The sequence below is a fragment of the Cloeon dipterum genome, chromosome X (genome assembly GCF_949628265.1).
Source record: "Cloeon dipterum chromosome X, ieCloDipt1.1, whole genome shotgun sequence".
In the NCBI taxonomy this organism is placed as follows: domain Eukaryota; kingdom Metazoa; phylum Arthropoda; class Insecta; order Ephemeroptera; family Baetidae; genus Cloeon; species Cloeon dipterum.
Genome location: NC_088790.1, coordinates 13,222,703 through 13,466,495, shown reverse-complemented (window position 1 = coordinate 13,466,495; position 243,793 = coordinate 13,222,703). Strand labels below are relative to the sequence as shown.

General features: G+C 39.1%; 8 protein-coding genes and 1 non-coding gene across 18 annotated transcripts; 5 read left to right on the top strand and 4 right to left on the bottom strand.

Annotated features, from left to right (window-relative positions):
* Nucleotides 1-262: 262 nt before the first annotated feature.
* Nucleotides 263-7,139, top strand: LOC135946660 (uncharacterized). Its single transcript, XM_065494963.1, has 3 exons — nucleotides 263-565; nucleotides 1,521-1,850; nucleotides 5,418-7,139. The coding sequence occupies exons 1-3, from the start codon at nucleotides 439-441 to the stop codon at nucleotides 6,182-6,184; spliced, it is 1,224 nt and encodes a 407-aa protein (XP_065351035.1). The 5' UTR covers nucleotides 263-438; the 3' UTR covers nucleotides 6,185-7,139.
* Nucleotides 7,140-12,481: 5,342 nt separating this feature from the next.
* LOC135945287 (tRNA dimethylallyltransferase) lies at nucleotides 12,482-129,659 on the top strand. Of its 2 annotated transcripts, XM_065492878.1 has the most exons (7): nucleotides 12,484-12,652; nucleotides 31,984-32,121; nucleotides 37,643-37,914; nucleotides 87,378-87,516; nucleotides 111,953-112,068; nucleotides 124,779-124,989; nucleotides 126,722-129,659. In XM_065492878.1, the coding sequence occupies exons 1-7, from the start codon at nucleotides 12,509-12,511 to the stop codon at nucleotides 127,052-127,054; spliced, it is 1,353 nt and encodes a 450-aa protein (XP_065348950.1). In that variant the 5' UTR covers nucleotides 12,484-12,508; the 3' UTR covers nucleotides 127,055-129,659. The 2 variants fall into 2 exon arrangements, with proteins under 2 accessions (XP_065348951.1, XP_065348950.1); XM_065492879.1 differs by lacking the exon at nucleotides 31,984-32,121 and having other exon boundaries at nucleotides 12,482-12,652.
* Nucleotides 129,660-138,078: 8,419 nt separating this feature from the next.
* mtTFB1 (mitochondrial transcription factor B1) lies at nucleotides 138,079-141,513 on the bottom strand. The gene is made up of 5 exons (XM_065494226.1): nucleotides 141,226-141,513; nucleotides 140,235-140,434; nucleotides 140,023-140,180; nucleotides 139,816-139,969; nucleotides 138,079-138,384 (listed from the first exon to the last, which is right to left on the bottom strand). Exons 1-5 carry the CDS (start codon nucleotides 141,511-141,513, stop codon nucleotides 138,123-138,125), a joined length of 1,062 nt encoding a protein of 353 aa, XP_065350298.1. The 3' UTR covers nucleotides 138,079-138,122.
* Nucleotides 141,514-141,524: 11 nt separating this feature from the next.
* Ccdc56 (Coiled-coil domain containing 56) lies at nucleotides 141,525-142,127 on the bottom strand. The gene is made up of 2 exons (XM_065494228.1): nucleotides 141,982-142,127; nucleotides 141,525-141,800 (listed from the first exon to the last, which is right to left on the bottom strand). The coding sequence occupies exon 2, from the start codon at nucleotides 141,786-141,788 to the stop codon at nucleotides 141,525-141,527; it is 264 nt and encodes an 87-aa protein (XP_065350300.1). The 5' UTR covers nucleotides 141,789-141,800; nucleotides 141,982-142,127.
* A 62-nt stretch (nucleotides 142,128-142,189) lies between these two features.
* On the top strand, nucleotides 142,190-144,222 carry cyp33 (cyclophilin-33). The gene is made up of 7 exons (XM_065494227.1): nucleotides 142,190-142,328; nucleotides 142,546-142,715; nucleotides 142,782-142,964; nucleotides 143,024-143,230; nucleotides 143,728-143,909; nucleotides 143,967-144,033; nucleotides 144,090-144,222. The coding sequence occupies exons 1-7, from the start codon at nucleotides 142,295-142,297 to the stop codon at nucleotides 144,156-144,158; spliced, it is 912 nt and encodes a 303-aa protein (XP_065350299.1). The 5' UTR covers nucleotides 142,190-142,294; the 3' UTR covers nucleotides 144,159-144,222.
* Nucleotides 144,223-147,637: 3,415 nt separating this feature from the next.
* Fife (regulating synaptic membrane exocytosis protein fife) lies at nucleotides 147,638-233,608 on the top strand. Of its 9 annotated transcripts, none has more exons than XR_010575415.1 (24): nucleotides 147,638-147,912; nucleotides 182,789-182,931; nucleotides 198,614-198,743; nucleotides 201,424-201,562; nucleotides 205,130-205,289; nucleotides 209,809-210,099; nucleotides 210,578-210,760; nucleotides 211,276-211,500; nucleotides 212,128-212,206; nucleotides 214,173-214,284; nucleotides 216,070-216,272; nucleotides 216,813-216,887; nucleotides 217,824-218,061; nucleotides 218,555-218,649; nucleotides 219,442-219,500; nucleotides 222,831-223,006; nucleotides 223,889-224,055; nucleotides 224,577-224,777; nucleotides 224,842-225,060; nucleotides 225,162-225,353; nucleotides 226,422-226,526; nucleotides 228,539-228,569; nucleotides 229,423-229,528; nucleotides 229,580-229,598. XR_010575415.1 is itself a non-coding variant. In XM_065492787.1 (24 exons), the coding sequence occupies exons 2-24, from the start codon at nucleotides 182,896-182,898 to the stop codon at nucleotides 230,498-230,500; spliced, it is 3,582 nt and encodes a 1,193-aa protein (XP_065348859.1). In that variant the 5' UTR covers nucleotides 147,639-147,912; nucleotides 182,789-182,895; the 3' UTR covers nucleotides 230,501-233,608. The 9 variants fall into 9 exon arrangements, 7 of the variants coding, with proteins under 7 accessions (XP_065348862.1, XP_065348859.1, XP_065348857.1 ...); XM_065492787.1 differs by lacking the exons at nucleotides 226,422-226,526; nucleotides 228,539-228,569 and adding exons at nucleotides 229,731-229,841; nucleotides 230,193-233,608 and having other exon boundaries at nucleotides 147,639-147,912; nucleotides 210,578-210,748; nucleotides 216,816-216,887; nucleotides 223,892-224,055; nucleotides 229,580-229,674; XM_065492785.1 differs by lacking the exons at nucleotides 226,422-226,526; nucleotides 228,539-228,569 and adding exons at nucleotides 229,731-229,841; nucleotides 230,193-233,608 and having other exon boundaries at nucleotides 147,639-147,912; nucleotides 216,816-216,887; nucleotides 229,580-229,674.
* nmdyn-D7 lies at nucleotides 167,794-170,888 on the bottom strand. The gene is made up of 4 exons (XM_065495104.1): nucleotides 170,445-170,888; nucleotides 170,001-170,386; nucleotides 169,705-169,935; nucleotides 167,794-168,328 (listed from the first exon to the last, which is right to left on the bottom strand). The coding sequence occupies exons 1-4, from the start codon at nucleotides 170,757-170,759 to the stop codon at nucleotides 168,076-168,078; spliced, it is 1,185 nt and encodes a 394-aa protein (XP_065351176.1). The 5' UTR covers nucleotides 170,760-170,888; the 3' UTR covers nucleotides 167,794-168,075.
* On the bottom strand, nucleotides 168,534-168,617 carry TRNAL-CAG (transfer RNA leucine (anticodon CAG)). Its single transcript has one exon. It is a non-coding gene; the product is annotated as a tRNA-Leu (tRNA).
* Nucleotides 233,609-236,607: 2,999 nt separating the features above from the next.
* LOC135946954 (probable citrate synthase 1, mitochondrial) lies at nucleotides 236,608-243,541 on the top strand. Its single transcript, XM_065495456.1, has 9 exons — nucleotides 236,608-236,768; nucleotides 239,156-239,308; nucleotides 239,363-239,560; nucleotides 239,652-239,840; nucleotides 240,816-241,015; nucleotides 241,400-241,532; nucleotides 242,042-242,245; nucleotides 242,333-242,437; nucleotides 242,761-243,541. Exons 1-9 carry the CDS (start codon nucleotides 236,721-236,723, stop codon nucleotides 242,926-242,928), a joined length of 1,398 nt encoding a protein of 465 aa, XP_065351528.1. The 5' UTR covers nucleotides 236,608-236,720; the 3' UTR covers nucleotides 242,929-243,541.
* Nucleotides 243,542-243,793: the final 252 nt, after the last annotated feature.

The following is a 243,793-nucleotide window of genomic DNA, read 5'->3' as shown; positions in this document are numbered from 1 at the left end:
TTATCATCTTTTTTTTAAAGAAAGAAAGTTGCGTGATATTTTATCTAAGTGTACCCATTAACTTTTATTCCACCCGAAAAATATAGATCATGGAGCAAAAATCCCTGGTTTAGTCAAAGGTTAAAAATTGGTCTTCTTGGTCGAGAGCGTGGAGTATTTTTCTCGTTTCCTCTCCTGACTGTTAGCGCCCCCCTCTCGGTTCTGTCTCCCCTCTCTTTCCTTATACCTCTCTACGCCATAAAACTACACCTCGGCCGACTCGCAGCTTCAGTCAGTCGATCGCTAGCCGCCGTATCGTTCATACATATATGTGCTCTCGCTTCGCTGCAAGCCGCGAAATTGACAAAAAGAAGTGTTGTATACTTTTATTCCAAGTGCGTTAAGTCCTGTGCTTCGCGAATTTTGTTTTAATCTCGTGGACTATCGTGCTATTCCAACATGGAAAATTTATACGATGCATGTCTCGACGATTATGTGCGCAGCCTACTCAGTCTCCGCAAGCATCCCCTATTTGACATCTTCACCTTTGATATCTTGGATGATATTGATTTAGAAGAGTCGATCCGTGAGTTGATATCCGATGACTTTTCTCTTAAACACATTTGAAACTTTAAATTTGGCTACTAATCTTATTTTATATAATTATGTATGGAAAAATTACTGTTTCCGCCGGGCTACACATTTCACATCCAGGTCTTAAGAGAATCCCGTTTTAAAATATGGGCGGCGAAAACTGATTTAGTCGCGGCGAAGTGTAATTTTGCCATAAATACTTTTCAAATTAGACGAAAGTAATTTGTCTTACATGTTCAGTATGTTCGTGAATCAGTAAGCGTTCGTGAGATGCGTTTTTGAGAAACGGTTTGTGGAAACTTCAAGAAACTGTTCTTGTCTGCATGAATGGGATTTTAGCACTTTGATGACTTTTTAATGCTGACGCTAAGTAAAATTTAAGTTCACGCCGGGTTGCAGTCATCTTGCCATTCCTAATGAGAACGAATGACTTTAAACTCGCGCAGAAAAGTGTAATTTTTCCATATAAATATCTGGTAATTCCGTTTTCTCCGTTTTGAAATGGACTCTGCGTTAGGTACGATTTGGATTCCGGGATAAAATTATTTCAAAGTGCGATTTGGGCCTGGGCGGCGAGCGAGGCGAGGCAGAAAAGCCGGCCGGCCGGCTTTTTGCCGGCACCGCATCGGCAGACACGTGCAGCGGCTGCCCGAGGACGGCATTTAAAACGCGCCTGCTTCCCCTCCGCTCGCTCTCAGCTCTCTCGCCGGTATTTCGAATGGAAACTCGCAGGCGCGCTGGCACAAAAAGCCAAGATTTCTTGACTGTAACTTAGAAAAAACTGCTAAAATTGGTTTAAATTCCACTGAAATATTTTCTAAAGACTTAAATAATTTTTGCTCTGCTAAGTCGGAAATCATTTTTGTTTTTTGCTTTTCATGTTCGAAAATCTGTATCAATATCCTATTATTTTATTTATTTTATTTTATTCTTGGGTGTGTCCACAGGCCAAGACATGAATATGTACGAGGACGGACAAGGCACGAACGCCATCAAGGAGGGCGATGACGACTTCGAAAGCCCATCTTTCAATTGTGATGATCCTTCCTGCGTACTTCCGCTGGACTGCTTCCCGGGGTCACAACTGTTCGGAATTCAGTCCTCCGTGCTCGATCCACCCCTGGACAAGAATACGTTGGAACCGATGTGGACAGACGTGGAGCCCAAGGATGTCAATGTGTCCGCCAACATAGCGCACGACCACTGCTACTTGATGGTCCCCCCAGAGGTGAAGGTCCCCGAGTGCTACTTGACGCCCGAGGCGTCCGAAGCGTCCGGTGAGTGAATTTCACTTCCCCTCCTTTGCACATAGATTTTGGAGAGTTGTTTTTTATTGCAAATGTATTGTCCATTTTTTTTAATTAGTGAGGTAGAATTTATGCTAGTTTTTGCAACCCAGCACACAAATGAAAAGTTCCTGTTTATAATGCAAGTTTGCCTTTAAATATTTAAGCACTATTTTGTATATCTTCGCTTTGCAGTATATAAAGGTCTGAAAAAATATGTATGTACCTATAATTTTCCTTGTTTAAAATTCATTTGAAGTTTTTCAATACCTTTTGCTTCAGAATTTTCAAGCTTTTTACAAAGCAAAATATTTTCTTGACCATTTTAAATATTTTCTATGGTGTTAAAATTAGTACCAATTTTTGTAGGCTGAATTTTCATTTTAAAACAATTTATTATCCCCGTGAAAATTGTGTTGATCGATTTTTTGATTTTAGTTCGCTGTGTAGTAGTTAGCTAGTAATCAAATTTTCCCAGCTTTTACCTTACCTTTTTCCCTTCCCAGAAGCCGTAAAAATTGGAAAAAATCTTACTGAAAGCACAAAATCATATCGTCTGAAGCATTACACCTGTAAATATATTAGTATGACTTAGCATGGTATAGTTTGTTCGTGACGCAGGTTATCATAGCACCAAGCGTAGTTAGTTAGTTTAGGAAGCCCTCCGCCATAGGGACATTTAAATCGCAGCTTGCGCGTCAGGTTAGATTTAAAGAGCCGACGCCTTAGGGGGGGCAAAAAGCGCGGGAAACCGGCGCCGCTCTCTTTATCTTCTCTCTCTCTTTCTTGCTAGCTGCTGCGTTGCCGGCATGTGTCAAGGCCGAGATCCCCTCCGACCGGCCCTCTACCTCCCCACGCGCGCCCACCTCCACTTCACCTCGTTCGAGAGTAGTGCAGACTCTATATATGTGGAATGAGGCTGCATTTATTAATCCATCCGCCTTGCGCCTCGCCTCGGGCACCAAGTAATATCAGACTTTTAAAAACGCCCCCCCCCCCTATTCCTTTTTCGAATTCGACCAGGGAAGGTTTTGGGCTCGCGGCCGCTAGCTCTCAAGTTCTCCGATATCGACCCATGCCACGCCCGAATCAGAGCCGGCCGGCGAGTCGCGCACGTGGGCCCCTTTTCGCGCTGTGCTGTGACGTCAGCAAGCCGCGCCAATTTAACTGCAAATGCGGCCGGACGCGGACGGGCACTAAGATGGCCGTCATTGCCCACCGTCCATCTCGGCCTATTTCGGGACTACATGATTTTGTTTTTTTAATTCCTCCTCTTTTATTCCAACTCGCGCATGCTCTCGTGGGCGGGGCCTGGAAAAGGCGCCAAAGCGGTCGCTAAGATCGATTGTGTGCCTGTTCGGCAAGGTCGGCCGCACGCCCACTGGCACAAATCCGATTCATCCACGCACTCTAACCTCTCTCCCAGAGGTCAAATTCGGGAACATTTAAAAATTTCTTTGTGTGCGTTGTTATTTAAAATTGCTCGGCTTGAATGAAAAATAAAATTATCAACTTGTAAATTCTTCAAAATTCAATTTTGAAGTTTTAAATAAATTATCTAAAATCAGCTCGGATGCAAATTAAGTGAGTGCTGTGTAGAAAAATCAATTTCTTTGTGGAATCCGAAATTTTCCTTTATTGTGCGGTTGGTGTTGAAATAACCCTCCAAATCGAGCAATCTCTTGCTGGATTTCAATTTTTCTATAATTTCCACAAAATTAAAGGAAGACTTCTCAATTAAATTGGAAATCAATTTTTTAATTCAAAATCTTAAATTTAAAATTTTCGATGCCACCGATTAATGTCTTTTTTGCTTGATGAAACTTAATTTCAACTTAATTCAATTTCGTCTTTCGTTTGGGCCGTTAACATTATTTGTATTTTTTTTCCAACGCGTCCTACGAGTCGAATTTCCATGCCCCACGCTAGTTTCCAAAATTTTAATTGGAGGCGGCAGTTGCATTTTTCACCCCCGTTCGCGCCGCGTATCCAAGTGTCGCCACGTTGCGTAAGGAAGTGCGTCGGGCGGGCCATCGATTTGCCATAAGGGCACGTGCCTCTCTTTCTCGCTGCAGCGCGGGCTGGCCTATTCCAACCGCGGAATACTTGATGATTCTGCTCTCTGGCTCGACCCTCGCGCCACCCGCCGAAATTTGCCGGGCGCCCTCCTCGCACCCTCCGCAACGCCCCGGCTCCGACGCCATGCGGAGCTCGTGTGGCGCATCGGAATCCAGCGGCAGCCAGCCGAGGTCCTTCATCCCCGAGAGCAAAATCGATGCGCTACACGAGCCGCACAAGTGAATGACGTCAAAAATTCGGCGCTGGCCCCGAAAGCCTGCCTGCCACGCCTCTCGCACACGCCGCCGCTGTCTCGAGACTTTTGTCAAATCCACCGGCAATTTTTCGCGTAATTTTAATTATTAATTTAGTGCTGTGCACTCCGAGGTGCCACGGCAGCAGATTTTCGGGGCTGCGACCAGACCAATCAAATTTCTTTTCTTAGCGTTTTCTCTCCCTCTCGGCGTGTGGTATAAATGCATCGCGCGGAACACAATGCAGCAGTAGCAGCAGCAGAGTCTGGTGTCGTCAGTTACGCGAGCAAGGCAGGCAGTCTCCTCCGGGGTTTCTCTCCCGTTCCCACAGCCCGCCCGCGTATTTTACCGGCCTTGTACGATTTGCCGCCGTTGATCGCGGCAAAATCACTACATGATGCGATCCAGATGCAAATTATTTTTAAATTTTCAATTAATTTCTCATCTCTAAAGTAGTGTCCGTAGATTATGCAATTTCTACTTGTACAATCCTCAAATAACAAGGAAATTTCGGAAAAATCGAAATACAATATTAAAATTAAAAATAAAAATTTAACAAAATTTCATCGTCTTGAGGTGAAGTGTGCCTCAACTCTTTATTCCTTGTAAAAATTTTCATTCCAAGTTTAAATACTATTTTTTGCACGGGCCAAGTCACCAACGCCCCCTTTGAAAAACCTGCTGCTGGCTGAAACCTGCCTGATTTTTTTCTGCCCCTGCCCGACATGCAAAAATAACAAGTGCCGCGATCAGCCGCTCTGCTTTTTGCCGCCGTAATAATCACGCGCTGGCAAAGGCAATGCTCCCTTGACTCTTACGTCCTTGCTTGGGCGTGGCGCATAACTCGCCGGCCGGCAAACCACGCCGACCCGCTACTCATTCCACTACTTCTTGCAAGCAAGACCATTTAAAAGGACGCGAGCGAAAAAACTGGTTTTGGAATTTTTAAGATGTTGAGAGTTCAGACAGGAAAATGAAATGAGACTATTTTCGAGATTTCATATTTCATTGACTAATTAAAAAATTCGTAAATAAAATATTTTGATTTTTTTATTTGTACAATTATTTTTCAAATATGAAAGAATAATCTTATATCAAAGTTTTATTTTCCTTTCATAATAACATTAAAAATTAACTATCGGGATCCCTTGTAACTTTGCATTATTTTCCTTTTCCCTTCTTCTGGTTTTGGACAGGTCTGTTGTTGTCGCACCATTGCTCAATCTTTTCCCTGTTGTGATTGCAGAGGACGAAATCGATGTCACTCGTATGGATGACGGAGCGGAGGTCTTCGAATGTGTAGTCTCCTCCCCATCTTCGATATCGGACTATGGCAGCAGCAGCCCCCCCAACACTCTCTCCTGCGCAACCAGCTCCCAATGTGTGGCCGCCACCCTGCCCGTCTTCCCTCAGGCAAGCACGTCGCGGGCCTCCAACCTGAACCTGTCGGACCGTCGCTGGAGCGATCGGAGGTCCAACAGTAATCACCAGTCAAGCTCCAGACCAGTCGCTAGCACGAGTCGAAGCGGCGGCGGCCATGGTGGTAGTCGCAAAACCAGCCATGGGGTCTCACAGCCCCAAATCTCCATGTTCTCAATCCCTCGTCTTGTGCCAGTGGTGACGGCGGAGGAACCGCCTGCGAAACGCAGGCGTGGAAAGAAGGCAGCAGCTCCTAAGCCGTCAACCTCAAAGACTGGCGGGCCCAAGTCTTCAAGAAAGACTGTCTCTTCCGACGAGAAGAGGATTCGGCACAACGATGCCGAGAGGAAACGTCGGGCTGCTTTGGCGTTGCTGTTCGACGACCTGAGGAACGTTATGCCAAAAGTGGAGGGCAACAAGCCTCTTCCGAAGGCGAGAGCGCTGGAATTTGGCAAGACGTGTATCATGCGGATATCAGCCAACATGAACAACACTATTGCCTTGATTAGAAGGTTTTCGCGGGTACAGAAACTGATGAAGTCCCCAAAAATAATGAAACGTCTGCAAAGGTTTCAACAAAACTTAGCACGTTGATTTGAATAACAGTGACATTGAGTGAAGCGACGTGATAGTTGAATGGACGCAAAAATGCCGCCTTTGCATCGTGAAATTATTGGATAGAAAGACTATGGATAACCATATTACGAGATCATCAAGACTTTCATGTAAGTTATATTTTGAGGAATGCATTCTACATGTGCGTTGTGGCTCGTAAGCCTTCATACTGCAGTAATTTTTCGTACGGTCTTCCTTGGTTTTTGATATGAATTTACTGCTAGAATATTTATTTCCGTTGTATATTTGTGCAAATCACATAATAGCGGGTGGGATACAAGTGCAAAGAGGATTAATATCGGACACTTGCAAACGTGTTGATACCATGTGCTGCTAACTTAATCCCACGATTTTTCTACCGGTCTGACTCTGTTTTGGTTGTACATAAAATTCTCTTAAGTTTCACAAATGTTTATACCATTCTCTTAATTGTACATAAATTCCTCTTAAATTTAACCATTTTCAATTCTCATCCTCACGCAATACACGCTTTTCAACTCAACTGTGCCACCTTGGTCGCAGTTTACTCAAACATAAACAAAACAGTTGAAAAGTGCTGAATATTTATATATATAAGGTAACACAACTGAATCGATTAAGTACCTGATAATGCGTTAGCCTACTTTAAGAAAATTGAATGGTTGAATATTTTACAAATGATCAGGGGAATCTCGTGTGAATGTTTTATTTGTAATTGTGTAGGACATATTTTGTTAACTTTAAGAAGCTCAATAATTGTAATTTGTATAAATTTTATGTTACCACATTACAAATTAATTTTTTACGAATCAAAAATAGCTGCTTAAGAATTCGAACACTGGTCTTATATTTTTAAGAAGGTTTTTTCGAGAACCATATCCAAATCTTTAGAAATGTAGCATCAAGTTCCTAAAGCAACGACTTTATATTTAATAAAGAAAAATCAAAATCATAACTCCCCACTTTTCATTTCACCTTCTCCCACGACGAAATAATGAGATGTCAGATGATTCTTTTCTGAACCTTGGAGAGAAGAAGATGACAGCTAACGCCTAGGTCACATTGAATCACCCAACAAAAGTCTCAGCGTATTCTCCTGCTCTGCGCATAAAAGCTAGGGCCGAAATTAAATGGCAATTTTTCCTCATTCATATTCATCTGAAATCTATCAAATAAAACAACTGTAGAATTCTAAAATTCAACATTTTCAACTTTCACCTTGCTAAACTGGATGTAATGTCTTAAATTTTTCTACTTAATATTTTGGAGCGACACTACTAAGCCTCCAGTAGTGCATACAACGAGCACCTGTCTCGTTGCTAAGTAAAGTTGAAGGCCGTGCTGTTCCGACTACACGTCAACATATCTGAACATACCATCATATTTGAAAAATTTCCTATCGTCTGTCCAGCAGCTTAAAACAGAAGATGGTCGCAGGATTTTTAAGATGCAGCACGTCGTGAGTGACGCGGAGTAGCATGCCCACAGCACTGACTCCTGAGCCTGAGCAACCCCAAACTCCAGTAGCCTCAAGGTTTACCTCCAGAGTAAGAAAATATTTCCGCCTTTACCAAGTAAAGTTAGAAAAATTAACCTGCATGATGAGTGAATTATTAGTGCGTTGTCGACTAAATAAGTGTAATTCATTAGAGTAAAGACCACTGATTCGATGTCACCTCAACGCGGAAAATGGAAATTTTGATATCTTCAGAAAGCTATTATTGATAAGCTTAAGTCTAAGAAAGGCCTTAAAATCCCACAAAATGTGGTCGGTCATTCAAACTTTTCTTCAAACACCCCACTTTTTCTATGGGTTTAGAGTTAATTAAAAACTGGTTCTGGAAAAAGATAAGATTCAATTTCATATAAAGAATTAACTTTTATTTGTCGTTGTTTGCTTCCAACTAAAATCGTGTCTTTGTTTTATTTTTCCTTTCGTGCTCGAGACATGGGGTTAAATATTTTTCGTATTAAAATCTAAAATTTTCAACCTTATCAATGAATGAATTTAGCTGCTGGGTACAGAGAATACTGATCGGCTGTTTTACTCCTTATGAGCAACAACGCGACGCTCTTGGGGCTTGGGAGAAGAATTGTTGTTTTTCTTATAAAATTCGTGTGTGATTTGTCAAAGAAAACGAAATCGAGTCGGTGGAATTAAAAACAAAGTAAAATTTATAAAATACAAAAATTGCTATTACGCCAGTTGTACACAACCCAAATGTTAAAAACAAAAGTATAACAAATTAACAAATATTTTTTCAGTAAAATTAAATTTTTCAAATTTAAACCCTTCAAAAAATGTCTTTGCATACCACCAATCACTCGTCCATTAGCACACAAGCCCCCTAGTCAACTCTTATGTGCTCTCGTTTAAAATTCAGTAAAAATGAGATTGCAGTAAAGAAAGGTTAAAAAATTGTAAGTCTGATCATTAATTATTGTATTTCATTGCTCCTTTGATGCAAATAACAAATGCGACTAAGAAATGTAGCGATTAGAAAATTTTTATAGATAAATTACCTGCACTTAATGGTCATCAATGAAGGTGCCTATACTAACGTACCTATACAGGTAAAAGTTAATTACTTCGTGTTAAACGAGTAACAACTTGTAGTTTAAACCTTTTTCATGAAGAATATTTTTGACGAGTATTTTATCGCATTAAAGCAAGGGGCCCGCTACTAACTTGTTTCAAAATACACAGTTAGTGGAGTTAAAATTTCATCCCTTGCAACCTAAATACATACTTCACCAATCCAAATTTTGTCAAATTTCGGATGAGTTTTTGAAAAGATCTTTAGTCTTAGTAAAATGTAAAAAAGGTTCTGTGGGAGTCCCTTCTAGTGCGTTCGACGGGCCGGGTATTTTTTAGTTCCCGAAAATGTTCGGGTAAACCCGGTACCAGGTAATTTATTCTCTCGTCGGGCCGGGTTTGGGCGGGTTCAGGTTTAGTCTACCGGGTGCGGGTATTTAAAAAAAACCGATCACCCTTCAAACAAAAAAAACTTAAACCACATTTTTACACGCTCTCAGAACAAATTCCATTGCATTGCAATTTAATTGCAAATTTTTGTCCAATCAGAGAGCGAAAAGGGCTGAGTGGGCACCGTGGGGAAAACCCCGATTTTTTTTAAATGCAGTGTAGTGGTTAAATAATATTTTTCAATTTTGACCAGTTCTTTGCAGGCAATGCTTGCACCTCAGTTTTCAATAATTTTCTAATTATTAGGTCATGACCTCAACTTCGAACAATTTTAAAAAATAAATTTTGTTAAAAACAGTCAGCAAAAGAAAAATTATAAAAAATTGCACTGTAGAGGAAATTTGTGATTGGTCAAAATTTCCTCACAATTGCATTTTTTTGTTTTTTTGCAGAATATAATTGTAAATTTTAAAATGCTAATAAAAATACTGCTGATATTAAAATGCATTGAAAATATAACAAAATTTTAATTTATTTTTTGACACCGTGGGCGGGCGCACTCATGTCCTGAATATCGGGTCCAGGTGCGCTCAAGCAGTGAGATGAGTTAAAAAAATCGGGTACGAGTAGGAGCGGGTCCGTGTTGCGTCACTAGGGTACAATCCTGCCCGAGCAGCAAAAATTGGGCCCGATAAACGCGCTAGTCCCTTCCTTACACCCCGACATGGGAGAGAGAAAAGAAGAAGCACACTAGCGTGTTTGAAAGGTACCGCCAGCTCGCTTAGTAAATTCCACCCTGATGGTAATACTTTTACAGCATTTACAGTTCAAAAACACATTTCTTCATTCCTTTTTGACGCTTTTATCGCCATATTCCTTTCATTTTATCTTTGCTCAACAAGTAGATAGGATGATGATTACAATTAATTTCCAATTCCTAAGTTGCCTTATCCAATTAAAAATCGAATTGTCCTCTTCCTTCCACTTCATTTTTCCAAGGGGAAATTTTATATTGCTTAACGTACTACGCAGTTGGCATCACTGGTAATCTCTTCCTGCTTGGGTGCTTGGCCAACTTCCAATTCCAAATTCCAGAAGGCAAAAGCCCTATGTGCAATTCTAACGACGTAAGACATAACTAACTGTAACGTTCATCATCTTCAAATTATTAGCGAGCAGTCGAGAGGTTTAAAGGGAGGTTTGAGTTCAGAATAGGAAAAAGAGGGAAGGTACGTAAAGAACTTTGCAAGTACAAAATGGTGGTGTAAAAATGTGTGCAATTAGTAACCACGTGGGCTCATATTTTTAACATAATTAATCAGGCTACTCACAGTCCACCTCAGGCCAAACAATCCAGACTGTCTATGGTCCTGAAATTTGACCATCTCCTTGGCAAAATATTTAATAAAAATCAAGCCACTCCAAAATTTCAATATAAAAAAATTTGCGGGCGATTGGGCTACAAATTCACTTGAAACTCATTCACTTTAATCCGCACTTTCTCTGATTGTGAACGGTTTCCTTTTGATCAAAAATTTAAAAATATTTCAGGTTCTTTGTAATACACATCATCGCTCAACAAATGCAAGTTTTAATTGTTGAATTGATTGTTGCCCTTTTCTTGCAACAAAAAATTCGTATTTAGTTGTTGAGCCACGCGCATTTTTCCACTACTATGACGAGTGTAAAAGGTTTCAAACGCTTATGGACAGATCGCGACGAGAGGAATCGAAATCTGCGCCAAAAAGCGCTGTAAATTTTGGAGGTAATTTGAAAAATTTAAATTTTTACTGTAGCAAGCTCCTTATTGACTATTGCAAATTGTTTATCGATAAACTACTTATTGCAACCAACAATTCAAATAATTTTCATCTGTCGCCTTGTGTATCGATTCACTTCAAATTATTAGTGCATATATGTAGTATATGTATAATAGGTTTTTCTCAAATGCAGCAACAACAACTACCTTTTACCCCACTATCACCTCTATGTATATAACAATAATCCTCCTGTTCAGAAAACCTTTTATAGAACGCGTTTTTGTTATCAAAATTGATTATTCTTGCATCATTTTAAAATAAATTAACTTTTTAATAACCTAACTGCTTAGTTGGTGATTGTAGGTGTATGTGATAGTGCAACATTTTTGCTGGGCAGGATTGTACCCTAGTGACGCAACACGGACCCGCTCGTACTCGTACCCGATTTTTTAACTCATCTCATTGCTTGAGCGCACCTGGACCCGATATTCAGGGCCCAAGTGCTCCCGCCCACGGTGCCAAAAAAATAAATTTTGTTATATTTTCAATGCATTTTAATATCACCAGTATTTTTATTTGCATTTTAAAATTTACATATATTTTGCAAAAAAAGAAAAAAAATATGCAACTTTGACCAATTCGATCGCAAATTACCTCTACAGAGCAATTTTTTATAAATTTTAATTTGCTGGCTGGTTTTTAAAAAAATTATTTTTCAAAATTTTTTGAAGTTGAGGTCATGATCTAATAATGAGAAAGTTATTGAAAACTTACGTGCAAGCATTGCCTGCAAAGAACTGGTCAAAATTGAAAAATATTATTTAACCACTACACTGCATTTTTTTTAAATGCAGGGTTTTCCCCACGGTGCCCACTCAGCCCTTTTCGCTCTCTGATTGAACAAAAATTTGCAATTAAATTGCAATGCAATATGCAATGGAATTTGTTCTGAGAGCGTATAAAAATGAGGTTTGAGTTTTTTTTTTGAAGGGAGATCGGGTTTTTTAAAATACCCGCACCCGGTAGACTAAACCTGAACCCGCCCAAACCCGGGCCGACGAGAGAATAAATTACCTGGCACCGGGTTTACCCGAACATTTTCGGGTACCAAAAATACCCGGCCCGTCGAACGCACTAGTATGCGAGCAGCATTCATGATTATTGAGCTGCAAATCCTTGTTGATTTTAATTTAAGAATTATTTAAGAAGAATACTAATTTTGCACTTGTATAAAGCGTCCACAATTTGCCCCAAAATTGGTAAGATTATAATTTAATTTTGTAAAATTATTTTCATAAAAATTGTCGATATTTTTTACATGATTTGCCATTGTTTGCTTCCTTTTTTGAATGAGTGTGCTAGACGAGTTTTCTAAGAACGTTCTCATTTTTTGTCTGCGGTCTGGAAAATATTTAGCTCTGGTAAGAAATAAAAACTGAATTAATTCAATAATGTTAATTTATTTTCAAGATTCCAGAGCTGTCAGTCTCCAAATGATTGTTGATTAATTGAAACACTTGATGCTCATCACAAAGCACGTGGGCCTCTCCATTTTAAAACCGCGCGCCGACTCTTGTGTGTTTCTGTGGCTGCTCGCACACCGTGTACGCCTCCTGCTCGTGCCTCTAGTGAAGCGGGATGTATAGTGAGAAGTGCAGTGAAATGTGGTGTCGTGTGCCTTTAATTGTGATTCTTGGTGCGACAGGGACCGGCAAGTCCAAACTGGGCATCGAGTTAGCAAGGAAATTCGCAGGAGAAGTTATAGGTGCAGATTCTATGCAGGTATTTTTGTGTACAAATACAATTTTTGGGTATCCAAGTGAGTGAGGATCTACGACACGTGGATGTTAAGGTTTAATAAATGCTTGATAATTGGACTTTTTGGGGCCCAAACGGCCTTTGAAATAGCTACCTGCAAGCCCAGAAGGGCTATCCACTAGCTGGAAGCCGTTCTGAGCCTGCGATGAGGTGAATGTGCATTTAGTAAAACGTGCCATGGTGTCCAGTCATTTGTTTGAAAATCGTTCTTTTGTAATGCGATTAGTTTTTCCGTCATCCAGTCTTGTAAGAACCCCTTTTTTCTGAACAATTATTCAGGACTAATCATTAAGGTCCTTCGAGATGAGCAATGTGGCTATGGAAGAAAGCCAAACTATTTTGCATAGAGTTTGGAAGTAACATTGTTATTATGAAAAAGGGGGTGTGGCATCAAATATGAGGAATGGAGGAATAAAGCATCAGTTTTTCTTTTCTCGTTTCAATCCGATTTAAACCTCGCATCAGGGATTCAAAGATAATAGCTAGACGAAGCGGAAACTTAGCTTGTAATTTCGCAGTTAAAAAGTGATCAAATCATAGGTGATCTGTTTATATTCGATTTTACTTGCTCATCTTTGAGCACGTGGTCTTAATGACGGACGCTCAAAGCCAGGAGGTATGGATGAAGGCATAGAGTGGAAAGCCATTCCATATTCCCACGCACTGTTTTTAAAATAAATCCAATATATAATTATCCTGCACATTTTGAGGTTTCACACAAATTTTTCTATAATTTTAATTTAATTGATTTTTATTTCAATAATTTATATTTATATTATACGGAAATTGGATGTTTTTTCTCAATTGTGAAAACTAATACCGATGGTGGCGTTACTAACACCAAAGTTACGCCTTTAGAATAATTAAATTAAAAATCACTCTGTAGCCAAATCATCCACTCAAATGGTAGCGTTGTATTAGCTTACAAAAATTTCCTCTATAGACACATTAATGAACGAGCAATGGCATAAAAATGGCAACAGTAGTACCGTTTTAAAGAGTAAGTCAACCTAAGTAGAAGGCTCCAAGGAGCTGAGTTTGGGTTGATTGAGTTGCATGTGTTTTGATTCCTTAGAATGTTGTGTGTTGAACAGCTGTGTGGTAAGCACGCCCCCTTTTCATCCTCGAATCGCTGGTGTAGCTTGGATGGCAATGCTCTGATAAGTCTGATGTTCTTACACACTCACTCTCGACGTCTGTTCGCGTTGGTTCACATTATTTACCAAACAATGTTTTATTTTTACTCGGCAACAATTATTTATTGAGCGATTGAGTTCTTCTGCAATAAGAAAATAGAAATAGCTAAAATGATATCAAATGAGAGGACCTATTTTTTTTATTTTTGACATTACCAGGATTCGCACAATGGCTTAGGGTGTTCAGCAGCAGGTTTCCACTAAAGAGGGGAACCGGGACGGGTTTTTGGTCCCGTCCCTGTCCCTGTCCGATTTTTTTCTCTCGGGTTCGTCCCTGCCCCGTCCCTGTCCCTGTTAGCTCTTAACCTTGTCCCTGTTTAGTCCCCCCTCGACCCTTACCAGATTCGTATTTTTTCAAATTTCTACTTTACTTTTAAAATTAGATATTATTTGTCAGTAAATAATAATATGTAAATTGTAAACCTCGGAAGAGTGCTCACTTTTAAAAATAGGTTGGTGGAGATAGTGACCCTTTTTATACTATTATTGCTTCCAGGGCTCGCAAAAATTGCATTTTCCGGGAAACCCCACTCCATGGCTAAAAAATTGTTTTTTTCGGGGTTTTCTGCAATTTTGCGCTTTTTACCGAATCAAATGCATTTTTATGGAAACTAAAAAATTCTGATGCTGGATGACCAAAAATAGGAACGTTACAAAATCAGTATAAAAGCCCCTGGTTGAGGGTTCATCAATTTTGCAATACGCAAAAATGCACCACTAGTTTTTTGCGGATAAAATGAGTTGGATGAGTTTTTTTCCCGAATTTAACCCCGAAAAGATCACATTTCGCGCTAAAAAAGTGTCAAAAATTTTGGAAAATTGCTGTTTGTTTTACAATAATTGGTTGTCTTTTGGTGAAACCAGTGGCATTTTTACTAATTTTTAAAAATCATTTTTTCTGGTCATCTATCTTAAGAATTTTTAATTTTCAATAAAAACGCACGATTCGAAAAAAATGCGTATAATCGCAGAAAAACCTGCAAAAAAGCAGATTTTTTGCTGAGAGTCTTTAGGCTTTTAATGCTACAATTTCTGCCGAGAAAACTGTCCCTTGTCCCGCTGCAGATTGTCCCTGTCCCGTCCCGTCCCTCTCCCGAAATACAAAATTCGTCCCGTCCCCGAGGGAAACCTTCAGGGACGGGACGAGAATCCCGTGATCCCTGTCCCTGGCCCCCTCTCTAGTTTTCACAAAAATTTCTAGATATGAATGTAGATAAACTACCAAAAAGTGCTAAAATGAAGAAATCATTATTTTTTTTTATAAAAACATATTTTGTAATGAAGACTCCTTGTGCAACAAAACTTGTTTATTTAAATAAGAATTGGTGGTGCAAAACAAAACCTTTATAACCCATACCACATAATTATTCTGTATCAGCGGTCGTCGCAAACGTCAGACTGCGCTACTCACTCGCTGCTGAGAATAAAGAAAAGAAGAAATTTCATCAATATCTTGTCTACTCCTTCCTGATTAAACTCTCCTTCTCCCAAACGAAAAATTCAAAAGCTCGAAATGTCATCCTTAATCCCCTGGTTATTTAAAGGAGTGAAAATCGGCTCTTTGTAACCGCTGCACACTGAGCAAATCCCGTGGGCTATGAGATCGCTGATTGTGAGCGGATAACATGGGGCTCGAGTGACCGCAGAGGAGCATGGGTCCAAAATGCAGGGTTGCAAAGAACCCGAATTAAAAAAATATGCAGTGCAGTGGTTTTTTTCAATTTTTACCAGTTTCTTGCAGGCTATGTTTGCACCTCAGTTAATAAACAACCAGATGTGCGGGTCGAATTTGGGTTGGTTTTGAAATTTACAGGCAGAAAAAGTTACTTTATTTATCTGTCAACAATATAAATGAGGAAACATCCCAAAATAATAAACCTTTTTTAAGGGATGTTTACTTAGAAACTTTAGTTTGACCTTTCTCACGGTTTTTACATTTACAAAATAAATCATTTTCTTCTGGTTGACCACTCTGTGTTATTTTATCGACATCTGGTCACAATATGGATGTTCATTGTTTATTAATCATTGCACAAGTATTGGGTTTGGCATATAATTATTGCCTTCTTATCAACTTAATTACCTATCCATTCCATTATTAATTGAGAATTTTTTTCATAATATTACGCTTAAATAGCATAGAGATATTACAAGTTTTCAATAAATTTTTTATTATTTGCTCATGCCCTCATCTTGTAAAATTGTCAGCGATAAATTTTTTGAGAAATCGAGGCAACAAATGACAATTCAATAGAAAAAACCTGCAGTAAAGGAAATTTTGACCATTCCCACCGCAAATTTTAGATTTTCACCGGGGGGAAGTGGGGGGTAATGCATTTCTGGCTCAAGAAATTGGTAAAAATTGAGTTGTAAAAACCGTTAAAACCAGTGGTGAAAAAGCGGGTGGTAAGCAAATGCAACCCTGCCAATATGGCCATCTTTTCGCCTCCTCGCACCAAGGTCTTTATACTGAAACGCCTTATGCTGCTGGAAAGGTGTGAAAACCAGCAAGTGGTGAGTCGGCGCCGGTGCGCTTCCCAGCAGAATCCACTGATTTTGCGTTGCTAATTTGTACAATGGATTGTCAGTCGGTTAGGCTGCGGTAGGAGCCCCGTTTGAAACAGTTTGCAAGAGTGAAGGACTTTGTACGTGCGGAAGTTTTACTCAAATAAAGAAAGAGTATTTATTTTTTCGTGTGTCGCAGAGTTGTGGATATTATGTTTGTAGTTTTGCTAAGTATTTTGTACTTTTTCAATCAGATGGAGGGCACGTGAGAAGATCTTCACTTGTGAGTACTACCATGCTGAAAGACAAATAAAGTGACGTTCAATTATTACAAAAAAAAAAACATAATTTTTTTGCACTCTGGGCATAATCAGCCTCAAATTTCATTGATTTTTTACCTCTGTTAGAATAATTTTTATTTTCAATTCTTTAGTCGCTACTAAAAAAGGATGCATTGCTTCTCTCGAAAAATCAATATGTCACCTTCAACTAGGTTTTTATATGATATATTTTTTTAAACTGAAGACTAAAATATTTTACTTAATATCCTTTTTATTCCAGTTTGCAATTCAGGTTTCAAATGTGAAATGATTAATTAAAATTTCATCAAATTTAAAATACACGAATAAACCTCTGCATGGAAATTAATTTTCATTGTTGTCCGTTATCAGTAAAATTCTGAGAGGAAAAAATTAAGCAACACGCTTTTTTTAGTAACTCAAGAAAAACTAAATGACATATATTCTTTTAATTCACTGCTTTTAGTTCGCTAAAGGAGAGAGCGAGAGATGCGACGACTACTAGAGGCTAAGGGCGGTAGGAAATAATGCTGTTGAGATCTTGAAGATGCTAGTGGGAAGCCACTCTTCTGCCCAGTGGCAAGTTGGCACAGGATGACCAGGTGCACTATGGGAAGACTATGGATTGCCTTGTTAATCAGCAAAATTGTGCAATCATCAAAAGGACCCGACAATCATGAAATAATAAAAAAAAAAATACGAAAAATCAACAAATAAGCAAAAAATGGATTCAAAAAGTGTAAAAAAACGAAAAAATGTTAATAACGCAAACGTTTAATAGAATCAAAATAAAAAAAAAAACGAAACCAGCTGTACATGAATCCAGGTGTGTGTTCCACTGTCAAGAGAGAACAGCCGCGTCTTTGGCCCATTGAACTGATTGTGAGTTGAGGATTCCGCAAGAGTCAATTATATGTGCTAGGCTACTCAAGAGCCAGAGGGGTCTGAAAAGAAGAAAAAACGCACTGAGTTTTATACTGTGCCGCTCACTTGTGTTGAATATTTTCGGTGATTTTGCATTAATTGGAGACTTCCTGTGAACTAATTTTATCCCTGTCAAAGCAAAAAGCCAATGCCATTTAGAAATAAATTTAATTTCCTATCTTATATAATCTGAATATCAGATTTGCCCAACATCGACAGTTTCAAATTTTGATTCTTTACAATTGATAAAGGCTACATTTGATCAATTGATTTTTATGAATATAATATAAGTTTTGTATGAAGTGTGTATTAAAGTGGTCGTTATTATCTTGAACCAAGAAGCAGTTTTCATTCAGTCCTCGAAACCCATTTTCATTATTAATTAATTGAAACGGTTCCAAACCCCAGCAAAATCTAAATTTTCTCATTTAAAGAATAATAATAGACAGTATTCATTCTTCAAAATAGTGGATTTTTTGCAGACAAATTTTTTTCAAGAAAAATTCAGGAGGCAAACTTTTCCATTCAATTCCTTGTAATTAGTTTGCGGTTAGCAGCCTTCAAGCAGGTTCACAAAATATATATTTTGCCTTCTAGAATTATTTTCGTTGCGTCAGTAGTAGTTTTTCATTCTTTGAAAATGTATCCAATAAGAAAGGATGGAATTTTTTGCTTTGTAGGAGGAATTTCTATTACAAAGAAATTCCAGGTGCAGGGTTTTTCTGTTGCTCATTTCTCTTCGTTTGAACTCTGGAATGAGTGTATGCGGACGTTTTCAACGATCGCTGATTCAAAATTCTCTGCAGCTAATACTGTGGCTATGAATTTTGTTTTGGAGGTAAAGTACTGCTGGTCTGCTGATGAGGGCTGCGGGGCCGAAGAAGCTGCTGCAAGGCAAGAGAACGTGTAATATTAATTTTATATTACACCTCTTTAACTTGTTAGCTTTCCATACCTGATTTTTTGCTTGTGGATGTAGCCTTTGTAAAATCATTATTATTGTTAGTCTTTTTTGGAGAAATTCAGTCAATTTAGATGGCTTTTCAAGCTATATTAGAAGGTCCACAATAAAGCATTTTTACTAAAAAGCATGACATTTTAGTCCAAATATTGAGAGATGTTCAATTATTCATCAATTTTAAGGAGACCTTTTCAAATGCTCAATCTACATTAAATACAGAAAAATTGTCCACATCATTCTTCAATAAAAAGCCAGTTGGCTCGCATTGCCAAGGCATTCTCGCAGGAGTGTCATAGCAATGGGAGATATTTGAGCATTTCGGGGAACTATTATTGACTACCCAATGTCTGAGATAGTAAAAGGTGATTGGTTTAGTGACTTGAAATGCTCAAGTAGCTCAACGGACTGTAAGGCGCAATGGCGTCGACAAGCCACTTGCTGGTTTTCGCATTTTTTCAGTGGCTTTAGGATGAATGTCTGGCATTTCAATCAAAGACCTTGGTGCGAGCAGGAAAAAGACATTCATTGGTACTTCTCTGCGGCCACTCGGGCCCAATGCCCAATGATATCCTCTCAGCGGTGTTATTGGGTGGGCACTTAGCTCGCGGTATAGATGAGCAGAGGTTAAAAAAGTCGAATTTCACTCTTTGAAATAGTCCAGGGGTAAAGGATGATATTTCGAGCTAGTGTAATTTTTGTATGGTAGAGGGAGAGTTCAATCAGGAAGATTGAACAGGAACAAGATATTATTGAAGTTTCTTCTTTTCTTTATTGCTCAGCAGCAAGTAGCGCAGTCTGACGTTTGCGACGATCGCTGATACAGAATAATTCTGTGGTATGGATTTTAAAGGTTAAGGTATTTCCAGCCACCCATTCTTTGCTAAATAAACAAATTTTGTTGGTTAGTTTGTCATGGCGCCTCTAGGGTCATAAGCAGGCCAGAGAGTTTCACAACAAACCTCCCCAGACAAACCATTGTGCGAATCCTGGTAATTGAAAAAGTACTAATTACATTTTAAGTCCTCTCATTTGATGTCATTATAGCTATTTTCTTATTGCAGAAGAACCCAAGCAATCACTTAATAAATAATTTGTTGCCGAGTAAAAAAAACATTATTTTTTGCTAAATAATGTGAACGAACGAGAACAGATTCTTATGTGAGGAGAAAGCGAGAGTGAGTGATAGTATTAACAACAGAGCATTCCCTGAGATCTACGCTGGAGAGTTGCTAATAAAAGGGGAATTTTTTTTCATTCAACTTTGATAATGATTTGAACCCATATTTAATTATACCTGAACCTTTAATCGGGCTTTTTTATTAAACTTTTTACTAAACGAACGAGACTTTTCGACGTTGCAAAGATGTGTGTAAAGAGTTGTTTCAGGCGGAGAACGTTTCTTTTGGGGCAGTAAATCTAGCTCATAAAAATCTATAACACCAACTACTGCTTTTTCAAAGAAAAATTCTACTCCTATATTCACGTATCAAACAGGTAAATATAGGCCAAGTTGCGGGTTGAATCAATCAAGAAATGAATGTATACTGCGATACCATTTTGATAAAGCTTCACTTTCATGTATCTTGAGTAAAGGTCTGAGCGAGCCGCGCCGCCTTTTTTGCTCAAATTTTGAGCCATCCGAAGCCGCCAGTTTTGGCGAGCGGCGCCAGCCAGCCAGGTACTATTTTAAAAATAGCCGCCTATTTTAGGCGAGCCGCCGCAGCCGCGAGATTTAGGCGGCTTAGCCGGTTTAGCCAGCAGCCGACAAAAATTGGGCGGCTCAGACGTCTAATCTTGAGGTTCAGCGAACCGGCTCGATATGTTTCCTCTCGGTGGTGGTTTTGTATATCCGCTTGGATGTACTAATTGAATTTCAAGGGTACTCAATGAGCCTCTCTGTACACGTAATTGCATGATTTATGACTACAGGAAACTAACTTTGGCTGAGACCAGAAAACGCAATCGTGAATTAAATTTGAAAAAGTGTCCGATCCAGCAATTATTTATTTTGAGACCTATCCTCTTTTCCATCCGCTAACTCTCATATTATGATTTAAACCAGTGGGGGCCAGATTCGTGAGACGCGCAGATATGGCGTCCGGTGGAGTGTGGCGCGAAAAAACCGTCACGTGAAAATGCGCTAAAAGAACCAAGTTTTCGTCAAGATTGTGAGATAATTTGCTTTACTTGTACTAATTCTTTGTTTTGGATCGTAAAAACAAACTGTAGACACTCTTACGGGAATCCAAAGAGAGCCTTTTGATTCCCACATTCAGACGCCATCTTGGATCTGCGCAGTGAGAACCAATTTTAGATGCAAAGTTATTTTATTGCGGATCAGCAGAGCAACTATGCTCCACACCTCCCCACATTCAGAACACAACAGATAAAAATACAAAACATTTTTTTGTGTTTTGATAACAGGGAAATAAAGAAAATCAGTCAGTATTTGGGAAGAAAAATTTGCCTCACTTTTTGTTTGAATGCACTAGAGTTCTGGTTCATGCACAGATTCGGTGACAGGTTATTCCACAGACGATAGCAAATGACTTGGAAGCACTGCTCTGGCACTGTTACACTTACAATTGTATCGCACATCTGGCTCCCGCTGATATAAACTATAGCTGTTTTTAGGTTTGGATACTAAAAAAAAATAAAATTTCAACTGATTTATTCTTAATAATGAAATAGAAGCACATATTTCGTTTTGCTGTTATAATATGACAATCCACACCGGTCTTTAGTCTTCCTCTTTTAAAAGGCCGCAAATTGCACGCGCCGGGCCAGGAAAAAAATCCGCCCACCATAAATAAGAATGCGAATTTTTTCTCTGATAGTAGTCCAGCCGATAACACCAATTATTTTTTCCTCTCTTCGCGGTGGCAGGCTTCTCGGGATAATTGCAAGAGCAGGAATCTCGAACGAACGACCGTCGACCGAGGTGATCTAGTTTGAATGGACCACGCCTTTCTCTCACAATCAGTCAAGCCGGATACAGTGCTATAGAATTCAAGCTGCGATGCTACTTTTGCCATGTCCCAATCGCTGGCTCGAATATTTGCTGTTTGCTTCGTCGTTTTTTCTTTTTCTAAGGAAATTTTTACCAAGAAATTTATTCATTTTTCTGACGGAATTTTCGCTGATTTTTACTGGGTAAAGATGCAATTAAAATATATTTATTTTCTTAGTAGGCATGGGAGGCAGTTTTTATGCTTGCTATTATCACCTGAAGTAAAAAATTACCGCTTTTCCCTTTCTGCTCTCTGTTTTTCACGTTTTCGTTAGATCATATCGAATCAGGCTTAACGTCGTCAGTTGAAAAATTCTGTGCCGCGGTCGCCTTCATTGCTGTACACGTTAACTTTGGAAACTTCTGCTTTATACATTTTCAGTGTCCGTCCAAATATGTGATGTATTCTGGTTCTCCTTCTTCTCTTCGCTCGTTCGCGAGTGCATGATGTACTACACGTTATTTCGAGAAAGACTGTGCAGTTCAGTTCGTTGGCTTCCCACGCAATTCCATTGCAAGCTCAGACCGGCTGTTAGACAGGGTACTCCATACAAAACCTTGAAAATCAATTATCCGTCACCTCAGCTGTTCTGCTTAATGGTGGCTCTCGCTCTGCTTTATTGGCACGAAAAATCGTGTTTTATTGATAATTAATTAGCTGATTCATTGCTCGTTAATGTCGTAAAGTGCGTAATTTGCTGGAGATGTAATAAATCCCGTTGCTACTAATATTTATCAGCTGGAAACAACTTACCCCGCATTTTATAGATCTTGCATTAAATTAAAGCCAGTTAAAACAGGGCTTTCAGTTCAGATAGTGAATGTGTCCAACTCTAAACCCACCAGTAATTGTAAATTCTAAACTCCGAAATGGCAGCATTGGAACAGTGTGGAAATTTGAGACACATATTTTTTCCACGAATTTTCATTTGCACGTGGAAAAAAAATTTTCTCTTGTCCTTCGGCCTTGAGCCAAAGCTGTTGAATTGAAAAACGCAGGTATATAAAATGGTTCAATTCTTTTCAAAACTGCTCCACATGCATGGTCCTCCCTGGGTGCATTATTTAGGCATTTCAGACGAAAATGCCACGGCCGTCCTTTCATTCACTAGGTGACCTTCTTTGCTTCTCTCTAAAATGGCTTCTATTCGGGAATTTCGATACTTAAAAATAAATGAAATAACATAAACGCCTTCTGTTTTTACATAAGCTATATTCTTTTTTTCATTTGAATTGTGTTTTAACAACAGCATGTTCCTCTAAAAGAGCCTCTTTGATACAGAATATGTTCATTTTTATTGCAATATCCGATTATTTTTACGAAATATCAGTTTTTGTTGATGTCTACAATTTCATGTTTTTGTTCCACAAAATTATATTACGTACAATATATTACCTATTCCGTTTTCATAGTTGGTAGCCAACATTATTATTATTGTTTATTCTTGCCAAAGTCATAAGATACAAAATATAAAAATTACAGCAAGAAATGGCATACAATGCTAGCAGAATACTGCAAAAACGATCAGATACATTATATAAAATCACGCCGCACTGAGCCAAAAGGAAATCGCACACTAATTATCACAATTGAGCCTGCCACAAATAGTTTTTACACAAGGAGGGGAACTCGGACACTGAGCAGTCTTTGAGCTCGGGCGGCAGGTTGTTCCAGGGACTTACTACTCGAAAAGAGAAAGCCCTCTGGCCGAAGACACTGCGCACAGGCGGTGGTTGCAGTCTTGGATGCCGGTTGTTCATGTCGCCTCGCAACCGCCGGCCTTCAACGATGCGAGCTCGCGCGTCAAAATCTATTGCTCCTCCCTGACACTTTTTAAAGAAATTTAGATCTGTGTACAGCAGGTGCATTCTTAGTGGCATAATATTCGTCTCTTTTGGCGGCGGCAGTCGTCGTCCATGGATCAGGTGCAGAGCCCTATTCTGCACTCTCTCCAGTTTGTTCTTGTTTCCCTGCGTGGTCGGATGCCATGCAGGGAGCCCGTAGGTAAGAATGGGCTTAACAAGGGACAGGTAAGCGACCCTTTTTACCTTTCGAGTGCACCCGCGCAGGTTACGGGCCACAAAGCCGAGCACGCGAGCGGCCTTCGCGCGCACCGTGTCAGTGTGCACGTCCCACCTCAAATCACTGCTGATGTGCACACCGAGCAAGCGCTGTCTGTTGACGTACTCGAGTGCGACGCCTCCGATGGTATATTCGAAGAAGAGTGGCGCCCGCGCTCGCGAGATATCCATTACAAAACTTTTCTTCTGGTTGAGCTGCATAGCGTTGTTTTCGCACCAGATGAAAACTCGGTCGAGGTCTTCCTGCAACGCGTCCGCGTCCTCGGGGGTGGCAACCACCCTATGGAGGGTGGTGTCGTCGGCATACTGCTCGAGCCCCGAGCTGATCTCCTTCGGCAGGTCGGCAACGTAAACGTTAAAAAGCAGTGGGCCGAGGACACTGCCTTGCACAACTCCAGATAAGACCTCAGTCGGCGCTGAGCACACGCCGCCGAATTTTACGCGCTGCGTTCGTCCAGTCAGGAAGCACTCGATCCACCGCAGTACATCTCCGCAGACACCGTAGTGTTGAAGTTTGGAGAGTAGTCGCGCAAAGGGCACCCTATCAAAGGCCTTGGAGAAGTCGAGCAGGATGGCATGGACATGAGCGCCGCTCTTCTCGTCCAGCACCGCCGACCACGTGTCGATTAGCCCGGTCAGCAGCGTTGTGCAGCTACGGCGTGCTCTGAAGCCATGCTGATTGGCCGGGATCACGTTATTCACCTCCAGAAAATTGCACAGTTGGTCGCGGACAATTCGTTCAAGCACTTTTCCTACTAGCGAAGTAATGCTTATCGGCCTGTAATTGCGTACGTCCTCCTTCGGTCCATCTTTGTGTATCGGCGTTACTATGGCTGATTTCCAGTCGGCAGGTATCTCGCCGGTGCTAAGAGAACGGCGGAAAATGTGGCTCAAACTGGTACTTAAGGCCTCCGCACAATTCTTCATTAAAGGCACCGTGATCCCATCACTGCCCGGCGCCGTCGGCCTTGTGCGCTCCAGCAGGAATTGCACGTAGGCAGGAGTGACTTGCAGCCCGCTAAGCTGCCGTGTCGCGCCGGTTGCCTGCCTTCCTTCGCGCCGGAGATATGGAAAAGTGGGGGTTTGCGAGAAATTGCTCTGAAATACACGAGCGAATTCTTCTGTTATTATCTCTGGTGAACTCACTGTTGCGCCATCTATTTCAAAATTCGTCGCTTCAAACGGCACCCTGGATTTCGAATTAATGTAGCGCCACATCTCCTTTGACTGCACCTTTCCGAGCCCCAGGCGCCACAGCCACTCGTCCCTTGACGCTCGAATTGCAGCCTGCGCTGACCTTCGCGCAGACAGATATACTTATTACATTTGTTGATTTTTAATTTATTTTTAAGCAGTGATCTTGCCATAGAGCCTGCTGCTAAAAAAATATTGGAAATTCATAAAATTTGCCGGCGGCGCATCGTGACTGATAATATTATGGCAAAATCAATTGTCGGCAGAGCGGAATTTCATTGAGGCGAGCGGCTGGTCTGTGTCGTTGACCTCTCTCTTTCTACAATCGCCGACGACTGCCCAGAGACCGGTCTCTGCAGGTCTCAGATAAAAGACGAATCGGCCGACATTAAAATTAGTGGCAGCAGGTATATAAAACGAGCGCCCTTCGCTTGCCTCCTCAAATGCAGGCCACACGTGTCGATGGGTTTGTGTTCCTCAATGCGAATCTAGATAGCCGAGAGGGTTGGTAAAAGTCAATTTCGTATATAAATCACCCTTGATAAATTAATTTACCGTCTTCGGTGGGAATCTTTTCAATTTGCCTCATGTTGTTTTATTTTTGAACTCGGGAGCGAAACTCCTGTTAAATAAAGGAAATTAAATGGGAGGCCGAGAAGGGAACTCATTATAAGAATGAACTTGTTTGCGATGTGATGGAAGTTTTTCACTCTTATGCTTGTACGTGGAATGAAAACAAAACAACATACAATGAGTAAATCTGTGTGACTCTTTGGCTTAAAAACTAAATATTAAAATTAAATTCACCCCCGAAGCAAAGATAAGAATAATTCAATTTTTTAATCAGAGTAAATTCATTTTTTCGTTGTGTCAGACGTAATTACAAGTAGTACGACTAATATATTACAATATATTATAATTCGCATACTTATAAGTATGCGAATTCTTGCTTTCCCGCCGTCCACAGCGTTGCATTTTACTCTCACGTAGCTCAAGAAATCAGAATCTCGTGTTTTTCGCCTCACAAGTGAAGCAATGAGCTCTTATTTGCGGCTCCAACTTTCTTTCGCAAAAGTGCTGGATGTAAAGTTACGTTTGAAAATCAGTCTCGAGAATTGTGTTTTTATTTCATTTCAAGGAGCATTCGTCGTTACTGTATGCCACAACGCGTTTAAGCCGGAAACGTTCCTCTCTTGCATGCGTTGAATAGCGAAAAGAGCTAAACAAAGGCAGCCAGAATGCCGAGAGTGGCGTCAATGATGTCATTCTTCATAGAATGGGATGAGAAGATCTCCTTGCAACAAGGAAAGTCAGTGCGCTCTACGCCAGACGATCGCTGAATGGACCTACAGTTGATCTCTCATCCCATATTCCTGAATCGATTAGTCACGCCCAAAGTGAGTCAAACTGCTGAGAATTGGAAATTTCCTTCTTCTCTGTTTTTTTTTCATTCCTGTAAATCATCCATAATTAAATTCACAATATTGTTGAAAACTCACCTCGTTACCACATATAAACTTGTCCGCTTCAAAGCTGAGCGTCGCGCGAATCTGACCCATTTTTCATGGCAAAATTTCATTACTTTCCGCGTCTAACTGCTGTAACATTAATTAGAACTTCCAATAACACGGTTTCCGCCGTCGGTCAGCGATATGTAAGGGCTGTCACATTCTATAATTACCCACTTTATTTATTTACATTTGTTTGCCACCACACTATTCATGAAAAGTATGCGGATGCGCTGAATTTTGTCGTAAATTTTTAAGACTATAGAGGACTTCCTAAAATGTGATTGCGTGTATATTTCCGCCATTCAAGGACCTTTTTTATAGTTAAATACGAGCAACTTGGAACTTAATTTAAATAGTTTGACATTTTCCACGCTGTTGAATGAGTTTGGAAATCCTGTGACGTTGGCTGTTGGGTTTTTAGATAAAAGAAATATTTATTTTTTACATCACAAGTCCAGCCAATTCAGTAATTAAAAAACTCATGAGAAAATCGTAGGAAATAATTTTACTCTCACTAACAGAAAAAAATTGTATTTAATTTGACGCATTTCATTGATTGTAAACTTGAATTTCCGCCATGGCGACGACGGATGGAAGCGTCCGAATGAAATTTCAATAAAACGTCATCGCTCAAGGCCGTCAAATTTTTGGCAGCTGATCACGCTTTCACGTAACGAACAAAACACGGCCTGCGTATGGTGTGTGTGACATTCGAGTGGTCGATGTGTGTGTTTTGTGCATACACAGCCACACTATACAATCCATTTGGGCGCGTTTTCGCTGGCCAAACAGACAGCGCGCTTGCTCCAACCTTCATTCAGTCTAATCACCTCTAGTGGCCGAGACCTTGGTTCGACTCCTCAACCACGTGGGCCCAGTCCACGACGTCAGTACGAAAAATTAACACACGCACCTAAAACACTAACATATGAGTAAGCCAGAGATGACCTTTCGCCATTCACCGGATTTTTCGCCTCTGATGTGAGCCGCTAGCAAAAAAGCCATTAGCTCACGATTTAAATTTCTAAAATGCACGAACAGAGATTTTTTTCTTTGTAGCCACATAACTTCCCAATGTAGATTATTTTCTTCTGGAAATGCGATTTTTAACTAAGGCATTAAATTAACACACTAATCATGCAGGAGTTTAACATAAAACTGGGATTATAAATATAAAAAAACACAAAATTCCTCTGGATTATCGCTACAGATTTCCGAGTACTCCTGGAGAAGTGGAGATTCGTGTCCGGGATTCTTTGTGAAATTATATTTAGACCTTTACGTTTATGCTTTTTTTCAATGGACAATAAAGCACCCAAACCATTCTAAAGCAGCAAGTGGCCTGCTGAAACCTTCGAGGGGTTTGGCCAAAGAATAGAAGCGTCGCTGCCTTTATGATACATCAAAGCGGCTTGTATTATTTTTGTTGAATGTTACCTGTCTTTTTGACAGCTCGTAAATTATTTAAGTTGTTCAATTGAAAACGGGACTGTTAATTTCATGCTCCAAGACAGAGTCATTATTTTCCTTTGTGTTTTTTCGCTTTTGCAAAGAGATGTGAAAGCGTGTTTAAAAGACACTTGCTGGGTACCGACCAGCAGCAATGTTGGCTTGCATTGTTAATGCATTCTGTCAAAGCAATGGAAGGCATTATTTGAGCTGTATGGGGATATTTCAGTGGCCACCCAATATCAGCGGTGGCAAAAGATGGTTCATTTGGTGACTTGAAATGCTCAGATAGCAAATATAGCTCAACGGGCTAGGTCGACTCGCCACTTGCTGGTTTTCGTGCCTTTCCAGCGGCTTTATTTAGGGACAAATAATGTCTCCTGCGAGGAGGCAGAAAGATGGCCACATTGGGCCCAAGCTTCTTCTGCGACCACTCGTGCCCCATGATATCCGCTCAGCGGTGTTATTCGGACTTGAGCTCATAGCCCACGGGATGTGCTGAGCCGGAGTTTAAAAAAAATTAGCTGGGAATTCGGACTGTTTTTTCTACAATAATGCATCTATATCGCGGGCAAAATTGAAGACTTTTTTAAATAAATATGGTTTTTTTGTTGATTGAGGCTGGTTATATTTATTTTTTTCCGTACCATCTCGACAAGGCGATGATTGTTTTGGGCTCAAACCTCACTTATTTGCCTTTGGCAAGCATAGCACTCCATTTAAGTAATTGCAAACTCGATGCTTATTACTTGTTTAGCAACGCTGTGGCTCGATTAACTCATATTTACCCCCTCAATCACTTCCGCTCTGGCATGGCGATTTCGTGGACTGCACATACACACAGACAGAACAAAAACATTACAAACACGGCATGGTATGGGCAGCAATCTGTCGAGTAATACCACGGTAACAGTGAGGTATTAATTTGCATGAATCAACAAAACGCGCTCCGACGGATCAACAAAATTCCGCGCCACACCGCGATGACCGCGGAAAAAGGCAGAGGCAGGCGTTAAATTTGTGCCACAGGCGGCGCTCTTTTTAACCGTGATTTTGGACATAACGATTTGTTTTCAGCCGTTCCGAGAAGCGGCTAATGAAAAGTTTCCGATTCTTTTTACGATGCCAGGGGTTCACGGTGGCCAGGTATATTCCCCTGACTAAAGGTTCCCCAGCTTTTTTGTCAGCTGCATTCGCGGAAAACTGTCTTCCCTCTTCGAAGCAAATTCATTCCTTGTATGCTGATTAGAAAGATGAAAATTTCTCCGAATTACTCGGTTTGCTGTTTTGTCCGTCTGGTTTTTTAAATAAAGCAAGAAATTCCATGTGATAGAAGTAGAATTTGCGTTAGATTGTCAAAGAAAACCGCATAATTGAAGATTGAAATTTTGAAGGGTAAATTTTCTATTGAAAACTGGAAAAAATAGTATGAATTTAGTTTAAAGTTATAAATAGTAACATTCGAAGCATCAATAGAAACGTACAATATGGCTGTAACTCATTTTAATTAAGTCAAACGTGCAAGATTTCAAGAATATATTTTAAAAACTAAATGAATTATTTTGAAAATTATTTATCATATTTTTGTCACTCCAAGTTGAACTGAAACTAAAACAGGCACCAAGTGGAAGTGCCCTCACTCAGCATGCGAATCTCTATAACTGGTTAAAATACTCATTTAGTGGGAGGCAGGGGGCCGAGGCGGCGAGGAATGTGGATTTGCCGCTCTCCGCTCGGTCTCACGTCTCACCCATGGCTTCATCGTTGTGTGAGTAGCCCTATACTGAAAACTGAAAAGCAAGCTCGAAACTCGTTGCGCTTAGTACATTCTCAGTGCGTTGTCATTTATTCAAGCTCTGACATGATATGAACAACCAGTAAATCATTTTTTTTTATTCAAACTAAATAAATATGCAGCGCGAACTGATATTCTTTTGAATTAATTTTATCAAATTTTTGGTAAACATGGACGAAGGAGAGGATTCATAATAAAATTTATGCAGTTACCTGTACTTCATCTAATTGGGAATATTCAAAAGAGTTAAAAATTTGACGTCCACGTTTTAATTATTAGATTTCGCCAGCTGTATGAACCCATAGTGTTAAAAGCAGCCAACGTAGATGGCGCAACCGTAGACTTTCTTAAAAATTTAATTTTAAGGCACTTCCGCTGCGATTTCAGACTCAAACCTGCTGCTGTGCGTTCTTCACTTAACATACTTTCTTTTGACGTGCTGAAAACCAAAATCGGTAGAACCAATCGCCGTAGAACCGTGAAAAATAATTTTTTGAAATAAAACAAATTGTTTGAGGATTGAGTCTGAAATCGCAGCGGAAGTGCCTTAATATTAAATTTTTAAGAAAGTCTACGGTTGCGCCATCTGCGTTGGCGGCTTTGAACACTAAGAGTTTATACAGCTAGCGTTGGCGGCTTTGAACACTAAGAGTTTATACAGCTAGTGAATTGGAATAAAAAGATTCCGTTTTACTAAATATAGACTTCTTAAAGTGAATTCCAAATGGGGATTTTTTTGGTAATATATAGGCAGAACAAGACGTGCTGCATCTCTCAATCAACTGTATCAGGCTTAAAAATATTTTATCCTAAAAACTCTTCTATATTAACACTATGTCTCGTCCCAAAAACATTAATTTTTTTAATTAAATGCAAAATAATAAAAAATCCAGAGAGGTGTAGAATGTTTTACTTTTTCGAGGAAGTTACAGCATATAAACTTTAGGGTTTGAGGTGGAGGGTAAAAACGTCGAAACCCTTCAGTTGGTTAGGGAAGGCGAAGACGAGTTCAACGGTGGGTATTTTTTGCAATTCTAGTGGTTAGAACACGAGATTTCGAGTTGCAAAAGTAACGAAATTTAAAATTTCCTATTTTTTGGCCTACAAGAGAATGGAATTTCTTGAAAAGATCCATCTTAATGAAATTTTCGCAAAGTAATCGGTACATGGAAACCTTCCCAGCGGCATTTTTGCAATGGTAGTCGTAGTTTTTAAAATAGTACCCAGCTGGCTGGCTCGGCTGGCGCCGCTCGCCAAAACTGGCGGCTGCGGCTGGCTTAAAATTTGAGCCAAAAATGCGGCTCGGTGCGGCTCGTTCAGATCTCTAGTCGTAGTCGCACCGCGTTATCAATGATCACATCACAGATCGCTGGTCGCAAAGAGAGAATATTTTCGTTTACTTCAAAAATGATTTTCTTTAACGCATTCCATTCGTCCCTTTTATGCTTTTGCAGAAAGGATAAGTTTGAATAGAATTCAATCAGCAGGAAGAAGGGTTTATGTGGGATAAAGTTTGACAAACAAACATAATAACAAAGCGCATACGTGTGTGACAGGTGTTTCTGGCAAATGTGCTCCCACAAATATACCTCGGCGGTTTCCTCTGGAAAGGAAGGAAACATTCACTACAATTTTCTTGAATTGCTCTTGGTTATTCCGAAAAAATATATGTGTAAAAATGTAGAAACTAATTAAATAATTTTGTTTATAATTTTTTCTGCATGATCTAAAAGTTAACTCTGAAAATTAAAAAATAAAGTTCAAAACCTAAACATCGTGGTGGCGCGGTAATGAGTCACTACTTAATTTAATTACCATAACCAGCAGGCATCAGCGTCTCCGAAAATTATTATTCACCCTTTCATAGTTGAAAAGGCGTCGCCAGGGAAATTAATTTAATGAATTCATTACGCGCAGGCTGGCGGCGCGTATAATTATTCAATCAGAAATATGTATTATAAATCGGAACGTCAGAGATATGAAAGGGCACAGTCGGGCCTCCTGGCCCGCCCGCAGAAAGAAATTCCGGTCTTGTCGCGGGCCCGAGGATTGAGAAGCAGAAATAGTTGGTTGTCTGCGGCATATAAAGGCAACCGGTGGACTGGTATACCAACCAGTCAACGGCATATTAAATATACGCCCTTCATTCATTCTGCGAATTGGATTTTTTGTCACTTAAAAAGCACACTTAACTGTACATGCGTTGCCCAAGCGCTTACTCATTGGCGCAATTTTTCGATTGACTTATATAAATTAAATTTTTTAATTTGAATTTGAGAGGGTTAATTGATTTGAATTGTCTCTCGGAAAATGATCGAACAAATGTGTTAATTGTTTGTTCAATTTTTTATGAGTGAATTTTGTTTCAGGTTTACAAAGGATTGGACATAGTTACAAATAAAGTGACAAGTGAAGAAATGAAACAAGTGCCACACTATCTGATTGATTTTTTAAACCCCACGGAGAACTTCAACATTGTGGACTATAGGAATATGGCTTTGAGCAAGGTATGCCTTAACTTTTTTATTTATTCGGTAGCGGTTGTTAATCCCTCATACAATATCGGAGATAAAACAGATCTGTCGGACGGGGACCATTTTTTGACCTCCGACACAGCAGTTGCAAAAAATAATATTTCCTGTGTCTCGACTTGATCACTTAGATGCATGCATTTGGATAATTTCTGGTGGCATGACTAGGTTAAATAAGATTTTTTTATCTGTTTTGGGCGACGATAACCTCTTCCCCCCGTTACTTTCGATTATGGTCTCGGTTGTAAAGCATGAGAAACAGGCGGTGCCGAGCATAAATGGAAATGAGATTTGAGTGGGCTCATCAAGCATCTCGCGCAGGAAGTTGTGCTTTTGCCGCCGACATCACAGACTCTCCCCAAGGGTTTTCATCCCCATACTGCAGAATAAAGGAACGTTGAATGCCCTCTGCATTCCCGGGAAAAGGTTAACAAAACACTTTTTTCAGTTTTTTCACAACTGACCAAAATAGGTTATTTTTTCTCAAAAGGTAAATCCTGTCGTTGTGTATAAAATGTTTTTCGTGATTAATGGTGTAGAAGAAAAAGGGGAAAATGCTTTCCAAAAATTAAACCATCTGCTTTTCACGTTTTAACGTTATTATTTGCGGCTCAGTGCGGCAGAATAATAATGATATTGATTTCATTAAGGGCAACAAAAATCACAATTTCTGACTGACTAGTTTTACGTGGGAACACGAAGATATGGTCCTGCAATGAAAAACATGACAGTACTCACCTTCATCACAAAATGCATTTATTTCATTTAATTTTTGGTTGCAGTGGCCATATATATATCTATAAGTTCAGTGGCGTGTATCACTTCGTTCTAAATCAAACGAGAAGCGATTTTCTGCGGCGCCTCATAGACAGTGCTGCGGTCTTGTTGATTTATGACTCCGTGAAATTATCTCTCTCTCTCTCTCTCATTCGCGGGCGCCGATGATTTATGAATAGTTGTTATTACCCGATAATTTCGGTTCATATGGCTTCTTTGGTTTGGCCTGGCTCTTTAAAAATATTTGATACGTTCTTTCTATTCGCGGCCATTATAGTTTTGCCGACAACTAATTTTAATTGCACATACTGCCGCTGCCGAAGGCCGCAATTGAATCAATTAATTCGACTTGTCCAGTTGCACGGTTGTTCAATTTACGATTTTTCAGCCTGAGACTGAAACCAGGATGTGGTTTAAATATATATTCTTTGGGTGGTCTTCATTTGCGCATTTTCTATAAAAATAGGCTAAATGAAGGACCTTCTCTTCTGGAATCCTTGCTCTCGCTAAGCCTCAAGATAAACATTCTTCGAATTCATGTTAAGCGTAAACATTTTACCTGGCTTTGAATGCCCATTATGCTTGGGGTTTCAAATGCTGCTTTCAAAATATGACCACCCTGGTTGCCTTTTTACAAAGGGGATCGTTCAATGCGGCCCCATCTGCCTCGCAGTTCATTATTATTTATTTTGACCAGACACATCCAGCGAACTACTCGAATGCCATAGAAAAATATCGGCTAAAGCGCATCTCAGCTGTAAAGGGCTTTTAGATGAGTTTCATCAAAGGCTTACTGATTGCGAAGGGAACTTTTGGCATAGCTCTGAATTTTGAAAACGCTTGTTGACATTAAATTTTAGGTAATCGCCCATAATTCTATTCCAGCAAGTAGTGTTTGCTCAACTATTATACGTCCCGTCCCAATGGTACGTTTTAATTAAAAAATTGTGGCGCAAAGTGGTACGTTTATAGATAAGTTTTTTTATAACACTATTTTAACCATATAGAAATAAAAAATCCATATGGGAATTATTAAATTAGTAACTGAATTTAACACTCTGCATGAATTTTAATTCACTTGTTCCACAGTGTTGGAAAAATACATTCAGATTTTAACTATCAACATCAACAACAGGAACAAAGCTCGACAAAATTATAATCCCAGCTGAACTTGAATTTATTTAAGTTGTTGAACGCAAATGTTTATTTTTTTGAAATTACAAAAAACATTGAATCACCCTCCTTGTAGAGAAACAAAAGCATCCAATTTGTAGCCCATGCGTGATCTATTTTTAGTCCTAATTCTTCTTGCTAGCAGCGTTCGAGGTAATGTAACTAATGGAGTCTCGTCCTCGGATCAGCCAGGGGAAGAACAAAGCTCGACTGGCGGGCGGTCCACAATGGCTCATTTCGATATTTATAGATGCATAGGAAGACGCAGGGGATGCTCAACGCTGCAAAGCAGACGTCTCAGACAAATAAAATTCCGAGACCGAAAATAAAAGAGACTACTGGCTGGCCTGCGTCTCGCATTTTTGCACCCATGGTAATTTTAAAAGTTAGAAATGGCAGCAATTTGCAATTTGTTTCCATAATTTCCTATTTAGTTAGGTAAAATTTCCTTTACTTAATTCAGATGATAAATGTTCTTTTTTTTAAACCAGCAACATATAAGGCAAATAACAATCTAGACCGTCGGTTTCTTTTATCAAGAATTGTCAGGAATTCATGTCATTCATTTCGAGACAGACAATATGCGGAAAAGGTTGGTCTCGCTACGTACAACTTTGTATGCCGGCCCAAACAAGTTTGCTCAAGCATATATGCTTAAAAAGCTGCTAGCAAATGACATTCGCGTGCTCTGTAAATTAGCATCAAATTCCTCGTCATTCAAACGCGGCTTTCGCCCTCAGACACGTGCACAAGTGCGGAAGAATGAGAATGAATAGCGAGTAATGCGGAGGCATCGCCCATTTATATGGAATGTTTGTGCCAGGCGTATTTGGGAGTGCTTGCTTAAAACCCGGTTTATTTGGTACGCATTGAAGAAGTATGCTCGCAGTATATAGGTGAGTGCATTTATACCAAGGCTAGCTGATGAGTGCTCGATAATGGGAGGAGACGATTTTCGCGATAGGATAAAGGGTAATTGTCAATTTTTACCGACTTTATTTGCCCATCCTGAATTTTACATATGTTGTTAGGGATGTTTCATAGTGTGTTACCTGAAATTTTGAGCAAAAAATTCGGGGGCTTTTGTTGGGAAATCGCGATTTTCGAAAATTGAAAACTTCAGATAGTAAATCCGAAATATCAAGTTATCTTCGGTCCAGATTGGAATTTCGATGTGGTTTTTTCCCCTCTAAGCGTAACTTTTTAAGTAGAACAAGTTTGCCGTTGGTCAAAATTTTGTAGGTCAAAGGTCAAGGTCACAAATTCGCATGCCAAATGTTTGGTTAAAAATATCGCAAAATACGCCCCCTCGGATTTTTTCATGAAAACGTAAAAAATGTAGCCCTGAATGCGTAGAATCGAATGGTCAAGAGAAATCGATGGGCACTCTCATAGATCGCGAGATATATTGAATTTAAGGATTGGCGTCAAGCGTCCGGCACGACGACAACATCATCTGGCGATTTTACTTTCGTAATTTACGTCGCAATTTGATCTGTAACCCCACATGTTATGCATATGATTACCTAGAAAAATAAACGAGCTTTCCAGTGGTGTGCTTAAAATTTTTTTGGTCTCAAACTTTCCAAGTAATAGCGGCGCGCGAAAAGAAAATATAAAATTTTTAAATATTGACATTTTTGCAAATCTCAAAACTCGGGTTCTAATCATCAGAAATGCAAAAACTAACCACCGTTGGACTCGTCTCGTCCTAACCTAACCAGCTGAAAGGTTTAGGGGTGCTTTTACCCCCTACCCCTAAGACGCTACACTTTTTTTACTTTTTTTGAGGGGGTTTAAGTATATAAATTCCATTTTTTCTCTATGATATTATAAAATTTGTGGTCGGAAGTGGTCGAAATTTCTTCTAATGTGCATATTTTTTCTTTTAAATTGCTATTTGCTCCAAAAGTTTAAGTCGAGGTCATGAGCTAATAATTAGAAAATTATTGAAAAGTGAGGTGCAAACATGACCTACAAGAATGTAGTAAAAAAACGGTTTTTAACACTGCACTACATTTTTAAAAAAATGGGGGATTTTTGCAACCCTGCACGCCACTGTGCATTTAAAGATAACTCCCAGAGCAAATTGAAAACATAATTTATCTATGACAAGTTTGCTAATGATGAGCTATGTTGGGTCTTTCTCTTTCGTGTTTTTAATACCTCTATACAACTTTTTGCGTATGAACTAGTTCATGCGAACTTCTTCGTGCTGCAAACATTCTGCATTGATATAGCCACTGATATAGCTACGCGATCAAGGAATGAATTCGTCCTGGTCCTGGTAAAATTGCGCAACTTTCAACAACTAAACGAAAATTTCCTTGTTGCAAGAAAAGGTCAACAATCAATTCGACAATGAAAATTGGATAGCTTGTTGAACGTTGCGCAATTTTACCGGGACCTGGACGAATTATTGCTTTATCATCTCGTTGTGTCTTTTGTTGATTAAAACATGCCTAAACACAGCAGTTTTATATTACTTAAACAAATAAATGTTGAGACACCAATGGCGTTCTCAGATGTCCATTGGTTTTTTTTCACAGCTCGCTCAAAAGTTTGAAATGTTCCAAATTTTAATTAAATAAACAGGGACTGGTCTAATCGAGTGATTTAGCTGTCGAAAAATGTAATAGAAGTAATAATAAATGATCAGATTGTTAACTTAAATTAAGATTTGTTCATCTCTGAATGTCGTGACACTACTCGGCCTGAACTGCCCTTAGGCGCGCCCGCTGACCGAAGGCGCGGCCGCTCCAGCCGCCGCTCTCCAGCCGCTACATAAGAATCGCATCGTTTTGTGTGTAAAAAAATCCCCCCCTCCCCCCGGGGAGCCGCTCTGCAGCCGCGCGTTGGGGTAGTTCAGGCCGAGTAGTGTCACAACACTGTACTTTTAAACAATTTTTTTCGATTTTTATTTTGTATTGTAGCAAATATTTCATAAATTATTTATCACAAGGAATATACCAAGCATATCATGCTGTATGTATATTTTTTTCGGAATAAAACGGGACGGAAATTATTGGGAACCCTGATTATGCATTTTGTAATTTTAATTAATTAATTCATCTTTCAAGTTAAAATTGTCTAAGCCAACAATTGTATGTTTAGTGTGTGATTAGTTAAAGTGATAAATATTTTTGGTCTTCATAATGAAAGGATATATTAAAAGACTATATATATATACGTTTAACCAAATATTCATCAAGTGAAATGAGGGAATTTTGCTTCAATATATAAGTTGATATCGTGTCCCGCGTCGAGAGTGTGCGAAAGAGCAGTTTTGATGAGCTTTTATGCTTTACTGATTCAACAAGTTGCTCCTTATACGTTGGCAAACAAACACGCGCACTTGGCACAGCTGCTAAATTATTTACCTCAGACTGATTCCCAGCAAGGACAGTGCCAAGTCTGGAATCATTCACATTTGGCTCGAAACTTTGGGTCTGAAACGGATTTTTATCCAACATATATGTGTAGAAAGAAAAAAATCCATATCAGCGCTGCTTGGGTGATATAAAGTTGCTCCTCTTTTCCCTTGCAGATTTCCGACATCGATTCCCGCAGCAAATTGCCAATCGTGGTCGGTGGCACCAATTATTACATCGAGTCTCTCTTGTGGAAAGTGCTTGTCCAGCACGAGTGCAAAATTATAAAGACGGTGCCGCCGGAGGCCTCGAATTCCGTGGCTGCTGATGTGTCTGCGAGATGCGAGTTCACACATCTCAGCAACGAGGAGTTGATGACGCGGCTGGAGGCCGTGGATGCAGAGACGGCCCTGCGTCTACATCCCAATGACCGCAGGAAGGTTTTAAGGTAGGGAGCGCCCCGCGCAATGTCCGAATTAATGTGGTCAACAAACCAGACTAAAAACGCACGATATGCATACGCGAGCAACAACATTTTTATCGCCTTATCTTTATTTTAACGTTCACGGCCAGCTGCAAGGCCACTATTGGATTAGAGAAATTAAATCTAAGTGTTTCAATCGGAATTAAGGAGGATACTATTCAAGGGTGTAGCATGTTGGACACACCGGTTCTCGTTACTCGTTAGATGACCAAAGTTAAGCAACATTCGTTGTAGTCAGTAGATGGATGGGTGACCGCGTGGAAACCCTCCCTACCCGCTGCATTGCTCTAGGCCGACTCGCTACTTGCTGGTTTGCACCTTTCCAGCATGCGTGATTTGGCTTCACGGGACGAATGTCTAGCGTTTCAATGCAGTCCTCGGTGCGGAGGCAAGTGGCCCTTGAGTGGGCTGGGTCCCTGTGCGGCCTGGTGCGCCCATATGTTATCCGTTCGCGGTGTTATTGGGACCCGGGTTTCAGCATTCGTGCTAGTGCAGTGCGCGCCCTTCCCGGTCCTCGGACAGGGATAAAAAGAGCAAAAAAAAAAACAGCTAAATTCTAGAAACCGTTTTTTTATATAAACTGATTTTTTAAAAAAAATAGAAAAGACCAATTTCATTGAGTGTTGTTTAAAGTTAAGAGAAAACCTGCTTCAAAGTTTGCTTGTTAATTGTTTATCGATCAACTACTTATTGCATCCAAAAATTCAAATAACTTTCAATTTTCGCCTTGTGTATCTAATCCAAACACTTCAAATTATTAGTGCATAGTAATTCATAGGTTTTTCTCAACTGCAGCAACATCTACCTTTTCCCCCACTATCACCTGTATAAAAATAATCCTCCTGTTCAGATAACCTTTTATAGAACGCGTTTTTGTTATCAAAATTGATTATTCTTGCATTATTTCAAAATAGATTAACTTTTTAATGATCTAACTGCTTAGTTGGTGATTGTAGGTGCATGTGATAGTGCAAAATTTTTGCTGCCCGGGCAGGATTGTACCCTAGTGACGCAACCCGGACCCGCTCGTACTCGTACCCGATTTTTTAACTCATCTCATTGCTTGAGCGCACCTGGACCCGAAATTCAAGGCCCGAGTGCGCCCGCCTACGGTGTTAAAAATTTTTAAAGAAATTTCCTTATATTTTCAATGCTTTTTAATATCAGCAGTATTTCTAGTTGCATTTTAAAATTTACATATTTACTGCATAAAAGAAAAAAATGCAATTTGAGGAACTCTTGACCAATCCGAACGCAAATTTCCTTTACAGTGTAATTTTTTATAAATTTTCATTATTCTTATTATTATTATTCTTGTTTATTCTTGCTATTGTCAATACATAAAATTCAAAGGATTTGCTGGCTGTTTTTTTTAAAAAACGTTTTTATTTTTCAAAAATTTTCGAAGCTGAGGTAATTAGAAAATTCTTGAAAACTAAGGTGCAAACATTGCCTGCAAAGAACTGGTCAAAATTAAAAAATATTATTTAACCACTACACTGCATTTTTAAAAAAAAATGCGGGGTTTTTCCCTCGGTGCCTACTCAGCCTTTTTCGCTCTCTGATTGAATAAAAATTTGCAATAAAATTGGAATGCATTGGAATTTGTTCTAAGAGCGTATGAAAATGAGATTTGAGTTTTTTTGTTTGAAGGGTGATCGGGTTTTTTAAAATACCCGCACCCGGTAGACTAAACCTGAACCCGCCCAAACCCGGGCCGACGAGAGAATAAATTACCTGGCACCGGGTTTACCCGAACATTTTCGGGTACCAAAAAATACCCGGCCCGTCGAACGCACTAGTATGCGAGCAGCATTCATGATTATTGAGCTGCAAATCCGTGACCGTCTACTTGCCGGCTGCATAACTCTAGGCTGACTCGCCACTTGCTGGTTTGCACCTTTCCAGCATGCGTGATTTGACTTCACGGGACGATTGTCTAGCGTTTCAAAAATCTTCGGTGCGGAGGCAAGTGGCCCTTCAGTGGGTTGGGTGAAATTGAGTGTTGTTTAAATTTAAGAGAAAATCTGCTTCAAAGTTTGCTTGCAAATGCAAATCAAGTAGTGAGCACTGTCTCACTATTGAAAATAAGGAAATATTTTACCAGAAGGGAAATTTAGCTCATAATTCGCATACCGTTGGATATATTAAAATTGAGCCGGTTCATTATGGATGCATCGCTCATAAAAACTATAGCTCGGTGTAAGCAGCGAAAGGAAGTATTCCTTACATTTTCTTTGTGAGGGCAGGAAATTTTGGATATTCTGAACCTTCAATCCTTTTTTGCAGCTCAAAAATTGTCATTCAATTCGATATCTTAGATAAATCTCTCTGTGTCAACAGTTTTATTGATCGCAATATTAGGTGTGCGAAATGCAGAGGGGAAATTTTAAATAACGATGTGTTGTTATCTCACGAGAGTTGAGGTGTATCAAACATTAATCTCGAGTATTTTATAACAGTCTCGATGGTTACATTTTGAGTGTCGGCACCTTCGTAACTCGTCGTTATCTGTGCGAAATACGCACGTGTGTGTGTGAGAGAGAGAATTCCGCAAATTTCTCCTCCGCCAGCCTGAGAGTCCTTATCTTGAGTGCTGCTCCCTGGCAAGGCGCCGAATCGAGTGTTTTCGCCCAAATTCACTGATAATCGTTTGTTTACCCAGCACAAAATTGAAATGGAAATCAAACATCAGCAGAAGCAGAATTCTTAATTTGAAATTGTAATTTGGATCTGGTAGCAGTGGTCTGAAAGAATTAATTAAAATAAAATTGTCTTCCTTAGCAAATCGAAATGGAGGCAAAAACGATTTTTCATATACTAAATATTCATTGTGGGTGGTGATTTATTTTCCTCTGCTACAATTCCGCCAAAATTCTGAAAAACACATACTTATTATTTCTATAAAAAAATCATCGAGGGTTGAGTTTAAGTCAAAATTTACTATTAATTCAGACAAAATTGACTGCACTGTTTTTTAGTCTTTCAAATCAAGAGGAATCATACTCTGCCTCTGGACATTAATCAAGCGCTGAAAATCGTCTTGAAAATCGCCAAATCTGATTTTTTAATTGGTCCTTGCAATGTTGCACTTGTATTCAAAAAATTTGGAATGATTAGCTGTATAATGAAAAATTCTATTTACATCGTGCAAGAGAATTCATTTGTTGCAGCAACTCTAACTCTATAATAGTGTAACTTTTGCAGCAGTCGGAGATGCGTCTGTCAGTAAATAAACTGGACTTGTAAATTGTCCGATTTTACTTTCATTGATGCCACTCAAAATCAGATTTTCCTGCTGATAGGCTCCATGATTTGTTGCTCAGCCAGGACATCCACGCAGAGCGTGCAAGCCTCTCGACTTTGTATCACTTTTGCGATTGACTGCTGCGGCAGTGCAATAATACACACGAATTTTTATCGTTGATTTGGCGCAGCTCTCAAAAAGTATGCGATCGAATTCATGCTGAAGAGGCAACTTGTACCCTTCTAATCGTCAGCTACTCAACCTCAACGCGCCAATTAAATTAACATAAAGGAATTCCATTCAAATATTTCCAAGCAGTATCATGCTGAATTTTTGTAGGGGTTTCAACAGCAATATTTAAAAAAAAAAAAAAACGTTCAAGATGGCCGGAGAGTAGGAACATTGAGAACAAACGTTTTTAGAAAATTAACCATAAAATGTCCCATCTGAATTATTTAATGTTCCGATCGGTACATGATAACATCAAAATCTACCACATTTGAAATTTTGACATGATTATATCAATAGCTACTTCCATATCTTCCACACACTCGATAGGTTTAGCAGAGGTGACCTCAAACGTTTTAATTTAAAAGGCCCAATCTCGACTTTAATCAGGTTCAATTATCTATTTCATTTTATCGCCAGTTCTTTATCAGTATAATACTAAATTTTGCAGATTCATTTTATAGCATTCCCCATACTAGTATATAGTATGAAAAATAAACACTCTTCTTCAAGCATTTTTTAACAACTTAAACACAATAGCTGCACAGTAAAAATTTAATGGATTTTATCCATTGCCTGAGAATATAAGAAAAATAAGATCGCTGAATTTTCAATGCTAGGATACGTTTAACACTTGTGCACGTAATTTCCCAAGTGGGAGCCTCTTGAAAATTGCAGTCTTATCGCTCTTTTTATCTTTTTAGCGCGCAAGACGAAATTTGCAGTCCATTCATTTGGCCAAACACGGCGCCTAAGCCTGTCTGTCACTCCCGTAAAAATCTAGAGCGGCGAAAGAAACTCGGCTATCAATTTTGGCGTATCTCTGCTTTAATTATGACTCTGGTGTGGTTTGCACAATAAAATCGGCACCAAACTCTCTTAGCCCTGAGCTGTTTGTCTGCGGTCCGTGCCCTAAAATGCCGAATTTGCAACTGCGATGAGAAAAGATGAGCAGCAAGCGAACTGGAGACTTTGCATCTCATTCCTTTGATCTCCAGCTTGATATAATGGCACGTGTGTTTAATCTGATTGGATATTTGCTGTTCATTTGCCTGGTTTGGGCAACACACAAATAATAGGAGAATTCAAATTAATTAACTACGAATCTCTTCAAAGGGGATGGAAGAACTCGTCTTAAAATAACGCTAAAATTCCAATTTTATTTACTGCAAAAACAATATCCAGATTAGCTGTTGATAAAAAATTCTAATTTTTTAATTCAGTTGCTCAATTTTGATGGAGCGAAAATACATCATCCAGGTTAAAACGTCTGTTAATTGATCTCGCATGGCACTTGGAGATGACTTTTCGATCAATGCTGTTTGATATAACTTGCAGCCGAGATTTCCACCAGGCGCTCTTTTAAAAGCAAAGTTTCTGCTGCACTTCTGTCTTGAGGGTTGGAACGCACCTTATAAATTATGCATTTCCGAGTTGAGCTCTCGAGGAGATTCAATCGGAAATTTAATCAACGCTAAACTGATATCAGAAAGCGACAGAAAGAAAGTAACTGTCAAATCCATGACGTTATACATTAGTTCTTTGCTAATGCAATTAAAATCCATCCCTCAAAGTGCGAAATATGCGCTTGCAAAATTACAATTGGAAAGTTTGTGGAGGAGTGTTACCGGTGCAAATTGCTCGCATGAGATGAGCCTTGGCGGGAGGCTCTGCTCTTGAATTGTGACGTAGAAATTACGTCTGCGTCCCTATATGCTATTTACAGAGTGTTCCTCTGACTGAAACTAAAAAAGAAAGAAGCTCGCGCGGGTGTCTTCGCACACGTGATGATAATAATTATTATCATCGCCGTTACGCAGTGCATTACGCCGTCTGTAAAGCAAAGTGGCTAATGGGAAAGTTGGAATGGCCACAATTAATTGAAGGCGGGAAGGCACACGCCGTTTCCTTCTTAAGTACAAAGTCGTGTCACAAGTTTCAAATTAAACGTATAATCGCCCATATTTGATCAGAATGGAAGTAAATAAGACTCAGGAAAAAAAATTCCACGGGTACCCATCCCCTTTGAATTACTGAAAAATAAAGAAAACTCTTTTCATTTTTAATGTTGTTTAACTATTTAAAGCTGTACATGATGTACTTTTTGGTGTATTATGCCGCCATCTGAATATGTGTGAAGACTGGTGCTCTGACTGGTAGAAAGAGTATTATTAAAACTTTGAAAAAATCGGCTCCGAAAAGTTTGCATGCTAATCAAGTGGCGAGCAATGTTTCCTTACTGGAATTCAAGATTTATTTCGCTAGAAGGTGTTTTCCTCTTAATTCGCACACTATTAGATAGATTGCGACGAGAAGGATCAAAATCAAGCGACGAAAAATAGACTCACCGTTTAGTACTGTATTTCGAGAAATTTGACAAAATCTGAAAGATTCACTGTTCCTTGATCGGTATTGATTCCATTTATGCACATTTTAGGGATAAGCTGTTGTTAAATTTCCCTATTACTCCAATTTCGTTTCTATCGGAAAGTCGTGAAATAAATTGCTTTTTCCGTAAATTTAATGTTTCTTTCTGCGTCAGAAATTCAATTGAGATGTGTCTGCATCGCTGGAGGGCAAAGTAGAATTCAAATTTGTGGCAATTACCATCAGTGCCTTAATTAGAATGGCGAGATTGAGTTTCAGAGAGTGGCCCCCTAGTTAATTACCGCGTGTTGTAAATTAACTCGCGAGACTGCTCTCTTCGCCGGCAAGCAAGCAGGGTACCATAAATATTTCTCTTGCCGCGCGCGGCGGCGGTGAGAATGGCGAGATATATGTATAATTATCCCGCAGCAGAGGCAGCGGCGTGTGTTGTATGTACATTACGCACATAAAGGTGCCAGCGGTGACACGTGACTCAGTGGGTTCGGCGCCACTTGTGATTAGCACTACTTTTCGTCGCTTTTCTGCCATCCCGCTCCAAAGCATGACGTCTACCGTCTGCCGCCGCCGCCGCCGCCGCTGCTGCCTTTTTCCTCGCTAAACACCTTCTTCACGTGCTGCTTTTTTCTTTTTACGAGCTTACTTTGTATGTTTACATCGGCCGCGGCGCTGGGCGACTCGCATTCGCAAACCGCTGCCGTTGCAGTCGGTGCACACCGCGAATAGGAAAATTGAGTCGTCGACAGTGCATGTTACCGCGCGGAGAGAGAAAGACTCATAATGTTACGGCCAATGCTTTTTTTCTCCCGCCAAAAGGCCGAGGAAGCAAGTTTTAATTAGAATCGAGCTGGTTTTCTCAGCACTGCTTTGTTAAAAGAAAAGAAGCCTTTTTTGCAAGTCCAACCAATTGTATTTTTTTTCTAAACTACGGCAGAGCAAATATTAATCTGACCAAATCAATTATAGGAGGAAGTCTTGTAATTCATTTTCCCATATCAAGGTTGTCAAAATATTTTTGCATGCTTGAATTGAATAGAAATATTTTTAGCTATTGCAAAACTTTTTTGGCTAATAATCAGGAGAATTCACCAATTTGTCTGATCGGCCGGCGAAAAATTGAAATATCTGTTGATCGGCTATTAAAAACAACAAATAAGAGCACAAATTCTTCAGAAGAAGAGCACGCTATTTCGGAATGAAAAGCGTACACGAAATCATTTCCGTCTCATTCATCCAGTTTTGTTGAAGAGGTAAAGCATGAAAAAGCCCAATCACAATGGGGTTTCTGGCCTCTAAGGGTATATAGCATACACCTGCTCTGTGTGTCCATCCCTCTATCATGCGACGATAATTGAATTTGAGCCATCCATCCCCCGTGGAATTGGTCTTTGATGAGTGTTTCCTTTCACATAACTTGAAAATATTTACTCCCCTTTTCAAAAGGTTTCCCACGAAAAATTCCAGCTTTTTCCCTTAAAAGTAGTCACATTTATTCTTTGGGTGCAAAAAACTGATTTCCAGTACCCAGAAATATTTATTAAACACAAAATGTGTACGGCAAAAAACATATTTATGGATATCAATACTTACTGCTAGTTTTTGCGTTGTATATTTTAAGAGATGTTTACAAGTAGTTTCCATTTACAAGTAGTTTGATGGACAGTTTGCCTCCCTTGTGAATGAGTGAGTTATTTTTCTGTTTAATTTATTCTCAGACTTTAGAGTTATTTAATTAAACTCAACCAGTTTCGGTGAATCCGATTCGCCCTATTTCATGGGATTGTGGAGCAGTTCGAATTCGGTTTGAAAGCCAATCTAAAACTCAGTGGTACAAAATTGGATAGAAAAAATAACCACTCCGTCGAGTTGTAGCGCGTACTTCGATGGTCTCGCAACTCTCGCAGTCGCTGTACTTTATGCAACCCGCATTACTGCTTACACAACCCATCACATAAAGCCTGAGAAAAAAGTGCAAGAAGTATTGTGATTCGCTCGCGCACAGAAAAATAATGTTACGTTCGCTGCGCCGTCGCATATTATGCAAATCGTCTGCACGCCTCACACGTTAACATTATTATTTCCTGAATGAAGAGAGACATCAGAAGCATCCGAATGAGTTTATGTTAGACCGCCGGCAGCACGCAGAAGTAAAATAAATGAATAGGCTTTGCATTAATCGACTACAAGGTCATATGGCCAAGGAAAATTTTGCCACTAATAATATCGGTTTTAAAATAAAAATTAATTCAGAACAATTCTCGCCGCAGCAAAATAAGCAGGCTGATAACTTTAGAGTGGTTTTATTATTTGATTTCAAGAAATTCCACTACGAAAATAAAATAAAAAACATGACATTTGTCGATTTTTTGGGTTATTTGTACTTCTTCCAAATCTCGGTTCTAATTGTCAGAATACAATAACCATCAACCATTAGATTCATCTTGACCTCTTCTGAGCAGCTGAAGGGTTTAGAAGGTGCATGCTCCCATTATCGAGCCCTCATCAGCTAGCCTTGGTATAAATGCACTCACCTATATATACTGCGAGCATACTTCTTCAATGCGTAGTGCGTACCAAATAAACCGGGTTCTGATATGCTCCTTCCATGTTATTGAGATTATTATTCAAACTGATAATTTTGGTCAGAAATTCAAAGTAATTTCAATTTTATCAATCCACATGAAGCAATAAATTTTAATATAGAATTATTTATACCACTTGGAGTACTACAAACCGTAAATAAAGAATCACTTTCAGGGCAGTTCTGACGCTCACACAGTTAAATTTTGCTACCTTTTCATGGCAAAGCTGACAATCAGTGATTGGAACTTTTGCTTTGTTCCACAAGGTGTGAGCTGTTTTCATTCTTAGATGCATCTATTAATAGAACTGAAAAAGCCATCGGCGCGGCTGTTGTACCGCAAAGACCTATTAGGGCGAAGGAATTCGACTTAGGCATGTCGTGCTTCTAGCATTTCCTACACACTTGAATGCATACCTCGCTTTTTATCGCCGGTGACCAACACAAAAGTAGCATGTCGGTTTCTGCTTAATTTTGAGCCTCTTGGGTGCCTATAAACGCACAGCTGGGCGCCACAAATCTCTCAGTCAGTCAGCTGATTTAATATCACTCCGACGGCAAATTGATACGAAGCCCCAGATATTTTTAAACTCCGGGTTCGTCCTGGGATGTACAGTATCAATCCAAGAAGTCACCAGTTTGCGATTTAAGGTCCCAGCTCCGAAGGTTATGGGATTAAACTTGGGAATTGATTAAAATGCGCATAGTAAAACCAATTTTTATAAAACACGATGATATTTGATCGGTAGGCTCCATTTAGTAAGCAAAATCAATTGATAGGTCATTTTTGGTTCCGGAAAATTAACTAAACTATTGTCAACACGAAAAAAAACAATAGAAATGTAATCAGGTTTTAGAACACACGCACATTTTTCCTCTGAAATTAACCAATTAAAACTTAAAAAGCTTGTGAGATTTATTTTTGGAAACGTCCACATGGATCGATTTGTCTTTTTGAAAAGTGCTTATTTATACAAACTAATTTTCAGGTAAATTAAACAATTTTCTTATAAACTCCAAATACCGTCAAATAAAAAAATACACCACTGTACGTGGTTCACATCAAGATATGCTACAAGAATTCAATGGTTGTGCAAAAAATATAACGTTGAACCCTAACGAGTTTCCTTGTTTGTGAGAAGAGCGGGCGTTGATACTGAATTAATTATCACCCTTCACCTTTGCTAAAGCTGACGAAGCGAATGACGCATCGGCCGAAAGATTATTATTTCTCACGTCAGCTGCAATCTACGCCATGCAGTTCAGATAACTTAACTACATGCAATGGAAATAAACAAGGGTGGAGTGGTGAGTTAAAATATCCGAATAAAGGCAAACATACAGCCTAAAAGTAAAAAAATTGATCTGAAGACAGAATTTTAAAAAAAAATACCAAAGCTAAAAACACATTGCAAGAGTACGCATCGCACCTGCTCAAAAAAGATGCAAAGATAAAAATGTTATTTAGAAAATGGTTTACTTCCATCCTCTTCGCGAATATTTATTTAGGGTTTATTTATGGAGCACAAAAATAAGAATTTGAAATAGATGTTTACCGGAAACGAAACTTATTAAGGGTGGTAATCCTAATCTGACAGCTCAAAAGATAGAAGAATAATAAATAAAAATATTTTCTTGGGCGAAGGAAAATTTGCATCAAAATCTATTGACACGCACTAATCTGCTGAATCCCTTATTTCCTGGAATACCACCTAATCTTTTCGGAGATTTGAGCAGTCTGCGCACTGTCAACAGACGCTCGCCTGTGTATCTGTCGGCTGTCAAAACCAACGCGATGCGACCAAAGCGCAGCAAGCGTTATCGCTTGATTTTTGTGGATCTTTGGGCGCCGATATTCTTTATGCTCCAATCACCTGACGTTTATAAATGTCGCCGCGCCGCATATTTGCCGTGATAACCGGGCGCTCCTCCAGATGCCCACCCTCTGCACCTAGAACAGATAACGACGCATTCAACAAAGTGCTCTTTTTTGATGCAAACTGGGATTCAAAGAAAATACAAAATATATAGTTATATTTTTTCAATGTTTCCACAAATCTTTATATCTTTTGAAAGGTGAAAAAAGCAAGACACAAATGACAAAGACATTTTTTATTGTTTCTTTACAAAGTTAAAGTTATCTTAAAGAGTTTCAAAAAGAAAAAAATACAAGGAAAACTGCGTGCTGTGTTATTTCAATAGCAAATATTTCTTTTGCTTTTTTATCCCTGTCCGAGGACTGGGTAGGGTGCACACTGTACTAGCACGAATGCTGAAATCCGGGTCCCAATAACACCGCGAACGGATAACATGGGCGCACCAGGCCGCACAGGGACCCAGCCCATTGAGGACTGCATTGAAACGCTAGACATTCGTCCCGTGAAGCCAAATCACGCATGCTGGAAAGGTTCAAACCAGCAAGTAGCGAGTCGGCCTAGAGCAATGCAGCCGGCAGCCAGGCCGTCACACATCCAGTCATGACTGCACTCAATTTTGCTCGGTGATCTAACGAGAACTGGCGTGTCCAACATGCTTCACCCTAGAACTTTTTGAATTAGTTCGAAGTCACCAGGGGTTTTTGACTGACCTTTTTCTAGTCATTTGAAAGTCACGACTTTTGTATTTAAAATCATTTGTGAAAAAATGAGACGCTACAGAGATAGTCAATTTTCATTTTGTTCACATTAATATTGTGTTTTTTTCCTGACTTGCATTCATTCACAGTGAAACCCCTTAACTCTGTAAAATAATCGCGATAAGAGAATAGCCTATCTCGCTCTCTCGTAAAGACTTAAGTCTTCAACAATGTGTTGGCGCTGATAATAAATTCAATTGCATTTTTGCAGTAGGAGATAACTTGGTAAACGTGCAGCCGGCGCCATGTTATCGCGAATATTTATCGGTCACATTGCAACACATGTGCCAAATTTTATCTCGGATGCAAGATAAGTTAGAGGGAACTGCGCCGTCATGGAGCCAGAAGAGCACGTATGACCCTGGACATCCGAATTCCAAGGCGCTATTTTCACAATCATTTTTTTGCATTGATAATCTCTTTAGTTTTTTTGTAATCATCTGCGTCTTAATTGGAACGATCGTGCCGAATTTCAACTGTTATCGAGCAAAAAAGTCACACTGTAAAACACGTGCATTTCTTTGCTCTTTTTATCCCTGTCCGAGGACCGGGAAGGGCGCGCACTGCACTAGCACGAATGCTGAAACCCGGGTCCCAATAACACCGCAAACGGATAACATGGGCGCCATGGCACCAGGCCGCACAGGGACCCAGACCACTGAAGGGCCACTTGCCTCCGCACCGAGGACTGCATTGAAACGCTAGACATTTGTCCCGTGAAGCCAAATCACGCATGCTGGAAAGGTGCAAACCAGCAAGTAGCGAGTCGGCGCCGGTGCGCCTCCCAGCCCGTTGAGCAATTTGAGCATTTCGAGTCACTAAACTAACCACTTTTTGCCATCTCTGACATTGGGTAGTCAGTCTCTGAACTGCTCAGATACCTCCCATTGCTTTGACACTCCTGAGAATGCCTTAACAATGCGAGCCAACGGGCTGGTTTGGCAAGATTTCAGGGGTAAGAATTCCAAAAAGCAAGAATAACAAAAGGAAATAAGGCATCCATTGGAATGAATTAAAATAGGTGAAAATGACATTTTAAATATAAATTATATTTTATGGAAAATCGACACCAAAATTAGTGTTCTAATTGTATGGTGAGCAATGAGTCTATATTGACAATCATGATTTATTTCTCCTGGAGGGAAATATTCCTGATTCATTCCATTTTTATTTTAGATAATTAAAGCAAAGTCTGTGAAGCTTGAAGCTTAAAAAGGTAATTTGATATAATAGTGGCCCTTTCGAGAATCGAGAGAGCCGTTATCATTGAAAATTTTGCCATTTATAGTGCCTCTTTTTTCTCTACCGAATCAATTTCCCTGCAAAATTATTTGTGGGGCCGTTTCTTATAGTTACTTACTATGTTTATTTTCGCGCGCGGGACTTGGAACTGTGTTTATTTATTTATTCACGGCGTCAACATGCTCAACGACGTAGCAAACACAAGTGTTTCCTTCCTCATTCAATTAATAAAGAAAGAAAGAAACTCAATCGGTGCTTGCTATGTAGTAGAGTAACAGCTGAAAGGAAATCCCAAGCGGATGTGCCATGACTGCCATGTGCCTCGCCGCGCTTTGTATGCAAATAAATCTCCATTTCGAGCTCCAATGGCTCGTGAAATTTGCGCGAACTCTGCTTGAGCGGTCGCCGTGTGCTCACCTCGCTGCTGTTTTTATTGTGTTGTTTTTTGCACGTACCTTGGGCGCCACCAATCGACTTTGACTTCTGAGTGGTGATCGGGGTTTGTCTGGAGATTTGTTTGCTTCACTTGTTTTTTCCCGCAAATACTTACAGAGAGGATCGAGAGGAAATTCAGATGTTTAAGCTCTTAATAACGTGGAGAAATTTTTATTTATGATGGAGAAATTTAATTAACAATTAATATTTATGATCTTTGAAAGTGCTACAATGCGTATCTCAATTATTTGAAATATTGAAAATATCAAGCTCGTCATTTTGGAAAATACACACGGCACGTTGTTTTGATTGATTTCCTGCTGATTATATGCTCTCGGGATTCAACCTTTTTCTAATACTCTTGGAAGAAGGAGAAAATATTCCAATTTTAATGCAGAATATTGGCCCTCGCCATTTTTAAATTTAAAGATTTTAATAAAAAAACGCAGTGATTCAAATGAACCTGTCTCTGCTTTTTCTATTTAAGCGGAATAATTATATAAGTATAACAAATATTGTATCGATAATAGTGTAACTTGGCACTTAAACCCGTCTAAAATTCACAACCCTATATAGTCATAATTAAAACACAACATTTATTGTTATGGATTTTTTGTGCGAGAAAATAGTAAAATTTCCCATGTATAATAGAATAAACCGGTTGGTAAAAAATGCAACCCCTATGATGAAAAGAAAATAATAACGAATGAGAACAAACAAGAGGTACAAGAGCGCGCTCATAATTCGCATTCGCATTCGGCGGCTGGAACGACCTGCGTGCAGCATTTGCGGGAAGCTCATCATCCACATTTTCGTGCGGCGATTTCGAACATACCACGATGAACAGACAGGGTCGACGACTGACGTGAGCCAAGTTGGGTCCCGGCGAACGAACGGTCGTTTTTGGCGGTTTTTTTGCCGCGCAGCACCGCTAAATCGAGCCAAAGTTTGACCTCTAGTTAGTAGTACCGTAGTTGGGGAAGGTCATGGGCTGGTGGAGTATTGGGCGTGTCTGTCTGCCTGGGCCTTGGCGCGCGGCCGCAGCCGCTGCAAAAAGCTTCTTTGCTCGAGGGGTGCTTGCTCTTCGTATACGAATCGATTCGCCCGCCGCCGCCACTGCCGCCGTCGCACCGCGCCAATAACGCCACGCACACTCCTCGTGGCCTACCGGCATTTTGCACGAGGACGCATAAAAATGTGATAAAAATCGTCAGTAAATAGCAAATAAAGGTAGGACTATGTATCTTGCGGATTCAACTACAAGGAAATGTCTTCTTAAATTGATAATATTTTTATATTAAATTGATTTTCCTTTAAAAAATTAAAAATTTGGCCCATATTTTTTTTTTAATTTGTTCATTTATTTCAGTCCCCTCTCCGTTCTGATTTTTTTACCAAACTGGGATCAGCCAAATAAAATAAAAATTTTAAATTTGTATTGTACCATTTTTAGTCTGAATAAAAAATGCATTAGGAAACCAAAGCTTTCTGAAAATTCAATAAAATCCTCACGTTGATTCAAAGAAGGCTATTCAACTTTATCGAATATTTCTGCGTGGGAGGTAGAAACCTTTTAGCCCGGAGGCCTCTTCTGACTCTCATTTCATCTTGCAGCCACTGTGCACATATAGGATTGTAACAGAAAGAGCAAAGTTAAAAGGTCAAACGTTCAGCAAGCAATCTTAAGTGTGAGTGTTCCGCGCTCTACTACCACTTTGCCTGCCGATTTTGCTCTAAATATCGTGCCTCGCTTATCGCACCCTCCTTGAGGGCGTGTTTTCTCTAATTGAACTTGTATGTCACAGTAAATAACTTGGAAGTTGAGCTGTTATATTTTCTAAGCAGTCAAATTTAAAAAAAAAACATTTTTTCTTGTTTTTTTACTCTTGTTCTAATTTTAATTACCATTTTTTTATATTCTCAAATTTTTTCAACAAATATAGATGTGTGATCGGCCAAGACACAGCATCAGCACTGGCAGGGTGGTGCGTACGTATACTCGTAGAGGGTGGTTGGCCGTCTCGTCGCGGCTGCCGACTCAATGACCGGTGGCAGGGCGGGGGTCGATCAATATTTGCGCGCGCTATAGTATATGTGTGGAGCGGGCGCACCGGCTTGGCGGGATGCGCAAAAACGGGCTGGGGTTGACGGCGAGGCAGGTAGTTCACCCCGGCAGCCACCACTAGGCGCGACTGCTTCAAGGACGCGAGACGGCCGGGGCGGGGCCGAGGTCAAGGTCAGGAAAAGCCCGTCGCGCGCGTTTTAGACGCGGCGGCCGGCCCCCACCCATCCACCCGCCCGGTGACGTCCGGCCGCCGCAACGCACGCGAATCTGCAGATGCGGGAGTAATCCAGCCTGAACTGAAAACGGACAGATGGACTGACCAGTGCCACTTATTTTTGCTATCCACAAACGTATCAGCGTATCGCAAAAATGCTGAACTTGACGTTCTTGCTTTGCGAGCAAGAGAACTCTAAATTATAAACTTGGCAAAATTTCAACAAATTTACCACCAAAAAATACAATTCTAAATTACATCATAGTTAAAATTAATATTCTTAACCTACTTACATGGAAAAAATACTTTTGCGGGGTTTGAATTCTCAATCAATAAAATAAGTATGAAAATAAAATTAAATAAAAAATCAAATCCGCTTTTTTAAATTATGGCTTGAATTGCAAGCCTGAATATTTTCTTACGAATTTTTTACTTTTTTAATTCAAATTTGTACCTTAATCTTTGCATTATCAACTGTACAGGTGTGAGACACTTGGTCAAAAGACTCTTGACGAGCACATCATCCGAAATAAATAGCCTTTTTTCATCAGACGAGAACACTTTTGTGATGAAAGCATGAACCACCTGCCATAATTTTTCTATCTATCATTGTTTTGAATTACATAGATCACCAAAATATTATGTAAAATTTTGAAAACCTGATTTTTGATCTATCGTTTATTATAATTAGTCATTTTTTTCATTTTCTCTAACCATACTTGACATGTTAAATGAGGTAATTTTGGCCCTAAATGGTTTTACAACAAAATTTGTATGAAACAAAGCAGTCGAGCCTCTTCAAATTTCAAACGGATGATTAAACCCAAGCTGAATCCACGTGGCGTTTTCCTCTTCCGCACGATGCACGCATTGTTATAAATAGCCCGGCAAAACGACAGCGGCAGTTGCGAATCTCGGTCGTTTGCTCACGGACGGCGCAACAACCCCCGCGTTCTCAACGCACCAGCCAAGGCCAACGCCCAAATCGTCCAGACACACGGAGGGGGAGGCACTCTCCCCGCAAAGAAGGGTTCATTCGCATTGCTAAAAGCAGCCGGCGCGACGTTTCATTATAACCATTATTACGAGGACGCATGAACAACCACTCCAACTCGCTGACAGGCCCGTCCAATGATAGACAGGGGTGAAAGGTCACAAGGGTTGAAAATTATTTGCCACTTAAAGAGATATAAAAACTCCTCTACAAAAGCGTTGATTCTATTAGAAAATATAGTTGAGAGGTTCAATCAACATACTCCATAAATTTCCATTTCCAATAAATCAAATTAAAAAAAATAAATAATGTCTTGGTGTCTCAGATTGAGTGAAATATATAAATTTAATATTTTTTCTAAAAAATATTATATTAAATAATAAACATTTATCACTCATGATGTCATGATTTTAATTTAATTATAAATAATGGGTACAAAATGTTAAAATTAGACGCCAATGTAGCTAGAATGATCGTAGGCAAACTGAAATGAGAGAAAAAATGTAGTAGCAGCTTTGGCATGTAAAGTCGGTCGGACTATTTTCTCTGTGCAAACCTTGAACTTGAAGCGGCGGTCTGCAGGCCTTGATCGAGCCGGCTCTTTGGCCGTGCACACGAGAGCGAGGTTGTGCACCCCGTCGGCGCTGAGTTGAGCTGGTTCGGGGCTGAGTGCCGACGTCGGTGGTGTGCTAATTGACGCCGCTGCTCTTTCTCACTTGAATGAGGAGGTAAGCGCCGCTTTCAGCCGGCCAGACTCGCGTAATGATTTTGTCTGGCTGCTGCATTTCGTTATTATTTGCATTTTGAGCCGCCAGCCCGCGAGCGATCAATCGAAATTAATCCTTCGTCGTCTCCGAGCTGAGGGGTGGAAGTTGGAAACGCGATATCTCTGTTTACTCTCCAATTGCGTCACACGCGCATGATGAACTAGTGGTTTCGGGTTCGCTGCAAATATTTGTCAATGGATGTGCCTTGGCAGAGTAGCTTTACTCTGATTAATTCAACTATGTGTGCGTTGAATAGGAGTGCCAATTCTCCTTTTGCGACAGTTTTTCCCGACCATCCTTCTTGTGTCATTTCAAATTTAGGTCAGAATGATACTGCTTCTTCAGAAAAATTGAAAAAATGTTTAGCATGCTAGGCAAAAGCTCCAAATTTTTATAACGGCTGGCAGACAAATAAAGGACAGGGAGCGTCCAGGACAGGAGGGTTTTCACAATTGACAGTTTCGTTTTTCGAAAATAAAACTTTCAAGAAATTTCCGTTTTCTCTAGATGTTGGTTTTTCTCTTAAACAATATTGCCAGGGTGAATTTTATTTTTAATTAAATTAGGCAAATTCGATTGATATCAGATTATTTTTCTTGCAGTTTTCGGACAAAGAAATTCTCATCAAAACCTTCTAAAAATTTACTCTAAAATATTTTTGGCCTAAAATTGAGTTGGAGGGATTACCATTTGCAGCTGAATGGCAAATATTAACTATAAATTTATTTTTTTCTAAATATTCCCATGGTTGTCTGACTTTCCGAGTTTCCCTTCAACATATTAAACTTTATTGGGCGTCTGCTTATTAGGCGTCAGAGCGCTAAATTAATACCCTTGGTGTAAATTAACACGAGCGATTCCTTTCAAAGTAGACTTAAGCAAGCCTGAGCATTGATCATTAGTCCCGACTGTATTAATACCCCAGAAGCTATTCACCCCCCGATGAAGAGCCACCCTTTTCTCGGTTTACTCAAGTCTCTCGCCGGCTCGAAACTGCAAGAATGCGAAATTGATGCTCGGCAAGACGGCTCGTAATTGAAACCGGAAATCAAAGAAAGCCGGCAATCGCCTGTGCACCCACCCGACCGGCTGAATTCGCAGACGGACGTGTTTTCAATCACGTCTCGCTCCACGCGAGGACATCAAAGGCGGCAACAATGGCGACGGAGCATGTAAACCCGGCTGGCCTAGGTCATGGCAGCTCTCGTCATGATCATCCGCGGCTTTTTGCGCGCACATTCACCCCTTTCCGCGACGATGCTGCCTCCCTCCCTCAATGTTGTGCGTCGTATAGGGAGTAAATTACGAAAAAAATAAAATAAAGAGACATGAAAGTACGCAGCGCTAAAAAATTGCACAACAGGGCAGTGTCCTTTCAAGAAGTTTTTTGGATTTTCTTTAAACATTCTTAAACTCATAATTTTAGTTGTGAATGTGAATAGATCGTAGACATATAATCTTCACCAACGATAAAAAACTAATCAAAGAGTGAAAAATAAATTTGGAAAAGCAAGAAGATCCTTGAAATTCTTAAAAAATGAGTTCAACTCGAGGCATTATTTACAGGACAATTATATGTAAAATTAGATTAAATCAAATATGATTTAAAATCTTGTCGTCTATTTTCAAAAGTCAAATTAACCGTCTCATTGAAAGCATTTTAACTTGCCTTCCCTCCAAGGTAACCGTTATGATTTTGAACTATCATCTGGCTGAAAAAGAAAATTTACATTCTTTTGTATCAATTGGTGCGCCACTCTTGACAGTAATTTAATCAAAATTAGCTCTCATCCCAGGAAAAATTCGTAATTCACAAGAAAAATTTCTTCCAGACCAGCTTTCTGTCAATCTGTAAATTTATTTTGAAACATTTTGCCTTCACATGAATTATTAATTCCTGGAATTTCACCAATCTTCTGTAATCATTCTCCTTTGGTGGACAGCTGCGTTGCACAAAAAGTTGACAACGCTGACAAGAAATTTGCAAACTTTTGTATCAGGTCTGAATGCCTCAAATCCGAGAGTGATTTATGCACAAGCATATGGTAGAAAGGGTGCAATTGTAGCAGAATCGAGATAATATTGGCCACTCGGTGAGTCTCCCTCGCCAGCAGGCATGCAGCCACACGATTGCCTTTGACAAAAGAGTCTGGCGGTTTGATTTATTCGACTGGGGGACGAAAATGTCTGCAACCGCCGCGAACTTCTCGGAAAATATTTTTTCCTTCGGTTGCTCATGTTTTTTCCGCACTAAATGGAAATCAGAGTTGATGAGTCTTGTCATAATGGAATGTTACACGATTCGTTCTCTGTGAGTGAGATAAGATGAAAGCAAGTGAATGAAGGCAAAGCGTCAGCCAAAGACGACGTAATGTAATAAGCAAAGAGTCACTTGGAATGTCTTTTTACATTCTCGGATAAGGTGGGGCTGAAAAAGCGTGAAAAACAAACACAACGAACGTTCAGGCTAAAAAATAAAACAAAAAACACAATTTATTTTTCTCTCTAAGCCCAAGACTCTATAAAAATAATTGTCTTGTGTGAGATTAATTAAAGATTATAGAAAGGAAATGTTTATTTCTCAACCGTTTCAAGTCCAAACATATCAGACTAGTGCACAGCTGCTAATTAAGAAAAATTGTAAACAAAATAACCAACAAAAAAAATGTTCGGAAAAATCTTCATGCAAGGAAGGTATTAATTTTTAACTACATCTGATTCACTCCGTTTTTGTCTCACAATCAGAGCTACTTCAAATCACGAGGAAGCTGGCTCCAACAAATATTGCAACTTATTATTTATTATTTTACAATCAACCTAGTTTTATTTTGAAAAAATATTAGCATATTATTTTTACTGAATTTGACAAAAATTTAATTAACAATCGCACAAACATTATTATTATTATTTTGAACCTCTGCTCACAGCACTTCCCGTGGCTATATATATGAGCCACATTGCTGAATGTGAGCGAATAACATGTTGATTCTTCAAAATATTTTTATGCCAATAGAACATTTCACTTGGGTAGAAATTGGGATAAGAAATATATATAATAACTCTCATTAAGTCAAATTAATTTCCGTATTTATCAAATCTTTGCTTTTGCCGAATATTTTTTTAAACTAAGAGATATTCCAAGTTAATTTCGTCGTCTCTTTTAAGGAAAAGTCTCACTTTTCATGTTTAGCCACTTTGCGATATCCAAAAATTCTTATCAGAAGCTATTGCACCATGCAACATATCTTAAATTAATAATACTATTTTCTTTGTTTCAGGTAAATATGAGATAAACTGAAATGAAGGTGCAGTTGGCTTGGCGACCAGCGCCTCACTGCTGAGTCACAAGGGGTGAGTCAAGCATGGTGAGCACCGCGCCCACAACCACCCCTCTCAGCACGAGTCAAAGGTCACGACAAAGAATGAACTCGGCCGCGGTGGTCGAGAAAAAGCGCGCAACCCCACCCTGCCGCGCGCACGCGGTCGATAGCCGCCGTCTACCCTGCTCTCTCGCGTACTCATCCGCCGTCCGTTCGTACGAATTTTATCGCAGCCGTGATTTATTCATCTGCGTGCGTGTTTCACGCGAGGCTTGATTAGCGGCTTGGACAAGCGTGGAGGGCCGCAAAAGTGACACATATCTACTGCCGACGACCCTGGCATTCGTTTCGGCCAAGGTTGCTCGCACGGGGGTAAATTTTATGAACCAATGCCACGGTCATTGTTAAATTAACAAAACATGGATCTCCTAGAATGTTATTTTTCCCCAGAGATTTTGTCCACTCTTCCAATTCTTTTGTTAAACATGATTGATCGCAAAAGCCTGTAAAATGTTTGTTGCCAATGAATGAACTCATCTCCTACTTCTACCTTCGCAAGGACTAGATTTCCAAATATCTGTTATGTGAATTGTTGAATTGACAAAAAGTAAGAATCTCCTGGATGGTTGAGTGACAGATATTTTTCTATTCCTTAAACTTTGGTTGAAACCTTGAAAAAAGTGGAAACAATAACACCGATGTGGTCCAGTGGCCGCAGAGGAGCTTGGGCCCAATGTGGCCATCTTTTCGCCTCCTCGCACCGAGAACTTAATTTGATTGAAACGCCAAACATTTGTCCATTAAGCCGCTAGAAATGTGCGCAAACTAGCAAGTGGCAAGCTATTTGAGTATTTCGAGTCACTATATTAACCACTTTTTGCCATCTCTGACATTGGGCAGCCAGTATTAGATCTCCGAACTGCTCAAATATCTCCCACTTCTTTGTTTGCCTTCACAGTGGGAGCCATAATGGGCTGGACAATGCCAATTTGCGCTATTTGTGCAATTTTGACACCTGAAAGAAAGAACAGCTCGCAGAGTTTCTCTTTTTTTAAGGATCAATTTATCTTTTTTTGGCTTTTCACCCCTCTGTTCAAAGAGGAGGTGTCAGGCGTCATGTAGTGCGTACTATAGTTCTATAAAGGAATTGCCTATTGTCCACCGACAGTTGAATTTTTCTTTTCAAATAATGTTTGCACCTATTCATCTCCTTGAAAATGTCAAACTTGAAATATAAGTTTACCTTGCTGGCTTCACATCGCCGCAGTGTAGGGTGCAACGACTGCTCTAACGAGGAACACACACGGCGTCATGAATCCTTATGCTGAACCGTTGCAATCCCCATTTGCCTTCGCACGTCCTAGTAAAATTGGTAATTAAAACGCACACAGCTCTGCTCACGTTCAATAATAAATTCAAGGCGTGGACATAAATCCATCGGTTGGTTAAGGTCAGATTTTATTATCTACGGCCCAGCTTCAATTAGAGCAGCTCCCACAGTGCGTTGCTTGTCATTAATCCTTTTATTAACATCAGTTAAGACTAAAATCAACAACACTTGTGACCAGTATTTTTCTTACTATGCAGAAAATTTATGAAATAAAATTTTATTTTATGTAAATAGTTGAAATTGTTGGCATTTAAAATTAACTAATTTAGTTTGAATCATATTTTTGGCCCTGCTTCACTCAAGGACAAGTTTAACATATTAATTCCGAATGTAGCCGATTTTTTTAAAGCAATTGAATTTTTCATTCCTTTGACGAGATCTACACCAAACGACAACTGCCGCATGATTGAGAAACTCCTCGTTGCGAAATAAAGTTAGAGTTATTTTAGGAACATATTGGTTAATAAAGTTTAAAAAGCACACAAACTTTGCAGCCTCTTTTTCTCAAAAATTTACTGTGTAAATTCCTTCTCTGACTCAATTCTTACGTAATGATTTGTGCAACATGAACAAATTATTTTTGTGGGTTTGGAAATAACGTTCTTCTTGCGAAATTAAAATCCTTTCAATCAACGCAATAGTTAAGCCTGCCTGGTATGACACAGAGGATATATCAGTGAGATTTTGAAATAAAAATTAATTCTCGTAACTCAACAGCAGTACTCAACCTCAAAACCAAAATTCATACCTCAAAATTATCTGCAGTCTGTTCTGTTTCAGCGGTATTTTTAGCTTCACAAGTGAACAGCAAACAAGATAAAAATTAGCTTATTTCCTCTTCGAAATTCACTCTAATTTGCCAAGTAGCTAAAGAGGACACAGGGGTGGCCCTCGATATAAAGGCCAGCGAGCGACCTTTCTGCTCGGCACCAAAAAAAGGAAGAAAGAATGGGCTGGTGCACAGGCGTGTATCGTTTTCCCAGACATCCTTATCAGGGTCAGACAATGTTGGCTGGCTTTTAAACTCGGCCTTATCAGCAAGCAAATATTTTTGGCAGCCGCTTAATTTACTGCTCCTTTTTAAAGTGCGGGCCGAGAGATATAGTCGCGAGAGGATTTCGCTTCGCAGCCGCCTTCAAAAACCCAGGCTCGCTGTCTTTGACACTCTTTCGGCCGAGTCAAAGGGTACGCCGTGACCTGTTCACTGCTCAATTTTTCAAATCGTGGCTGCTGCTTTTTATACTGCATTGACGCACACAACGTGCAGAGTGGTGAATTCCATTTTTTATGAGTGAGGATGGTGTGTTTGTTGCAAAGCTGACGCCTCAGCGGGAAAATCACCCGCCAAGCTCTACTCACTTATTCATGAGCCTGCGCGCAACCTCCGATTCCACTTTGATTTTCGCTTTTTATTGATGGTAATACAGTTTCAGTCAAGCTATGACCATTTAAAATCCAATTTTTATTAAAAATTAATAAATAAACGACAAAATTCGTCAGTGTTGTGTGATGCTGTTTGTTTCTATTAATTACAAAGCCACACATGCTTACAAATGTTTGTGAAAAAGACCGATTTCCAGTTCTGGACAACTGCAAGGGTTACAGCAATTCAGGATCTCTTGTCAAAATTTTGTGAAGCTGGTAAAAATTTAATTTATTCTATTTTTTGCTCTTTTATCCCTGTTCGAGGACCGGGAAGGGCGGGCACTGCACTGGCACGAATGCTGAAACCCGTGTCCCAATAACACCGCGAACGGATAATATGGGCGCACCAGGCCGCACAGGGACCCAGCCCACTCAAGGGCCACTTGCCTCCGCACCGAGGACTTTTTTTTGAAACGCTAGACATTCGTCCCGTGAAGCCAAATCACGCATGCTGGTGCAAACCAGCAAAAAGCGAAAATTTTATATGCAAGAGAGCGACAATTTGGCCAACCTATACTGAATTTAGTTGCTCTATTAATTTCAAAGCTTAAGAGACCTGAAATATTTATTTTTCAAATCAAAATACACATTAAATGGAAAGTATCCAAATAAATACATCATTTCAAACAAATCCCAACGCAAAATATCCCAATTAATTCCATTCCCACGCGAGTTTGGTGTCCAACAGCAGCAGCAGCACGACCATTTAATTCTGACTTCCATCTTTTTATTACTTTTCACATCCTATGGGTTGTTTTAATTCATTCCTGCGGACCTTGCTCTCTCTGCCGGCGCCTTTTCTTTTCCCCAAATGAGGCGGCTCGTTAGCGTCTGCGATGCTAATGTCGTGTCACATACTCCGCTCGTTCTCCGCACGCAAACAAACATAGACACACAAACTCGGGGGTCGCGAGAAGGAATCGGCTCTGACTGTTGCTCATGAATATTTTATCGGGTGTTGCTTTCATTACTAAGCGCGGCTCTTTTCATCGCCCAGCAGCGCTAATGGTAATTAGAAGCAGTGAAATGCTATTAATAGAGACAGCAGCGCCGGAAATATTTGCATAGAACCAGTCTTTTCGCACGCGACTTGATGAGCATCTCTCGCATAAATTAAAACCGAGATAGCAAACACGCTTCTTAAAGAGTTCTGAGATGCCTTGTGGCTCTGATTAATCAATTATACATAAACGGTTAAGATAAGAAAGAGCCAAGCACGAATACGAGAAATTTTTCTGTCTGTAAATTTTTAAAGATGGCGTAATTTATATATGAATTGGCTAAAAGAAAAATTAATTAGTCTTCTCAAATTGAAAAGAAGTAATTTAGCTCAAATAACTTTTTTTAATTAATTTATTGATTTGTTTCTTGTTGAAACTCGCATTGGCTGTGACACCTTGCTGTTTTAAACGGGGTTTAATTTAACAATTACACTTAATCTAACAAAATTTCAAAATATTATGGTATTTTGTGTTGGAAAATGCTGATAGACAGCAAAATGCTCTGCATAAAGAGCGGAATTATTTGCCATCGACCAATAAGACCAATTAATCTAAACCTCGGCAGGTAATGGCATTAACATCAATGCCTCTCGTCCCTAATTGTAAGAAAGCAGGTTTAACGATTTTCATCAAGCTGAGTGTGTAAGCCATTAAGCTGAAAGCCTCTCCGGTTGCTCGCTCGCTCGCTGAATCGTGAGTCCACGACTTTGGCGGCTGGGCAACGGCCTCGTAAGCTCGGGAATACAAAAATATACATATGCTCCCGCCGGCGACGACGTCTGGGTAATTAGGTTTGCATTTCATACATTTTTCTAAATTTAGGTGGCGGGGTCCCTCACCTGGCGCGCACCGCCCTCGCCTCTTCTGTTAATTAAGTCGGCGGGCCGCACAGAAATCTTTTCTTTTCCTCTGCGTCTGAGACGTGCATTCTGGTCTCTTGCCAAAACGCGCGCGCGTGTGTGTGTGTGCGTGCGTGTGGCGCCCACGGTACGCATCTTCAACGGGGCCGAGGAAGAAGAAAACGCCGCTCTCTTATTGAAGGTGTGAAAGGAACGCTCGCGATCCCAAATATTCTCACTTTAGCAGCAAAAAATAAAATTGGGTCTGTCTTGAAAATTCGTTCTTTTCCCCAGGCTTGAGGCTGAGTAAGGATTTTTATTTGTGACTCGTTTTTTTCTTTATCAAAAAGTAAACCTGAAAAAATCCTTTGGGAATTTTCTAAAATAATATTATCTCGTTTTCAGTATAAGCAGTACTGTTGGTGGGTCATGGGTGATCAAAGAAATTTACCGACGCTCAGTGCGGGGAGTCCATGTCCCTTTCTGGGTGATATTTGGACTGTCACCTGACAAACGTAACAACATATATTGTCAATTATATTCACAATAGCTCAACGGGCTATAGGAGATGATCTTCTGCTGTCAATTTTAACGTGACAAAAGACATTTTCTTTAAATTAAATTTTGTCCGCCCGACTTATTTTAGCTTCATCTGATTGTTAGGACAGTCTTATTCTTCATCACAAAATTGGGATTCTCAATTGGAAGAAATATCTATAGATGAAACCGAGGCGCGACTAGAGAGGGGAACCGGGACGGGTTTTCGGTCCCGTCCCTGTCCATGTCCGATTTTTTTCTCTAGGGTTCATCCCTGTCCCTACCCCGTCCCTGTTAGCTCTTAACCTTGTCCCTGTTTACTCCCCCCTCGACCCTTACCAGAATCGTAATTTTTCAAATTTCTATTTTACTTTTAAAATTAGATATTTTTTGTCAGTAAATAACAATATGTTATTATTATTATTATACTTGTTTATTTTCATCTAAGTCAAAAATACATATACAATGTACAGGTCAATAATTACAGATGAAAAAAGGCTACAACGCTAGCGGAAAACCGATAAAACAGACCGTAGTCATCGCGATGCGCCGGTTCGAATTAACTATGTACTATTAGACGATCACAAACACTTTAAAACTCACTCCACAACTGCTGCTTGAGTAGAGCTGGGAATTGCGCTGCAAATGTAAATTGTAAGCCTCGCAAGAGTGCTCACTTTTGAAAATAGGTTGGTGGAGATAGTGACCCTTTTTATACTATTATTGCTTCCAGGGCTCGCAAAAATTGCATTTTCCGGAAAACCCCACCCCATGGCTAAAAAAATTGTTTTTTTGAGGGGTTTTCTGCAATTTTGCGCTTTTCACCGAATCAAATGCATTTTTACGATTTTTACGGAAACTAAAAAATTCTGATGCTGGATGACCAAAAATAGGAACGTTACAAAATCAGTATAAAAGCCCCTGGTTGAGAGTTCATCAATTTTGCAATACGCAAAAATGCACTACTAGTTTTTTGCGGATAAAATGAGTTGGATGAGTTTTTTCCCGAATTTAACCCCGAAAAGATCACATTTCGCGCTAAAAAGTGCGCCCTTGTTATCCGTTCGCGGTGTTATTGGGACCCGGGTTTTAGCATTCGTGCTAGTGCAGTGCGCGCCCTTCCCGGTCCTCGGACAGGGATAAAAAGAGCAAAAAATCCAGATTTAAGTTAGCGCTCTGCCTGTCTTATACACGAAAACAAGATTAGCCTACGAGCTTGTTGACACGGACCCCTTTGATGTGGAATGCTGATCAGATAATAGAGAGATTACTAGATTCATTGAGAACCAGCTATTATTTAAGATTTTCCAGATCGGGCCTGAATTTTATGACATGCCCACAATGTTCGACAAAAACTCGAAGGCCACGCTTTGTGATAATATTAGGCACGTATATAAATACGCTTGTCACGGGTTCCATTATGTATGGTAGAAAAAGGAAAATTATCACTTGGTGAATCGACAACAGACTGCGTTTGTAATTTCTGCGATTGGAGAGCAAGCTATTATCATTTCCTGTATTGTGAAAAAAGAGATATTAGTCTGACTATAGCAAGGAAGATGAAACCTGATACCTAATTGAACTTTTGTCATTGTTTTATCATCATTACATTGCTATACGCACATAATATTACTTTTCCGTGTAAATTGCATTAAATTAAAAATAAATAGAGCTAATCTTGAGCACCCAAGAGGCGCGAACCAAAAACTCTGCATATTGGCTGGAATTCTGAGTTGTCGGATAAAATACATTTCTTTCGTTACCAGCCAAGAATATAGAATTAATTAATTTTCCACACAGAGTTAAGCCACTTTTGGTGAAACGGCGCGACTCTTTTCACTATCCTAAATTATAAATTAATGATATTATAGTATAAATCGCTCGAGGAGAATTTTTACTGATTGACTGTTTCATGCACATCGATTTTCTTGCAAATTAAAACGGTTGTAGCTCTTTCCCAATTTTTTGATATTATTTCAAGTAAAGGTGGTACAGCTTTACTTTAATTAATTTCCCTCCAGTTAAAATTAGAATAAATAACTGGAGCAGCTTTACAAGAACCAATTTTCAGTTAGCCTAAGAACGTACAAATATAAAAATGTGTCTAATTTGGCCTGGTGATCGTGCGGTTTGTTCGAGTTGGATAAGTCAGGCGTCGATAAATGCAAATGTGATCAATTATTGAGTGGAGCACGCGAGTATTCCTCGTGAAAGGGAGCGGCTGTCTCGCAGCGAGCTTACTGACTCTTTTTCTAATTATAGCTCATTCTTTGAGCCGCGTGTATGCGCGCGTACAGTGGCCGCATTTAGTTATACTCGTCTCAGAGAGCTTGATACTGCCGTGTGCGTGCGAGTAGGGTCGTACCGTAGCCTGCATGCATACATGTGAGCGATGTACTTTTAGCTTCAACCCCCCGCGACACACAGACCGCCTCCTCGCTGCTGGTGCTCAATTTTAAAAATAAAAACTAGCTCCTGGTGATTAATATTTATTGATCCATTGATGGGATTACCTAAGCCGGCGCCCATTGTCATGTTTTTGTTTTTTATTTCACCCCCGTGTCACGTCCCCCGCGCTTGAAAATTTGTCAAAGGGTTAATCTGTTGGGAAGAAAGCACATCTTGCAGACTGCATCTTATTCACTCAACTCTGCGTTGGAAAGTCAACATTTTTAGAAGTAGATTGATTATTTAGACCAACATTGTTGGATTTAGCAACTGCTCTCTAAAATAATGTGCTATAATTAAATAGGGACCAAGTTAAAAAAAATTAATAACGCTTGGCCATTTTCTTCATGACTGATTTCGATTAATACCCATACGAGATGTATCTTTTAAGTTTGTGTTTCTTATGAGAAGGAAGTTCCTTTATACGAATTGATTTTTTCTTAAGATATCTGTCCTTTTTGCCTTTTATTGCTACTTCAAAAAGCGAAGACAGAGCATGTGAGGAAAAGAGATTTTTATATTTTCAATTTAAGTTATCAATTAGAGCAATAGTAAAAAATGTTTGTTTAAAAAAAACAAGAGACGTTAAATTCCTGCAATTCAGTTGTATTATCGGTTAGTGAACATTTTTATATCACATTTTTTTTTAAATTCAACAAATAAAAAATTAGAGAAATATGCATTGTTAAAAAAACTTATAAGCTTAAAAAAGGTATATAGAGAATTTTTGAGTGAAGGAAATAAAACAGCTCTGTTAATACTTGTGAAAGTATTTACGAAATTTTACTCAAACTCTTAGGCAAGGATTTCAGAATGGATAAGGTCATATCTTTTAATGCAATTGCTTAACAAATTTTTCATCATTAAGTTGCAGTATGCTTTTAAAAGTTAGTATTTTGTGATATAATAAAAGACTGTTTCTTTTCTTTTTTCCACTCAATCTGCATAATTGTACTCTGTCGTGTGGAATGCGTCATTCTCTCTGCCCAAATTTTCCCCTCCACACAATAACACGCGCGGCGATTCTGCACCATACCATAGACTCGCAATAGAAGAGAACAATAAAACGTGCCAGCTTTTCAAGGAATTGTCGCGTGAATAAACGCTAGCTGGCCTGCTCACATGATATTTTAAAATTGAAATCTCATTTTCCTCGTACCCTTTCCTGGATGCGTGCTTTGCAGAATTGCGTGCAGCCGCGATAATGCTGTACTTACATTACACACACACACACACACTTGAAAAACCTTCAGGATTGTATGTAGTGACATAAAATCGAAAGGGCTGTGAAACACAGCGTTTTCATTTTTATTGAAATGGATGTTCGCCAAATTGAATGATCAGTGTGCAATCAACTGGAAGTAACTTATTTGAAACGCTGTATAAAAGGATAGTATTCAAATATATGCTATCTACCGTAAGACTAATTTAGGATCTCGAATGGATTTTTCTCCTCCGTAACCAAACCAACTTTCAATCAGCAAATTTAATTAATGGACAATTTTAAACTTCTGATAAAATCTTTGCTCGTTTGGCAGATATTTTCATCTTACGATCAGAATATTTTTACTCTGGAAAGTGTAAAAATTGAGGAGAAAAATAGTCCCAGTCTTTTTGGAATGCAGCTGTTTAGACCCCTTAAGGCCTCATCACGTTGTTTCTATTTCTAGTCTACTTTCCAAATTACTCTTCAGTTACCCCACCTTGTTGAAACATGCAGGATTAAGAGTTTACAACAGCCCCTATTTTCACATTCGATCTTTTGTTAGAATCGCAGGAGAGTTTCTATATGACGTTCATAGTCAGCTAAAATGTGGATTGCGCAAAGATTTGGACTGTTTTGAAATTTTTCTTTTTGACTGTTACATCATACATGATACCTGAAAAATTGGTAAATAGGTAATCGTTTTTTATCTTTCGGGCGTCTTGCAAACATAAAAAATAGGTTAAAATAATTGTTGAAATTGGTTAATATATACATTGCAGCACGTCAAAAAAATGAGAAAAATCCATTAGTACAGCTTTTTACCTTGTGAACAAGAAAATCCTTCCAGACTTTTCACATCCCCAAGTACGCAGGAAACGGTCTGTACGCGGCGTACATAGTACTTTTTTCAATTGTAATTACTGATGACATTGTTTCGAACTTTACTGCACGAGCAATTCCTGGAAGTGCCGGGCCGCACCAAATATTCATGCTGCTGCTCCGGCTGGCTGGTTGGCTGGCTGGTTGGCTGGCTGGTTGGCTGGCTGGTCGGCTGGCTGGTCGGCTTATGTGTGTTGTGCTGTGCAAACGGGGCAATAATAATTTTTGACGTCTGCACGCACACCGGCATTATTCACTAGCTCAATTATGTAATGCGATAAATTTTATTAACGGCTCGTTTCCAGTTGCCTTTTACTGCTTGTTTGATTTGAAAATCGCCGACTAAATTTATGAAGCGCCGCCGCGTTTTTTGCCTCCAATAATTTCAGACGTAGCCGGCTTTACGGCGTTCTGTCCCATTAACCGCCTCCGTTTAATTGCTGGCTGGTTTGTTGTGTCGCGAGACTCTCGGTTTATGAAGAATGACGTGCGTGAGCAGCGGGACAAGACCAAATTGTTGCTGGATGCACTCGTTTTGCGCTCGCAATCTCAGCCATCGTTATATAGGTGCGATGGCGGAATTGCTTTTTTGCACGACGTGACACTATTCCGAATGTTGGAATGTTTCTTGCCATGCAAACGCAGAAGTATAAATATAAATCAACAATCTAGATCAGGATGAAAAAGTTGATAAGCATTGCAGCGACACAAGAACAAGGAATAACGAGTTTTGTTATCTTGCGGGGAATTTAATAAGGCCAGCAATTTTAGGAAGTAAAATAAATTCAAGTTTTTACATTTTGGTCATTGCGCTCAATCTAATAAGTTGATCCAGTAAAGATATTATTTATTATTTTTGCCGGCCAAAACAACCAAATTTACACCACCTGTTTTTAAATTTAATTTTAACCTATTTTAAACATTAAAATTTTCAATAAATCTATTCATACTTATTTTCCCCAACTTGCAACAGCATAAAAGAGAGTCATTATATGCACTTACGCAGATGGGCTTTATTTTTAGCTTGAGCAAAGTTCACACAAAGAAAAGCCGCTATGAAAATTTGCATGCAAATCCTCTGGCTATAACCCAGTCCGTAGCACAATAAAAGTAGAAACGGTCGTAGTGCGCGTATTTATTTACACCGGAAATGAGCAATTTAACCATGTGATTCACACGTGCAGCGAGCGCAAAAAACGCGAGCAGCGTCTCAGCGAGACATAAATTTTGGCACCTGGCCTCTCTCTCTTTGTATTTTAATACAAAACAAAAATGTTTCTCGGATTGGATTTACGCACGGTAAATTTCCTTTTCCTGCGTTCTTAATATCTAAATTACACAGTAGTGAGAACAACTGTCTGCCGCCTATAAATATGTATTTATTTAAACGGCGCACACGAGAATGCGGTAACCATATGATAGGAATTAGATAAGTATGAGGAAAGGGAATGTTGTGTATTTCTAAATATTTCGAAAATGTTTTTCTGAAAATATTTAGTGGTGACCTAATATTTTTTTTCTGTGCCAGAAATAAAATAGAAAAAATAGTTATTTTTGTGAGACACATGACCTGAGCTCTTTTAATAATTAGAGTCATTGTGGAGGATTATAAATTAAAACGACTGCTTTGTGCCGAATTTTTCGTGAAACTTTCCTAATCCAATTATCTTTATTGCCATTTATTTTCTTTCTGTTCGTCTGGCGGGTGTGTGCGGGCATAATTTATTTCCTCTTCCTGCGCGAGTGTCCGTGTGTATTACTATCTAAATTACACATTTGCGGTCCGCGTGTACCTGAAATTTTTCCCCTCTCTGCATAATGAATTTGCGTCTGTCTGCAGGCTGTTAGCGGTGTCTGGCCGATAATAGCGTATTGCCTAGCGTAAGCAGTAATTGAGCAGCCGCGCGCGTCTCGTGACATTCGCAAATAATGATAACATGTGATATGGATGAATATGACCCAGCGGCGGCAGCGAGTATTCTCTAGCACGGCAGCAAGCGGCAAAACTCGGTCCGCACGTGGAGCGAGCGAGAAAAGGGCCGACGACGCGATTTTCGCCGTCTACGGCCTCATTTGCATGCATTATATAAGTGTAGCAAGCAGAACTCTCAGACGTGAGTGCGAGTTCGCTAGAAGAGAGCCGCATTGGAGTTGTGTCCGCTGCAAATAAAATCATTTCCCGCAATATGCTGTCCTTCTCCCATTTCTGCCTTTCTCGAGACTCTCGGCCCCGGGCTGTGATGGATACGTTCGAAGGAGGAGATTGAATGTGAATGGGTTGGTGATAAGGAAATAATGGGTTTATTTGGCCTCGTTTGATTGGAAAAAAAGCTAGTAGGAAATAAATATTCAAAAGTCAATCTAAAGTGTCTCAAATATTGAAGATTAGAGACTGATATTTTAAACTGCTGTAATATATTTTTCCAGTTCGTTTCATTCATTTTACAATTGAATAAATAAGAAAATTGCAATTATGATATTTTTATGCCATCTAAATGTGAGCTGTCTAAACGCACTAAAAACGGTCTGCATTACAGGCATTGGACGATTTTATTAAACCAAAACTTATTTAACCATATTGAAATAAATTTTAAGGCCTGTTGGCTGTTAGTTCTGAAAATGTGAAAGCAACACAAGTATTATTTGTGGTGAAATAAAAATGCTCTCTCTGTTTCCTATTATGTATTTAAATATAGAAATTATCGGCTGTGACAAGTTTGATCACGAAGAGGTTGCATACGTGCTCAACTAAAAAGGTTTCAAAATAACGCTTACCCATTTGAATCTCTTTACATTGAAGAAGATATTTTTGTTGTTGGGCTCAGTTTTCGAGCTTGGAAAAGTTTTGGATGAAGATTTCATATCACACTAGTATTTTTTGAAACAAATCTCTGGAACCATCTAAATTTAAATTTTTAAAGAAAAGAAAATCTCTCGGGGAACTGATTAAATTTGACCACCATCACTTCACTCATTGAGTGAATAAAACTCTAAAATTCTCAACCATAGAGATCGCATTAAAGAACTAAACTAACAAATGGTAAAAGTGGCTTTGCTTGAGAAACTAAATTACAGGGGATATCTCTTAACAAGGGAAGAGTGGTAGTTATATTTAATTACACCTCGATTTGTATTGTGATTTCAGAAATCTATACAAAAGAAAGGTTTTTTAACCTGGGCCAGAATACAAAAGATTTAAAGTTGGTCACTGCTTTTTTTTTAATGGAATTATTCATGTATCATGTGGGACAAAGAAAAGTGCTGACTCACGCCTAATTTCTCTCGCATTCCGCCCATGCATTAGCGTAATCTCGCATGAAAACCCTCATTCACGCCGGCCTGCCGTAATTCGTAATTTTCTGCTCGTCGCGTGAATAAAATCCTCATTGAAAGCAGCTCGTTACGTATTATGACGTGCTGTTTGCCGCTAGTTTGAATTTGAGCAAAAGCGGTTGTCTGATGTGAGAGTGAGAGAAACCGGAAGCGAATCTATACGATTCTCTGTTTATTTATTCGCGCGGGCCAATAAAACGTTGTGCATGCTTTTCGCTATAGGCTGGAAAGATTGTTCGTCAGTATTGAAAAGTGTCTCCACGCTCGACTCGCGTGTAATTCAATCCTGAATGGAAAATAAACAGCGAATGTGTTCTGTTTGTTTACATTCGTGAAATATTTATGCATTCGGGAAAATTTTCAAAGGCAGGCTGCTTCCTGACGTCAAGTGTTTTCATTTGCGTTCCCATCGTTTCATCAGTTTGAAAGAAAAACAGTAACATGCAAATCCTCTATCCAAAAATCACAGAGTCCGGAGGCCGGGAAAATTTAACTCCAAATTTTCGCTCTTGTTATCAGATTTTAATGTTTTCCCGTTTCGTGGTATCAGAGCGGCGGCGAAAAGAGCGGCTCACTAGTGCAAAAATCAATAGGCTCGTCAGCACGGCTCGAGCATTAGTACTTTTGACGTCACGCACGGTCAAATCTTCATCGCGGTGTAATTATTAATTATTACCCTTTTCTGTTGCGTGTGCTCTCCTAAGTTCGCGTTTGGCACTGCGGCAGCTGTGGAGGCACTTTCCTGCTCTGCTGCAAGTTCAACGCCCACACCATATTTTTATTTTAATAAACCAGCCGCTGCCTGTGACTCATCCCATCCTCTCGCTGTGTGTGTGTGTGCACCGCCACTGAAAAATTCGCTCCCACACACGCGTCTGTCTAACCCCATGACCGAATACGAATAGAGCAGCGAGGCCGAGCGTCTGCCGCGCGAAGGACGAATGCATTTCAAACAAACTCGCGAATTCCATCAATCGAAGAGGGTTGACTATTTAGTCTTAGATTTTTTTAAATCAAAATATTTTTCTGATTTTTCTAATAATGGTGCATGACAAAAAAAGATTCCGTGAGTTTAAAAATTAAACAATAATTTTGTTTGAAATAAAGAAACAATGCAGTTTTGATTCTATATACTCCAAGAAATTTTTGTTGCCAAGCATTGACTAATCCCCACGGATTCAGTTTAAGTCAAAATAAACTTATACATTTTTGAGAAAAGTGACTGCAAAGTTAGCATGCTTTTCAAGTGGTGAAGACTGTCTTCCTTCATGAAATCTGATTTAATCTTACAGCAAAGAGTTCTCCTAAAAGGTGGCATGCACCGTTGGATATATCTCGACGAGAGGAATTAAAATCTGTCAAGAAAATTGGTAAAGTTTTCATTTTAATTCTATCAAAGTCCTCTTTCGATTGTTGTACATTTTAGAAAAAACGTTAAGATAAACAATAAGATCAACTGCTATAGCCAATAATTTTAAAAATTGTTATTTTTTGCTGCAAAAATTTTACTTTCTGGAAATAAGGTAAAATACAAGTCCGGCCAATTCCTAGTGGAGTTTATTTAGGCCGGTGTTCCTGTGGCTATGTACGTGTGTGGCAGCGGCAGAAAAGCCACCGGGCTCGCAGTGTGATACAAAAAAATTAAGAATATATAGTCAACAATATTAAAGCAATTGAGGCAATGCAAAAATGTATACAAAAATTGCGAGCTATATAGGGATGCTTAAAACAAAAAATAATATCCGAGCAATGGATTCCAGCGGGGGTTTAGGCTTGGCCATATTCTATACACACAAGACAAATATTCAAGGCCGCCAAGGGTCGAGCTCATGCCAGTTCATGCTCGATTTTGTTTACTCACGTTTGCGGAATGCATTGTAAATCGAATCATAACCAGTGCAGCCGCTCTCATTGTTAAGAAATTCCCTGGAGAGGCAAAGCAATAGGAGAGATTTGAGCTTTTCTGGGACTTATTGCTATGTCAGAGATGGCAAAAGTTTAGTATTTTAATGGACTTGAAATGGTCAGAAAATAGCTGGCTTTTTTTCCGGAAAGCTTACTGTCATAAATATAAAACAAAAAAGGAGACAGTGCTCACAATTTAGAAATCTTGCAAGCTTTCTCGAATATTTGCGTAAGTCAATTCTGGCTTAAAATCAACCCTCGCAAGGTAACAATTATTTTTCGGGGTTTCACGAAATAAATTATTTTAAAACTTGCATTATTCAATTTCAATTCAATTTTGTTTATTCCTACTGTCATAGTTACAAAATTTATACACATTATAGTCGCAAAACAACTCTTGTGATGTACCTATGCTATTTGTTATTATCCACCAACCAAGTTGAAGAAGGTTTGTTGCGAAGGAGCAATAAGAGGAAGGCTGTGTCCGAGCGGACGAGGCTAGATCTTGGAGATCAGTCTTTCGAGACACCCTAGACGAAGAAGACATCATCTGTCTTCTCAGTCTGCACAAGTGCAGTGAAAAGTGCTGACTGTGGCCAAAGACTCAGCAATCAGGCCCTATCAGCACCTGTGGGGAGAGTGAGTTCTGCGATACAGGTTTTATGTGTATTTCCCTGTGTCCGAGCCAAGCCAAATGGGCAGAACTACTTTTCCTGTCCCACACAGGAAAGGTACAATCAAGTGAAGTAACGAACTGAAAGACACAAGTGAAGGACTTGACAAGAATCAAGATTCGAGTGAATATTTGAATTTATATCATTTGTTAAATCATATGCACAAGTATTGAGGTTTTCTTAATTAATTAATACACGTTGACTGAAACTTACACGTCAGTTTTTTTTATTATGCATGCAAGATACTGCTAAATCTGCTTTAATTAATTCTTCAATTATTAACCGGTATTTGTCTCGATTAGTCAATTACACTCTATTTGCATATTGCATTTTTATTTTTGGATCATTTAAAACTTGGAAAACCAAATTATACCGTTCGGATGTATTTTGAAATAATTTTGCTCTCTCAAAGTGGCTAAAATAAACTGAAATTCAAAACAGCGAATATAAAGAGGCAGACAGTATATTTAGCTCCGACTCCATAAAGACCGCGCCACGTAAACATCAACAACTGTTGTCATTCTCGTAAAAAAAGGAGATTTCCCTCTAGTGAGAAGCAGATAAAAATGCAGCCAACCCTTTTCGCTTGGTGTTTTACGAGCAATGTTCTGTCCGTTAATGACTCAATTCTCTGCGTCTGGTATCATATCGCGAGTGGTGAAAGAGACGGAAACGCAGGAGGACTATCGGATGATCTGCTCATCAAGCTGCTGCAGGCGTCGCAGACGAGGAAAAGTGATCTTGGGGCGTCTGCAATTATTGCTATTTTTACGTGCAAGTGACAACGCGCGCCGGCAGCAAGGTCCGCGCATCAGGCGAATCCGTGCCGAAATAGAAGCAACCGGGCCGGTAAATCTGCCCGCCGCATTAATTGCCGGCAAAGTGACAGCCTCCTGCGCTGATCTTCGCGCGCTTTTCTTTTGGCTTTTGCCGCTAATTTTAATTTTAACTCTTTCCTGACGGGGCTGCTAGTTTCGTTTCTTTATTGACGAATTTATCTATTTAGATTGGGTTTCTTTGCAAGCAGCTGAAATACAACCAACCAGGAAAGTTTCACTAAAAAATAACATTCTTTTAACAGCTAATTTCAAACGCATGCACTCTCGTTTCCTGAAATCAGATACACTGCTGCTGTTCCCGTTTTTCTCTGCTTTTTTCTAATTTGAGCCACCAACTTGTCACCTCACCAATGCATGCACATGCCGTGGATTAACTGGTGACTGATGAGTTGCCACCCATGATCGCATTTCCCCCATTTCGATTAATGACCGCTGGCTGCTACAGAGCTGGTTTGGGTGCTGCAGCGGTTCGTGTAAATTAGGCAATCTTGACGCGAATGCTTGTTCATCCAAATAAAATAATCAATTTTGATTTAAATTGTTATTTTGAACCCCATTGAACCTCTAAGTAACTATAACATGAGATTCATCTTAATATGGCACAAACTCAGTAAGCATACAACGATGAAATTAATAGTAGAATGAATTTACCAGCCCGTTGAATCGCACCGCTAAGGCAACCTCAGGTATGCCAAGGTATTTGAGCAGTTCAGGGATCTAATACTGGCTGCCTTATGTCCAAAATGGCAAAGAGGAGGTAAACTATAAGTGACTCGAAACGCTTGTAGCGGCCATATTCGAGTTGGAGGAGCCAGAATTAATACAAGGGCAGTCCTCAATTCATTTCATCCTTTTTATTTGGACTTGACGTGGCAATAATCGTAGCGTTAGAACAGAAGTAGAACAGAACTAAAATTGAAAGACAAAAATGACATTTAATATATATCACAAACAATTATTATAACCTATGACATTTACGGGAATCATCCCCAATATTCATGTTTTACAAATAGTGGCGGCAAGGCGCCACACTAAGGAGAGTAGAGACTCTACTCTCCTTACGCCACACGCTCAAATAATATCAACGAGCTGGGAGGTGCTCCGGCGTCGACTTGCCACTTGCTAGTTTTCTCACCTTTCCAGCGGCTTTATAGGGACAAAAAATAATGCCTGGCGTTTCAATGAGAGACCTCGGTGCGAGGAGGCGAAAAAATTATTGCTCTTAGTATATATTTCAATAATTGTTCTAAAAAGCCAACAATTCAAATCAAAACTTGTTTCCCTGTATCACTACTCTCCTTAGTATATATCATTCCACTTTATATTCAATTTTTTCAAATATTTTGATTTCACCAAGTACCTGGAAAGAATTTTAGAATATTCCCGGTGTCCATCCGATTAGATGAAAATCCAGCTTTGCACGCGTCGGCTGAAACAACAGCTAGATTCCCACACCGCGCGGGAGATAAATCAGAGCCCGAAGATTATTTTGACTTGCGAAGGACAAAACGACGCTGCTGCGGAATGAGAAGATGCCAATTTAAAATAGCTGCGCCTGTGTGTCGCTTCGATATCTACTGGGTCGCCGTGCATTTCACCTTGTGCTACGGCAGGAAAACAAAGGACGATCGGTCGCTTCTTTTTGAATGGTGTTGGTCCAACATAGTAGAATTATTCGCTCATTTTTCATGACCTGGTTTTAAATGCATTACCCGGCTTAATTTTGACATCCATTGTTTCCATAAGACACCACGAAGCGATTAGGTGATTTGGAAAGTCGATTTTCGTGGAAAATATTCTACGTTCTTTGTGTTTTAATTACAAAAGCTTCCCTGGATGTCAAGGGCAACAAATAATTTTAAGCCCCCATTGTTTATTGTTACACTGAAACATAAATTTTACACACGCTTTTGTGACTTCAGTTTAGAAAGTGGAATATATTGTGAATAGCCTTAGAAGAGTAAATGATTGAAGAGCTTTAGTTTTTTGTGCTATACGCATCCTTTTAATTCTTAAAAAGAATTCTATGTATCGACTTTGAAATGTGTGATTGATTGTCGCCACTGTTCCAAGGCTACGCTAAGGAGAATAGATAATACTCTTCTTAGGCTCCTGGGGTCGGAAAGCAACAGCAAGTTTTGTTATGTGGACTAAAAACGCCTTTTACTCGGTTGCTGCGCGTCCAGCAAGAACAATTTGTTATGTGAAATGTTTTCACGCGTCAGTATGACAAAAGTGATTTTTTCGTTAGTCTGCGAATGAATATTGTATTATTTTTCACTTTGAACCAGTGCAGTGTTAATTCTTTTTTTTTTTTTGACTTGAAATTATTGCGAAATTTATGATTCTGATATTCTTTGCGTGAGGTATTATTCATTTTTTGGGGAAATATAAATTATCTAAAACGTGGAGGAGTGAAAAAAAAATTGATAGCACGAGCAAACATAATTGTATGTTAATCCGAGACACTCTTGCCATTTCATATTTTACTAATCCCTATCTACACACACGTATATATAATCCGAGTGCGAACGATCTAATAAATTGGATTCATCTGGCGTTTTTATATTTTGTTAAGCAGCCGCCGCGGTTTTCTCCAAAAGAGTCGTGCAGTGTGTCAAATAATTCAGCAGATTGTGGAAAACCTTGGGAGGTTTCACCGCCGATAATTTATGCACGTTCTCGGCAACTAATGCGCACCATTCTTGGAAGTTTATTTATTTAATTAGTGTCCTAACTCGTCTTATTTTAGTGTTTTGTCAACAGACTTTCCACAGAATTGTGCTGACAGCATTAGAAGCTCGGTCCTTTAGATTTGAATATCTAGACATAGATAAGAGTTTGTAACAACTAACTTATTTTTTCGTTTTCAGAAGGAATATTTCTAAGCAGTTAGAAAATTTTGTTCTGCATTGCATGACTGATACTGATAGAATTTTCTTTTAAATCTTTCAGTTGAGCTCCTTCTCATTCCCCTCAATAAACCGCTGCAGGAGACCTTTGTTCCCTGCGATCGGCTGGGGAAAACTCCAAACCGGGAGGTGAATGTTCTCCACAAATATTTCGACCGGAAACAATAAATTGGCAGGCCGGAATGCTCCGCGATGGAATGCAGTGGTGGTCTACTGCGCTCGAGATCAAATTAGCCTTCCGCCCCTAACGACGCGAAAACAACTGCGAGCTGATAATCAGCACGTTTGTGAGCCCGGCAGAGAATCTCTCTTGGCTCACTCTCGATATCTCGCTCGTTACATGTCTGTCTCGAGTGTGAGCGTTTTTTTTTCTGCCCGCGTCACGTGTGTGTGTCCGTCTGTATCCTGCACGTCACTTAGCACGAGAGCACTTCTTCAAGCTTAATTTAGGGATTCATTTGTGACTGCCTGCGTGACTGATGATCGTGTTGGTGATAAGAAATGATGAAAAATTAATTTTGTCTCCGTCTGGGGGGCAAGTGAAATGTTGCACACGTTGCTGGAAACCTAAATTTGAAGAGAGGCAGATGCTTTGTTGACGGCCATTAAATTTTTCACCGAGTTTTGAAACCTTCACACACAATTCTTTATTGAAAAGTCTTGTTTTTTTCTCGGCTTGTGTTTTGAAACTTCCCGGAGTATCAAATTCACGCGTCGTCTGCCGGCGAGACATTTAAATCTACAATGCGGTGCCAGTGAAATTATCACCTGAATGCCGGCGCTAGTTACCGTAGGCGTGCGACACTTGACTTCCAAGGCAGCCAGTTAACCAGTCGCTGTTAAATTTTTGTATTTACCAAAATACTCCGTTGAAGCGTTGAAGAAGAGGGAAAAATAGCGCCTCGGTCGTAATCAGTAGAGGTTTCTTTCCGGTGCAAAAGCAAGAAGAATTTCAATAAATTAGTATGACGAGCACGAGTCAGTCCATGTCGAATCACCAGTTTACTTCCAGCGTTTATTTTTTTGTCCCTTGCAGCTTGGATTAATTCGGTTTTGTCTAGACCGCGTCCACGTGAGCCGAATCGAGAGTGATCTACTATTTACTTAACTCTCTCCTCGAACGAAAGAAACGCGCGCTTTTGTCTCCACGCTCAGACGCTCTAGATAATTAGGAGCAATAACTGAATTCTTCTCGATTTGTCGATTTAGCTGCAGAGCACAATGGAAATCCAGCAGCAGCCTTAAAAATCAAAACTGAAGACTGAAGCTTAAAACGGAAGTTGCCCGAAAGCAATTATAACCGGCTATTCGCATCTCCTAACTTTACTCTCCATACTGCCAATATTACTGCCGAACATTCAAATTATTAACCTAAAATGTCGGACAAATTCTGTTTCGGAAAATTTCCTTCTGAAGTGCAGATCTACTTCCAATCCAGCGAGGGCCAGATGTGCGGTAAAATTGGTTCCCACTGCGCTGATCCAAGATGTCGTCTGAATGTGGAAATAAATCTCTCTTTGGATTCCCGTACGAGTGTCAAAAGAGTTAGATTTTACGACTTAAAAGACAAAATTAGTACAAGTGATGCAAATTATGTCACAATATTGACGGAATTAGATTACCGAAGTTAAGCAACATTGTGTGCAGTCAGTAGGTAGATGGGTGACTGCCTGCATGCCGGCTGCATAACTCTTGGCCGACTTCGCTACTTGCTGGTTTGCACCTTTCCAGCATGCGTGATTTGGCTTCACGGGACGAATGTCTAGCGTTTCAATGCAGTCCTCGGTGCGGAGGCAAGTGGCCCTTGAGTGGACTGGGTCCCTGTGCGGCCTGGTGCGCCCATGTTATCCGTTCGCGGTGTTATTGGGACCCGTGTTTCAGCTTTCGTGCTAGTGCAGTGCGCGCCCTTCCTGGTCCTCGGACAGGGAGAAAAAGAGCAAAAAAAACTTGGTGTTTTTCGCGCATTTTCACCTGATCATTTTTTCGCGCCATACTCCACCGGACGCCATATCTGCGCGTCGCATGAATCTGGCCCCCGCTGCTTTAATCAGCAGTCACGATTTTTTTATTTTTTCTAAATTCCTCTCAGGCCGCAGATTGAACAAGCGTCAAACTATTCTGCTACACACACTGAGTCTATAAGCAATTAAGCGCGTAATTTGTTAGTGGCAAAGTGTCGCGCCAAAAGGCAAACTAGCGCCTTTTCCGGGCTCACATGCGCGCGCTCGGATGTATTTTCGTTTACGATGCGCGCGTGAGAGACGAAAGGTGGACGAGAGTGAGAGAAAAAACAAAGTGACCGAGAATAAAAATTAGCACAGTGGCGGTGGTGAGGCGTGCTGCTGCGTGCCACCCCCAGTCGGACGGACGGGCGGAGATGAGACATCCAAGGCTGGCGGGCCAAAGTTCGCGGGCGGCTGCCAAAAAACGTGTCGCCGTCTAGCTGCAGATTATCTCTGAGGCATCTTTGTTTTCTCTGAGCCCGCGAAAATCGGTCGAGCACACCTCAGGCTCACGCGCCCGCCCGCCCGAGAGTTATTTGGCACACGCGCGCGGGTGTTTTGCACGCATTGCCAGCGCATGGGGCGACGAACCGCTGCGGTAACCCTCGCTAGGACTAAAAGAAAAGCAAAACGTGTCAAATCTTTCTTCTACTTGTAAGACGGGAAATTTTCACAGCAGTCTAACTATGTATAACCGTCCTGGACTTTTAGCTTTTAGGACGTGTAAATTATAAAAAACTAATTTACAATAAAATCAATTTCTAAGTAACTGTTGTAAATGCGAGTAAATTCTAGTTAATTTGATAAGAAGAACAGAGAAGGGAAAATTTCCCAATTTATCGTAAAGAACTTGAATGACTAAATTAAAAATAAACTTAATGTCTTAACTCTGTGTGGAAAATTAATTAATTCTAGATCCTTGGCTGGTAACGAAAGAAATGTATTTTATCCGACAACTCAGAATTCCAGCCAATTCTGCAGAGTTTTTGCTTCGCGCCTCTTGGGTGCTCAAGATTAGCTCTATTTATTTTTAATTTAATGCAATTTACACGGACAAGTAATATTATGTGCGTATAGCAATGTAATGATGACAAAACAATGACAAAAGTTCAATTAGGTATCAGGTTTCATCTTCCTTGCTATAGTCAGACTAATATCTCTTTTTTCACAATACAGGAAATGATAATAGCTTGCTCTCCAATCGCAGAAATTACAAACGCAGTCTGTTGTCGATTCACCAAGTGATAATTTTCGTTTTTCTACCATACATAATGGAACCCGTGACAAGCCTATTTATATACGTGCCTAATATTATCACAAAGCGTGGCCTTCGAGTTTTGGTCGTACATTGTGGGTATGTCATAAATTGGGAAATCTTAAATAATAGCTGGTTCTCAATGAATCTAGTAATCTCTCTATTATCTGATCAGAATTCCACATCAAAGGGGTCCGTGCCAACAAGCTCGTAGGCTAATCTTGTTTTCGTGTATAAGACAGGCAGAGCGCTAACTTAAATCTGGATTTTTTGCTCTTTTTATCCCTGTCCTCTCGGACCGGGAAGGGCGCGCACTGCACTAGCACGAATGCTAAAACCCGGGTCCCAATAACACCGCGAACGGATAACATGGGCGCACCAGGCCACACAGGGACCCAGCCCACTCACGGGCCACTTGTCTTGCCTCCGCACCGAGGACTTTTTTGAAACGGATTGAAACTTTATTACTGATTTTAATTTTAAGAGATCACTTACTCTCATAAATGGCCAAATTTCATCTATAACGGAATCAATCTAAGCAAAGAATTATAAAAAGCATCGATTTTTACAAGAAATATTTTGATATTCCCTTTATTCAGAAATGCTAAGACTCGCTCCGTCGGTTGTCAATGTGTTTAGCACAGAAATGCTTTGTCAACATCAATTGTCATCATGTTTCATAATAGGTGAACAGCGCTTGTTATTATTAAATAAGCACACAATCCGTGCACCTTGCCATCCATTCATTTTTTGGAAAATATAAATTTATCCTTTATTCTTTTGCGGTCCTCAGCTTTCAGACAAAATGATGTGATCCGCGCGTGCCTAAAAATTCTGGGTCGAACGTGTTATTTGACAACGGTGGACGGGCGACGGACAGAGCGGGACAAAAGAGGACTTTACACGTGCGAGCTGCGAGCTTTGAAAAGACGTTCTCTATGTGCATCAGTTGTCCCGAAGCCGCGCCAGGGTGAGATGCGTGCTTTTCGGAGATCAATGGACAGCTTGTTTGAAAAATATTTTTGTTCTACGTTCCATGACTTCCGTGCCATTTATAGCTCAAAGTAAATCTACTGTTTCTTGCGCTCTTTTCCAAGGCTGCAATATCACTTTCGCTCTCTATTTGTGTTACTTTCGAAAATGACTCGCCTTTATTTGAAAAATTCAGAGTTCACACACTTTTCCGTCCGTTTTTCCCCAGAAAAAAACAAGCAAAAAAATCTAGTCTAGTGATGGACGCATATTGCTTGGGCTTCTTAAAAATGACACAGGTGCTAGATAGCCAAACATAAAACCCGGTAATTTTCCCCATAACTCCCATTAGCCCAGGTTAAAATTTGTAACCAAAAAACCCGGAGATTCCTCCCGTTTTAAATTTAAAAAACAGACAATCCTGAAAACTCGGAGACCTCTTGGTACCCTGGGTGCCCTGCTGGAAACAGGGTTCGCCAATTTTGCAATGCGCAAAAATGCACCACTGGTTTTTTGCGCAAAAAACCGGCTGGAAAACCCCACCAGTCTTGGGTTTTTCCGCATTTTTCCGAATTTAACCCGAAAATAGTCAATGTTTGCTTGAAAAGAGTCTGAAATTTCAGAAAACTATGCAGAGAGTTAAAATTTTTAATCTCTTGGTGGAACCCGTGGCTCTAATACTGATTTTGGTGATTTTGAAAAATCCCTATTTTTGGTCATCCATCATGAGAATTTTTTATTTTCGATAAGAATGCATGTGTTTCGGAAAAATGCGCAAAATTGCAGAAAAACCCGCAAAAAACAGTTTTTTGCAATGCAGTGGGTTTTTCCGGAAAAATGCGGGTTTTTGCGAACCCTGGCTGGAAATAGGCAGCTCTTGTTAAATGCGTTTCTTTTTCCAAGATTTTGTTTGTAAACGAATTTCCTTTCTTTTTATGTGTCACATAGTATATGAGCTATTGTAAAATATTCAAAGAAACCCGCTGTTTTGTCGACACCTGGAACACAGCAGGGCTAAACGCAATTGTTGCTTGAACATAATATGTATATTACCTATCGCAGTTGCATTTTTTACCTTCTGCTCAATTTTCGCCACGCTATTTACGGCCACCCTCACCGCCTGCAAACATAATTATATTGAATGCTGGGTCAGCGTCCATTCACGATTTACAGCCATATTTCTGTTTTCGCGGCGGAAGCGTAGAGCGAGCCATGTGGAGCGTAGATCCCGCGTGTGATGTGACAAATTTTTCACCACTGATGCCACTCGCGGACATGGCTGCTTCTCAGCTAGATCATAATAATTACAAATGCGCGGCATCATTAGGGTGGCGCCCATCGTGCCTTTAATTAAGTTTTGTTGACAGCACGCGACCGACAAGTTGAACTCACGCGAGTTAAAAAAAGATACCAGTAATCTGACTAGACATTTTTTATCAATTTTTTGCTGCTGAAATTCATTCAGCCGATTTACGAGACTGGCTTGGCCCGATATGTATCAACATGAGCCTCACTGCCAAATTGTCTCAGATTTGTTGGTAAACTGTTATCTAGGAAAGGCTGTCTTTTTGGCAGAGATAGACTAAAATACGATCAGTTAAAAACATAATGACTTAATTTCTACCGGAAATTTCTTCAATAGTTGTTATTGAGACGAATAAATAATAGTAAATTCAATTTTTACAATAATTATGGAAGACATTATGGTTTTTATGAAAAAAAATCACAATATTATCTCGTGTAAAAAGTCAGCCGAGAACAGCTGAACCTTTGCTGGTCAAATAAATTATATGTCCGTAGCGCCTACAATTGTATTCTTGAGACGGCATATGCATGGTATTGAGTGGATAAAATGTCACAATTTAATTTCAGTTTCCACTCCGAAACACAAATTCCCAGAAAAGCGTCATTAAAAAAATATCCGACCCAATTTTATTATTGATCCCAAAAGAGACTACTTCCTAAATGTATCAAATCTGACCTTAGTCCAGTTTGTGACCAAATGCCGAGAGCAAAGAAAATTTGATATGATTTGTTTGGCTGGAACAGAAGTTAGGTGCATTTTTACAAGCGATTTGAACCGGAAACCACAACGGTGACGGCGGCAAAAAGCTGGAGCCAATGGTCCAGATTTCGGCTGGTCTGTCGGGCAATTAGCGGCCGGCTTCGCTTCGGGTGTTGCTAGGCGACTTTGCGGTCGGTCGGTCGTCGGCAGAACGATGCTCACGCATTCAATCACAATGAGCGAGAGACCACAAAGAGACACAAACTGCTGCCGCTGCCGCTTCACCTAAACCTGCTGTTGACTTTCGTGTGCCGTCTAATTTTAGGCTTCTCTTAAATCCGTCTGTATTCTAACAGCATTGATGCATTCTCGGGGCGCATCTAAAAATATTGTGTGACCCAGACGCGCTCATGCTTTAGTTACTAAGTGAAACCAGCCACGGCATAGGCATGCTGGTCCCCAGGCAGTAACACACACACACGGCTGGAAAATTCGAATCCGATCACGCAAACAAGGAATTTTATCAATTGTTTGTGGAACAACAGTGAAAGAAAATTTTCTAATTTTCTTATATATATATGAATGCATCGTGCTTCCAATCAGTTGATTTGTTGGTCCTTCCGTTATCATTTTTAACGAGAGCCTTCAGCTTGAATCATTAAAATAGCACTTTCGCTAACGTTCAATTTTATCACTTTTCCTGCGTCTATTATAAAATCAACAAGCGAAACTAAATACATAGTAAGAAATGAAGCAAACAATCAATGCAGGAGTACACCCGCACAACAACGCGGTTATGAATAAATCGCTTAAATCAGAAAAGGTTGACGCGGCGCCCATTTCGCTGCGAGTGTAAAATTCGCAAAAGGTGATAATCGTGTTGAAGTGCCCGAAAACTGTTTACAAGTGCAAAGCTACCGCCTCTGGAACAATCTTCCGCCGAATTTGTGTCTCAACGTAAACCAAAGTGCTTTCAAGGAATATTTAAAAAGAACAGTATTTCAAGAAATATTGAACCACCTCTCTTTTAAACAATTATGTTCAAACTGATATTATTTTGTCTGGATATATGTATGGCAATGTATGGGGCAAAATAGCCCTGCAGAACCACATAATAAAGATTACTTTGGAACTAATTATGAAGCCGAAAATTGCCGACAGTGCAAAAGCCGACTTTTTAAAAATCAGCCGTACTACGCCTATTGGCCGGAAAAATCTCAAACTCGGCTTCCCGTCAATGTTAGATAGGGTAGTAATCGTAGCCGAATTAAATATATAACTAAAAATCTCTAATTATCGAATTATGCATCTGTTATCGAATTATGGTCTGCGCGCAAAAACTATCTCGTCCTAGGATTTTGATCCAATCGACTCGAACTTGGTCTTAAAATGTTCCCAGATAATTTTGCGACGGGCTAGGGAGACACTGGAAATGCAAATGACTGCTTTTGAAAATAGCATCAGCGCCGGGCAAAAAGCTGGTTTGGCGTACGTTAGAGGCGCGCAGAAATTCTCGCCACCGAGGTGTGATCTAGGTCAGCATGGATGCCTTTTTGCCATTGTTGAAATTGCGCCAAATGCCAAATTACGTGCACTGCAAATACGCATAATCACCGCATCCAGTCGGTCTGTAATTAGCATCGGCCAAAAATGAAGGGAAAGCAGAAGCAAAGCGGCTTCTTCGTTGAGTGAAAAATACAAAATCTCGCCTCACAGTTGGTCTCGTAATGTTGGTTTTTCCTGGAAGAATTGTATCCCTAAATGCGGTGAAGTGTTGTAAAGTTTTGTAGCCCGCAGGTGGTGCACCAAATCGGAATGAGACTTTTTTCCAACAATTAAATCCTGACCATCATGCAACACCCCAAATTGGTCAATAAAATGCACCAAAGCACACGGAAAACTAACAAAAGAATTTCAATCGATTACATTCAGTAAACATGCTATAACAAGTGTGCTTTTTGAGGATTAAGTCGCCATAATCAATAGGAAAATAGTTATCGCAATCAGGAAAAGAATAAATATCTTTTAAAATAAAGCTTTACAAAACAATTGGGAAAATCCTTTTATTTTTTACCCGAAATACTATCTAAAAATGAGGAAAATTCTAATTTCCCAGGTTGTCGTTTAAATTTGTGAAAAAATCGATCGAAAGGTTTTCTTGTTAATCAATCGGCGAACACTGTCTCCTAGTTGGAAATCACGATTTATTTAAGAAGTGCAATTTACCTTACAATTCTTACACCATTATAGATAGATCGCGACGAGAGGGATTCAAAACAAACGAATAATTCATCGACAGGCCATTTAATTTTTTCGATAAATTTGGCAATATCTGAAATTTAAAGTGGAATATTAGTGATTTTTTCATTTTAAAAAATGAAATTTCATGTTAAATTAACCCTAACCGACCTATTTTTCCATGTACTTCTGACCAAAAGTGCCCCAAAATCCAATTTTTAGAATTTTACTGGTTACACCCTCTTTTTTTAGCATGGGAAATTAATTGCTTCCGGGGAGAGAAAAATTATGAAAATTTAATAGTGAGAAAATAAAAAATATGAAGTGCTTTTGAGTCTTGAAAGAATTTTTTTTTCAAAATTGCAGATTTTCAAAAGGGGTCTGGGTTTGGCTTCATTAAAATTCACCAGTTCATAGTAGCGTTAAATACTGCCTAAATTTAGAAAGCTGATTAAATTTCCAATTTTTCCCCACTAAGCAAAATTTTCTCAAATTTACTATTTTCGAAAACAATTCGTCTGAAAACTTCAGCTGGCCGTTAAAGAGCGTTTAAAATTTTTTTGGAAAAATAAAAATACCCTCTAAATTAATTTAATTTATTCAAGAATCATCTCAGAAAAAATGTTTTCTTCATTTTAATAATTTCAATGATTTTCAGAGGCAAACTCGGACCCTTATGGCTATCAGAGACTGCGTTTAATATAAATAAATTTTTTATTGATTTTCAAGGACAGATTCATTTGTTACCATGTGCGAAAATTTCAAATTTTTCTGATAATGAAAACGGAAATGATAATTGAGTTGCGCGCCAGCCACCTTCTGTAATGCAACCAGAAGCGGCAGCGTGAAACGCCCCCCTCTGTTGGCCAGCACCGCTGGGCGCTGACCAATCAGATTGTTTTTGCCAATTTTCTCCAAAATTTACAGTGTTACACTATGTTTTCTCACATAATTTGGAATCCTCTCATCGAGATCTATCGAACAGCCAGTCTTTTTTTTTAGGAAATGTTGAATTTCAGATAAAATCGTGATTACACAATTTTGTTGAAAATTCTCCATTTAAAACAATGCTGCTCAGTTTAAGGCCGATTTTCTCGAAAATTTACAGTGCTGGCTTATGTATCTTTTTAACTGTACATGATTTTTAGGACCCAATCTGTATGTGTGTTAAAGGATTTTGCGGGGAAATTCACTATCACTCCTCTTTAATTGCTCTGAATAGATTGGTCCTGATTTCATTATGGCACATTGTAGAGAAAAACTGTTGCTTAATTTTACAAACTATTTCAATACACTGCGTGATGCAAATCTGGCGTCTAAAAGACTGTTGATCGTCTCAAATTCCCAACCCTCGGAGATGAGCATTGTTTTTGGAGCATAATAATTTCTGTGCACATTTCAATTTATGCAACAGACTGTTCTTTGCTGATTGATATCATTTTTTTTCCACAGAGCATTAGAGGTGTTCGAGCAGGAGAAGCGGCCTTTGAGTGAAATTCTTCGAGAACAACAATCGGAGGACGGTTCCAGCCCCATTGGTGGACCTTTGAGATTCCCGCGGAGCATTATTTTCTGGCTACAATGGGATCAGGTGAGCGGTCAGCACGAAACGATGCATCCCTTTGCATTCCTTTGCTCCTTTGTTGGCGTATCACTCCGTCACTCTTCCTCTAGTCTGTCAATCACAATCGATTTACTTTCCGCTTGGATACTCTCATTTCCGTGATTGAAATAGGGTGTGATTCTTTAGAGCACCCTCGATGTCGCATCTTTACCGCCTACCACCCAGTAAGGAGATTAAAGCTTTAGTGTTCTTTTACCACCCAGGTTGAACGTGCTAGCAGCTGTTAGGCAATTATTTCTCAATATTCGAATAATTCCTTTGAATTCAACAATTACAAAAGGTTGGACAACATAAAGCTCAAAAATAGATTTTCATTTAATTTCTGCGGCCTCTCAAAGAGAAAAACCATTACGAAACTTTTGCTCTGTTTGATAAAATATTGAATTTGGTTGGATTGGTTAGATTTAAAAATGAAATATTATTCTTTGAAAAATAGCTTGTTAGTCATATTATTAGGAAATCGCTTTTTGTACACCATAGGAAATTATGAAGTTGGGTAACTCAATTCCTATTTCTATTCGTTATTTTCAAACTCAATATTGCTTTTATATCTCTATTGATAGGTGGGGAAAAAATCAAATATCTATTTGATCTCCTACAAGCAGATCGTCTCACTTGATATCGATTTTCTAAAAAACACATTACACATTATCTGAAAGCCCCAAGAAAAGGCATGATGGGAAAATATAATAATCATTAATTCATAACTTTGTCAACAATTTAATTGTTGTATGCGGGTGGCACAAAAATTAATTATAATTATGAAACGTTCAGTACAAAGTGTTGTTATCCCTATTGATTTTACTATGGATAAAATGTTAGTTAGTGTATTGATTTTCGTTATTTATGATGATATATAATAAACAGTGGCTTCACCATGAATATTGATATATAAATTTTAATTTTAAAAATTTGGGTTCTTCGTCCGCAATTAAATGTTATGACGGAACACGTTTAAAAAAACTAAATAATAGGGGGAAGCCTAAGCATAGAAAGGATCCTTTGGATTATATCTTTTGCAGATGCGTTTATTTTAACCAACCAAAATCAAGCGAAAAAACATGATTTACGGTAATTGTTTGCATTTAAACACAAGTAATTTATGTCTCGCTTTGCTGATGATGGTTCCCTTGAATTAAATAAAAAATTAGTCTTATTTTGGGAGCAACACTGATTTGAGAGTGTTTGCGGTCTCTTATCAATTCAGTTGATTAAAATGATAAATCTAAAACACTTCAAAATTGCAAAATATTATATAAGAATATAAAAATTAAAATAAAGTGTAGGGAGTTTAATTCAATGTCTGATGTACAATGATCAAATCCAAGTTAATTGGCCTTGGTTGATGTATGCATAGGTTTAATTTTCAGTAACAAGGATGAAACTTATGAAAATATATGCAATCAAATGCAGTGAATAAAATAGGCAGGAAACCCGATAATATCGCTCGTGGCTTACAGTCTTGGACGCCCGTGCAAAGCTGCTGAAGTTTCGCAACGCAATTCGCACATGTAAAAATAATAATGTGGCAACCGTGACCCTAAAAACGTTGTCTGAGTCACGGGCCAGACAGGGAGGGGGAGGTGCCCAGCTCAAATTCACATGCTTATCAATGCAAGCCGCATATGCAAATAAATCCCCCGCACAGTGCCGGCCAGTGTATGCTAATTAGGAGCTGGGCTTGCAAATGTACTCGGAGCGGAAGTCGGTCGGTCGGTCGGTCGTTTGGAGCGGCACATGCAAGACACAATATATGTATGCATGCATACACGGCCGGCCTGGCATAAGAGTTATTGCGTGTGGGATAGGTCGCGGTCGCGTTTCAAGAGCAGCCGCCGCACTCTTTCTTTTCGCTCCATGCACGCATGCAAGTACACTCGGTACACACAAAAACACACACTAGACGCAAAATGTTTGATGGTAAACAGAAGGAACGAGTTGCCGTATACAGGGGTATTCCCTTTTACGAGGGCGTGTCAGCCCAAATGGTCTTCTTGTGACACTTTTCTTTGCTTTCGGCCGGTGATAGAAAAGAGTATCAAAGAAGTGATCCGCATTTCTGATTGAGAGCAATTGTCTCATTGTGTTAGGAGGAACTGATACGATCTGATATTATTGAGTTAATAACAAATTTAGTCATTATATAAAGTGTAACAACTCAGATACACAGGGTTTATTGCTGGAAGATAAATCAAGATGTCTCCAAAACCATAATTTTGCATAAATACATGCTTTCCATTACCTTGATTTAATCTGGAAGAGGGGTGTGTATAGTAAGACATAAACTATTTTTAAATAGAAATCATTTGATTTTTTTTTCACTAAATAAATGCAAAATTTTTGCATTTGTACTGAGTAAATAGGTAAAATAAAACAATGTAAAATCCAGCAATAATAAATTAAAAACGTTCAGTCGCATTCCGGTAATATAAATCAAATTTATATTGGAAATTTTGAGCTGCTATGGCGCCCAACCAATGTAAGTGGTGCAACAAATTTAAGCCTTCAAACGAAATAGAGAAATCTTTGTTAAGAGAGACGTATTTTATATAGCATTCTATTGTTGCCGGTCGTCCTGCACGAATGCACTATGCGATTAAAAAGTTGAAGACCCCCCCTGCAAATAGTACATTCCAAGCCGAGGTTGTAGCGAACGTTTCGCAAGAGGCAGACGCGAGGGGACGAAGCGAAAATTCCATTTCCCGTCCGTGTCCTGCTCAATTCAACCTCGACTGTGCGAATTTAAATACGCATTGCTCGGCACTCGCTCCCCGAAGAGAATTTTTGACGTGCCGAGGTCAACGACCGCCTTCAAAAGTTCACTTTGGTCAATATTCAAAATATTAGCTATCGCATACATGGGCAGTTTCCGACTTTTTTACATCTATAAAAATCTCGTAATCAAGAACAATCAGTTTTCAAGTCCGTCAGAATCCTTTTTTTATTAAAATTTCCTTTTATCATTTTTACTGTCATATTTTTGTTAAGAAAAAAAAGAATGCAAATTTCTAGTTCATTATTTTTGCCGCGATAAGAACTATGTGCTTGTTCCCACAAAGAAGCGAGTTGTGTCTGACGTTGTTTGCGGACGCATTTGCGGCGGTAATATGCACTCGGCGCTTTTTTGTTATCGCGGTAAAGGCGTCTACCCCGCGTGACGTGCACTTCTCGCACTCACACTCATTGTCTGCATATGCATGTACGTGCCACTCAGAGGGTGGCTGCTGCCACCAGTGCCGCCTCGCTGTTTATAATGTTAGATGCACATAACGTGTGAGTGAACGAGTGCTATGCGCGGCGCGAAATGCAAAGCAGAGGCCGGGCACAAGGATTGATGCGTCGAGTCGATAAGCCGAGTAAATAAGCTACAACCAGCCAGTGATAATATAAATGCCGGCAAGCATGACTCACGCGTGGACTTTTAAAACGGCGTGAAGTAAGGAAATTAGAGCTTGGTTTAATCGATTGCTTCGGTTTTAGCTTTGGAATCGGTCCAAATCAATGCATATTAAAAATTTCACGGATTAAACCATTCTCTTTGGGTTTCTCGAGGAAAATTTTTTCAGTCGGTGAGTTGGGCAATTGAAGGATTTGTTTAATCAAAATTTGTTGCGTAACTGAATATGACTTAATATATGAAGACAGAAAATCCAGGCGCCACACTGCTACATTTTTCTTGTGAAATCATTGCCTTGGTATTTTCTCAGCAGTTTTTGTTACGACATAATTTTTCGCTCTATTTGTTTGAAGTTTGAAAGGTTTTATATTTAAAAACAAAATGTTAAACACGAATAATCATGCCTAAAATAAATTAATGATTTTTATCACAGTTCAATTAATATTTAAAATGCAGTAAACTCAGTTTAGACACATTTCATGTTCGGTTAATCCAACTAAGTGACAAAGTTCGTTTTAACCAATTCAATAAATGAACTATCAGAGACATTTTTAAAAGTTGTTAATGAGCAAATTTTACAAGTAAAACTAGTGTTAATCGACACTAGTTTTATTTGCGAACAGTGTACGGTAGTTCTATATGAAAAAATTCCTGTTAAACGATTATTTACATGCCAGTAAAGAATGAATCCATTGCACGTCACACAAAAAACCGCCCAACTTATCTTAACCTAAAAATGTAATTAATTTGATGTTTTTATTTCCTTGGTTATAAATTAAAATTCAATTTGGCGAGTGTCCACATGCAACGTTTTAACGAATGAAAATTGGCTCTATTAGCGGGAGCGCTCGCCTCATGACAGAGTGATTTTTATCAGCAAAAGGGTAGGCGAGTGAGTTAAGTCGGAAGCCAATAATCGTTTAGAGCGCGACTTATTTAATCTGGTTGACGGTGGTAATTCGGGTTAAAACAGCAGCAGTGAAGCCAAAATTGTCACCTGTGAGGGATGCCCCGCGCGCTAATTGACGATTCGTCTTGTCGCCTTGCCAACGCGAAGGTGTCGTCCGAGAAAACGATCTCCGCGACGAGCGAGCACACGGTTCGCAGACAGTCCGGGAGATAAATTAATCTAATTTTATTTTATCTGGCTCGAGTAGAGGGAACTCCTTCTGCATCTGACCCGATTTGGAGTTGATTGACTCACTGCATGAGCGGCGGCGGCGGCGAATGAAGTGATTTCCAATACCGGCTGAACGCATATAATCTTTGTTTATGGTTGCCAAGCCACTTGCGAGGTCAAGTAATGGCTTCGTTTGAATTATGCTTCCATCTAGTTGAACGCCTATTTTTGTTAATAGCACTGACTCGGGTTGTAAGTTTTAGAGAATCCCGACGATAAAATGAGTATTAATCATGCAATTTTAAAAAAGATTGACGCTGCAACACTCAGAAAAATATGAGGGATCAAGTCGAATTTTAATAGCGTCAAAGTCCTCTTTTGATTGTTTCACGCCGTAGAAAAAAATGTTTACACCCTTGCTATCGTTCAGCGTACAACCTCTCTTTTGGAATGCATTGTCAGACATATAAAGCAGCCCGTCCACTCTTGTTATTCGCAAGGGAATTGGGAAAGATTTGAGCATTATGGGAGTTCTGCAAGGTCATAGGATCGACAAACATTATGGTTCATTCAGTGATTTATCATTCAAACTGCCACCTCGCTGGGAGACCAACAAAAGCTGTCTCATCGCACTTGTTGGTTTTGCGCCTCTGCAGGTGTATGCAGGAAATATTATGTCAATCAAAGAGTGCTGCAAGCGGAAAAATGACCACATTATAATAGTTCCAAGCTCATCTGCGACCATTCGGACCCCATGTCACGGTGATATTGATTTATCTCCATTCCAGGTACCCCTAAATTTACAAAGATGTAAAATATTACAAAAAAAATATATTTAGTATTTTTCAAATGGAATCCCTGAGCTCACAATCCACACGGCACAGGATGAGTGAGATTTGATCTTCTCTTTTAACCCCTAGGTGCACTGTGATTGGCATCCGAATGGAAGATGCAGTATTGTTAATTTCAGAGCATGTGGAAACCCTGAACGAGCAATACTCTTGCAACACAAACGATTGTGACTCAGGTTTCCGACCATGTGTCATTATTAAGCATTCCTTTGTCTCGGCTGCGCGGCGTTCAATTAAATTCCGCCGCCGATTGAAGTAAGAAAACTGGATCGCGCGATGCAATTACGGCGCGAGCGAGCAAGCACTGAATGATAAATAATTCATGTGTGCGCAGACATAAATTACAAATATTATCATAAACGGTGCTCTTTCAATTATTGCCATTATATATGCTCGGCTCTCTCCTCGTTTATTGTTTGTTTTATTTACGCTGCGTCTAGGAAAAATAATTCATCACGGGAAACGCGGCTTTGAAGTGTTTTCGATTTGAGAGCTTGCACCGAGAGATTATTCTGTTAAGCTTACTCAGAGAACTCAACCTTCAAATACGCTGGAAAATGGAACTATAGTGGGATTACTGAAATAAAGAGTGAACAAATTTTGTTTACTCGCCAGTCTTTCGAAACTAATCCTATGGGGACTATAGAAATGTTTGTTCACCCCCTCGGCTTGTTGTGAAATAAACGGGTTTCCTTTTGTTGTTCCTGGCGTCGGAGGAGGAGGCAGGGGAGGAGGTGAGTGTAATTATTGCACTTGTGAGCTAGCTGGGGATTATACGTTATTATATACGTGCACTTGGGCAATGATGTCTGTGGCGGTGACGTGATGCAATATAAGCAAGCAGAGCCCTTGAAAGCCGCGCCGTTTATTATTAATGTAAAGCCTAGTGCATTGATCCGACGCATTTTAATTGAAAAAATGAAACCGGTAACATTAAAATGCAACGTTTCAGCAGAGATTTTCACGCATTCTATCATTTGGGCTGACGCTTTTGGTTTTTGCCCCTGAACGCAATTCATATTAATGATTTCATTGGCAGTTTTTGTGTTGGCTTTTCTGGTTTCGTGCACGAGCGAACGGTCGTGTTTGCTAATTGCTGGCCAAATGGGTTAGTTTGCCTCCGTTTACAATGGCAAACAGGTTGTCTCTGTCCTTTTGATCCGAGTGTGTGTGTGTGTGAGTCTCACCTGCAACAACATTCGCAGACGCGGCGAAAATGCATGATTTACGAGCGCCGCGTCAGCCACGCCGAGCCAAACGAGCAAGCAAGCTGTAAGAGAGTCGTCGGCGCACAGTGTGACGTTTGTATGACTGGTTTATTATTATGCACGAACATGACCTATCCTCAGCAATATTGCATTATCGCAAGCGTTTGTCTGGCCGTTTGGCGCGGATGCAACGCCGCGAGTGCATTGTCTCGGTGAAAGTTGGTTATGCAGCCGCACAACGCCAACAACTCCATAACTACACAGGAAGTCGTAAAAGAGCTAAGTGTGTAATTTTAATTCAGGAAATTTTTCTACCGATCAATTTTAAATCTGTTCCAACTCGCATTTTGACTAGTCAAGATTTACCAAAAATGCGTTATTTTTAGGATTAGGAAATTTCACAGGTTTTAAAAATGACAACTTGATTGTTAAGACATATCAATAAAGTATGATGTAAATTTCTCTTACATAAAAATAAAGAATAATAAAACTCCATACGATAATTTAGAAAATTAATCAATTCGTAGTATCGGTGGAAAAATCTTAATGCACTTACTATGTTTGATCACTTGCCGTAAATGGGTGTTATGAAATCATTTAGATAGTTTATAATGTAATAATAATTTTGGTGCAACTTAAAAATTAAATCAGTCTCAATCAAGCTGTTGAAAATTTGAAGTTCCAAAGAATCGATTTTTTTCTCTTAAGGAGGATCTTAACAGCAAAATCGTGTACAATCATTTCTTCTTTTATTGAAAATACTAGTTGATAATTGGAATAAGATTTATCCTTAAATTTCTAAAACAATTGGTTCCAAAGTTTGCGTAATATTCAAGCGGTCCTATATTGGAAATTTTAATTGATCTCCCAAAAGGGAAGTTTACCTCATATATTTCGTGTACACATTTTGATAATCGAGCTCATAAAGTTTACAGTGCCCCAGGAAGTAATACCATAATTCAAATAACAATGAGCTAGCGAGAAATACATATTATAAGTCGTCTTACATTATATGGCATATTTGATTTAAAAAAATTTAGTTCACATATCAGCTTACGTAATTTTTTTGAAACATAAAAAATGTGTGGTTTCCATGTGAAATTTTGGTCGACAATTACTCCTAAGTATTTAGTTGTTTCAACTTGAATGATGTTTGAGCAATTACAATTAACACAAAAATTATGCAAGCATTCGGTATCATGGCACACGATTTTTAGAGATAAAACAGCTCTCATGCTCGGTTGGCAAATAAGCATACACACAGTTGTCTTTGTATATATTAATGAGAAAATCATTACCATGACTCCATCCAACAATTATGTCAAACTCCGACTGAATTACCGATTGGCACGCATTAAAAGTTTTATGTGAGTACATGATTGCAATGTCATCGGCAAAAATGTGAACTGAGCACTTTTTGAGCAGCGGAAAGAGATCATCCATGTATAGAAGAAAAAAAATTGAGCCTTGAGGCACGCCACAATCTAAATTAAATGTGTCACTCTCAATTAAAAAGATACTCGTACTATACTAAGGGATGCTACTCAATGCACCGCAGACCATTTGAGAAATCATTAAAAACAAACGTTAAGCGAATTTTTCAAAAACATTTTAAACAAGTGCTAAAATGTGTCACTGTTTGTCTTCTTTATTCTGAATTGTGCAGTTCTTTGGGGCGTGCATTTTCCTCCTTGACCTTGCCGATGTGTCGAAATCACTGGGTATAAGGAAATTAGTGCAGGTGCAATTATTTTTTCGGCGACAACTGCGATAACGCCGTGATTGCTGCCCTAAAAAGATTTCAGCACTTTTGTAAATCTTTAATTGTTATATTGTACTCTTCACTAAACTTTCTCCGAAATCGAAATTGTTCCACTGAACTCCTTTTCAAATCGATTTTTCTTCTGTGAATGAATCCGTTCGGTTATAACGAAGGATATCCAAGCGAACACAAATAATAGCTAAATGATATCTTCCCACGCGAAATGAGCACACCATCTGCCTGGCACCTCTTTACGCGCGAATCACGCACAAATTACAGCCGAGCAATTTTCTCGCTGATGCAGTTTCATTCATAATAACCCTTGCCGGCGCGATATAGGAAGGAGAAGATGCAGGCTAGAAATCCGAGAGCCGCGAAGAGCACATAACAAACAAAGGCGGAATATTCTCTATCTCAAGGTCCCCCCTAGACCTACCGCAACCTGAAGAGAGCGGCGGAAAATGGAACACTTGCGCACTCTAGTTTTATTACTCTGTTGAGAGTGCAGGCGGTTGGCTCGATATTGAGTTTAATCAGGTTGTAACTCAATATGACACGTATGGCAATTGTTGTGTCTGGCAGCTAGGACGTATGGGGCACGACCCTATACTATGACGTGCTCTCTATCTCTTTCGCTGAATGAATCAATTTTCACACAAGTATCGTTTTATTTTTAGCTTGTGTGCATTCAATGAGATGCCAATCAAATGATAAACAGTCATAAATATAATCGAGAATGAGAAACAAGCATCACGTTGTTAGGATTGGAACGGAAAAAAACTAATGTAGGGTTACCCTGATTGGTTCAGAACTCAACAACGATTTCTGCTCTTATGGGTTACTGTGACAAAAGACAAAACATAAGAAATAATTTGAAAATAACGAAAGAAAGAAGCCAAAACGTTTTTCAGTCTTTTGTAACAGTAACCCATAAGAGCAGAAATCGTTGTTGAGTTCTGAACCAATCAGTTTCCCCTCACAGTTTCTCAATCACTGTGAAATGCATGGTTTAGCAGAAATGTTTCTTATGTTCGGTTTAAGATCTAGATTGCGCAAGAAATAACTTCGTTTCATTCAGTAAATTGCGTAAATCAACAAAATTATCGTAGTTGAAGAGGCAGATTTACAAAAATTTGACTATCTGGAAACTATTTCAACTCAAAATATCTCTAAAACAGAGATATGAATGAAACTCTGGTCAAAAGAAGAATTCTTATGCTTTTTTCCATGAAATCTTAAAAAATGTATAATTTTATAGAATGTTTTTCCTATTTAACATCTAAAGAAATTACTTATTGCTGAATAAACGAGTAATGTGTGGTTCATAATGTCAATTTATCAATTACAGCTTGACATAAAATTAAATTGTAAAAAAACATGGCGAAAGCTGTATTTATGTCGCTATAGCTCCTGTTAAACTAGTCATAAAACCTCTGACATACATGAATTCCCATCTTTAATAGTGCTCTCTCCACATCTCCATTTGACATCACAGTTTTGAATTTCTTTCTGTCCCGCATAGTTTGAGGTTGCATATTTTTATGAGGTGATTTGGTGCATTTTTCCACATCTCGAGACGTGACAGTGTAGTTGGAAGAAAATAGAGCTGTTGGTTTGGCGTCCGTTCGTGTGCTCCGTTGACCAGGAAAGCGAGGTATTCTGCGGCTGCTGTCTGGTGTGGAATATCTGTTTTGACAGTCGCTTGTTTTTAATAAAGCGGTCTTCTCGCTTTCGTCCTGCTCAAGAGGTCGTAAGATTTCAGTTCACCGTTTGTTTTATGTTCTGCGGTCATCGTTAATATTGTGGAAGTAATTTAAATTCGCCTCTTTTTATTAAAAGTAATTTAGAGCTGGTCCTAAAAGATAGGGATGCAATATTTCACTATAGTAGTGCACCTTGGGTTAGGTTATTGATTTCACCTTGCCAAAGAGAAAATTCCAGGTGATTTATTTAACACAGCCATTCAGGTAAATCTTTAGAAGGTCAACGCAACTCCTAAAGGCCATTGTATAGCACAATTTTTAAGATTCAAAGTGATTTTATTGCGGATATCAGCAGAGCAACTATGCTGTACACCTCTCCACCTTCAGAACACAACAAATAAAAATATACAAAACATTTTTTACTACAAAAACAAAATTCTGAAAGAACTTAACACTTACAAATTTTCTCTCGTTTCCAAGTGAATAGATATACATATGCTATTTAAGTGTTCAGAGCAAATAAAGCCGCATTCAATTCAGCCTGCCGTTCAATAATTTATCGGCGTAGGTGCCTGGCAGTTGCATAAAAGACAGAGCCACACACAATGCGACGGAAAGGCGAGCTTGTTTGTTTATCGAATGGCGCGGGAAAGTGAAAGCTAATAGCCGCGGCGAGTGCATCTGCGTGCGTTTGTTGTTCACTTGCCACAATGCATTGCGCCTTGCTGATGCTCGAAATAAAACATTTGTCTTCTGTCCGATATATTAATAGGCCGGCAACAGTGGCAGTGCGTACCTTGGGTGTTTTTTTAATTTATTTTAGGGCTCTCGTCGCTGTTTGCTGTTTGAGCCGCGAGCAGCTCAAGTTCAATGTGATTTACGAACACGGGGCAGCCTGTACTAACTTTCTATTCATTGCATTTCTCCTCTGACACCGACCCAGGTTAGATAATGGGCCTTTGTTGCAGTGTGGTCTTCGTTTCGCACTTGGGAAATGAGATGCTGCTGTTTATTGAATCAAGTAGTGGCCCGTTTAATTATTTCAGTTGTGATATTTAATTAAGGATCCTATGTTTTCCAAGAAGTGCTCATTGTCAGATGAAAATTTATGAAATGTTTCAAGAAAGAGCAAAAAATGACCTTTGGGAAAATCTTTGTATACGAATTCTAAATAAATTAATGAGTGAGGATGGACAATTTCTTAGCCAATAACGATTTGGACCAGATCTTTATGAAGCAAAAAAACAGAAATTTAAGTTTCTATCCAATTTCTTAGCATTGCCATTCCTGAGAAAAAAGATCAACAAATCATTATATAGTTGGACAGTTTGGTTTTGCTGCGCTCTTGGAAACAAACTTTCAACGTTGCAAAAACACCGATCACGTTTCGATTCCAAATGTGAGCATTTTAGACAACAAGTATTATAAATTTTTTTTTTAACTGCTTCAACACTGGAGAATAAAGATTAAGATAAGGGTTTAAGATCCCATCTCAGATTACAAAGCAGTTGGTAGTGTTTTCCAATAGTATTCGGGATTATCCCTTTTCCTGTCCATCTATTTCTCCCTAATCAAAAGCGGCATTTTTTACCAGGCTTAGGGCAGTTTCAATATATTATACTGTTGACAAGAACAATAGCTGACCAGGATTTGTTCGCGCGATCGGATCGACCATAGATTTCTAAACATGTTGACGATTGCTCTATTGCAATGGCATTCCTACTGCTATTGAAAAATACAGACTGCAGATTGGGATAGAAGTTGAAATCAAGCCCTGAATATTTAAATCAAAACACTTCACAGTGTTTAATCATATAATTAAAGTCACTCAAGAAATTGATTTTACATTGAAAGCTTCATCGTGCCAAAAAATTTACGTTCCTTAATGTATAAAATGTTGAATTTCATCACATGCAACGAGTTTATGAAAGAAATTTCACAACATATCATTACGAAATGAAAAATTTCTTCAATTTATACCCAATTCAATATAATTCTGTTTACTTCTCCATAAAAGGTCAAACATTTAAAACATAATATCACAAAAATCTCATTATTGGAGAAATTTAGGCATGATACATACTCTCTTTGAAAATAAAACAGTAATATTTATGATTTAAAGATATTTAGAACAGCTTAGGAGTTAAGAGGAATCAATCTCTTCTAATTGAATTTATGCCAGAGGGCGGTGAAAATAGACATGCACTTTGCGTCCGTGGGAAAAGTCTCTTCCAGTGAATGCACCACACCCAAAAGATGTAAATCAAAATGCATCTAGCTAAGGAACTGACACCAAGCACACGAGGGGCGCCACCGCATATTCGCCCAAATGAAATTAAAAAAGCGTCTCGATTAATGTAGACAACCTGAATCCACAGGCGGACCAGAAAACTTTCACTTTCTGTCCAAATCTCCCGCCAATTTATTTCCTGCTAGTGCGGTCGTCGCCCGACTGACTCTCTCATGAATTGCTAATCGCCGCCAAATTAATATCATAATCTAGACCATTGCAGACAAATCGGTTTCATGCTGTGCCACGGAGAAACGCTAAAAAACGCTCTCCATCAAAAGAAGGCGCCATTGGCCACTCACACGCTACGCACCGCGAGGAAAATTCAAGTTCCGCGTGTTTAGAGCCGTGCGTGCCGTATGAACCTACTTGCCTCAGTCTTCTCAGAAGTTCGAATGGTCCTTGTTTCGCAATCAAACAAACTTGTTTGTTTACTTTGAGGATTTTCGCTGATCGAGGTTTTCAATCATTTTGTTATCTTATCTTTAGAGGTGGAATTATAGTTTTAATTTAAATAACACTCGGTTGGATAATACAAAAAATAATTTCAAGGTGAAGGAAACTTTTGACTATGATCGAATGTTCCATTGATAAAACAAAATTATTTTCTTATTAGAAATATTACAAAAAAATCTTATTTTCTGGGAAAAAACATGTAGTTAAAGTAGCAACCTTCACAATTCATTTCCAAGCTTAATAAGTTATTCTGTGGGAGTTCGATAAATTATCTCATCCCCAGGATTTGCAGTCCATTTTAATATGAATATTACTGGCTCTGGTAGCATTATTTTCTTTTAAAATTATGTAATGAATGCAAGAATAAACAATTAAAAACAAATTGATATAATAACCAAGAGATGGACAAAACCGCTATAAAACAGCTCTTATCGTGTTGAACTGTTTTTTTGCTTTACTGTGACGTGGATACAACAGTTAAAATTTCCATAACATCCAACATGATAATTGAACTTTAGGGTCACGTCTGCTTTCATTCATTCCTTAAAAATTGAGGAGGTTAAGCGACTTCCTGTTGTGTCACAAACATTTAGCACGTATACACTTTGAAAATATCCTCATAGAAATGTTTTTAAATAATAATAGCTCTTTCCGACAAAAATAAAACGGCACGAGGTAAATAGCGACACTAAACTTGCGTCATTTGAATAGATTAGGCGAAACTAGTTTTTCTAACGCTAATCAGGTACAGTCCGAATATTCGAGATATCTTTGACTGCATTCGCGAAACTTATTTTTCGTCCAGCTCTCACACAAGAGGAAGGAGGTGAATGCAAAATTCGCACATTGAGGGCCACGTGAGGTCGAACCATGACACATTATCTGCTGATAGATGGACCTGCTTCAGCAAAATCAAAAATACACTCTGGGCGGGGCCGCACGAGCCCGTTTTTTTCTACCCACGAGTTTGAACTGTTCGTAAGTCGGGTTGAGCTTTTTTTAGACCAGGACAAAATTTGTCCAGGGAAAGGAAAGAGGTAGGTTTGCTGCGGTTCTGCGCGAGCCGGCCGGCAAGGCGAAGGTGTGTCATGCACGTGGAGAGCGCTGGAATTTGGCTCGCGAGAGAGTCAAGTGCATCGACTACATACGCGCTAGGTCATGACTGAGCTGAAACGCGAGCTGGACCGCCCGCGAAATTATTCAGCAGCCGGATTTTATTGTGTGAGTGCCGCGTGCAATGAATGCTCTTGCGGCGAAAGGCAACCCGACCGGATTGAAAAAAATCTAGTTCGCCTTTCGTGAAGCAAAATTTGCGTTTCCAAACTGTTGTTTTATAGTCTGCTCGCGCTGCTTTTATGGATTTCGAGATTACGAATCGAGTGAATGAGTACGAGGGCATTTTTTTGGTTCATTTTTTATACTGCGGGCTCTGCAGCAAATATTTTATTGCCGTCAGAAAAGCTGAAAATGTGAATTGAACAAAAATCATGTTCACTAAAGCTTCCAAATGCGATGGACTGCTTGATTTTATTCAGAAATTTTAAATTTGTTTTACGCCGTTTTCCCTCAAAATCAGTAACACCAGTAAAAACAACTTTCGAAATTAGTCAGTGTCAGTTCTTTATTTTATTTTATCATGAAATTTTGTTTATCGGCAATAGCCGTACAAAAGAGTTTTTCCTGGTATGTGTCAATCCTTTGGTTGGTCACTGCATGCAGCACTATCGCAGCGGCGGACTTCCTTTCGCTGGAGACGCCCCTGGGTCTGTTTATTTACGTATTCAAATTTATATTATGAGAGAGATTTTTCGCACTGCCTTTCCTCCAGCGTGTGTGGGAACATTTCTACTCGCACATTATAGATAAGTAGTAATCTCATTTCCGCAATAAAATTCTGATATAAGACTTAAGGCCCGTTTTAAAAATACGAATTAACCATCACAGAGTGATCTTTAAATTAAAACGTCAAGTCACACGGACCATTTGAAAATCGTTCCGTTGAAATTCATAAATCTTTGGGGGGGTCACAAAAAACGAAGGCAATTATTTTGTTTTAAGCCTGCTCGTTATCAGCTGGGGTTCGAGGTTCGCGATGTCGAACTACACGCGCAAAAAGTCGACGCGCCGACGCCGATACGCACTCTTTTTTTCGCTCTCTCGCTCGCTCGTTAGCTGCACTAGCTGCTGCTATCAAAGTGGACGTCACCACGAATAGGCCGGGCCAACCTTGACACGTGCGTGTGCTGTGCGTCGAGAAAAATTCGACTGCGACACAAATAACACGCACACACATTCAACATGTGTGTATAATATTCCGTCGCGAATCAGTGGTGATAAGTGCACACACACACGGACACAAAGTTGCACACGAAAAGCACTCGTACACGTGGAGTGGAGCCTACAGTTAGTTGCGAATCAGGCGCGAACTGGCTGCCACGCGATGTGCGCGCGAATTTTGCCACCTCTGGACCCGCCGCCGTGGCCGATTAGAAACTATGATATGCGATTTTACATACTCGCACGTGTACAAGTCCTAAAATGCGTCTAGACAGTGATCATATCTTGGAACGGGATACAAACCACAATATTATATAATTAGATTATATTATAGTTTAATTAGATTACAAGTTAGATTAAAGATTGGGCACAAGTTATTGTTTAAATTGGAAGCTGAAGAAATGAGCTTTAAAGATTAAAAACGTTTCTTTCTGGAAGATGAATTTAAATAATTGGTTTGGTCTGGAACCAATTTAAAGATACTAAAAATTAATTTAATCAAAAGAAATTGTTGGGATGCTATTATTTAACAAATAGCATTTTGGTTGTAGTTATGGCACTTTGCTGCGATGTCAATCAAGAAAATCGTGGAATATGTCAAAATGGGCAATAAATCGAACAAAACTCTGTTTAAATTAAACCAAACTTTAATTTTAAAGTCAGTATGAAATAATAGCTATTTTTCAAAGCTCCGTAAATTTCTAAAATTGATGAATCGAAAAATTTCGACCACTGAAATTCATTCACGCCATGATGACAGACACAAATCCAATGAGATCTCTACTTAGGAAATTTTTACAGCCATTATCTTTTCGCTACTTTTCTAAGTGGCCGATAGTAGACTCAAGGTTCCAATTATATCATCTTTCAAATCTCATTCAGCTTCTAGAAATTAGAATGTAACATTCAAGCTTGTTATTCATTCATAACAGGTAAAATTAGCAAGAAAAACTACACCATTAAAAGGCAAGAAGCAAATAGCAGGTTATGCATGAACGCGCCTTATGAAAATTGTGTTGAACTAAAAAAGAACTGGTCGCAATAGAAGCAATTATCTTTAAAAAAAAATACCCCCGACTAATTTATTTAAAGCTCGAAATAATACCATTGGATATGAATTCTGTCGTGACAAAAAGCGACAGTGTCCAAGTGACCTTCCTTGGCCCCTGCTTAGTTGGCGACGGATTTCCCTTTCGTATTGGGGAAGCCCTTCTTCTCGGATTCGTACTAGCGACCCTGGTGACCCTGTGCGCTTATCTCGCGCACTCTTATTCGGAGATAACGGAAACGAAATTAGGTCAGATTGAGCGAAAATTATCGCTCGGTGCGAAACAGCTGGACCGCATCGAGAAAAGACGAATGCTTGCGCGCTTTTTACCGCCATCGAAATTTTCGGCCACACGGAGCGAGGCAGACAAAAACCTCTAATAGCTGTAGACAAGCTGGCGAACAATTTCTATTGTTTGAGGGTTGACTATTTTAAATTGCTGGTTGGGTAATTATTATCTTTCAATAGAAATTGTAAATTTCATTGATGATTTCTCGTCTGGGAAATGTTGCAAAAAACTAAAACAGATTATAATCAAAGGTGGAAAGCTATTTTTTAACTTTCTTTCCACTAAATAATTGTCTTGTGAGTTCTTTTGATTTGCAAGGTGGTCCACAGTCTTGGTAGTACATTAGTAGAAATTGGAGCCAAATATTTAGTAATCACGGAACGTTTTTAATGCTTTTCAGAACACATTTTCTTGCAAAATGTTTTTATTAGGCAAATTGGCAACTCCCAAATTAGCGATGGTACAATTTAATGCGAATCAATTAAAGAAAACTTTGATAAAATCGAATTATTTCATTCCTTAAGCTCAAATTCGCGACCCTATGCGTCAAATTGCTTCCTCTGGTGATGCGACTCGAGATTCGGTGGTGTCCCAAGTGGCCAAAAGTCGCAATTTCACGCCCGTCTCTTTTTTGCTCGCCGGTCGGCTGCTGCAACAACTAACTTTTTTTTCCTCTGGTGCCGGCACATTCATGATTAGCCGCAGAATGAGTTTGCCTTTCTTTCCTCGTTGTTTGTTGGCCTGCTGCCGAAAGTGGCGCTTCGCGTTGCTGCCGGCGCGTGTGCCTCTCTCTCTCTTGCTTGCTAGGCTCTCTTTTGGCTCTCCGCGTGGTAGGAGAGGCCTCGATTAGTTTTAATGCGCTCCACGTGTCAAATTAGAAAAAGCAGCTGATCGCGCTGCGACGAATACTACACTTGGACTGAGTGAGTGCTAATCGTGGGAAAGGCTGTTTTTCGCGCCGGCAAAAACTACGCGCTGCCGTGGAATGCGCGGCTTGTGCTTTTTCCCGCTCTTTCTCTCTCTTCAATTCGACTCAATTAGCCATTAATCGCGCCGATTTGGCGCCGGAAGTGTGACATATGCTTCAGATGTTTGATATGGCTTTTATTTTAAATTCCCAGCTTAGCTTCAATGTCATTAAACAAAAAAGGCGGAACTAATATTTATACGGTGGAAATGCCAAGAGTAGGTTTTTTTAAAATAAATTATTTTTCGTTCCCATCCTGGTCTGGGTTAAAATTTCTTGAGTTATTTTTTTTTTTTGGTTTTTTAAACCTATTTTGTTTATCAGTTTCTACAGTTAATTAATTAATACGAGCTGCCAAATTCATATGGATGACTAATATTTTCTGAGCTCCCAATTTTGGTTTGAACATTAAATAAGCATGAATGAAGCAATTTAGGATCTTTGAACCATACTTTCGACCATCTAGATATGCCAGAGCTTTTTCCGAACTAACGACTGCCCAAAGTAACAAAATATCAACCAAAATGGTATAATTAACTTAAATAAATAGCCCCAAAATTACCTTATAAAATTAAACTTAAAATTATTTAGAATTTAATTTTTTTGCGGCGAAAATTTATCCCGAGTTCAGCTCAAACGCTATTTTTACTAAGCTGTGTATATGAAATGAGATTATCACCTTTTTAGATCAGTCATTTCCCTGCACTAACATTACTTGTTTCCAATTTACTCAGCTCACATTTTTTGGCAGTTTGGCCTAATTCTGGAATTCGCATTGAGCAGAGACAGTGTTGACTTAATTTACAGATTTTTTTCAATGATTTTCAAGCTAGTGATTAAAATAGTATTTTTATTAAAATCTCAATTTACATAAAAATTAATTAAATGCAAGCAGAGGAACATAGCTAACTCATTCAGAAGGAATCTGCCCTTTGACGCAACAAAGGAATTTTCGGAGGCGCTGAAAGGCGCGAAATCATCTTTAATGAAAGAAGCGTCTGCATTCTGCAGCAGCAGCAACAGACGTTGAATTGAATTAATAAAGAAAGAAAGAGAAAGAGAGTTGGAAATCTGCGTTGGTTCATTCATTCATATGAGAACATCTGCATGCGCGCGGCACTTCCTCCCAACGACCACGACGCGTCCCTAATTCGGTTCGTTATTCGCACTCGTCGCACGCAATCAGTGCCAACAATCGCTGGCACAACAACACTGTGAGTGCACGACCTGAAGCAGAACCTGTAGGTGAGTGATGGGATGGATGGACGCGACGTTGAAAAGCGAGAGCAGCGAAACCCACAAAGCGCGAGGAGAGCTAGCTGCTTTTTTATGAATGATTCTCTGCCGCCTCGTTCATTCTTACCGCCTCCGGATGTTGTGAAAAAAGAGCGAATTCGCTACCCGAGATGTTGTATTAAATAAGGAGAAGAAGAATTACGACTCAACACACACGTGGCGCGATCTAAGATGCGAGAAGAGGGGTGTGACAAATTTTTTTATTATTTCTGTTGTGCTATAAATGTCTTGTAGTACAAATAATTTTTTATTGTCTGTCTGTTCTTTTGCCATTCTTCTTGAAATTAGTTTTATAGGATGATTTTATAGAAAAAACTGCAATATGATATGTCCATTTTCATTCTCAAGACAAATTAGGAGAGAACAGAATCAGAAAATAATATAGATGCATTCGAGTAACATTTATATAAAATATAAACTAAACATAAGGACAACTATTCCATTATGTTTTGAACATGATTACTGGGAAGAGGTTTGCGATTTGTTTATATATGCAGCGCAGAAGACTTGGCTAAATTAGTACAAATTTGCCAATAAAATTATTGTCCTCCGTTAGCCTCATCATTGTGGAAACCTTTCCCTTTTACCCTACTTTCCAAACACTTTTATTTTCTTTTAAGTATTTTCCTCTGAAGACCTTGGCTTTGATATATTTAATTCAATTCTCTTTTGAAAATTGTAGGTTGATTTTCTTGTAATTTATAAATTCAACCGAGAATTAAGACGGCTTTGTTCCAACTAACTTTTTTATCGAGATGAATCTCCTTTTTATTTCTTCGTTGGACGCAGTATTTGTTACCGTGAAACTGCTACACTGCAAAAAGGGCTTCTAAATTTATTATGGGATGGACTCACCCTTGAGACGAACCATTACTGAGATCTCTCATAAAAAATCTTGTACATCCACGGCAGCGACATTCTGAAATTTTGCAATTAGTTTTCTGCGCCACTTAATTTATTCTTTTACGTTAAAATTTATGTTGCAGACAACCAATATTTGTAATGATGCATGGGACCAGTTTAAACTGATAGTCATCGAATCTTTAAAATTACCTAAACACCTCAGAACACCAAAAATGTCAAACTTTTGTAACAGTCTAATATTAATTTTAACTGAATTTCACCCCATTGCCCCTCATCAAACTGCAGATGTTGGTGGCTATATATTTTTCACATCTCTCTCTTTCTCTCCTTTCCTCTATCATCGTCTCTCTATGCTGCTGCATTTGTCAAACGGGGATCGTCTGTTGGCTTCTGAATGAATCGGCTCGGGTGTCTCGCATTGTGATGGGAGCTTCACCACTCTCACTTTTACGGTCATATCAAATGGTGCCGTAAATCTCGATCAATCGTGCCTCTTCTTTATCGAGAAATGAGCCTCTTCAGGGAAAACAGGACATTCGTTTGATCGTTCCTCGCTGCCTGCTGATCAAACAAACGCGATAGTGATTTTGTTTGAGGGGTCACTGAAATTTATAACAATGTTGGTTGACACAATCTCTCTATGTGGCATCGGAATCGGAATAATTTTTGCTCTGATAACTCTAGTAATAAAGGCAAAAATGTTTTATTTTTCACTTTTAAAATGAAAATTCATTTCCTGGCAAAATTTTAACGGACGTACAGGAAGGTAATTAGGGAAGCGAATGTCAGTGAAATAAATACGTGTTGCGGCACAATTTTCAAAGGTTCACTGCACCGGAGGAGGAAAGACACGTACCAGGTTGCTGCGAATCAAGTTCTCGTATACCTGTGATATAAATCGCGTAAATGTCGCTGCACGCGTTCACACAGTTTTCCTCGAATCGAGCACTTAATTTCACTCTTGTCGCCTGTCAAGTGCTCACAAAGGATCGTTTGAATAAATAAAATCATACCGGTGACACAGCTGGAAGTTTGTTCTTTGCGCCTTTGCAACAAGGAAAATCTCACGTTAATTACCAAATGCTAAGAATTCCTGCACTTTGCATATTTACACTTGCAATTAAGTTGTTTGCTTAGTTGATGATGCTTTGGGAGAGCCAAATTTTGCATCTCTAACGAATACGGACGGATGGAAACAATGAGGTAATGCACAATTTAGATTCAAATTTTGTTTATTACGGATCAGCAGGGCAATTTAAGCACCTCTTTGAAGGTTACATTACCTACCAACTAGTTATAATCTCTGCAAGGTTTCGACATTAAATAATAATATTTAATTTTTTTGAAAGAACAAACAATTATTGAATTGGAAATTTTGAAGTTCTTAAAATTAAAAGGTTTGCAATTTCTCTTTTGCATTGAACTGTTGCCAATTCAAAATATTAATTTGATTTTCTCCTTTTAGCTCAAAAATTACCTAATTATTAAGCAATTGGCAAATGATGAAAATTAACCACGATGGGTAATGTTGCATGAAACTGAAGAAACGAAATGCTCTGCTTGCAAAAATAAAATAAGCGATATTTCCGACCCTTCTGGGGAATCATTGAAATTCTGATTATAAATTGAATTTTCTCCTAACATCTTAAATTTCAAGTATATGAAAAAAAATATTATCACAGTCCTCTTGTGCACACTGTCTCATGTATTTTGAGCGCCTGAAAAAATCCTCCTTAAAATCTATTTTTCATGAGTTATTGACACCCTCAATATGTCCCGTGTCATCTTAACAGTTATGCAACTGAATTCAAGAGTGTTAGGTTTCTGTTTGTAGCACTAGAATTTTCAATAATAACAACAACGTTATTCTCTTTTCATAAAAAATGATAATGATCTTGACAGCGTTATTTCAACCACTTGGGATTTTAAATTATCTTACTAGGCCAGAACTCATGCCTTCGTTGATCAGAATTGCTTTTTATTAATTTTATAATCATCTAGCCAGCACGAATCCTTTGTTGTTGTGTTGAGCGAGTGTTTCGTAACCGCGTCTGCATCTCCCTTCTTGAAAAGTAGAATGCAGAGTTTGTATTTCGTAGTCCAGCTGGGCATGCAGCAAAACAGCAGAGTCACACGTTGTTGAAAAAACAACAAGCTCTTTTGCAGCGCGTGCGAAGGTCAGGAGTGTAGCTGAATCGCGCGCCGAATGCAACGATTGAAGGACTCGCCCGCATTTAGGGAAGTGGACTTGCGTTTGTCCGGTGTGGTCTGCCACCACCGCTTGGACGACGCTTTGACGCAATGCCCGCCCGCTGCTCGATAAGGACGAAAGGTTATTGCTTTGCTTTCGTCGTCAACTAGGAAATACGGGTCAAGTTTGTTTACAACCGTTCGTTCCGATGCACTTCTCCTTGAAATTGGTCTCATGCGATTTTATCGCAGACCTTTATCAATTGAAACTGGCACATTAATGTTTTTTGGTCTTTGATGTTGAAATGAAAAGCGAAATTAAAAAAGGAAGAAATAAAAATTCTTTACCCGTGACCAAGTTTGTATTTAGTTATTCAAATTTTCTTCTCGTTTATTTTTTGGCACAATGCCTTTAATGTTTCCATAAATCGTCTACTAACGTATGTGGTGTCACCGTTGATTGGCTAATATTATTTATATCCTTCCGTTGTTTCATATACTTTTTTTTTGCTCTTTTTATCCCTGTCCGAGGACCGGAGGACCGGGAAGGGCGCGCACTGCACTAGCACGAATGCTGAAACCCGGGTCCCAATAACACCGCGAACGGATAACATGGGCGCACCAGGCCGCACAGGGACCCAGCCCACTCAAGGGCCACTTGCCTCCGCACCGAGGACTGCATTGAAACGCTAGACATTTGTCCCGTGAAGCCAAATCACGCATGCTGGAAAGGTGCAAACCAGCAAGTAGCGAGTCGGCGCCGGTGCGCCTCCCAGCCCGTTGAGCAATTTGAGCATTTCGACTATTTCGAGTCACTAAACTAACCACTTTTTGCCATTTCTGACATTGGGTAGCCAGTATTAGATCTCCGAACTGCTCAAATACCTCTCATTGCTTTGACACTCCTGAGAGTGCCTTAACAATGCGAGCCAACGGGCTGGTTATAATTGAAAATGATTGAAAATAAAAAAAATCATCCTTTCCCTTTTACAACTACCCTTTAAAATTATAGACCTTGTTGATCGGTTCATCTCTTTCGAAATGAGCATTGATTTTAAGACTTTAGGTACATTTTCTTTGTTGCTGTCAAGTTCCTGCGCTAAATCTAATTGCTCAGTTTCATCGTAATTTCTGAAAAATATTATGAAAGAAGGCTTGCATCCTTCAGCCAGATTTGCGACTGATCTGTGTTCATTGGTCGAAAGATCAAGGAGAAAAGGGCAGATAACTTTTGAACTGCTCTCTAGCTGCGGTTTTTGCTGGCGCAATTATCATTTTAAAGAATTAGAATTCGAGCTTGATATTGCAAAAGGAAGGCGTCAATTTGTGACCTTTTGACTCGTGCAATGCTCTTCGTGCGCAAATTTTATCAATTTCGGCTCTTTGACTTGCGGCCTCTTGATTACTTTGCCAATTGCCAAGTGCGCTTATCGAAAAGAGATAAGTGTCGAGGTGGCTGACAGATAGTGGCGCATAAAGTGTTAGGGTTTATTCATTCTTAAAGGGGAATCTCAATTTAAGAAAGACGCGGAAGAAGAGAGCTTTCAATTTCAAATAAACGATAGGAGGAACTAAAAAAACACCCATATAGTGGCGATAATTTATAGAAGCTTACTAAGCATGTCTATTTTCTAAACAAATTGTTTTGTTTTTCCAGAGAATAATTATTCTTTTTAGAAGTGACATGTTTTGCAACCCAAAATAAAGAAGGGTCGTAAATTGGAGTAAAATTATCTGCTGCCCTCTTGTTTTTATATCATTGGTGCTTTATTGCCAGTGCAGAGTCTATTTCGATGCGAGATAAAGCAACGTGCAGTGTGTGTTCTTGGCCAATAAACGCTAGCCGGCGTGCCCGAGAAAGATGATCTCTTTTTGATTGCAGCCGCCGGCTCTCAACTTCCTGCGATAAATCGCGCCCAATTGGCTGCGTTGACAATTTAAAGGCTCGTTCTGCTCATTGTCGGGAGATGATATGAGGCCGACTAATAATAGCAAACATAATCGGATCGACCGCGGCCGCTGCAGACACACGTAACTGAATGCAACGGAACGTTGTATCGATGAAGTAGTGAAATGTAAATAATCAACCCGCACTGCGTGTTTCCCATATCCTGGCGTTGCCGATGAATGCTTTATCTTTCGAGGGTAAAAACGATGCGACGTGTGATAGTTCGGCCAGTTCCGTTGAGTGAAGCACAATAAAGACTAATTTTCAGACTGAATTCATACGTTGAACATGCAAATGTCTGGAAAATTACTTTTGATGGTTCTATGTGCTTCTGACAAGGATTTTAAGGATTTGCGGCACAGTAATTAACGGAGGGGAGGGGAGGACAGGTTCGTGAGAAATATATTTGGAGGGATTGGTTTATTATAAGCAACGTCCCTTGTTCTTTTTGGAACTGGAAAGTTCTTAAACTTCTTGGAACTGGAAAGTTGGAGCATTTTTCTCGAATGAATATGTTTGCCTTGAAAGGAAATCGTGACTAAAATTATAATTTTAAGATAAAAAAATTCCTGTGTTTGTTGTCTATTCCTCTCCTCAATTTTTATCGAAATAGATACCGAATAAGCAAAATTTTCAGTCCTAGCTCCTAAATAGGGCGAAGACCAATTAAAATTCAGTCATTTTAAAGTCTGGAAAACGAGGTTTGCTTAAATTAACATTTTTAATTTGTGTTACAGGGTGTGCTTGACGAGGATCTGGATAAGCGGGTGGATGAAATGATTGAGAAGGGACTGCTGCAAGAACTCCTTGATTTTCACTCCAAGTACAACGCTGAGAGACTGTCAAGTGAAGCGTAAGAGCCACTTTTTATTTCCATTAATCCGAGCATATTGACCACCCATTTTTACACTTAAAATCTAGAGAATCGCATGGAACGCGCAAAAGTGCACTGCTTCTCATATTCGCGAGTGGAGAAAGAATAGGAAGTGCATTCGCTCAAGTTCATGCACACTTGCAGGCGTATTGCCACAAAGAAAGTGCAGGAAAGCCGCACTTAAATCCTCGAGCCGCCCACTTGACTGGCTTCCGGACCGAAAAATTCAGCTCGCTCTGCTAATTTAATATTTTAACAACAGTTCTTCGCGGCAATTCGAGCTGCGCTCTATCGAGTTAGGCAAAGCCGTCGTGCAGACAACGCTGCGCGGATAATTTGATTAGCTCAAGATTGAGAGACCGCACGCCAAACTACTTCATCCATCAATCACCCTCACGACTCTCGCGATTTTCATTTTCGCCTGAGACGAAGTTCGGCGACTGTAACTTCAAGAACTCCATTTATCTTAATATTTATGCATCACATATAGCTCTAATAAATTTCATTTTATTGATATTCCAAGATTTACGGCCAGTATTGGAATAATTAAAATTAAAAAAATATATACTGTGCATAGAGAGCGATCAATCTTGTTTTTTCCTCTTTACTAATATTTTAAAACCCTTCCAACTCGACTGTTCCACGGTCTTCAAGGATAAAAGTGTAATAATAGTACTATAGAGACAAGCCGACAACAAGGATGAATGAATGAATTTTTAATAGTTTTTACCCTATTAAATATTGTAATTTGAGCATCGTTTTAACACAAAAATTTGAGCCTATATATAGGCATGCTTTTCTTTGGTGAGAAGTTGTGGGCGGCGATACACAGAATTCGTAGCAGTTGACATCCTTGTTTATCAGAATTAATCCTAAAAGTATTGTTATGTAGGCTACGGAAGCGGCGATAAGCAACTTTACGCCCGGTGCCCGCCTGTTTGCGCCTGAAAGTCAGCAAAATTACCCTGGAGAGATTTACACGGCATGAGCACGACATTTGTCGCGGTGTGTTTTATTAATGCGCGAGATAAGTGGCTGCTCGTGGCAATAAATATGGAAAAACCGGCCGGCGGGATTATTCATTGTTGCACTTCTTCGGTGCCCTTGGTGTTGGCTCGATTATTTAAAGCATCTCTCGCGTACATATGTACTGAACACACGTAATCGCGGTATGCGCCGCATGTGTGTGTGCTTTTTATTCAAGAAATGCATCGGCACGACCCACCAGACACGAGAAAATTATATTCCTCGCTGGCGGTGGCGGTGCCGGTGCCCATTCCACAAGAGGCAACACACGGTGCGTGGGAATTTCGCGAAAATAAATTGCGATTCAATATCGGCGGCGCAGGATTTTATGTGAATGGACCTCCTTCCTCTGCTTATATACAACAGAGGGTCGGATATCAATTTTAGGCTTCTCTGACTTTGAAAAAGGCCGTTTCAGTTTTAAATCTTATTGACAGGAACTCTGAAATTCACCTGCAGGTGCGTTCTCACGAAATTTGAGAGACTACTGAAGTGTAAAACTCAATACAAGCAATAACACACGAATTTCCCACACGACCCACACAGTCATGCTTTCAATTTCCAGCGCAGACAGCGTGAATTCCTCGAAAATCGAGCGCCCATGTTAAAACGGCATGCAAATGTTTCCGCAGTTCAATTAGGCGTGAAGTTAAGCGAGCCGCTTTTTATTGGTCGAGTTCCGCCAAAATATCCACGATACGAGCGCAATAAAATATATTTATTATCGTATTCTTAACTTAAATGTACAGATAAGCATACAGATAGCTGAGAAAAAAATCAAATTTGGTGACCCTCGATAAAACGGGATAATGTTTTTGACTGAAAGGTACTTGAATCCCTTAAATCTACGAAATGGCTGTATGAGGATATTGAAAGTTTTAGAAGAATTTTTATTTTATTGAGACTATACACTCACTCGCAAATTTCTTCTGTTCTTTGATTTTGCTCATGCCTGGACTCGAACAAAAGCAACGGTGGGAGCGAAAACCAGTTTTTCAGTGGATTCGGTCCTGAATTTTTTGCAGCACCGCGAATTTTTGCAGATTTTGCATGCATGGCTTGCACTTTGGAACCGTAATGAAAATGCCGTGTTCGGCTGGCGAAACCCGATATACGCAATTACGGGCAGGGAAGGAAAGCCTGGCTGGCTGGTTTTATATAATCCTCTGCCCAGACGATCTGTTTGAGTTTTGGTGTCCGGGCTCGCCAACCGTCGAGTGTTTGTTGTCATCGCTATCGTCATAATCGTTAAATTTTATTGCTATTGGAATTAATTTTATGGCGCTGAATTATTGAATTCGATTCAAGTCGTGATTGGCTGTGCAGCTTACTGCCGACTAATGATAAATTCCGTGCATTTTATTGCATCCGATGGTCAGCGTTAAATGACACTTTACGCCGCCGAGCCAAGTGACACCTTTCTTTACTTTTATTGCCATTCCCACTCGTTATGTGATACTTTTCAGCTTAAGTGCAACCTGATGAATATTTCCGTGCTGCTTGCTCTTTATATTTAAATGATAACAATAGGCAGTTTTATTAAATTTTATGTATATTATCTTTAATTTTGCGACTGTTTAAATAAATTATAAATCCCGGGCTGTGGGTTTCGGTGAAATTTAGCAAGAATATGCAGTCATCAAACTAAGTGTATATTGCAATTCTCAAGCACTATTATTATCTTTCTCCAGACAAAGTAGAACGTCTTTTATAAATATTTCCTGTGGCTCTGATGATCCATGCAATAAACAAACAATAGTCTTTGAGAAAACGTTTGACCACAAATGCCTGGCTCGGCTAGGCTCGCCTCCCGATCAACCGATCTCTCCTCCGTTACTATTTTCCTGCTAATAATAGACCGCATCTTAAGTTCGGCCTTGATGCATTTCGAGTGCAAGCTAGGGAGACGACAACGACGAGAGAGTTAAAAGTTTGTCCGTTCCGCTCGAAAAGCTAGGCGGCGGCGCGGCTGCGAACAGGAAAATCGCGAGTTCGGCGGCGGCCGCCGCCGCCAGACCAAGCGAAGAAAGTGGCGGCTGGCCTTGGAATTTTTCCCTTCCATTATCTCAGCTCCGCATCTTTGGATTCCTTTTCTACTGGCTGCCCACCGGACGGAGACAGTGACAAATTTGGCACCGTTTACTTGGTCACGGGAAATTTGTTTAACAAAAGACGACGGACTAATGACAGCCGAGCAGGGTTTCAAATTTGTTCCTTTTTCTCCGAAGTCCCAAAGACGTGATGGACGCTTCGCAGGATTCTAGAAAACTCTGGAACTCCTTAAAATAATACAAATTAACACACAGCATATAGCTCTACTCTGTGCGGTTTAATGGGCTAATAGGGGATGGCTGTAGAGAAAAATGATATCATGTACAAGATTTAACACTGGACCAAGATTTGTTTTTGCCGTTCAGACCTTGGATTAGCAAAAGATTTAGCCACAGAATCACAATCAAAAGATTCAGAATAAATATAGCAGTTCTAAACGGTTGTCTTCTTATTGCTAAACAAGATTTGAAATCGCGAACACTTGTGAAAAAAACTCTCTGCAACACAATAAAAATTCAAAAGCCAAAAAATCTATCCTTTATTTTGAACTATTTCAGATAGAGAAATTCTAATTATTCTTGCATCTCGAGACTATAAAAGGTAAAATACCGTGTTCTCAAGTTAGCAGAAAAGAAATTTAAATTTTATAAAGAGTCTAAATAGATTTTTAGGAATTTAATATCATAGCTGAAATGGATCCGTGTTGAGAACAGATTTTTTGCTCTATTCTGTCTGCCAGAACTAATTCGCGGACATACGTTAACATTAATCGTTAGCTACTGGATGGCAATTAATTTCCACCGCTTCCACCACTTTCGTCTTCACCGCCGTTGCGCAATTCTGCAGCACGCGAATTTTCGGGCTTGAGTGCGCACGAGTTAATTTTCAACTCGGCATTACAACATCGTTACGACGCGCCTGAACATGCTTTTTAATTTCCCCGCCTCAATTATGTGTATGCGGGAAGGAAAATGTAACAATACACGTTTCCCGCTGGTCCGCGAAACTAGGTGCTAATACGCGCTGTCTGCGTCCGATCTCTTACAATTATTCGCCAAATTCACGGCCGTAAAACATGAATGCTTTTGTGCAGGCCCAGCAAAAATTAACTTGAGCGGATGTTAATTTGAAATTGGCACCGCTTTATGAGCTGAACGTACAGTAGTAAAATAGAAAACAAGCCTAAACTAGCTCATTTTGTTTAGGGGAATCATTCATAATCCTGCGTTTCATTCATTTCATTTAATTTGTGCTAGCGGAAATTTTTAAAAATAAATTATGGAGGAAATAGTGACGCAGGCATTTTTGGAAACTGAATTCGTGGAAATTCACGCATCCGTAATATTTTGAGCCAACAACCTTGCCAAGCTTAACACATCAATTTTCACTCCATTCAGTCCGTCTATCTCAATTCCTAACAAGGCAGACGATGACCCTTCGTATTACGTGTTTGCGAGAGAGCGCAAATCACTTTGCAATAATGACGATAATCATCGTGCGGCTGCGCTTGCAGACGTTTAAATCGCCGCCGCCGTCTCCTCTCCAGCACGGCAGCATCTGGCTGTCAAAAGAATTCCTCTCAGGCGGAGGAGGAAAGAACCGGCGCAAATAATGCTAATGCACCGCCAGCAAGGATGGGCTGTGTTTGTGACGGAATTTCTTTCAGGAAAGAGGGCACAGACTCGTCTGAAGAAATGCCAAGGACAAAATTCAATTTTAATTAAAAAAATTTCATACTTAAAAGATATATTCTTTATTTATCCTCAATACTCTTCAAAAATTAATTAAGAACAGATGTGTTTTAATTTAGGTCATGTTGCGGTTGTACGTTCTGGCCATTTTAACTTTGTGTTTCAAACGGATAGATTATGACAGATGCCTGAACGCAAAAATCATTAAAATTTTATGTCCACATAAAAATCTCACAACTTAATCAATCGTGTTAATTTAAAGCAGATATTTCGAAGTTTTTATCACACGTGTCCCACTTCCTCGTGATGAAACTGACATTTTGCCCAATCCTCACGCCGACCAAGCTATAATTAGTGGTAAAACAAAACAGAATTCCATGCAAACGAGCTGCTTATAGAAATCATGATCGCGAGCTAGAATTTATTAGCCATAAAAGGCGAATAGATACAACGGCCGGGATGCGAGTGGCGGCGCGCGGTCCTCTCGGGCCACGGAAAAATGAACAATTTTTATTAATTTATCGTTTTATGGGTGGGCCGAGGGGCGCGATCGAATAAAATGAAACGATCAAAGTGAAAACGGGCAGCTATCCACGAGGCGACACACACACTCCCAAAGGAATAATAAAGTCACTCCTCGCACACACATATACAGAGAATCAGGCTGGTCGGTTGGCTCGCTTACTCGCTCGCTCGCACAGGTTGAAAATCTCAAGGCCTCACATGCTAAAAGCAAAGCAAGCATTGACCGAGCTCAAGGTAAACTCACTTCTGCCTGCACACGAAGCCGAGCAGCCGACGGGAAGGCGAAAGAATCGCGCAAAAGCCACCGCCGACTCGGACAGACAACGTAACAATTAATTCGAAACGGTAATAATAATAACGAGTACGCACTCTAATAATTGCTTTGGTCACGATTCGCAGACGGGCCGCACCACCCGCTCCAGCCACCGGGAAGCGCGTGACCCACAATCCAAGTGGCCGACAAAACGGACTTTTGTCATGCAGATTCGGACAAGGATGTTGACAATCGTGCCATTCAGCTGGCTGAAAACGAGAGTTTGTCAATGAGTGTTTGTTTTGATGGTGTCCCGCCTCGGCGACGAGCGGATATTGCGAAACAAAGGTGTGTCGTCGTCGTCATAGCATGCAAATTTGTCTTGAACGGAACCATTTCTTTGTCAACAAGGCGCCTGTGTTCGTCGAGTCAACGCTGAAATTTCTTTTATTATCCTCAGATTACGAATCAAATCAATAGCGTTATATAATTCCTGTCTAATCTTGCTTCCTTCTAAAGCTGAAAGGACCTTGAGCAAATTGGACCTTCTAATAATTTGCATTCAACTCTTTAGACGAGAAAATATTTAATTTCAAGAATAAAGCGTATTTAATTTTTTTAAATAATTTGCAACTGTTGTGACGATCCTCCCCCTTAGACCTTTAAAAGCCCTAATTTTTAAATTAGCCAGCTTATTTATTTTAACAAGCTCCTCTCAGTCCAGTGGCTTAAAAAGGTGTCGCCTGCAGCTTGAGAACATCTACATTTAGAAAAAAAACAACTTGGAAGGTTGATAAAAGTCGTCAACTTGCTATAGTGTCGCGGCAGGAGCAGCGTACAAAGTTGAAGCAATTACGGACGCACTCAAAGAGTAATGTCCACTTCCTGAGAAAAGCAAGCAGAGGGCAGAAATGAGAGAAAAACAAGCAGCACGCACCTGCGTCCCTCTGATAACAAATCACGCCTGGTGCCACGTAATCGCGGAGAGGCGTAAAAACTGAACTCACTTGTGAAGGTTAAAAATGAAGTTGTTATAATTTTCTCTTGACAAGCGCAGTCATAAATTTGCATCGCAAAATAGCTGCTATTGCTATAAATCATAAAAATCTGGCCCACGATCCAAATGATGCAAAATAAGGCATCGAAAAACTAGACTGATATTTGAACTTAATCTTGAAATAGAAGCAGTGATAGTTTTGTTAATACTGTGCTTCAATTCTCTACCAAGACAATAGAACCAGCTTGTTCGTGATTTGAAAGAACTTCCAGAGATGAAAAATGCAGTGAAATAAATAATGGCTTTTTAGCTTGGATTCATCTGTTTTGGGTTCTTGCAACACTTAATTTCTGTGTAGACACAAGACTGTTTTTGATATGTGAAACCTGTGATAATTAACCAAGCGATTACCGGCTGCTAATTTGTTTGAATTGGCTGGACTTGTTTTGTTCAACAACAAACATTATTTTCTTAAAATAAGCCATACGTTAAAAAGAAACGATTAACTTGATTTGATTTTCGGTTTGGCTGCACATATAAAAAGAGAAGAAATTACTAATTAGAGCACAGATTGAGTTGTTCTGCTGATTTTGTGACAAATAAGGGGAAACCTTGCATCGATTGTAAAAAACCGTTTCTGATCAATCTGGTCAAGTTGGTTTTCTTTAGGATCGAGCATTATTCGCTCTTACCGCGCGACACAGAGCAACGAAATGAATTTATCTCTGGTGTCATCGGCGAGCCGAGCCCAATGTTGTCGGGGTTTTGCGCGAATTCCTCTGGTTGCGGCGGCGGCTGCTGCCAGGTGGCGCTCGTTAGCCGATGGTTGCGATGAATCGGCGGTCATCCGCACGGCCAGCTATGCGGGAAGGAAAGAAATTATTCGGCTAGCCAGCTGCTGGTGCACGTGTGAAATGCTGCCCCAAGGTCAGCACCTTTTAAAACACGCCTCGATCGAAAGGCTTATTCCGTGATGCACTTCTCAAATGGGAAACATGCGTGCGCGGACGGTCTGGCGCGCTTGCTCCTTGCTCTGATAATTTGGGCATTTGTATGTTCGAGGCGGCGCCTGCGGCCGTCGTTCTTGGCGCAATTCGCATTCCATCTCCTGTTTGGTTTGGCTGGCATCGTGATTGAACTCCGGCCAGGATTCGTGGAATTTCTCTTTGACACTTTTCCGAAAGAGTGTGAAAGATTGTAAACAAAAGAAACGGCAGGTACGTTTATGGAGACCTGAGAGAATATCTACGCAGCCTCTCTATTTCGTAGAAAACTCCTCCGATCGCTTTATTATACCTTACTTCATTCTTCAGCTTTGAAAAGTCGTTCACTATTAATAGCCTCATGTAGCGACGTGAGCCAAAAAGGTCTAGTTTGTTGACAAAGACCTTCTAGATACGCTGCCATAAACTGAATAGAACGCACTCCATCAAATGCCCTAAAAGAAGGCACAGAAACAAAAGGAATTCCTTGGCAAATATTTACTCTGAAGGTGGCCTTCCTTTTCCCCTCGCCGCCCCCATTCGAATTCCATATTTTACCAGAGGTCCATTCATCCTATTCATCCCCCCGCGCTTTGGTAATCTTGCCGCCGTGCAGCACGCTCTACTTCGCACGGGAAACAAAGGGGAAAAATAATTTATGATGGTGAGACAGGAGTAACTTTCTCGGCGGTAGGCGCTCAGCCTGACATTTTTTTTATAATGAATCCCAGGCACCTGCTTGCCATGCAAACCTGAAGTGTCAGGAGCAACCTGAAGCACTCTCCAGACCATACTGGTCGGACCCTCATAATATGGATTTTTCAGTATTAGAAAGAACGAGGTAGCCGATTGTAGACATTTATCTTGGCAGCAGCGCCCTTTCTTTTCTTAATGATGTGTTTAATGCGGGATGAATAGCTTAGGTTTTTTTTTATGGAAGACGTGGAAAACTGGGCTTACGATTATGAAAATCGACAGGAAATAAAATTATTGTTTGTTGACCGTTTCATCAATGACTATGAAACCATTAAAAATTTTCAAAAATTCAACTTTGAATTTTTCCCGGTCCCACACATTTTTAATCGACATTTGTTTTCAATTCTAGCGGTCAAATTTCATAAATTGTTTTGCAGAATTTTCCCGGAAATACCAGTGGTGGAAAAACTGTTCAAAGTTCAAATCCTGAAGGTATGGTAAAATTGAAAAATGAAGTGTATCTTCTTTCAATAATGCTAATCGGTAGTCCGATCGAATACCATAAATCAACAAACGCGTACTATTAGAGACAAGAAATAATGTAATTCGAAGAGAAGTAGAGGCACGCGCTTCTTGCGATGTAAAAAACGTGCCCTGCGGCGAGACACAAAAAACAGCTCCGATAAGAGAATATTAAAGTGGCAAAATGGCGAAAAATAAAGAAAAACGAGCGTCCAGCAGTTCAATTTGCATACCCTAGTGCACAATAGCACTCACTGACCAGCTGAAGGAGATTCACCTGTGTGCATGTCGTGTCACCGCAGAGGAACCCTTGCAGGGTCAGCCCGACCTGCAGGGACAGGTGCTATTGTCTGTGTGAGTCAGTCGCACCTGCGGTGCATTAAAACGGTTGGAGGTTCAATTACGACGATGGGGCCAGGAAATCAGCAGGTGCCGTCCATCCACATTAATATAATCTAGCGTCCAGCTTCAAGGCACGCACACGCTGACGAAAAATCCGCGGACTCGACTCACAAAAGGGTTGCCAATTTTAGGCAGAACAACATTTCATAAAAATCTGCCAAATTTTCATGCTCAGCTTAAATGAATTTTAAAAGAGAACTGTCCTGTTGTGCATTGTCATTTAGAAAAGAATCAGGTTTTTTATTTTACCTTATTCCTACAATTAACATTTAAATTTCAGTCCACATGCATAAAATACGAATTTTTATCAGGTTATTAATTATGTCCAGTTTTTTTGCTTTTACGGTTAACTTTTAAAAAACTACAAAGCCCGAAACTAACCCATTTCAGTTTTTTCTAGCACGTCAAATATAATCCACCAATCGATTTGTCTCATTGAACGGTGTCTACAATCTACAAACCAAATTTCAGCTAAATATAGCTAAAACTGCATTTTAAATCAAGTTTTAAAAATTTTGGCTGTTACATTCTTAAATTCTCCAAGTATCACTAAAATCATCGAATAAAAAAATTCCACCCCTGTTAAAAAGTTTCCTTATAAGCATAGCTTTTGGATTTATGTAGAAAAATAATCAACAGATATGAACACTCCAAAAATGTTTTGTAACGGAATCAGACATGACGGTGTAAGATTGGCAACCCAACTCATAGCGAAAGCTAATTATTAAGAGTCTGGTGTGCTGCTGGCCGCTTGAATAACCTGAACTATGCGGAATTTTCTCTGTGATGCTGCTGGTGCCTTTATAGCTCGCACAAGCAGCCGGAGGAGCACAGAGAATTAATCAAAATTTGCACTCGTAATTTTTGGCAGCTGCTCCACCTGCTCGCTCCTAATTGTTTTATAAGTTTGTCAAAATGCTTGGAGATGAAAAGTATTTTTTCTGACTTGTATGTGTAATGTGTTTTTCTTTTTGGATTTCAAGGAAACACGCTCACTTGTGCATTAATAAAATAATTAAAACAACGGTTCGAGTAGACTGCTCTTTATTATTATCATTACTGCCGAGTTACAGCCATAAATTACGGCGTGATGAATAAATTAAACAAAACTTTATTACGCCACACGTCGTTTCAATATATAAATAAGTGAGTATCGCCAGCACACAATATAATTTCCCGTGTGCGGTTTCACGATCCGCTCGCACTACCCGCTAATAAATCAGGCAAATATTGACGTTCAGATTACGACAGCGAGCGCGCTCACTCATTCTCTCTTATACTCGCACAAAGCGAGATAAATCAGTGCTGTTTCATTTTTTACGTTTCGCTTCTTTTTCTCTCTCCTGATTGCGCCGGAGGGAAGTGCAATTAATAAATGGCCATTACATCCATCTCTATGATCGTAATTCACGCGCGCATTGAAAGTGAGAATGAGCAGCGAACGCGGACGGATTGCTGACCGTGACTGCAATTAGGTCGATTGGCTTCGAGAGAGAGAGAATAAGTGAATTAAGCGGCCGGCGCCGCGTCCGTGACACACGCGCGCGCACCGCAGTGCTAATCGCGTTGAAATTCGTGCACCCATTGCCTTTCATGAGTGTTGGCGATCCGCTGCCGTCCGAGGAAGACAGGAAACGGATAAAATGTGCACCGGAAACGCATGAACGAGACGCTGTAGGAGACAGGTGGAGCGATTCGGAAGTGGCACCAGGGACATCTTTATTTTGATTCGTTTATGGATTGTAAATTTTTATCACGTTTGTTTTGGTCGATATTTTTGGGAATTAATTTCCATATTTATTTTCATACGTGCTCTTGAAATTTGATTGCAGAATTTTTGAGGCGAAGAATGAGAGAAAAAACTGCAAAATGACGATTTAGTTTTTTTAGTTTTCTTGGAACAGAATATCTAGTCGCTACTAAAACAGGTTTACTTAATATTCATGATAATTTTAAAAGGATGAAGTTAAAGAAATTAGCCTAAATAGATTTTGTGTTTTCTTCGTGAAATTCTAAGGCGAATGAGAAAAAGCAGAGACAAATTGAAGGGTACAATAATATTATAATTTCGTGATGTTAGGTTCTATCTACAATCTACAGAAATGTTTTTAATAAAAATCTCCTTCGACCATTTCTTTTCCTTCAATCCCTTTTCTTTTTCTTGTACTCATTTTCATTTGATTGATTTCAACAGATTAGACAGTGATAACTTATTTTAATTTTCACAATTGAACAACAGTCATGGCGTGTTTTTGCTAAACGTAGAGCCGAGGATAATATTCAAGCACCCACTCTGATTACTGCAATTATTGCATCGTAAATCTTCCCTTGTAGAAATGCTACATTGGTGAGAAAGGACGACAGCCAATTTTTATGCCACCGGACACTACTCCCAAGGTTCAAACGAAGCTACGGCAAAAGAACGTGTGTACTGTGACTTGGCAGTATTCTGTTCAACTCCAAATAAAGTGGAAAGCAATTAAATCCAGAATCGGGAAAACCTTGCAAGATGCAGACCGTGACCGATTGCAAGCGCGAAGGGAAACCCGAGCCGCGAAGTTTGACGAAAATGAGAGCCTACGTCCAGCTTTTTAAAACAATAATTCCTTTGTGCGAAGCCATCTCATCCCGCACAGACGAATTTTTACGGGAGCTCGCTCGTTGAATGGGGCAGACGGAAGGCTATCAGGTGTCCGGCATCTAGCTGTGAATGACACCGCGGCCGAGCTGGAGGTGCATGCGGCACTCTAAGATAAAGTGCGAATGTAATGTGTATGCACGGGTGCGGGAGCGTGTGCAGCGACTGCAGGAAAACGATGGGACGTGATTGAATTACGATTCGCACGCTTGCCTTTTCTTTTTCTCTTCTTCAGCTTTGACACGTCCGGGCGGGAATGAAATAAAAACACACACAGCGCAGAGGTGGGTGTCATTGTGCTGTGAAACTGGAGCACGCCTCTTGCCTCTGCAAGCTGCAATCTCGAAGCAAAGTTCAACCTGCACTGCAAATTTTTGAAAAATCGTTTCTACCTTTATCTTGAGTCTTTTCTTAAAATTAGGAGAAAATTATTAAATACGCCCAAATTGCCGTTTAAATTTTCAGGAAAATAGGTTCAAGTGTATCAAGCGGTGAACACTGACTCTCTATTGAAAGATATGATTTATTTCTTCAGGATAAAAATTCACCTCATAGTGCAATAGGAATCGAAATCAAGTCAAACATATGGATACGCTGTTTAATATTTTGATAAAACCTTAAACTAATGCTCGGTCCAATTGTGACTGTTAACTGAATTGTCGCCAGAATGCAAACAACAGATTAAATGGACCACTTGATAGAGCAAAAAATGCAAAATATTTGAAATTGGTGTCCTGTAATGATTCACTGTCGTGATTGCCGCGCTTTTCTGCCCGACATTGGGGGTAAAACATGAGCTTTCGGCTGAAAGTGGATACTCCCCCCGGATTTTGTATCTCGTGTTAAATTTTAAACCAGTCTCATCAATTCAGCAAGGCTTAATTATTCTTTTTCCGTGTTCCAGTGAGGCAGATTACACCAAAGGAATATTCCAAAGTATCGGCTTTAAAGAGTTCCACCCTTATTTGATCATGGACGAGGCGCAGAGAGAAACTGAAGAGAGCAAGAAGCTGTTGGAGAAGTGCATTGCCGAGATGAAAATGGCAACCAGGAGGTATGCCCGCAGGCAGGTCAAGTGGGTCAATGCCAGGTTCCTCAGCAACATCAACAGAGCGGTAAACAAACTAACACTGATTAGGAAAACTACAGTATGACCACTTATATTTTGAGACTCTTCCATGTTTTATTTAAAATGGCTGCTTAACAAAAACTACTTAAGTTAGGCGGACGTCATTTACATCACAGCTTTATTACACGTTTGGTTACACATTTATTCGATATGGGCTCCATTTTTCTCAATCACGGCCTCCAGACGGGGTCGGACTCGGCTGAAAACCCTTTGAAGGTACTCTTCATCCATTGCACGCCATTCCTTCTTGATGGAAGTCTTCAGGGCTTCAATATTGGGGTGAGGCTTCTTGTAAGCATCCGCCTGGACTTTTGCCCAAACACTAAAGTCGAGGGGGTTCAGATCTGGTGAGCTAGCAGGCCACATCGTCTTGGACCAGAAGCCCGGCAGGTGCTGGTTTAGCCAATCTTGAGTCTTCTTGGACGTATGGGCCGGCGCACCATCTTGTTGGAATGTGATTTTTGTGTCCGACCCATATGTTGACTTCACCCAAGGCAGAACTTGCTTTTTCAAAATGTCTAAGTAGACCTCAGAGTTCACTTTAAGCCCTTGTTTTATGAACACTGGATTCATCTTCTTGCCATCAGATGCGACAAGTCCAAAGACCATAACACCAGCAGGATGATTAGTTTTGAACGAAAATCGGATATTTTCTGGTACCTCAGATGCAGGTGACTTGCTCAGATACCTGTCAGTTCGGCTATTGGAAACTGCATCGACAGTGAACATCTTTTCATCTGAGTACAAAATAACACGGCGTTTCGTGCCTTTCTTCAAATCGGATAGCAGCTTCCTACTTCTTTCCACTCTCGCTTCCTTCTGTTTGGTCGTAATCAAATGTCTCTTGGTCCTGGCCCTCGACACGTACTTCAGATCATTTTTCACTAATTTTCGGACCGTTTCGCGGCCCGCTGCGTACGAGCGTGCGATTTTTCTAATGGAAATCAGCGGATTTCGTTTAATCTTCATGCGAATGGCCCTCATCAATGCTGGAGTGCGGACGGGCGTTGATTTTGCATTTCGGGGCTTCCTTGGGGTCGGGGCAGTATCACCAATAGCTTTGATGCGGAAGACGGTTGCCCTGGAGCATTTGGTGAGGGCCATAATGTCCCGAATCGAGCGTTGGGCGCGGAGCAGCGAAAGGATTTTCTGCTTGTCGTGCATGTTGCATACCTACTAAGGGTCTGAGGTGATTTTCGCGCCATTATAGTAAAATAGCATAAAGTGGGGAGTTGAATGATACAAATTTGGCGCGAAACGCATAAATAGTTCAAAAGTTATGCGCATGCAAAGTTAGTCTCAAAATATAAGTGGTCATACTGTACACGAAAAGCCTCAAATCTTTCACTTGAATCCAAATGGTATATAATTTTTAGTAAATATGCACCATATTATGTTTCTGGAACATTTTGAAAATTAATTATGGGATTGAATTTTTGGTCCAACATTTCTGAAAATCGAGATACTTGACATTTTTTTCTGCTAAATTATTAAAGCGACTGCAGTAAAGATGATAAAATGAAGCCAAAATTCATATTATAACTACAAATAATGATTTATATATAGACTAAAGATATGACTGGTTTGCAAAATTTTAAGATGTAGAATAAGAAAATAAATCCTTATTCAATCTAAAGATATTTACTTCCCTATTCAACACGCCTTGAAATGAAAATATGATACATTTCAAACATAGTTCTAACTCAATTTTTTTCCAGACACCAAAACTCGTGCCGTTGACCCTGAAAAACGCTGCAAACTGGGACACAGAGATCCTGGAGCCGGCGGTGGCGATGGTGCAGAAGCTGCTGGATGGTGAGACAACCGTGGCCACTCCTTCGGAGCAGTTGTCTGAGGAACAAATTGTGCGGCAGCGGAAGAAAAGCGAGCCGTGCAGAGAGTTCTGCGAGATTTGCCAAAGACTCTTTGTACTGCGCGACCAGTGGGAGGACCACCTAAAGTCCAACAAGCACAAGAGGAGACGTGAGGGACTAAAGAAGCACGAGGCCAACTGCAAGAAGCAAAAGCTGGCAGAAGCAGAAAGTGCTTAGCAACTCAACTTGATCTGATTTGTCTAATAGGGAGATCCGACTGCTAATAAATTAAAATTAGAATAATAAGAAAGAATATTCTGTGTATTCTTCAAGTATTCATATCTTAGTTTGTGTTTTTTTTCAAAACAATACAGCTTGTAACTTTTTAAAAAATCATTTCACTTGAATCAAGTGCAGCTTTTTTGATAAACAGCAAGCTGGTGTTGAATTTGGCTTGGTTGATCTTGGTTTTCGTCAGTTGGTAGAATTTCTGGGCCCAGCATGCCTCGATGATAAATGATCACTGGTGCGATGTGTCATGTGTTTATAGCCATGCGCGCGTGTGGTGGTGTGATGAGTTTTGTCCAGGAGACGAGGGCTGCAACTTCCATGATATTTACCCAAACTCTCTCCTTCTGTATGTCTTGGCGAGCAACTTTTTACTGATTAAATTACTAAAAAAATTTAAGAATTATTGGGGTTGGATGTTCTTTTTTTTTTTTGTTAATGAATCGCGACTTGAAATAAAGAAATACTCCGATAGCGAAATGTTAATGTCGATGAAAATATAATGCTAAATGTGATATAATCTAACTTAATAAAGAAACGTAAGCTAAGTTCTGGTGAATGAATATCCAGCTTAAAAGTATCTAAAGTTAAGAAGGAAACGATTTGCACATTGTTTTCTTTGATTGCCTAATCTGAACAAAACAAAGTTAACCATGTGTATACGTTTGACGGTTGACTCATTTGTTGCCTTGAAGAAGAAGTTAAAAAAAATGCTAATATCTAATTTTTTTGGACAACAAGTTAGGAAGTGAATGGAATTCTCCGTCGTTAAAGTTAAGAAATATACCGAACATAATAGTATAACACTCGCGTCCGTTGCACTATGAGTAAATATCATTGTTTTTTTTGTTTTAGCACTGCACAACTTTACATACTGTTTGTCGTCTTTTTCGGAAACGTTTTTGTCTATGTCTTGGAAGTGTTCGTTTTTCCTTTGTTGCACGTTGCACATTTTCGTTTTGGTATGGATTAACACATTTGCTTGCCGACGGTATGGGGCTGCTAGGTTCACTCGAATGTCTGCTGCAGGTGATGGATTGGGTCGCATTGTTGTGGAATGTGGGAGTCACAATAGTCTTTGGCTGGAATAAGGCTCCTTGATGTTCCAGGGGTCATCTGTTTCAGGTACCACTTCAATGGTCAGGTCCCGCCTTGTTTTAGGAGTTACTCTTTCTTGACTGTGTGTTTGGTTGATGTGCCCGTGGGTTGAGTATAGGTGCAGTGGAAGGTATTTACAGGAAATGGCACTAAATTTACGTTACTTGCTCATTCTGTGAACTTAAAAAAACTTGATAGTGGTGCCTTAACTATTCAAATTTTCAATTTCATCGTGTGAAAAAGATGTAAAAAATTTATGACATAAACAAATTTGAAAATAAAACAAAGGGAAAAAATATTTACTCGTACTAAATTTGAAAGGCGGCGAGAAAAAAGATAAACTTAGAACATAATTGTTGTATAAAAATAGTGTTTATAAAATTATGTTGTATGCAAATTAAAAATAATTGTCTTGAAAATGAATTATTTTTATAGAATGGTTCAACGATATACTCTTTTTTTCTCACTAAGCGTATACTGCTGTATCTAATGTCCATAAACTTTGTAACTTAATGTGAGCCGCCATATAGTTTCTGATTATAATATAATCGGAAATGTGGAAAATTACGTTAATTTACTACTAAATCCGTTAATTCAATTCTTTCTCTATTATTTCTTGTTTTGCTGCTTTTTGCAAGATAAGTCAAATTTGCTCTAGATTAGGCGTATGAATTAGGAGAAATGTTGTGTAAGCCATGAAAGTGTGTGTTTCTTGTGGAGTTCGTCAATTTTCACAATAGAAATCTATAAATTATTATTTTTTCTAAATTTATTAAAAATTGCCTTAATATTTTGTTTTGTTGGATGATATAAAGTGATTTTGTTGGCAAGCTTTTTTTCTTATATATAAAAGTGAAGTGTGGTTGTTCTCTGACATCCGTAAAATAAAAAAAAATACGGAAATTTATTTGAGAAATTAGTGGCGATTTTATTTATTACTGCTCACGAGTGTATGAATTTAATTTAATATTAAATTTGTCGCTTTTCTCAGTAACTCATTTTTAGCGTTGTTGTGTTCTATGTATATGTATTTCTAGTAGAACTGTGTTGTATGTTATTGTGATACCTGGATAAATGTTTGATGGAAGAGTTATACTGTAAGTGTTTATTTAAAAGCCAAAGGATTCTAGAGGTAGGTGTCACCGTTGTTATTAGCGTTTTTACTTACAATTTAATTCTTAGTTTAAAATCGAAAGAATTATATTTTTGTGCGAAAAAGGTGCAAAAGAAAAGGATTTGCTATATATGCTTGGTTTCTAATTTTCTCATTTTTGGATGACGTTTATTTTGTTTGGTATGAAATTGGTGTTGAATCCGTGCATCGTTTCGTTGGAATTGTTGAGGTCTTAATTGAATATGGATGTGCTGCCCAGTGGGAAAATAATGTTATGCTTTAAATTTTTTTGTTAATGAAAATGCAAACAAAAGTGTTTCCAATTAAAAGTACTGATTGTCATTTTAAGTGTTTTCATGCCAAACAGCTTTGATAAACTTTATTTAATAATTTTGCCATAATATTAATATATTCATTCCATTTATTTAGCTTAATTTTTAAATTAAAATATATTTAATTTTTTTTTGCTATGTCCGAGGACCGGGAAGGGCGCGCACTGCACTAGCACGTATGCTGAATCCCCCGGGTCCCAATAACACCGCGAACGGATAGCATGGGCGCACCAGGCCGCACAGGGACCCAGTCCACTCAAGGGCCACTACTTGCCTCCGCACCGAGGACTGCATTGAAACGCTAGATATTTGTCCCGTGAAGCCAAATCACGCATGCTGGAAAGGTGCAAACCAGCAAGTAGCGAGTCGGCGCCAGTGCGCCTCCCCGCCCGTTGAGCAATTTGAGCATTTCGAGTCACTAAACTAACCATTTTTTGCCATCTCTGACATTGGGTAGCCAGTATTAGATCTCCAAAACTGCTCAAATACCTCCCATGGCATTGACACTCCTGAGAATGCCTGAACAATGCGAGCCAAGTGAGCCAACGGGCTGGTTTGTTGGCTTTTAAAACAGTAATTAGTTTTTTTTTAAATTGAATCAAATATTCCCAATATTTTAAACTCTCAATTACAATCCTTTCAATTCCAAGCTGTCGATTTACATTTTCTTAAATGGTTTCCAAGAAAATGTTGGAAAAAATTGAAAAAAAATATTTTGTTAGCTTAACTGGATTTTCTGGATAAACTAACCGTTCTGAATTTTATTGGAAAAACTAGTAGATACATGAATAGGACTGTAAATCCTTAAAAGTGATAAAAAACTCTTTTATTCGCGTTGATATACGAAAAGCGTGGAAATTTAAGAAAAAAAACTTTTGTAACTCAATTTCCATATTAGCTCCTGGCTTGTACAGCGGAAACTAGTCGAGCAATTTCAGCAGAAGTAAGGTGTCAGGGTTTTACCTGACGATATTACGATCGCATTAAAAAATTTTGCGCACCGATATGTATTGACGTGAACTTTCGGGCGCCCACAGGGGGGGGGCGGATTATGGCACCGTTTTTTAGCTCGACCTTGAAACACTACAATGCTTGCCTTATGCCCAGCGTTGCCATTTTTTCTCAAGGTTGCGTTGCCGTGATCCGCCCCGGGGAGAGCGGAGGGAGAAACTCAGGTATCAATAAAGGCAACGACCTGCTCGCACCCACACATTCGCTCTCCTGACGGCACGCGAGCAAAAGGGTAACTCTCTCACTCCCCCGCTCGTCCCTCTGGGTAGCCACACTGTACTGTCGCCGCTATCAACAATAAACTGGTATGATATCGTAAATGTAAATAAGGGACTTGATGAGTTTTTGAACGATTTGAAAAATTGGCACAATGATTTCAAGCACTCAAATTACGTAGAAAACCCGAGAAAACGTAGCAAACCGCGAGATCCCTCCTCTCTCTCAGATGGCGATCAATCTAACTCTAACGACAACTCCGAGACAGATTACAACTGTAGAGTCAGCCGAGACCGAAAGAAAAAATCAAAAACACAAAAGGAGGTAAATAAGGTTGAACTAATTTTACTCCTCCTCAAACAGTTGCAACAAAAAGAGAAGCAAGCGCGCACTCTTCAAGTGGCACCATGCTCTGCACAGATCACATACGCGCTAATATCCCCTCACAAATTATGCACTCATACCAACACACACAAAAAAGAATCTCTATCTGAGACACTTATGGTATCTCTAACTGAGACACTTTGAAAAGTGTTTCAAACTGAGATACTTTTCGGTGGGAGTGTCTCTGTTTGAAACACTTTCCGAGAAAGTGTCTCTGTTTGAAACACTTTCTGAAAAAGTGTCTCTAATTGAAACACTTTTCGAAGAAGTGTCTCAGTTTGAAACGCTTGTACTTAATAGCTGTCTTATGATGGTTGGGAAGTCTTGCAGACTTGGTCGTGGACATTGGACAGCTGCTGGGCAATGAGGACAATGATGACCAACTTTTGACTGCGTTGAGATATCACTTTGGAATTTTCTCTGCCCAGCCTAGTTTTTGACCCTGAACAAGATTCAATTTACAAAACATTCCCAGGTCGAAGGTCAAGGTCACCTTTTTCAACCTTTTTTCGAAAATTCAAAATTAAGTGATGATAGCCCCTTTTGTAAATAGGACCACCACAACCTGAGATTCGGGTGCACAAAGTTTTTTTTATCGAGACCGATGCAATAAAATGCTTGATGAGCACCAAATCTCGAATTCTACACTCTCGGAAGTGATTAAATTACACTTTTCCGCTCAAAAATGAATACAAAAATAAAATGCAATAAAATGCTCGATGAGCACCAAATCTCGAATTGTGCACTAAAAATATCGTCGCAAATTATAAAATAAATAAACAGCACACCACTCAACTTGCCTTGACATCCCTTTCGGGATTAAAGGTTGCAATCCCATTCAACACCTAATACACACCACATCCCAAGCGCGCTTATTTTTGTATTCATTTTTGAGCGGAAAAGTGTAATTTAATCACTTCCGAGAGTGTAGAATTCGAGATTTGGTGCTCATCAAGCATTTTATTGCATCGGTCTCGATAAAAAAAACTTTGTGCACCCGAATCTCAGGTTGTGGTGGTCCTATTTACAAAAAATAAGTACCGTTTGAGTCGATTTAAAGTAAACTAAGTAACTGAATTGGTTTGAAGAAGACAATTACTCGTCAACGTCATGCTAAGGTGTTGAAGCGGACGAAAAAATGCTAAATTTCCCGTTATTGAGGGGGTTAAAAGGGGGTAGGGGGTTGGTGGGTGTCATACCCCTTTAATGCACTTGGGGATGTTAAGACGAGTCTAACGGTATGCGGTTTTTCAAAATCAGATGGCTAGAAGTCGAGATTTGGTCGACCATCCAGAATTTTTATTGCATCGCGTTTAGAATAAAAATCTTTGTGCACCCGAATCTCGGATTTTAGAAGTCCTATTAACAAAAATTAAGTACCTTTTGACTCGTCTTGAAGTGAACTAAGTAACTGAATTGGTTTGAAGAAGACAATTACTCATCAACGTCGTGCTAAGGTGTTGAAACCAACGAAAAAAATGCTAAATTAACGTTATTGAGGGGGTTAAAAGGGGGTTGGGGGTTGGTGGGTCTTGTACCCCTTTAGTGCACTTAGGGACGTCGAGAGGAGTCTAACGGTATTTGGGTTTTGAAATTCGGATGACTAGAAGTCGAGATTTGGTCAATCATCGTTCTTTACCAACCTCGAAAAACAAAAGGGTTTTCGGGGTTTTCGAAGTTTTCATTTTTTTTTTTAACGCCATTCCAAATTTAACGTTTTTAGCTTCATTTTTTGTGCTCTACAAAATGGCTACGAAAAAAATAAAAAATTTCAATATATTCATTTTTAAATTTGAGTTTAAAATCAAAAAATTAATTTTTATGACCTTGACCTTTGCCTACCACTTTGAGGTCACCATAAAAGTTGTTTGCCTTGTTGAGACGAGTTAAACAATTTTTTAATTTTTGTTCTAGGACCACCCTGAGCAAAGCTATGAACTCAAAATTCCGAGGTTTCGACCTTTGAACGCCCGCTAAACCCGAAAAAATTGGAAAGTCGGAGTTTTCTGAACTGTTTTGTCGGTCAAGGTGTACGGGAAAATATTTTATTTTCTTCAAAATCCATCGACCCCTGGACAACGACTTGGTGCTTTGACACTTGACAGATTCTTATTCAGCCCCGTCAAGAGCAAACATGATTTCATTAATTTTTTACCTGTCCAATAAATAAAAACTGGGATTTCGTTCTAAAATAAATATTATATTTTGCTAAAAATTCAAAAAATAAAAATCAATCTTTTATAATTGAAATGGTTAGTTACGTTAATTATATGAAATTAAAATAAAAAAATTAAATAAATTAAAATTAAAGTGAAAAATTGAAAAATTGAAATAACAAAATTAAACTATTCGGCATAATTTAATAGGTTTAATAAATCGGATGCACTACTTAAAAGTGCATTGCATTTGGCGCTATTGACAACCAAAACTAGTTGAAAAATTTGTCAACTAATGCCATTGGCCAATTAAAATGAACTACCGACCAATCAGCTTATTTGTATATATTATTGTTTTTGCAAACACATGCAGACCTGAGCTGAAAGTTAAAACCAGGGCTTTAGGACTTGTTCTTAAGTATATATTTACTGATTTTCTTTTAAAAATGAAACAGGATACAGTGTGGAAGTGTACATTTGAGGTTCGTACAAGATCACAAATACGGACTATGCACTAAAGTCCCGAAATTGTGCCAAGAAGCGGCGAGGGACAGCGAGGAAACAGCCTGGGGTGTCAAAGGTGTGTTTTTCGCACCGCGCAGCAGTGACAAAGCGGTGTGTTGAGATTTTCTCACTGCAGCGCAGTGAGATTTTCTCAACCCTGACTTGCAGTGTAAGAACATTCTTAGATTAACCTAAAAGAGTAATCCTATGTAAAGATTTGTAACGCAAAATATTAATCCTGGATCAATCCAAAGATTAATCTAAGAGAATATCCTTAGAATGTTCTAGGATCATTCTTTAGAGCTTTTTGAAACAAACCCCGACAGAATAATCCTGGAACATTCTAAGGATATTCTCATAAATTAATCTACAAATTAATCCAGGATTAAGAAAACGCGTTACAAAAATTCAAATAATATTAATTTTTTAGATTAATCCTGGGCGAAGTCGGTATATTCTTAGAATATTCTCAGGCGATATTTTTTTATGCGGGATAATTACTCTTCGCGCACGCACGGCCTTATAACATCTCAGCCGGCAACTGCAGGCAGCATTCCACCAAACTCGATTTTTCCCCCGAACGCACACTCGACTCAGACGCGAAAGGTGCTCTATTACGTGCCGGTTTATCCACCCAAATCAGCAACAAACTGAACAAACCGAGAACAGGAGAATCAAAAAGGGGAAACGTTAATCACGCAAAATCATGGCCTCGCCAGGGAATGCACTCATGTAAATAATGTAAATTCAATTTCTCAATTTTCTCCAGCTCAGTATTTCCATTGGTTATATTCTGCAGACGAAACCCAAGAGTCAGTAGCGAGTTTGAACGAACAAAAGAGAGAAATTCCGCACACAATCGGAGCTGTAGCTCAAAGTGAACTAAAATCGGAGAAAAGAGCTTCAGAAAATGCATGCACATTAGCGGAAACCAAAAATACCGGAAAAACTGGACCAGTAGAGCCACTACAATCACCTCAGGTGAAAAATGAGAGTAGAAGATTTCAAGCAAAGAAAAAGAAAAATCCAAAGAAGATCAATTCACAAAGGAAAATCGAGAGTAGAAAATTAGAAAATGCGCAAAAGGCTAAAATTCAAATTGCAAAACACGCCGCTATGGAAGATGACGTGGTTGTAAATATGTTCGAACCACAAGAAAAAGAGTTAATCAGTGCAGCGGAACATGGCATCGGATTGCCAGGAAAATGTGTAGTAGATACTATAGCGGCAGCAAAAATAAAAAAAACTTGAATGAGCGCGAGAAGCACGTTGACAACGGGGATAAGATCTTTCACAGTGACAAAAGTGCAGAAACAGTAGAAAAAATTGAAATTCCTTTGAAACTAAAACCTATCACCGAGAACAGAGTAGACTTTTTACAAAAACTTCAGAATTTTAGTAGCAAGTGGTCCACAAAGCGTAAAAACGAACAAGAGGACACGAAAGGGTCAAAATACCGAAAAACGAGGTATTGGCGAACAAGCCAAAGAACGATTGAGATTTGAAGATTGTGTAAAAAAAATTTCCTGTAAAGATTTTAGCATTTAGATTTGTAAAATATACATTCAGTAATTTGAGCGACAAACACCTTTTTTCGAGCAAGCCGTTCGCACGACGCAAGCCGGCAAGCACATTTTTCTTAGAGGTTAATGTTTTTACAAGGGGCCCATTCCCCGATTTCTCTTTAACATTTAGAAAGACTGCATCAAGCTCACACGTGCACTTTATGAGTACCTTAATATTATATTCTTCTTAAAATCACGGACATTCTTTCGTTCGGGGACACGTTTTTACCTAGAAAAGTATATCACGCTCCTATTCTTAATTTACAAAAGAATCCTTTTCTGCAAAGACCTCACATATTTTTTTTGTAAACAGAAAGAAATTCGTTTCACTTATACCTAATTTTAAGCCCAAAGAAACATTTTACACGTCCTGTCGTCTTTCACTTCACAAAGACTTTACTGCGAAAAGCAGTTGTAGCGACGACAAAGAGCATAAAGACACCATTCTTGTTTCCCCAAAGCAGCTATATAACGATATTTCAACATAAATTGGAAGCTTATATTTTTTGAAAGTGCCTTGACAAGAACATTTTTTTCAAACACGCATTTCCCACGTTTAATCCAAAATAGGACAAAGATAACTCATAACGGAACTTACCTAGCCAAAAGAAAAAATCGCAGGAACGCAGCATAAATTCTTAATAAAGCGGATATAGCTTTCCCGTAATTCAAAAACCAAGAGGGAGTTTTAATTGTATATATTTTTCACAACCTCCCTGTTAAGGAAGAAGGATAAAATAAAATTTTCATTTCAGCTTGCTGCCACGCGTGTGCAGCCGAGTTGGCAATAATTGTGACTGATTGTTGGTATTATTATTTAGCCGAGTTGAATAATAGTCCAGTGAGCCCCAGTTAAAGAATATATAATTTTATTAGAAAACATAATTAGAGAAAAAGAGAGTAATTATTGACGCAGATATGGTAATATTAAGAGATTTTTTTAGCATGGCATGGCAAAGCGACAGACAGAGCACATAGAGATAGAGAAAACGGCGGCAACTTTATAACGCTAATTGTAAGTTACACACGTCTTATTCTAATATGAAATGGCACATAAAGTTATTTATCTAATAGAAAACAAAAGTAACACAAAACTCATTTTTCATGATTAAAAGATAATATTCATTTAAATTCATGTCCGTTTACGAGTAATTATCGTTTATCACAATATATAAGATTTGATTATGGTTTAAATATATAATAGACCTTAACTTGAATGATACTAATAATACTTTATAGAATTTACAGAAGCCCGACGATGTTTCCAGTAATATTATATTGACTACTACACACTTTGTTTCACATCAAGAAAAAAGCAGACGATGGTTCACGGTAGAAAGTATATCAATTTTGACAAATTTGTGTCTCCCACAGAGAAAAGCAAACAACCTCGCTTTTAATCACCTTTCTGTCTTGTCTAAGGGATGAGGATAATTTATTTGAAAAAAATAGTTGGAATTGGAATTGTATTTATTTAAGTGGTTAAAACTTCAAACTTCAAAAGACCCATTATCCTGTCATCCTGTCACTCAATTTCCTGCTCCAGCTTATCCCTCGCTTTCCAACACATACCTGCGCAACAGGTGTTCTCTCAGTATAGAATATTTTTCATCCCAAGGTCTAAAGCTGTTTTGTTGCTGGACAGCTTTTGTGTCTTTTTTCATAGAAACAGCGTCCACCCTGCACTACTTTTCCCTCTGGAAGCACTCAAAGGGGGGGGGGGGGCTCTAAGAAAGGTTTTATTTTTTCTTTTATTTTACTAGGTGGGGCAGGTCATCCTGTTTAAACATGTAGTTTTCGTATCCATGGATGATTTTTTCTGAGATGGTCAGGCTATGATATATATTGCGGATCAACCGAATAAGGTGCCAAAAATTGAATTACAGGAATAACACAGTATGAGCCTTTTCTAAATCAACCGCAGAAGTGATATTTTTTCAATTCAGTTAAGGAAACTTTAGAGATGTGACATGTATGAGTCGACACTGGATTATCTAAATAATGGTCTGCAATGTTCAAACCGATCAGCAAGTTTTTCCGCCGAAATAAATCGCTAAATCTCTGAAATTTAAAATCTAAATACACATGCTGGCAATTTTTATGTGTTCTCTATGCACACAGAATTGATAATTGATGCCAACTTCAGTCAACTTGCGGCATTGATACTCGCGGAAGACAGCGAATAAATAAAAATTCTCATACTGTGAGTGATCTAAAGGAACTCTTTGTGAGTCATAGGTGCTTCCGCTTCCAGCTGCGACCACCAGGGGATGTTAAAATAAGAGAGATTTACTTTGGTGACAGATAGGGTCCGAAATAAGCAGCTCACTTTGTACCTAAGTTGCTACATTTTATTTAAATGCAGCAACATTTTAATAACCTTAAGAGCATTAAAATACCAGCAGGTAAAAAATTAAACAGTGTGTGTAGCCTTAGCTTTAAGCTGCTTAAATATCAATGAAAATTACTATCTGTCTTTATGATTTATCAATTATTTTTGAAGAAATAAAGTTACAGATATTGGCCTCAAAGCAACAACCTAATATGCACTTTTTATATCAATTTTGGTAAAGGGGAAAGTAAAACAATTGAATCGCTTAAAACTTAACGTAATGTATTTGTTGGAAATCTACATAATCACTCAATAAAGTCTAGCCGCTCATAATTATCCTTTCCATGCACCCTGTTGGACCATTCGACCTCTTGCCTTGCTGGCAATGGAGCTCGGTGGTTGTACTCAAACAAGCCTTCACACTTCTGGCATGTCTCCCAGTAAAGCGAGGCCATGTCCGAGAATTGCTGCAAACTCAGCTGAAACGGTCGCATCTGGGGAACCACGCCAGACTTCTGCAGCAGCTCAGCAGGAATTTGATCTCTCATGGCTTCGGGAAAGAGACGCCTAAAACAGGACAGATTGAGTGTTAAAATTTGATTATTTAATTCAAGTAAAAAGGATTTAGTACATTTTTTCAAAGAGCAATTGGTTTGGCTGAGTTTGCAAATAAAAATATCATGTCTGTATTGGAGAGGAGCTATTTAAACCAAGTTAACAAAAATTGCTGGTTTAAATGCAGAGACTTCTTTGATGTATGAGCAAAGAAGGATTTTACATAGGGGCGGACAGTTGATAAATAAATTTTGCTTTCTTCAATTGACTATGAGAAGAATAAAATAGAGAAAATTAATTTTCTTACAATAATTGGTATGTGGGAATATTACGAGAAATCTGCCCCAGAATATTTTACACTGATGGACATTTTTTATTTTGCAGTGTTGTATTTTTTTAAACCAATCAAAGGTGAAACATCAATGAAGTGCTCAGATGTTAAAGACTTTTTCCTGAAGCTTTCAGGTCAAGCTTCGTTATTGTATCACATTTTAAGTAGCAATTTAAGTGTCAGAAGAAATGAAACGCAGCTCAAGTGTGAAGCAAACTGTTTTATCAATGTTTCTTCAGAAAAGGGCCTGCTCTACTAGTTTCAGCCACTGGTTGCATGACTGAGTTTCCTGATAATTCAATGAACAGAGAGCCCATGAATTAGGGCTGCAACTAGTAGCTGAAACTAGTACAGCAGGACATTTCTGTAGGAATATGGAAAAATAAACAAATCGCTACACACCGAGTAAGCTGCATTTAATTCCTCTAACAATTATGCCAACCTTGCATGTTTCTGTCTTCAGTGGAATCTACCAAGAGTATTATTTGAAGTTGAGAGTGTCTCTCTTTAAAATTTAATCATTTTTCATTTCAAGTCATAAAGAGAATACAATTATAAAAAAACGAATAGTCAACTTGAATTAAACGTTTTCAGCAGGTTTTGGATTTTATCGAAAATTAAAAATCTCAAGTCAGGAAATTATCATACTTTTCTCACTGTTCTGCCCCAGAAAAAAACAGCTGTGGAAAGATCGGTAATTGTGCAAACCATGATATAAAGTGATGACTTACTGTATTTTAATTGTCAGCATAATATAAATAATCTTGATCAGAATTTAAACCAGAATTCCTATTTTCATTGTAAGAATAAATTTAAAACCTCATGAGGGAATAACAAAAAGCAAACTGTCAGATTAAGAAGCAATTAAATGGCCTATATTTAGTTTATTCCATTATCAGGGCCAAAATTTCAGCTAAATAATTATTTCATAGAAAATTAAGTTTCTCCTAATAGCAAACGATTCCCACAACCTCCTGGTCTTAAATTTCACAACAAGCCAAACTTTCCACACTGTCATACTCAATTAATGTGAGGGGAAAATGAGAATAAATTATTTCAAATTTAGTAAAAAATGCTGTAAATGCAATAAAATTATAAATAATTAGACGTACATGAATGGCGTGATGCAGTACTTTTGCCTCATTGAAAACACAGTTCTGGTAACTTTCTCAAAGACCTTGAATGGCACCAACACAGCAGGAATAGCTTTGGGAACCATGTGTACAACCCCCACGTCAACGTCAGGCTTGGGGACGAAACTCGACCCTACAAAGATGCCATGAATTTCTTTTTTAACTGAAAAATTGTGTAAATTATACCTTTAATGATGAACTTGAGGTCAACATCGCACCAAGCTTGAGACATCAAGGACAACCTGCACCTTTGGTTTCCCTTCTCCTTTGCTACAATCCTTTCTGCCACTTCTTTTTGGAAGGTTAAGGTCAAAGGCACTCTTCCATAGCTCCACGCGTTTTTCCTGTAGGCAAAAATGTCATGAAGAAGCAGCCTAGAAAAGTTTTCAAACTTGTACCTTTCACTTATGTCCTGCAGCCATCGGATAATGAGGGGAGTCGAGACGCTGAAGGGAAGGTTGCCAATGATGCTGATTGGAGGCGGCCGGTCGGCCCAATCTTGTCTGCGCAGTTCTTCCGGGAACATGGTGCTCATGTTGAAGCTGAGCACGTCACCTAAGTGGATGTCCACCCGGTTGTCATACGAATCAGACAAAATCTAGAAAATGAACAGAATGAAGAATTGAATTAAGTATGGAGGATTTTTAAATTTTTACATGGAAAATGTGGAAACCCTTAACTGACTAATTTAAAAAGAAGTTGACTTTTTTAACTTGCATGGTTTATTTGCATCATCAGAGAGGTGTGAGAATTGTCAACATCAGTTTAATCAGCGAAGAAATAAACAAGTTTGATTTATTTGAAAATTAACTTGATTTAAACATTCTTTGCATAATATATTGAATATAATATATTGGCCGAAGAAGATGAAAATAAACCAATGAGGATGGTAAATTAGTTATATCCAAGTAAACCCAATAATAAAACCATTTTGATGAAAAATGCTACTGCATTTTTTACAAATAAAAATATAAATAATTATGCTCCTATTGAATTTATTTGTCTGGATATTGCAATGTTTGGGGCAAAATAGCCCTGCAGAACCATAATAAAGAACATTTTAAACTAAAAGATAACTTTAACTAAAGAGAAATTAAATTATACCTAGATATGGCAGTTTTGGCTTTATAGCCAGCTTGGGCATGAAAAATCAAGATTATCAACCTTACATTATATTTTGGCACTTAAAAAGAATATTGTTTGGTGATTTCTCATTTAAAGGGCACACACTATAAATATTCCTCATCAAATTTCATCTTATATTACTTGCAAACATTACATAACAGTGTTATATCATAGCAAGTTTTTTTTAAAAAAGCATGAATTATACAATTTGTATCATTTTACTTCTCAACTACAGCTAAAATGTTACTATGTCAATTTGCATACCTGCAGAGTAGGCAAAAATCTCTTGTCTTTCTCAATTACGATGAGCCTTTCAACGCCAGCATTAATGATGGATCTGGTTATTGGTCCAGGTCCAGGGCCAACCTCGCAGACGTAAGAGCCGCGAAGTCTCTTTCCACCCGCAGCCCTGACAAATCTCTCAGTGATCCTGGGGTCCAACAGAAAGTTCTGCGAAAGCTGTTTCCTGGCTCTGAGACCGAACAAATTAATCAGTTCCCGGACAGTGGGGAGTGGAGGCAGCCGGTAAGCCACCTCACGAAGCGGCTGCATTTTTGTGAGGTTTATTGTGCTGAATTCTGACGGGCGGGCTCGTTGAAGTCGTCCAGGAAGCGCTCTTGCTGGACAGCGATCATCGAGTACGCGTAAATGCCGAAAACAGCGCCGCCGAGGATTCCGGCAGTCCAGAGGTTCCTCACGCGAAGTCTGCGCAGTTTTTCCGCTCGCTCACGGTTCTGTTGCTCAAATAGTTTAATGAACTGCAGCTGCGAATCACTTGGCTTGTCCTTGCTGAAGTCTACTTTTGGCATGACATCATTAGAGCCCATAATGTGAGTTTTCTGAAAGAAGGAATACCATTTTTAAAACACATGCGACTTGGTTTCTGTAGATCCTGTAAGAAAAGGGAACGTCGCGTATGATAGATAGTTTCATATTATGTAATAGTAAAAGATTTAAAGAGTGAAGTGAACAGCGGATCATTGATTAATATATCTGTTGCGAAATAAATATCATACACACCTTTCAAAAATACTGGGAAATGCCGGAATCAGCCAAAATTTACAGAAGAACCAGCATCTTATGAAATTTTCTCGACTGTGATGAGTTCTGTCTGTAAGCTGTAAGACTTAGACGTGATTGGTCAGCATGATTCCAACTTGACCAATCCGAGCATTAGAAACAAAAGAAACACACTAAGCGCTAGTGCTAGTCAAGTGGGCGTGACCACAATAAACATTACACAAAGTGTCCAGTACATAGTAGCTGACTGTGTTGCCGGCAAAATTTAGAGCAGATTTTCAACAACATTTCTCAATAATTTCAGTAATTTGCAATGGGCTCCAATACTAAAAGAACTGTTTATGTTGGTGAGTGAGACTTGGTTTATTTTATTTCAACTTTGAAGATGCCTAAATTTTAAAGAAAATTGATTAATGAAAAGTTCAGTGCTTGCCTTTTCAACGCTTTTCATTTTAGATATATTTGATTTAGCTATTTAGCTTGATTTTAAATCAAAATTTCTCTTGTGAACAAAATATTCAGCATCGGAATTATAATTATATCCATTATAACATTTAATTACAGGTGGTCTTGCGGAAGAGGTGGACGAGAAGGTCTTACACGCTGCATTCATTCCGTTTGGTGAGCTGGTGGACATTCAGATGCCGATTGACTATGAAACAGAAAAACACCGCGGCTTTGCCTTCATCGAGTTTGAAGCATCCGAGGATGCAATGGCCGCAATTGATAATTTGGTACGTCCAAATTCTTCCATTTGGTCAGCGTAGATAATACTTTTATTAATAAATTAATTGTTACAGAATGACTCCGAGCTCTTTGGCCGGACAATTCGAGTGAACTTTGCCAAACCTCAGAGGATCAAGGAAGGCAGCACGCGACCAGTTTGGTCTGAGGACACGTGGCTGCAGCAGCATGCAGGCGAAACACTTGAAAAGAAAGACGACAAGAAGCCCGAGGGCGAGCAATCTGAAACCGCTGACCAAGTAGAATGATAATTATCCAATAAGAAGCATTTCAAATAAAATTCGAATACTATTTACAGACTGGCGAACCACCTTCAAAGAAGGCTAAGAAAAATCCACAGGTGTATCTGGACATTACTGCTGGGAAGTACCCTCTTGGCAGGATTGTTATCATGCTGAGAGCCGATGTCGCTCCCAAGACAGCCGAGAATTTCCGCTGCCTATGCACCCACGAGAGGGGCTTTGGATTCCAAGACTCTACTTTCCACAGAATCATTCCTGGATTTGTATCCTTTTCAAAAGCCAAACTTTAATTAATGTGATAAATAGACCAGCATAATATTATTTCATATGATTGTAAATTTAAATAATTAAAGACCAACATGTAAGTAAAAAGGGCAAGGATCTGGTGATCTTTAATTGTGAATTTCTCAAAGGGAAAATGTGCTAGGTATGAAAAGCCTGACTACAAGTATTGTCTAGAGCCCTTTAAAATTTTCTTTTTAACAAACCGCTTTAATTAGTTAAATTTGTTTTAAAGCACAAATAACTCTATTTTATCTCTTTATTTGTCATGGTATATCAAGTCTTATCAATCATTTCCCTCTTTTGTAGAACGGTATCAAGTGACTAATATTTTTAGATGCGATTTTAAATTACCCTTTTTTAAATAAAATAAGATGATACTCCTTTGAGAAAACAGTCAACCTTGTTATGAAAAACTCGTCTACTTGTTTTTTATCCAAACGTTTGATGTTACCCATTCCTTCACTTAATTTCTTAGATGTGCCAAGGTGGAGATTTCACAAATCACAATGGAACAGGTGGCCGATCGATTTACGGTGGGAAATTCGATGATGAAAACTTCCAGCTGAGGCACACAGGATTAGGAGTGGTTTCCATGGCCAACTCCGGCCCAAACACAAACGGATCTCAGTTTTTCCTCTGCACAGGAAGATGCGAGTGGTAAATCATATTACGCCTAATAATTAGTTGGTTTCTATTAAAGTAATTTTTGTACAGGCTTGACGGAAAGCACGTTGTATTCGGACACATAATCAGCGGAATTGACGTTCTCAAGAAAATGGAGGTATGATATTAAATTTTAAGCCTTGAATCTGGTCTAATTCATGCTTGATTTTGTAGAAATACGGTACGAAAAGCGGAAAGCCAACAGAGAAGGTTAGCGTCAGCTCTTGCGGTGAAGTTGTTTAGCCTGATCTAACCATGAAATAATGTAAATAGGTCTTACTTAAAATATAATTCATTATTTCTTTAACCTACAATTTTCAGTTGAAAAACATTTTCCCAGCTATCCTAACTATTGCGTAGAACGAAAAGCAAAATTCTCATTAGTTTTTAGAATTTATCTTAGGTTACAGTAGCTAAAAGTCCTACTCCTCTTTTGCAATTTTCTGGTTATAAGCCTACTTTGACATTGTCATAGATGAAAATACATAGATTGTTTGTCATATCATGGAACTTGAATAACAATATTATTTATTGAGAATAATAGATTTTTTTCCCTGACCATGCAAGAAATTCTAAGCAACGCCATTCTTTGAGATTGTTAAAAACTATGAACTTGGATGGCAATCTACATTCTTGCGAACGACCGTTTTCTCAGAATACCATTTATTAATCCCTGCAACATTCTTCACTACATGGAAATTTAGAAGAATTGCTTTATGACGCGTTTTTAAATGATGCGGGATTCCACCAGCTTCGTACTTGATCGAGATAATGTAGGAAATGGATAGATTGAAGCGCCAAAGATTAGTGCTCCTTAGCTTCATCCTAGTTGACGATGAAACTTTAAAGGGTGTAGGCAAAAACTAACAAATTCATTTTTTGATTTTCTGAAATTATGTTAAATATCAATGGTTGCTATGAATTTTGAGAGTTTGACAGAATGATTCACGTTGCTTTGAAAAGTTATTTTAATAGCACGGGGAGAGATAGTTTTCATTTTATCCAATAATTTAGTCAATTATAAACCTTTATTTGTGTACTCATAGTTTTTTCTTGTGAGGAATTTCTGCATTGAATATGTCGCTCAAAAAAATTCACTTCTACCAATTCAGCACTAGAGGATTTACAAAAAAGCCAATAAAATAAAAAACCGGGTATAAATGCTTTGCCATTATTGCAGCTTACAAGTCATTTTAACAAAATATTCAACTTAAATACCTGAAATACATCAATAACTTGACTGATTTTACGTTGAAATTTAAGTAGAAAATATTTATTTTTCTACAGTATATTTTAAAATGGCATTTAAAAGCATTTTATTATTGTAATAATAGATCTACAGTATTTTGTAGAGAGTAATAAAACATAGATAATTAAAATATTTTCAAATAGAGCAGAGGAAAGTAAAATATGCAAATAGAAATCCTCTCGTGCATATCTATCCTCTCTATTTCCTCACGGGAAAGCTTAACCATTTATGGTTTTTCACATTTTATCAACAATAGAATACGATATTGTTCTTTAAAGTGCAGTACTTGCAAACTAATGGGCTTTCTTCTTTCCCTCTCTCTCTCTCTCTCTCTCTCTCTCTCTCTCTCTCTCTCTCTCTCTCTCTCTCTCTCTCTCTCTCTCTCTCTCTCTCTCTCTCTCTCTGCCGCATCAATGTTTCATCCTTCCTGCCGAAGGACAAGTTCGCCTGCGAGAAGCGACGGTGATTGATTGAAGCGGCGGGTTATTTAGGCGCGCCGAAAACGCGTGCGAGACGAAGCACGATCGAGTGCGCTATTAGACGCAATAAAAAATTAATAAATTCCCCCCGTAACGATCCTTATCTTGAGGCACGGGGATGAGCAGGCAGGCAGACGGGTCGTCGCTGCCACCGGCACACAGAGTTGCGCGTGTTTCGCACGAAAGAACCGCCACTCTCGGGGATCAGGGGTGAGGGTGGAGAGGAAGGATGGTGCCTCACCACCAGTGGCGCATCCAGTTAGACACCTTGACTTGAGAGAAATCAAAAACTTTGCCTCCGCCAGAACAACTTCTAACCCATTTCCTCCTTCTGTTCTTTGAAAAAGTATCAGAGAGGATTGCAGATGTCTTTTTTTGTGGCTGAAAATTATGTTAAATTCTCTTCTTTTCTATCAAAATTCTGTTTAAGTGTTATTTTTTTTCTTTTGTTGGTTTGAATCCTTATGCAGTGTATAGAAGACACAGGTAAAAGGTTTTTAATTTAAATATTTTATGAAAACTCAACATTTGCGAAACAATTAAGATTTTGAAAAGAATAAAAGCTATGCATCGTAAAATGTCTCACTTCAAACCGTATCAATCCATCTAATTTGGAGCCTAAAAAATCTTCTAAATCTTATATCGTTCGCGAAGCCAGCGGAAAACGGCCTACATTTTTTGGTGCGTTTAAGAGTTTGCATAAAAAATATGTGTTTTTAACAAATTAATTCTTAGTGAATAAATTAAATAGCTGCATTTTTTCTAAAATCTTTTGATTCTAGAAAAAGAAAAAAGTCACATTAATGTTGAGGCTTAACATTTTTGAGCCGTTGGAGGTTTACTAAGCGAATAATAAAATTAGACCTAGATAAATGTATAATAAATTAAATCGTTCAACACCAATAACGGTGTACAACTAGACAACTATTTACAATTTTATTGAAATAAAATAGAGACAAAAAACTTTGTATCACATACGAGACGGTGATAAATTTAGGCTTAAATCGCAATTTTCTCGTTCTAGGAACGTGTCTTTTTTTAATTTTGTTTGTCTTTTAATCAGAAAATATGGTTAAAAACCGAGTTTAACCAATATTTTTGATAACAAAAATGATAAATTTGATTCAAAGCATAGAATACTTTTATTCCGTGTTTGGAAATAATGCCAATCAATCTGCAACAAGAATTATATTATTTATTGTAAGCCTCTCCCTTATCGAATGCTTGGAATCAGGATTAAATTTAAATCAAAAGTGTAAATTATTGACAAACCATTTAATTTTCGGAGAAGTTTTGCAAAAACTAAATCTTATAATTATGTTACTCTGTCCTGATTTCACTATCGATAATTTTAGAGTTTAACTGTTATTTAATTCCACAGAAAATATAATCAATGAACCACTACTTGCTATAGCCAACAAAGCAAAATGTTTTTAATTTCTGGTCTGTAAAGCTCTACTTTAAACAAATCTCAACTATATTAAATGATTTATTAAAAAACGACCACTGCTGTTTTTTCGTTTAAAATAAAAAGAGGAAAAATTCATTCGCATGTGCTTCAATTTTGAATCTTCAAAATCTTCAAGAAACTCGAGTCTCGTCTGATGAAATATCTGGCATTTAAAACTTAAAAAACGTCCGAACAATTTGGGAGTGTATTTTCATATCTTCTTTCGCTCTATTTTCATAAGTTGACCATCCACCCAGGCGTCAGCAAATCAGTTAAAATGAGTCATTAGCGCTGATCTCCAGCCTGTTTCAAACGAACTGACAGAAAAATCACGCATTAACCACTTTTTGCCCCAAAACTGTCAATCAAACCCTTAAAAGTCCGAAACGGAAATGAGCCGCAATTTTTTCATCAGCAAAACTGCAGGTGGTGCGAGTCACAGGGTGGGCAGGCGGCCGTGGCTGGTTCCGCCCCTGGAGTGCGCGGGGCTGGCGGGCGGGAGGTCGGGGCTTGCGCGCACCAAACAACCCCAGAAGCAGCGGCAGCAGCAGCCAGGCCTGTGTGTGTATGCGTGCAAACAGGTGCAAGTTGCGACCTGTCGTGGTCGAGGTCTGCTCTGCGCGCGAAGCGACACGCCGATTGATCGGGGGCCCATCGTGGCACCGCAACTGCCGCACCGGGGGCACCCGGCCGCTCTTCTGGGCCTCTTCGAAGCAGAGACTCGCAATTTAATCGAGAGAGTCGCCTTGCCCGAGCCGACAACTCCCAGCTACAGGTGGTGCGACGACGAGAACGGGCTGATCCGCCAGATGATACGGGGTGAGTATTGCAGCTTTTTCTCTGTGCCACTCTGTCTGCCCGGGGCTGCTTTTTACGGACCATTTCGGCACGCTTTTATAACCGGATTCGTCTCGCATCTTGCTTTTGTGGTGAGCCACCCAAGCATCCCTCGGCGGGCGAATCATGTTTCAATTCCGGCGCGACGCTCGTTCGAAAGCGCAAACAAAATAAACAGCTGGAGGCGAAGCTTTAAAATTGAGTAAAATTGAGGTATAACATTTTTTTTTAAATTTGATTTAGGACATTTTTTGTAAATTTGAGAAATTACATGTTTTTCCGATAATTGTTTCCAGCTTTACTAGGAAATTAACAACTCTCTAACAGATTGTAAGAAAACGTGTAATTACTGAAAAACTAAATATTTACAAATTTTGTAGCCTCCGCTGCAAACTGAAATATGATTATAGGCTCCTGAAAGCAATTCAAAGCGGAATGACTCACTTAGCATTAAAAAAAACAAAAGGCGGGGAGCAATTATTTACTTTTCAATTTATTTAATTTTTATTCTTGACTTTCCACATAAATCGTTATTTTTAGTGAAAAGTCGTAAAACAATTTTACTTTAAATAAAAAAAGAACTTACTCAACAACCATTAAAAATCTTCGATCTCAACAGTTGAATGGCTGAGCTAAACAAGGGAATGATTTTGCGATACCCAGGAAATTAGTGGTTCATGTTTCATACGCAGATTTAAAAATCTTTCGTAGGTTAAAAGTCAAATTTGATACAGGAAGTGTTAGCAAAATTTTTGTCATCATTCATTTGGTGAGAAGTGAGAGCAGTCTCCCTGCTGGAAACCTTCCATTTTTCATTATAAAAGTGTCGTATGGATATATCTCGGCTCAACAAATCAAAAGCTGCCATGAGAAAATTGCCTAGTGTTTGACATTCAAAATGTTGATTTATTCTTACATTTTGCACTTCGTTGAGTGTAAATTTACAAACAATCAACTTAAAAATTATTTGGGAGAAAGGAAAAAACATGTGGGGTGAATTTACTAAGTTAAAATGAATTTTACAATGGACATCTACTCCCACAAAAGTTACTGTACGGTAAAAGAGCGCGTGATATTAATTTTATTTGTTCAATTTGTTAGCCTTTCATGCCTATTTGTTCGCTTGTGGGAGAAGCCATTGTAAAATTATTTCACATTAAAAAAATATTTACTTAATAAAGCCCATGTTTTCAATGATTTTCGAATGATTTTTATTTGAAGCCCTATAATATAACAATAGAGGATTTTTTCACTAGGAAAATAAATTAAGGTTCACAATATGTAATACAATTATAACTTTTGACCCGTATACCTAATCAAAACACTATTAACAAAAAAATATAAATATTAACATTTTTTTCAGCTCTATCATGATAAATTTGATGTTAATCATAAGAGTACCTACAAAAGATAAACAACAAGGTGTTTCATTTGCAACTTGTTTAATATTCGAGGATTTTTGGTGTAAATATATCCTGCTCCCACACGGGATGATTAAAACGTTTTTAATATTTGTTGTCGTCTTTTGCACAGCCGTTGCGAGGGCCGCTCTCTCCCAGTGCGTGTACGAGTGAATACACTAATGGATCAATATTTGATTACGTACGCACATCTGAAGGAGACATCGTCTCTTTTCAAACTACGAACCGTCTTTTTCCGCCGAACATGAATACCCGCCGCTATAAAAATAAGTATGTACGTGTGTAATCAAAATCGCAAAAAGCAGCGAAAAGTGCTTTTTTGATTAATATCCCGCGCGTGTCTGGCAAAGCCGCAAATGCTTCTCTTTCGCCAGCCAGGCGAATTTCGTGACTGAACAGCGCCCATGCAAATTTTTCAGACAGCTTTTAATAACACACATGCACAACAGCACAAAGGACTGCTCATTATTCGCGAACTAGAACGACTGACGCTTGCGGGCCGTCGCGGATGGCAATAATTTTGTAATTATCTCGTATTGCGATGGATTTTCTGTTGAAATGCAATCTTCTACTTCAAATTACAAGACAAAACTTTCTCACGTGCAGCAAAATAAGGAATTAATCATAGGAATAATCAAAGGATTCTCTGTATTAAAAGTGACAGAAGCAATGGAACATGAAGAAGTTGCTTCAGATAACTAGGTTGTACACTGCCGCACTGGAGAAGGTCTCGTCTTTTCCAAGCATGCTAATTCGCACACCCTTTTGGATGCGCGGGCAGAAAGGGCCTTTGGTGTTGGACATACACAGTGATAATTAATATCTGCAAAGCATGAGCGAGCCTCTGGTGCGGCGCGCAACTTGTAATTATTTATCTGAATTTGATTGTTGCCTCACCGCCTTTGAGTTGTCTGAGCCTTTTGCACGCACGCTCAACAAGTTTCGCAATAAGTCGTGCACGCTTGAGATGATTTCAAAGTCGTTTAGCTCCGTCTATACGAGTTTTCATGCTCGGGATAATTAAACTTGTGCTTATATACATGTGTGGCAACAGCAAATCTGATTATACACGCACTGAACTTTGGTATTTCCAAAACGTTGGTGGACTTTTTGATGACTTTTGGCGGAGCACTTTGCTTGTGTTTGGACTTAAAAGCAAAAAGTTTGCACCAGATTGGAAAATATCTCTAAGCTTTTAGATGAAATTTGGGAATTCATCGTCTTGCTGTGTGCGTAATTGAATTTATTAGTTTATTATTTAGAGCACAAAATTATTTCCAGATTCATAGGATTGATTTAAGTGGGTTGTGCAACTTATATAAAAAGACTAATTTTTGTTCTCTAAACGTTTTTTATATTAGCAAAATCCTGCTCTTTGCAGCGTATAAACAAATTTGACCGCTTAAAAAGTTTTAATCTGCTCGACAATCGCACGGAGCCGGCGAAAAATGTCCGTGAGGCGCGATTATGTCGGCACAAGGGACAGAGAACGACCCACGTGATAAACAAAATGGGTTTCGTGAAGTACATGCAAAGCAAACCCCGTACGAACACATCGCGTAATTAATTGCCTACGTGCACAAAAGCAGCGCAGCTGCGGTAATCTGTAGGGTACACAACACACACACTCGCTGCCCAGTCACTAGAGGCTTCTGATGCAAACTCGAAATGCATAATTCAAGATAATCTGAGTTTTGTTGCTGCTGATCTTGTGGTGAGATAACTACAAAGCCCTCTCAGCTGGCTTAAAGTGCTGCTCTGTATGAAAACCAAATAATTATTTGAATAAACTCTCTAGTAGAACACTTCAAAAGGATTATGACATTTTTATTTCAATTTTTGTTTGATAAAGTTCAGCATTGTTGAGTCTCTTGCTTGTACTTTGTACTAGAAGCCAGAAATTAACTTGTTTTAAAATTTGCTTTGAAATATACCTTGAACAGACAATAAAGTGTGCTAGACTGAACAAGAATTTAATTTGCATAGCTTTTACTAAAAAATGGGAATATGAAAATACCTACAATTTTTTTAGGGTAAAGCTTACATCATATAGCATAATAATTATCAATTTTTTTATATTTCCTCATTTTACGACGATTTAGAGGCATAGTTTCTTTGTAGCTTTTGTTGATTCCAAATTTCTGTGCATTATATAGGAGTAGAGATGGAGTTGTAAATCGATAAATTTCCTCTACTTCCTAATTAAACGGAATAATATTTACCCAGCGGACGACACAAGTTTGCTTTTATCTGCCCTATTGCAGGAGTTGGAAAGGACATCCGCCACGTGCCCATTAAACTTTCACTCGCGGTTCGAGAGAAAAAAAAAATACAAGCCCACTTTACTTTGGCAACCGCTGCAGCATTAGGCAAATTCCCGAACCACGACCCCCGTCCCCCCTGGATACAGGTCAGCACTGGGAAATCAATCGCGGTGGGAAAAGTTGCGCCCCTCCCCTCACAGCCGATAGCTCTCTCTCTCTCTCTCTCTCTCTCTCTCTCTCTCTCTCTCTCTCTCTCTCTCTCTCTCTCTCTCTCTCTCTCTCTCTCTCTCTCTCTCTCTCTCTCTCTCTCTCTCTCTCTCTCTCTCTCTCTCTCTCTCTCTCTCTTCCCGCCAGCCACGGGAATTCCATTCGTCTTTAATTTCCTCCGAGTGGGAAATCGATGCACGCCGCCCCCCGTTTAAATATTTATGGGTCCTTGAATCGGCCTTTCCATTAGCGTCCCGCAGAATGCGAGGCTGCTCTCTGCGAGCTGTGCATACCTGCGAGAAAACGCTGCCGCCGGGGGTATCGCAATTAGCATTCATTGTCGCGAGCGCGCGCCTTTTCGCCCCCGCATGTTAATGAGGGTGCCGCATTGATCATTTTGGTAATCGCTGCGCGCACTCAAATTCGGGCCAAGCGTTCGTTGAACCAACGCAGTTTTTGATTTGAAATTCACATGAAATAAAATTTTGTAACATGAGTATGAGGAAGAAAATGTAACATGAGACTTGATGAGTTGCCAACCCAACAATAAACATGGGTATTCTTTAAATATCGTGTGACAATTATTTCGAATTTGTTAAGCCCTTCTGCCTAGTTCTGCAATATTTTCCTTTTCATTATTTGCTGCATAAGAATGGTTTTGAGCAAGAATAAACAGTCGCTGAACCATTAAAATTCTTGAATTGGTTTTAGTTTAACTCTAGAATAATTTGGTCCAAATTAATCATTCGGTCTCATTTCAAATCCATTAAACCTGACGGATTAAAAATTTAGTAGTTAGACAAACGCGCAGCCGTGTTGGAACATTTATGACAGTTTAAATGGACCAGAGAATTTATTTCTGCCATAAAAATGTACTAGAAAATGAAAGGTGCACAGTTAATTGTCACCAATTTTAATTAAAAAATAATTATGGGAATTTAACTGTCAGGAAACCCCTCTATTCGTCCAAATGTGATTATTGCAGCACCCTTACACCATTTAATTCAATTGCTTCTTCAAAGCGGTGGCAATCGGGTACATCAGGGGGCTTTGAAAGTTATAGTTTGGAATAGGGAAATCAGCGCACAGGTCGAGATAGAAACTATACGGCTGGCTTTGCGGACCAAATCGGTTGCAAACATTTGCTCACTCGCTTAATGCGTGACACGCACTGACTCGGCGGCTCACACGAGCGATTCGCACCAAAGCGCAAATGCACATACTACATGGTATATGTATATATGTGCAAAAGCGAAACTGAATTTCGTGCTCGGCCCGGCAAAGCAAAGCCGTCGCCTCCGCATTCGAGCCAACGAGCGCCTGCTGATTTGCAGGCTAGGCATTTTGTCGAGCACATCTGCCGGGCAGGTTGTTTAATGCAACTCGAGCTGTATGTCTGTGCAGGCGGCGGCGGCGGCAGCCAATCGTGTGTGTGCGGCTGACGTTTCCGAGTTCGCTCGCATCCGAACTACGCGCGTACGCTGGAAATTGCACCGCTTTGTGAGCAATTTCTCTGCAAATGGGCTTATTGATGTGGCTTGTCATCAGAAATTCAGACGAGTTGTTTGCATCTCTGCACAGCTATTTTGCGGATCGTGGGAAATTTTGAACAAATAGTTTGTTCTCCCCGACATGTTTAAAATGATATATGAATATTTCAAACATATTATCAAAAACTTCATATTTAATTTATTTAGAAAATTATTAGGAAAATTAGGAAAGGAGGGTAAAGGGAAAATAGAAGGAGGATGGTTTAGACGTAGGGCAAAAATGAACAGTTTAACGGCGGAGTTACTGATTGCTTTGCTGTACGTTTGGAAATTCCGGAAAATGACTCCCGAATTTCCAAATGAGCAAAATAGCTGACTCACTTCCAGTTTTTCCAGAATAGACCTTATGCGAGACAGTTTATTTTTCTAATGGAACGATACTCTACATTTTTTTTAATACAATACACAAAATTTGTTATTAAATAAAAAAGATTCTTCAATGCCTAGACCCATAGGCAAACGAATCAGGAAAGAGAGAAGTTATTGAAAATTTTCAAATTAATTAATCTTCTATCGTTTCTTTTCATTTTTCTTTAAAAGTTAAAAGACAATTTTAAGGTCATATGTTGTTTCCAGATGTTTAGAACTGCCAACCTGATTTAAAATCGTATCGATTGAGGGAAACATTGAAAAAAGAAAGAAAATTTCCCCACACTTAATATTTGACTCCAATAAAATGACAAATCAAGTAAAAATCTGATCCACTTGTCACAATCCATCACATTTTACGTTTTTAATTAGAAGAAAATCTTTAAACCGAAGCAATCTTGCGAGTATGCAAAATTATTGAGCCTTGAGCAGTGGGCAAGGAGCTTGTTTGTGAAGATAAAAACCTTCAGGCTCGACATGAATGTGGAAAAACGGACGGACAGACAAGCCAAAAATAGACGGAGGTCGTTGGGTCGGTCTTTCAGCGCCATCTTTCGCAGGGAAAACTCTGGAGGAGCTGCGTGTTCTTAAAAAGACTCTCCTTAGGCCTCGGCTTGAATATGGAAAAATGTTTTGCAGCGTGAAATGCGAAAAGCACTCACGCCGGCGGGCAGCTTGTTTCACGGCATCAAATTTATTCGCACGCACTGCATTTCGGTGCGCACCCAAAGGGCCCATTCGACTCACCTGCTATTTATTCGCCGCTTTTAGACCAAACCAAAGAGTGAATGTGTGTGCTGTGCAGCTGAAATCGAGAAATAGAGCTCTTTATACCTGCTCTGCCGCTCTGACGCAATCCGGCTGAGTGCTTTTTCCTGGAAATTATTCGCCCGGCCACGGTGAATAGGCCAATTTGCCCGCCTGCCGCGAGGTCAAGGTCAACGCGGCTAATTTTATCCCATCTCGTTGCATCGCACTCTTTGCTGTTCGCCGACGGAGAGGGAGTTAGAAAGAGACGCTGGCAATTAGGCTCGCATAGTCTGACGCTGACAGCATTTTTGCTTCGCAACTTTGACGCTCCTGCTCGGGGCTTCGAGCCAAGAAACGAAACGCTCATCAAAGTGAAGGGCGCTGGTGATGCTTCACTTTTCAACAGCGAATCTGATCACAAGAGCCAATGCAACGAAACACTTCTTGAGCTGAGATTATCCTTGTTAATATTCATAAAATCTTTCTTGCTATCAGGAAAATAAAAATGGGAATATTTACAAACCAACTCTATAAATTAAAAAACTCTATTGCACCAATAATATAGGGTTTGGAGGCAAATTTGCCGAATTGCAACGATGCCATTGAGCTTTGTGGCCAGAGCTAGGAGAAAATTTATATTTTTTCCCAACTGTAAAACAACCTTCTGAATTTCTAAAACAATAACTGAATTGGACCTAAAACTCCCATTGCTTAAGGCAAACAATGTAATGCAGCCCTTATGCTTAAAAACTGTCTTACTGCGCAGCTAAAAATTATTTAAAAATAGCTGCTTGCTCTTTCTTAATGAATAAAATTTCAAATCCAACTCTTTAATCCTAAAATTATTTTGTCTGCATGATAGATTAATCCTAAAAATGATTAAGCAGCTTTTAGTACATATTTCTTGGCACCAGTGGGAATTTTCAAGTGAAAGTTCTCTTCCTTCCAGCTCTGAATGCAGCTAATAAAGAGGTCTACTCAGCAGTCTCCCCTTAGCTATAAAAGGTCATGTCCTGCTAATTCTCTCGGCATGTTTACATCAAATTTCTTCGCAGCCGTGGAAGTAACAGAATTAAAACCCTCGGCAATAAGGCACAGCAGTTTTTTTCTCCACTGCTCTGGCAAATAATGAACCTTTTCTCTTCATCATCAAAATGTAAAGCGTGCCTGCGGATGAGAGTCGGTTCATTTCAAAGCTGCGAGGGAAAAATGTGTCTGCTGGCACCGGAACAATCTCCGCAAAGCAAACAAGCAGGCGGCTGAACAAAATTAATTGCGCTTCCAGCCACACTGTGAATATTAGATCAGGCAGGCGCTCCACTGTTGTATTCACGGGAAAAGTGATGTTTTGACTGTTTTAGCAGATAATTAAAAATTACTACTGCAAAGTGGGACAATGCGTGCTCTATAAATTCGTACAAAGAGCTTTGTTTAAAATACATTTTGGAATAGCGCAATACGCAATGGAGAATTTTAATGAACAATGTTTCACGGATAAACGTGGGTTCCTGTTTTGAAAATAGAGAAGCTTAATGTTAAATTGAAATTTCGGATATTTTCCTGAAAGCTAACTTGTTTATTTAAAAATAACTGTGGTGGCTCTGACTCTCTCCCCCACTTTGTGCTAGTGCGCCCTGTGCTCTTGTGACTTCTCACCCCCACTTAAGATGGTGCTGAAAACCTCCAGAAGTTTCCCCCATATCTCCTATCTCAAAATGTACTTAAATTAACAATATTAATTAGCTGACTAATTGTGTCCTCAATTCATCGATATTACAATTTACAATAAACTCTGACAATAAAGGCAAACCCAATTTCACCCTTGTTAGTAATGCACAGCAATAAATATGATTCAAATAAAACTCTACTTCGCGACGCACTTTATGGCCAGCCGTTTGGGCCGGTCTCTGTTCACTCAGTCTAATAAACCAAGTTAAGTAAAGTTAAAAATCAGTAGTTGAGTGTTTTACTTCATACGACTACCGCTCCTACATAACTACTCGCTCATGAAATAGGTGGATACGGATTTTGTATATTCTGATCTATGTATTTTTTAAATCGTTGAAATTATTTGTCTTGTAACTGATTTTATTAATTTAATGTGACAATTTTGTGAATTATGAAATCATTATTGTTCCGTTTAAATTTTTTCTTTTTATGAAATAGGGCGTCGTATACATGTAATAAACAGTTTTTCAAAAATAAAAAATAGAAAGCACATAGTGAGAAAAGGCACCATTCCTGGCAAACTCTACCCTGGAGTCCCCTGGAGGGCAGAGCCGGAATGGGCCTGGTCAGGAGGAGAATTAAGCTGCACTATAAATACGCACTCACATGCGCCTTACACTTGGAAGGAAACTGTGCCGCCGAACAGTCTTTCAATGCGGGTGGTGCAACATTCCAAAAAGCGACGACTCGAAAGTCAAACACACACTGGCCGAGTTCAGTGCGCGCTGGTGGCTGTTGCAGCCGCGGATGCAGCGGGTCGTCGCCGCGGTGCGGTGTGAAATAAAATTTCGGCTATTTTGATAACACAACGAAGAATATTTTTGCTATCAATAATCTGTTGTTTTCTAGCTAAAGTGGAAAATTATCACTAATTTACCAACACCATTTTGGTTTTTTTAATTACAATGAGTGAAACTTTTAACTTTAGTTATTATGCAATCAAAAAAATAAAACCTATAAAAGAACATAGGTCAGCCAACAAGAAATTTAATCAGCTTTCTGGATATGAGCAGTTTTTAGCCCTGGTATACAAAGTTGAGAAATCTATACAGAGCTCAAGCGAACAAACCCAATTGAAAATATCTATCAACTATCTAAAAGCGTCAGTAATATTGATTCATAAAAAATACTGTAAATACAAAACAAATTGCACCAAAATTGCACTAAGACATTTTTTTAATCAATCTAAAAATATTTAGCCATAATTATAAAACTCCGTCAAGTCAGATATTGTTGACTTCTGAATTTGATTCACACCACGAGAGACTGAACAATCCAAAGAATCAAAACGTAGAATCCTAACAGCTCCTTTGTTAATTCGAAACTATCCCAAGAATATGCATAGTGCACTGAATGACTGCGAGCTGTATTCATATTGAGCATGGTAAAAGCCACATTCAAATAGTGTTCGTTAAATTTGCATTTAAGAGGAGGTTGTTGGTCTAGCCGGCGAATAAGTAATTCAACAATTGCTCTACAATGTCACGAGACCGATGCTTGCGGCTTAAAAGGTTCTGCCTGCCAGCAGTTAGCAGCCGAGTAAGCCGCTTTGCTCGCGCGCGCTCGCTCGCTCTACGGATCCCCGAGTACTACAATGTAAGGAGATTTTGACTTGGAAAACAGCCGCCGCGACTGCCGCCGAGTGTGGCCAACGCCGCGAAATGTGATTCGAGGGATGCTCTTTAAATAAACCAGGCGTCGACACGCAAGACGACTTCATTTATCCGCCCGCCTTTGCTTTGCACGTATGTACGAGAACGCTTCTTTGAGGCTGCAGCAGCTTTTGTTTTTCGGGCAAAGCAGACGCAGATTAAGGGAAGTACCCAAGCCGCTCGCATACCTTTTCCTGTACGCTAACAAAGGAGATGGAAATTTTCTCGGCAGCCAGTGTTCGCCAAGGCTGGGCAAATTGCAAACTGATTTCACAGATCCAGCAAAGCGGTTTTTTCGTTTTATTTTATATATTTTTCACCTGTGATAATTTTGAACAGGTTTGAAAAACTACTTAAATAAAGTTGTTGAATAAAACACACAAGGAAGGCATTGTGAAGATACACTAAAATGGACTAGTACTCATTGAAAACGTCATACCTAGTTTCCGTTACTCCTGCAGCCCTGAACCAGTTTAATTAATTCTAATCTATCTTTTCGAAATTTATGTTATTTATTTAACGCCAGTCATGGTTCCATTGAAAAATGTTTTTCGATCCGAGACAGAAAAATCATCATTACAAATATTCTGAGCATTTCAGCCTCCAATTTATTATGCTATGACACCTACTGATGGAACTGTAAAATATAATTATCTTCTTTTTAAACAACACATTTTCAAGATTTAAAAATGGGGGCTTCTAGAAGCTGTAACTTGGAGTATTGAATTCAAATAATAAAACCCTGAGATCTTATTTCCTAAGTTGAAAATAAATTAATCGCTCCTATCCTATGACAAGTGAAACCTTACCCCGTTAAATTAGAGAATAAACATTTTCCAAAGAATAAAATTCTTCAAAGTCAGATGTTAGTTAGTTTGTTTTTATTATAGCTAATGAGAAAGTTACGCAATACCATGTTGCAGTGTTCAAAACTTATTCCTTCAAGCAGATTCAGAAAGCAATTTACTATTAAAGCAGAATGCCTGCAAGGGAAAACATTGTAAGAGATAAATGCGATGTTTTATGTTACTCTCTCTTCGCTTCACAGCGCAGTTTTTTCAATTCACTCTCAAAGGAGAACGAAGCAAATTAACGCTAATTAGCAAGTTCAAAACTATATAGTGAGTAGAAGTAGAAGTTAACTCTCTGTTTAAATCACACTCTAGAATTTTCTAAATAAATAATGCGATGCATCTTTAGTTACAAATAAAAATAAAAAACTAGTTGCCATTGTTCCAGATTTTGTAATAATACAAAATTAGAACAGTGGCTGCAATGTTTTATTGCAATACAAATATTAATTTATTATGTTACGAAGAAACGATTACTGTTAGAAAGACCTCATCGGCATGCAAAATGACAAAATAATACTATATTTACTTGAAAATTTGCGAAACGTGGACTTTTCGTCTTTTTTTGTAGAGAAATGAGTATTCACAACAATAAACTTAAAAAATGCACACCACTCAAATCATTCAAAATATTTGCCTGTATCAACCCTCTTAAATAAATTAGTACGCACGATGTACCAGTTGAATTAATTACATCAACCGTGGCCTGAATTTTTAAATCACTCAAATTCCACCAACGCAATCAGAATCTCATCAAACATAAATTACACGACAGAGGGCAAAATGCCGATTCGATTTCACTTGTTTTCAATTCAGCGGCGAGTGAATCGCCATCGACCGTATATTTTCCACTTTAAATAATGAACAGGCTACGCCGCGAGCTGAATCGTCAAAGGCAACTAGGCGTGCCGGAATAAACACAATGTAATTACTCGGTGTGGTGGAAAATTACATTGCAGGTGACCGCACACGCCATTTCGAATCGACGCAAAAAAGATGAACAGCCGCCGTCTGTCCCCGAACCATATTTTATTGCGTTCGAATCGATTCGCACATTATGTGTAAATTCCCGGAGCAGAATGCGAAAAAGCTCCGCCCGCGCGTCGACAGCCCGTTAATAATTGAAATCCTCCATTGATTTCAAAGTGCGTACAGATCCAAATCGCCGCAGTGGGACGTGCGATGCTGCTGGTCACGTTGCTCGCTCTGTTTTTATCTTGATCTGATCGTGAAAAAAACACTTGGTATTCATAGCCCTCCAAAAGTGTGATAAAATGGGAATAATTCGAATTAAATTTTGGAAATTCAAGTAGATTTTGATACAGGGCAAAAATTGAAACTTATCATAATAATTGGATACATAACCATTTATTTCATTGCTAATTTTAACAATTAAATGATACACTTTGCAATAATCTAGAGATAATCATGCAGAAAAGTGAAATTTCAAATTTTCCAATATTTTCTGCAATTGACAACGCATGGCCATATTTTTCCGCAGATTTATAATCCACCGACAGTGTATGTCACTTTCGGGGAACCTTCGTGTTGTGAAATAAAATGAGATTTCAAGGAGGGAGACATTTGAAAAGCATGCAAACATTTTGCAGGTCAATTAAAAAAATGCTAGGTTAATATTGGCTTTCAATTAATTGATTGAGGATTGGCAGCAAGAATTTTCCGTGGTTTTTGAGCGTCAATTCACTTTAAAATCTAAAAAAATTGCTGCATGCTCTTAGGTTATTATAGATCATTGCAAAGAACACTTTCTTTGCAATAGAACGAGAAAATTCGCTATTAGCAGCACGTACCGCTCAAGGCAAATGCGGGATGAAGTTGAAAAAATACCCTTCAGAAATAGAGGAAATATCAGAAGCTAAAGAGCTGGATAAAAAGCAACATTCCTATCTATAAGAAATGCACTCGGAACAGAACTCATCCCAGGTATGAAGCGTAAAACGAGAATTTCCCATTTGATTCAAACAAAAATAAATAATGAATGGAATCGACACAGGTGACTGCTGAACGAATGAGTTTTATAACTTTTTCCATTCCAACTTTTCCGCTCTCTTTAGTTTTGCGCTCATTATGTCGTGCGCGCCAGGTGAAATCCGATTTTTGCTTCATAATAACGACAGCAGGAAATTGTACAAATATTTATCCGGAATAAACGCGTTTTTGTGCGCATGTTAAAGTAGACTAAAGACTAATTGGATTCATTTTGCACGAGCCATGTTCACCAGCTGCAGCAATATCAGATTTTCTTCCCAAAATCAACACAAACCGACAGAAAAAAAATTCTTGCCAAGCGTTACACCCGCTTCATGATTTCATGAATTTTCTCATGCTCCAGCACAGTTTTATATTGTAATATTAATTCAAAACAGGATATAATGTTAGATAGTCCTTTGAATGGATATTTGGGGGAATTAAGAGGGGGTTGAAATGATGAAGACCGATGAATTCAGATTGACGAATTTTGTTGGTGTAATAGTTACAGTTGGAAATCCGATCGGATACTTAATCAAGTACAAGAACTGAAATGGTTTACAATAATAAGTGATAAATTCTTTTGTTGAACTGACGGTTGGACTCACCCCTTTGAATCGGGTTCTGCACAATTAAACGAATCACGTCAGAACCGTTTGGCTGACGGACGAAAACTGAATTCTTATTTTAAAATCACCTTTCTGCTGTTAAACAATAATGCAAAATTACAATAGTTCAAACCGCCGACAATTGTTGGCTTCCAACAAAAAGCAGGACCGCGTTGTTGTACCGCTACATTAGTCCGGGGGTCATAAACTGGAAGTTTGGAAAGCCAAGAAAAATTTAACTGGACCGACTTTGAATCGCCGTAATTAATCCAGCATATTGGTGTTGCACTGCGGTGTCGATCGAGCTTTGCGCTCAAGACCAACCGCAGTCATTAACAACCAAAAATCAAATATTTTGTCATACTGTATTCCTCTTTTGCACGGGAATTGTCGAACGCATTGTTCAGACAAGGGCAAGTGGAAATGAGCGTGAACTCCTATTCCACTTTAAAAATGCAACAGCGAAAACAGCGCGTTTGAAATTATTTTGGTCTGAAATTTTAACGAGTTTGTTTATCAGCAGAAAGGAAAATACTTTGTAATGGTATGGTTTATTGTAATGTATGGTTTATTAAACGAAATTATGCTTGCAACACTAAGCCTAAGATAGTTTTTGTATTTCATCTATTTGCTTTCCATATCCTAATACATAAAAATTTCAGTATATTATGGCCAATTTCACTAAAATGTGTTTTAATGATTTGAATGAAATAAAATGTAGAATCATTTATGTTTTATGCATTATATAAATTTATCGAATGGATGTATTTTTTAAATTACATTTCAAACCGGGACGAGCGCTTAGAAATAAATCAACATGTTTTTGCTCTTTTCCTTATTCCAACTCTCAATGAAATTTTTACATCATTCAAACGCGGAGATCAAATTTCGTGTGTACATCCAAAGCAGATATGTTTCTAAACCATTTATACAGATGTTTTCCTCCTTTCTCGGAATTCAAAAAGAAGGTCAAAAGATACGGTTGTCGAGCTTTGAAATTGATTCTCAAGTGCAAATAATGAGGAGAGGAATTGCAATTTCCTTGCTCCTGCATGCGCGATTTTCCGGGCGAGTGCTTTTAATTCATTTTCACCGAGTCGGAGGGTGCGCTCGCCTACACGGAACAATGAAATTCGGTCCCTTTCCAACGCAGCCCTGGCAGTGTGTTGATCTGCAGAGCAAACACCGCCCAGCATGGACTCAGTCAGCAACAAATAACTCGGGAACAGAGCAAGCAGGTAACAAGGCTTGCGGGTGAAAAATGGACACCGGCCCGAAATCGACATCCGCTCTCTGCCATCAATCACAGTGCAATTTGTTGCTTTCTGTACGTGCGATTTTTGGCCCATTCACCCTGCCAATGCGATATTTTTCTATTGCTTTTCGATCTTTGGCAGCTACAACAAAATTGCAGTAAGCGAAACTAGAGGAAAACATTACAGAGGTTTAAAAAAAAATATCGAGGCTCAACTTTAAATCTGCTCACTATTCTTTGTTGTGTTGATGAAGTGGAAGGAACCTTATTTGGCTGAAAAGAGCAAACTACGCACTGAGTGTGTTAGAAAGAGTAAAAAGGTCGCGTGGAAAAAGATGGCGGACGCAGAGTCATTCTCAGAATCTTCTAATTTATTCACCCCATGACCGCGTGCTCGCACATAAAAAACGTGAGGCCGGCTAGCTCATCAAAAGAATTTCCGCGTGCACATTGTGAGGGTTGGCTGGGCGTGCAAATTGTTCCACAGAGCGCAGCGAGAAACGCACATTGGAATAAAAGGCAAGGAGAAAGAGCTGAATGTGTGGCAAATAATGTGAAAAAATCCGCTACGCGCGTGTTCGCGAAATGAAACGAGCAGGAGATGTTCCGCTGCGTCTGACAGGTGGAAAAGCGTGTATTATTTGATTAGCTCCTCGTGCGCACGTTTTTTCACCTGAAATCCTGCTCTGCGTGTGCTACTTATAAGTATTGAATTTCAAACGAACAGACTCGTTATTTCACCCGTGCAACAACCAAACTTGATTTTACCTTTTTTTGTGGCGCATGAAGTACAATATGAACATTTAATGTCAGTTTGAGACGGTGGTGCTTTATCCTTTGTACCCTCATTATCATTCGCACATACGTAATATTCACCCACTTATACTCTTTAGACCGTCTCACTAAAAACTGTTTGAAACAGCAAAGTTGTCTGAATTAAGTTTGAAATAACGCAATGCTTGCAAAGAAGACACAATTGGGAACAAAGATTTTCAGCCAAACAACCAACTTCAGTTCTTTATTGGGATAATTTCACCATCGCATTTGTGGGTATAAGGAATTTTCTCTTTCTTAGTAACTTTTACTCTTAAGCCCTTACATAATACATATATACATAAAATGAAAATCAATTAGAAGTGACAATAACAAGTAAATTTCATTGATGAAAATAAGGCCGGGACTCTTGCTCGAGATCTAAATTGAGTCGTACAGCACTCATCACGCGCTCTTCGCAATCACGTCTTTTTCTTCCACGGTTAATATTTAAACGAACTCGGCTGGCGTTGCCGGTGAGAAGGTGGCGCCAAGAGAGGACGTTCGCTACTACTTGCTAAATGACATTCTTCTTGTAAAGGCGGAATACTAATTTCATCAGTAATTAATCACGGCGAGAGAACGACACACCCCGGCCGAGTCGTTTTCGCCTTGCAACACAGCCTACTACACGCCGATCGGAGAGAGTGTTGACACCCGCCCCTCACCACCGGCACCTAGCTATTGGCAACTTGTTGAATACATAATATTATGGGTGCGCAGTTCGCGGGTCGACCGACTCCACTTTTTGCTGATCACACCACCGATTTTCATATTTACGACCGATCTTGAGCGGGTGTCGCCGGAATGTTCTCCTTTTCCATATCTTTCCATATAGAGGACGGAATGGATTGGAGCGATTGTGTCTGAATTGTGAAAAGGTAGGGCAATTTCAACAAAAGTACTTCAGAATGCATAAATATAGTCTTTTATGTATGTTAAAACAGGAAATGTGTATTGGAACAGTACATAATAATTCGATGATTTTACAAAATTTCCTTTGACTTATTGCTGACAAAGGATAGAAGGATAAGAGATTAAATTTTTTTTCCTTTTTTATCCTTGCAGTCGAAACATAGTAAAAAATAATGTAAAAAGAGAATATTGCAAGAAATGGCATTAATATACAAACTTAATGTTTCGATATTCGACCCCTCAAGCCTTATCTTACAAAATCAAAACCAACAGAGGATTTCGCCAGTCGTTGAAAGAGGTTGACTGTAAGTGCACTCATTACTATAGCTCAATCAAAAAGAGAGCAAGTAGTGACGAAATCTTGCAAAACCCTGCCACTAACTCCCCTGCGACTTAACTTGTAAAAAATTCACCCCAAGCCACAAAATTCTATCCTCTATTTCAAGCTCTTTTACACAGTGAAATTTTGCTACATGTAGATTATTATGTAAGATGTGAAGCAAGAAAGGAAGATTTTTAAATAGACGACCACTCGAGGTTGTGTTCATGTTGAAAATAAATGAAACAAGGCTTCAACCAGGCTTGAATAGGACGTACTTGATGACGTCGAAACTGGTCGAGAATTAAAACGACGGTTTTTAAGCAACGAGGATGAAGCCTGATTTAATTTAACAAGAAAGGAAGATGTTTGAAAGGAATTGTGTATATTCACACTGAAGTAAAGAAAAAAGCTGCATAAGATTTTATTGGAAAGCACTAAAAACTCATCTAACCTTTTTCTTTCCGAGAGCTATTTTTTAAATCCTATCGGCAGACGCAGAGGGTACGTTACTTTTAAAAATCGAAACATTTCATCCTATTATGTTTATTTTAACTACCAAAAACAAATTAATTTTTTCCCTTCGCCTTTTTTGATCTCATATATTGTAATGATGGTGACGCAATCCGCCAGAAGCAGTAATACCCACGCAGTTAATCACACTAGATTCGTCTCTATTTCCGAGTAACCTGATATATTCGCTACCCATCAGTGTGGTGGGCTGTGGGTTGGCGGTGTCAGTTGGGTGGGTGGCCCAGACGACCACGTGTTGCTCGCTCGCGACTTGACTCCATTGTCCTCATTAGTGGATAATGATTGTCATCGACAGACCGAACGGGCGCTGCTTTGTCGGAGCACACGCGCTGGGGGACGAACTGGGTTGAGTGGGTGCGCGATGTGCACTTTCAAGAGAGCAAGCCGACCGCTCTGTTTGATAATAATGCCATTGTGCTCCGATGTTTGCACGTTCTCTGTGAATTGAAATCTCTCCTGGCCGTGTTTGTTTAGGCCTACCCATGGCAACCAATTGAATAGAACACGGCCAGCAGGCTCTTTTTAAATGCAAAAACCGGCTCTCGGAATACTTGCACTTTCCCTATCGTTTCCGAATGAATAGTGTTTCCATCTCTCTTTCATCAACTTCAACTCTGATTGGTGCATTTTAAAACCAAAAGAAGAAAGCTTTCGGCTTAAAAATTATCTTTAGACAGGACGGAAATGAGAAATATTGTTATTCGCTTCAAAAAGTAGCAAAAATTAAATCTCTTCTTTGTGGAACCTATCAACTATATTCGTTTCTGCTTGATTTTGATTCCTTTTTTGGGGTATGTTTTTCAGCTTGTGAAATAAATCAAGGGACGCTCGCTGCTTGATTATAATGCAAACGTCAGGGCCGTCTATCTCTGAAGTTATTTAAACGGTACTTTGGATTTTTTTAGCTCCTTTTCCTTATTTTCAGATAGTATTTTTATCGATGCACCTTTGATACACTTTGAATCAACGGATATCAGTTTGAAACGATCCTGATGGCGTCTGTCAACGGGAATTATAATGCGAGGGAGTTAAGCTGGTTAATTTGCATGCAAGGGAGAGGTGTGCTAAATTTATTCCTGAAAGCTAAGCCCCGGGGAACCGTATGCTGACTTTTAAATGATGTTATGCGTTGAATCTGGGTGACGTTGCTCTAGTATTGATGCAACTGCGATGAACCTTGCTGTGTCAAAATTGTTTGTTTTTATAACTGTAGAAAATTTTTAAAGGCCCCATGCTGAAGTGCGCAATTTTTGCTGTTTAGATGAATTAAAACAAAATTGGATTATTTTTTGTTGCAATAGGGTGCGGCAAGCAGTTTATCTTCCTGGCAACTGAAATCCTTCAATTATTCTTTAAAATGGCGACATTAATGATTATTCAATGACAAGTTTCTCTAGAGAATAATTCTTAAAAAATTGCATATTTTTCAAATATAAAGTTTCTTTATTTTCCCTCATCTGTGTGTCTCTCACTGCATTCCTAGATATTGATATTATTCATAAATGCTAACAAACAGATACGCAGTACTTTCCATCAAGTTCATTTTTGCACTGTCAGCCCTTCCGGAAGTTTTTATCACATATATATGTGGCTGGCGTTTGACTCTCACGTTGTACGAATCAATCCATTAGTTGCACGCGTCAGCACATAACGGTCGACAAAGCGCAAAATCCTCTAGCCGTAAAGCCCATATGACGTATTGATTGGTGTTTCGACTCTAAACTCTGCTTCTACTTTCATGTTACACACTTATAAATAACGACCACTTAAAATGTTCATTTCCCCTTCAGAAACACTCAGGCTTTGAGAACTATTGCATCGTCTCTCCGTGCAGATGCAGAAGGAATAACTTTAAACGGCAAACTTTTTTATCTATCAACTGCTCTCACTTTGCTGTCGTGTGCAAGTTACTTTTAAATTAAATACGTAACAAACAGAGCTGCTCCTGGCGTCATCTGGCAATGAATTCCTTTTAGCGAAACGAATAGAGCTCTTAGCCAGGCAGTATTGTACAAATGCACATTACGTGTTCCGGCGCACTTTTGCAGACGACATGCACCGGTCGAGTGAGATACAGCGCAGGCTGAGGTGCATTAGCGTAATGGCTGGTGTGCCTGCCATTTCCAGAGCAAATAATTGGGGCCACTTAATTTATTAAAAATGATGGTAATTGACATGAGATAAACGCATCTGGTACCTGGTAGAATTTGTATGGAATAAGAGAATAATTTTTTATATATGAATTTTATTTAACCATCAAAACGAAAGTACGCAAGTTGCAAAAGCTTGTTTCTTTAACTTGTATGATGGGCTGGATAAGAGTTAAAATTGAATTCCGAAATAATTATCTTAATTTAACTAGTGAGTGAGTGTTTTTTCAATCTGTTTCCAAAACAAAATTCTTAAATGGTAAAATATTTAAAAACATTTTTTGGTTGGGTCATCTCGTCCAAGATGGGCGATCATAAGGATAAACTTATTTAGTGATTAGGATCCGGCAATAGGTCAAAATCCTGTTACCCTGCACTAGAATGAGCGATATAGATTTTTATATTTAATTATTATTTAACGAGACTGTTCCAAATCGAATAAAAAACATCATATAGTATAATTAATATTTATTACTTAAGGTAATTACAAGAGTAATCGAACAAATCTTTAAACGTCGATATGCGTATATTGCAATGATGCCAATGATATAAAATCGTGAGCAAAGAGTGAACACAAAGCAAACAAAGTCGACCAGAAGGCAAACAGTGCAGCGGTAGTGCGAAATTACATTTCTGGTAGGGTAACTCAATTTGAATCACGCTTGATTAATGCTTTCCTTGCGGCAGCGAGAGCGAGCTCAAACATTTATTCAACATCACAGCCACGAACGCTGACTCGAACGTGCAGCCCGTCCAGCCAGCCAGCAAATTCATTTCCGCATGACTGTGAAACAGTATTCGACCTCGAGAACGCCATCCTCAGGCAGGTCGGTGCAGTGAATCGCGTTCAGCACTTTGTCCTTGCCAAACTTGGCCCTGAGGGAGTGCGGCCGCAACTTGCGCGCCAGCTCCGGGTCAAAGGGCCCCACGAGCGTCCTGAAGGCCAGCACTACGTCCTTGCCGCCGCCATCGCCGCTGTTGCTGGGCGGAATGCGATCCACAACCGGCAATTTTAGTTTCGGCCTGGCAAAACATGGTTTGGATTGGATTTAAAATAGAGGCAATTCTAAAAAGGGGTGTCCTGCTATGAATACAAGAAAATGCAATGATAGAGCTGTTTTTAATTCAACCCAGAAATCATGAACTCAGCCTCGATTGGCAAAGATTAGCTTTTAGCATAGGCTAAAAATAACTCTTGCGAAAATCCACAGACAGAGAGCAAAAACTTTGTCAGAAGTGGGATTCGAACCCACGCCCGGAGAACCGGACTGCGACCTGAACGCAGCGCCTTAGACCGCTCGGCCATCCTGACGGCTAATTTGCCCAAGTCCAAAATGCAAAGTATCGGGAATGACAAGGAAAAAGCCAATAAGAACCGATCAAAAGGAGCATGAAAACGATATAATTTTCATTCTAAACCAGATTAACTCTGTATGAAAAATGAGATTTTTATCTAAAATATAATTTAATGCGTAAAGTCGTTCATGTTTTACAAGGGATAAGAGTGAAACCCTCTTTTTGTGAGTTTCCCTTTATTGATCCCGGAGATTGGCATTTTTGTAAAAAATTGATCTCCTTTTTTAACCTTTTTTCAATGAAGCTGAAATAAAATGTTCTTCAATTATGAAAAGGGAGATATTTAGGGCTAGACAGACGACGACTGTCAATATCGACAAAAACATTAATGTGGTAAAAAATATAGGTTTTCTGTGTCCAAAAATTTCAAAAGACCGAAAATTTGTAATTTATAAGGTCTAAAAATCTTGCACTGGGCCGAAAATGTCTTCCATTAGACCGATATTGCACACGACCGGAAATCAACCTTCCCCAATAAAAAAATAATGTAAAAGAATAAAAATCGTTCCACCAGAACCTATAGGTCTTTTGAAAGTGGGGAATTGCGCATTTTTGGCTTTCCAACGACAAAATGTAGAATAAACTTTCGTTTTCCAGCTCACTATAGAACGTGTACGACTTGCTCATGCATAAATTATTTGGTATATATCTATTCATATATGTAAGGCAAGCGCGTGGCAAAAATAAAAAAGATTACTACTACTTGAAGTCCCACAAAACTACATTTTATTATTTTGGTCATTGATCAATTTGTTTAAATATTTGCAAAGTAGATGGAAATTGACAGGAAAAAATTAAAAAAAGGTTGAGAACTCGGGATTTGGCTCAATTAAAATTAATAGTTGGATTTCTTCTATAATAAAATCTGTTCAGCTCATCGCAAAAAATATTATACATATATATCATAGTACATTATAGTATCTGCAACGATTTTGGTTAACAGCTAATTAAAACTAATCTTTCTTGCATTGCATTCAAAACAATAGGGTTTCGAGCCCAAAAACGTAATTACAGCCAATTGGCCGAAAATAAAATAGTCTTACCAGGTGATTTCCAGGGCAACGCAAGGTCCTGACTGCAGCTGGGCAACCATGTCCGAGTACTCGTAAAGCACTCCGTTATAGACCTCGTGGAACTCGGCGGCCTTGACACGGTCAAAACGAAGAACTTCCAAGCCCGAAATTTCAAATCCAGCCTCATGAATCGAGTTAATGATTGGTCCAAGCTTCCCGTCAATGAACGCCTGTGGCTTCACGATGCAACAAGTGCAGGAACTGAATAAAAAGACAAAAAGTTGTTAATGAATTTCATATAAATTTTATCAATTTCTGATGTGTACCTGAGTAGGACTGCTGAAGGTGGTGCCAGGTGTCTGTTTTTTTCAGGGAAGAAAAACTCAATCTCTCGAAGGGCCTCCTCTTTGTTCTTGGAGCCGTGGAAGCCATTGAGCATCTTATTTTTGCCAAACCTGGCCCTCAGGGTGTCCGGTTCGGCCTCGGCAGGGTCCATGTCGCCTATCATGCAGCGCCAGGTTTGCACGGCGCCTTCGCCCTGCAACTGGAGGGCCAGCACCGGCCCCGAGGTCACGTGTTGCACCAGGGCAGGCAGGAAGGGTTTCCCTGTGTGCTCACGGTAGAATTCAAGGACCTGGGCTTCGGTCATCATTGCCAGGGTGGCAGCCCTTATGCGCAGGTTTGTCTTCTGGATCTCGGCGAATACGGTGCCCTGAGAATGGATTATCTTTAGTAAATATGGAAACTGCTGACATTTCGTGATTTCTAACCATTTGGCGGACGCAGTCGGGCTGCACCATGGCGAAGGTGCGTTCGTTCTGACAGTCGAGGACTCGGCGAGTGTACTCGTCGGCGAAGGCTTTCAGCCGGAACTGCCTCGAGAGTATGGTGATTTCACTGCCAACGTAGATGTCCGACGGCTTCAGCCCGGCCACAGATGACTTCTTCAAGAACATTTTGTTGGTTCGCGGCTCAAACAGCTGCACCATGTTGCTCTCCGGAAAGTAAATCATTTTAAAAGTCCGGTTGAGGCCTGATTCCTCATCAAACCAGTCGGCTTCGAAGGCCAAATTCGTGCAGTCCATAATTTAAACAACCAAATTTGCCCTTTCAGTCAGAATGATAAAGAAAACTTGAAAAAAGAGAGCAGATTGTTGCCCGTTAAAAGACCGCCGGACGAAGGAGGCGTGTCCCAAAACAACTGTTGCTGTTGCTTGGCAACTGCCGGGGGGGGGGGGGGGGTCTGGGAAGAGTGGATTAAATTTTAACTAACATAATATAAGGAGATCCTACAATCCTGCACACATAATAGCCAGCAAGGCGCCAATGCAAGAAATACATTATAACTCTAAACAGTATTAGCTATTATGCTGACCATTGCTGACCACGGTGTATTATTTTATTTTATTAAGATTTCTGTTATCCTTATTTTGAACTTGTAAAATAATACTCTGATTCCATGAATTGTCCTCTATCATTTACCAGAGCAACGAATAAGAAAAAAATATCGTACAAAATGAGTGGAATTCACATTAAAAATAAAAAAAACAATAATCCTGAAAATGACTGGTTAACTTAAAAGTTAAATAAATTTTATTATTTATTTGTCACAGTAAAATATTTGAAAGAATCCTCCAGTATTTTAATAGCTTTTCAGTCCAAATTTTTATTTAAAATATAGCCCAAAAATCATAAATTTTTTTTATGATAGCTCTCCTATAAAAATGAATATAGAACATCAAATATTCAAAATTAAAAAAGTCAAAACTCCAGATTCAGATTCAATTTTATTTTTGTTTAAGTCGATATTTACATTTGTGACTTATTAAAAACACGTCATATAATAAAGGTTCCACATTTAAATTCAGAGAACAATCCAAATCAATATTGCTATAAAATTTAGTTATTTTGTAAAATATTTGTCACCCGTCAAATTCAATAATTAAGTTAACCCTTTCTGAGTTAACCAAAAAAGGTATTTTATTCATCCTCGTTGTTCAGAATTTAATGTTGGATTACAATTATAAAAATGTTTGAAAACTTAAGCATTTTAGAGCAAATTAAATTAAGCATTTATTTATAATTCAAACTTTTGATAAAACTTTTGTTTGCTGCTGCAGGAACCAGTATGAATATTTAACCACGAAAGAACAAAAACAGAGTCCCGGAAATTCCCCACTTTTTTCCACCAAGCACGCGAAATATTCAGTAGCGGCCCCGCAGAGAAAAGCTGGCAGTTGAACCACGCCTAATTCGATTAACGCAACGTATGTGTACGCTGGCCGCGCGTTTTGTTTATTTTAACCCTTTCTCTCGCGCGCGGGGTGGAACCAACTGTGCAAAGCACACACAAATGCAAATTATGCCCGCATGAATTGAGCTTGACTGGTGCCGTGCTTCCACCTTTAAACAGAGAAACGCTCTATCTGGCACACGGCTCCTTGCAGCCTCACCTCTCGTTGGTACTGTTTTCCAAGCCGGGAAACTCTTGTTTTCACGGTGTACAGGAGCTTTGCTATAGTAATTATTCCCTAGGCCCATTGTTGGACGACTAATTAAGCGTTTAGCACTTTTGTATGAAGACCTTTGCAGAATTTTCTTCATCAACTGACGGCCCTTTGTCATCTTCATGCTCGTTCGATTTTTTTCTTGCTGATGGAAATTTCTCATTGCACTGTTGCGTCCAATTGCAAGAAATCTATTCGGGAGGCCCAATCAGCATGCCACTATTTTTATTATTAGTGAAGGGCGAACGGTAGCGACGACGAATAAAAAAATATACACGGCATTTATTATATATTTCTAGCTTCCCATGCACCTGTGGTTTACCTCAATTATTAGAAAAGTGATATTATAGAAGAAACTTTTCGTCTTGCACTATATTGTATACAATCAATCTAACGTGAAAAGCCAGCCGCGTGGTCAGCTGCCAGCCGTCGTGACTTTGGCTAAGTTCTGCCAGCCACGCCAGCCGGCAGTCAAAAGGTCGGCGACAAAATCGTTATGTGCGTCGAAGAAAAATTATAGCTACTAGCACAAAATTCTTTAACACGAAGTGGGCAGGTCTAAATAATTTCAGTGCAACTTGTTTAGGTGAAATGCAATTCGGAAAAGGGCTTCTTTAAAAATCAAACCCTGGAAAGTGAAATAAAACTGAGGGACCTTGGCCCAAAAATGTCATTTTTCACAAATAGAAATATAAAATTTATTAAACGCACTAGGCGTAGTACACTTTAATTATTACAGTACAGGTTTTGCATTCAGACGGATTCTATTAAATTATATTCATTTTTCATTAAAGATATAATTTAGTATAAATGACAAAAATTAAGAGGGAAAATATCTTCACATTCTTTAAGACCGTTTCCTAGCACTGATTTTTGTATAATTTGTTATATATTTTTTAATTAAATATTTTTAATTTCCATCAAATTGGGATGAAAGGTTTTGAAAACACGGCTGATGCTATGTTATAGAATTTTACACGTTTTCCAGTACAATCTTGCAGTATAATTTTGATCTTTCAATGACAGAGTGCAGAGGGGATAGAGAGATTTCTAGGCCGGTCCACTTGCTGTAGCTCTCAAGTGAGAAAATCATTCGCTCCTCTCGAGCGAAAGTCCATTCATGCCCAAAGAGCTGGCGTATGGTATGGCGTTTGGAAGGTGGAAGCACTGAATGATGCATGAGGCCGTTCGCTGCCAATAATACTTCTCGCCCCGAATCCGGCGGTGGCAGCGGCTTTCCTGCCTCGCCCGACACTGCAAATTCGGCGCGGGCTCGAATAAATATAAGACGAGAGAGGAGACGTGCGCCAAGCGAATCAGAACGGATATTTAAGTTTGCATGACTGACTCGTGTTTTTCCTCTCGCCAGCTCTCCGAGTCGCACTGCTGCTGGCGTTGAGTGCCACACAATACTAGGAGAAAAGAAATAATAGCACGAGAAAGGAGAGAAAAGACGCACACACACACACACCCAGTGGGTGCTAGATAAGGAAAAGGAGCACGGCGAGTGACACAGAGCGCGCGATTAGGCAGCTCGCGTTTCGAGCGGCGTGCGTCAGTCTAATGTCGCCCACTACTTGTGTTTCGCTTTTCTTCCAGGAGATAAAAAAAACGTCCGGAAGGGACACTTTTGTTTCTATTCAATGCTGATGTCACACACCAAAAAGGGGTTGCATTAGCCCTTTCTGTTAGGGTTGGAAGGAAAAACAAGATTGAAATGCGTGACAGTGACAACTAGAACGACCTAGAAACCAGAAAAAATGTAGCAGAATGGATTTAGTAGGAATTGAAGCAGAAGAAAAATGAAGAAAAAACTTAATATATTTTATTTTATGACTGCCATTACTTTTTTAACTACCGATATTTTTGTGGAACTCCCTTTATGGCTTAAATAAATTAAACCGATTCACAAAAGTAATAAAATTTTAATTTTTTCACTTGATTTTAATCTTTTGTCAAAAATAGGAGTTCTCTCTGCCAATATTATATCTAGCGAATTCGATGATTTTGACTCAACGGCGCGATTTCTGTGTTCTAACTCTGCTTTTGTACAAATATTTTCCATCCTCTGCGTAGTTAAAATAAAAATCTGGGTCCTGTTTTAACCAAATATTTGTTGCGTCAAAAAAGAGCAGTAAAAGCAAACAGATGAAAACCAGACGTGGAGTTTTTGCAATAGGTATAAAGTCTGTGTCAAATCAAATTTACTTATGAAAGTGTAATAGTGCAAAGGGAAAAATCAATTAATTGCTATACATGCAAGCGGACAATATCGGATAATTGGTATGTTTATTTAGATAGTAGATTTCTACAACAAAGGGATTGAATCCTATAAAAAGCTATAGCTTAAAAAATTAATTAATAAGGTTGATTGACTGCAGCTGTTTCATACCATAAAGACTCATCATCGTGTTAAATACAAAATCAAAACTGGGGCAACCTGAAGGGGAGTTTGTTTCTCCGTCCATGGAAAAATATTTACAGTCCTGTTTGGTGAGCGAAACTTAAAAAGAGAATGAGTGACAAATTCCATGAATGTCACAACCTCTCTCTTTTGTAGAATTCACCCCACATATTCACGAAATTCCATCCATTTAGGGAAGCAACAACTGCGAAAGGAAAAGGTTGATTTGTTTGGTGAAATATTTCGTATCCTGGAAGGAACTGTAAGTGGTTGTAGAAAATTCAACAGCAATATCAGCACAAAACTTAATTCTTTTGAGGCATACAAATCATTTTAAAAGCCTCTGAGTGGACGAATATACGAAACTTGCAAACACAGCTGGAAAATAATTTGGAAAATTGTCCCGGTTCACAATAGCAACCACTGAGCGACCCATTCACCAGCCGCACTCTGCGTTAAACAAAAGACGCGAGAGAGAGAGAGAGAGAGAGAGAGAGAGAGAGAGAGAGAGAGAGAGAGAGAGAGAGAGAGAGAGAGAGAGAGAGAGAGAGAGAGAGAGAGAGAGAGAGAGAGCAAGGAGCAGCTAATGAAATTGGGCCCGTTGTGTGTCCGTTTTGGCGACGCGTCCCAAATGGATTAATCGCCCCCCAAAAAGAGGCATCGTCTCGGATTCCCGGCACGTTTTTTCGCGCCAAGACCGCCGTCGCTCGCCCGCGTGTGTGTGCTTGAGGACCAAGGAGAAGCAGGCAGGCGAGTGAAAGAGAGCGAAGGCTCATGTTGGTCGCACTCGGTCGGTGGTTCGACTACACCGGGGCGGCTAAATCGATTGAGCGGCCTGGGTGTACTCGCGCGCCGTGTAAATAGGCAGCCTGGCAGCACACAGACGCGCGACGCACCGTGTTATACCTTTTCACTTAAGCCCGCGGCCCTGACGCTCGCTCGCTCTCGCTAAACAAATAAACCCGACGTTTTGCTTCGCCCATCGACGCACACGTGCGGCTGGCTGGCTTAATTTCGGCCAAACTTCTCGCAGACGCACATATGTATACGGCCCGACTTCGGGCGAATCGCCTAATCCGCGGGCACTTGTTGATGCGCAAGGCTCCTTCGGCCGACGATGGTCTGTTATTCTTTGCTTAAGCTAAAGAAAATAAGGCCCTTCTGCGAAAGGAGAGTAATAATAATAAAGGAGATTTTGTTGACGGATACGCTAAACATTAAAAGTCGAGCTCATTAAAGAAGGGAGGACCTGCCAGTCTCCAAGATTTTTTGAAAACTCAGCTATGTTTTTTTTACGAATATATACCGGTTGATATTAAAAAGCAGTGTACGTCTCAAAATCCATTCCTGGGCCTGCCATTTTTTATTATAAATTCTGAGTAAATTTTGGAGTCACTGCTGTTGCCTTTCAAAATTGGACTAGCTCAGATTTGCTGTTTTTACAAAATTATTAAGCTTAAGGGATTGGATATGTAATGCATTTCTTTGGTTCCTGGAAATAAGATGACTTTGAATCCAATTTAGTTCATTTATATTGCTTTATATGTTGCAAATAAAATCATATTTTCAGGTGCTTCATTCATTATGTTAAAAAAGAAAATTTTGATCAAGTTAAGATCCCAAATTCTCGATTGTATAAGACATAAATTTAAAATCAGTCAACGCAATAACAATCAAACTCGAGCTAACCATTGTAATCGCAACTGACAATGAGTTAATGAACCATGATCATAAAACGAGACGGTTGTGATTGTTCGCCAATTTATTTTTAAATTATTTTGTTCGATCAAAAAGTAAACACGACTAAAATTGTTTAATGTTGAACAATTTTATGTTTTTCATCACAGTCAAAATATTTCAAAATAAAACAGTAACTGTTTCAAAATTTCAACTTTTTGTCAGGAAATCATTAAAGGTAAGTTGGGTTACTGTCCAAAGTGTCCAAATGCATTTTAAAGACGTCACAGGTGATTTCGACGATTTCTAAAGTGGAATTTTTAAAGATTTTGGAGCTTAAAGATTAGTGTGGCTCAGAAATCTTTTAGAGTTGCATGATTTATGCTTAATTTGCACCCAAAGACTTTCCAGGAAAATTGAGGATCGACCTAGTTCCCTAACTCTAATCAAGAGTGATTATAAACTCCGATATCAGTTCCTTAGCATTTCACGTTGCATCAGAAAAAAATTATAGAGCCGTTTTAAACATTTCTAATTGTAACGAAGTGTCATTTTAATTAACGCTTTCAATTGATCAATTGATTTTATAATTTGTTAATATATTCAATAGCACGAAAAAGCAAAATAAACAATTTAAACTCTGGTTTCTATTAATTGCTGAATTCCATTCGTACCAATCGCGGTTTTTTTACCAGTTGCAAATATTTGATCAACTTTTGATGCATCAGAGAGGTGATTTTAGTCGTCAGATATATTCTGCTTACCCAAACACCCAATTTTCTGTCAACACAATTTCCTTTCGCCGATGAAATTGCTATTTCAACCCCTGCGGAGTCAAAACTAGTGCAATAATGCTGATCAAACAAATTGGCAATAACTGGCAAAATTCGCAAGCGAGACAAATTGCAAAATTAGGCTTGTTTGCTCTCACAATCAGAGAGCTATCAAAGCACACGATATTTATTTTCGATATCAAAATGTTTTCGCTTTATTTTGAGTCAATACTTACACAAAGGGAATAAGAGTTCAGAGTGAGGGGATTTGAATGAAATTGCGAATATTTACAGAATGAAACATCGCATGGTGATGGTGTGCAAGCAATACCAGAAAAGCTTTGAATGTTTTATTAGGCAACAACTGCAAAAAGTAAAAATGTGACTCTCAGATTTGAGAAGTGATTTTCACATTCTTGTGCATGCAAACGCCTGTTTCATCTTTTAAATTAAATTTCCCTTCTCTTCCTTGTGCCCACGTAATCTTTTTGAATTGCGCTGGACCTCCACTGAACGGGAACAAAATTGACTTTCGATCGAGGGTTGGCATTCCAAGAAAAGCCAACGACGCAGCAGCTGCGAAAGGGGACCAGCTTAACATCCCTGGAGAGGGTGGGCGAAGAATGAGTTTCGTCATCCGGTGGAGATATAAGCAAAAAGAGCTAGGCGAGAGCAACAGTTTGGGCTGACAGGCGGCAGTTACCATCCGACTGCAGTCTGCAAATCTGCCGGCTTTTATTGCCTTGACCTGTTGCTGCCGACAGAAATTTGTCAAAAATATCTGTTGTTGGCGCGCTGCTGCGGATGAAAGTTAATTCGAGAGAAGACTCCCTCTGTGCTCAGCTTAAAACTTGCTGCGCACAGATTAACTTGGGTGGTTTCGCGCGCATTCCGAACAACCAACACTGATGCGGCTTGCTGGAATCTCTTCCTGCTTTTGTGTTATCAGTGCGGACACTCACAGAACGGAAAAAACGGAGCACTGTTGCTGGTTAATATTTTCACTAAAATTGTCGACGGAATCACAATTATTGTGTCAAAAACGGTGGGATTCGAGAGCCTAAATTTAATTTATTTTGGAGTGTCTAAACACTGCTGTTTTCTTAGATGACGTTAAAAATGCCCTGATTTGAAATTTCAGCCTGCACGTGTGAGAAAGAAAGTCAACATTTTTTATTTAATAGAATGCGAAATATCAGAAGAAACGAAGTTTTGAACACGATTAAATGTTTTACTCAAATGATACACAAAGATATTATGTTATAAATAAATTTAAGTAAAACGATAATTTTCATAAAATACACTGTTTACGAGGACAGCTTTTTTATTAACTTTCATGAATAGGGCGCCAGTTGGAGTCAAATAGGGCCAAGAAAATAAAAGTATCAACTCTCGACCAGGGAGGACAAGTCCGATTATTTCACTACCGGAAATGTCTGCATCGAGTTGAAACTTTTTAGTTTCGAATTAATTTTTATTATGATTCAGCAGGGCTATCTGATACATTGGCATAATTATCCAGACAAATAACTTCATAAATCAGCATAGTTATTAAAAAGAGGGTAAGAAATTGGTTTTCAATTCTTGGAAAACTAAATCATTCAAACTTATTTCAACTTCGCAAGTTGATCAATAAATTATTGCATTAGTGTTTGCGTCGGGGTATGCACCATGCTATGCCGGCACGAGGCACCGGCTGCGTAATTCTGATCTCTAGCCAATTCCACGGCAACCGCTTTATTAGACGCAATTGCATGAATGAGGTTTTGTCTTGGTGCAAATTAATTTGTATGTGTTGTACGTAGGTTTGCACGCTTGCTGAGCAAATAACAGCCTTTCAATGAACCAGCTAGCACTAATCGACATTTGAATGCGTTCTATGCGTTGCACCATGTGAATTGTTTGCCTGTACAATTTATCCACTTTTGTTTTTTCATATAAATTAAACTAGTATGAAAATTTCACTAAATGACAAGTAATTTTTACCTAACATACTGTTGCAAACACATGATCAGTTTTTAAAAGATTTGATTTTGATCCCTTTTAACCTCCATGCTACAGTTTTAACATAAAAATGTATTAATTTAATAGCAATAATCATGATTGCTCTGGGTTTAAACAATTTTAAAATTTTAAAAAAATTACAAAATTTATTTAAATATTAAAACAGTTTATAGTTCAATTAAATGCAAAAGAAAAATTCCATGATTTTATAATTTTTTCAAAGGGGTTGAAATATAAAAATTTGGAGTTGAAAGGTAAGCAAAGAATGTAATGGACGCCTTCTGAGGTAACACAGTTTTGTCCAATTATTTTGACGCGATCCTATAGTAAATAATAATGGTATATTAAATTTCGTTGACTTTGCTTGACCTCATGCCTGTTTTGTCCTCCGACCCATGAAATATGGTCAAAACTGAAATCAATCAAATGATGACTGTGGTGAGCACGTGAGACACATTTTTCGCCGCCCAAAATGAGGTCGATCATTTGCACTAATATGCCGCGGGTCCAATCACCATCGTTCCTAATTTGTCAAAGTCGGACCAAGATTGATGGCGGCTGAAGACTTTGACGAGAGGGTGGCGCGCGGAATCATTTTGCTCTCGGCATCGATCCGAATTTTCCAGAGGACGGCTGGCAAACCTGCACTGGCTGCGAAAATTACGACGCGCTCCAGATATGGCTTGTAATCACGGAACGTCTGGTCAGATTAGAACGCATCTCGATCGAGAGGCCATCCAATTTTCATTATATTATGTCAGGGTAAAGCTGCAGCCAAGGTGCAATCTCGGTGATTAGTTTCTTCGAAGAATCTGCTCGACTTTCTGGAAATTACAATTACTGGGGAGGAAAAAGACGAAAGCGTGGAGCAAGTAATTGAAATATTATTGGATTTTTCTACCATAGCTCGCACTGCCAAGTTGACGTTAATCAAAAGGACTATAAAAAATTGCTGAAGACATCTGAGTAACTCAAACAATCTTTCAGAAAATCGGGGAAATAAAAAATGTCATTTATATTAACTTTTCAAGTCCAGTCAATTCAGACGCTATGAGTTTTGTCTCAAAATAATGTTGCTGAAAACTGGAACAGAAAGGTCTATTTTTAACCCCCGTTACACTTTTATTTACAAGATCTTTCTAACTTCTAACTTTTTAAGTTGAGTGAAGAGACGAATGTTCGAAAATGCGGGTCGCTCATCCGCAGATGGTTGACAGATTGATGTGAAACTCGCGAATGTAATACAAAATATTAGTGCTATCTCATAATATGTTTTCCTAAGTACGCATATATGAAAACTGCGCACGAGGTGCTGACTGCGGAAAGTATCTCCAGCTCTCTCTCTCTCTCTCTCTCTCTCTCTCTCTCTCTCTCTCTCTCTCTCTCTCTCTCTCTCTCTCTCTCTCTCTCTCTCTCTCTCTCTCGTTCTCGCTCTCTCTCTCTCTCTCTCTCTCGTTCTCGCTCTCGCTCTCTGTCCTTCACTTTTACGTGCAGGCAGTGAAATTCCGCGTCAGCCCTTTTCCTCTCGCGCAAATAATTCCACCCCTGGTCCGTAATTAGCACACATACGAGGAGAAAGAGTAGAAACGCAACTAGCTAACTTAATTAACCCAACCGCACCTGTTGGAGCAAAGCGACGGCGCTGCACTGCCACCCGCTGGCTGAGGGTTTTATTCCCCGCTAGTAAAATGCTCTTTTTTGCCCGCCCGGAAAAGATAAGAGCCGCGTTTTATTAGCTCCACAACTTCACCCTTCGCGCTGGAAATGGCCAACTACACTCGGGTGCAAGTTAAATGAGGCCATTGATTTCCTCTTGACCTTTTTGTTAAGGCTGACGTCGAACGCTAATAGTGTCTCTAGTAATGGCCCGAGCAATGAAATCCGGAGCTTTTTGATTGGGCTGTGAATTTTTGACCATTTTTTCTGGGCCTCCAATGTTCCAATCATCGTGAGACCTTCAAATTAGCACGAATCGTGCCAATTTTAGCCACCTTAACCATTTTTTAAAGCATCTGAGTTCGTCTAAAATCAATCCATGTGTGCAAATTTCTGTTAAGGTACATAGATAAAACTTTCCAATTTTCCAAATTTCAGGTCAATAATTTAGCTCTATATATTTTTGATGTTTTCGAGGGAAAAATAAAATTTTAACTAAATATTTTCTCACCAAGTGCAACATATTTATCAACAAGTATACCTTTTGCAAAAATTGTAAAAAATGAAGATATGTATAATTATTCCCTCAAAAATGCCACTTAAGGCTTCTAGCGCTAAATAATTATGCTAAAATACCATATGAATCAACCAAGAACCTGTCTACAATCAACTGTTTTGCTTACAGACCCGCCAAAAATTCACAGCCCAAAATCTGATTTTTTTTAAATAAAACAATATTCGAAAGATCGAAAGCATGTTAAACCGAGCTTCTCTTATGAAAGCACCGAGCAAATTGAATTCCAGCCTCTTCAGACAGACAGCCGCGTTTTGTTGCCGCTCAACGCAATATCACGTGTCTGCAAAAAAGCCACTATTGACTTCCAATAGCCCAGAGCCTATCTTTGTTGGGGTTGTTTCACACACCACCGCTCTCTTGGGCAAGAAAAGAAGTAAATGCAGCTCCTATTTCATGTATTGTGGAATCATAGCGAGAAGCCTGGCCGTTTTATAGCCTCTCCCCAGAAAAGTCGGTCGAAATAATTCACAGGAGGTTATTGTTTTCTGTCAACGTGGGGAGATTAGTTTCATTTTTCCAGCGTCTGGAAGACGGATGGTGCCTCATAAGAGTGAGGTTCGGACTATTAATAACAAAGACGCGATGCAGTCTGCTTCACCGTCATTTTTTATTACACGCACTCACCGCTAAACAGCGCAGAGGAAGAACTAACAACTGCTCTATTGGTTCATCACTTGAGTAACTCTGAAAATCGATGGTTTCAGGTAGTGATAAAAAAGACATGAAGCACATGATGTTGAGCGTTCCCTCTAACAATCGAGTGCAGCTGTAAATGGCAGCAATTTCTTTATTCTCTGTGTTTTTGTTCGTATTTTCTCGCTTAAGTCTCTCGTGGATCGATTGCGAAACAGACATTTTTGCAGCTTCCGACATGGGTTGTGAACATTTGCGCCTCTGGGGCTTTAAACATTACATATGAGCTCGAACATAACAAATTAATATTAAAAAATTTCCTTACAAAATCTGATGCAAAAAGGAATGACGCAGCGAAACGTAGTAAAATTCTTTAAAAACTATGCTTTTTCACAGCAGTTTTTGGGAAAAATTTAAAACAAATATTTTTACTATTGGAAAAATGGATTATTTGTAATTTAAAAATTTGGTATTTTACCAGTTACAAGGACTAATGTATTGAACAGTTTTGTTCTTAAAAATCAACTCGAATTGTCCGAAATGTCAATTGCTAAAGTTGGACAATAATTTTGAATTATTACCCAGCATCAATTATTTTAAAGCTTCAGTTTCAAATGATGGAATAAAATTTTTGGATCTCGCTCCAGAGTTTGTTTTAGGAATTTTCCAGGAAACCAGTCCCATTGTTCAGTTGTTCTCCTCTCGCAGCGTTTCCTTTTCCGAGGAAAATCTCGGATTCCTTTGACGTTTGCTGCGGCGCATGTCGCGACAAAGAGCAAGTCGTTATTGCATTAGCCGGGCCTGCTCTGCCTCTTTTAAAATTTACAACCGCGCGCGTGCAACACAACACGACTAACAGGGCCTTTTCTGCTTTTGTCCGCAGGTTGAGATGCGCCGACAAAAGCGGAGAAAATGTCCGATTCCGCGCTAGCAGGCCGCTAGCCTCTCTGCCCTTGAGCCAGCGAGAAAGAAGGAAGAAAGCGACCCAACATGCTGCCCACAAACGTGATGCACTTCATGAAGAAGGTGAGTGCGAGGCGAGACCCTCCCTTTCCACTGAGACTGGCCTCGTCAATGGAGAGCCTCTCGAGCGGAAATCTTTAACCAGCAGGACCTCCCTTTTGTAAGAACGAGGTTGCGAACCCATTATCTGTACACCAGGATCATAATACGCTCCAGCGAAAACTTGAAAGTTTGCTGATAAATTGGATAATTTTTAAGGAAAAACTTCTTATTCTGAAGTAATTGGTCATTAGCGTTAGCCACAATGACATAACGTTTATCTTTAAGTTCCGATTTCAGAGTCAATCCTGTAATACCAGATGTAAAAATATTTCATTTGGTGTACTGGAAACTGCTAGGATCAGTATTTTGGCTTCTTTTTTATTGTAGGGTTGCACGTTCAATTATTTTAACCTTTGCTGATTTATCGTACTCTGTAATGGACTTCAAATGAGCACGAATCATGGAATTCCAAACAATTTCATCCCCCGAAAAAAATAATTTAATTTGCTCATCACCAAGTAACTTTCCCAGAAAGGAAATCAAATCAAAATATTTTAGCCCTTTTCATTTTCTCCGGTTTCCCGTGATTTCTGCTTTATTCCTTTGATTTGTATGCTCCACAACTCTTATCGTAAAATAAGTTGTTTGAGAAAACTAAAATTATTCCTTTACAAATTGAAAAAATCTGTCGAAATCACTAGAATGTAGAGCAGCCAGAGCTGGGCATGGGTATTAAGCGGTTTTTTGCGGGTCCGTTTTTTTGCGTTTTCTGCAGCTAGTTTCTCCCGCTTTTTTGGTGCTCGTGAAAAATTACCTTTAAAATGTTTAAAAACTCAAAAACCCGTTCCCTCTCCATATGGGGCATTTGTTCATTATATAACCATAAGGTGCAAAAAACGCACAAAACTGGTTAATACCGCAAAAAAACAGTGCACTGCAAGTTTGGGACACTCCCTGGGAGATACCCAGGCCTGAGAGCAGCAGAATATAATCTGAAATTAAAGCGGAGGTGCCCTTAACTGGAATAATAATGATAACGTCATCTTCCAGTACTTTGACAATTTACGCAAATGGCTAACTTAATTTAAAAGTATTATTCATATAATAAAACTCCCTTTATTGTTATGAAAGCGTGTTCTTCTTAATTATAATTAATTAAACGTCTTGAAGGCACTCGTCGTGAATGAAATTAAGCCGCTCGTTAAAACGCACTCAAATTCTTCCACACAGCGACTCAATGGTTAATGGTTCCGTTTGCCGCGTTGCCAAGGACAATTTGCGGGAAATGAGGCGAGAGGTGGAAAAACTTGAGCTGTGGTAAAATGTCCCTGGTTAGAACAAAGAGCTGGCGTGTGTGTTGTCTCAGAGCAGAGCCCGCTTGCTCGCTCGGCAAAGCTAAAACCAACATAACAGGTGTTTGAACAATGACTGTTGCTTCGCCGTCGAGCTAACCCAATAAAGAGGTTGCTTAGACTGCGCCGCCTGGCATAACAAGCCTGCTGCAGAGACTGAAATGGATGTGCTGAACGTATGAGGAATGTACACGGGTTATAATATGTGCCTGAAAGAGTACGTACATAATAGCGATGGGCTGTTCGATCCCCGAGTCAGTCAACACGAAAATCTTTATTGTTCATCAGTAAACGAACAATATTAGAAGGATGAACATAAAATTCCCATTGAAATTTATAGTCGGTATTAAAAAATTGTCCACTTTTTGTATAATATGGTTGGCTTTTCGGCACATTTCACAGTATTGAGCATATGAGACCTTATTTCAGCATTAGAAACCTAATAATTCGGTTGATCTCGAATTAGAAGGTATCTAGAAGATTTTGGCAGTTTGGGATGACTTTTAGAACGATTAAAATAGCTTCAAACTGCACGATATGTGCTCATTTGAAGGTCCCGCAATGATTTGAAGCTCAGAGAAGGTATTTAACTGTGTAAATTCTAAAGAACTATTAGTTTTTAGAGATTTCTTTATCCGTAAAATTTCTTATGGAAAAAATGGAGCAATAGTTCCTCTATCCCCAAATCATTCAAATCAAAAAGAAATATATTAATTATGTGCCTTTGGGCTCATCGGCTCAGGTGTCTTTTAGGAGACCCACCGCGTCCCTCTTTCCCTCTCGTTCGCCAAGTCAAACATGCACCTTATTTCAATACGGCAGTAATACAACATTATCGATCTTGCTAATCTATTATGGCACCTCGGAGGACTCCACCGCGTATAGGGTGTGCATGTAGGATGGAGCACACACGTCGCACAGGGAGGAAATTGAGCGTGAGCAACGAAATTGGCTTCAGTGGCGTGCTCTTCGTTCCGCTTGCTGCGAATTTATGCCATACCGCGTACCGCGCTGACACACAATTGCTTTCAGCAAAAGGCTGCTTTCGCCTATTTTCAACTTGACTTAGCATTCTAAACAATTGAAAAATACTTATGATTTTGAAGAAGAAATGTAATTACACGGCATAAATGTGCTTAACCTAAAATAATGAAGTAATTTCCTATCAAATTTTCTAAGATTTAACTCATTTTAAGAGAAGTAGAATTTTCTTACAGATTTTAAGGTTTTGCAACACATGCGGAAATTAAAAGAAATATTTACTGTTGCTCACTTTAAAATTGTAAGTCATGTAAAGTGCTCAGTGTAGAGGTCTCAGCCGCGAGATTTAAGGCTGCGGCTGACGGGACCGGCTTAGCCAAATTATTTGCCCGGCTGACAATATTTTAAACGCGATGTTTAATAGTGCTTAACGGCCCAAAGGGTAGGAAGATATTTTTTCTCATGCACTTTTTAATTTTTGACCATTTTTCACCGGCGGCTGGCGTGGCAGGCGCAGCTTTGCCAGTTTCAAAGCGGCTGACGGCTGCCCACGTGACCCACAATTTGCCAGCTGGCCAGGCGCAGCGCGGCTGGCTGAGACCTCTAGCTATTACAGATTTAGTTTATTTTCAACTTTAAAAGAATCAAAAATTTTCAGTTCAATTTTCTTTACTTTTCCCATTGCGCCACTGTCCTCTGTCAAAAGCTCGGATATGTATTTTATATAGGAGAGAGTATAGGCAACACACTACTTTGTGCATCAAATTGAACCCTCAAAGGATTGATGGATTAATAATGCATGGCGTTAAAGCAGTGAAAAGCGCGGGTGCAGCGATAAAAGCCGGTTTTTGGCCGAGCTGAAATTTTGTGGTGACTCATGAATTTCGTATATAAATGTGACGCTTGACACACTCGATTGAGTTGTAAAAAGAACTTTATACATTTTCTGGGTAACATTGACATCCTTAAGTTTTGTTTTTGATAAATAGCAAAGTATTTTGGGTTTTTTGAACTGAAGTATTAACGAGGTTTAAATCTGCACTCTTCAATAGTTTTTATTTGAATAAGAAAAAAATGAATTTAATTAAAAAAATTTCCTTCTTCATCTATATGTGTAACATAAATTACAAACAACCCTTTGATTTTCAATTCTTTTAAAAAATGGATTTAAAACTATAAAATTCAAATTAAACATTAGTAATATTTGTGAGATATACAGTGAAAAAAAATCAAGTGGAACATTGAAGATGAATGGAACTTATACAATGTACTTTATTTTAACAGTTTCTAAAAACTAATAAATACAACTTATAAAATCAAATAAATAAATGAGTTGATCTATAAGTTTTGACTTCCGTTCGTTAGCTTACTAAGAAAAGCAAGAACAGCACGAAAATAATTTTTTTTCACTAAGACGGCAAGATGAATGTTTCCATTAATTTTCCGCGCACTAATCGCCCAGCTGGCTGAAATGGCGGAATTCAATAACGCGTGCGTCCGCGGAGTGCAAAGTTATTAAGGAATAAGGAGGGAAGTTTGCTAGAGAGAAACTCCGTCAGCTTGCTGGCGATACGTAAAAGTTGAAATTAAATCCAATCCCGAATTCCCCTGGCAATAAAAATCTCAACGCACCGCGGGATAATTGCGTTTTTCGCGCGCGCGCTCGAGCGGAAAATAATTCTTCCCAGGACGCTCTCGCGGACGGTTTATATTTGTTTCGCTTGTGTTGTTTTTGCCGCACCATACAGCCAGCCGCTTTAATTATGATTCATAACTCCCGACGGGTTTTATGAGGAAAATTCTGCTTCCGGTCTGGAAAGCCTCTTGTTTGCTTGCTTGCTTGGGGAGTAAACATGAATGCGGAGAAAATTTTTCTTTTTGTTTTGAACTTCATGTGTGAGTTTAACTCTTATTTAACGTAAAATGTAATTCAACTTGCAGCGGTTTGCTCATTCGCGCTCCCCTAAATCCTTTAATTATTTTGATGGATTTTAACTTTTGAAGGTGCTGCAGATTTAGTAGGTCATAATTATAAAAAGTAAATGAATTAAAGAATCATTAGAAGATAAATCTAATAACACGAACACAAAAATATTTTGTGTTTCAGTGGTATTGCATGCATTTGGAGAAAAATAAAAAAAATCGATAAATAAGCTTCAAAACGACAGTTGAATTTTTTGTTAGATCAGAAGAAAAGAAATAGGATTTTTAATCTTTTTTCTAGAGGGAACAATATTTCTGCCTTATAATTCATAAATTTCTTCCTTAATTTCCGTTTTGAATAGAGCATTCGTTTTCGTTTCTATGGCAATACGAATGATTCGTCGTACATCCTAATGAACCTTTTACGTAATAAATCCAAATTATGCTCGTTAACCTTTTGCAGCCATCCCTTTGTGGTTATGAATGGGCTGAAATTAAAATTCCTCGTAGCTCTTATTTCAGTTATAAAGGGAATACGGAGAATGCAAAAAAACTTATTTATTTGGGCAAGGTTTCACGTTTATTTTTCCAAGATCTCGCCTCTCGGTTGCAGATGAAAATATTTTTCATTAAAACCGCTTGACGAAATCGGCCTCCAGTGGCTGGTTTATTTCGCACCACTAAAGGCGCTTATGTACCGTAACCGTAAGCAGAATTGGCAAAGTGCCCGATTTTCTCTATGGAAACGTAGCTGTGTGTAATCCGGTGGAAAAGGACCAGCTGTGACGCCGCCTCCATTCATTTGTCAGATTAAGTGGCCAATCCAATCGCACTTGGGCCGAAATAAACCAATTAATGAGTGTGCTATTTTGGTGTATGAAGGACACTTTGGTGTGTATAAAACACTTTTTGTTTCGCTTCCTCTGATTGTTACCGCCAAATTTGGTAACCTGAAGCCACAAAAAAATGCCTCGTTTCGAATTACGTTAGGAGCTCGCAGAAAGGCGATATTATGCCTCTAAGCACCAAAAGTAATTTATTTTTGGAACCTCGCATTGTGTGATCCTGTCTCGGTAGTGACGTAAAAGGATTTTGAGAAGACTGTTGCAGATGCGGGTGGCAACAACTCGTCTTGCACATTAATTACATTCCATGCGAAGTCTTTTTCCCTGCTGAAAAGCTGCATATCAACGATTTACTCTTGCGCTAACTAAGTTGAACTTTCAATAAATATTTGAATCGAAACACACATAATTATCTTTCCAGCAGAAGTGAAATTTCCAGGGCATATATTTTAATGATTAAATTATGACCTTTTACTCATTTCCCGTGCAATAAATGACTTCAAAAATTTTACAGAGAAAACGAGCCAACAATAATTGCAATATTTAAACGTTTTTCCATGCTAAACGAAATCGTTCCTAAGAAAAACACGAAAACTATGGCTCTCTGAAGCGGGGCAAAAATATCCCTAATTTCCATTTGCCACAGTGCTTTCTGTTTTGGTTGATTGTGTGAATATAACACTTTCGTAAAAAAATAACTGCTCGTGAACCACCATGCTTTTCAAATTTTGTTTACAGAAATATTTTGATTTGTTTATCGAGATGGTCGAACAACTCGCGAAACATGTGTCACAATCATATTGCGTACGAATAACATGGACTCATGAGCCTCAATAGAGGAGGCGCACAGTCGAGAAAAGGACCAGCTCACGTTACTGCCCCGCACCGGGATCTATTTATTGAAACGCTAGACATTAATTCACGCATGCTGGAAAGGTGCAAACCAGCAAGAAGCAAGTTGGAAAGCTTTCACAATCCTCTATATCATTTGGACTTGCCACTGCAATGCAATAGAATCTAACGTTAGATGCATATCAGCCCGCACTAGACCCAAAAAAATCGTTCGGATTCTCAAAAAATTTTAGCTATATTTTCAATTTTAAAAAACGTTTTTTGGCAACGTTTCCAGCTCTTGAAAATTTTTCTCTCCATTATGCGTTTGTGGCAGGGTTCTTGTCCCAAGAGCTGCTTTGTCAGCTTAGGCTCCCATCGCAGCTCGACCGGGTCACAAATTTCGAAGCACAGCAGCTTGCGCGAGAGAAAGCTGGCCGACCAGCTGAATTCAGCTGGGCACACATTCGGGATTATGCTCTGCACATGATGGCAGCACACAACTTTCCCTTTGACTATTTTGCAACGGCCCAGCAACGAGCTAGGGTGTTTGCTGAAGTTAAGTTCCACAAGCTATATTTTTATTCGCAATGCTAATAAATTAAACGGAACGAGAGTTGAGCGGCCGAACTAACGCATAACTTTAATGCCCAAGCAAAATACTCTGACGACCGATAGCGTTCATTTCGCGTAATTAAATTCCAACGATTCCCCGCGGCGTTGCAAAGGTATTTATTCAGATTCCTTTAATGCCAGGAACGGAAAATAGCAGACGGTTTCAAATTGATTTGAAGCTGAATTATTTCGGACCTTCCGCATGGCTGAAACTACATTTTAATTCATTTTACCAGGTGTGCCCATTCTCACAATCAGCAGAGTAAATTTTGGCCGATACAGTTTGTTTATTATTCTTGATTATGTTTAGAAAATCATGATTTATTTATCGATGGAAAGGTCTTTTCGATGTACAATTTTAAATGAGAAATCTGCCACAAATACAGGAGAAAAATAAAGTATATTAGAATTGCTCCCAGGCCCCCCAGTTTTGATATAAAATTATTTATTGGATTTTAATAATATAATTTTAGTAAAATTTAGTAAAAGAGCAATGAGATCCTAATTTAAAAAATTGCAATAAATCGTGCTTTAAAAATCGGAATTTCGAATTATTTATAACTGTAAAAATAATTAACAAATTGGTTTTGCTTACAGTTACTAATTAGTTGTTGCACTTTCTGGGTACAAAATATTATGATTCCAGGTTTATGTATAGACATTATTGTATTTAATTTATATTAGTCTAGGGCCACCGCCACCGAAAAGTGATCTTGACCTTTTACCGCGAGAAAAACAATATGAACAAATCGAGAGTTCTCATAAAGATTAATTTAATGAGTTGGGGTTTGTAGATCATCACCTAACGAGTAGGTTACCTAAATTTAAAAATGGGGACTTTTTCCAAACCTGCTCCTCAAGGGGGTTTGGGAAATTTCCTTTAGTGGGAAAATTTAGATTCAAAGTGATTTTATTGCGGATCAGCAGAGCAACTATGCTCCACACCTCCCCACATTCAGAACACAACAGACAAATATACAAAACATTTTTTTTTGTTTTTTTTTTATAACAGAGGGAAATAAGAAAATCAGTCAGTAAGTTCAGTATTTAGCAAGGAAAATTTGCCTCACTTTTTCTTTGAATGCACTAGAGTTCTGGTTCATGCACAGATTCGGTGACAGGCTATTCCACAGACGATAGCACACTACTTGGAAGCACTGCTCAGGCACTGTTACACTTACAAAGGGGGCCAGAAGTCGCATTCGATGCGCCCGCGACCTGCCCAACAGATCGACATCATGCATCGTCGTTACAAATCTACGCAAATATTCGGGACTGTTATTATACAAAATTTTATGAGTCTGGACTAGTACATGTAGTTTGCGTCTGTCAGTAACATTGAGTATTTGGCTTTTTTTGTACAGTGGGGAAAGCCGCTGCCCACGTTTCACGCCGTAAATGTACCGAATGAGATGATTTTGCAATACTTGCAGCCTATTGATCTGCGCCGCGCTCAAGTTACAAAACACAACATCGGAGTAGTCGAAATGTGGCAGGATCAACGATTTAACTAATTTAATTCTAATTTTTTCAGGAGTCACATTCCTCCAAAGTTTTTAGCACGCCATAAACTTTTTGAAAAATTCGCGAGACCTGCCCTTCCCATGACAGATATCGGTCAAACACAATGCCTAATTTTTTAACTCGGTCGCTGAAATTAAACTCGACATAATCAACATCCACCTCGTCGCGATACGGCAATTCCGTCTCCATCATGCGCACCTTACTCAAGTTCCTTAGGTCGAGTCTAGAGTGAATTCGCTCAGACCCGACCAGCAGAACTTGCGTTTTCCGCGGGTTCAGCTTAAGCCCGTGCCGCTCAGACCAAATGACAACATCATTTAGAATAGTATTCATTGCTGTCGAAAAGTTCTCATAAAGATTAATTTAATGAGTTGGGGTTTGTAGATCATCACCTAACAAGTAGGTTACCTAAATTAAAAATGGGGACTTTTTCCAAACCTGCTCCTCAAGGGGGTTTGGGAAATTTCCTTTAGTGGGAAAATTTAGAGCCACAAATTTCAGAAACATATTTCAACCCTCACTCCCGGTTGAACTAACTAGGGAAATTTTTGCTTACATCTACTTTTTTATGAAATTAGTTCAAACGAGGACAAATAAAAGTAGATGAAAGAAAAAGCTGTAAAGCTTTTACTCGTTAAAGCTGATAGAGATATTTTATTTTCATAAGGGGTGTTGCTTTTAAAAAAAATGACGTCCTCTAATTCAAAGGAGCGGTGGTCCATTACTTTCTCACTCCTGCTGGCACCCCTCCTTTTCGCATTCATTTCCGCGCCTCGCGGAAAGCTCCTTTCGGAAAAGGCACAGATTCTTCACCGCCTCCATTCTGGCGCTGGCAGGTCGGCTGCACAAAGAGCACGAACGAGTGTGTGCGATTCTCTCGTTACTCTCGCACCCGGGCGCGCGGACGCGAGCCAGCACCTTTGCTCTCCGCCCACACTCACACACTGCTCTGCTCTTTCTTATCATTTCTCTCCGCGGCAAAGCCTCTGCGTCTCAATCGAATTACCAACGCGCGGCGTGCTGCTGCTGCTGCTGGGTATAAATTTAAATTGCGAGCAGGAGCAGAGGCGGCGGAGATTATCTCTAGGCTGAGCCGGTGACGGTTAATAAATCTGCCCGCGCCTCGTGATTGCTTTTCCATTAACATGCTGGAAAGCGCTCCATTGCTTTGCAAACCATTTTCGTAACCAAATTCGCGAAATTGACACTCTCAAAATGCACCGTAGAGAAATATCATTAATCCTGCTAGAATACCACGAAATACTCTGGATGAGATTAGAATTTTATCTATCATTTTTTTATCTCATCGAGTAGATATTCAATATGTTCAATATGCTTATTCCATGTTATTGCTAAATTGGAAGCGTTCTTTGAAATCAGTTCGTGCAGATGAGAATATTATTAAAAAATGATATGCCAAGATATTTGGATTATTTCTGGGTAAAGTAATCTGTAGATATTTTTCTGAATTTGTATTCAAATATTCTTTTAAATATGTATTGTCATTATTTCCTCAATCTTAGTGTAAAATGATAAAACATAATGAAACAATCACAAAAATTCTTGTTTGCGACCAAATATTGGATTTGAACTTTGCATAAATATATTTTGTATTTTTTAAACTTTCCATGGCACTGGAGCTCTTGTAAAACACACAATCAATTCAAATTGGACCATAAACAGTAAAACTACTTGGAAGCAATGTGCCCTGGCAATGACCCACTTATTAAAAATAAAAATGTCTCATTTGGTGGGCACTATGGATAGAAGAGAAAAAAGAGTTTAGCAGGACATCTATTATTATGTATTTGTTTGCTGTAATTGGTCGATTATATGGCACCTACAAAAATTATCACCTCAACGACGGTTTGTCTAGGCTTTTGCGCTCGAGGTCGACCTTTTATTCAACCGAGTGTGAACTGTGAAGCTTGTGGGAGAAATTCTCCCTTTAGCAAAATTAATCACTATTTTCAGATCTCCCAATTAGTGCCACTTGAAAAGCATTTCCGGCAGATTTTCATTTATAATTTAGTTTAAGCTAAAATTTATGGACAATTTTAATCGATGACATTGAATGCTTCAGCTGACCTACTCAAATTTGAACCACTAAAAGCGTTTAAGATTGACATTGTTAAAAAAGACAACTCCAAACCTAGATAGTCAATAATAAAAATGACCGATTATAGAGATGAATTATTGCTAAGCTCCACAAACAATAGATTCAATGGACCACTTTTACCAGAGCCAACAATGCAGAATGTTGTTAATTGTGTAATCTGATCCACTTTTGGAAACTACATAGTAAGGAGATCAAGCGTTGATCCCTTTTGATTGTTAGCCTGTTATAAGGATGGTAGTCGACTAAGATCCTTGTTACTCGCCATTTGCGAACCAGAGCAAAGTGACTAGGATCCAAGTCGATTGTCGTATAAAAGTGTATAATCTCCTTATGCTATATCCCAGGTCATGAGTAAGAATAACATTTTGATAACATGACACAAGCAAGCAGCCAAATCCCATGATTTATTCTTATCTAATCTTAACTAATATCCATATACATGCAATAACCAGGAAAGTTTTTGTACGTGATAGCGGTAGGTTTTAATGTTACTGATGCTCGTGTAATTAATAAAATGAGACTATTTGCAGGGGTTGGTTCACATCCTTAAAATGAACAGCTTTCGTAATGAACTTGTTAAGCGCTGTCAACTTCAGCTTTTGTAGATTAATAGTCGAGCTGCCTCATGGTTCCCATCATAGCATGGATCCTGCCTCGGAGGGGGCGCTAGTGTGAGAGAGCTCTGCTGTTTCATTGTTCACTACACTATACAAAAAACGGCAAAAACAAACATTTTATTATGTAACATTGTATGCGCAAAAGCGGAGCGACAATATGGGCCGGGGACTCTATTTTCATGGCGAGTGCACAAAAGAAGAGGCCTTGACTGCAATCTGCCAGCAACAATGGATCCTGTTCCTTTTTTCGCTATATACATATGACCTCGCCCTGTGCGAGCGAGGGTGGATTTAGCAGTTGTTCAGACGGAAATTTTGCTGTCGAAATTAGGAAAAAATTCGATGTCTTTTGTTGAGCTGGTGGCATGTCGAACATTGCTGACATTTCGCACTCGACCCCGGCGGGGCGAAACAAATTGATTTTGCAGGAGCGAGCAGCGCACCTGCTCTTTGAGCGTTTCCCGCACATTTCCGCCTCTGCGCTCGGGCACTTTGTATATATTAATGCGAAAACGACGCGGCGTGCATTATTTGCAAATTATTCTCAGTTAGCCGCCCTTGAAAGCCCGGCGGACGGGTCGTGCCTGCGCATGCAAGGCATTTTTAATGAGCTGCCAAATATTCCAAACCGTCTCTGCGGCGAAAAAACTTGTTTCGGGGCGAGCCGTAAGCCTGAAATTATGGCAGCTGGCTTTTGAGTGATTTATAGGCCTCCACACGAGCCTGCGTTATTAAATGACGCGCTCCGTCTAGCCTCGCCACAGACCCGGAAAGAAATTTTGATTAGTTGCAGGCACATTTTATCAAATTTCGGCACTGCACTGAATAAAGTAGCTAACAGAAACTAATATTTAATAAAAGGGGTGACTTTTAAAATTTTAAATCTGCAAATTATTCAAACCAAAAACATTCAAAAACATTATCATAAATTTCAAATTCGATCTTCTTGGTTTTGCTGCAAATTGGATTGGGAAAACTTTAGGGCATTCTTACGGAAGTGTCTGAATGTTCCAGATATGAAACATGATTGGCATGACCCAACAATTTTAAGTGAAGCTGTACATAAATTGTGAGAGGGGGGAGATAAAATAAATCGTAGAGTTGCGGATAACGAAAATCGGGGTTAAGGGTCGTAACCAATCCTTCATGATTACGTTAAAAATAATTTGTAAAAAATTTTGCACAGTGGTTGATTAAGACTCAGTTTGGTGGATTGTACACCAGTGAAATTTCTTTTTAAATTTTATTCCAGGAACCGGCTTACTTTATTTTTGATTTTAATTTGAACTAATTTTAATAAATTATGATCGACCTAATCTTTTTGTGTGTGAGCCTATTACAATGATATGTTGAATGGTTTATAAAAAAGTAAGTTTTCAACATTCTTTTAACGTCATAAAATTACAACACATTTCCCACGAAATAGGTTTCCTGCTTATGAATGAACTTTCTGGACTGCTGCTTCTGTTCTAGCTTCGTCTGTTAATAAAAACTTAGTGTGGTATTGCGCCCCGTAGCCATTCAGAGCTGAGCAGAGGAGGAAAAACAGGCGCTGCGAGCGCAATTACATTGAAATTGCGCGCTGCGTGAATGTGCCAAGCTCTCGGGAGACTTCTCAGTCGCCGAAATTGCTCGGACTTGTCGCTCAGGGACAGAGAGTGCAAATTTTTCGTCCATTTCGCGCGGAGCTGCGAAAAAGAATGGAATTTTCGGCAGACGACACGCTGCCACCGAGCTGTGAGGGTATTCAAATTCATATAGTCGCCGACTCTGCCAAGCCGTTCGTTGGGGGAAATCGATAAAAAGCAGGGCAGGCGGAGCAGCTCTCTCTCTCTCTCTTCCCTCGCAAATAATGACACATCGTCGTGCGCTCACGGTCAGGAGGTGGCAAGCAACCGCCTTTGTGCAATATCCACAAATCCACAGCGCATTATTTGCCGCACTCGCGCTGGCCCCTTTCGTCGGGAGTCGCGCGGTTTTCACTACTGACGTTTCTCCCGGGAACATCTGAGCCCTGCTGTCTTTTGATTAGGCCCGGCACGGCAAACTGAATGATAATCCCGCGCCTCGTGTCGTTCTTTGAATTTCGGACAGATTTGGGTCGGACGGACGCGCGCACGCGTTTGTCTTCATTATTTAGCGGAGTGAGAATGCAGAGTAGCAGACGAGGGTTGTGACGGAAAGCAGTCCTGCATTATTTATTTGCGACCAGCAGAAACTGGGAATTTTATACTGCTTTCTCCACTGATGCAAATTGACAGCACATTTCTATTTAAAAGTGTATCAAAGTGTCTGATCCTCTATATGATGACTTGCAAATGTATAAATAAAAACATTGAAACTGACTGATGATTTGGGATCGATACGTCAATAACTTTTTTATTGTAATTTCAATGCGAACTAGCTTTATATAACTCTGAACGTAAAATACAAATATCTAAGTACTCAGAGCTGGATTTTGGCACAGCAGAAAGAAAATAAAAAATTCAAAAGGAATCATCAAATTTATTAATAAACACGACTTTCAATACTCTAAATTTGGCTAACGTTCTCTTACAAACTACTTTGGATTTCATTTCTCAAATGTAGTGCCACCAAGAACTTAAGCTTAACCACGTTCCTTCAAAGACCCCCATGAAAAAAAAACAAATTATCTAAAAACACTATTTATTATGAAAAGGTTTCAGCATTGATTAAAGTAAGTCTGTTCTATATATTACGTGTTAAGCGAACTTTTTCAAACATTGATAAGATAATATTAACTTGACTTTACCATAAGGAAATCAAACATTTTCGTCCAAAATTCCAGCTTTCGTTATTCCCTAAATAACAATATTTTATTTAAAATCATTACATGGAAATTTTATCCGTACACTTATATAAATTCATGATAGAGCTGTGATGCAACAAACAAAATGAAATGATTAATTAGACATATTACGAAATCAGGAAAAGCGTATATTCTTATAAAACAGGCAAAAAGTTGTTTTTGACATTCTTGATTCCTGCTTTTTAAGTTAATTTACTTCAAAATATTAGCAGAAAAATATATAAAAAACCAAACATGCAGAACTTTCCTTGATTTTTAATCGATTTTGCCTTGGTTTGTGGTTAATACGTAATTTGATCAACATGCAACATTTTCCGATACTAATTAATTAGTAGAATTCTCGCGGTTTAAGCTCCTTTGCGTGCTTAATATTTGTCCAGCAGCTTTTCCGAGAAAACCTATCTCAAGGTGGAATTTGATCCTCAGCGTTGTTCCGGCACGTGCCTTAAAGCTCCAGCGTCGCGCCGTTCTTACTCCGGGCTGATATGACTCTCATTACACGTCATTTGACTCGAGGAGTGCATTAAGGTTTGCGCAAATTCAAAATCTTGCTTCTGAAGTTACTTCATCAATGTGTCGGCATTCCTAGAGCACAGCATTGTGCAGTAAACGTGTACACAGAGCAGCACAATAGCTGTGGACTTTTGACCTGGTGCTGTCGGCCCCCTGAGGCACCTAACCCGGCTCTGGCTTCCTTTCTGTCTGTCGGCAGTGAAGATGAAAGATTACAATTGACATGAAATCACGTTTATTTTCTTTGTTCGCCTCTCTGGAGGAAAGAGAAAGAGGGAGACCGACGCAGCTTGGAATAACACTTTTCCCTTCCTTTGAAGCGGATAATTCCAATTACCTCATCGCTCTTTGCACAATACATGCAGCAAATTTGAATTTCTTTGCTCGATACCCAGCAACATTAGCATTCTGTTGCGAAAACAGGGTCTGAGCAGGAATTTGATCGTTGCTATTTATGGCTTCGCGAAATTGTTAGCGTTTTTATCTCGGCTTGCGTCACGATCTTTACCCTCGAGGGTGGAGTACGCAAAGAGAATATAGCAGAGTTGCCAATTGCCTCAATGCACGAGCAGAAGAGTGAGTTCTCAAAGACCAGCAACTGCAAAAATCGTAGAGTGCAGACGACTCAGTTAGTTAGTTGACCCAACTGCCAGTGGCATGTGTGAGGAATTCTGAAAAGTCAACTCCTTTGAGCACTTGATTAATGAAAGCCAACAACAAAAGTTCGTTTTAATTGAAATATTAAACAACCAACCTCGAGTGTCGACATTTTATATATTAGAGCATCATTTTCATTTTGAGAACTTTAAAATTGCAGAAAAGTTAGATTCTTTTTAGATCTTTTTAATTTTTGAGTACATTCTATAACATGTAGACGGGGCTGGCTTTTAATACCTACAGCAAATTAAACGCTTTTAAGGTTATCAATAATATATATACTACTCAGTTTTTATTCTTGGATTCTTTTATCAGGGTATAAAAATTTGAAATAAAATAAATTTCTTCGCTGAACGCTGAAAATAGTATTCCTGACTAAAACCACCAACAACCATTTTTGTTGAAAAATCCCAAACCTCTTGAGCATAAGATACCATATTTATTTCACCAATAAAATCTAAAAATTTGGTTGATCATGAACTTTTTACGGTTTTGGTTGTACTTGACGGTGCTAGACGATTTTTTTAATGATTGTTCAAAGTGCTTAAAATTTTGTGCTCATTTGATGTTTCCGCAACAATAATTGAAAAACAAAATACCCGTCTAAGTTTCACAGCATTATTCATTCCTTAGAAATTCGCGTTTGACTTTATCAAGTATTCAATTTCCGCTCTGAAAATATACTTGTTAGACGCGCAGAGGGACAAAATATGTTGCCACGTGCCTCGTTTCTCCTCTTTACCGACCGATCCACAATAGCGAGATTTAATTGCGAGGTCGAAAAAGCAAAGGCTGGGAAACAAACGGCCCTTGTATCCAATTTCCCGTGGCTCGCCCCGGGAACGCACCAGTCCTAATCGAAATTTAATCACGACTGCTCTCGCCTCTTTTTCCAGATGGTGGCAACGACCGAGAGCGACTCGAGTGGCTCGGCCACCGGCGGAGGCGGCGGCGACACCACCGGCACCACGCTCAGCAAACTGCGGCAGACCTTATCCTCTGGCCTCATGTCGGCCCAGGAAACTGGTCAGTATACCACTTAAGAAAAAAATTTCGAGGCTTTTTACAAACGCGTTTTGACTGACACTCCAGATTTTTCAGCTTTTCCTCACAATTTGTCAAAATACACACAAATATAGCACAGGGTCAATATTATCATGTGATAAAAGGGTGACACTTCTGGTAAACAGGTGAGATGACTAATCCACAAAGCAGAATTTAGCCTAGATTGGTGAAAAGATAACGAAGGCATAAAAAAGACCACACTTTGAAATCTTAAAGTCGCATGGGACATGCGCCTTGCCGTAGAATACACCTAATTTCACATACATTTTAATGTTTTCAATCATTTCAATGCTCCGAATTGTTGAACCACTGAAATTGGTTCACATCACGTCAATTAATGTGAATAAATAAGCGTTTAAAAGTAATTTTCATTCCTATTTGGCTATTCAGACCAAGTTAAACTTACTGACAACTGTACAGAAGTGTTATTTTTTTGTTCCTATCGGTCTTTGAGCAATGCAAAACAAAAGTTTTGAATGCTACAACAAAGACGTTTAAGCTATATGTATGCAACCTGCTTGGCACACATGGTAAATAAATTGCTTAGTACAACTTTAAACCGACGACTTCCCTCTAGTTCCTGCCTTGAAACTTGAAACTTACTACAGAATTAGAATTACATCGTATCATTGGCGTTCAACTTCTGGTGTGGTTTGTTGAGCTAATTCGAATACAAACCGAATTGTGTTAATTATTGACGTTCCTCTTGTTGTTTATGTAACTTGTTAAGTATTTCACAGCCTCGAGGAGTTCATTATTGGTTTCCAACTAAACTTCATGTTAGTGGGGGTGACAGACGCTTCCGCGAATACGGTGAGGAAAGTTGAGGAGGTCGCCCAAATTATTCTCGTGTAAAGGCAGAAAGCGACTCTTTGATGTTCCGACGGAGGCTGAGCGCACCAGATGTCGCAGAATCTAACCACTTTTCCGACAACTAAGCTCGTGTGCACCTTATTATCTAGATTGACGCAAATCAGTCGGCCTCAAATTTAGCTCGGGGAAAATTTACTGCCTCCTTACTTGGAATTCACAGAAGCTATTTAAGGACAAGTACAAAACAAGTAATTATAGTTGTTAAACTTAATTTATCACTGAATTTATTGTCTACTATAATTGGTATTTATGGAAATACAATAGTCCCAAACGTTTTTACCAAACCTAAATATTTTGACTAAATTCATTGGTTCTCTAAACTTTGAGTTGCTGGGAAATCCTTTTTTACTTTTATTAACTCTCAAAACATTAATTACCTTGTCTCTAAATTAAAAGCCTGTGTATGTACAGCTGTTTCAAAGTAAAATTCTATTGAATTACATTTAGGAATTGTGTTGGATTGATTTTAAATTTCGCACACCTTAAGCATTAACAAAGTGCGAACAGCTATAATGTCAATTTATTTAAAATCTTGTAACTCACAGAACTGAAGGCAAAAAATTACCCTGCCTCCCTGTGTAATTTCCACGACTCTTTTGCCCTCCCGGGAAAAATAAGCGGGCAAAATATATAAAACATATTAAATATTCTTTCCAGGCTGGCATGTTATAGTACCTCATTTTCCTATTTGCAAAGTAACTCTGACTTGAAATTACTTTGAAAGCGCACGTACAGCAAAAATCGCAAAACCCTCTCAATGCGTCTTTTTAACTCCCACGCACCATCGTGAAAAGAGAACGACGTCGTTTTCGTGAGTGTATATACGGCTGTTTTTCATTTCCCTGCCGTGTTTTTAATTCGCCAGCAACTCGAGAGAGCTTTTCTTCTTTTTTTTCCGCCTTCCGAGGGAGGAGCAGAGCGAACAATCCGCAGCGCAAAAAAAGTGCACGCATGCGGCGAACAAAGAGCGGCAATTTGTTAACGCTGCGCTCTCGATTTCGTTTTCCTGCAGAGGAAATAATTTGGAGCCGGTCCAGAACGCTACTCTTTCCCCGCGTTCCGCCGCAACCGCGAATCGGATGAGAGGTGATGAGAGCGAGACACTCTCTTTCACTCAGCCACCAGTTGCTCACTACCATTGTCGCGCAACTGCTCTCTACGTGCTTTGTTAAAACAGGTTGCTCCTACGCTGATTCGACCGCGGAATTCCAGCCGTTACCTTTTTATTGCTGCGCTGCGGTTGCATCAAATTGACTCGTTAAACTAATAAACCCGACCCCAGCAATGTTTTGACTCTGTGAAATACGGGTGCTTTTTTAATTAAAAATCAGCTGGTTTCAGACCGATTGTTATGAGCTGCAATTAATTGAACTTTCGAACTGATTTTTGGTCGGGATAAAAACAGTTTTAGCCTAGAAATTTATTTGATTTCCAGCCACGAAATTCGTTTTTTGGCATTGAAATTTGATATACCGGCTCAAAATAAAATATGTTAGAGTATTAGAGTAAAAATATTATATTCACCCTATTAATTTAATAATTAGCCTTCAAATACTATTTCTAGCTTCTAAATTAGATATCCTGCCTTAGAAATCGATTTTACAGGCTCCAATTGTGCAACTAGGTCGAAGTATTAAAGCAACAGACTCATCATAAGCTTTTAATATTACAGTTTAATGTGATTGAGGGCTTTGCTTTTAGTTAGTTTGAATTTAATCCTAATTGGTTGCAGTCGCTTTGACTCTGACAGTAAACTATTCTGTTTCAGTGACCAAACTGTCACCAACTCGCCAACCAATGGCACCTGACGCAGCAGCGGTGGCTGCCCTGGCGATGGCGGCGCCCACCTTGAACTCCGCGACCGCTCTGCAGGATCCAACAAAGACTGAATCGACCAAAAATCAACAGTAAGAATGCTTAAACTGGTTTGGAGCATGTATTTTTTATCTGGTTATTTTATGAAACATTTTTATGCATTTTTGGAGCAATTCAATAAGCAACAAACTCAGAGATTGGCTCGAAGGAGACTGACTTATGGAATCTCATATCCAAAAATGAAGCATTCAAAATAGCAAAGCAATAAAGCCCTTCCCATTTACAGTAAAGCCCTTCCAAAAGCTTTACTTGATTATTTTTATTTAATATTATTACTACTCTTAAACCAACGCTATATAGAGTTCAAAATATATTTATCCGGATTATAAAAGCTAGCTTGCACCCCTAAAGCAATTTCATAGATATTAAAATGATTAAAATTAAATTCCGTTTTAGCATCATCTCTTTTAAGTCAAAGTTAAAAAAATCATTTCCATGATCAGCTTTTGTCGACTCATTTTTTTCGAATGGGAAAAATACCCTTTTGCCCCTCGTATCTCATCAACGCAAATCCGCTTACCAGATATACTTCGCAACAGTTCCTGAAACAATTCACCCGATTGCACTCTCGGCCCCTCATTGTGCGTTGAAAAATTCCAATTAAGCGCTGGAGCATCTCGTCAGACACTGTGTTCTGCGTGTGCCACGCTCAATGCGGGGATTACGCAATGCCAACTGACGGTCCCGGAGATGAAATTTTCCCTTTCGGACTGAGCGTTATATATTCAACCTGCCCCTTATCTAGATAGAGAAACGTGCTCGCTGATCCGTCTCAGCGGAAAAGTTTCCGGTCCTAATCACACTCACGGCAGCAGCAGGAACCATCTTTCTTGATATCTTTGAGGACTTAGCAAACCTCAATCCAGCCAAATCCTCATATTTGATAAAAACCAATTCTTTTGCGTTTAGTCTGTATTAATTCAGAGTGACACAAAAATGCAAAATTACAAAAATGCCCAAAACTCTGCTGTTGTATATTTATTTTATAAATAATTATGTTATATTGGAATCCATTTTACCGATATTGGAAGAAACGATGCCAATTTCTGGGGTTGTGAATTTCCGACAAATTTTTCTAACGAGTTTCCAATAAAATAATCATGACGTGCAATTTTAAGCTATTTGAAACACACTTACATATCTGGAAACGTCTGAAATTTCCAAATCTTTAAAACCCACCAATATTCATATCCCTAAATATCCAAACAATTTTCTGAAAAATTGTCCCTCTCTGTCGGATTTTTTAAAATTTATCTAGTAGGGACAAATGTCTGGCGTTTCGATATAAATAACCTCGGTGCGGGGAGGCGAAAAGATGGCCACATTAGGCCCAAGCTCCTCCGCGGCCACTCGGGCCACTTGTTTCATGTTATCTGCTCGGTGGTTTTATTGGGACCTGGGAATATAGCCCGCGGGAAGTGCTGATCAGAGGTTAAAAATAGTATTCAATTCAATTCAGTTTATTTGTCCATAAAGCGGAATGAAAACGAGTGCACTCCGAGGTCAGTACGTGCGCGTGGAGGAATCAGTCGGTTCTCGCCGTCTGCGTTTCTCATTGCTCTGCCCACCATAATTCGCTCAATTGCGTCCATTTCAGTTTCTCCGTCAAGACATTTCTTAAAGAAATTCATGTCAGTGTAGCTGAGCTGCTGGTGGACAGTCAGCAGCTCTTTTCTTTCTTTTTCGGAAACGTGCCGCCCATGCACGAACCCAAGGGCCCGATTTTGCACTCTCTCAAATTTTTGAATGTTGCACTGGGTGGACGGGTGCCACGCGGGGGTTCCGTAGAACATAGCGGCTTGACCATCGTCAGGTAGGCCAGCCGCTTGACGCGCGGGTTGCAGCCGTAGAAACTGCGTGCTGCTTTTGTTGACGCACAACTTTTTCTTGCTCAAAATGGATCAAATTGCTAAAAGTTTGCAAACGAATGATGACACAATTTGTATACGGCTTCCAACCATAACGATCCACGCATAGATCAACTTTCTAATTAAACCACTTTATCCTTGGCTGTCCTAAAATTAGATCGTTCTCGGGCAGAAGCTGCATCGGGTGTTTTATTTCCGTCTGCTCCGCAGCCCCCGCTGAGAGCGTCACGGGCAGAGATTCACCCACTTGCAAACACTCGGCGGAAAAGTGTGTCGTTCGGATGACTTTCTCTCCGCACCCGCCCAATATTCGTGCCGGGCGGCTGTCAATCGATGGATCGGTCGACTTTGCGACAATTCGGCCGGCTTCCGCGCAATTGGAGCCTCCATTTCCGCAAGGCTGACACACGCACACTTTTAATCGAGATCGAGCGCGGTGAAAACTCGTCACGAGTCGGCAATCGAGTTTGCTGCCCGCCCGAAGAGACTCTCTGTGTTTTTCGCCTGATTGAATGACGCACGAATCGATTCGGCGCCGCTGAGGTGCTTTTATGTCTGGACCTCCAGCATTATTCAATGCGCCATCAGGCTCACAGGATGCCACTGCTCTGTCATATTCGGGCGTCACCAACATCAGTTTAATCCACTGCGCGGCACTGCTAATCAAAACTCAAACCCTTCTGTTTGTGCATGGCAGTATTTGTTTTTAAAAAAAGGTTTCTTGCTTATAAATAAAATTAACTAAAGAGCCTAAGAATAAATCTAAAAATGGTTCCACGGAGTCAACATAATAATTAGGGCTTCGCATTTATGTTTACTATTTATAAAATGTTTCTTCCCCTCATAAGTGTTTTTCCTTTAGTCTACTTAATTTTGCATTGAATTTAAACTGAAACTATTCCTTTGAATTGATAGATGTACGAATTCGAGCCAGAATTGATTAATGAAAAGAAAACAATTTTGACGATCTTGGGCACAAATTAGACAATTTTAGAAAATTGTACGATTTTTAATCTAATCGCATTTCAAGCAAAAATGTATGATTGTTGCCTCTATTTCCCCCCTCATGCTCTAATTTATTAACAAAAATGTACCATTAAGCCTGCCATGCCCCTCCTAATTCTAATTTATTTCACAAACCCGCGATGGTTGTGACCAGAGGTGGAGAGCCGCGTGTTACGCGAACAGACACACGCTAACACGCCATGGCTTCCCCTTTTTGCCGTGTAAATTAATATAATTTCATAGCGAAGCTCTACCTGCCTGTGTGTGTAAACTTTGTGATAAGAGCATTTTTACCATTTTCTTAGTTGTGATAAAAACCAGATGAGTCTGACACAAGCTGGATAATTTCCAGCTAAATAAATTGACCTATAGTTAATATTTTCTTCGTTTTACACAAAAATGATTGATTGATTTAATAAATTTACATAAAAACAATACAAAAATCATATTCGAAGCCAATATATTTGCAATTTCGTCTCACGGTTAGGTTTATCGTGTTTGATGTTGTGAAAATGTCCAAAGAGAGTTTTATGGGAAACAAATTGGGGTGCAAAAAACCATTAGCAAGGTGTTAGGAGTTGAACACGAACCAGTCGAATTCTGTTGTTTCCAGTTTAAATTGGAAGCTGTAAAAGGAGAGAAAAGGACCGCCCTCTGGCGCAGTAAATGAAATGCGTGTTGTGCTCCTTTTTATTGTTGCTTCTTTGATGCTTTGTGTGTTCACAGGAATAAAATGGAGCAGCTGGGGCGACCACGTTCTGGGGCTTGTCGCGTGTGCCTGAAGAGTTTCAAAACTGAAGATTTCTTTATAATTTGCTGTGAATGCACGCAGAAAGTGTGTGAGGACTGTGCCTCGTATTCTAAAAACGAAGAGGGCCTAGAGGATGTGAGTATAATTACAAATCTAACAAATTTCGCGTTTAAATAAGTTTAGATACATGTTTCTATTTTCCGATTCAATCCTTTTGAGGGAAAGATATATTATTTATTTTTAAACATTACATGTCCATCAAAATTAGACGATTCACTCTGGCTGATGACATGACAAAAATAGCAAAAAAGATAAACCCCAGGAGAAGCACTACCTTCAAACTTCTTATTTCACTTCAATTTTGTTTCCGAGTTCTGTTAAATCATGAGGTAGCTGCTTCCTCAGTCTTGGTACTACAAGTTAGAAATAAATATTATGGCACATAAATGCAGATGCACTCAAGGTTTTCATAATTTTCAAGTTGAAATCAGAAGCTTTTTCTACAGGACATTTCTGTAGAAAAATAGAGAAATAAAATGCTCACAATCCACTTAGGAAGCTTCTTCCAATTTTAACTTGTAAATTGGAGCAAAATTCTCATTGGTTCTTTTAAAGGAGTAAGCTCAATTAGTCTTGTATTGAAGAATTAATTAATGCAGATTTAGCAGCTAGAAGTTAAGATTGTTAGTTGATAAATGCCACAATTAAGATCTAAGCGAAAATTATATAATCATTATAATAGAACGCTCGTTCAGTGCCAAAATTACCATCAAAACAGTTTACGTTCAATAAACTTGATGTCGGTGTAAATTTTATCCTCAATCAAAACACTCCGATATTGAAAGAAATCTCTTGTAGACCATTTTTTATTTTTAGAACACATTTCTCTCCTGATCTGAAATTCATATTTCAAACCGTTGCATGAATGTTTCCTCAAGATAGCTGAATTATTTATTGGCGTCTAGGAGTTAAAAAAATAATTACAGGTTTGATGAAAGTCTAGACGGCGTGCGAATCTGAATTCACCATTCAAAAGCTGCCACAAATCATGCGGCGTCTTTCGCAGACGCGTTTATATGCAAATATATCCGCGCGGGCACCAGCAGCAGCCGAGGCTTTTATGTATTCAAATTGCCTTTTTCCCGGCGAACGACGGTGACGGCAGAGAGGAAATATCGTTCGTTCGTCATATCATTTCGCAAGCTGACTCACGAACGCAGCAGCTTTTTGGTTTTCAGCCGAATTCCCTTCCGTATGCCCGCCTCCGGCCACTCGAACAGAAATCTTTGACGCCACGCGCGCTGCTTTTCGCCGTTGAGTGTCACTTTGAGTAATGCACCGTGCACAAAAGCCAGTCTGGTCGAATCTGCGTCGCGTCCGACAGGAGAATTTTTCGGAAACTTCAAGAGTGATCATCTCGGTGGCATACTTCTAAAATTCTTTATCGCACACGTGCACCGTTGAGATCAATAATTGCTTGTGGCTTGATGTTACAGAGGCAGCATAAAAAGAGAGAAGTGTCTGCTTAATAACATACAATTACACCACGCCCAACATTTTGATCATGCGTTCCATGCAGTTACTAAATCTCATTTTTGTTTTTTAAAGGTTTAATTGTAATTTTTTTTTGCATTATTAGCAAAATACAATTAAAAAAATAAAAGCTGCTGAAATCCTCAAGAATAATGAATTTAAATGATTTTTTAAAGTGAAACGAGAAAGTGAATTAAATCATTGAGCTGAGCGACAGCATCCCACTTCAAATCTCCATCTTAATCTTATTTACTCCCTTCCCCCTGGAAATCTAGAACGTAGATTCAAAACGGTATTGTTGAATAACAGAGAGCAATTTCATTGAAATAATTTTTCATTAGTTTCTGATGATTTCATCAAGTGGATTTAATAACAGGGCTCTTGGTGCGCGTTGTACACAAACAATTGCGCCTCTGATATTATTGCTATATCTTCTCTTCTTTTCTGCAATTCTCTGGAGTGATTGAATGAGGAAAGCAATTCAAGAAATATAACTTTTGATCCGGAATTAAATTATTTTTAGATTCTATGATTAGAATTGCTTCTATAGTTGACCTTTTGCTTTTTGCTCAAATCTTTTGAATGCTGCAGTTGAAACCACCGATTGTTTTTACTGTAAAGTTCTAATTTCCAGATTCAATCCTGATTGTTCTCTCTACATAATGAACGTCAAAATAATTGAAACGCAAAAAATAGGTTAAGAAAATTAAAGGAACTCTTCTGGTCAGTTTATACAGCAAACTGATTTTATTATTAAGTCAGAAAGAAACTTTTTATGCTCAGTTTAAGCAGCAGAGGAATGACGTGCAGCACTTTATCTCTCAATTATAATAGTTGCTGGGACGAGCATATAAAGGTAAAGGGAATTTATATAATAACTTGGAAACTGTTATCTCTCGTCGAGCAATTAATGCAAACGAGTTTGCGAGTCTTTTTTGCTGCAAAATTTTCTCGCATTCCGGCCATGAATGGTGCGCGCATCCCAGTTGGATTGGGTCATTACTTTGATGAGGATCGTGGCGGCTGCACTAATTAATAGCGCGCTCTTGTCGCTGGGGCGAGCACCAAAGTCGTTGCCGACAAACGTGAGCGGAATCGACCTGGAGACTCTCAGCCGATTTTCACTTGACCGGCCAAACACACTGGGAGCACCGGCACGCCTCCGCACTCGTCGATTTTCCCTTAGTCTCCAGTCATTCCAACAGAAGGGAAAAAATCTGCCCAAACTTTTGCTGCTCTTGCAGAATGAAAATAGATCCTTCCGTGGGGGTTTCGCACAAATTTTACGCTAATGAATGGTTTTGGTCGAGAGGGTGGCCAATCAAAGGAAACCGATTCCTTTCAGAGAAAGCCGCTTACGCACCAATTTATGGGGAGAATCAAAATTGAGAAGGCTCCATTTAGAGTTTGCCCCGGAACAAAACTCAGGAATGGCCGCCTGCTCTGCGCAGTTGGGGGCTTTCAATCCGTCAAAAGAAGGGTTTGGAAGAAGGGAGGGAAATTGACAACAATACTTCAATGTGCGTTTTTTTCTAGAAATAACCGGACATTGAATAAACCAGACAAAGAGTAAGCTCCCCATTTTCCCACGAAACTGTAGAAATAATTAGCTGTAATCTAGTAATTGAACTCTATAAGTTTTTCTTGCAGACTTCAAAAACGTTAAAAAACTAACTCGTCAAAAGATTAGGTCTGTCAGCAATCGAGTGGTTACTTTTTACCCTCATTTTTACCTCTTTGGTCCAGTTACAAGGACAAATAATGCATTTTGCGATTAATACCCGATTTTGTATTGTGCTATTTTGTTCATTTATTTATTCATTCAATATTTTACTCGCATTTTTTCAGCCAATTAAAATATGAATATTGTAAAGCTTTGAATGAGTAAAAATTGTTTCAAAGCCAATTTCTTCATATTTATAAACACTAACTTTTAGTCTCTAAACTTTTAATTTACTCGTTTCCGTTTTTTTCCAGGGATATTTCGGGTACAGAAAATCAAAATGTCTGTTGCATAAAAAAATACGGCCGAGTAAAATTATTGCAAACCCTGGTCAAAAGTGCTGCACGCACATGAGCATGAGGTCGGTAAGGAGCTCTGCGAGGAAGCTCTTTTGTTGCGAGTATCGTTTCCAAGTTGGTGCGCAGAGTGTTGCCTGCAGAAACTTTGCACCCGTTGAATGCGATCTGCTGTAGAGAAAATAGACCCCGAGACTTGTTTCCTTTGGCGCTGGACGACGGGTCATTTATAGTGGCTGGCGATATTCGCGCAGACCAGCTCTTGCAAAATTCACTCGTAGCTGAGTGCAACGCGAATGGGAAGAACTTTACGCATAAACATGACGTCGTTGAGTGACTTTGAAATTTCTTCGTGCGCAAAAGCTGGCTCTTTTTCTATACCGAAGCGTTCTCCTTGAGAAAAAGTGAGAAAACATAGCTGCGGGGAAAATGAATAGCGGCCAATGGGGTTGTTTGAAGTTGTGAGCTTGCTGCTTTTGGGATTCCATTCAGCTTAATATTCTCAGACGTGAGCTCAGGAGTTGTTTGATGCTTTGAATGGGCTCTTGATAAACCCTAACAGCGTTTGATGCGTGAGCACTTAGATATTTTCATACCAACTGCGCAGTGTCAACAGTCTTAGTAAGTCCGATAGCGGGTCGATTTCACGCTTTTATAATATCTCGCCCTTTGTCAGAACTGTGCAGGTTATTAGTTTTCCCATTGTATTAATTTGAAGATTTTCATATCATTTCTCCCCATTACAAAATTTTGTAAATGTATCTTCTACCGTCCAGTATAATTAAAAACCTTAGGAAATAAATAAAATGTCATAAAAATCTTCTCGGTACGTCTTAATTATGCCACAAACGGTTCTCCGTCCAAAAACCGTCTAACTCAACTGATTGTGAATAAGAGATTAAAACAAACCTTCTTCTTTGGTCCGAAAAAAATATTGTATTATATAAGTCGCAGTGTACTAAGTTTTGCACAAAAAACCATGCGCTCAATAATGCGAGCCAACGGCTTGATTAAATTTAAATTTTTAACCGTCAAAATCAGTTGCTGTTAAAAAAATCCTCATTGTGGATACCAAATTTTGATATGAATATTTTTTAATCAGAGCAAGTGGCGATGCAGCATCTGTCGACGGCGGAGCCAGAACCGTGGCCAAACGCAGAGGACAGCGTCAGCGAGCGGCGCTCTCGGATTACGCAGCGACAACTCGGCCGGCGACCTGCTTGAGCTGCCGGGCGGCCTTCAGCGGCGCCACTCAGACGTCAAGCTCGGCGCCGGCGGCCAAAATGCTGCCGTCACCGCTACCAATAACGTCAAGGTGCTTGAACTGCCGAGGTCTCCTGAGCTGCGGCGACACTCTGACGTCTCGCCGGCGTCGCTGCGAGAGCTGGAGAAGGTACTTGAATGCTTATTTTCAAATTAATTTTTTTTAACAATGTTGAGATTTCTATTTTAATTTATTGCGTTGAGCATCAGGTCGAACAAGCTCTGCCACCTGTAGGTTGGTGTCATTTATACGATGAATCTTTTCTAATTTGTCTTTTAGATTTGAGTTTTTTAAGGTATTAAAATAAAAATTCAACTTTAAAAATTATTTTGGCCTTCTGGCACGTATTACAACTAAAATTTATTTTAATATGAAAATTTGAACAAAAACCACAAAAAGGCCAGACTCAAAATGAATTTTATACAAAAGGTTTGTGAGCATCATTTGGCAGGAAATTTCCACTCCATCGACATTCAGAATACTTTTGAAGTGGTATTGCCACATTATAGTGGAAATGGTGCTGAAATTAATAAATTAACTTCACTGCCTGAAAATTAATTTCCTACAATTAACTTGAACCTCCCCCCATGTTTCAACCCTTGAATAGGTGGCTGGCGAGCGCAGGGAGGAGTTGCGTTGGGAACGCGAGATGGAGTGGCGTGCTGAGCAACAACAGGGCCGATTGAAGCAGCGTCGTGGTGGGGCCGCCACCAAGTTCATCGTCGGGGATGACCAAAAGTCGTCCGAGAGTTCCATCGAGGATGACACCATGACTGAGGTTGGAAATTCAGTTAGTACAGCTAAAGTTAAGAATCTCGAAGTGACGTTTGGTGTTTGAGAGGTCAACATTTTTAACAATCCTAACTATATTTCCAACTTTTACTGTGATTTCTTCTTCGTTAGATTTCTGGTCAGTTGCATTATCTTTCTAGCAATGAGCTATTCAATATATTCTATTCTATGTCAATTATTCATATTGAATGAGATCGCCATGTTAAATGTAAGTAGGGCTGGGAAGCTAATAAAAATATTACCATGATGATCGGTCAGCAACAAAGATCGACTGTTTAAAAATAAACTAGTTCATTTGCGACTCAAAATTTTTTAAAGAATTTTTAAAATTTGATAGTTATAGCTTCCGACCCTTAAAATTCGACTCTTGCGACAAGCATGATTGTGTCCTTCTTGCGTGGAGGCCAAACGTCCTTTCTCTGTGTTATGCGTCGCCGTGTTTTTGTCTCCGTCCATTGTGTCCGAGAGTGTGTAGAGACCTTCGTAAGGTAAACGACCGCATTGCCCCCTTAGGAGGAGGCCGAGTGGCGCCAACAGCAGGCTCAGCGGGGTCGCGGCGACGGCGGCGCCGGCAAGGGTGGCGGGTTTGGAGGGCAGTCGCCGCGACGCCGCTCGCGGGTGATGCAGCGCCAGCACAGCTACGACGACGAGGACCAAACGCTAAGTGCGCAGCCGCAGTTCGAGCTGTCGCGCAGGGCGTCTGCGTACGACGTTTACCAGACGGCGGGAATGGCTAAGGTTTGGATAATATAAAAATTGTCTCTCGTTTACATTTTATCCTATCAATGTTTTATTTTAGAATAAGAACCCTAGGTTTTGCATATTTTCAATTTCTTTTATGATCGTATAGCATTTTTCTAGATAATTTTTATACTGATGGTTCTTTTAAGAATAGTAATTTAAAATTAGAAGCTTCAATGTAATTTTTGTTTATTATGCAAGACTTGATTTGTTAATTCTAAAATGCTTTTCAGCATAAAGAAGGCAAAAGGAAGGAAAGTTGTACGATTCCCTTTACAGAAATGCTAATTGGTAGCTCTATGAAACGAAAATGACTCATTGTTAATTTTTGGATTTAGAAAATGAGCTATTAATACGTTTTATTAAAATCCACTCATACAGGGTAGGATGCTTAATTTTTTTAAGCATTTTGGTATCTTGACTAGTAATATTTTTCTGATGAAGTTTTTTAAAATTTTATCAGATGCATTGTAGAAAAATCATAAAAAAATAACGAGGTCAAACTAATCGAAAGGAAATTTCTGGATGGTTACTTTCTAGTAGAATCTATCTTATATTTATTTCTTGTTTATTTTGATCCTAAATAATCAAAACAAAATGTTTTTTTAATTTACTTTGCTCCAGATGGTTGATTCCAACGACACTGGGAGACGGCAATCATTCCGAGTTCCTACGAATGGAACCGCGGACGCTGGTAGAGGTGGTGAGTCTTTTCTTCATCAAACTTTGCCTTGTTTTTCTTCATTTTTACGTGATCGGCACTAATGAAATCTGACCAAGCGTATAGTAAATATAGAAGTTGCTGGGAAGCAAAATTCACTCGATGCAATCAAAGGTCGTTTAAACATTTACAAAAGGAGTTCGGTCTCCTTCGTCTGTGTTATCCCGTGATTGCTTCGGCAAGTAAATTGCCATTTCATCCAACTCTTTTGTTTTCAAGTGTCAATACGAATACCAAGTGAACAGAAACAAACTGATAGACTGACAACTTCATTTAACTTTTCTCTCATCTCCGTTGCCGCGGTAACGGCCTTGTGAGAAAATTGCAGCTACGCATGGATAATTTTCTCCTCTGGAAAAAAGCTGCTTCTGCTCGTCATTATTCACAGAAGGAAGAAATATTCCGCATGTTTTACGGAATGGCGCCACTGAATTAATTACCGATTCTCTTGGTAAATGTGTTGGATTGCTCTTACGTCATCAAATGTAACATTTGCAGTACATTCATCTGACTGAGTATTTCAACTTGCTCTTAAAGCTCTAGAGGAAACCGCAAATATGTGTCGATGGTGTGCTCCAATGGAAGCTGTATAATTACGTACTGTCTGCACTTATACTATGAATATTTCACGTGTTCTTGTTTAGAGGAAAATCATGTTTCCTGCCACATCAAAGTGAATAATTTACTATTTGTTCTAATGAATCTGATTGGATATAGAACAATATTCTAATGATTAAAGTCAAGCAGAATTTTCTTTTTAGAATTTTAACCACTTTAACAAGATTTAATGATCAATTTGATTTAGCTCATCAAACTCCAATAAGATATTGTGGAAATGAATTAAACAATTATAATATTTAACATTGCTGATTTGGACGCAACTCTTTTCCTAATACGTGCAAAGAAGAAACTCTGTGTTGCTCTCATTTCCACGTTGAGCGAATAAAAAACTAAAAATATTAATGGAATGCGAGAGCAGCAGCGAGTGAGTGTATCGCAAATCCGGTGAAAGCGGATCGGCAGGCTGAAGATTATCTCTATTTGCGCGCACCGAGGCGATTATCGCCGACATCACTCTCATTACTCATGTCGGCGGTTCTCCGCACGCCCGCGCCCATCTCATAATAAGCGTGCTCCGAGGATTTATCCCACAGTAATGATTGGCCTTTCAAAGAGCCACCCGGCGCCGTCCCAAAATAGGCACTTGAATACATACAATGGAATCTGTGGAAAATTAATCTCCCGGCCTCGTTTTATTTTCAGCTTTTGAGACAAAGACGCAGGATTTTCTGTTTTTCATGTTTAGTCCATGCTCACAGAGTTGCAAACTCGAAACTTTGTCCTATAAAAATAATTAAGATCTGCTCTATTCATTCATAAATCAATGACTAGTAGAGGAGATGTCATCTGCTTCTTTTCGCAGAACACCCATTACTTTCTTTGAATGCACACGTGTAACAATCAGTGCGATATGAACGTGTTGCCTGAATCGTCGATGGGGATGAGCCCGTCTGTGGCTATGACGTCATTCGCATGCGGATTCGCGTATCATATCTATTAGTGGTTGTCGGCTTGACGTCACCATCACCAGTTGGCTTTTTAACCCTGTTTGCGGCAGAAGGTGGGAAATAGCTCTGACAATGAGAGGATGCGTGGGAGCGACGGGCGCTTGAGGCAGCTGCATCGTCACTAAAAATATCTCATTAAAATTAGACCTCGCGGGTCTGAATAAAATGAATGCCCTTTTTACAGGAAGATGTCAAGTTTCAAGGCGTGGGCGGGTGTATTTTGGTCCTAGATTAATTACGCTTGAGCATCAAGTGCCGGAGATGTACATTAAGAAGTTAAAATACGCCTCTTTAAAAACTTTTCCATTTTTATTTCACCTTGAACTTGAAATAAATACTTAATGTAACTCTCCTAACTTTCAATGCATCCCAATTTCCAGGATATGATGGCTCAGCTTCAGACAGCCGCCGCTTTCAGCAGGAAGAGCTGCCCGGCGGTTTGATGGCCGTGGATGATGATGCGAGGAGGGGTCGACGTCGCAGTTCTGCTATGTGAGTTAGCTGTTCTCTTTTCTGAATGTCTCCCGCAATTCACAATCAGACCCAACCTAAAATCGGAGAGAAAAGTGTTTTTTCGCCGGTGCCACATGTCGTAGAAAAATGAGGTTGGAATTTTTATAAGCCTCATTCAAAGCTAAATTCAGCTCTTTGGTCTTTAAATGAAATTACCCGGATTTTGTGATGAAACTTGCTTTCATCTACTCTGCACCTTTTCTCTTCACTTGAGCGAGGAGTTTCCAGCCGAACGGAGGGAGGCGAGCGAGCGACGAATTTCCATTTCGTCCCCCACACAAACCTCTTGCGAATGCAAATTTCTGCTTCATTTCGCTGGATTTTAATGAGTCGCGAGTGTGATGAGTCGTAATTGACGCGACAGCCGCAGAGCCCGGACGACGAGCTGGCAGCTCCGGCATCTTTCCTCCTTTCTTTGTGGGCGATAGTTGGGCGGGGGTGCACAACGAATGCAGTGCGGGCAACAGGTCCTTCTGCTCAAATAACTCACTCTCGCCGCTTCTGGGCCAACACACATCGCCACAGTGTGCACCCGCTCACTAGATTTTAACAAGCGTAGCATTAATTTAAATATTAAACTGGACACACAAAATTAAAATTAAATCCTCACACAACAGTATGGGGTTGCAATAATTAAGTCTGAGTTTTCAGGATGGTTTTTAAGACTGTAAAATTGTAAATTAACAGCTTTAAGCTTTAATGAAGTCTGAAATAATGACAACATTTTACATTTAATCTAGACCTTTGAAAAATCCAAAAGTACAAAAAAAAACTTTTAGAATCCGTGCAAAGCAAACAACATTTTTCACTGTTTAAATTTTTCTGTTTTATTCTGTAAATATTTAATTGGTCTTTTTTGTTTAGTCTCAACTGTAACTTTTCTCCGTTTTCATGAATAAAAATAACTTTACTTACAGAGTTTTTATTCCTTTGAGGAACACTTTTTCAGTAAAATTTTAATTGCCTCAAAATGAAAATCATAAATTATTAAGGGACTAGAAATTTAATTTAGCTTTTTTAACTACTTGGTTACTCTCAAATCATTCAAATTAAATTCAATAAAGATTGAATTAAAATCATGAAATATTGTCTGAATTGGCTAAGAAACTATCACAAAAACGGTTTAGAAGGAGAACACAATTTTCCACGAAAAAAATCTTACGATTTTAACCATGAACTCAACGAGAAAGAAATCTGTTATTCAATGTCTACCATTTTAACTATGAGTTTATTTCAAGCAAGCAATAACTGAGATCTCAAGAAGCCCGCCTACAAGAAGGCCCGGACCACACGCATACATACACAAACCACAGGAGGAAACAACACACGTGTCGTGTACCGCGGAGTGAAAGCAACTTGCAAAGCTTCTCCCACTCACTGTTCCTCCTTAACTTGGTTATTTTGAGAAAAGCAGCAGGCGTTCGTTCGCCTCGGGAGCGCTTTCCCACTTGATTGGGTCTCTGTCGCTAATGTGATTAGTCCCTTTTCAGTCTTTTGATCGCGGGGCTAGCTCAAGCACCTGCTCAGCAGACGAACCTCGTGATTAATTAAACTCACTCTGCACTCAAAGCGCTCGCTGATCAAACCAGCACAATATTGCTCTTTTGACACGTGCATTGATCGCGCTCTCTTAGCTGTATATGACGGTATTTTTTTTTGGGGGGGGGGGTGGTGGTTAAAATACGTGGAACCCTTTTATTTGATCAAAAATTATCCGTTTCGTCAAATTCATTAGAAAAATTGAATGGTTTTGGTTTTTTGAAGCGAGGGCATGCGGGCCCTTCCAGCGACGCCGGCCAGTGGCGAGAGGCGCGTCAGTGCAGTTCCGTCCCGCATCATGATCGTCGGCGGTGGAGGCGGCGGGGGTGGCGGCCAGGAGGTGGACTCGGGGGAGCCGGTGCGGCGACAGGCGTCCGTCACCGCAGGAGAGGACATCAAAATCGTTATCCACGACGTCGACTCGGAAGGTATTGGACCACGCCTTCAATTCCTCTTTTCTTGGAGATCGAAACGTTTCCTCATTTGAAGTTTGAAAATTTTGTCGTAATATTAAATTTTTAATATCACAATTATTTTTTAATGATTGGAAAAGTAGATCTTGAAGGAAATTTTGTTAAGATTTCCATGAAACCATTTTTTTTAAATTCCAGACTTAATGGTTTTCAATTTTTGTCTGTCAATAATAATTCAGTTAATTAATAAATTAGTTTGTTAGCATTCAACAGGCTATTATGGTTCTATTTAAACAAACTTAAATTTTTTACATTTTTAATCCCTTTAAGATTTAATCCTCCTCTAATAAAATCTGGAGCGAACTCTTGTTTTTCGAGGTGTTGATTGCTGCCTCGTCTCGTCCCTTTGCACTCTCCAAGGCTAACGTCTTGATCCGCGAGCAAAATGGGGGAGGATCTGAACGACATGCAAATTCAATCATTTCCTTCCCTTTCTCTGCCTTTCCGCAGCCTGTTCATTTTTAATTTAAATGCTAATTCCGGCGGTGTTCGCAGCAGCGGCCATGTCGCGACCAGGGACCAAAAGAAGGGTGGTGCTCCGGCGAGATCCTTCTGATAAGGCGCACCGAAGTAAGTACTTCACACACACTCGCATCATGTGTGTGTGTGTGCATTTGCATAGCCCTCGGGAAAAGCACGCGTTATTTCGCACTCGCTCAAGCCGAGGAAAGACTCTACATTTTGTCCTTGCTACTGCCGCGCAGAGAGCTTCTTTATGAACTACTTTCCCTCCTCGCAGCGGCCTCGTTTTCTTTCCGATTTCTATGCGTGCGAGTTCTGTGTATACTCGGTATGAACGCCTCGTTTGTATATCGGAATGATGGCGAAGTGCAGATTCATCTGTGCGGATTGAAATTGTTCGTGAGGATGAAGACACAATTTGAATAGAGAATAAATATCCTCTTAAACGAAGCGTACATAACTGTGACTGAAGGTTTCAATTTAAAATATCTTCCACGTGGATGTGACATTTTTTGATATGACTATGATTACCGGTCAACAGTTTGTAATGATTTTTAAAAATGTATATTAACAAACAGCCTTCTATAACATTGTGTATTTTGGAGATTATTTCAATATTTTGATTTAAAGAAGTAGCTCTCGTTCAGTTGTTTTTTATGTGGATTTTAATTTTATTTTTAACACATCAATATTCGTAACAAGATATTCTCACATTTAAAACTTTGAGCAAATATTGACATGAAAATACAAACAAGGTTTTATACATCCTATAAATTTGTCAGTTTTAAAAATTTTCAGCCAGTTTTGGCTTTCTTCCAGTTACGGAAATTCACGGAATAAATAAAAACTGGTTTTAGAAATTAAAACTGACATCCGCAACGAGAAAAATGTCTTGTTTTATTATTTTTTTTGCTCTTTTTATCCCTGTCCTCTCGGACCGGGAAGGGCGCGCACTGCAATAGCACGAATGCTGAAACCCGGTTCCCAATTTTATTGTTATTTAATATTTATTTTATTTTACCGTTCCTCTTTCTCTCGTTGCAGCCCGTGGGTTTGGATTTAGGGTGGTCGGCGGTAAAACCGGCCCTGACGGCCGTCTTTTCGCTTACATCGTGTGGACAGTGCCTCAGGGCCCCGCAGACCAGGCTGGCCTGGTGCAAGGTGACAGGGTGCTCGAGTGGAACGGCGTCTCGCTCATCGACAAAAGCTTTGAGGAGGTTTGCGCCGTAATGGACCGCGCTGGAGACGCCGCTGAACTCGTCATCGAGCACTTCCCTGACATGTGAGTTGAAAACACACGAGATATTAACCTCTCTCCATTTAATATTTAGTATTAAAAAAATAATTTACCACCCGAATCCCTAATGTGTTTTTTCCAAAGAGACTCTTTTAGTATTTAACATAATATGAATATAAATAATGAGTCTTTTGGCGTAGGGAAATAAAATTGTTATATTTTGAAACTGTGCGTGGGTAAAATATTTTTTATTTTCAAAAAATACCAGCAAAAATTTAAAAAATAGAGTTTTTATAACTAAACCCCCCAAAAAAACTCATTTTGTATTTCAAATTTGGCAAATCCTGTTTTTTGATGCCGCAAATTAATCTGCGAAGCCTTTGGGAGAGAGATCCAATTTTATTCCTTGCTCTCTTGACGGGGATAAAAAAACAGCTCTCGATCCCCAAGATTCACCGTGACGGCGTGCGAATGTCGGTCTCGTGTGACAGTGTTTGCGCCAATAATAACCCGAGACCTGTTGCAATGTTGCATGTAGGCGGATGACGGATCTGCTGGACGACATCAGTATGGCAGCAGCTGCCGCGGCTGGTCCCCGGAAAAGCGCCTCTGACGTCATGGGGCTGCAATTAGGTACGTCGCCTGTTTGGCCTGCGGCGCCCAGCCGCGGTGGTGTGGCAGTGGCCCAGCAGTTTATCAAAAAATAATTATTTGTCCTCATGCCGCCGCTGCCACACCGCCTCCTGCTAACGCGCGATATTTTTTGTTGGTCTACATATAGTCGAAGGAAAATGAACTAGATCCTGTTCTATTTTTCTCTTTTTACAGTTAGTATTTTTTTATTTCTTTGTTGATTTTTATAAACATGATGACTTGAAATTCTTATTTCAAATTTGATTTTTTTGTTAATTCAACTTAAATTAAAAGTATCTTATTTGTATACAAAAAGCAACTTAGTTCTTACAATTATAAATATTACTAAAAATTGCTTTCGCAGCGAGTAAATATTTTACAGTTGATTCAATTGTGAATATTTTATTCCTGCCCTAAGTTTAAGAATAACACGGTTATTGAAAAATGTCGATCTATGAGACTTGTAGATATTTTAATTTTAAGGGCCAAGTTCATTGTTAAAATTTAATTTTTATTTTCCCCTTTTATATTATTGTATCTTATTAAGATTTAATGAAACCAACTCTTTGCTCTTTGAAAACAAACCAACTGTTTAAATTATCGAATTTACTCATATCGCTCATATAAAAGCTGAATTAAATTATATAACTGATAATTATTCACGTTAAAAAAGATAAAACTTCAGTTCAAAGTTCACCAGCAGCAGCTGCAACCGTTGCCTTTAAACATTTCCACAAACAAAATTTTTTTCTGAGTATTCCCTCATTCAATATCCTTTGGCGCTTGTTGCAGATAACGATCAGGATAAAGGACCAGCGTCGCCCACCAGGAGGAAGCTGCCAAAAACACCGGTATTATAAAAAAGCGATCCTCTCTCGATATTGCTTTCGTCCTGAGTTTCAAAAGCAGACTTAGCTAATTTCTATAGGAAAGATATATTATGATTTGTTTACAATTAATCCTCTTTTGATTAATTGGACAGAGCGTGTTATATGAATACTCCGAAAAGTGAGCTTAATGTTGAAATGAAAGTCTTCCTCGGATTCGCACAATACCAAAACGGACAGCTTGCCACGGTATGCAACCCGCTGGGCCGGCGTGATGTGCCGGTTGCATATCTCTGATTTAATTGCTTTAATATCGAACTACTGTTCCATCGTAATTGCGTAACGTAATAGCTGCTACAGAGGGAGGAGGATTCGGGCAGTGTAGCTAGCTGTGTGTGTAACTCGATGTGTGTAATAATTACAACAAGCCTCGCAATTAGTGCGTTTAGCTGCCAAGCGTCAGGCGAAATATCGATTTTCGGCTCCGCGCGTCGGAACGCGAGCGACCAGGCACCAGATGTGTGCTGCTCCGCCGGCAATAATTGCTGGCAGGCAACTACATCTTGCACGAGTTCATTCGTTCAATCACGACAGTGGAACCCTCAAGACTCCTTGCTCGCTGCGTGTTTCGCTAATTGTTGCGAATTTCGCACCTGAGATTTACTTGTGCGATTAGTCGACGACTCGCTATCTCTCTTGAGTGATTCCAATCGCAACTCGCGTCGTATTTTCAGGCTGACTGTCGCAAATCTCTCTTTCGGGAGGGTTGAAGTTTCGTTGTGAGCGTTTTGTCGACAAGCTTTTGCGAGTTGAGCGCTTTGAGTTTAACAACCAAGCAGATAATTTAGAGGCAGATATTAATTATAGATTAATCAATTTGATGTGCTTAGGCTCAGGTAGGCCACATAATGGTTTACGAATCTGAGTTTTAGAAATCGCCGAAATAATAATTTTTTTACTCGTAACGCGAGCGTTAAGAAGTCAAATATATAAAGATCCGGTTTGTGATGGACATCGTTCAAAACATTTACAGTTATTTAGGATACATTTTTAAATGTTAAAATGGGAATAGCAAAAGTTAAGTTTTTTTTTTTGAAACAGGAAAATCGAAGAAAGGAATTTTTTGTCGAATTAATAGAAATTTACAAACTCAATGGCACAGGTGTGGATCAGGATGGGCGGCTAAAAGATTCCAATAAGAAATTGATAGAAAAATTCTTTTTTTATAGTGTTCAACAGTCAATCGTTTTCAGCCACAAGTGATTCAGAACCCTCTGCAGTCAATTTTGTTTCGCTGGTGAGACCTGAGGAGCCAAAACAACTGCTGTAAATAAAAATGAGGTCACAATTTTTATGTTCAGCTGTGCTTTTTAAGTCGCCAAACACCTGATTATGGTCCACTCAGAGTAAAGCCATTGTGCTAGATTATTTTTTTCTAGTTTAAAGGATTTTTGGTTGTTACTTTTTACAATCAGTTGCACGTTTTAAAACGTTCAGTAACCTTTGAATTTTGATGTGTTATAATGATATACCCAATACTCGGTGTAGCTAGGCTGAATATTAATGTTTTCTGTGTTAGAATAGAGTCGTAAATGCCAATTAAACGTAGAGATTGTATAGAGACTGCCACACTTGCCCCGCGCATAAATAGCACAAACATCACGTTCTTGTCATGTATACTAATCTGTGATAAATGTGTATCAAAACTATCGCCGTTAATCAAAATGTGCTGTCACACACAAATCGCATACTTGCCCGTTAGAACTTGTTGTTTATCTTGTGTACAGCTATTGAAATGTACTTTGAGTGTCGCACTGCACAAAAGCGCGATAAATTGTCAGCGGGACGCGCCAGTGATGATAATTAATGGCCCTTTTGCAGTCGCGTGAGCTCCAGTGATGCGGTCCATGAGCTTGGCGTAGTGTTTTATTATTTTTAGTTGGTTTGGTTTTTATGGCGTAGAATTATAAATGACATCGACATCGAATGATTATACAGATATGCTCAACACGAAATCATCTGGAAATCAGAGTTGCAGGATTTTTTTAATTCACAAGCGTCTGGAAACAAACGCTGAACAAGGAAAACAGCCAGAATATCATGACGTCATCTGTATCACTTGGACTTGTCACTTCTGTTCCCTATTTGGTGATCCTTGGCGACAGCTTGACCAAAAAAATATAACAAGCAGTTAAGAAATCATTGTAACAGAACAGTTGACGCATCCTTATTACGCTACAGTTAATATTGATGACATCGATCCCAATGAAGGTTCTGGCCGATTCTAAAAATTCCAATAGCACTCTTACTTTAAGATTTTTGTGAAGCATATTAAAATAATCTTCTTTGTCAATGTCTTTTAAGCTGACTTATAGTGATTTATTTCTTTTTTCTTGAAAAACTCCATCTATGGTGAAGCATTTATCACAATTTTTCAAACGTGGTTCCAAAGATGAGGTTCGGCAATGCAAAGAATTGAGATTGTGAACCATATTTTAGTGCTCTGATATTTTATAATTCATTTTCCGGCTGCTTTTAAAAGTCCACAGTCATTTTTATTTTGGCATTCTCCTCTATTTTTAGCCTCTTCAACACGCGTTTTCCCTTTTCGACATGACAAAGAGTGCTGTTTGTTCAAAACTTTTGAAAGCAGCTTATGTCAGTCCCTCAGACTTTGCGAGTGGAGCACTTGTTTGTTGTCCTCTACTTACCACAACAAAACATATTTTTAGCCCGTGGAGTAATACATGCACAATGTTTTTCGATGTCAAGCGAGGAAAAAAACAGTAGAGCCGAATAAAGTTTAAGAACTGAAAAGCTTCTCCGAGACTCCCTGGGATGCAGGCAGCCCCAAAATCACTTTTCCTTTTCAAGGAAAAGTTTTGGTTTTAATATAAATTCCTGAATTTTGGTAGTTGTGGTGGAAAAAGTAGCTCAACAGGTGACCTAGTTTCTAAAATTCAACCAATCAGCCTGTTTTTCAAAGGGGTCTCGGCTGTTCTCATTGAAAGTTGAAAGCCAAATAATTCAATTGAAAGAGGCGCATTTGCGAACTTTCAAACCGGCTGTCCGAGTCGGCGGGCGCCGCGCGATTCATACTTAGCCGCTCTGTGCAATAACGATTTTCTGCTGGGAAATTTTCCCAATCGGCCCCTAATACAAACAGTTGAGCAACCAACATCCATGCCATCTTGAGTGCGGCGCTCACAACTCATTTTTATGTAGGTCACGTCGCGCGCACTCACAAACACCTGTGGTCACGCGGGACAAGGCAATATTGCGCGATCGAAAACCGCCCCCCTTGAGATTTGGTTCGTTTGGCGTGGTCTAACGTGTTTTTTTCATTTCTCGCAGGAGCAGCTGGCGCGAGAGAAAACGGTCAGCGGCCGCATTCAGATACACGTCTGGTACGTGGAGGAGAAGAAGGAGCTGGTCGTGTCCGTGCTGGCTGCGGATGACCTCGCGCCCAGGGATGACACCGGCTACGGCAGCCAGCCCGAGGCCTACGTCAAACTTCAAGTCACAAATCTGTAAGATTGATGAATTCCTAATCAACTAACAGAGAGAGTAAATGTCAAATAAAAAATTGAAATAAAATATTAATTCGCTTCCTTGAGAACAAATTTTTACTCGAGATTTGCTGAGCTTAGTAAAAAATTGAATAACAGGCTACTTCATCTTCGTTGAAATTAAGAGTTATTTAATTAAAGTAAACGAGTTTCGGCGAATCCAGTCCGCTCTATTTCATAAGATAAAATTCAAATCAATACATATTATACAACAATACAAAACAATTTTGTCAAAAAATAAAAATAATAAAATTTACGCATAGTAATTCCTCTCCTGCAGAATTCATGACACAATAAAAATCCGTAAATATTTCATTGTTATTTAAAAAAATTTAGTGCTAAAATCAGTAATTCCGAGAAACAATTCAAGAAAACCATTCCAAGTAAAAATTCCGAAGTAAGTGTGTGGACAATTACCGGACAAAATTATATTTTTAAAATAAATAATTACAACGGTAATGTAACAATAAGGTGTTTTAGCCGTACATATAAATTGTATGAATATGTATATTTTTTAGGCAGATATGCCTATAAATAATTAAATTAGGGATTATGACAATTGTTAAATCAGAGATAATTTGATATTTTGACATGCATTTTTAAAATCTCAAATATTTGCTGCGTATAATTCATTTCTTTGCCTTGCTGTTCTATTTTTATCGGGAACCGAGAAAACTTGAAACCGAATTTCCAATTCCTTGCATTATTGAAATCGAATATCCTCTTGTTGCTCCCTGGGCTGCATTTGGCACTGATCGCATTACCAAACGAAGTGCGCGCTACCTTCCGATTTTATTGCTCGTTAAAAGCAATGTGACAAGCATATACTCTTGTGTTTCCAAGCAGGAGCGAACCCAAGACTTTCAAGACTGATGTGGCAGAGCCAACTCATAACCCCATCTGGAACGCGACGTTTGATGTCCCAAATGTGCCAGCCGAGAGCCTCATGAAGATGAACATTGACTTCTCCTTGTGGGACTATTGCCCCGACAGAGACAGCCAATTTCTAGGTAACTTGCTGCTGAACACTTTGCTCGCATGTAGAGATAGACACGAGTGGCCTGAATAAGCGGCAAGTTTAGTGTCCCATTAGGGATTGGAGTAAAGCGCGAAATGGTTTGCATATCATTGCTAACATCCAGGGTTCGCGCACCTGCCGATCAATAAATACAAATTTTACGTTTGAACATGAGAAACTATGGAGAATATTATGACATAATTTAGCTTGATACAAAGAGAAGAACAATGAGTGAATTGCTCAATATTAAAGGAAAATAAGGAATATGATTTATATTGAAAAATTTATTAAAAGAAAACTAATCCCACGCAGGAAAATGTGGAAGGCAGTCAGCATTGCTAAAATGCAAATTTAATTCTATTTTGAGTACTTGGGATGTAAGTTGGAGACGTAAACGCATTTGGGTCAAACTGTAACCTTACAAAAGCACTCTCTAGCATTTTGACCTCATTTTCTTTGAGAGCTAGGGAAAGTCTCATTATTTCGACATGATAATGAGGCCCCATTTCGCAGGCGAGTGCACGGTGGAGCTGCAGAAGGCGTTCCTTGAGGACCGGCCCAACTGGTACCGACTCGAGGACCCGCGTCAGATGCGCTTCAAGTCGCCGCACGTGTCGCCGAGAGGCTCGCTTGCCAACCCTGGCACCGCCGCCAGAGAAATTGCTCAAAGGCTGCTGAGAAGGGGCGACTTCGCACAACAACGCTCCTACTCAGGTACTAAAATTCTGCAGCTGATTTTAGACTTTTGAAATCAACAAAAAACCGGAATTTTCAATAGATGACAAAGATGATGAGACTGGTGGGAACGTTTCGCACTCTTCAAGCGTGGAGTCAGGCCTGCTGCACCCTGATCACGCATACGTTGGCGGCTCCAGGCGTGGCTCGTCGCAGTCGGAAACCCTGGAGGTGGACACCTATCAGCTGGGCAGGGACTTCTCCAGGTCGCTTCCTGGCTCGAGAAGGAGCTCCTTCCAAAATGCCGCTGCGAGCGAAAAAGGTAAGCAAAAAATATATTTATGTGTCAAGCTTTTCTCATAAATCAATACAAGGAAGTTAAAAGATTTTGTGGAACAAATATTCTCTCCCATCGTGTTGCAGAGGAACTGGGCGTAGGGTACAGCAGGGAGCGGCGGCGCAGTTCAAGTTCGCGGGGCGGTGCGGCCATGGGACACTACGAACAGAGGGAGGAACTGATGATTGGTGGCGTGCCCGCGAAACCGGGTGCCGAGTCATCAAGTGCAGGTTTATCCAGAACACTGAGCTTAAGCCAAGACAAAAAGCCGGCGCGAAGTAAGTACAAATCGTCTCTCTTCGCTGTTTTGTCCGCTCTGACAGTGATGGATGCTGATCACTCTGTCTGGTTGTTCGATATTTTGACGATGAGATGCACTTGCCCCTGAAGAGCAGTGAATCCTTCTGCATTTTGCTAGCGCACACAGCATATATATATTAAATATTAAATCGACTCTATTGTAATATATTAATTCGAATCCAGATATTACATAATATAGGACATGATTCTCTGCACCTTTTGCGATAAAATACTGGACTGCAAGCTTTTTAATTCGTGGAACTGTGAATGTCCTTAAAACACGACTTTAATAATATGAATCAAGCTGGAATCTACTTTCTCTGCATGACGCCTTTCAAACGGCCAAAAGATAAATAAAATGAATACTCTGCAAATAATGTCAATTAACCAGATTCCAGACCTAAAACTTTATGAATAAAAAAATCATGGATGCTGTACAAATTTCTGTCTGGTGATCTGAACTGCTATTTTCTTTTTCTCCTTTGATGTGTGCATTTTCGAGAACGACATTGAATGAAAAAACACCGTTTCTGTACATATGGAAGTATAAAATATATACCTCTTTCCAACACACGCACACAAAAAAATCCTCTAGTGTGACATGCGAAAAATGCACAGCAAAAGCATCCTTTCAACGTTTTCCTTTGTCAGTGCTGTTACACAGGAAGTTCCGTAAATTGTTTGCGTTATTTTTTTCAAATCATCTTAAAAATATATTTAAAATTTGAAGAATATTGCTAAAACCACTACGTCAAACTTCTTGACCTTTAAATTGAATTTCTATTTGGAAAATATGCTCAGCATTTTTTTTTGTATCTGAGTTTTGCAAACGCACAATTGGCCACCCTGTACATACATTTGGATGTTACACACACTCACTCGCAAAGGGAAATCCAGTGGCAAAAGATAGAGCAAAAATAGCAGCACAATTCGTACTTCTTCCATCCACCCCTTGTGGAGCAGACAACCCCAGCCTTTCAGATTCACACACCTGACACATGTTATGTTCGTGCATCGCCCTTTTGTTCCATCTCGGTGCAATCTAGGTGGGAGTTTGGACCAGGCATTGAACCAGATGCGGTCTCAGAGTCTCACAAGACCCCCTCTCCTTCGCACGGCCCGATCAACTAGCAGAGATTTGCACAACTATAGTAAGTTTCGGTAGAGACAGAGCTAATTTCACCCCGCTTAGAGCTGATCCCGATCGACCGCTCGTGCTCTAACGCAAGATATAGTTCCGCGCCCTTTGAATAATTCATGCATTCTTTGCAGCCTCTCTCTCGACGGAAAAAAATGTCGAGAGTGAGTAACCCGCCGAGTTCCGAGTGCAAAGTTAGTTTGCTGCGCTCGCATGAGGCATGGAGGTTGACGGGCTGGGTTTGAGCTCATGAAAACCAAATAATGGCGAAATGTTAAATTTTTAAAATAAGGCAAAAGAAGTGGGCTTGTCTTAGTTTTCAAAGATATTTATCTTTTATTCTGAATAATGGATTCAATCTTGTTTAGATCTTTTAGATAAATTCGATAAATTAAATATTTTGTGACTTTAAACTTTTTCTGTTTTTCCAGTTCAAAATGAGTTTTTTAATCGAGAATTAACTAACTGTATTATGCTAATTTTATTTTGGTAGAAATGTGTTTACAAATTTTGTTTCAATGAACATGACAAAAAATAAAATGTAATTAATTACTTAAGATTTTAATTTGAATGATTTGTTTGGTTTGCTTTGCATATCAAAACATTTTCAAAATGTTGCAAATGACCGCAGCTCAATTAATATTCCAATGCAATACAAATAATGATTTTGAAATATTAAGCATTTTTGATAAAAAAAAAAAAAAATAGCCGGATCTAGCTCGCCAACCTTCTATAAATTCAACTTCTATTTTGTTCTCGAAACCAATAATCAATAGGGGATTTCAAACGATTTTTGTCCTCACGTACAAGACATCGACTAATTTTACACGGTCATTTAGACAATATCCATTCTTATGAAGAGTTTCTTACCTAAATAATCGCATTTTCCAGAGCTGCTAGAATTTTTACAATTTTTGCTTTGCTCTAAAGCTCTCAAGTCTAATGGTTCGATTAGCAAATTCCGATTATGTTGGATGGAAATGAATCAAACTTAAAATCTGATTATAGCCTGAAACATTTCATAAGTTAGATAAGTTAAAAAAAAATTGACTACAACTAGCTTAAAGCAACATTATTAATAAATCTGCTGAAATAATGTCTCTTAAAATTAACTAATCGATGGAAACCTGACCAAATAATTTTTAAATTAAAAACCGAGGTGAAAAAAGCTAAGACCAATGATAGCGAGAACATTGTGATTTGCCATCAATATCGCATTGAAAACTTATATTATTTATAGAGTTTAAATTATTTAACCACTTTTATATATCCAGATCCAAATAAAGGTTTCAAAATAGCTTTATAAATATTAAAAAAAAACTTATAAAATGCTAAATAAAAAGCCATTTATGCACCACAAATCAGGACCATTTTTTCAATGGCTTCATTCAAAATTTTTAAGATTGTAGTTTTAATGCACAAAATTTTTTGGGATGCGTACAGAAAAATTGGTCGATTGTCTTCAATGCCCTCCCCTAAATATTTTCAAACGTTGCGGTTACAAATCAAACCAGCGGTTAAGTCCTCATTATTTGTCAGTGCAATTTCTCTGTGACAGTTCAACAAACGCAAAAAAATAATTTCGGCCTGCAGTGGTATAATTATCTGGTCTCAAAATTCTCCCCTACCTTCTTGACTGTCGCTACTTTTTGCATGGCAAAGGTGAAAATGTCGCGAGCCATGTCCTCTGCCGTCCGAAATAAATGTTTCACACACAAACACACCCTGTGAATAAAATTATATTCATGTTGCTTAATATGTTAAATGTGAGAGGACATGAATATGTGGTGTTTTGTGAAACACGTTCACACAGCGCGGCCGGAGCGAGTCGGACTTTTGAGCAAAAAATCCGGCTCGTTAGCGTGCCGCGCATTGAAAAAATTGAACACACAAAAACAGCATTTTTTGAAATCATTCTTTAACATTCTGTTTTCTCTTTCCCCTCTATTTTTTTCTTTCACTACTACTCTCCTGCAAATCGCGTGGTGATGCACACAATCCAAACAAAACCCACTACATACAAAGCTGGTCATCTGTAGTTATTTAATTTGCCAAGGTAAGTCCCAGCAGAAACTGAGTGTTTGTGCTTGTCCATCACACGTGTCTGGTTGCCAATCCATGTTTGTCTCTCGTTTTTTCCGACTAGTCATTAAGGATCAGGAAAGAATCCTCTTGCCTTTCCTGTACTATTTGATACATTTATATTGCAGTACCAGTAGTTTCTCCGTTTAGTCAACCACCAAAAAAGTCATTAGACAAGTTTTTAGACAAATTTTTGGCATGAAAAGCACCTCACATACTGATTAACTAAAAAAATCCAATTTCAGCTGCGACTTTTTGCGAATTTTTTCAAAGCCTAATTGAAAATTGTTGTGTGGTTAAATTTACATATTTCAACACTCATTGTGGCAGGTGTGGATTTCATCCGTGTGTTAGCTCTGTGTTTTCATCTATTCATCCGGCCCATGTCAATATAGCAGAGAATCATCTGAACTATTTAATTTTCAAAATTAAACATTGTGTATTTCCCTCCGTTATAAATAATAATATTCGTAAATTAAGCCTCTGCTTCCGAAGAATAAATGTTGTCACTGTATTTTTTTTATTCCATTTGGTGTTGAGATGAGAAAACCTGTTTTAATGTGCTTAACAGAAATAAACAATTAATTATTCCTGATTTTGCAGCTAACTGTAAAGATTAATTAGTTTTCTGGCTGCCGAAAGTAAAATCCCTTGTTGAAATTTTTCAAATCTAAATTTTTGATATATAAAGAAAATTAAAAATCTTTCGCTTTAACTTAAAAATAAATCTCACGCATCAGATGATTAAATCGTTGAAAATCATTACGTGTGTCTCCGTGCGAGGCTCCTTCAGACCAACCGCAGAAAAGCAAAATTTCAATTTGCAGGACCATCTCGCTACGCCCACGACATTCTCACTGGGGCAGCTGCAGTTTTGAGTCGACTTGACCAACCGGAGAGGCGCAAAAGCTACCGCAGGAAATCTTCTGTTGGGTACGCATATGATTTTTCAGTAATTTTTCAAAACTGCTCCTTTACTCACAGACCTAGAGATTTCGAAGGAAACATTGAAGGTGACACAATCATTCTCGGACCGGGACAAATCAGGCCACGAGGCTTTAGACTCGCCCAAGTGGCTGGTAAAGAAATTTAGAATGGGCATATTTCACCGATTGTGACACGAGGTTGTTTACAGGTGGTTACGGGGAGATTAAAATTGAGTTGCTCATGACTAAAGGGCAGCTAGAGCTGGATATCGTTTGCGGCAAAGGTCTCAACTCTATCAGCAGGGGAGACAGTCCACCAGGTAAAACCTGACATAAAATAAAAATTCCAAATACAAAATGGTCAAATTCTTCATTGAAAATATATAAACATTTGAAAGTTTTATTTGCTAGAAACTAAAATAAAAGATATTTTTAATAAACTTAATTTGGCGAATCCTAATTTGTACAAATCGATTTAAGTTTGCTAAGAAAAATTTAAAATTAGGTTATTTTATTCTTCATTGGAAGCGGGTATTATTTTCTGTTTTCATTTATTTACTTCGTTTTTCTTAGAGCGGTCATCGAAAAATGTTCCTTTTGTAACATACAACTTTTTTGCAATTTTTGAGCTTTAAAAGTGGTGATCACATCTGATATCAAACTAATTGCAGACACGTACGTCAAAAGCTACTTGAAAGACGGCGACAGGTGGTTGCAGAAGAGGAAGACGCGCGTTTGCCGCGCCAGCTACGACCCGGTGTACAACCAGAAGCTACGTTACAACGCGTGCGATGTCCTGGGTCGCATGCTGATCATCATGCTGTGGGAGCGGCTCAAGGGCTTCGAGAGCAACCAGGGTCTCGGCGGCGCCGAAATCGCGCTCGACAAACTGCAGCTGACGCAAGCGACCAACGCGTGGTATCCAATTTTCCCGATGAACGCATTCAATGGACTCGACGAGCCGCTCGACTCGCCGTGAGGAAATCGACCCAAAACTCTTGAGCAGCAAAATAATCAAACACGTGTTTTCATTGTTGAGAGTATAACTGGGTAGTTGTTAGCTCATTTTCTTGCATGGCAAAATCCGAAAATCGTTAATCATCGTTGTAGTAGCGAGATGAAATGTCAGAGGCATAGTTTTGGTTCAGCGTTGGAAGACCTGAATGTCAGTTTAGGAGGTGAATTGTCTGTCCTTTGAATCAATATTTTAAACCCTGAGGTCAACGAGAACAAGTTTTGACTTGGGTTGAAAGCCATAGAGCTTGTCCGCGGGAAATTATTTGGTACAAAATTGAAAATTTAATTTAGGATGAGATCAAGAGTTGAAATATTCGCGTTATTTTATGAAATCCCTAATTTTGGTGGCCATAAGTAGATTCAGCACTTGAATGATAGTTTTGAGACCCAAATAATGATTGAAGGGACACTTAAGTTACAAGTCGTGGATCTCTAGATTGTTGAGTACATCTGAGTTTCTCTTTTGAATAAACTCGTGAAAATTGGTGAAAATTCACCTGCAGGCAGGTTAGGACTTATGTCGTAGTTATTTATTTTTCAGCAGGGAATTTTGGAAAAGTATATTACTATCTGGAACCCATTCGACTGATTTTATTTTAAAGAAAGTTGCATGTCAGAATACGAGCCCAGGAGGAGGACATTTAAAGAGGGGCACCGGTATATCAAGGCTAATGTTCCACTCAAACTTGATTTTTCAACACACTAACTGATATATTTCTGAGGAACTTTGGCGATTCCTGCAAGTAGAAACAAAATGGTATTGTGATAGAATTTTGAAAGTTTTGCAGTACGTGAATATCCTCGATCTTTCCAGCCTGATTATTGCTGTCTTTTTCTAAAAATCTGTGTTTCAAATTTTTGGGCGTATTTTAAGATTTCATCTAGCTGTCGTTGTTGAAAAGAGTGCAAAAGCAGAGAGTTGTTAGGCCAGACGTGGAAAGCATAATTATCATACCAACGGCGTTGTGAAATTAGCAGTAGTGCTGGGTGTCTATGTGGCGTAGCGAAGATTTTTCGGTGTTATATTCCTCTCCCTTAATCGACCCCTATTCCAATATCTGTAAAAATATAGGGGTGAACTAACGGTTGATGCTCAGGGAGTTATAACAAAAGTTGAAATCAAGGGTCTAAAATCTAATTTGCTAGACCTGATGTCTACATGTCTTTTGGTTTATGAGTTCTCTTTTCAACTTTATTGCAAGGTTATTTGTTTGATCAACAAATTTCCGCTGGAAATTTCTTGATCTGCTTACGTTCGAATGTTTTCTCAGTTTTTCTAAGGACTTAAAAAATTGTGTAAATCCATGTAAATTGGCCAAAAAATTGGCTCTATTTCGGCCTACGTGTAATTATAACTGTCTAACAATTTATGTCATGTAAAATTAGTTCAGAAAAGACAATCTTTCCAATTTCCTCAAAACCTCTAACAGAACAATAAATTGTTACGAACCGCAATTGCTCACTCTTCTAAACGTCTCGCATATCTTCTTTAATAACAGGCCAAAAATATTTTTTCAAACTTAAAACAAAAATTAAATACTAATTGCCATTTATTTAAAATTAAATCTCTGCCTATCTTATTCATAAATACAAGCTTTTGCAATTAACTGTTCTCTAAATGACAAATCACAACTCTTAAATGAAACGACTAAAAAGGCCGTCATCAATCATCCAACTATGTATTCAACAAACCACTGAGTGTATTTAAATTATTGTTTTTTTAAATTGATTATTTTTAAAAACTGCATAATAATTATAAATGAGAGGTGCAGTAAAAAACGAGCAAAAATATCCTTGATAGAAATAATAATAAAAAGATATAAATTGGTTAAGTCTTTTGAACATATCTGTAGACCGTTTAAAACTACATAAATGCATGCACGTATATTTTCCTCTGAACATCTTAAATCATGCTAAACATAAATGTGTATAATTTTCTATCGCTAAAGAAAATAAAAAAGTGTTGCTGCCGGCTGCCAAATATTGAATTTCTGCAATGTCTCGTTTGCGTTGATTACGCAACTTTCGCCAAAGATTTTGTGCTTCTCGTGATGTGTGCGATTATCTGTCGATATGTGATATATTCATCCGCTGAAAAGCCGCGTATTTGGAGTTTTCTGACACAGAACGCACGACTTTCTTACTGTATACGCGCGTGCCACTCTCATCTTCCATTCCATATCATTTGCCGCTCCCTCTCATTGAAAAATCGCGCAGATAAGAATCTAATCACACACGCACTGTTGTATTCTCACATGTGATGACAAAAGCATACAAATCTTTACATCTTGTAAATATTCGCTCTCCTTAGCGATGTTGTGAAATTTTTTGTCTATAAACTGAGATAAACGTTTTTCCTGGAGACTTACATATTATATAAATATACAAAACACTCGCTAAATGTACCGAAAAAGAGAGGATCTCGTTAGCATCTCTACACGAATGAAAATTTGGAAGAAAAGAGATGAATCATTTATTTTTATCTCCACCCTCTCTGAGGATGTGTACTCTCGTCTCCTTTTTAACGGCCTATTTGAGTGCACAACGGTGTTAAACAAAGCGCAAGAGAGAAATCTTTAAGAAAGCTTAGTACGAGTTGATGTGTACGTGTCGCTGTTGAAAATTATATATTATATTAATACGTATATTATATATATTACGCAAGTTGTTGTTTTTGCTGTTGTATCTCATCCAAAATAAAAGAGTGCTGGTGCCACCGTCTTGGTTGGAGTATATTCAGTGTTATGTTACGTAATTCAAAATTATTGCCACGCCACTGACGTGAGGAAGAAAATTCGATATTTATCACAATCATTACGAGAAATGGAAAAAACAAATTACGATGAATGTTAAAACACGTAAAACACTGTAGAGGATAGGCTTATTTAGACAAATAAAAAACTGATTCTATAAGTATAATAATAAGGCGAATGAAGGGCATTCAACTTCACTTTGATGACTTAGAATCTAGGGTGGAAAATGGAAAGATATATAGCCAGAAATCGTTGTGAGAGTGAATTGTTGAATTCTAAAATGTGAATCAAATAAATCAAAATTTGGCTGATTAAAACTGCACAAGTATTTTAATTCCTATTATTCCTTTCGAGAAATTTTATATTTTAGCTCTGCAACCTCTGCAATAAAAATTACTAATTTCAAGAATTCATAAAAAAAGGAGACTATAATATATGACCTTGTTATTTAACTACTGATGTATTATTATATGGTCAAACTTTTTAAATTTTCGACAATATCTTTAGTTTCGTGCCTACTTTTTAAATTGACGAAGGATGGAGGATGGCAAAAGCCAAATCCTTTTTTTCTATATCTTTACATGTGAAACGGAAGTTTTTAACGCAGCAAGCTTAATATGGTAGGTCTTATTTCAAGGCCGGCAAGAAAATCCTCTATAGGTTGCTGCACTGATTATTTTCTTTTGCTGGCAAAATATTGCCAAGAGTGGCCAAGATGCTTGGAAGCCCGAAACAGCTTCTATTATTCTATACAAGAACGTGCGATATTTTAGTATACGGTATTTATTCCCTATGAATGAATTTATTATTAAACGCATATATGCGTGCGACACTAATCCTATAAAATCAATTCTTACAAGTCTTTGCTGCCTCTCTTAAACTAATTCTTTTTACTAAACATTTCAAAATATTATATTTTTCACACTGTTCCCCACAAAATCTACATATTTATCGCCTATATGCATATTTTTATTGTTGTTTATTCTCACAATTAGTCAATACATTCATGTTATGGCAGTCAAAGAATTTCACAAAATAAAACTCAACTTATGTTTCAATTAAACGTTTTTTTATTAAAAATTTAAAATCTACCCATAACTTCCTTCTTATCTGTGTGTGTTCAGGAGTCTTTTAAGGGTAATTGTCAATTTTACCGACTTTATTTCTCCATCCTGAATTTTACATATGTTGTTAGGGGTGTTTCATAGTGTGTAACCTGAAATTTTGAGCAAAAAATTCGGGGGCTTTTGTTGGGAAATCGCGATTTTCGAAAACGGAAAATTTCAGATAGTAAATCCGAAATATCAAGGTATCTTCGGTCCAGATTGGAATTTCGATATAGTTTTTTCACTTCCACACGTAACTTTTTCAGTAGAACAAATTTTCCATTAATCAAAAATTTATAGGTCAAAGGTCAAGGTCACAAATTCGCGTGCAAAATGTTCAATTAAAAATATCGCAAAATACGCCCCCTCGGATTTTTTTCATGAAAACGTAAAAAATGTAGCCCTGAATTTGTAGAATCGAATGGTGAAGAGAAATCGATGGAGACTCTGATAGATCGCGAAATATTTTGAATTTAAGGATTCGTGTCGGGCGTCCGGCACGACGACAATATCATCCGGCGATTTTACTTTCGTAATTTACGTCGGAATTTGATATGTAACCCACATGTTATGCATATGATTACCTAGAAGAATAAACGAGCTTTCTAGTGGTGTGCTTAAATTTTGTTTTGGTTTCAAACTTTTCAAGTAATAGCGGCGCGCGAAAATAAAATATAAATATTTCAAATTTTGATATTTTTGTAAATCTCAAATCTCGGGTTCTAACCATCAGAATTGCAAAAACTACCCACCGTTGGACTCGTCTCGACCTTCCCTGACCAGCTGAAAGGTTTAGGGGTGTTTACCCTCCACCCCTAAATTGCTAAACTTCAACCCCCTAGAAAAAAACAAAAAAATGTAGCGTCTTACAGTTAGGGGTGGAGGGTAAACACCCCTAAACCTTTCAGCTGGTCAGGGAAGGTCGAGACGAGTCCAACGGTGGGTAGTTTTTGCAATTCTGATGGTTAGAACCCGAGATTTGAGATTTACAAAAATATCAAAATTTGAAATATTTATATTTTATTTTCGCGCGCCGCTATTACTTGAAAAGTTTGAAACCAAAACAAAATTTAAGCACACCACTAGAAAGCTCGTTTATTCTTCTAGGTAATCATATGCATAACATGTGGGTTACATATCAAATTCCGACGTAAATTACGAAAGTAAAATCGCCGGATGATATTGTCGTCGTGCCGGACGCCCGACACGAATCCTTAAATTCAAAATATTTCGCGATCTATCAGAGTCTCCATCGATTTCTCTTCACCATTCGATTCTACAAATTCAGGGCTACATTTTTACGTTTTCATGAAAAAAATCCGAGGGGGCGTATTTTGCGATATTTTTAATTGAACATTTTGCACGCGAATTTGTGACCTTGACCTTTGACCTATAAATTTTTGATTAATGGAAAATTTGTTCTACTGAAAAAGTTACGTGTGGAAGTGAAAAAACTATATCGAAATTCCAATCTGGACCGAAGATACCTTGATATTTCGGATTTACTATCTGAAATTTTCCGTTTTCGAAAATCGCGATTTCCCAACAAAAGCCCCCGAATTTTTTGCTCAAAATTTCAGGTTACACACTATGAAACACCCCTAACAACATATGTAAAATTCAGGATGGAGAAATAAAGTCGGTAAAATTGACAATTACCCTTAAAAGACTCCTGAACACACACATCTGTAGATTTTATTAATATGGAAATTTGAAGGAAACGCAATGTTGCAATAATGGAACAATAGTATATTATTACATAAATTGGCTAAATTTTGGAAATAATAGTTTATTTTTTTTTAAATTTATAATAAAGGAAATATAATTATAATTATATATGACTCAATTAATTGCAGCATCATTCGAATTTGTTAAATTTTTCTAACAAATTGTTAAGAATATTTCGAAAAATTCAATTATTTTTCAGAAACCAAATCTTAGGAACGCTTAGGAATAAACATAACAGCACTAAAAGAGTGAAAAATGGTAGGTAATAGAAATCAGTTTTATTTCTTCAAAAATAATGAAATAATTAATAGCAATAATATCAATATCTCGCGAGGAGGCTTCTATTATTTTGATTATTTTCATCAGTGTCTCATGGCTAACACTGCACCACGCCACGACCACGACTTTTTCCCGACGCGACTCGCGCGCCACGGACTTGGCCCCCGTCACACCTCCGCGCGCCATCTGTAGTGCACCAATGGATACACGTCCCACAAATCACGTGACCCTCTTTTCCGGTCTCGATCTTTTGTGAGGGTAGGTTGGCGAGAGACGAGTTGCGGATAGGACTGCTCTGTGATAAAATCCGGCGAAAATGGCACTTTTCCGACTGGCAACGACTCGTGTGGCTGGCACACACCTGGTAAGCATCCGCCCTGCACCCGTCGGTGGCCGCTGGCCGCTCGTCGTGGCCGCCCGGGCCTCCTTTTCGTCTTATCTGGCGCGTTTTGCCTCACGTAAAATTTGCTTTTGGAACGAAGTGCAGCAGCTGAGTTGACCCATTGCATTTGCACCCAGCCGAGCTGCTAATTCGGAACGGGAGTGGTTGCGAAACTGCACCTACTACACACATTCGGATCAGTTCGGGTCAATGTTCTGTCACTTTTGCCTCGAATTTTCATTTTTAAAAAATTAGTCTTGAAATATTACGAAATTTTTGTTACCTAACATGTTAGGTTCAAGTGCATAAGGCTTGTTATCTCTAATAGTTAATTAATTGTAGCAATTTATTAATTAATCACACTTGGTAGACTTATCACAAGGTCAAGAGGAGAGGATAGGCAACTAATGTAATAATTTTCTAGCGCCAGCATGTTGTATTTTACTACCGAACATCTGACACGTTGTAGATAAGCGCTTATCTTTTTGGGGAATCGAACTGCGAAACTTTTACAGGACTCCCTAAGCTAAAAATAAATATATTTTAACTCTTATGAAAACCTTTCTGGAAGGAAGAAAGAGCCAGTGAAAAAATGAATTATTTCAGACTGATAAATTTTGTTTTTAAAAAATTGTTCGGTATTTTCAATTTAAAAGCATATGGGAAACAATAGTTATCATGACATGGTTTTAAATTTTATCTAAGCTCGAGTTAAAATAGAGTGTTATTACTTTACGAAGGAAAACAGAAGTTTATTACAGCTGGTAGCTTTCCAGCGCGGAATGCGTTCATTCCACTTTCCCGTTCTTCTCGTTACCTGTTTGCCGCTTTCGCGCGTTAGGCGCTCGCTCTCCGCGCGATTGAATTACGTCTGTCCACTTGACACTCCAATTAGGGGCATTCTAACTGTTCCCCCTGCTGTTTTGCATGGCAGGAAAGATTGTTGCGATACGATTAATTTATTGCAAACGCCTATTCCGCGCGCCTAGTTTTATTGACTGTGTTGCAGCTCGCTTGTGTTACTATAAAGCAAGACAGTTGTCCTACTTAGCGATTTTCTGCTGAGCTCACCCACCTTGCTCTTCCTTAAGCGACTTTTTGCGTGACTCGGAATTCCCAGGTTGATAACCGTGACCTTGCTGGAATATTGTAAAAATATGCGACTTGTGATGAAATTCGTTTTCTGTGGTGCACCGCCTCGATGGGTTTTTCCTACTTAAGCAAGGAAACTTTTGCATCTATAGAGAAAAATTAAACAACGATCTCAACAAAAATACTCAAAGGGTTACCCAGTTTGACTCACTGTTTTTTTTTACCATTTGTCCAATCTAATCCAACCTATTTTTTGATCGGAGAAAATTTAATGAAATAATTTTTTTGCAAGTCAGTAACCAAATAGCCGAGGATTTTTTTAAAACTTCTGTTTTCTATTTTGTCAAGAGGCAAAAAGTGAATAAATTTAATACATATCAATAATTTATAATTTCACTTGGAAAAATTAAAAACACGCAGCTTTAACATAATTTAAAATGTATTATATATTTTTAAGCATATTCTGGAGAAATTTGCTGTCATTTAGAATTAGTTCAATTATTTTGTTTAAAAAAAAATTGGATTGATCATCCCTTTTGATTGCATTCTCAAGAGAATCAAGGCAGTGGGAAGTATTTGAGCATGCCGGGGATCTAAAACTGGCTGTGTCAAAGATGGCAAAAAGGTTGATAATTTAGTGGCTCAAATAGCCCAATATGTTTGGAAGCGCACCAACGCCGACTCGGCTCTTGCTGGTTTTCGCACCTCCCCAGCGGCCTTCGGGTCAAATGTCAAATTTCAAACAAATTTCGAAATAAATGACCTCGACGCGGGGAGGCGAAATGTTGGCCACTTTTGGGCCCAAGCTCGTCTTTGGGCCCCACGTTATCCGCTTGACGGTGTTATTGGGAGTCGGTGAGCTCTTAACCCACGGGAAGTGCTGAGCACAAGAAAAAAAACGTTTCATCTTATCAAATACGTGTTTTATTTCTCATCCATTTAAAGAACTTAAATTGAACAACAAAACCAACGCAATATCAATATTGGAAGGAGTTCTTATGAAAACATGTTACTAAACAAGTAGAAGATATCACGAAGAAAAATATTTTTTATTTTGTCTTTTTTTCTGATTATTTACTTTAAAGCATGCTTCGATAAAAGCATATCGCATAAGAAATACTTAACTTATATTTTAACAAACCAAGTTTTAAGCATCAAAACGCACTCCTCGGTCTTATGAAATAAATCCACATTAATTTTTTTGCATCAGTGTATATTTTTAAATTCCATACTCCGTTGTTGAAAATGGAATTAATTTCCTATAAATTGGATTTCAGTCTCCCGTTACCGCAGTCTTTGTCCGCAACCTTTCGGAGGTGACCGATCTCCGCGATGTCCTCACCAAGAAGGTCCCGCAGGAACAGGAGAAGGTCAAGAACTTCCGTAAACAGTACGGAAACACCAAGGTCGGAGAAGTTACCGTTGACATGGTGAGTAATTAGGCGTTTGATTTATTTCCGGTATTTAAACTGCAAAAAATGCAGATGTACGGCGGCATGCGTGGCATCAAAGGTCTGGTGACTGAAACCTCCGTGCTCGACCCTGATGAGGGCATTCGCTTCCGCGGATACTCCATCCCAGAGTGCCAGAAGCTGCTCCCAAAGGCTGCTGGAGGCAACGAACCTCTTCCCGAAGGCCTTTTCTGGCTGCTCGTCACTGGTGACGTTCCGAGTGATAACCAGGTAAGAAGCATTAATTTCCCTTTAATATTGTTCAAGTAAGTGAATTCATTTTTTTCTGATTAATATTTATTTCTCTTAAATTTAATTCCAGGTCAAAGCGTTATCCAAGGACTGGGCGAACCGTGCCGACCTGCCCTCCCACGTTGTTACCATGTTGAACAACTTCCCCACCAACCTGCACCCGATGTCTCAGTTCAGCGCAGCCGTCACTGCCCTGAACTCTGAGAGCAAATACGCCAAGGCTTACGCGGACGGCGTGCACAAGGCCAAGTACTGGGAGGTAATGTCCAAGCGAGTCCCGATTGAGCCCTGCTAAATTTAGCGCCCGCCATCTGCATCAGCTGATGGCGCCTCTCGCTGCTTCCATTCAAGTTATTTAAGGACGCCTTTGCTTACTCTTTTGAGACAGCAAACACCTCTACAGAAAATGTCTCAAGCTAGAACAGAGTATAATATGTTGATTTTCAATATCCTTTTAACACCTACAAGTGCGAGGTTAAGCTCTCTCTGGCTATATCATCTTGCTGACCTTAAGGTCAATAAATCGCTAGCAGCAAAGTTCAGCCGAAGAAAGCAACTTTGTTAAATTATCCGCATTTACTTTTTTTCTGTTTGAACTTTTCATAAACAGGGTTAGTAACAAAAACTGATTTTTTTGTTGATTTACAAATAATCATATCTCTAGAGCGTTTATTTTATTCATTTTAATCAGGAATCCCACTTTTTCAGGGTTGGATCATCTTGTAAATTTTTCCATACTGCTTTTATTTTAAAATTTGATACTCCAGACATCAAAAACTCTAAAAACTAATTTAACAAACTATGCACTGCTGAATTGGTGTAATTAATCAAAAAATGTTGTTTTTTCTCACTTTGGACCAGTCACCAGAACCAATGCAAAAATTTAAGCTTAATTTTCCTCCCTTCGGTCAGTTTTAAATCAAATAAATGTACTCTTCAAGTTGAAATTAAACATTTAAATCTTCTTTCAGCTTGAAGTAATTTGACTAACATTTTATCAGCCTCTCTTTTATTTGCAGTTTTCATTTTTGATACTGAAATTAATTTTCTTCATGCTTAATTACATATATTAACCAATTTCAAAAAATTCCTTCAAAAAGCCATTAATGCAATTTGATCTTTTGTGATTAGAGTTAAAAAATCCAAAAAATTATTTTCCTCGAAAAAACAATATGAGCCTCTCTTTAAATTTACTGCCACAATTAAAATCCTAAAAAATTGATATGATTTGCAGTACATCTACGAGGATTCCATGGATCTGATCGCCAAGCTGCCTGTGGTGGCTGCCACCATTTACCGCAACATGTTCCGCGACGGCAAGGGCGTTGGCGCCATTGACACCAACAAGGACTGGAGCCACAACTTCAGTACCATGCTGGGCTACGACAATCCTGATTTCATTGAACTCATGCGCCTCTACCTTACCATTCACAGGTTGGAATATTTTTTCATTCGCAATTGTTAGGGGATCTTTCACAGGCCGAGTTCATTGGGTGAAGGATTTTTAAATTCAATAATAATAAGTGATAAGCGGCGGGAACTTCAGGTGTAGTTCAGTGGGAACTATCTTGACATCACGCCATTTGGTTATATATGAATTTTAATCGCTTGTCACGCCACGTCAATTTTATCAGTCCTAGACCTCTTTATCTTAATCTTATTTCCTGGAATTATTTTCTTTATTACCAGAAAACAGTGTTTTGGGTCTCACGTGATAGACTACGAAAATATCGGGCCTCTACTATTTTTTCGTTGCCAATTTAAATTTAAACTGCGCTCCATCACACGCAAAGTTTAAATTTAGCTCTTTAATTCCAGCGACCACGAGGGTGGCAACGTCAGCGCGCACACTGTCCACCTTGTCGGCTCTGCACTCTCCGACCCGTACCTCTCATTCGCCGCCGGACTCAACGGTCTGGCCGGCCCTCTGCACGGCTTGGCCAACCAGGAGGTTCGTTTTTACTCACGCTTGGGTGCTGTGCCAACTCAGTCACCAAAACACACTTGATTCCTGAAAAGTAATATAAACACGACGCGCCTTCACTTCTGTGCCAAAAGCTATTACTCTTGCAACAAACTAGATTTAATTTTAGTATTGAAATTAACCTATTTTTTAACAGAAGTGACGCCTTTTCCAACAATTTAAATTACAATTTTGCACTAGTAAAGAAAGACATAAAATACATGTTCCACTTCCTAATTCAAACTTAAAGGAAGTTTGGAATTTTTCCAATGACATGACAGCTTTTCACGGCTGCATGTTCTTGCCACTTGGTTTTTTCAGCAAGCAAAGAATTACTAAAATTTAGTAAATATAGCAATTTATTTTGACATGGAGTCGTTTATTTATTGTAATTATTAATGCAGTTTTTTTTTAACTTATTTGCTTTTCAACCCAGAGCTTTTATTTTCTTAAAAATCTATGATGATTGGGTCCCAAACTAAATCCTTGTTTCGCAGGTGCTCATTTTCCTGACTAAGGCTGCCAAGGAGCTTGGCGGTGACTTCACCGACGACAAGCTGAAGGAGTTCATCTGGAAGACGCTCAAGTCTGGCCAGGTGGTGCCTGGGTACGGTCATGCTGTGCTCCGCAAGACTGATCCCCGCTACACTTGCCAGCGCGAGTTCTCGCAGAAGCATCTGCCCGATGACAAGATGTTCAAGGTCCGCATTTCTTTTTTTTCTGTGTAGCACATGCATGCCGCCGTGAACCTATTGATTTTTATCGCGCGTGATTTTGGCGTGTTACAGCTGGTGTCGCAGCTGTATAAGCTCGTGCCGCCCATCCTCATGGAGACTGGCAAGGTCAAGAACCCCTGGCCCAATGTGGACGCTCACTCTGGTGTCATCCTCCAGGTAAATGTCAACACCCTTTTTTGTCTCTGCAATATTAAATTCATATTTTTAAAAAAAAATTATTAAATTAAAAAAAATCCATATAATGTGTAGACGTTTAGTCAGTAATTATTGAATGTGTTGGGCCTAAATAGTCGGCACTCACAACACAAAAATAAAATATTTTTAAACATTTTTACCGCCAATTATCTAAATTCAACTGTCAAAATAGCATAAACTGCTAGCATTTGACTTCTCTTGACCTTTCATAGGGCTTATTTAATTTTAAGAGCCTTTTTAATATTTTGAGATTTAAAAAATAACTTTTTAATTCAATATTTCAGTATTACGGCATGAAGGAGATGAACTACTACACCGTATTGTTCGGCGTGTCCAGAGCTCTCGGCACGTTGGCCTCACTGATCTGGGACCGCGCACTTGGCCTGCCCATTGAGCGCCCCAAGTCCATGTCGACAGAAGGTCTGCAGAAGTTGGTCGGTGCCACCAAGTAAGCGGCAAGCGACCTCTCGAGCAAAGAAAACCAGTGATCAGAGTTTAAACAAACACCTTCGTACTTATGCAAACTGTTAGTCGAGAAGCTTAGTTCGTTAAATGTATATATCTGAGATGATGCCAGGTAGCTAGCGAATTGCATCGTACCTTAGAGTGGCCCTGAGCAAGCGCAATTTTGGCTGCACAGCCTTGTTCGTAGACAATAACAACCTCAGTTTGAATGCAATCCAAATTCTCATCGCGAGTGGATTGGTGATATCGAAATCGGTTCCAAATTCCTCGTTATTTATTGAATTGTTGATATTTATTTGTTATGTGCGTCTTTGATGTAATATAATAATAATTATGATGTTCGTGGACTGAGAGAGAACACCCCCCCCCCCATCTGTCTGCTCTGTACCTCTGAGAAAAGAAAATCGTTTTATTTTTTTGCTCACACGCTGCACTTGCCAATGTTATTGTTGTCGCAGGATTTTAGTACAAATGACTGTAAATAACGCAATAACTTTTTCCTTCTCACCTTCTGTATTTATTGTTCGCGCTGAATGTCGACGAGTAAGCGAAAACGACGATCACCATCAGAAATAAAGCCAGGCGAATTTGCAAGAAAAACTATATGCTATTCAATTAAAACAAATCCTTCTATAATATTGAAAAAACATGAGTAGTTATGAAGGTTGTTATAAAAAGAGAAAAGAAACGAAAATATTTTATAAATCTATCCCAAACTGTTGTTTTGTAAAATAAGATCAAGTTAAAATTTATTATGGTCAGTGTTATCACGCTCCAACTTAATTTTAATTATGAGCTGTGCAAATTTCAAAGAATAAAAAATAAACTGACCTAAGATCTGTTAGGAAATCA

Bases quoted from the DNA above. Each gene is read 5' to 3' on its own strand.
- LOC135946954 (XM_065495456.1), top strand. From the start codon at position 236,721: ATGGCACTTTTCCGACTGGCAACGACTCGTGTGGCTGGCACACACCTG. The intron at 241,016-241,399 runs GTTGGAATATTT...CTTTAATTCCAG, and splicing joins CTCTACCTTACCATTCACAG to CGACCACGAGGGTGGCAACG. The intron at 242,438-242,760 runs GTAAATGTCAAC...TCAATATTTCAG, and splicing joins ACTCTGGTGTCATCCTCCAG to TATTACGGCATGAAGGAGAT.
- LOC135946660 (XM_065494963.1), top strand. From the start codon at position 439: ATGGAAAATTTATACGATGCATGTCTCGACGATTATGTGCGCAGCCTA. The intron at 566-1,520 runs GTGAGTTGATAT...GTGTGTCCACAG, and splicing joins TGATTTAGAAGAGTCGATCC to GCCAAGACATGAATATGTAC. The intron at 1,851-5,417 runs GTGAGTGAATTT...TTGTGATTGCAG, and splicing joins CGAGGCGTCCGAAGCGTCCG to AGGACGAAATCGATGTCACT.
- Ccdc56 (XM_065494228.1), bottom strand. From the start codon at position 141,788: ATGGGCTCTAATGATGTCATGCCAAAAGTAGACTTCAGCAAGGACAAG.
- mtTFB1 (XM_065494226.1), bottom strand. From the start codon at position 141,513: ATGCAGCCGCTTCGTGAGGTGGCTTACCGGCTGCCTCCACTCCCCACT. The intron at 140,435-141,225 runs GTATGCAAATTG...TTCATTTTCTAG, and splicing joins GATTTTTGCCTACTCTGCAG to ATTTTGTCTGATTCGTATGA. The intron at 140,181-140,234 runs GTACAAGTTTGA...TTTTGCCTACAG, and splicing joins CTGCAGGACATAAGTGAAAG to GAAAAACGCGTGGAGCTATG.
- LOC135945287 (XM_065492878.1), top strand. From the start codon at position 12,509: ATGTATAGTGAGAAGTGCAGTGAAATGTGGTGTCGTGTGCCTTTAATT. The intron at 12,653-31,983 runs GTATTTTTGTGT...ATTTTGTTTCAG, and splicing joins TAGGTGCAGATTCTATGCAG to GTTTACAAAGGATTGGACAT. The intron at 87,517-111,952 runs GTGAGCGGTCAG...TTTGTGTTACAG, and splicing joins TCTGGCTACAATGGGATCAG to GGTGTGCTTGACGAGGATCT.
- nmdyn-D7 (XM_065495104.1), bottom strand. From the start codon at position 170,759: ATGGACTGCACGAATTTGGCCTTCGAAGCCGACTGGTTTGATGAGGAA. The intron at 170,387-170,444 runs GTTAGAAATCAC...ATCCATTCTCAG, and splicing joins CCGACTGCGTCCGCCAAATG to GGCACCGTATTCGCCGAGAT. The intron at 168,329-169,704 runs GTAAGACTATTT...ATGTTTTGCCAG, and splicing joins GTTGCCCTGGAAATCACCTG to GCCGAAACTAAAATTGCCGG.
- Fife (XM_065492782.1), top strand. From the start codon at position 182,896: ATGCTGCCCACAAACGTGATGCACTTCATGAAGAAG. The intron at 198,744-201,423 runs GTCAGTATACCA...ATTCTGTTTCAG, and splicing joins CATGTCGGCCCAGGAAACTG to TGACCAAACTGTCACCAACT. The intron at 224,778-224,841 runs GTACTAAAATTC...AATTTTCAATAG, and splicing joins ACAACAACGCTCCTACTCAG to ATGACAAAGATGATGAGACT.
- cyp33 (XM_065494227.1), top strand. From the start codon at position 142,295: ATGGGCTCCAATACTAAAAGAACTGTTTATGTTG. The intron at 142,965-143,023 runs GTAGAATGATAA...TACTATTTACAG, and splicing joins AATCTGAAACCGCTGACCAA to ACTGGCGAACCACCTTCAAA. The intron at 144,034-144,089 runs GTATGATATTAA...TTGATTTTGTAG, and splicing joins ACGTTCTCAAGAAAATGGAG to AAATACGGTACGAAAAGCGG.